The following is a 286,119-nucleotide window of genomic DNA, read 5'->3' on the forward strand; positions in this document are numbered from 1 at the left end:
TTATAAAGAACATCAAAATGTTATTGTAACATGTTTTTATTTGTTATATGCAGACATACGGAAAATGAAACATCTCTCATTTAGTTGGTTTTTTTTTTACGTTTTTAAATGAAAACCTTTAAATATACACAGAAATATAAGCAAGAAATTAATTACTTTTTTATTTATCTTTTTTTTATATATCTATCTACGGTGGCCCAGAAGGGCATATGCCACAATAAAACTGCGAAATTTACAACAAAACAGCAAATGCCACTAAATACAAAGCAATTGGAAGAAAAGCCTTTGTTTCCAAGGGACAACATTTTCTGATAGAACCAAACGATGGACTGCAGAGCACATCGCACATTATGACAATTTCATCACGGGGGACAAACACTGCTTATGTCTGAAAACACTTAATGACATTAATCACAGTCATTGAGCAGCAGCGTGTTACTTACATTTCATTAAATATTCCTGTAATCAAACGAGTCCTATTGTTCCCCAGAAACAAAGCCTGTTCTTCCTATGGCTATGGCCTTTGCACTGGGTTGTGGCTTTTTGCTTTTGCACTGTGAATTCTGCTGTTGTGGTTTTTTGCTGTTGACCCTTCTGAGCCACCATAATCTATCAGCACTGCTTCAGAATAAAGTTGATGAGCAACTCAGTAGATTTTTTTTTAACTCACAGACCTGTTATAGTCTACCAATAATTGCAATCTTCTGGCCTTGTTGACCTTGCATGAGAAACGCATCTAGTTATGAAAGTTACTCAGAATTAGTTTGCAGGCTGAGTTGGTAAATAGCTTAATTTACCACCCAGTTTGCATCAAATAACAAAACTCATTTGCTTTATCACTTTAACAAGTAGAAGCTATCATTAGAAGGTTAATTTAAAATATAGTTTGTAGTGTTGTGATTGGACTTGACACATACACTGCCTCTAAAGAGAGGAGACATACTTACTGTGGATTAACCGCTTGAAATTACTACATTGTTTATTTCTTACTGATAACATTTTCTGCTAATTGCTTTATAGTTGCAGATAGTATACCTGCTCTGCACAGTGGTGTGGAGGTTAGCATAATAACATGTCCCCCAGTTTGAATCCAAGCTTGTGGGTTTTCCTGCTGAGTTTGCATGTTCTTCCTGTTGTATAGTGTGAGTTTTATTTCTGGGTACTTTGGTTTCTTTCCAAAGTGCAAACACAGGAGTATTTTGAAAATTGGAGTCTGTAAAACTTTCTATGGGTCTGGATGTGAGTGTATGTGGTTCCCTGGCTCCCTGTGTTTACTCTGATGGACATCCAAGGCGCCCGGGGTTAACCCGCCTCCAGCACCAATGGCCCAGGTTGGATCAAGCAGTATGGAAAATGGATGTATGGATGGCGAACATGCTGAGAGGCTGACAGCAATGTGATTGATTATGTGGAGAAATTGGAGAAACCCACATCCTTCAGGGCTCAAGCCGATATGATTTTTAATTTTTTTTTTTTGTATTTCACTTCTGTTGGAAAAAATAATGTGTCTCTTAGAACAGAAGGCATATCCAATCTTACATTTGTAACTTTAAAAAAATGCTGAATAACAAAACTTTGCAAGACCTTCAAAGTGAATAAAATGAACCACATGAAGCACATAAATACAGGAATGCCGTTTACAGCACGGGGAGTTTTTCCTGGCAGTGAATCGATGTGTCCGAAAAACTCAAAGATAAGCAAGATTAGAAAAGTCCAGACTTGTGTCAGGAACATTCACACAGGGTTTAGAATTGAAACAGAAAATACATATTTGCTTGACAAATGTTGCATTTTAGCTCCCTCTTCTCATAGGAGTAATGGTCTTTTGATGTCAGAGCAGAGAGCTTTTGATGAATGTGTTTTCAGGGCAATATTTCTGTAATGATGTGAGGACATTGAGGGAATAGAGCCATATATCAAACTGTATCATTTAGTGGCTTTGTGCTCCGAGTTGTGGGATCACCACTCATGGCTGTGATAGGATTTGGGATGGAGAATTGGGAGGCCAGGTTGAAGCTCAAGCTGCAAGTAACAATGATATATGATTCATCCACTCATCTGAATGGCTGCTACTTGTCAATGTCATCTCTTATGCAACCCCATTCAGCTGTTTTTCATAGATGCAGCTAAAATTAGAGCTGAAGTTTTAACTCTTTTAGCGTCATATTTCATCGCTTAATATGACAAATGTGTCCATAAATACACAAATGAATGGGTTTGTGGAGGGTGCAGCTGTCCCTGTGTTTCCAAAAATTGGCCCTCCGGGGACCCTGAAGCCATACAACAAAAGTGCACAGTCTGCTACACGCATGCATGTCTCTGTGTGTATTCGTGCTTGTGCATGAGGGACCTTTGTGTCTGCTTCTCACTGATACTTCGCTCTGATGAAAGAAGACCCAGTAGGGGGCATTATGCCAGCGAGGGAGAGGGGGTGGGGGCACTGCAGGAGAAAGGCTGAGTGTGTGCGGCTTGAATAAGAGGTTTATAGTCTGGGGGAGTGTAACTGTCTCCAGGTTTCATTGGGTTAAAAACTTCAACGCCGTTCAAAGATGCACTTGAAAGGATGACCCATTATTTATTCATCAGTGCAGCATCTCATAGAAAGGAGTTGAGAAGCTCAATATGCTCTCAATTACTTGTCTGTCGAGGTACTGAGCGTGCATGGATCTGCTTACATAAAACAATGCTGGAATAAAAGGTTTTACAAAAAGACTGCTCGTCAGGCGGCATTGTGTTTAATGTGGAATGGGCTCGTGTAACCAAAAGGAAAACACTCATTCACAGTAAATCTGTTTGTGCTCCTATCATTACAGACGTTTGGTTGTCGTTTCGTAAACAATAAGTACTGAAGACAGGACAACATCTGTGCACAGAAGAGGCGAGACAATCCACAGAAACACTCAGAGAGTGAGGCAGTAAAGGAGATAGGCAGAAATAAGAGGAATGGAGTCCATCACGCTAAACTTCATCTAGTCTGGAAAAGTCAGAGGGAATAAAACGCAGCATCCTTCATCTCAACGTTCTCCCTGATGCTTGAAGTCAGTCGTGATGATGCTTTAAATCACATTCATTCTCAGTGTTCACCTCAAGCTGGCTGTGTGTCCTGAGTAAAGAATGCAGCTTTCAGCTGAGCGGCAGAGCTGTAAAGCACTGCCCTCATCTGGCGGAACACAGTAAACATCGACCCCCTGGCTCTCATGGAGCCCTGACACACACTGCTCTATAAAAAAAAAACTGCTCTGCACCTAAATTATTCTTTGATTTACCTCCCATTCTGGTTAAAGTCACTGCAGGTGTGACTGAGCTTCAGTCAGTGAGGTGTGACTGTTATTGTGCCACACTGGTGAAGGAAATCAGTATTTTCATCATTTATCTGCAGAATTAATTTTCCTTGAGCTCCTATTTCTTCTGAAGGACAACAGACCCCTATATGAAAAAATGCGTTTGTTCACGTTCATTGTACCAATAAACCACATCAAACACACCAGTCTTGCTGCATGCTGACATTTAAGATCGTTTTTTGTTGTTGCTGGAGGTTCTTAAAAAGATGTTTTGGTGTTGTGAAAATACCAATGACATGATCATTCTCTGCTAAACATGTCAGATAATGAGCATCAGGTGTTTGTCAGTCGTTACAGTGGAAATCGCAGTCTCAATCAAACCCCTTAAATCTGACTGAAACATTCAAAGTGGAATCCAAAAATAGAATTATTCTTGCTGCTTTACTGGGACACAAAGGAGAGGATACAAAGTTCATAAACTGCACCTCAGCAATGTGTTTGATGTAAAATGCTCAAAGCTGACTGAGAATGAAACACACACATCTGACCCTTTATATTTCCCTGCATGTAATCATTAATCTCATTAATCCACTTTTCACAGGTTTTGATGTGAGTTGGAGTTGAATAAGTCACGAAGTAAAGGCGACCGCTCTAAAAATAGACGACTGTGACATTTTGATGCAATTGCAATTCAGTAGACTCAGCCGTTTTGTTAGAAACAAAAAAAAATTGAAGCACTTCATTAGAAATAAAAGCTCCTCTTCTACAGTCATAATTAATAAGATTATTGTGATGAGTTATTTGTAAAAAAAAAAAAAAAAAAAGAAAAAAAAAGAAACTTTGTTACAGCTGCACAAACGCTATTCTCTCATGTCATGTTAATTCAATTCTGAAACAGTAGCAAATATTGCTTTCTCACATATCTGGCAGCTTTTTAATTTATCCATATGGGGAGTTTAAAAAGGAAATGTCTGTTAGAGTAAAGAGAGCTTAACGCCGCCATCGTACTCAGTTTCATGAAATACTAATCTGAAATGGAACCAGCGACACCGACTGTCTGGTCTGACCAGAGAACGCCGTTTCTGCAGCGTCACGGTGTTTGTGTGGCTTCATATGACTGAGGCTGGAGCAGACTCTGGCTGAGCGCCAGCCTGCCCCGGGGTCAGCCGTCTGGGGTCCTCTGATGGTCGGCGGTGAAAGTGAGGAAAAAGCATATTTCTCTCCTCCCAGGTCTTTTTCTTGACCTTCAAAGAACCTCAGACGGAGTAAAAAGGTCTCTCTTCTGTGGAGGCGAGAGACGCTGCCTGGAATAAAGCAGCTCAACACGGACAGATGCGCAGGGTAATTAGTTACTCTCCATTACTGCCATCACACAAGCATTTTCCTCAAATGCACTTGAGGGTTTGACTCCATCTATTTTTAGGGTTTCCCAGGGCATAAATTTCAGTTGACCTTCACTGCAGTGACTCTGCTTGAGAAAACAGAACGCACAGCAGCCAGTTGGTAAACGAGCCTGCGTGCGGATCAAGAGGGAGCGTGAAGCAGCTGGCTACAGGAAGACAGCTTGACTGTCTGCGTGTGCCACACTCGGCCAGGGGCTACACACTCCGCTATGTCAGGGTTCCTGCTGTTACAACATTTTATTCTTTTCTCATCCCCCTTTTTTTCCCTGCTTTTTTATTTTTTGCCTGGAGAAGGAAGATCCGCACAGGAAGTCAGAGAGTTATTAGCAGTAACACAGAGGATCACTTTTAAGATGGGAGAGTGGATAACAGCGTGAGCCGAAAGAGCTGAAGTCTCTGGCTTTCTATTTCAAAGCTCAACTGATCTGTTAATGTCACACACTAAAAAGAGTATTGATTGGACATGATGCCTAAAGGACTCCGCTGTCCTTTCTCAGACAACTTTGAAGTTTCAGATGTAACATTACACCCAACATTTGATTTCACGCCAGAAAAAGGGAGAGGATGTGTCACCTTCAGTTGAATAATTCTGAGACAGGACGTTCGCATCCGTCTCGAAACATCTATTGCCACAATCGCTCCTGGTTTGATGGCGAGACTCTGCACTTGAAATTCTCCGGGAACACATTTTAGAAGGTCGTATATGAGTTCAGAGCCCCTCCGGCTGAGGCTTCTATGCAAAACATTGGAATGAACATAAACCCAGTGAGGGAAAACATCCCGAAATCACACAAATCTAAATGCTAATGCAGGACAGGGCGAGAGAGGCAGAGGGACTAGCCAGCAGGGGTGCAGCTGCGAAAAAATATGCTGGATGCCGGTGTAAAGATATTAGATAAAATCCACTGTATGTTGAGGATGTTCAGGCATGTGATGCACAGTGCTGCACTGATCTTGGTGAGGATGATCCTGGTTCTGGTCCAGTCGAGGACCCCCTTATGTGAAGTTGGCACGTCTGCATTTCTTCAGATTTTCTCCACAAAAAAATGGCATTTTCGGTCACTATGGTGAAATCAGGGTTATTTCAAGCCATAGTCAGATCCAATCGATTCCATTGCTCATCAAGCAGTGCAGAGGATAACTGAATGGATTGATAAATGTTCTTGTATGATTAGACAATAAACAGAAAAGCATTCCAGAAAAGCAAAATGGAAGAACTTAATCCCCTTAAAAGAAGTCTTTTCACAAATTGTACTGATTTAATGCATTTGTAGCTTTCCCTTAAGGTCAGTGAATAACACGGCTATTTTTTTCTACATTCATTGAGTAACAGAGAGCAGGTTTCTTTGTGGCCAAGTAGCAGTCAGACAGAAAGCATCACAGAGCAGATCACTGGAGAATAGCCACAGATTTACCCCTCTGTGGATCTCTCCAAACGATGCCGTTCACGGTCCAGCAAGAGTTCAAACACATAGCCTCGCTTTTACAGCCAGTGTCATAATCGACTGGATAATTCTCGCGTTCAACCAGGTGCAAACGATTTCTGCAAAGTTGTTTGAGATGAAATACAGAAGATCAGCAGAGAAACGTTGCATTGCACGATGTGTGTGTTTTCATGTTCGTCGTCTTATAGCCCTGGGTCAATGGAAAATATAATAGCACCATGGTTTTTGGTTTTTCACATCAGTACAGTAGTTAGGTTACCTAATTATTTCCAAAGCTCTCCGGAGCCCCTCAGGGAGATATATCACGCTTTGACCGCCACCGATTTATACGATTAATGTATGATATATCACATCAGTGCATGTACTGAAGCTGCTAAATTTGAGGGACTCTGATGTGCTATTGTGTCCTGTGTATCATCTGTTCACCTGGAATAAACTGAATGATGATGACAGAAAATATTATTATGCAAATATCATTACAAAAAAAAAAAAAAGAATTCTTCTGGAAAAAAATTGAGGGGAAAAGTGCAGACACCAAGAAACAGAGCAGTTAGAATAGTTTGAAATCTCATAACATTTTGCATGAGGAATGAATTCGCTGCATTTCTTAGCGGTGGGCAAGACTTTAAAGGCTTCTCCGCTCGGCGCAGTCCATTTAATTCAGGTGCGTGGTTTAGAAAGCTGAGGAGGAAAGCGTGGACAAATGTTTGCACATCTAAATATACGGCTGTGCGATCTGTGGCGGCAGCAGTGCTGTCTGCTCATTAAAATGATTAGAGTGTCTACCTTGCAGTGGATTATTGCAGCTCCTGCAGTATTAAAAGTCTCCTGGGCTCCAGGCTGCGCCCATGTACCGGTGTTTTGGATAAGAGTTCATCAAATCTGTGCACAAAGGTGACAGGTTGAAGCAACAGCAGCCTTCCATCATGAATACATAATCATGAATAGCAGAAATAAAACTTGCGTTTGATAGATGTACAGTTATGGCACAATATAAGTAATGATTTATTTTCTATATCTTCAATGCATAGAGTCACTTTTAATCAAAGGGTATAGCATTCTTTATGGATGTAGTTCCAGATATCTTAAGAAAGAAAAAAAGATCAGAAAGCATTGACTCTGACAGGGAAACTCAGTGAAACTCACATTTTAAACTTTAAGTACAGAGAAAGTTGTTTTGTGAAGAAAACGTGAACAGCCAGTCAAGCGTACCTGCAGATCCTTATTCACTCAGTCATTAATTTTCTCCCTCCATCTGTTTCCTCCCTGCGACAGGGGGCTGACGCATCCCCAACATGCACCAGGAGGACGGCTTGAACAGAAAAATGATTCATGTTTACCAGAAAACGCTCCGTATGAGAAGAACACATGCAGGGTGATGCATCTGAACTGAGCAGCAGCGACAAACACAACTCTTATTGCATCAGGCAAAATATTAAGATTACATGAAGCATTGTTCAGACAGCTTGATTCTCAGATGATCTGGATGCCTTTTAGACAGAAGGGAAAATACCCAACGACAGCATTAGAACTTAATTTGGTGTGTTAACACCGAACGGAAGGAGATTTTACAAAACAGAGAGTGTCTGATCTCAGAGCAGCGGTGCAAACATTTGCTGTTGCTTGTTGACATTTTTCCCCATTAGAATTTGTGATCTTAAAGTGAAGTGAGCTCAGTCCAGCAGAGGAACTTTCTATGAGGAGCTCAGATCTTCATTCCATGTCTGCGTGGGTTTTCCTTTATAAGATGACCTTGATATTAAGTGATCACTATAAACTGTTTGCCGGTTTGTGTGTGTGTGTGTGTGTGTGTGTGTGTGTGTGTGTGTGTGTGTGTGTGTGTGTGTGTGTGTGTGTGTGTGTGTTGACCTGTTCAGAATGTACTCTGCCTTCATTCTCTGTTGGCTCACATTGACTCCACTCCATTAGATGGATGGATTTTTCTTTTTCGTGCCTATATATGTGAATATGTTTTTCACCTCTTTATCCTCACAGCAGTCACTGTCATCCTCACATTTAAAAGCATATCTAAAGCAAAGCCTCCAAATGGTTTGTATTCAGTTAGAATCAGTAACTTACTGATTGCCGTTGGAAATAATTAATGAGGCGATTAATTAGAAATGCATTTGATAAAACAAAAAGACATTTTTTTCTTTACAGTTTCTGTTAGGTTACACTTATGTCAAAGCTACATATAGTATGTTAATGTGGAAAATACTTTTCTAAAGCAACAACTGTGCTGTATCAACCATCTCCAACATTAACACACTATATGCACTTTTGGAACATTTATATTTTGATTTCAAAAGCTTAGGGCCTCATTATGATGTTCTGTTTTTGTTGTGAAACATGTAACAATGGAATATGTATATAGAATTTACTGAAATGTGTGTGAGAAACTATGAAATCATATTTCACCCAGTGGGGAGAAACTTAATTAAAAACTCTCCACCATAAGAGAATACCAGCAAAGGTCTCTGGTCTTTCCTCAAAAAAATTACAATGATTTTCCCAAAGTAGGGTGAAAATCTGACCCAGGCAAAATGATATACTCCCACTCCTTATACAATGATTGTCTCCTTTTAAATTCACTAGACACAAATAAGTTTCTATTTGTTTCATCAAAGCTTTGTCCTGTCTTTTTTATTATTTTAGCTCTCTGGTAGTTTAGCATTTTCTATGATACTTTAAACAAAGGCAGATTACACCCAGTTAATCACAGTCACACCATCACACACACTCACTCCAATAAGCTATCAGTATTTTGTTTAATTATGATTTTTTTTTATTAGAGTTTCTCGATCCGCTTTGGAAAATTCTTTCTTTTCATCATCGACTCATTCTTTTTCCAGGATCCATCCTGTGGCTCAGCTGCTGCCGAAGCATTGATCGAGCATTGACCCTCGCTGAGGCCCTGACATCTTGGTATTTATGCTAGCATAACAAAAAACATGACCATTCTATTCAGCTTCGTTATGCAAGCCTTCTTCATACGCCACAAAGTTTTTTTTTCTGACAGGCAGAGCCAGGATGAGGAGAAACACAACAAATGCCAGGCTGTGAAAATTGGGGGGGTCATAAGAGCAAAACTCACACCTGCTTGGCAGCATCGTTATCACAGCCAAGACATCCGTATCCCATCGGGGTCGCCCGGGTGGAAGCTTTGCTCATAATGAGAAACGATAACCCAGACCTGTATTCCTTTAGGCCCGCGTACAATATATTTCTTTGACCGTGACAAACAGTAATTCCATTTACCAATGTCAGACCTGAGAGCCAAACTGCAGTTGTTAAAACTAATAAAACCAAGGTTTTTCATTTTTACTGCTCAGCCACTTGTAGAAGAAAGCCATTTATCTTTGGAAATGAAAAGAAAACTCGGGGAAGAAGTCAACACTTTTGTGGAAAATGAAACTTTCATCTCTGGAAGCACTAGTAATACAAACAGCGGTGGCCGACGGCACGAGATGGACGATAAATAGTTTGCGATCGTCTGGTCACTGATCTGCATCCTGCTTTTCTCCTGAAAAACACTCAAAACCAAAGCATCGCTTTAAAAACTTCAAATCATCCTGACCTTTATCTGATCCCACACAGCACAGGTTCATCTGACGGACTCTGGCAGGTATCAGATAAATCTCCAGGTGGGGGATCAGCGCTGCAGAAGATTTGTTGAAACAGAAATGATCAAAGATTCCCTTGTTTTTCTCTTTCCTGAGGTGATTTCCACTGCCGACCCCTGAACGGATCTGCCCTTCAGGCTCCTCTGATTCTCACAGTGGGTTTCTTCATGATACGTGGTGGAACAGGTCAGGCTGAAAGAGAAAAGACTAATAGAGGTGTTATTCCTGAGCTGGACCCATTCTTCAGAATATCATATCTCAATGATTCATATATAAACAGGTTGAGTAAGTTCTGAAGTCTGCATCTCCAGAGAGAAAAGTTCATCTCAAGCCTTAAAAAAGCTCATACCTTAAAGAGTCATTTCAAAATCACTTCACATTCAGCTGAAAAAAAAAAACCGACTTGAAACAAGCTCGATGTTTCATATACACTGAAAGTGTGATTTTCTCAGCACATTTCTCGAGGGGGCTTCAGATTTCATTGAGGGTTAATGATTTACGACGGTAAAGATTTCTATGCAGCACAGGCCTCGGCACTTAGCTGAGCGTCAAAGAAAAAAATCTCGGTCTGATTGGCGGTCGGATGGATGATTTATCACCACAACTCCAGGATTTGAAGAATAAACAGCACGCTTCACATTGTGTGTGTACCTCTTCCTAAAGAGCGGTAGCTGCTGCGATCTCGCAACAGAAGCACGAGTTGAACATGAAGACACGAATCGATCACTGACTCGAAGTCAAATTACTTTTCAATAACCGGCAGGCAGCAAAACAAACAGGGGGATTGCTGTGTTTGGATATTTACAAGTGACAAATGTCCTTTACTCTTTATTCAAAGCTTTTGAATTTTAAAAAATAAGAATAGGGAATTGGGGGAATAAATATTTCACTGGTGTGTTTTCACAATGACAACAGGAAGAAGAATCTATCAAGTTCAGAGCCTTAATCCATATATCAAGGATCTACTTTGTCCAACACTTTCTCTCACTGTGTTCCCAGATCATCCTAAACAGGTGTTGAAGCAGTTCTCGTCGGTGTCGTCACATGTGGAAAACCCTCATTCAGTAAAAAAAACAACTGCATCTGTGAGGTGAAAGTGTTTACTGCCCAATTATTTTATAGCTCCTGCAAAAAGCTTGCACATTTTTGATGATAATTTGTAGTTTGGGAGAATTTTATGATAATAAAGTGGCACTGAATGTTTAAATGACCATTAGTTTGATGAAACCTTACACATGTGAACAGTGTGAAACAGCATCACAGTCATTCAGTCAATAACTGAGTTGAATATTCCTCATGCAAGCTAAAGAAAAAGCTAATTAGAAAGTGATTATAAATGCTGAAATATGATTTTTTTCATAAATCAAATATGTAAAAAATAAGGGGGTAATTTGAAGCTGCACATTTAACACTAAGAGAAACAAGACTATTTGATACTCATCTAAAGATCTCAAAGTGTTTCCATTTCACAACTTTTAGAGGGAAATACTTTTAAGTATCCACTTAAAAAGGATTTATTGTGGCCCTAATTATGGACCGGTAACTCCATTTTTGATTCATCTGCGCAATTCATTCTTTTAAGCTCTCCTAGCGCCCATTTAGGGTTTCTTCCTTTCCAGCCTTTGATTTAATTGACAGCCATGTTTGCCCATCCTTCACAGCAGCCATCAAACCAGCAGCTGTGGTCTATATTTCCCACCACTGCCTCAGCGGGGGATGAAGACAGTGATCAGAGGGATTGGATTGGAGACAGCTGGGTTATAAAAATCCACTGTCCATAAGTCTGTAAAATATATTAAACTGTTATCCTGACACCAAACGCGGTATTGTCTTCCACGCCTAATCTCAGTCTTTTTCAGCTAAAGTCTCTCAGGGGAGTTTATCTTGACCTCTTGCAGCAGCTTCTCGTCAGGGAATTGGATATAATAATAATGGGGGAAATGGAAAATGCCACTATTGTGGCTTGGCACTTGAGGAAATGAAAGAGAACACAAACAAGTAAAAACATTAATGAAAACATGGCGATCCAATTTATTTTCTGCATCCACACACTTACTGATGCACTTACAGATCCAGAGGCTTCGCAGTCAGTTCCTACACACACGCTCCCCATTATTTATTCTACTAGTTTTAAATAGTTTTGTTTGATTGCATCTTCCAGTAGCAACAGTAAGAACTGAAACGTGACGAGTAGGTTTTCTGTATCGCGTTTTAAGCCAGAGGGCAGGAAGTAGGAGGCAGGCAGAGGCTGCCAGTCGAACAGATAGATGGAAGCTGGATGAAAGAGAGCGGTCGGTCACTGACTGGGAGGCTACTGAAGCGAGAAGTCAGAGACAAGAAAACCGCCCCATGGTGTGCGAAACGCCTGTAAGCCGGGCGAGGAATGCATATTACACACATCGCAGATCGATGCAGAGCATACATCTGTAAGCAGATAACATATTCCAAACACATCCTGTGACTTCTGGCATTGGAAAATCTGAGTTGCTTCCGCAAAATCCAGAATTGTTTAAGGTTATGGCAGCCGGAGGCCTTGTTTCACAGGTCCGTGGTTTCAGCAGCATTTGGTCAGGCTGCAAAGAATAAAAGAAACGCCGGTAAAAGATTGAAAAGGTCATGATCCGAACTGAGCAGTGCAACAAGCATGAAATCTGTCAGTGTGACTCAAAATTAACTGACTTTAAATAATGAAAAAATGCTGGTTTTTAAAATTGGGATCTTTGAGGACTGATGGAGAAATGTAAAGGCTGCTTTCATTTTTGCTTTGTTATTTGCTAAAATATCTGTTTTGTGATGAAAGGATCACTCCTTCAAACGGAAAAGAAATGCAATCTGGATTGTAAAAATTCAAAACACCAGAGTAATTCATTAAAGGTGAACCCAAAGTTTCAAGCAATAGAAGAAGTAACCAATATGAAAAAGATAAATTCACAGAGATTCTCCAGAAGAAACTAAATCTAGAATCAGAACATTAAACACAAAGATAACAAAACCACAAGGGTGGCTGTTCGTGATTTTAGTGTGAATTGTATGTTTATCTGCCTTGAACAACATGTTCAATTGTTTATAATTGGTAACGGTTCAATATATACATAAAATGGACCAATTAAAACCAATTCAAATTAAAAATATAATGTGGAATACTTATTTGTTAAGGGAACTCTGTAAAATCAAAAAATTAAAGTAAATAAACTTCCATTGTTTCTTGGATATTGATTGTAGACACAGACAGGTGGGCTTTTTTGTTTTTAATCTACAGGCCGGTTACAGCAGGTGAAGGCACAGGCCAGGACAAGTTCAGGAAGGCCAAGGCTCCACATCAAAACACAGGTTTACTTAAAAACAGACTGAATTCCTCTCAACTGATCAAACTGAGGAAAAGACATATAAGGGGAGCGAGGAGGAGGCGGTGATGGCCGACAGCACTGAAAGGTCATCGAGATGACAAAAATGGAGGGAACCAAATAACGTAAGGAAAAACAACAAAGTTAACCTGAAATTGCACCAGAGAATGTGGGACACTGGGACACTGTCCCAAATAGTAACTAAATAACATCTAAATGGCTGTTTACCCTAAACCTGTTAAAAATAACCACGTCTTCATCATTATCAAAATAAGGCAACAGTTCAGTATATTTCATGATGATTATTCACATGTTCACGTATGTTTTCTGTAGGATTTCATCAAACTGACCGGGAGATGGTCCCTATTATCTCCCGCTTATGGCGGTGATAACAGCTGACGATGGGAATTCAAATGATTCTCATATCTTTCAAACCGGGCTGAATGCTCAACGTTCAAGTTCAAAGACGTCTGCAGTAACAGTTAATTCACGTCACACACGAAGACAGAATGAAAAAAAGGAACAAAAGCAGATGATACATGGGAGTGTGAGGCAACCCGCTGAATTCATTGTTCTTAATTGTGCACATAATGGAAGAATTGTTTGATTTGCTCTCCTATGGATGAAGTGTAATTACTCGCTTCTGTTTGCAGTGCCCCCGCCATAATGTGCAAACATATGGATGAGAGCAACAGCTCCCCCAGATCCCACACTACTCCGCAACGCGATCCATCTTCTGTCACTGTTTTGATGGAGAACCCCGGGTGGAAGCCGTTAAATATCTTGCATTTAGGATGAGACTGGAAATGATAAACTATGGTCACAGTGTAATAAGTTGTAGTTATACATAGCAAAGGCTCGGGGTTAAATAAAATAATTGGACCACAAACAATTGAAATTGTTCCCCCATTTCCGACCCAATTTCAGGATCAGTGAATTTATGGAAGTTCTGTGATTTTTTTTTTGTCTCCAGCTGTGACACTTCTGGGTAATTAGTCATCAATACTAATTGCAACCCCAGACATTGCAGAAGCAGCGGCAAGAATTACAAATACAAGTCCAGGTTCAGCAACACACTCTTTCCCTAAATGTTCTTGCAGGTATAATCCCTCCTCTCGTATTTAATTTGATTGATGCAATAAATCATTTTAACCAGCATATTGAAATTCAGAACATCAGTTAGGCAAGGCCTTCAGGCCCCCGAGTCCCCTGCTGCTTTAATCTCCAACAAGAAGGTCTGATTCCTCCTGCAGGCTTTTAGACTGCGAGGTTTCGAGGAGATTTCCAAAGACTTGCATGTCAGGCGGACTGGAGAATTTTAATTGACCGAAGGTGTGAATATGAATGATGGTCTGTGCAAGTGAGTTAGCCCTGTAATGAGCAGATGATCTGTGAAGGGTGTTCCCTCTGAGCTTGCTTGGATAAGCTCCAGACAGGACCAGAATGATTATAAGGAAGGAGAGAAACTCAACACAGTCACTGTTTGCTGTTCCAGCAGGTGGCAGCAGACACAAACCAATGCATATGTGCCACTGGTTGGGTTTTTTTTTTTTTTTTTTTTTTTTAATTTTGTTTCTGAGGTCAGCTGTAGTGTGCTTTTGATTTCTTTTCTCTTTTTCATTGGATTTTGTCACTAAATGCTCATAACTTGAAGTGGCAGTTAACGTGGTTTCTCAAAACGATCGCGATATGATGCAGGCTCGAAAGAGAGCACATCTGCACATGCATATGCTGATTTCAGTGCAATTTCAGAGCATCCTCAAGGCTGGAGGAGAGCTTCTAATCTCACCTAACAATAATCTGCACGGAGGCAGACCGCAGTACGGGCTGGAGCTAAATCCTAATATGTTATATCTGTGTGAAGAGATTAAATGTCACGATCAGAGACTGAGGAGTAAGACATGACTTGGAAGTAGAGATGCGTGATTTAAAAAACTGAAAGGAAAAAGAAAACTTGGTGAAAGTAATCCTCAATACACTTTCCAGAGATTAAAATTGCATCCGATGGAAATGATGTGATCAGTGTGTCTCTGTGTGCAAAGCGTTAAAACATTTTCCAACAAATTTATGCTGTTCCACTGAAAAGTTTGAATTTTATGAAATTGATTCACGAGTGGCTTTTTAAAATATATGGCCGTGCCTTTATAAAACCCCATAAATGTTCCAACGCTTTTCCTCGCAGTCCCACTCACCATAATCTATGGAAGAAAAGTGAAAAAGCTGAGTAGCAAATACATGTGTAATCATTTATCCTATCTAGGCTGATAAAAGATTTATAAGCACCCCCCTCCGGTCCAAGTATCTCTCTTTCTGAATTACTTTTTCGGCCTCGGGGACAAAAATCTATCTCAAGCTGATGTGCTAGATTACATCTAATGTAATCTAGCACATTAGTGTGCCTAATTAATAGCTATATATTTTATGCTTGATAATATTTTCCCAAATCTCCTAAAACTGCAGCTGTTTGGAAGAACTTTCTCTTCTGTGACGATCGTACTGAGACTCAGCCAGTCCATATTTACAAGAGGGGTGTGCGTGAGGACAACACACCAATCAAAGTTCTAATCTTTTCTTGCACCTGTGTTTTAGTAGCGAAGTCCAACACCGGTGTCTAAACAGCATCTGGTCCTCTGGAAGGCAACATCAACCCCCCCTTGAAACTGACTGCGGCATCAGGCCCCTGGGGTTCTCCGGAGACTGATTACACCGGCAGCATTACTTGCTTTCTGCACAGCGATCGAGTGCATCTGGCGTAAATGTGTCCAACTTATAGTCCAGACAACGGCGGCAGCCCGGGACCCCTTCCTCTCAGTTTTGATTTTGTGCGCCGACGACTCTTCCAGAGGAATTCTGCGCTTGATCCCACTTTGTGAATGAAGCGCCGTCAAGGCCGCGCTTCTGCAGGCAGTTCAGTAAGTTCACCAGTGATTTCACTCACGGTTGTATTTTCTCAAGAAGATCTAAGGAAAAGGTCAACAACTCGGCGAGCTAAAAGCCGACATTTAAAGGTACACGGCGAGAAGCGAGTTTTGTTTTTTTTTGTTAACGAGGCGCTTTCATTCAGGTGGGGTCACTCTCGTGTCTGCCTCGTCTCTTTTGATACCAACCACAGCGTCTATATCCCGGATGATCAAAGCAGAGCCAGGTAGTTTGTTTGATTTTTTTTTTTCAGAGGGGGGATTATAGTCAGTGTTTTTGAAGACACAGTGGTTGATGCAAACCCTTAAAAACTCAAATTTGACAGCTCAATTTACGACTTCGAGAGGTAGCGTGTTCATCGATTTTCATTTTCTACGATTTGATTTGCGTCTCATCAATGGTACCATATGGGCCGGCTGCACACCAGAGAAAGTAACTTTTCCTTTTCTCATTAAAGCCTGCCAGCATGATTTGCATCCCTTCTTTTTTTTTATTTTTAGCTCTGAGAAATCAGCAGGTCTTGGTGAAAATTTCAAATTGACTTTTTTCCAGCAGTCAGGGAACTTTCTCACTCGCAGCTCCTCTCTCCTGGCCAAGATTTCTCTCCCGGCTCATGGGCTGCTTTCCCATTACACGCCCTGCTCTGCTCGCCTCTGCATTCAAATGAGACGACCGGACAAAAGGACGCCGTGTCGAGCGAAGGCACCGTTAGAACGGCAAGATGATGACACATCTGCGAGAAGTGATCAGACGGAGCAGCGAGGGTCATCGAACTTACCAGCTCGGCCTTTTTTTGTTTGATATCATCCGTCCTTTATATCCGCTTTATCCAGATTAGTGTCGCAGAGAGTTGGAGCCAATCCCAGCGGACGCTGGGTGAGAGGCAGGGTCACCGGCCTGTCACCGAGCGAACACAGAGGGAAACAGACAACTGCTCTCACACAGGAAATCAGACAGATTTCATTCCTCAGTTTCTGGGAACCAGTCAGAACTCTTTAAACATTTTAAACACTGTGATGCGATTGCTTTCATGTTCTTCTGGAACCGTATGCGCTCTGTCAGTCCTGATAAACTTCAACACATGCGTGAGCATCTAATTCAAACGAGCAGATCAGCAAGGGCTGATCGAGTGAAGGCAGTCTGCCTCTGATGATCTTGTGTGCTTTAAATAACAAATTACACCTGTTAGAAAAATGATTGCTGAAAGTGAGACAGTTTTCCTTCAAGGAGTTAAAACGACCACTGCGTGGACTCCAGCCTAGAGGCTGATCTCTCGATTTAAAGGTTCTGAAAAGTGGTAAAACAAAGAGCTACATGGAAAAGTGAGGATTACCAATAATGGCTTCCTCCATATTAGACCTGGTGGCTTTATCATTGTTGACTCAGCACTCATCATTAGGTTAATTAAAGGATATCTTCAGGTTCAGTGTCAGGGGCTCTTTGTTAATAATGAAGCTCATTTCATTACAATGAAAGAAAATTACAAAATTTCCAATCAAAAATGTCTCAACATCTCAACTTCTGCTAAATAATGGCTAAAAACCTCTGACTACCTCAGTTTTAATAGATTTTGTGTTATTTACTCAAAAATAGATCAGAATATGAATAGTTAACTGCATTGTTTGTATGTTTGAAAGTGAATGTTGTTGAATCACTTTTTTGGGGTTGACTTTTGTCGATGTATTTAGGGTGCATGTATGAACTCTGCTCTACCTGGAAGGATGCATCTCACCCTTCCAGTTTAGCATAAACTCAAACCCCTGTGTTTGTTGAATCAGGGATTTCAGGACCAACATCAATCAACAAACTCAGAAGTTTCCACATTTGGCATTCGTCTTATAAAGGGTTAAAGATAGCATTCAGAAAAACAACCCGCTGTTCCTATTGAACACATTAATCATAATTACCCCCCTCCCCTCTTTGTACTTCTTTCCCAGCAGCGTCTGGGACTGTTGTCCGCAGTAATAACAAACCAATAACTCTGAATTATGTCTAATATTTGTCAAAGTTGATCTCGTATTGACGATCCTTTCGTCTTTTTCTCTTCTCCGATATTACCTGAGACGACCTGCAGATCAGAGTGTGCAGCTCATCGGACATGCCGGCTCTCAGTGAGAACATTTCAGAGCAGCGGCAAATAAAAAAGGGACATAAAGAGGTCAGACAGCCGGTCTGCAGCTGTGTATGAAACATTTTACGAGTCAACAAGTTTGATGGAAAAATGTAAGTGAGGAGAGATGCTTTACTTTTAGTTTGTTTTTCTAAATCCAGCATGAACCTGAAAGGACAGGTACGAAAGGAGCAGCTGAAGCCTGGATGGCATTCGGCGCTGCTGATTGGTGTTTTATTCCTCAGCAAGTATTGACAGATTTTCAATGAACTCCTCCACGAGTGTGTTTGTTCCAGCGCCTCTGATTGCTTCTACACCTTTTCGGCTGATCAATATTCTCTTCTCCATAAGAATGGTTGTCAAATTCAGTCCGCAGTAAATAAAAGTATAGCCGTTTTATGAGTGGTCTGGCTCGTCTAATCGAGCCGAGAAACTCAATGCAGGTGGTGCGCTGAGCATTCACGGACCCGTGTTTCGTCGACACTTTTAAACAGCTGCTTTGAGGTATTGCTGGCGAGCATTTTCAAACTACGGACATTTTTTTTCTTTCATGACATTAACATCAAACTTGAGTCTGAACGCCACAGAAGATTTTAAATGTTTTGTTTTTTTTTCCATCAACCTCACCCCAACATTTAACCGTCACATTAATCCTCTAACAGGAAAACAACCAATCGTGGGTCTCTGCAGGCCCAGCAAGGACGCTCAGATTGTCCCTCAAGGCAAAATACTCCAGGAATAAACCCAACATCACAGACAGCTCCAATCAAACGTCGTCACTGAAGAAAGCTGCCCAGGGGTCCAACACAACTCTGTTCACGATGACCCGGGTCTATAAATGTTTGTGCAGGGGTGGCCGGCCAATCAGAGCCGGCCATGTTTGAACCATGTCCTCATTTTCATTGAGCTGTGAAAAAATATAGATAAGAGGAAGTGGGCTGTAGCTTTAAACGAGAACAAAGAATAATGTGTTATATGGTAGGAAATAACAGGACAGAGTGACTCACTTACTTTGTTTTGGTTTTCCTAGCTTGATCAGATTCACATTTTAAATGTTCTTCATTCCATTCCTGCAGCACCTTTCACACGAGAATCCCTTTGGCATCTAAGTGAAGTGATCTTTTCAAAGCTTTTACCACAAAACACTGGCAGGGTTGTGTTTTGGAGAATTAAGCTGAACGGACAGCTCTCAGTGCTTCAAAAGAAGCTGCTTTTAGATCATATAAACCACAGTGAGAAAACACAAAAGACAGCCAACATGGGCGTTTTTTTTTTTTGTTTTTTTTTAAATATTGGACATTGCATGAAATCATCATAATAAATTCTCTTTTCATTTTCAAATGAGTGTTCTGCCCGCTGGCTTCCCACAAATTATGGAGAAATACTTGAATCTATAAATGTTTTATTTATTGTTAAAATATGTGCTCCAAATATTTAATGTGTTTATATAATATCTCTCTTACATATCCATAGCTAAGAGAAAATACAAACTTCATTGTTGAACATATTATGTATTCAATGAATAAATCAAAGTTTTTTTTGGCTGCCAGGCTGATAAAACTCCACAAAGAGCCAGAAGACCAATAATTTACTGACCCAATGGGTAAAATGTTTCGTTGAACTGGACTGAACAAAAGTAACAGATTTCAATATAGAATTTTCCTATAAACCGTTTCTTTTCCTTATTTTGTTGATGAATTATTAAGTCCCATTTTGCCCTTCCATTTTGAAAGGCACATTTTTGATGCCGGTGTACCTGACCGCTCCAGCTCCTCCTGCAGCATATATTCATGCCGCGTCGCCGGTTATAGCAAATCTGAATTCTGGGGGAGATCCTGCAGACAGCACACACCTGTCAGGCTGGATTCTGGGAAATTCGGTATCGAATTGTTCAAAACACATCTTAAGTGTTTCTGTCTGACATATGCTGCAGGCATAACAATCACAGAGTCCAGGGAGTAAATAATTTAATCATATAGCTCCAGCAAAGGGCTGGACAGGCTAATATGAGTTGATAAGTCAGACTGGAATGAAATGATTTTAACATTAAACCGCGAATCTGCTTGGAGGGGAAATTAAAGGAAACTGGCACGGAAGGAATTGAAGCATGTGATTGAAAGTTTTTGAGTAATATTCTTCTTAGCAAGCTGGATCTATTCAATCGCATTCGATTAAATCTGCTAAGTGACGTGTGAATTCCAAACGTGGTAAATCTTTTAAACATTTTAAAGGAATAATGGGAATACTGTCAAGTGATAGATATCAAGGCGCAACAAGTATTTACCAGGAAACAGGCGACATCGTCAGATTCGTGTGCTTCAGTGGTTGCCATCAAGAAGGAAGCAAATCGAGTAAGTCAGCAAAAAACAGCAACAAAAACAAGCCCTGCAAGAAGCGTAACCTCAGTGAGTGAACAGGAATAAAGGGAGGCAGTGGGCAGCGCTCGAGCACAGAGGGCACGCTTCTCATCCTGGCTTACATTATTAAAGGCTCAGAGCATAATGAGTAAAAAAAAACAGATAAAAGAAAAGAGAGATACACAGACGAGAAATACACGGAAATAGAAATGATAATGATCTAGAAAGAGAACACTAAAACTCACAAACACAAACGATGAACATTCTCCAGAACTTGAGCACGCTGCCGCTGAACCCCTCGTTAGAGAGAGGTGTCATCCACGGAGCAGCAGCGCCAAACACATCATTTTTTTATTGAGTTATTCTTTCCAAGGCTAAACCACAACTGTGTGCACTTAGATGGACAGATTTGTTTATCTCGGGGTGAGTGCTGCCCGGAAAAAAAACCCCTCTCATGACAAGGGTAGCAGATAATGGCGACACACACTGTTTGAGTGTCTGTTGGTATTTAATGAGTGGGCAGTTGACCAAACAATGGCTTTGGCTTTTTTTTTTTTTTTTTTTTTATTTTGCAGCCTTCAGCTACGAGCGTTTCTCCCTGATCTACAGGACAATGAGAGCCACAGCTGATGATAATAAATCCCCATGAACAATTCACCAAAGGCACAGCATCCTCCTCGTCTTATTATTCCACTCACTCCATTGAACAATTAGCCAATTTGACACAAAGGGCTAATGAACACACTTAATTCTTTCTTTCTCTTCATCTGAGTGTTTGTGGGCCTGTAATTGGTTATCTTAGTCTCCATTTCTTTTTTGTTGCTAATGATCGACTGTGTAAACAGCCTGTCCCTTCAAATTCACACACACACACACACACACACACACACACACACACACACACACACACACACACACACAGCTGCAGACTTTTCTCCGGAGTATTCTGCCGTCACGACAACATTACTGCAGATATGATCACCCTGCTCGGAGCAGCCAACCAGCTCCGCTCCCAGGGAACTGCACCGAGGAGATAAATAAAACCAAGGTCTGGACACTATCTCCTGCCCTTTAGAAATATTCCACAGCAATGTTTATCTGTATGTGCCCCCCCCTGCAAATAAAAAAATAAACAGCTGGACATGTAGACAAAATAACCTGTTCTAAATGGACACAGTCGGTTTCACTCAGGTCGGGTTCTTGTGCCGCTTCTGTGGACTTCCTGTGACTGGATTAGATCCCGGGTCAGTTCAAGTCGCCCAGTTCCCCTCCGGGTAAAATCTTTTTTTCCTCAGCTCATTGCACCCATAAAGAGGACCGTGGAGAGATTTCGATGGTTTCCGATATGATAACGAACTACAATGGAACCGCGACGGGCATAAAGACATCTTTCAGGAAAAGAATATATTAAGAAGGAGGCTGCATGAAAAGAGAGTTTCCTGATCTCAAGCTGATGCATATTGTAATTGAGCTCCAGCATTTCTTTTTCTTTCTTTCGTTCTTTCTCCACCAGATCTCTGCACAGGGTTGCTAAAACATGCACTGTGGTATATAAATGTAGATGAGAGCGGGCCCGCTGGGCGCATGCTTAGCAGCATCTCTGAATGATTACTGCCTGGTATTAGGAAAACGCTCCATGCTTATGGAAGCATGATGAGGGATTATATCGCCTCAAGTAACACCGTGTCACCAGAAACAAGACAAGACGCCATTCCAATGAAGAGTCCTGACTAATAACGCTTTAGCCTCCAACCCCGCTGCTGAGCAGCGCAGAAACGAGAACCACACACCGGTCAATACACAACTCAAATATGTGGGGCCATCATTTCATTGTCCTCCATCAACCGGTGGGCCACTTTAATTATCCACTTCTTCCATCCATTCTCACTGCTTCTGAAGTGTAAATACCTCTTGTGTAATTTACCCTGAAGTTCCCATTCACTAATTACCCCCACTAATCCCCCCCCCACCACCACCACCGCTGCCGCCACCTTCCCGAAACCCACTCCTGCTCCAGGTCCCCCCCCCCCACCCCCGCTACACTATGGATTCTCTGTCGGCCTGCTATGGGGAGATCGAAGTCTAATTAAGATTGTTAATGAAGATTTAATTTTCCACTTCAAATGAGCCAGTCAACTCCGAGAGCGTCCCGAGCAAAAACGCGGTGGCGAGAGGAAGAGGCGGTGGGCTCGAGAAGTTGAGGAGGAGAAACGAGTAAAAAGCCACAGGGACAGGTACCGACCAGAGCTACTTAGGCGGTTGTTAGATATTTAACTACACGGGGAAAGAAGTTGTCACATTAAAAAAGAAAAAGGGGGGGGAAAAAAAGGTGTTCTTGCCTTCAGTTCACTGCTGCTGGAATCTAATGCTTTCACACTTTAAGCTAATACTGTACGCACTTGAAATGCAAAAAACGCACAACACACACAGATAGACACACACACACACAGTGCTGAATAGCCAGAGGGATCCTGCGTGTCAGTGAGGTTCAAACAGAATGAGCAATCTCCATGTACTCCAGTTCACACACTCAGTCAAATTTATCTGTCTTCATGAGGACATTGGCGGTTATAATGCATTCTCCAGACCCGAACCTCAACCTCAGTAATCACAGACGCATAAACTTAAACACGCTGTTCTTCCACCCTTAACCTCAATCCTGACTGAACTCTGAAACAGCCAAGAAATGCCCTCAAACACTCAACCGACTTGTGAGGCCAGGTTAGTCATACGCATTCCCTGACCCCTTATCATAATCCTAACCATAACTCTAACCTTAATCCAATTATAGCACTGGTCTTTAAACCAATCTGTGACCCTTTTGGAGAGGAAGAATACGGTCCACACAGATCTGGACTTTATATTCACAGTCCTATCCTGACACTGGCTATTTTCTCTCAACCTCACCCCAAACTTTATCTACAACTCGCCCCATTGAGCTGCGATAACCCAACCCTGAGCCTGCCCTTAAAACATCTTCAACTACTTTAATGCTTTCCTTTTTTTTCCTCTAGAATATAAGATCCAATCCCCGTAAATTCTTGTCCAGGAGTAAACAAAATTAAGTCCCCTGTAATAGAAACACGCACCTGCAGACCACTCTCCGCTGCTCTCAGGAGTATTGCCGACATGATGCAAGCTCTCCGGTATGGTTGGTCCCAGGTGTACGGCTTTAACCGAGCCCATTTTATCTCTGGCTTTGCCATTATACTATGATCAATTATGCATGCCGCAATTATTGAAGGTGCCGCGACGGCGCATCACACCTCGCGCGCTGCATTGCGGTGTTGATGCTGGAGGGAGACGGATAAACTGTACATATAGAAGTTGTGAATCGATAGGAGCGTTCTGTCAGTTCCATGTTGATGCCTTTTATCAGTTGGGCGGGGAGGTTAAAGAGAGTCAAAGCTCTAACGGACTTGACATCCTTGTCTGATATAGCGTGTGTTGCCCCCGTAGGGTTCAAGCCAACCTTGTGAACCGCATAATTACGGCGCGGCAGAAACGCCAACTCAGACGATAGGAGCTTTTTCTGCAGCCGTCTACAGATAAAGCCTCAACTCAATCACAAATACCATTTCATGTAATTCACCAGACTTGAATATTAACTGCTAATGCGGTTTTCTCTACCCCCTTCTTTATTTCCATGCTTCCCTCTTTTCCCTGACTCGAGGCGGTTATTATCATTGTAATCAACCGGAGACCCAGCTAACACGATCACTCTCTAAACCATCATGTAGAAATAATCTCCTCCTTCATATTTGATTATTGTAATAAATCTTTTTAACCAGCCATTCAGTCACACGGCGATGGAGCACATCTCCCCAATTCATCATTCGGCAGGACAAACGCTGCAGAATTCCAGAAAGCTGCAAAGGTTGGCAAAGAGGCCTCCTATTACACGGTCGCAGCTGTCAGGTCTGCTCTATTTGCTGCCGCTCCGAAGTTCAAAATGTCCCCCTTTTTTCTTTTTTTTTTCCCCCCTTTCTTTTGCCAGTGAACAAACAGAAAACTCTCCCCCTCTGTCTGAAAATCGTGATTGCTCCACAGAACTCTCTGTCTGTCCTCTATTACTGACCTCACATCCACCCATCGGGCCGGATCAGACCAGACAAGGTGTTCCTTCATCCTGCAGTCAGACACACACACACACACACACACACACACACACACACACACACACACACACACACACACACACACACACACACACACACACACACACACACACACACACACACACACACACGTCTGTGGTTTGGAAATTTCACGGGGCCAATTTGACAAGGCACACCCACCTACTCACAACAAGACCCATGCTCACAGGGTGCACACACACATTTGTATGCACCGCACGACACATCTCTCAATAGCTTCCTATCCCTGTCTGTTTCTCTCGCAGACATATGCAAACACACACACACACATACACAAACTGCAAAAGCACACACACACACACACACACAAACACACACACAACGCAAGCCTGATTATCCCGAAATTCATGACACAGTAGAAAGAAGCAGAGAGCAGGTCTGACTCGTCTCTTTGAAATAGTTCCTTTTTTATTCAAATTTACAAAAAGAAAAAGTACAACAGAAATAAATACACTTTGTTCAGCACGCAATCGTGGAATTGTATCAACATCGTGCAGGAGCAATGGGGTCTCTAGGGGGTGCAGAATTAATGGGTTCTGCCTATTTAGGGCAAACGGACCCTTAAGGCTGGAGGTCATGACCTTGAACCAACTACATGACAGTGACAACACGCCGAGATGCTAAAATATCTGCCGTTGTCGTCGGAGTGAGACGTCACCGTCCTCCGCGTGTGGGCAGCTTCTGCGGAGGATTTGACAAATGGCCTGACAGGACCGCTTTCATCTCCTGGTAAATCTGAGCTAACGGAGAGCGTGAAAAAGAGCTCTGGAGGACTTCAGAGTCTGCAGGCTTTTATTCCATTTAGAACAACTGATTCCACTAATCACGCTTTTGATTGAAGCAATTTGCCGGGCTCAGGAGGTGGGATAATCAGCTCTGTCAAGTGGTTTAGTCAACGCGGTTCTCTAGAATACCGAAATCAGACAAATCAGGAGAATCATCACTTTGATTTTGACCAATCAGCCAGAGCAGAGCTTCGAATCAGTAAAGATGAAACACCTGGAGCCAATCAAGTTTGAGGAATAAAGCATATAATTAGAGAGGCAAAAAGGTTGCTTGTTGGTAAAACCATGCTAATTGCTTTTTGCTATGGCTGCCCAAGAATTGGTAATGCCATTATGAAAATGAGGTTTGTTTATTTTCATTTCTTTTGTGTGCTGAGAGGCTGAGGGACTCAGAAAGTTGGCACATTACACATAAATGCTGGGAGAAAACACTGCACACAGAAAACATCACATTTGTGCAGTACAAATATTCTCATCGCGCAACAATTCCAAGTTACTTGGCAATAATCTTAGGTATATCAGTGAAATTATCATTCGAGATATCAGTGTTCACTTCTACGATTCACTCCAAGTAACAAGTTTGTGGATAAATCTGGTTTGTTTCAACGTGGGTCTCTGAATAACTTGTGTCTGCCCACACCTGACATCCAGTCGACAGACAAGAAGGAAATAAAGCTGCAATGATGTCAAACAAGGCAAAAATAAAAGAAAGAAAGATTGGTTAAAGCCGGGAGAAAATGAGATTCCAGAACCATCTCACCTTAAAAGTCCTCCATGTTAGCGGAGAATATTTTGATGGTTCTAATTATCAAATAACCTCAGTAAAGTTTTGAAACTTTTTTAAGCGTCCCTGTAAACAGCTTGGATTATTGTATTATTATTATTTTTTAATTGAACTGACCATTATTATTGGTAGACTCTTTTCTGGCTGCTAAACTGACCCATATTAGGGTGTTGCTTTTTTCTTTTTCAATTTTGCAGTTTTGAAACTCTGATGGGGTGATTGTTGTTTTTTTCCTGCTCAATTTATCAAACCTCGTCAATTCACTTTAGTTACCATTTCAAGAAAATGTAGAAAACACCAACGACAAGTCAGTACGATCAGGTCTTGAGGTGAAGCTGTGAAATAAAACATAAATAGGCAGAATGGCAGCTTCTGCCGAAGGGGGAGATATGACAAGAGTGTAGCCTTGTGGAATCAAAAATTTACCAAAGCATGAGGCACAAGCACGGGCTGTGTGCACTTCTTTGGATACTTGGACTGTTCAGACTTCAGATTTTGTTTTCCAAGCTAAATAAACAAACAAACAAAGTTTATCGTAATTTTCTTTTTAAACTTTTAAATTAGTGTTTAGCCTGTTAAAGTAATATATGTAAGTCCGAGTTGGTTGTGATGGTGCATTGCAACTGATGCTGTTTCAAGCTAAAAAAAAAAAAAAAACAAGGCAGAAGAACATTTGCATTTCAACCCTTTAGTTAGGTCAACAGATTTGCTAACTAATAACTGAGCATCAATGGGACAACAGGCAGTACATTAGGCGTCCTCCTTATCTGGGGTCCTGTGTGGCAGCGCTCCCTCGCTCGTCATTCTGTTCGCGCTGATAAAGGATCATATTACTGCTGCTGCTGCTGCTTAGTGCCTCTTCTGTGTGATTATTTGTGTTCAGTCATGGCAGATGCCGCTTCATTTTCGCTTTGATTCCAGGGGATTTATTTCAGTGTCGTGAGGCCGATGTGGTCGAGGCCACTTCCACAGACCAATTACTACACGAAAAAAAAAAAAAAAAAAATTAATCTGCAAGACAGCCCCAACAACAGCTTCCAAACTTCTGTTCGAAACCATCCAGGATTATTTAAAAGTCTGATTGCTATCTGACCTCAAATGTCACTGAGATGCGATGGTTCTTGACTAACTGACATGATTGAAACTGTGTCATCAGGTGGTCTGTTTTCAGATGTTCTCTTTAAAATCCTGGGACAGCGTTTGAAACCTGTAAACATGTGCTTTTTGCCTCATTAGACATCCTCTGAGCGGCGATTCATTTCCAGATCATTGCAATTACCTCGCTGGTCACAGTGTTGATATCACAGAAGGCAAGTGTGGCAGAAACGCTAAAAATACGACCCGCGTTGTAATTAACCAGAATTGTCCTTCGAGTGTTTGGAAGTTGAATGAATGTCACAAGCTGATGAAATATTTCAGGTAGCTTTGGGATGTCGTAGTATTGCGTATCAACCTTAATTATTCATGGCTCAGATCTCCCCGAGGTTCTGCACCCCCGCCTCCCCACCCTTCCCCACTTATTGTGCATTAATCGTACATTGGTCCTGGTGCCATCCGGCCGACACGCCAGCACGGAATGGACAGATCTGTGGCTCAGGTAAAAGGACAGAGAGACGGATCAAGGTTATCATGTCAATCAGCGAGCTGCTTCACTTCCCAGACGGTTCACCCACGTGTTGACAGAAAGACTTTGACAACAAGATTATGGTCGACCAAACCGGTGGATATAAGCAAAAGCTGGCATTTCGACTCTGCTTCTCTCTGGGAGTCAAGTTACAGTGAACCAGTGGCAAAGGAACAGTGAGATTTCTGCAATGGCACACCAGAACATGTTGCAGAATGTGGCAAACGTCATCTCTGGAATCGTCTTTGATCCATTTGAAAACAAAGTCTTGATTGAAGGAGATTAAAAAAAACAAACAAACAAACTTAGCTCAGTTAAAGCAAACGGCAATATTAATTTGGTATTTGAGCTGCATTGCCTGAAATGCATAAAAGATGAAAGAAGCCACTTTCACTTAATGTACAGTAACTATCTATAAAGCCTTCATATCTCTCAGGCAGTACAAAGCTCATTACAAATTCCATTTCAGAGAATTATTTCATTTTTTTGCAGAATAATAATCCAGATTTTGGGGGAAAATACTTCCTTTTTACATGCCCACTGGGGGAATTTCTCCTCACTCCACTGGATTTTCATCAAAATGATTCTTCTCTGGGACAGGCGAGCTCTCGGGCTTCCTGCAACTAATATTTTGCACAACAAACTGCTGCCAGAGGCCACATGTATAATTGAATCCTTGGCTTGCCCATCGCAGACAAGAACTACCACACGACGAACCCAAACACAGATGTTGAATACATGTTGTTGTCAGTCCAGGAGGCTGTAAAGTAAGTCTCAGGTAATCCATTTCTAATCTACAGCACATACAGACAGCCCCAACAGTGCTCCATTTGGACATCTAGGTTCTGTTTTTTTTTTTTGTTTTTTTTTTCTTATTTTAACTGATTTTTCATTTTATATACTCTCTTTCAGCAATAATATTCAGTGGTATTTACATCTGAAATGATTTTACATATAGTCGAACATTGTATATTTTCTTTAATTGACATCTTATAAAACAGCTGTAATCTTTGACATGATTCATAATCTATTATTGAACATCACACAGTACAAAAGTGCATTCCAGCTAAAAACTCCAGCTCATTTGCATCCTGACCTTTAAAAAGAACAAAAAGCCTGCTGCCGGAGTCTCCCCGGTGTTGTTCTTCTACAGTTTCATTAGGATCTGTGGAAATTGTCATTTGGGCAGTTCGGATGTTCAAAGTGGGAAGTGATTGCCATTTCAGGTGTTTAGTTACACTCGAAAAATCATGCATACTTTGTCCTTATGGAGTGTCGAGTGAGACTGTAGAGGTCAGGAAGCGTGAGTGTGTGTGTGTGTGTGTGTGTGTGTGCGTGTGTGTGGGAGAAGGCGAGGGGTTGGCAGTTAAAAAAAAAAAAAAAACAAAAACAGCAAAACAGACATCTTCTATTGAAAAAAAAGAAACATTGAGGCGAACATTAATAGAGTCATCTTTACTCCATATAGCAGATGTAATTCCCAAGGATGGTGTGGCTTTTTATAATTTACTGTACAATCAAAGCCTTACCGTGTTTAATCAGTTCCTTTGTGTCAATGTGTGTGTGTGTGTGTGTGAATGGATGTGTGATTTTTTTTGTAAACATACCAACACTCAACTACAAAATGCTAGAGGGGGGGGATGAGAGCAGTGGGGGGATCACAATCCTAAATCATTTAAATTTTTCACAATGTCTGTTTTTTCCTTGTGGGCTGAGAGGAGGGAGAATCTTTTGCAGGATTTAAATGATTCATCATTTTCATTTGGAATGGAGTAGCAAGCTGAATAATTCACTTTTCTGCCACCGCAGATGGAATAAAAGTAACAGTTTCTGTACAATCGTCTCACTTCTAAGACCATTTCTCTTGCTATACATCCTCACCCTCCGATTCTCTTTGTATTTAAATATCTCTTTCCCCGCGGTGTATTATCCTACTTTTCTAACTTCCTTGTTAATGTTTGCTCTTGCACTTCATCTCATAAACTAAGCTTATGTAGCATTAGCGCCGTCTTTAAATTGTCTCTGGGTATCATTATTTCTTCCAGAAACTCTTGCTCTGTCTTTGATGAATATGCGCGCTGATATACTCACTGGCGAGTGCCTATATGCACTCCAGCTCACACACCCATAATTCCCCACACGCAACCGCACATGCAGACGGGAAGATCACAATGACACACAAAGTGAGAGACGTTTTCCTCCCTGTTTCCTGCTGTTTCTCATTCCATACGTGAGAGTCGAATTAAATCGAGTCTTGGGTGTTTGGGTTGTTTTTCTATGTCCAAAGCGTTTAACAAATTGTTGCTGCCCCGAGCCGAAGCAGCCTCTGCATTGTCTCAGTATCTGTGCTCAACCATATCAGCGTTTCAACACTTATTGCTTTAAATTACATCAATCACTCCCTCCCCTGCCCTTGCATTCTCCATCCTCCCAAGGCTCATTTTTCTCTGTCTCTTTTTATTACTTTTCCTCTTCATCTTTCTCCCCTTTAACTTCTCTTCACATTATTCTAGCTTTAGTTGCCTTTTCATCATCCTCCTGTTCTCTCCTTCCTCTCTTACCCCCTTTGCCTCTGTTTGTTTTGTTTTTACCCTTCCTCAGTCTTTCGCCTCGTCTCCAGCCTGCTCTCCTTCCTCTTTCTTCTCCTGATCCTCTTTCTTCTCCTTCTCCTTTTTGGCACCGTCGTCAGCTTTCTCCTTATCTTCCTTCTCTCGCTCCCTGTCTTTGAAGAGTTGGGCTAACTTCTGGAACTGGGGACCCCACTCGTCCAGCCCCGCCCCCCAATCCTCCTTCTCTGCATCCTTCTCCCCCTCGCTCTCCAGCGAGCTGAGGGAGCCGGCTCTGGACCCTGTCCCCTCCAGGCCGTACACCTGCACAGAGTCGTACGGCGGCTGCGAGGGGTCAAAGGTGACCTGGGCGAGCCGCAGACGTAGAAACTCACCCACCCTCAGCGCCAGGGAGGGGCCCCCGGGCCCCGGCGCCCCTCTCGCTGCCTCCATTCCCGGGACCCAGCCGGCCCCGAAGCCCATCACTCCGGCGTACGCTCCTCGAGGCTGGCCCGGGAAAGGTAAAAGCTGAGGGGTCATATCCCTCCGGCCCAGAACGTACCCCCCAAGACCCACTCGATCTCGCCAGTCCCCGATGTAGCCTGCCGCGTCCGGGTAGACGGATGGAGTCCCTGCCAGCGAAATTCCTCCGTTCTCTCTGTCTGGCCTCGCAACCACAAAGTTGCTCCCCATCTCCAGTCCTCCTCTCCCCAGGCTGCCGGGGTAGTCCCTCTGTCCTGAGACCTCCCCCTGCAGGACAGTGGCGTAGTTGCGTCCACTGGCAGGCTGCTGTTGTCCATCTGTGGAGGAGCCCCCGTTTCCATTTCCACCTCCACTCCCCCCTGCTCCTCCTCCTCCTCCTCCTCCTCCTCCTCCTCCTCCGCCGGAGTCAGATTCACCTTGACCGGCACCCGTGCGTTTGGGAGACAAACCGGAGCGAGAGGCCCGGCGTCCTGCCAGTGGGAGGGTGGCCGAGTCGCAGACCCAGCCTCCCGCGCCGTGACCCTGGCCCATCACGGAGCCAGACCGGGTCATGACCAGGTTGTGCTCCCTGGGCAGAGTCTCCGACTGCACCTGAAGGGGAGGTAGGTGAGCACGAGGGGTTTCAGTTCGGGGCTGGGGTTGGGCGATAGGGTGTTAGGTTGGGTCAGAGTTAACGCAACATGAAATGAAGCAATTTGCCAAAGCGGGGAGGGAGAGGATAATAAAAGCGGAATGATGAGCCGGCGTCATGACAAAACGCCACAATGAGGGAAAAGGCAGGACGCGGGGAGAATAAAAATGATTTGGACATCAGGCAGGCAGAAATTGAGCAGGACAGAGTGGAGGAAAAGCAGAGTTGGAAGAAGGCAGAGATATTAATTGAACGCTAGAATGAGCTAACACTGCACTGTGAATGTGAGATGGAAAGGGAAGTGATGGAGAGATAACACATTTGAAAATTAAATAAATCAAGGTCCACAGAGCCTTGCTGTGGTCTGCTAAATAATACAAAATACAGAAACAATAATGAACACTGGGATAGAAATGTGCTGATATGTTCTGAGTGGTTGTATTTCCACACCATTGTCCTGAACACGACGACCACTGCGCACTGTCATACTGCTTTCACAGAAATGATCTCGTATTTTCAGTGAAATACAAATAATGGATAATGACTTTATATCTGCTTAATCAGTTTCTCACTTTGCATTTACTCTGTTAATTGAATAATTAAGTTATCCATTCCACTTTAATACATTCTCTGAACCAGCCAATCTATCTTTCATCAAGCAATTTATTTAATTTTAATTCAGGATTTAGTGTGAAATCTACCACTTTCTCCCTTTCTTTGAATGTGTGGCTATTTTCTCACATAACTAGTCACGGAGCGGAGCAGAATGCAAACACATGCCAGGATGCCTTCATTAAGGTCGATAAGAGAGAAAACTTGCATCATGCATCCCAGCAGGCATGATGCAGATGATGCATCAGGAACGTCGTCACGAGTTAAATAATTACAGTTCATCCTACAGAATCACTGCTTCGACTGCAACAGGGAACATCTCTACGAAATCTGTTAGGCATCATCATCCCTCTCAAGTTTCTTTCGACCAGATCAAAGAGCAGTGTGACGTAAACTACTCCAATTCAATGTGCACAACTTGTTTTTTCTAAAATTAACTGTTTTTTTCTTTCCAACAAAATTCTGCATCGAGGTCTTTGTTGAAACAAGGCGGAGGAAATCTGAACGAATGACGTGAACGCCAGCTCTCTGTCATCCTTACCCAGTCCACGTCCTGGCTGTGGTTAACCTTCTCGTCGTTGCTCCCCTCTGTGCAGTTGCTGGCCGTCCCCGTCCCCCCGCCTCTCTCCTGGCTGTCGCTGGTCCTCGGCGTTCCCCCGTCCGACGTGCTCATGCCGCTCTGCGGCGCCGTCCCGTCGCGGCTTCCCGCGCGACTCCCCGTCCGGCTCCCGGCGCTCAGGTCCGTGGGGGCAATGTACACCGCCCCGGACTCCATCGGCCCCACCATGGCCCCCTGGTTCTGGATGACCAGGGAGTGGTCCGGCTGGCCCCCGGGGAAGCGGTACGCCAGCTCCGCCAGGCCCGGCTCGAAGGTCCCGCCCGGCGCGCGGCGTAGAACCGGCAACGTGTGGCTGCTGTAGCAGAGGCGGCCATAAAGGGGTCCGCCGGGGGCCGAGTAGTTGTGCTCCATGCCTGGATTCTGAGCCCAGCTGTAAGTGCGACCTTTATCTTGACCACGATGGGAGTAACGACTGAAAGACAGCAGAAAACTCCCATGTACCCTCATATAGAAAAATCACAGTCAAACCTTTTCTGATTGACATGGATCCCAGATAACCCGTCCTCTGGAACATTTCCGCTGTGCCTTGTGGTGCCGCCGCACCGTTTAGCCTCACATCCACATGATCAGCTATTCTGCTCAAGTCTGAGTCCATCTTGGGAGAAGATAAACAAGTGAACCAAATAACTAATTAAACGGGGGGCGGCGCGTTGAGGGGGTTCTCCTCCTATGATTTTGTACTGACCTTCATGAAGTTTGTGGACTTGTTCCAGACAATTTCAAAAGAGAATAAAGTGTGGCCAAAGTGAAACTATCCTCACTTTTAATCCAGAGAATACAGTGTGGGCTATCCTATGGAGACTATATTAAAAAAGATGTGTGAAGCTGCGTCCAAGTTTTTAGGGTAAATCCAACATCTACTAACCTTCAACTCCTCTGTGACGCAGAGTCAACAGAACCAAAGGATTAATAGTGGCGTAAAGGTGGAGGTATTATGAGGATATTACAGTGGATTGCATCGAGGGAGGGTTTTTTTTTTTTTTTTTTTTTGTCGTGTCCACCCCTTTAAATTGCGTGGAGCAATTTTCGATCAAACTAAGGACAGCCTTTGTTCTTGTTTATGGCCCCTCCATATGGCTCGCATGAATTCAGGAGCTAATTATTAGTCCAAAGGCAATAACAGTGTTTCACAGAAACATCAAAGTGGGTGCAAACAACTCTCTGATGTAGCAGAACATAAATGAGCTTTAACAAAATGAACAAAACAAAGTGGTCTCATCGGACTTCCGGGCTCGATAGCCGTCTGTCTCAGCGTTTTGATTGGGAACTGATTTTGACCCGGGAGTTACGGCTCAATCAGTTATTTAAGTGGATCGGCTAAGTGCTGGACCGCGATAAAAGCTTTTACTCCAAAGGGGTGAATTTGTTTCCTTAGTGTCTCCCTTTTAGCGTGTAATGAGAGGCCAGCGGAGCGGTTTGATGTAATTAAACAACAGTCCTTACATGTGTTTCACCACATGTAAACACACACTCCCCCACACACACCCCTCGTGCCTACTCACACATTCCGGCTGTCGAGCGTGCGGTAGCCACGTGAGCGCGAGCTGTGCGGGGCGCTCTGCAGGGCGGCGATGTCGAAGGCGGCGGTGTCGGCCTCGCCCCCGCCCTCGTCGTCGTACGTGATGATGTTCTCCCGGACGTCGTCCTCCTCCAGCGGCGACAGGGAGTCGCGCTTCTGACGGCGCAGAGACAATGACAGGGCGCTCACCGCTACCGGGGGGAGGGCGGCGGCAGGAGTGGAGGACATTGAGGCACGGGAGAGAAATTGGAAAAAAGAATGATGAACAAGGGAGAAGGGGGCAGAAGTCACGGGGGAAATAAAAGGAAGGAGGAAGAAGGGGGTGTGAACATGGGAGGAAAAATTCATGGAGACAAAGAGGTGTAACACACGGAGACAAAGCCGATCCAGAGGAGGCCCTGGGTTAGAGGGCTGGCGTATCATATCAGCAGGCTGCAAGCTTCCACTCTGTAATTGACTTTGAGCTCCAGCCAGCCAAATGGACGCCTTGCTCTCCCATGACTCCATGGCTCTAATTCCATATTCCCAAAGCAGGGGACTACATTTGACCCAAGGCTGTGGCAAAAAGCCAAGCTACGCAGCTCCTCAACAGCGACTCGGCGAGCAGGCCAATAATGAAATCCATACAGAAACATGGCATTGATCCGCAAGGGTCTGACATGAAATTAGAAGTGCTGTGGTTACAGACATCAATACTTGAAGTCAGAGGTCTTCAAAAATCTTGATCTTTTCTAAAATATCAGACCTCCAACCAAAACCAAAACCAGTCAGACATTCAAAAAATGATCAATCATAACTGAGACGTTAACGGTCTGTATCTCAGGAAGGAAAAGTTATTATTATTATTTTTTTTAACCTTTACTTAGCCAGGAAAGTCCCGTTGAGATTAAAAACCACTTTTTCAAGGGAGTCCTGGTTATTTTGGTAATAAGAGTAGAAGTATTTATTCATTGCACATAATGAAACAATTCTACAACCACAAAGATAAGTCAATGAAAAAGTGGTCCATATATTGTATGTATATTGTATTTTATATCTTTATCTGTTATTGTATGCTGTTTTTTTTTTTTTTTTTTTGTATGTGTTTCACTGAGAAGCACTTTGAAATTTTTTAAGTTTTAAATGTGCTTTACAAATTAATTTGACATTTGAGTCATGATTTGACATATTAAAACATTAAGAGAACTCTATCAGTCTGGGTTTGCTCAAAATGTTAGCACCAAGATATACATATAACTCTCTCTATATATATATGACTATTTAACAGCTTCTTTACACTAAATGAGGTTGCAGAATCACTGATATCTTTATGATCTGAGAACATACAAAAAGCTTTGGAACATGTATACAAGATTTAAAACAGTAGCATGAAGTCTGTTAAACTGACTTTGGCCTTTGCTGCTTTCATCGTTAAACTGAACTACATGACAGTTTATTTTGAAGAGTACTGACACCGCCAAGGTCTGGGCGGAAGCGATCCTGCTTTTTTAAATGAACTGAAGTCGCACAGGAGCATAACCACAGTGTATCCATGTGCCGCTGTATCCTGCTTACTCTGTTTGCACAAACAGAAATGAACGATTCATCTGTGAAATGCTCATACAGCAAGAAAGTTTAGAAACTAAGTAATAAAGTAAAGCGATTGATTCAGAAACTCAGACACTGAAGTCATCTGCTTCCCCAGTCAGGATAATTTAGCATCAGACAATTTGGAAGGTAAATTCACAATTTCATTAAATTCTTTAAACAAGTAAAACTCTTATCGGTGCAAAAAGTTGGAGCTCGTGAAAAATCCTAATCATGATTAGTTCTGGTTGCTGTGCTTTGATTGCACAACCGCTGTTTGGGTGGAAGCAACAAACAAGTTATTATATCATTGTGTATGCATATGTGCTTGTGGCTGAGTGGTTGGTGGTTTTAGCTGCAGCAGTGAGTAAATCTACAGCCTTGATATTGTTGGAGGTTGCAATATTTGATTTACATGGAACTAATCCAATGATCCCCGCAAAGAGGGGGAAATTCTCACCTTTCATAACAGTGTGAGGGATCACCTTCATGCTTTTTTGGTGGAGATATTCCCCCATTAGCATGAGCCTCTATCCACACAACGGGCGGCAGCTAAACAGCTCAATATGCCCCATACGTATGCCAAGCTCCCCTTTAATAAGCAGATGGGATACTGAAGAGCGATTGTCAAAGCTTCTGGAGGAACATTTGGCATTTTATGGAAGGTCCAATTATGCTGTTTGGGATTAAAATGGACCTCTCATCCAGAGGGAAAACAAAACCGTTCTGGAACAAGACAAATGCTCTATTTTAAAGTCGCAAACTTCAGGCAAACACTATAAACTTTCACACATTTGCCTGCAATATTGCGTTCCCCTGTCACTTCGCGATCGTAATTCCTGACTCCGGGAAAGGCGCTGCACGGGATCACCTTCACGCCATGTTACGTTTCTGTCTTGATTGAACTGTCCTCTTCCAGAATGATAATGCCTCCATCAACAGGGCAAGAGGAGCGATCCGACAGACTAAACAGAAATGACAATGATGCTGGCCATGAGCCAAAGCTTTCTCAGCACCCAGACATTATCCAATTGAGCGTTCGAGTTCCTGCAAAGGTGGCGGTGACATTTTATTAGCTGCTATCAAAAACCGGAGGGCCCAGATAATCATTCTGAATTGTTGTTTTAGCTGTGATTAGCGCTGACCTTGCCGGAGGAAATAACTGGACCGAAATTGCAAAGAAACGCAAACCTCACTACTGAGCAGCTGTGATTAAGAGAAATATTTACACCGGTGCTTTCCGTATTGTCATATGCAGATTAAAGATCCAGGAATGCTTTGGAGGGTAAACATCCCTAAATACGATTAACCCAACTTTTTATTTGTAGATTAGTATTGAAAATCCTTTACAGCCAGAAAATATAAACTTTATATATTCATAATACAGAATATTTAGAAACCTGACACAGCTGTGGTTTCGTTGCTCCTTTACTCTACTTTTCCTTCACAAAGTATTGATCTGTGAATTAAAGATTAATCTTACCCAGTAGTGTCGCGACACAAGCCAGGATGGCCAGCAGGGCGGCGGTGCTGAGCCCAGGCGAGGGCAGCGTCGACTGCTGCGGGAGACACACCGCCTCTCGCTCCCAGTCCCACTCGCCGTCCACCTGTTTGCTCTTCTCCTTCTCCCCCGCCCGGGCCCCGCCCCTGAGGCAGGGGCAGACGGACACGGTGACCGTCGCCGAGCTGGTGAGTCCCGACGTCCCGTCTCTGAGGACGAGCGGCACGTAGAGGGTCAGGGTGGACGACGAGGAGCGGGACAGCGGCTGCAGCTGGGACAGCAGCACCAGGCTGGCGGTCGGGCCTGCCGGAAGACAGGCAGGGCAGAAAACACTTGAGATTAATTCACTGGCAAATTCATGGCATTTTTCATTTCTGCGCTGAATAGCTGCAGGTTATTATAATTTGCGAAATTACACCCCAAAATTGCTGTGTTCATGTTTACAAATTCATGATCCTCATCATCGAGTGACTGATTTATGCAAAAAAGGAAAAAAAAAAGGAACAAATAAGGAAAACAAACATCCACCTTAGCAGTTCCCGGTCTCTTTTTTCCTCCTTTCATTTCACAACTTTTATAGTTTGACTCCGTTTTGTACCACTGAAAGTACAGGGCTTCTTAAGAGAATAACAATGATACTAATTTGAGGTAATATGAATCCATTAGAGACTCTCAAATAGTGCAGATAGTGGCCTCCTTCCTGCTGCGGCTCTATGATTTATGGGCCCCAACTGGCTGAAAAGACTTGAACGTTAAGTCTAATATACTTTCACATTTAAAACTATCATCTGAAATATGGTTTGAATAATGTAGTGCCATTACATCCATCTGCTCTGGGGAAGCGTCCCGTTCGAAGCCTCTCACACCTGTCGGCTCAGAATGCAGCGAATGCATTCGGCCTATATCCAAATCCTTCAGTTTATTCAACATCATTCTGAACTTTTATGGATAAAATGTCATAAGTCATTTTATCATTGAGTTTTTTTTTACATAGTGTGACGATAATTATTAACTGCAAGTGGACATGTAACCATCTATAAGTCAAGCAAACAGGCTTATAAATAAAAATCACAGAGTAAATCGTCATCTTTTCCCAAACAAAGTCAATGACTTGGTATGTTTCTGTCAAACAAGCTGGGGACCGAGCATGATCTTCTAATTCCTCTGCTCTGCTGTGTTGGATGACACATCAAAGCCTCCTTTGATTTCACATGTCAGCAAGTTTATCCTACTGATGCATCATCCAACCAGTCGCGCTTCATTCGCCACTGCCGTGCCAGTTTTCCCCAACAATTAGCTGGCTGGGAGCCAACTTGGTGCCAAAGCCAGTCGAAGAGGCGTCAGCTCGTCGGCACCTGGCGACTCGCTGGCGTTATACTGATAATGATCACTGTGAGGAATATTGGATTAAACAAAATGTCTTCTGCAAACATTTCCAGCTACACAGTCAGTCATACTTTGAAAAAAAAATAAAAAAATAAAAAGAATGAATGATTTTAGTGAAACATTATAAGAAGTGAAAAAATGAATCCATAATGTGAAATGTATCGACTGCAGTGAGGCTCACAGGTATCATTTGGTTGCATATGGCCTCAGATTTATTTCTTCCTTTAAAACAGCTTGAACCCTCCGGTTAACAACTAGCAGGCAAGACCTTGGAGTCCAGTTGGAGCATTAAGCGATGCTAAAGAGGCTACTTCCTCAGAAACCACTGTCTTAATAGTTGGCTCCCAATGTAAACAAACATTTTATCGTGAATGTAAACTGTTTTTACGACAGAGTAATTGCAGCAACACTGCCTACATATGCGTTGTATTTTATTGCATCATTACATGCAATAACTTGGACTTTTAGAACTGTAAAGAATGAGATATTGCATGTTGTCATTCCGAAGCACAATAGTCTCACCAGACACCAGATTTATTGAACTGAATACAGTCAAAGGTAGAAAAACGTACCCAATGATTTAATCAGCAAAGTGTAAAAACCATTTGCTGCATGTAGCCGTTTACAGAGAGATATCCTGCACGGCGATTTTAATTTTACACAATATTACATCGGGCACTTCGACAGGCCCACTGCATCCCTACTTCTCAAACTGAGACAGATGAACAAAGATGCATAAACACATAAAAGTATTCTGCAGAGCTTATAACCACTAGCGGAGCATTGTTCTGTTTTGTGGTTATTGCCCATCAATTCAAATGTGGAGCACATATAGGCTGTAAAGCTTCCCCGGTTTCACAATATTCCAAAACACTTGTTGGCAGTTGCCAGTAGTAATGCGTCCAACACTATAGCAACAAGGAAATAGAAGAAGAGTGCTGGTGGTTGTCATCACGGGACAGGCTGCAGGTTGCAAAACATTAAAAAAGATCCTATTTGTTTTATTGATGATATTTGGTAGGCCTGGAGGTTTGGTGCGAAACACTCACTGCTAATCTAACAAGTTGTTTGTAAGAAAAATCTGCATGTGCTTCTTGATCAGAAAATAATTCAAGGTCCTGTAATTTGTTTCTTTCATTTAGTCTCATTTTAATTTCATCCAATAAATAATATATTTACAAAACAAAACACCTGAATAGAAGTACATCTGAAATTTCTGAGCAAACGCAAAATCTAATTTTGGCACAAACTGCTGGTTGAATGCAAAACTAATACATCCTTCAAGCTCTGAATATGCATAGAAGTAACACTAGTAGTCATTAATGAAAATTTTAATTTAAGTTAGAGAGTTAAAATGTTCAGAAATTCACAAGATAAGTGGGTGTTCTTTCAGGACAAAGGGACAAAGAAAGAATGCACCAGAAACAAATACTAAGTAGCTACATTTCATTCAGCTGAAGTGAATTAAATGATGGAGGCTTGATTTGTTCCAAAGCTTTTCATTTGAAACAGTAAGAGTACGTGGTGGTCGGGAGGAGAAGATGGATGTCGGGGATATGAGAAGGCAAACAGAAGGGACGGACAAAAGAGGGGAGGATAACAAAGCAAAACAATGGGGCCACCAGTGTTGGGAGATGGATGGCAAAAGAGAGAGGCAGAGACAGAAAAAAGGGAAAGGGGGGAGTCAGAGAGGCAGAGGGCTTCAGAGAAAGGTAAAGAGAAAGAGAATGGGAGTGAAGACAAAGATGGAAAGAGAAAGGCGGGTAAAATATGTGGGATTAAGAGTCTTAAAAAAGTAGGGAAACAGCAGTGTGTCTGCCAAGGGAACAAAAAAAAGGAATTAAGAGAAATGCAGGGAGAAGGAAAGATTGAGTGCCTACCACCGCTGTCCCTGACGCTGAAGTTGCGGGCAGCGCTGGACTCCGGAGGGATGCTGAAATACACAGTGCTGTCATTCCCTCCCTCATCTCTATCAATCGCTCGCAACACCTGCACCACCTGAAACACAGAGATAGAGAGCGGAGGAGGGTGGGTGGCGTGAGGCGGAGGGTGTCAACGTGTGCGTGTGTGTGTGTGTGTGTGTGCATAAGGTATGCACATAGAGCAGAGGAGGGGAATAGAAATGAAGGAAAAAGGGGAAAAACACTCACACAGGGAGCACTTTCAGCTACAAACCATTAGCTGACGTTGGCAGGAATCAAAACAAGCCCAACAATTAGCACGGAGCCACAAGTAAACCGTGTGTGTGATACTCACACAGAATGAATAACCGCATTTGACATGAATCGTCTTTCACAAATACAGTTCAGAGTGGCTTTCAATTCATTAAGAGCATCTGCGAAAAAAAAAAAAAAAAAAAAGCCCTCATTGGCAATCAGCACAAAATTAATCTTAAAGAAATCTCCCGCAGCCTGAGCTGATGGGTAATTTCTTTTTAATGAAAAACTCTGGTCGTCGTTACGCAAGATGTTCTTTCAGGGACGCTTTCGAGTGCTGGTTGCAAGACTGAAAGCAGGGATGAAGGGTGCCGCATGCTCTCTGAGTTACTCAGTCAGTGTCTCTGGGCCTTGAGAAGATTTGCTCCATACAGTCGCATTATGTTATCAGTGGCTGCGCGTGAATATTCAAACACGTTTTGTCAAATGACTTGTCGTACAGAGACGTTCGCGCAGCCAACCAAACACGTCTCCAGATATCATAATCTTTCTTTCTTGAACCGTCTCCGGCTCATTCAAGTAGTGGCGTACAGAGACGTGAACATCACAGGCGAAAGCAAATCAACGTCGTTGCCATAGAATCACAGATTTAGCGACTACACAAGCAGGGCGATGAAAAACACCGGCAAAAAAAAACAACAGATGGGCCAAGATAGAGAATTACAGTGATGGAGCCAGCGCGGACTACTGAGGATGAAGGAGAGGAGGGAAAACGTAGTTTCTGAAGTGAGATTGAGGATGATTTTTATAATTGAGGTAGGATCAAGTCAGAAAACAGTGATGCAGAAAAATAGACGAGAGCACAAATAAAGCATGAAGGATGGCGACAAGGAGGGAGACGGCCCGAGAGGAGGCTCAATTTTAATTATAATGTGAATAAGCTGCTGCCTTGTGATAACAGGCCATGGAGGATTCACCTGGTTCCATGGTGAATGGAAACGCCAGAGCTGCATACTGCCGTATTTGAATAAACAGCTTTTTTTCCACTCTTGCTCTATAGATGCTCCCATCCTTGAATAAGTATAGCTTTACATTATTTGTATCTGTACATTATGTCATGTATTTCTAAGCACTTGAAGCTCCTTTGAGAAGCCAACAAAGATTGAAATGAGCGGATGTGACTGACTCGATGACCCTGATGTTGAAGACTCAGATGAAGCAATAATCTGCTAACAGACTCTCTGTGTGGTTATAGAAACTCTACGTAGATGCATTTTTTCCCAGACTATGCACAGTTGCATTGAGCTCAACCCACTTGAAATTTTACCAGTCTGAATTGATTTAATTGACCATTGAAAAAGACATACATTCCAGCATTAACTACCAGTGTTTTGCACATAACAAAAGGTAACAGTAAGGAAGATGGATGGATGGATGGAGCATTTATCATGGTCAGTACTTAGAAATATCCCATTTGGTAAACAACAACACATCTTGTGAAGCTATTAAAGCCATATATCAGTTCTTGCCGGGGAGTCTTCACTCTTTTCAATTGCTTCAGGACTCTGCTTCATTCATACTATTGATGGACTATTAGTGTGATTCCTTCATCGTACACTTTTTGAGGGTTGCCTTGGTACTGTACAGACACCGGGATGTTTGATTCTAGACTCCATTCTTCTCCCCACCAGCCAGATTAAAAAGGTATGATTAATTAGTTAGGACTGTCCCTGACTGAAAGCGTATTGGACTAGTTGAGATGACAATTTGCAAACTTCTGAAGTTTGAATGTGCAGGTCAGGACGCAGAAAAACCTTCTTCTGACGGCTCATTGTGCGCAGTACAACAGAGCAACACCACTCCTCGTCTACTTCCATATTTTGCAGCTAAAAGGTAGTTCTGATTTGCCGTCTCCCATCAGCAGCAGTCTTTCAAAGGACTCTCGGTCCTCCAAACCCCAGCTTGACCTCTACCATTTCCTCTAACTGCCATTTCTAAATTACAGCCTGAAGGAGACAGCTACCTGAAAATGTGCTGCTGTGTTCTTATAGCCTTATTTTGCTTTGTGGGCATCAGTTATTATAATTTTCCTTGAGAGCTTGGCAGCTGCTCCGAACAGCTAAATGCAAAATACAGTTCAGGGAGTCACAGGTAGTCAGTCAAAGTAAAACAAAAATGTTTTTCTTTTTTCATAACCTGATTATTTTGACATTAACTTTTCAAAAAGTTTTGACATTTGACAAAAACATATTCAAAGCCATCACCGTGTATGTGTTTAAAATTTTCCGCTTGTTTAACCCAGGTAACAGCCTGGAAACACAGACAAGTAGACAGCAAAAGACATGGACTTTCGAAGAAAGTTGTGAGCCTTTAGTTCTGGAGCTGTCTACTCAGTTCTAACAGAGCAGACACCTGCTATTTTATTCTATATCGAGCTGTATTTTACTCACAGAAACTCTATTCTGCTGCTTTTATACATGTAATCAATGCAACAGTGTATTGGGTTTCCGAGTCCCAGAAGGCTGGTGAGCTGAACTCAATAATATGTCATAAACACCTTATATGTAGACGGCATAACTGTGTGAATTCCTCTCACATCGCCGTGACAAATTACAATCTTCAACGCGGTCGACAACCTTTCACACAGCCTGAACAGAGAAGTGAGCAGTGGCAAGATGCAGTTGGAGGAAATTGTCCCCAAGGTGATTGCTGAAGACAACACGACCGGTGACATGATGACATATATGTTTTATTGTTCTGTACAAATGCATACTAGTATCAAAATTCAGCCTGTAATGGGTTGGAGTTGTGGTTGGCGAGTTAAGTGAGGAAACGCACAATGAATGTAAAGAGATGAAAACTGTATTTGAGACCGAGAACAACACTGGTGTATCTAAGATGTTGACTTGTATTGTTGTGTTGTTTCACGTTATATCATCCAGAAAACGTAAAGAAACCCATACTGACCTGTCCGCTGGACAGAGAGTCACACATGGCTGTTGTGTACTGTCTGTCCAGTTCGGGCGCGTTGTCGTTCAGGTCCAAGGTCTCTATCGCAACCAAAACTCTGGAAACCTGGCCGGGATTGTCTGGAAAAGTCCGAGAGAGGCACATCTTAATATAGCCTTGAAAGATGCACACACACACACACACACACCACTGTATGTGGAAAATTGCATGAATACAATATCCCACTGCAATAAGCACCAGTGTGCTTTCCACACACTCCGGGGTACAACTTTGCACTCCATTAATTCCATCCAATTGTCCTCGCAGGCACGATCAAGCATTTCAGTCTTTGTCCAAAAACTTCAACAACACTCAGATCACATTAGCAAGCACACAGTTGGCTAAGTAAACAGTAGTACATTTGGTTTGATTTGGCTTGTGTTACAGCTCGCAGGCTCCCAGCTGGAGAACAACTGATGCTTCCCGAGTAGATCAGTCAGATTTTTCTCCACATCATACTGTTCCATTCTTAGCCAGAGCAACTCACAAGTGTCAAAGAGTGTGTTTTTAAGAAAGAGAGAGGAGAAGCGGAGGAATGATGTAGAAAAGCAGGCAATCCGCGTGCTGGGTGCAGCTTAAACGGATTGGCAGAAGGTCTTTCACAGCCCATTCACTTGCCTGTACACACACACACGCACACACACTTCAACGTGAAGTTCTCAAAGCCATACATGATGCGCATGAAGTCAGCGTGAGCGTTCTGAACGTCCGCCGCTGCATTTTGGACCGATGTGTCACAGGCCTCAGCAGCACACATCATTTACACAGCCAAGCAAACCTGCAACATTATGGACACACACACACACACACACATACACACACACACTCACTCCCATGCCTTTTCTCCAACGCGGAGCAGTAATATTGTGTCATGGATGACAGCAACTGGTTCGTATTGTTGAAAAGCTGAAAATGAGCTCTTGCTGTAATGCCACTGGCGGCGCCGGCCTGCCCGTGGCCATGGCAGGACTCCTACTGTGCTTTATGTCAACACAGCCTCCAACAGTCTGTTTATTAGCAAGGGCTCATTATTCAAGACAGGCACTCACTGTGCTGCCACCGCGGACCTACCGACAGCACACTGCTGCCACGGGGAGCCTCCAGTTGATTCCGAGTAAAGATTAACTTTAACTGGAGCAAGTCGCGGCAAGAAAAACAACCTCCCGTCCAGGCACGCAGGACGCCATCCAGGGTCCTCCCCTGGACACTGGACGGAGTCCTCCAACGATGTCTGGATCACTTGGATCATGATTGGTCACCTGATAACGAATTGCTCCTGGAATTCAGCCAGGATCCACCAGGAAGCTGTTAATGGCAACACAAACCGTAACCAAAACTAGAAAACAGGTTATTTGTCACTCCCGTTAAAAAAACAACCCCTACATGCATGTTTTCAGAGCCGGCGTTCAGCATCCAGCATCAGCGGGAGGACATCGTTTGCCAGTTTCTTCGGAAATGCATCGACCATTACCATGATTCCTGCCACCGTTTAGCGATCGGCCACCACGAAGGGTTTAGTCGCAATCAGGCACAAGGCTCACGCTCCGAGGAAACAAGTTACAAACAACCCCTTCCTCATTAACGCCAAACTCTAAAATACCAGCCAACAGCTTCTGGTATCAATATGTGCAGTTTGGGGAAAACGATAGCTTGCACAACAACAACGTCGAACAAATCTGCCAGTTAATAATCGTATATTTAAGAGCAGCTGATCATGATGATAATCAATGCTAAAAATGATCAATAGAAAAAATGTTTTTTATTAAATAGAATGAAAGCAACATATACAAGGTTGGGGTCCTTTTTGAGTTTGACTGTTCTCTCCATGTGTGCACAGACAGTCCGCTGGGGTATTCTGGTGTCCTCGCACAGCCTGGAAATATGTGTTTGAGGGGAGAAAACAGCCCGTAGGTGTCAATGTGAGCGTGTGTGTTTGTCTCCCTGCTCGGGGATAGCCTGTCCACGCTGCACCCTGCTTTTGCCCAGAATTTGCCGGGATTGACTCGAGCCTCATCACAACCCTGAGTTGGAAAAGAAACCTCTATGCGCCACGGACCGTCGGTGTTGACCAAAAAAAAAACGACACTGCAACTACACGAGCTATATGATCTTTCATTACAGGGAACATGGCCATGATTGGAAAGTCTCCAAATATTGCAATACGCAGTTGGACATTTTTGAGATTTCCAACCCTTTGAACCAGACTGCTATTCCTTTAACGAGTTTTGTTTCTAAAGCTTTTTATCACTTTCAGGGCTTTTCTTTACTACTCTCAGCTGAAGCCATAAAACAAGTCAGCTTCCCAGTAGATATTTGCTGGCAGGTTTTCATAAATATACCATGACTTACCAGATGATGCCAACACCTGTGTTTTCTATTCATTAAAGTGAAGATTTCGCTCGATTTCAAACAATAAACAAAATTAGCACGCCATGATCATGACTGAAAGCTGCCAAAGCAGCAGCTAAATTCTCATTTTATGATTCTCTTTATTCGTTATTGGTTATGCTCTCCAGACTAAAACCCGCTCTGTGAAGTGCTGCAGTGTGCTGCACCTTGGCATCCTTTCCCTCGAAACGAAAAGGTGTTTACCATTCCCCCTCGCTATCGCATTGTGCCTGTAAAGCACCACTTGTCTTCGATTTGTTGCCTTAATTTTGTGTTTCCAGCTGAATCCTTATGAGAACAGATCTATTGCAGCATCAGATAACTCGCACAATATAGATCAATTGATTCCCAGGCACGCGGCAACAAACGGTTTGGGGCGCCAAGCAGCATTCCCCTCATGGGCTGATGACTCCAGAGCTAAGCTGCTTAGTGAACTGCATCACATGCTGGATACTGGGCTTTGTAGAAACCGCACAGCTCACAATTTACTGCCTTAAACCTCCTACTCATCAGTTACCGAAGGTGTCAGAGTTGAAAAATGTTGGCCTTGATAAAAAAAAAAAAAATACCCAAATGAAGAGGCTGGAACGATGTCTCAGTGTTAAGCGGTGATCAAACGGGGACCTCTGACCTCTCTGGGTAGCGATGACTGTGATGTTGTGCCAGTGCTCGCGCTCCCGGTCCAGCTCCATGGCGGTGGTGATGAGGCCGGTGTCCGGGACGATACGGAACAGAGCCTCCGGGTCCGACTGAGGATCAATGGAGAACCTTAAGAAGAGAAAGCAAGGGTGAGCGGAGAAAGATACTTGTGCCGGGAGAAGGAAGATGAGACGGAAAGAAGTCGGTGAAAGAGAGAGCGGAGCGAAGAAGCACGCGGGGATGGCAGCGGGGTGCGGAGTGAAAGAAGCAGACGGGGCAAGTGTGCAAGGAAGCGATAAGAAGTCGGCATTCAAATGGCCAAAGAATTAATATAGCGAGATTATCGCGGCTGATAGGGGCTCTTTTGAAGTGCTACCGATTATCTGAATATCTCTGCGAATATACCAACTATCATTGCTCCCCATACACTCACTTTTGCTTTTAATTGGGACACGCTTTTCTGTGGTTTCTCGAGACAAATCGCTCGCCGTTCCTCAAACTGTTGGGAGACGAAAACCTTCTGCAAACACAGGCGGAAGCCTGGAACCTACAGGCGTCTGCGGCGACCGTCCGGCTCAGAGGAACACGGCGTGGGCATTTGTCTGGCTCATAGTTATTTGGTCAGCTCTTACTGCTGTGTCTAGCTTCGTTTATCGCAAAAGCTCCGTTTGAATTGACTGTGCATCCTTTTTCTAACGGTGCTTATGTCTGGAAAAAAACAACAAAGAAATACAACTCTCAGAAAACCAGTGATTAATTTGTCCTGTGTCTCATTACTCCCGTTTTTTGGTAACAACAGTGAATATGTTGAATTTTTTTTTTCCAGGGATTCTGTGACAACGTTCAATGAGAGCAGAGGAAATCAGCAGTAAAGGGGGAATACCTGGATAAAGCAGAAATAAAATGTCTTCCTGAATGGATTTTAATTTGAATCTATAAAATACAATTCGTAAAAAAAAAGTACATGGGCTTTAATGAATAGTGAGGTGCCTGCTACATTTATAACAACTTTAACGAGAGCTTCGGTGTAGCTGTCAGCTTTACAGTCTCATTTCGCCTTCATAAAAATGACTGAAGTGAGATGAACAGATTGAAAACTTTATTTTATGACACTAAATGGATGTTGACAAAGTTTTCCTTTGGGAGGGGCATGTTGGGGGAAAAAAAAAAGCAATAAATTTCCACAAGCGTTATCACAAAGTGGTTTAAAACTGTCGTAATATTGAGTCTTCAGCATCATGATGGATCATATAAAGGGGCTCTAACGGTTTGCACCCCTGGGAGGTAGTTACTCTGGATGTAAAAAAAAGAAAAAAGAAAAAAAATTAATATATATAATTCAACCGCTGTGTTTAATAGAAACCAGCTTTAAAAGAGGAATGATACTACACCTGATGTTGTTGGTCAGACCGGTGTCAGGATCCACGGCGCTGACCCGGCCCACGGTGCAGGCTGGCGGACAGTTTTCAGACACGTCCATGTGATATCGGGCCCGAGAAAACCTCGGCGGCTCATCGGCGTCCAGGACCGCAACCCGGATCGACGCGCGGTCTTTGAAGGGGCCCCGGCGCAGGAAGCGGGGGTCCACTATGGGGTTGAGCACCTCCACAGAAAAGGAGTAGGAGCTCCTGCTCTCATAGTCCACAGCCTGAGGAGGACAATAGAGGAAGGTGTGTTAGCAGTGTTACACCATATTAAAAAAATAAATCTCTTGATGGAGATGTGCATAATCATCAAAGTGAGGTTTAGACATTTACATACTGTGAAATGAGCAATGGTGACACTTTTGAACAGCAGGAAATTATGCAAATGTCACTGCTGCAAACATCAGATCCAATATTTTGTTTTTGTGCTTTCATTTAGTCTAATTCTCACAGTAAATTTTCCACAAATCACTCCTAAATTACATATCAAAAGCTGAGCGACGGCAAATAATGAATTATTCCGACTGATAACAGTTCACCAAGGCTGGAAAAACGGACACACACAAAATCAGCTGAAAATAATTTGATATGCGGAACGTCACGGTTACCTTACATGTTGTGACGTTTGGGGGTTTTTTTTTTTGAAGTGATACTTTGAAGGCATGTTGTGGGTGGATGTTCGGATGATGTGTTTTGTGCAAAGTGGGAAATGACATTCATGAGGTGCCGATGTTACGGCATTGCCGATGAGACTCCCACAGCCGAGAGGCTTGAAAGGATCCTCCGGAGCTCCTGCGGAGAAGTGTTGGTTTGACACTACTTGGAGGTGATGCTTGGATTTTCTTCATGTGTAAATGTAACGGTGGAGTTTACTGCCAGAAAAGTTTGGCGGACGGCGGAGAATTGGTGGGAGTTATAGCCACAGATTAGCATCGCTATCTTCCTGAAGCGCAGACAGACACGTGCGTGTGCAGCACCGGGGCAGGAATGAATATTTCATTCAGTTCTGGTATTGTTTTCTACGAAACAGTGCTGCTGGGGACCTGGGAAGTAGTTTGTTTTGTTTCTATGTTGCAAACATGCAAGTAAGAGTACTTTCAGATGTTATAAAATGTGAGAGTAAAACTTGTTTTTAGGAAATACATATATAGTAGGGCTGAAGTTCACCTTCAGCTCGGCGGTGCAAATTGTCTCTTGTCTTGTGTCGCTGTGATGCAAACAGATTATGCCCATAAATATTAGATTCCTCCCTGATGGAAAACAAAACCAATCTCCCTTTTTTCCCTTTCACTAGCAGTCATAATTTATTGAGAGAGTAAGTCAGTGACATTTAATATATCATGATATTACCAGGTTTTGTCCTCCCTGGAGAGCTGAAGAAAGTAACATAAGATAAAATGACAAAAAACATATTTTTTTTGTCATTTCGTCTAAATACATCATGTTGAAATACAGTGCACACACTCACCATTAACTTTGCACATCAACAAACAACGTAGATCTTATATTGCACTAATATTTCAGGATTTATTCAGAAGCTTTGAGAATAAAATTATTTTTAAACTATTATTGTGTTTCTAAATTGTTTAGAATTGTCTGTTGGTTAGAAAATTCTTGAATGAAGTATTGACACTTCAGTCAGTCTACAGGAAATGCTACAAACATAAAATCTAAATGTGTCCAGTCAATCTGGAAGTAAAAGGGTTAACATTTCATTTGACAAGTTTTGAAATGTTTCTGTGTTTGAAATTTGTGATGAACCATGTCAAAGATCACTTCTCACAGCTCCGCCGATGGACAGCGACTTTCTAAGATCCTGATTCAAATGATGAAAAACTCATTTTCCATCTCATTTAGGATCTTCTGTTCAGAGCATTTTTTTTAAAAAAAAGACAACTTCAGAAAAAATGTGTCTCCCCTCATGAAAATACCTTTCTTCTTTACAACATCTCCATCGCCATGGCGACTCCACTATCTCCGCAGAGACTCCCACCAGGCTATGAAGACCATCAAAAACTGTGCTGTGTCCGTGTATCTACACAGGTTCAGCAGATTTAATTTGGGATAGGGGCTCAGGCCCCGCTGATTGTTTACTACACACAAGTTATGAAGCCTGTTTGTCTGCGGTCTCGGTGTGATTGCGTGTCACTCTCCTGCCGGAGCGATAGCCTCTGATCGGGTTTACTGAGATGATTGTTAGCCGGGGCACAGGCGCACACAGGTAATCACATACATCCACCGTCTCACACACGCATCCGGACACACACCTGCTGTTGATTAAATTCCAGAACAGAAATGTGTTTGTGCAGAATGAATGTTTGAGATTTAGTGTGTGTGTGTGTGTGGGAGTCGTGTGTCCAAGAACAAGTGTTTCACTTGAGCCTGCATGTCCTCGGGTCCTCTGTTGATGTGTCCTTAAAGCGAGTGTGTGTGTGTGTGTGTGTGTATGAATCATCTCAGAAAGATTGGCACAGAAAAGCACATTGGACGGAGGATAAATGAGCTCTCAGGATGTTTTACCATTTTTGCTGTCAGATTCAAACAGGGGTGAAAAAAAAAAAAATCCTTTGGGCGATCCCACCAGTGGAGAGTATTGATAGCTCCTCTCGGCTTCCTTCGCGATCTGTTTTCTGCGTAAGCCGGCACGAACCGCTTCGCAGAAAACCAGCAGTTTCAGACAGATGCAAATATTGATTAAAAATTATGCAGAAAGTAAAAAAAAAAAAAAAAAAACGGTGAATTGAAAGACGTCGAAAATGCAGGGAATTTGTTGAATATCTGTCGTGAAAATAAATAAGCAAGCTGAGTTATGGGACGGTGCGGAGCAATGGAGATTGAGACGGAGTGCCTGAGCGTGCTGGGGGTAGATGGAGGGGAAAAGGCGCTCTAACTGGGTCCCTATTACGAAGAGAGAGAGACAATCTGTCTGAGGAGGAGAGGTGTCACTTACACTGTGAGCACACACTCATCACCCCCCGCCCCTCCCTTCATCCAGCACTCCATCACTCTGCTCCCCCTCCTCTGCCGCCTCGCACACTTCATCACCCAATCCCCGACTCACCCGCCTCCACCCGGCTTGGTTTTTTTTTCTTTTTTTCCCCCCGTGCCGGCGTGTGCATGCGCTGACAAACCACAACGCGCTCGTTCATTCTTCTCCCTCGCTCGTCCTCGCAGGGAGCACTTATCACGCCGAGGCCCAGCTATCCCTCTCCTTTGTGTTTTTCTGTCTTGTGAAAAATTCACTCAAGTGCTCTGTTGACTCATGCACACACACACACACACACACACACACCATGGCAGACATCAAAGGCTAACACGCAGCCATGTTATTGGACCTGTGAGGCAGCACGAGACGCCACAAATGTCTCCAAGTTAGGACTGCAGGTTCAAAACTCCGACGACTAAATGAACAGGTTTGGAGCCCAGGGAAATATCACGCTCTCTTTCAAACAGCATTTTTGTCGTGCCTAGCAACCAAGAGAATTTATAGCGCAGCAGTTACATAAACTACAGTCACTAAATGCTCGAATGTCCTCGGCAAAACCCCAAGTGTCTTCCTAACCAGCTGAAATGAAATGCACCAACATTGATTTCGTTTATCCTCAGATTTGCACCGTCGGCTGTAGGTTAAGAACGTGACTTAGCGTTGTTTGAAGCGATAGCTTAGCGCCGATTTAAAAAGGCTGTAGCAGCTGTAATGCGGAGTGAAGATCCATCCATCCATCTTCTGCAGCGCTCATCCTGTGGAGCCACTCCCAGGCTGCCATGGGCGAGGGCAGGAAACGTCCTGGACAGGTCGCCAGTCCGTCACAGGGCGAACACAAAGAGACAAACCAGGACTTGAACGGACCTTCTCGCTGTGATGCAAGAGCGCGAACCACTGCTCCACTGAACAGGGGAGTCATAAATGTGAGATTGTTTTTCAACTGGCATTAATGCAAAAGGCCGATCAATACACCTGGGTCATCATTAGGAATGAAAAACACTGATGATGAATTTACTGAAGAGTGGAGAGCATAAAACCTTTAGTATGTTTGATCACTTTTCGACTGGAAGCAAGATTAAGCAACACGCAGGATTAATGACGAGAAAGTGCCACACAGCAGCAACACGAGGAAGCTACCCCAAAGAGGGGAAGAAAAAAAAAGAGAAACAGTTCGAAGTTAAAAAGCTACTGAGCCACAACAAAACGATGCCCACCCAAGCCTCCTGCACCACCATCTGTTCAGACACTGCAGGATTTCCTTTCTGAAGAGCCAAAGTGGCATACAGAACATACGTTTTCATGATGAATCAAAAAACAAACAAAAAAAACATCTTAAATATCAGAAAAGCAAAAATGTTACAAACCTCAGCTAATTCATATATAATCACAGTTTACTGGCTGTTTTATTTTTATGCTTCTTAAATCTGTTTTATTTTACTTTATTAAACTTTATTCATTTATTTGACCTCTTATTTTTAACATATTTCTCAAATTAGGAGTATCAATATGCCATTTGACCACCGTTTACCTTCACAACGGCAGCATTTATACAGTTTTAGTTGGTTACTTTTCCACTCCAGGCAACTTACAGAACTTGCATCTTCTGTCTCTTCGTGTAATCCCAGACTAACTCCATGATGCTGAGAACGGAGCAGTGCGAGAGCCGGCCCATCTGTCCCTGTCACTGAGAATACAGTACTTCTTTATATCTCTGGCTGCAAGATTGAGGTTGCTGTCCTGCCAACAGCTTGGATTTTGGATCAATAAGTTGTCTCCAAGTGTGCGAAGGGATCAAAATCTAAACATCCAGGGCATAAACTGCCTGAAATATCTGCAGATGACGACGGTGGTGCCACAGTTTTCCTCAGGGTGTATGGGACATAATTACTGGAGTGTCTCCAGAAAAGCTTGGAATACAGTCATATATCTCCAACAGCTGAATGTCAATTCCTGGTCGTTCATAACCATTCAGACTTGAGGCATTCTGGTCATTTCTCAGGGGGCACAGTGGCGTAGTGGTGTAGATTCTTCCCATGTATAGTTTGCATGTTGTTTCTCTGCTTTTTTTCTTGCTACATCAGTTTCCTACCACAGCCTAAAAACACGCCAGTTATGTCCATTCAGGGATCTAAAGTGATTTTTGGTGCGTTTGGTGGTTTGATGTCTGGTGAGCTGTTAGAGATGTACTGTCCTTTCCGCCCTCTGTCTGAGAGAGCTCAGCTCCGACAGACCATAAATTAGATAAAGTGGCTATAGAAGGAGAATCAATGGGAAAATGCAGTCATTTGTCAAGCAAAAAAGAAAAACAATCACTTTCTTTAATCTCGTTATCTTTTTTTTTTCTTCTTTAATTTGGACTTTAACTTGAACAAAAGAAGCATTATCATGATGGCATTTAAGGTATTATTTATGATGCTGACATTTTAAAGTTACTCATCAGCTAATTGAGAAAAAAAAAAAAAACAAATAAAAAGAAGCATTAAGCCGCGGTCCTCATACATGCATTCACACTTCTCACCTCCACTTGAAAGTGCCCTTCGCTTACACACCCACACACTCCACTAATGCATAACCTTCTTCTGTCCTGCATGGTGGTGCTTCAACAGTCCTTTTTGAAATTCAAATTTCTTTACAATTTCCCTTTTAAATTTGCTTGAGAGTTAGCAGAAATTAATTAGCTAACCTGCATGCTAGACTGGCAATACATAATACATCGATCTCTCCTCAAAGAGGCCGAACCATAGGCTGCACGCTCGATTGAGTGCGTGTGTGTGTGTGTGTGTGTGTGTGTGTTACATTCACAGTGACTGTACATTAACATTACCGCAGGGAGGGCCTTCAAATTACAGAGGTGGTGAGTCTCCCTGGCGAACAGTAAATGAGCGCTGAAGCAGGTGAGCACATCCAGACTTCTGCTCGCCTGCAGATGTGTGTTTTCGGTGCACTGCAGTGTGTGTGTGTGTGTGTGTGTGTGTGGACCGCGACGTGCCCGGTGCCCCCGCTGTCCTTGGCAGACTCAGATCCTTTTTTTTTTTTAATTTCTGCGCTCTAAATCAAGATCATGCATCACATTTGTCTGATGACAAACGCAGCTTTGGACATTTCTGCCAACAAGCACAACTGCAGAGCCGAGAGAACAAAGACTCCACTAAATCTCCCTTTTGACTTTGTTCTTCCTCTCCCGCCTCCTCCTTCCCTCCGTCACTTGTCTCTTGTCTTCCGTCTCTGTCTCATTTCCCTCTCAGAGGTCTTGCGTCTTCCTTTTTGTCAAACTTTTGAGCAAGACATTGGGCTCTCTCTCTCTCTCTCTCCCCCCTCTCTGTTTCTCTTTCTCTCCATCTCTCTCGCTCGTTTTTTTTTTTTTTTTTCCCCCTCTGAGGAGATTAACACAATCTCTCCTCTGCGTGAGAAAACAAACACAGATAATCCTGGGCGCGCTGCTGGCGTGTGACCGAGGATTAGCCAGCCGTTTTAAGTGAGAGCATATGGAAATAATAACGACAAACTGACACATGCGTGAGCTCGCTTGTCCCCCAGGTAAGAGGAATGAAAGGCTCACAAATAGCAGGCTTACACAACTCACAGCGCCCGCAAAACACACCTCAAAAGGGAACCTCCTGAATTGGGATACCACCAGATTTGTTTAATGATGCTGTGGTACGAATTGCGTTGCATCTAGTGATCCTACTTTGTTGCGGCGCGTAGCGCTGGATAGGGTATACATCTGTAATGAGGTGTTTTGAAAACAGAGCTTTATTCTAGTTGTGTTGTCAAAGTTTTATTTCCTTTGCTGTAGGGGTGAAAGCAGCTGAAAAAAAAACAAAAAAAAAAAACCAACAATCCAAAAATATTATTAGCATATTATTAGCACAAGTCTGAGCTCTATGTGGCGCACTGGCTTTCATCAGATCCTGACATGAGTATCTGTGTCTTTTCCTCCTGATCTAATTGCTTTATGATGTAGCAGATGATTAGATTGTGATTAGTGGACTGATTTCGAGGAAACCCCGACCAGCAGTCACTGGGCAGAGCGTCGCCCTCTCGCCATTAGGGGGCACTGCCGCGGAGCGGTGTCAAGGAGCTACTTAGCTGCAGAGTGTTATGCTAATTCTTCAATTACCTGCTACTTACACTGTGGCCTTCTCCACATGCTGCATCAAAAATCTATTAGCAACAATATGTACATTCATTAAGAGGATGTGTATTAAGTACATAACTGGAGCGCAGCGGAGCTGGACAGTCAGCGAGAATAAAGACTGCGGCTCCAAAAGGTTTGGCAGCGAGAAAGAGGAAATTAATCAAAAATGAGTGATATGTGTGTTAGTATGTGGCACTTTCTGCCAGGATATGTGTGTCTTTTTATGTGTGTGTGTATGTGTGTGTGTGTGTATGTGTGTGTGAAAGCGGATGAGGACGACCTGGGCTGAGTCAGAGCCACAGACAAACAGCACACTCTCTGACATGGCCTCCAGACAGAAAACAGCGCGAGAACGATGGGAGGGAGCCAGTGAGCGGGGAGGGGATGTGAGTGGATTTGTGTGTGTGTGTGTGTGTGTGTGTGTGTGTGTGTGTGTGTGTGTGTGTGTGTGTGTGTTTTTGCAGCGTATCTCGTTGCACTGTGTGTTTGGATGTGTGTATCAGAGAGAGGGAGAGGGCAACAGAACGCGAGGAGACAGCGGCTGATGATGAGAAAAGGGGAAGAGGGGTAATGGGAAGGGTGGAGATAGAGGAAGGGGAATCCAGGGGAAGGAGAGAAATCTTTATATTGCTGGGGGTCTCGGAGAGACTGACAGTAAATAAGCGGCGATAAGCAGCAGGCGGCTTCACTCGGCACCCCAGACTCGCAGGCTGCTAATGTCCCGGCTTCTATCACGTGTCCCTGTCTAACCCTCATCCTTTCCACGGCGACACCGTGTTCGCCTCTTGTCTCTGCTCACATCCTCTCCCACAGTCTTCATCCATCTCCATTTTTTTCTGTCAGTATTCCTCTTCTTCTGCTTCCATTTTTTTGCTATCACATATTTCTCACTCAGCCTTATTGCAGGCTATCTCCCAAATCCCTCCACCGGCTCCCTCCCTCTTGACTCTATTTCTTCCTAATTTGCTGTTAACCCTCCTGCAGCTCCCGCCCACCTCCCATGTGACACATCCTTCCGAGGTAAAGACGGATACCGCATCCTTCTTTGTCGTCTCCTCAGAGGAGCAATTGCACCTTGCAGCTCTTTCTCCCTGCAGTTAAACACAGGGAGCTGCGAGGTCAAGTGTTGTATATCGATGTGCGCCTCTGTATAAATATATCCTTATGTTTTATTGGTCCTAGTGTAGGTGTGCCTCTCTGTTTCTGTGCACCGCTCGCCGGGGTGTGTGTGTGTGTGGTAGTGTGTGTAGTAGATCAGCGTTTAAAGAGGTCCACCCCACAGCGGAAGGATGACCAGCGAGGTCAAGGCCGACTGTTTATCAACACAAATTGTTCTGCTCAGAGAATCCTCTTCCTCCGAAGGCGCGGAGATCGTCTCATTCCTCCTTCAAACATTCTTCACAGTGTGAAAACTGTGGGACGCCAAAGGAATGGACATCGGGGCATGCAAGTCATTATTAACGCAACCTGAGCATATGCATGCTGGTAAACACACACACACACTCACACACACGCTCAGAAAGCAGGATGGTGATTTCATCATCTTCTTGTTTCTTTCTTTTTTTTTTTTTTTTTTTTTGCTCAGTGGAGTGGAAACCGAGGGGGAGCTCAGCGGTAATTTTACGCTTTGTTTGTTTTAATTCTATTAGCGTTTGTAGCCTATCTTACATGTTTTTAGAAGTCGTGTGTGTGCATTCCCCGTACAGCTGAAAAACGTGGAAGGAGAGAAAGAAAGAAACAGCGAGATTCAAACCTTCAAACCTCAGAAGAGTTTTCTTTAAACATCCTCGTTGCAAAATCCCAATGTTGCCAATTCAACATCCATACTGACTTGAGAAATATGCCTTGCAGCGTCCCATCAATATAAAATGTTGCTTGCATGCTCACCAGACGAATCCACACGCAACCTGCGATTCTCCACTTTTCATTCAATGTCTCACACGTAGAAACAATCCTGTCCTAATCTTTCCCTGCCTCTCCTGGCGCCTTTGTCGGGGGATTAAAGCAGCACAAAGCAGCACGAAGGAGGCCATGTTGAAAAACTAATTGTATGTTTTGTTTAGAGTCTCTAAGAAAACTGTGTCTCGATGTTTGGGAGGAATATTGCGGGCGGGAAGTGTTCTCTGTGTTTATTTCCATGTCGCCTCCCTGACTGCCTCACCTGTCATCCAGTACATGCCGAACTGATCGAATCTCCTTTTGCACATAAGTCTGCTGTCCCGGCCTCAATGTTCTTCTCTCTGTCTTGTTGTTGCCATGCTGTCTCCGTTCGCTCTGCGAGTTATTTTTGATCCACTTTACCTCGACTTTTTTTTTTTTCTTTCTCCCTTATTTTTTTTTTGCCAGCTCGTCTTTCTAGGTGGGTATTTCTTTCTCTCGAGCTGCGCTAATTCGTCTTTATGACTGTCACTGATTTCGCAGCTCTCGCCGTCTCGCCGTCTCCCCCCCTGTCTTATTGCACATCTCTCTATGGTTCCCTCTCACACTGGCTTCCTTGTTACGCTGCACTCTCTGCTGTCACTGCCTCGCAGGACCTCATTTTAACACTCCCTCCCTCAGTGCCTCCCGTCTTTTTCTCCCCTTCTTCATCCACACTCTTTCCCCCTCATTCTTCGGTCCTCGCCTTCGATTTCTTCTCCTCCTTGCATCTCTCACCGTATCCAGTTCTCTCCCCACTTCTCTGCTTCTCTTCAAAGGGGCTCATAGCAGGCTTGGAAATCCTGCTCGACACACTACCTCCAGGTGTGGATTGTTTTTAACGAGTCCTACAAACCCGGGGCTGACACGCTGATAATTCACACACGCACACACACACACACACACACACACACGCATGCGGTGCAAACGGTGCAAACAGTAACATTTTTTTGGGGGGCCACACTCAAGTTTTTCCTGAAAACAATGCATCTCCAACATCTCAAGCAGATCCATGTGCATTTGTAATAAGTTGTCAGGAGTTTGGCGCGTTCAACTTCGAGTTATCTGAAATATTAAAAACTGCCAAGTTACAGCTCTGGATGCACAGCTCTCGATGTGTTGGGATGAGCGCCGAGTGCTGACTCCAGCTCATCCATAGGTTAGGTGTCTCTACTTGCTGTATAGTAGGACCATTAAGCTGGTACAATGCAATGAAATGCCAGTGAGAGAGTTCTGACAGTAAGAAGATTAACTTCATTTTACTTTAACATTTATCATGTGACCTTGCCAGTCCCGAGAAGAAACTTCCAGAAAACAATCATGAGATCAGATCGTGACCATCAAAATGCATTGAAACTACATTTCTTTGTATTTTATCTCATGTACATACATGCAACTCCTTTGGTATTTCGACTTACGCATCAAGGACTGTATTTTAATTTCACTGAGTATTTTTTGCATAATGACCATGAAGATATTCATTCTATTTTTAATGTAATATCACTCACAATCAGTCAATTTGCTATTTCAATAACAAACTAAAACATCCTAACATGGTATGTTTCAGCAGATATAGAAAACAACATAACAGTTGCTTTACTTCATCGCCCCTTGTTATTTTCTGCAGAATTTCAGCAATCATGCAAATCTAGTTGATGATATAAAAAAAACATGTCAAGGAAATACTTGCAATTAATCTGAATTTTTCTGTTTATTTCATATCATTTACATAGTCCTTTAGTAATCTGATAAATCCCCTGTTTCACAGCATTAGGTTGTACTTTCAGATTTTGGCTTTAAACCAATATATTCCCCCCAGCAGCACTGTGCAGTTTGGCCTTGCAACTAATTCTCTGTTTTAATGTCAATAGATGCAATGGAACTGAAATGGTGCTGGCGGAATATGAAAAGCTAATCTAATAGTCCTCAGACTAATGGACAATGACACTGATTCACTTGTCAGTTTAAACCGCAGCAGAAATGAATTCACAATGAGAGTAAAATGGGGATCTATATTTAATTGAAAGGGGACAGTTATCCTTTAAGAGTGAAAAAAAAAGAGAGCAATATTGCTGTTTGTTAGCTTCGCTGAGCTCTTTTCATACATACAGTATTAGTGGTGGGAATGTAGAAATGCAAAATAACATCAGCCAACTTAACATTAATCAGGCATTACACCATGTGGTCACGCGGGGCCGCCGAGGCCAGTGTGCAGCTCATTATTGTGCCTTTAGTGGAATTTTGGATAACAGTGGAGCTTTCTGTCGGGATAGGATTGCCGCCCCTGATGATTTGTGAGTATCATCAGTTCGTTGCTCAATATGCTGTTATCACGGGATTTATTAAAGGAAAACCACATCAGAAGCACAGATACAGGCATCCGTCTAAACTCTCACCATCAAGCATGTTCCCCCCCCCCTTTCATGTTGTTGTAGTTTCACGGAGATAACATTTTGGACGGCAAATCAAACAGGCTGCAAAACAACCACATAAGCAGACCCTCTCAGTGACATTCCAGAGATTAGAGAACGGCTGACATTAAAGGAGACACGTGTATCTTTATTGAAATGTCACGGGCATTTCTGAGCAGCTCATTTAGGATGAAGGCAGCATATCTGAGCCTGGCTCCCACACAGGGGCCTCCTCCTCATTAAGTGAACGCTATATATGTGAGCACCGGGCCCCTCGGTCCCATACGCACACATATGTACTTTAACAAGCTGATGCAGATAATGAGCAGGTGCCAGGAATCATCACCTCCGCCGCGCAAACATATCTTCATAAGAATGTGATCATTGGTAACGGCAGGCGGCTCCGGGACGGACTGTTTGAAACTAAAAAAAATCCACCATTATACTAAAGGGACCTATTAACCACCTGACCTCAGACTGAAGAAGGCGCAGAATGCAAATGCACTGCTTGGTCGAACTTTGCTTAAAGGCAGCAGTCAAAACACATCAACACTGGTCAAAAGGCTGCTGGCTTCAATTCATAATCAGCCACTGCGAATAATTTGCATTTGGATGCGTCATGCTTTGATTGAGTTTTGTGCGACTGCTCCATTATGTTTGCTGTAAACAGATGGAGAAATTGATAAAAAAAAAAAAAGGAGGCTGGTTCACAGCAAGTGAATCAAGCAGGAAATTTGTTTGTCAGAACGCCATTAAAACACTCATCAGACGCGAGGCGAATAAGGAGAAACATTAACATGAATACAGATCAGCTGTTGCCGAATTGCGTCTGGAAAGCCGGGACATTGATGAGCCATGTAGAATCTTACAGGCTTTTACACTACCTTTGTGTACTGCCGGGTAATTCCAGGTTAATGGGCTCAGACAGCCTGCTGCTCGCTGCGCTTTGACTCATAGACAGAACTCCTCTCTGCAGACTTGCCCACATTACCTGTGTCATCGCCTCTCCTCCCCCTCATCATCTGCTCCCCATCTTTTTTCCCTGCCCTTTCTCATTCCACCTTTCCGAACTGACTCACTCCAGTGGGCGCTCTCCTACCCCTCCCTCGCCGGGCAGCTTTGTTCAACTCCTCCTTCCGCCGCCGTCGCTCGTAACCTTCAGACGAACCCCCCCCCCCCCCCCCCCCCCCCCCCACCCCCTCCTGAACCATCCCTCTTTCCCGCCTCACCTTGTTGAGTGTGATGACCGCCTCCTGGTTCACCCCGGTGATGTTGAAGGTGTCGCCCGTCTCCCCCTCCAGGATGGTGTACTCCAGCTTGGCGTTCTCGCCGAGGTCGGCGTCGGCGGCGGAGATGCGTCCTATCTCGGCGCCGGGGATGGCCAGCTCGGAGACGGAGAAAGACCACATACCTGGGGGAGGCGGGTGACGAGAGGCATTAGGGAAACTCTGTCGTTTCATTAGCACCGATACGCTTCATTTGTCAGCGAAACACTTAATTCTGTCTTTTTGAGCTGTTTTTAAATTGCTGTTCGCCACCTGTGCCAAACCGATATTCACAACATTTAATACAGATAAGGCAGCATTTAATTTAGCAGAAACGAAAGGATGAAGGACAGAGATAAAGGCGCGGAGAGGCGGAGAGCTTTTGAGCACTCAGCAGTGAGACATTATTAAAAGGCAAAATGTGGGAAGAATACCTGCTGCAAAAGAAAAAGAAAAAAAAAAGCTAAATTAAAAGAGACCAGAACATACCCAAACAGAGGAGAAAGAGAGAAAGAAACGACTGCAGTAGAGAGAAGCTGTTCTGTTCACCCCACGCCATTTGACCTAACTTAACTGAATCAGCCACTCAACGCTAACATCTGCTCTTTAGCTGTGAATCGTCCCTTCGTCCCTCCTGGTAACAGGAATTAATCAAGATAACAGGCTCGTTCAGGTGTTCCGCCATCAGGCTTAAACATGCTGATGTACTTTTTTTCAGGAGGGCCCATTATTAAAGCAGCACATCACGAGCTGCCGGTATAAAACGACACACAATACATTTCTTCTTTGATACATCCGATGCAACTATGTGATAAAAATATGGAGGAGTACAAACACACACACACACACACACACACACACAGCTGCACTGACAAGAGCGAGCGTGGTACGGAGAGCTAGAAATTGAGCAGGGTGGGGGAAAAGGTAAGATATCACTATTTGGCTGGCACACACAGAACAGACAGACTCGTTCAAACAGAGCCGTTATCTGCTCAGCTAAAGCTAAGGGAATCAGATAGACCTGTAAACATGAGAGAGAACAACATTGGCTTGACAGAATAAAAGATAGCCAGCACTTCAACTACACAGTATCTGGGCCAACACACAGTCAGGTGAATTCTGTAAATCTGACAACATCACAGCGGAAAAAAAACAAAAAAAAAAACGGGAGGTTATTTCACTTTGTAGACCGGGATTACAGTTCGCACATTAAAGTGGTATTGGCAAACAAAGTTATCGTTCAGGGTGTTTGATTGTTGTCTTTTCAAGTCTGTGGATGTTGAATCTGCACCGTGTGTTTCTCTACCAGTAATTACTGATCTTGCAATTTCAAAAACACACATCTCTCTCTCTCTCTCTCTCTCTCTCTCTCTCTCTCTCTCTCTCTCTCTCTCTCTCTCTCTCTCTCTCTCTCTCTCTCTCTCTCTCTCTAGCACACAAATCTTCCAACTTTGAAAACAAAACGGGTTGTGAAAGAACATTTTCTGTCACGGTACTTGGATTGACAAGGCAGTATTTTTCGCCGGTGTGTATCAAAACACTCATGACTGCTTTTTGGAAATCAGCTAAAGGACTTGTTTGTATTTCCATTTCCCCAACTGGGTTTTATGCTGAGGCTATTACATCAAGGTCACAGCTGGGATTATTCCTGCATTATAGAAATCCTGCAGTTTCCCCTCTTCTAGATTCCTAAAAAAAAAAAAAAAAAAAAAAAAAAAAACTAACCCATTTGAAACATTTTCATTAAAATACTTCAGTGTTTCTATTTCCTAGTTTAAATGTTTTAAAGCAATGCCAAGGCTTTTTCATAATGAAAACAGCTGAAAAGAAACCATCTGCATGTTTTTATATTCACCAGGGCACACATCGACTCAAAAAAAAAAAACTGTCAGATCAGACAAACCAATACGAACCCTTGCTTTGAAAACATCTCCGAACTCCCCGCTTGCCCAGCGCAGTGGGGCGAGTCGTACGCGGTCGCACCATTTCAAGTGACTGCCCTATCAAACAGCAAGGGGTGCTTTGCACCTCTAATGCTCCTCATTATTCCTTTCTAGACACCAATCACGTAATGATCCATATGCTGGCTCATCTAAACCACAGTAACGCTTCACAGGAGCTTAGATGTTGTGAAGGGCCTGATTACCGGCTGGCAGCTGAACGGTGGTGCTATACGGTTACCAAACACTCCGCATATATCATTTATTAAAGGCGCTACTTTTATCTTGGAGTCGCATTTGTTGAATTTCTCGTTATTTATTCTCATCCACGACTGTTCTGTTCTCGCTTGTTAGCCAACAACTAACACAGAGACGTGTAAAACCGAGCCAGCACACCTCTTGTACTTAGAAAAAAACCCGGTGACTTTGGTATTAATCATACCGTTCGGATTTTTTTTCCCAGTGTGGGCCGTTGGCCAAGGCTGTCAAGGCTCCCTGCCTTCCTCATAAATAATGATATTAATATTGCACAGTTCAGAATATTTGAATTTCCTTCAGAAAATAATTAAATAAAAGCCAGAATTGTGTTTTTGTTATCTTTTACAATGCAGTGTTTTTTGTTGCTCTTGTTTTTCTTTTTTCTTTTTTTTACAGAGCTTTATGACCATTATAGGTGGAATAAGAACATCATTCAGTTAGTTGAAATCTCAAGATTTATCAATGCTTGAAACCAAGTCGGGAGTCAAAAAGTCACTGCAGGTAGAAGTGAAAGGTTAAAAGTGGACTTTCAGATGTAAAAGCAACCATCAGTCTGCATCTCTGTGTTGCCGTGCACTGATGGAAGCCATCGTCACTCCTTTCCACATGGAAAAACATTTTTTAGCCAAGTGTCTCCACAGTTTTTCTTTTTCTGCCATAACCTAAAGCCCATGGCCATTGATGAGGGTGGGGATGCAGACCGACCAGTAAACAGTGAAACCTGGGTTCAGGAGAGCCTCAAAGTTTTTCCTTCCACCTCCAGAAGATCCTCATTCGAGGTCAGACGATGTCCACTCTTTCCCTTAGAAGGAACTCCCGAGCATAGATTTTAATTCAGAGCACTGCGGCAAAATGCAATCATGCGTTGGACAACTACAACACCACACTGATGCAGGAAACACAAGCCGGCCCTATAATACTTAAATTCTGTCCACAACAGCAGCTCTGTTCCTCTGTGTAGTTACCGGAGTGGAGTTCGAACCAGACTGCTGAGTAATGGTTTGCATTCGCACTGACAAAGAAAGTGATCGAGGCAGGCAGCTTGAAAACAGAGAGCCTTGCTTAAAGTGTGCTTCGAGGAACATTTCTTTAGATTTGCCTCGCTTGTAGGGCAGGGAATCGCACAGCAGCTGTACTGACACTGGGACTTTTCCACACAGCCTCTATTAAGCAAGCAAATATCAAACTTTTCTGGAATGTTGGAATAATGTCAAGGTACTTTGACTTCCACTGTGTATATATATATATATATATATATATATATATATATATATATATATATATATATATATATATAGATATATAGATATGTATGTATGTATGTATGTATGTATGTATGTATGTATATATAGAACAGGGACAGGCAAAAATATGACGACCTAAATTGGTATTCCCCAGCAAGCAGCTTGTTTTCAAGTAGTATGTTCCCTGAGAAGAAAAAGGAATTAGTACAGAAGGCTCAGGAGCTGATTATATTCATGTTCAATTTAACAGAAATTAATAAAAGTTCAAAAATTGGCAAGGCAGCTAATTGTGATTTCCAACATGTGGTTCTGATAAGTACAGTCTTTGATTAAATTCCTATTCCTCTTGAAGTCACTCCTACTTAATTACTTTGTTGTCTATAGGGAGAGATGAGAAGTAATTTTCCACAGAAACTGAGTGTTTCTACAAATTAGCAGTGACAGAACTGAGGAGCAGTGAGGGGGAGTCTAACCTTCGACCACCCAGCACAACGATCCATCGACAAAGGGGGAAAGAAAGAAACTGCAGCCACACCACTTGAAAACCATCAAGAATCAAAATGTGACAAGAAACCCTTAAAACAGTCAAATTAGAAGCTGAACAAATTCCTTCTGTTTCACGTTCCGTTTTTCTTCAAGCTGCCCTTCTCAATAACTTCCTTTCTCAGCAGTGATCACCATCGTGTCTACTTCATTAACTTCAATCATTTTCTTTTTTTTTCTCAGCTGTCTGAAATCCAGAAATGATTTCCCTCGCTGGTTGGGTTTGATTTTTGCCCACCTATACTCAGAGGAGATTACATAACCGCACAAAGAGCGCAGAGTCTCCAGCGTCTTTCTCCTCTCCGATTCTTAACGGCAAATATGTGAAAAGTGAGTTATAAGGAGCTGTTAGCTATCATCACAGCGTGCTTCCCTGCGCATTTTATAAGCAACTGTAACTGTCACGGCAGCGTCGAGCCCACCGCTGGTCTTATGGCCTTCAAAGGCCACAAACTGGCCCCATTACCATCCGCCGCTCTCCAGGCTGAATGCTCTTTAACCACCTCTTTTCTTTTTTTTTTTAACTTTACTTCATTTACCCCCCGGTGAACAGCTGCTTTTTCCTCCTCCTCCTTCATAATTTACTCAAGGTGTTCCACTTGACGCTGTCAAGAACTGTTTCCCACAGCTTCAAATGGTAATGTACAGGATCTAATAGCAGTTTTTTAATGTGCTCTTGACTTACAGACTAATAGCTCCTTTGGGGGGAAAAAAAAGAAAAAAAAAACTGGATCAAGTGATTAAAGGTCAGGAAGAAGTGCTGAAGTCTACGAGCACCGCCTCCAATGTGAACTTTGGTTTCATATATATATATAATAAAACTAACTCCGCAGTGCTGTTATTTATAAAGAGCAACATGCTGCTCAGTCCTCAGTACTGAAAATACAATTACATTAGGTCAAAACTGCCAATTTCTCCTCATTATTCTATTTTAAATATTTAAAAATAGCTTTATTGTTCAGAAATGAAGTCGGGTTGTGTGTAAAACATGCAACGCTGCAAATTTATTTTTAGACAAGTCTCCTTTTCATTACATTTTGTTTGCATAATGAGGTAAATATGTTCAATGCCAGTTCAGTCGATGTCAAAAATGTGGCTTTTGAAAATATTTTTGTTCAGGACGGAATATGCTTTACTACAAAGTCCACTTCTACAGTCTTTCTCGAATAAATTTCAGCACTTTAAGCTTGGGTAAACTCCAGCAGCTGACATTTACCATCTCTACAGACTTGCACGTTATAATTGCTGTTAAGCACTGTAATAAGACATCTCTATATCGTGAAAGCACCACTGCAGATTATGCCTTCTGGGAAAAAAAAAAAAAAAATCTGCTTTCTTAGAAAGACTATCACTACAGATCAGTACATCAAACTGAAAGAGAGCAGAATTACAGAAATTAACAATTACCACAGGGAAAAACTGAAAGCTCTCTTCTCCACGTTATACACATCTGTCAGAATAACTCAATGAATTCTTCAGTTATGGCATATTTTGCTTTAGCCAGGTATTTTCTGTTGTTGAAGGATACAGCATAATAGGAGAAACTGTGATTAGATTACTGAGGGCAGATCTGTTTTATGCTGCAGACTCATCCATTTATACACGTTTAACTGTTTGGATAAATAATACTTGTAAAAGTAGTGTTAATAAATCATACTTTAGACATGAAAAATCTGCACGCACACAAACGGCACACTCAAAACGCTACCTTCGACCGATAATCTACATGTTTGTAAGTAAAATAGGTTGAATATCAGCACATACACTCGCAAATCACTCCTGCACACATTGAAAACCAGAATCAACACAACCAAAAGCTGTGCACACACACTGACAACGGGCACAAACACACATCCGCAGATTTTTAGTGTGTTTCTCCTCCAATACTTTTCCCTTGTTAAAACAGAAGACGAGCCTTAATTAGGGGGAAAAAAAATCACACAGAAACTTGGACTGAAGCTTCACAGTCACTTTACTGAGTGATTCTTTTTGGGACTGAGGTTAAAATTTCTGTTGCAGCTCCTCACTTAACCAACATTTTTGGAGCCTATTCTATTTTTCCTGGTGTAATATTATGCTAAACATATTTTATTGATGTTCTGGATGCTCAGCCCACCTCTTTTAGCTTTAATTCCCACAATCTCCACTAATTAATTGACCCGTATTTTCTCATAAACAATCACACTGAAATATGGAACATTCCCTTCAGCAGCATAAAGCAAGAAATTGTAAAGTCCATTCATTTTAAAGCTTGAGGATTAAATTCTGATGCGCTCAATTGGAAGAACTCAAATAATTTAATCAAAATACAATGAATGAGTGGGTAGATCACTCGCAAGATGAAATTTCCAGGCATAAAAGGTCAACATGAAGTACGCCACAATACATGTTTAATTTAACAATGTACAGAAACGGCTTTTTTTATCTTTCCTGAAAATTAGGTTGATATATATATATTTATACTAATGATGTATCAAATTAGAAATGAGTGAATCAAGCTGCTGAGCAGAAAACAATCGGTTAAACAAGCCGTTTCCCTCCACTCGAAGCTTTCAGTTTATCAATTTAGCTGTCCGGAGAGCGACTTTACAGTTCATTCTCGCTGTGTCACTTTTGGCAGCAGCAGACAGCTGTTTTCTGTGAAAAGGCTCTAAATGCCCGCTGATCGTTACGCGCACCGCAAACGGCACACAGACACAGTTAGCACCTCGCCGGCGGAGCGTTTTGCAGGTAAAGAACCACACATTTCTCCCAGGAGCCGCTAACAGAGCTGTGAAAGAAGTGAAAATTGGACTAACGTTCATAAAGCCAGAGAGAAACATTATTTCAACAACAGGATGATGCTGGATACTCGTGTGATATTTCTAGCTGATATGAGGACTTTAAAGGTCAATGCTGCTGTGTTTACAGCTCATTTTCAAAATGAAGCAGGCACAAATTAGCAGTTGGCGTTTCCTTACTGCGCCTTTGTTGCTCTGCACGAGCTCCACACGCACATCCTGATCTCCAGAGTCACAACCTTGAATAACTAGCTTCAGCTCTGATGCAGCACTCGATTGCTGAAAGCATATTGTAGAAAACGAGACACTTCAAATAATTTCTGTCTAACCTTGCTGAGCAAAGACTGCAAACTTAAGAGTTATGAAAGGATGACTACGATGGTATTGCAGGAAATCACATTAATGCTTTCACTACAGATTCATTTTTAAACATAAAAACCTACTTTGTAGGTTCTATACCAGTATTCGTTTGAGGTAAAGCATATTTTTCTTGGAAAAAGTGAAAGCTAAGTTTTTTTTTTCTCTCCCTATTTCCAGTTTGAACACAGCAATCCACTCTTGGACATGACCAGGTCCATCAAAAAATAATTTTCCCAGGTCGGTGTGAGAGAACTTGACTGGCCTGCCCAAAGCACTGACCTGAGCCCGATCCAACGCCTTTGGGATGAATTAGAGCACTGACTGCGAGCCAGGTCTTATCAAAAACCATCAGTGCCTGACCTCACTAATGCGCTTGTGGCTGAATGGGAGCAAAGCGCCGCAGCCAGGTTGAAAAACTTGAGAGTTTTTTTTTTTTTTTTCCAGTACAATAGAGCCCAAAATATTTGAGTCATTGATTCAATGTTTGGGTGTCTGAGACCAGAAAAACTGGCACCTGGCATGAGATCGTTAACAAAATAGTTCACGAATAAGAAAAAAAAAAAAAAAAAAACTATGCCACGACTGAAAAACAGTCTTGTAAGTAAATATATTCTGACGCTACCGGAGTATGCCAGCACCCACGTGGCCCTGTAGGGGTCGGCCGACTAAAAGGGACAGCATGTGCCAATATATCAATGCTAAATGCCAGTTTATGTGGTGTGACTACCCTGCCTACCATCTGGGACTGACACAGCACCAGAAGGCTGAGACTGAGGCAACTCGAACATAAACAGGCCTGTTGCTAATGAGACAGCAAATTAGGAAAGTTATTTACAAGTCAGACACTGGAGTCTCTATTGATCCGCGCTGCTGTATGGTAAAGTGGTACACGAGGGTCCAAAAAGTGGATGTGGAGTCTCAGAGATCCACACCGGGACGGCGAAGTCGTCTATTCACACACTCTCTCATACAGTCTTGTCACATGCAGGGAGCACTCAAGAGACGAGTGACAAAAGACGGAGTGATGCCAGTAAAGCAGGCTAGACCGAGTCATTATCAGCTTTCTGTTCACACAGGAGAGCAACTGGCAACACGGGTCGTACATCATTTCCACCCGCGATGGACTGAGGGGAAAGAGAAAAGAAGGGAAATCCAGCAGGGAAGAATGGGAGGAGGGCAGCCAAAAAAAAAAAAGAAAAAAAAGAAAAGAAAAGTGAATGGCAGGAAGAGAATCCCCACTCATTCTGAACATAAAGAACCTCAAAGAGCAGCACAGGTGTCTGATAAAATCAAAACAGAGAGCGGCTGCGGTCTGTCCTCCGCCTTTGTTGGCGCAGGTAAAGCCATTAGAGCGAGCTGTGAGGAAGCAGCATGGGCACGCCGGCTCAATGCATCATGTCTCACTAATGTAGGTGCTCCCCGCTGAGCCGGCCATAATTGTGCCAGGGAGAGAAGATCGAAAGCCCTCCTGTGCTGTATTTAGGCACTTCTTCACAGAAAAGAAGACACCCTCTTCATGTCTCCTTCTTTTTTTTTTTTTTTTTTTTTTTTGGAGGTTGTTTTGATTGCCCGGGACCACTGTCAAACTGCGTTTCACTCAGGGATGTTAAAACTGGCTGGGGACTGCCAGTTTTTCACAGGTTACTGGATGAATTGGCGCCATGTCGACAGGAGGATTTAGGGAGAAATGAAGAGCAGTGACAGGTGAGAAGTGTTAATTCAGGAAGCTGTATAATGCAAGTTTTAAACTGCAGAAAAAGAGCTTAAAATGGTGAAGTGCTGGATGGAAAGAGGGAGGAGGCGGGGGGGACTGGGATGTTGTAAGAGCAAGAGCGGGGTTAATGTAAAAGGACGGATAAATGTGAAATGAAAGATGCAACACAAGAGGGACAGAGAGGGTAAAAGAGGAGAAATAAGAGGGTGAAAAAGCAGCAGGGATTCACTTTTTGAGGACAAGCGTGGACCAAAAAGCACCTGGAGGGGAGACGAAGAGGAGGTAGGGAGCAAGGGGTTGAGTGAGGGGGAAAAAAAAGAAATCTAAGAGGATACCACATCCTATCTGAAGAAGGGGAGGCTTGTTTCTTGTGATGGTGGAAAGCACCGAGTTAGGGGAGTCATTAAAAAAATGTCTAGCTTGCTAAAGTGCACGCGCCGGTTTTTTGAAAATAGCCTGAATAAAATCTGCATCCGTTTAGGGGGGAGTCCATCATGCAGGCACTTATACCCAAGAGGGCTTAAGGGAAAAGGCCAGAGAGACGGTGGGGAGGATCAAGGCAAGCAGAGTGTGATTTAAGCATCATCATGAGAAAGAGAGGGGGAGTGATAGCTGATGCAGGGCTGGAGAAGTGGGAAAAAAAAAAAAAAAAAAAAAAACAGAGCCTGCTTTTGCTGCCAGGGCAGAATGTTTGATTCCTTCCGAGCCACTACGGGGTTAAAATGAAATCGCACGAGGCGAGAAAGAAAGTGAAAGTGACGCCTTCTATCTCAGTGCTAATGGGGTTAATAATGAAATAGAGTCGATCTCGTCCTCTGTCGGCTGCGGGGCAGGCAGCACAAAGCGCCGCGCGTCGCTGTTTAACTTCCCTCGCGTAGCGAGGTAGCCCATTAGCCATTAGCGGGCTCGGATGTCAAATGAAGTGGGAGGAAAAGGCAGGGTGTGCCCGAGCGTGTGCGCGCGAGTGTCTGCGTCCATCAATCCATTAGTGTATAGATAATGCCTGTACTAACATGATGGCATGGGGGAAAGCAGGTGCCTCGGAGCAAACAGCTCATCAGCGGCAACTTCGTCCTGCCGTCCTTCGGCGATGCTGATTCAACAGCGGACGACGCCAGACGAACACGGAGCGTCTTAAAGCCTTGCGCAGCAAGTTCTCTTTAGCATTCTGACCACGCGTTTCCAATGAATTCCCATTGGAAGGTTAGAAAGCGTCGGCTCCGGCCTACCCGGGATATCAAGTAACCGAAAAGTGGCTAAAACGTTTTACGATGACTGACTCCGCGTCAGACTGACAAAATGATGAAGTGACGTGGCGGTGGGCAGCCCGGCGCACTGTCTGGCTGCCTGCTTGGATGAGTGACTGATGCGACGGAGGAGGGGGAAGAGCGGAGTTTGCGACAGACTCGCTGCAGACGTTCGCCTTCACCTGATACCGTGAGCAACGAGAGAAACAGAGACGAGCTGGAGGGGAAGAGAAAAAAAAAATGTGAAGAAATACGACATGCGACTGAAGTGAATGAGGAAGAGCTGCGAGTGAGAGGGAGAAAGAGACGGAGAGAGAGAAACCCAGGGAAAGAGAAAAAAAAAATGGAGAGAGAGATGTGACTGAGAGCAACGTTTCCAGCAGTGATTTTACTGTCTATTGAAGCAGAAAGCACTGAACTTTAGATGAAATATTAATACAGAGCAAGAGAAACAGAGGGATGGAGAAAATAAAAGGATAAAAAGCATGCCGGTATTAGCCACCTCCATTTTAATTAGTTTCTCTTTTCATTTCATTTCCTCCATCTCTTATTTGGGCTCTGAAGATGTAAAACTTAATTAGGGAATAACAATTATTGGAAATTATTGCCTATTACCTAATTGTTTAGGTTATCAGGGTAATCATTATTACTCTCTGCAACTACAACCGAGCATTAGAGCCAGATGAAATTAGTCGAAGGGTTTTAGGATTGAAACGCTTGAATTTTCCGCCCTTCGGTAGGTGCGGGCGGATCCAGAGGTCGGCTTTAATTAACACAAGGTGTTGTCCAGGCTGGAAGGCAGGCCGCAGACCGGACACGGATTTGCGAAGATGAGAAACGTTTCCTCTTGAGGGACGACAAACATCAATTTGCAAGTTCTTTAAAGAAGACAAAGGCTTAAAAAAGATTTGAACAATACCGAAGGTGAATGTTGTTTATGCTTGTTTGTGCGCCGAGATTTATTGTGACGGCGCGCATCTCATACCGCTGGAGTGTCTGGGAAACAGAGCGGGGCACAACAGAATTCATCAAGCGCCCGAATATTGCTTCTTTGATTCTCACCAAGAGGAAACTGAGACGCATCACATTTATTTATGAACTGCTTTGCGCCGACTTCCGAGCCGGTGCAGCGTTTGGTTCATGTTTATGACACACCAGGTAAAATAGGAATACTGATGACATTTTTCCTGACGGCAGTAGATCCTACAACTAATGGAGAAGAGTTCCATTTTTTTTTTTTTTTTTTTGTGAACGTGCATAATTTGAATGAATTTATTCCAGTAAATGAACACGGAAAGCAATAACGAGATAACTATACACAATCGTACTCGCATCTGTTACACCTTCAATTAAAACTGGCGACGTGACGAAGCTCGTGACTTCTCACTGCTTGGCAACATCAACAGTAGAGAAATCTGGCTTCCGTTGTGGAAAACTAGGCGTGCTCGATGATCCTCTGCTGTGCGCCTGTAAATTATTTTTGTAATGTCACAGAAGCTCGAGAAATATATTCTAACATGAACATCGTGCTTGAATTAATGACTGAACAAACCCATTATTTGCAGCTTGTTTTTTTTTTTTTTCTTCTTTCTTTTCAATAACTCCAGGCTGAGTAGCAGTGGAAATCATACAAGTATTATCCGAGGTGCCGTGCAGGCAATCAAAGACTCTTTTCCAATGAAACCGTTGGCTGTGATAGAGCCGTACAGCAGTGGCCCAGGGACTTTATACCAGTGGCCATGAAGTTGCAAGGTCTGCGTTTTTTCAGTAGAGTAGCTCTACTATTTCATCCAGAGCAAAATGGAATATCTTTATAATCTCATTGCCATAAAATATCTTCTCTCACTGAATGTGTGGGCATATTTCTGCCCTGACACCATCGCCGCGTAGCTCCTAAAATCTTTAAAAGATTCGGTGTGTAGGAGTCAGAGGTTTTATTAACATAAAAGCAACATAATATTTGTTATGATGATTCCATTATTAACTTAAAATATCACCAGAACTACTCATATCCACACAGAGAGTGTATCTGTTCAGTCTAACATCAGGTTCAACGGTCATAGATCACAGATCTGAGAAAACCTCGTCGTCCTCATGAGCACTGAGTGCAGAGTGGATATGATTCCTCTGTCCATGAGGGGTTTTTCTCTGGTTTCCTCAAACAGACCAAAAACATACACATGAGTTTAGCTGGGGACTGCAAAACTGCCGAAAGGTAAGAGCGTGTCTCTCAACGTCTGCCCTGCCTTTGCTTGTAGTCAGTTGGGATCGTCTCCAGCACCTGAGGACCCTCAGTCGGATGAAGTGGTGAGAAAAAAAATGAATGAAGGAATTTAATTATCCAACTGATGATAGATGGTAAATATTAATGTGACGCCCGAAGAAAGAGGAAAGTAGAGGAAAACTACAGTCAAGAAGAAAAACACTGCCTACTGTATGTGTGTTCACACAAAGGAAACTTCAAACCTCTTATTTGCCTTGATAAAACGAATAAGTTGAAAAAAACGAAATGCCTAATAACAAAAGGGATGTTTATTCAGCCCTCTGAAGGGCTGAGAAATGATTCATAATGTTGTCTTTTGTCATGTCGTGACTGGATCAAGTTCGTTCATCAGACATGCCGGAGCTGCTGTTGGTGAACGACTGTGTTCTTCTGCACGCTGTAAAGATCTGTGTCTTCTCCCTGAGCCAGCATGGAGCCGTCCCAAAGTCTCGGTCTGAACCTATAACCCAGTCAAGCAAAACACTGGATCCTTCCAACTGCTCTGGAGGAACGTGTCCACATGCAGAAAGAATGTCCTTTTTACCACATAAGCAAAAATCTGGTATTTTCCAATGATATTCAGTAAGAAGAGAAGAGAAGAGAAGAGAAGAGAAGAGAAGAGAAGAGAAGAGAAGAGAAGCTGTTGTTTTTAGAGCACTGAACTTCATTATGCACCTCTGAAAGTAAGGGCTGATAAGTGTAGCAAAAGCTACTAATTGTGCAATGAACACGTTTATTATTACCATTAGTATATATTTTGGTATTGTAAAGCAAATAATGTGTGAAGTGATTACTCCGAGAAACTCGCCTTCCGCTTTCTCCTGTTTAGCATGTTTTTTTATGCAAAACAGTTCACTCTGCATTCATGCGCTGTAGCAAAATGAGCCTGGTGAGAATTGAACCCATAATTGCAAGTGCAGCAGTTACAATGTGCTAAACCACGCAGGAGCTCCCGTACAGTTCTGCAAAAACAATGACTGTGCAGGTGCACGGCTTTGACAATGTTAGCAGAGAGGAAAAAACACTACTTACAGAAAAAAAATATAGAGTGATATTTTCATTTGGAACAGCAGTGTGGAAGTTTCCTTTCCCCTTTCAAGTCGGTATACCGATGAAAAGTTTGCGGTTGTGATAAGAATCTGCTCACTCCTTGGAGCAACAACTTGAGGTTATATTCAGGACAGGCCTTCTGTCTTTTTCCTGCTTTTCTCTTTCTCCCCTCGTGCGCTTTTCATCGAAAAATCATGAAAGTTTTGCTCAACCGCATCAAACAAGCAGCCCCTGTCTGTCTCTGGCCCATTTAAACAGCTGGAAGCTGCAGATTCCCACAAGGCGCTGCAGGGTCCAGCTTGGCGTCATGTCTGTCTTCCCGCAGCCCCTGAAGTTTGCTTTCTATTGAGGGAACGATCATCTGTTTACCCAATACGGTGAGGTATATTTAGGATTTATAAGAGTGCCGAAGAGTGTCAGAGGGGGACTCGGCTCGGCCTTGCCTGCCTTTATGTATAAGGGATGAGAGCGGAGGGCTGAAGAGATTCGTTTTGCACCCCCGCGGCAGAGTAGTTTACCCACCGCTGTTTTTCTGACAGAGACCGTATAGTGGATGGAGCTACTTAGCATACCTTGGGCTGGGATGACGTGCTGGCACACTTCCAGCTGTGTTTTGAGCAGCCCGGGGAGAGCGGGGTCAAGAATGTGGCGAGGGCAGGAGAGGATGGCGAGGACCTCGGGGGGCATGTTCAGCTGGCTGCTCAGGAACCCTCCCGAGAGGAAGGTGGGAATTGTACATGTTCAGCCAAGTGGACATCAGTGTAGTTTCTTAGTAGCGGGAGGCAGGGGACTCTGAAAGAGTGCTTCTGTCTGTCAAACTTTTCCTTTTCCAGAGATCCATTTAGATGGGCTTGAGTCTGAAGGAGGATCTGCATGTTTATGCTATGAGAGGCAGGCTAACTGAACAAAAACACAAAAAAATAGTAATACCCCAAAACGCCCCCAAACACACAGTGATCTGAGGCAGCTCGCAATGGCCTGCCACACCCTGTTGGGAATGTGCCTCTCACAGTCCAGCGACTCCATTCATCAAGCTCGACAGAGAGAAAGGGAGCGCCAGAGAGGAAAGGAAGAAAGAAGAAGTAAACAGAGGCTGAGAGGTGAAAGGTAACGTTGCAAGACAACAGCGGGAGGATTGAGTGCTCGGGGACGACAGCAGGTAAAGGTAGGTAAGCACGAAACAGACAGGAAGCAAGGAGGCGGCGACGGAGGGAAAGCAAAGAGGAGAAAAGGCACAGACGCTGCTGGGAAGATTCCCATTAACATGGAAATCACTTCCTCTTCTTCGGCTCTCCATGGCTCACTGATGGCTCGGCAAAAAGAGAATGGCTTTAGCTCCTATTATTCTGCGTGAGGGGGCACACTGCCAGGTCAGATGAAAAAGTAATGCAAAAAAATAAAAAATTGTCAAGACAGTCTCTTTGCGCCCCGTCTCCCTTGGTTTTATGTGTGTTCTCTGCGAGCAAAGGGTCTGGGCTTTGCAGGTAAAAGTGTGATAGATTCACCCAATTTCCACAGAAGCCGGGGCCGACACACAGAGGGACCAGAACGAAACGGGGACAAAAACTGCTGCAGATGTAAAAAGTTTAATGAAGTTTGAAATTTCCCAGTTTTCCTGATTGCAGGAAAAGCTGCGAGCCGCCAAGAATCTCCGAGTGCGGAGAATGGAAGATCCTCCCAGGCTCCCGTGAGGCTGGATTGCCTGCGTGTAGGTCTTGTGGAAACCTCGTGTTGTGCGGGGTGATTACGGCACGATGAATCTCTTCTCACAGGCTCTTTGGGCTGCGGAGGATTGTGGCAGAAAAGCTCATCAGGGGAAGCTCTGCCCGTGGATTCCTCATAAGAGCTGCCAGTTTGACGCGGCTGTAATGTCAGCGTAAAGCCCCCCTTCCATTTGTGGTGCATGTATAAGTGAAGAAGAACAAAAGAGCGCAAGAGAGGGAGGAGAACAAAAAGCCACTGCCCACGAGGCTCAATGACCCTGCTACTTTAACACTCACACAACTACCGGACACAACACACACACACACACACACACACACACACACACACACACACACACACACACACACACACACACACACTGCAGTCAGTGGGCTGCAGCCGCATTCATACCCACGCAGGGTGAAAGCCTGGAGGAATCTATCCGAGCAGAGCTCTGTACTGTGCCACCGTTGACTCCGGGGCACTGCGATGGCAGGCCTAATTGTGCGTTGTGATACGAGGGAGCCATTTCAGAAAGGACTTTTCATGCTTCAACTCTGTCTCACATTCCTGTGCAGGCGAGACTTTTGAACATTTTACTCTAAGTGTCAACTTAGAGGTAATTTTTTTTTTTTTTTAAATGCCTCAAGACATTCATAATAAGCAGCATTAAATTTGTCCTTTATTAAAGGACAAATTTATACAGTGAATGCCCACATCTGTCTGCCTCATTCCTACATAAAACCCTGAAAACCTGCATCATTTCACTTCCCAGCATCCCTTCAGCTCTGCATGAGATGAAGTGATTTTTAGTTAGCCCGATTATCACTGTCACCATAAAGCCATTAGCCTCACTCCTCTCCCTCCTCTCCCTCGTCTCCATCCCTCCATCTTGTCGTTTCCCTCCTCCCTCCTTCACGCTTTGGTGAACTTGCCCTCAGGACTCGCTTTCATGCATTCTAAAGAGTGCCGGCTGCACGTCTTTATCGTGCCAGTCCAAACAATGGGAGACGTCAGTGAGTGGGCGGCGATCATTGGACGGGACGACAGGACGTGGGCAGCCGCGTTGGACTGGATTGGCCTCCACGCATGTCCCTTAACTACGATGAGCCCATTACTAGTCCACAAACGCACATTAGTCATGGCATTTAGCTAAATTCATTATCGATGGCCTATTGAGGAGGACACAAGCTATTTTCGATATGCATTAGATTGTACTGAATGTGATCGGACTGCTAAAGAGGGCAGAACAGAAAACGATGCCAGCTGTGGTGGCTGTCGATTGTCGCGGTTATATAAAGGCAACGAAAAGGCAACTTATTCTACCTCCCTCGTGGTCTAACACTCCTTCGTGCATCAATATTGCATAAGGCATAATTCATAATTTAAAAACTTTATTTGAAGAAACTTTGATGACCAGTATTAAACACAGCCGTGGATCAGGGACGCGAGCCATCGTTAATGAGGGCTACAGCGGTTTATGGTGGGATCTGTGAAAGCGAGTGGTTTGACGAGAGGGATTTCTCAGCGCTTTCTGCCACACGGACGGAAAATGATTGTGTGCTGAGGGTGTTTTAAAAACAGAACAGATGGGAGAGGGTGCGATAAGCGACATGAGGGGACCGGGTGTGTGAAGAGCAAGCACTGAGAGAGTGGGAGTCGAAGCCTTGTGTGTGTGTGTGTGTGTGTGTGTGTGTGTGTGTACACAGTCAAATATGAATGCAGGTATCAAAGGCCAAAGACATTAAGGCAGATTTCAACAAATGCTGAAGAAGGTTGGTCCACAGATAAAGTACGCACACACAAGGTTAAGCCATTATGGCAATCTGTGAGTACACTTTTAGCTCACCCACTCATCCCTCTTTGTTGTCTCTATGCTTCTTTGCCGTTTTTCTTATGTGTCTCATTCTCACTAAAGGACATAATACCCTTTTATCCGTGCCGATTACCTCCATTTTATTCACTCCCCCGCTCCCTTTTCCTTGTACATTCGTCTCCTTGTCTCCTCAGTCTCTCGGTGGTTTCCTCTGTGTTCTCTGAGCCATTTCTCACCCACTCCTTTGCTTCTTCCTTTTGTCTCACTCCCCTGACAACTTTATCACACCTTTCTTAACCACTCTGTCTTTCTCTTGCTTTCTTCTAGAAGGAAAAAAAAAATAAATAAAAATAAGTGCACACGCCCAAAGATGCACGCGCCTCCTCTTTCTGTCTCCTCCCATTCACACTCTCTGTTACAGCCTCTCTCTCCAGGGAAATGAATTAGTTATATTTATGATGAAGCCTTCTCTGAACTACTCCCTCTATCTCTCCCCTTCTTTCTGTCTCATCTCCCTGGCGCATAAAATGACACTGATCTTATCGGTGCTACCTATGTAGTCATCTTTCAGCCCATCTATCTCTCCATCCATCAAGCCGCCGGGAGAGTGATGGCTCCCTCAACGTTTTTATGTGGCACCGTTGGCAAGCCAAGGTTGTTTGGAAACCACATAAAAAGGGGGGGGGAGGCGGCACCTGCGTCTCTGTCTGCGGACTTGTCACCGGAGTAGAGTAGTTGCTATTCAAGCGGCTCTTGGAGGCAGGAGCAGAGGAGCCAGAAGTTTTCGGCGAGCACAAGTTATGAGTCTCCGGACGGATCCGGGAACCTCTGTGCGAGCAGAAAATGCTTCACAAACCGTCACGAGGCGCTAAATCACTGCACTGCCCTCTGACAGCATCCAGATTTATTTGAGGAGAGAGAGACGGGGACAGATCTCGAGGACTGGAGCAGATCACACATCAAATGTTGACATTTCACCAAGAAGTATCATGCAAAGAGTGACATTTTACTATCTGATATTTCAAATAAAGAACGTGGCCGTGAATCATTCATTTAGAGCACTGAGATTAAAGCAAAAGTCTTGTTCAATCGAATATTCAATACTTCTAATTATTCTTTTCCGTCATAAAGAACTGGGTGTGAAAATACAAAAGTCTTCTGTGAGTCCAGAGCTTTGTTAAAAAAAGACTTTTAGATATTTATCTATTCGGCAGCTTTAGCACTTCTTGTGCATGAAATAATATTTTATGATAGAACTTAATTACAACATTGAGGATCAATAAGAACCACAAGTGCATATCTTATCGTGATCTCAGACTTCTAAATTAGCGTGCATGATGAGAATAAACCAAAGCAATGTGCAAAGAGTACTTAAGCTTTATGAACAGCCCAAGGTCTGAATGCATTTCATTAACAAAAGTGTACCGAGCCTCGGGGAGGTTCTCTGTATTGTATGTGAGGAAACTGCGAGAGTAAAAAGTTGTGTCCGACTCGTGAAATGCAATTCATAAGCATCTCAAGTTTTGAACAAGCAGTTTGTCAAAACTTCTCTCAGGCTCAAGGTCCAACTCCAAGCTTTCAATGTATTTTTCAATTATATTACATTTCTTTTTCCCACCAGTGAGGTCAGCTGTCAAGGACGTTGGTGCTGCTGATATGTCGGATCAGAAGCTGTTGTGATTTTATTCACACACTATTTTTCTTTTACAATTCTATTTTGACTTGCACGGTGTTCACCTTGTAATCAGTAAGTGTTTAAATGCCAGCCGAAAAATTCTGAATTAACATGTCCAATAATGAAAGTGACATTACATGAAGAAAATGAATAGATTAAAGCTAGGGTCAACGATCTTGGAAAACTAGCATGCAGCACGAATGTAACATCTCCCCAAGGCTCCGCCCAGCTCCCACCCCATTGGAGGAGCTCCCGTTGGGAGCGAACGCACTGGACGCGGAAGTGCCGCGCGCACGGAGTTTGTGATCGCCTCCAATGTTATGAACCTTTCTGACTGCCCGCACACAACGCGCATAGGAGCGCAGCGCGCCCGCTACGCTTCCTTCTATTTTTCACGCCAGCCGCGAGCGCCGAGAGCTCCTTGGCAACGCGCGCGCGCTCTGAACCAGGGCCAGTGCACGCCATTGAAATGTACGCGCTGGTAGAACGGCGAAGGGATTTGATTGGTTCCTTAAGAGCAGTCCGCGCAATACGATTGGTCGGAGTTTTTACACTCCTGTGGCCGCTACAGTGGTCAGATTTTTTCCGCACTTTTTTCCGTCCACATAATGACTTCTCCCAGGGGGGCAAGGAGCATTTCACTCAGTATGACTAAAAATGCTTTTGGACAACATCGTCTACCCTAACTTTAATATGGAAATGTGATAAATCTAGATCTAGATCTAACTGATAAATAATACTGATTTGCACTTATTGAGCTCAGATTTTGAAAGGTTATCAGTGGAGACATTATGAGATTGTTAACTTTTGACATGGTGCTGTTTGGGGGTTAAAATGGGGCAGAAGAGGTAGAAAATAGTCAAATGTTGGTTCACTTGTTTGATTTCATTAGATGCTAAACTACACTGTTAACCTTTTCAATGCATTATTGCGATTCCCCCCAGTGTACTTTTTTGGAACTGACATATTGTATCGTAGGACAGAGTGAATCAGAAATGTATCAGCAAGGTGTCTGGATCAGATTCAGAATGACTCTAAATTAATAAAGCATGAAACAAAACATGTCTCAGCAAGGTTTTAGGGTTAGAAACCTTCAAATTACTCATATTGATTACCTTATTAATGACTAACATAAAATTATGAATGGAGAAATACAAAATCCAATGAAAAACATCTTTAAGACAGAGAAAATGTGAATACCGTTATTCTTCACTAATGTTAGTCTCCTGAGCATCTTAACATTCATTGCGAGTCACACTTTTACATAACCTACTTTCCTTAGTGGTTAGAATTTAAAAAAAGGTTGTTCTTTGCATTACATTAAGTGGTCATCTTATTTTTAGGTACTCTTCCAGTCTCTATTTCAATTTATCCCGGGGAGGATTCAGCTGAGGAGTACACACAGCCATAAATTATTCAGCTATAGTAAACAGAGAGCGAAAAAAAAACAAAACAAAACAAAACATGTCCACTGAAAGAAGTACATGAGAACAAGTGTGTGTTTTAAATCAGCCCCACCACAAAGCCACGTGAAGCCGTGGAAGTCCTATCATCTTAATTTCCCTGTGGATTTCCAGGGGCGCGGAAAATTCTCCGCTCCGACTGTCCTGAAGCTTCGTAACAGAAAGTTGATCACTGGAGTGATTTGATACCCAACGCCTTTGTTTACTCTCACACAATTAGTCATCCATGTATTCCACACAGCACTACCATAATTAACGGCTTAATCAGGCGTTGAGCTGATGTGAAATGAGATGGCAACAGAAACTTCCCCTCAGCGCAGTGTTTTTACATCCGTCTGGGTTGTTAGCTCCACATTTCAGGGCATAGGTTGGAAGCAAAAGGTTTACGAGTTCTGAATTTGACGTGCCGTCATGAAAAACAAGCCCGCTGAGACGTGCACGCTCCTACGAGCATCGGCGCTGACGCAGCAGGATAACATTGCCGATGCTGTGATGTTTACGGGAAAAAGAAATGCAATATTTTTCAATCGTCTTGAGCAGGATAATTGAAATGACTCCACTGAACGTGCGTTAAAGTGTGTGTCACCTCAAAATGTTCAAAATGCACAGCTGGCCTGTGAAACTCCATTTGATATGGACGGAAATGGAATTAAAGCTTTTCTTGCACTCAGGAATGAATGAACCAAGACATCAAACAACACATTGCTGTCCAAATACGTTTGGAGTGTGGTGTATGCCATTTGATAATGAGACCCAAAGGAAAGTGCCGCATGTTTGCCAATGAAAACTCTAAAAAAACACAACACTTTTCCCACTTATCACTTAACCAAAAACAACAACAACAATCTGTACGGCAGCCTACTTTCTCTCTGCAATACCACCTCCTCGGGGCATGAGAAATCCCCTGACAGCATTCAGGACCGCACGCTCGACAAACACACTTATTTCCTGAAATCATGTTTAGAAGACGGGGGGAAATACTGGGGTGCAGTGAAAAGAAAGGGAACCTGCTTTTCTTCTGTTCTCGTCAGGGCAGTAATGTACAGCCAATACCTGGTCGGTGCGATCCAGTGTAATCCTCTCTTTCTGCTAAATGCCACGAGGAATAAGCGGCGGCGACCTTGGGAGGCGTGGGGGCCGGATTTGAGGGTGTCTTCTTAAAAGAGCGGGAGTGTAATTGAGTGGAGCAGCGGGACGGCCGGCTTTGATGGCGTTCGTGCAAACACAAGGGAGAGCGAGCGTGCACGAGAGCGTGCGCGAGACAGAGAGAGAGGACCCAGAGGAAGGGATCAGGGACGTATCCAAACAAGAGCACGCACGCGTCGTACGCGCACAAATAGACCCATTTTAAGGCCGCGGAGTAAAGCACAACGCACGCAGAGGCGTCAGCAGAACCCAAAAGAGGCAGCAGCCGGGAGGTTCTGAGAGATGAAGTGAGGCTTCAAAGCAGCCCACTGGTACCACGAGGCGCCTCATCATACAGACAGATGAGAATGAGTCCAGCTTTCGTCCAAGAAGCCCTCCGGTCCTGAGCGCAGCTCAGTCCCAAACACTAACTTTGATTGGGGTTCAACTCGACCAGGACTTCATTAGTCCAATTCTGGCGTTAAAGCGAGTGCTCTCTTGGAAAAGAACCCTTCATTGTAGGCTCATCCAACTCCTCAAAGTGATTTTCTCGCACTCGGCGAGGGTAATGTTTGCTCCTTCTGCATCACACTGAGTCTTGTGATCAGCCTGGTTGCAATTGCAGCATGCAAAATTTATATGTCTATTTTCCTATATTACTGTTATAAGTAGATCTGACTGAATTAGTTATGAGGTGCCAGAGTATTTCCTGTTTTTTTTTTTTTTTTTTTTTCTAAAGGAGTGTAATTTTCAAGCATTTTAATTATAACTTACATAAGTATTAGTCTTGACAAGCAGTGTGGGGGGGAAAGTTTGTGGTGCCCACAGCTAATCTGACAGTCACGTCGGCTTGAAATTACACCACGTTACAAAATGTTTTGAAGGAAACACAATGTTCTACCAGTTTAACGGGGAACACATCGGGTGAGTCGGAGTGCAGCAGTGCATCATTAATGTATTCTATGTATAGTATTCTCAAAAAATATGAGGCCTGCTGTGCAATATTATTATTCTCATATGGCCCATCGGCACAAACGAAAAAAAAGTTTTCCTCGGATTTATCATGTGTGAATGACATTTCGCCAAAGTTTCACAAAAGCAGTAGTTATCTCTCACCCAATGCTGTTGATGCACGTGCATTCTGCACAAATCCAAATGAACTTAACTTGTAATTCAGCTAAACAGTCTAAGCACAGAAAGAAGTCTGAATGTGAAACCGGTGTGTTTCTTTTGCCATTCCTTCCATCAGACTCCAATCAAACGTGAAGCAAATGCAGTCCTTAAACTCCGCTGTTTTTATTTTTCAAAAACCTTGCTCTTGAACTTCATGCTGCAGAGTGATGTAAATTAAAAAGCAATGCAGGCTTGTGGGTGTTTAATTTGAAGAGGATGTGATTGTAACTGAGCCAGCTGCACGGACAGCCGATTAACATTTCTCTATAATTTATCCCAAAAAAATAAAAAAATAAAAAAAGACAGTTGTGTCTGAAATCACTTAGCAAATAAGTTTAAAATGCACTCTTGGGGAAAAAGCATGTACCGTTGTCTCAGCATGTGGTGTGCATGAAAATCAAACAGTGGAACTCAAATCAGTCAATAACCTTCCAATACTGTACTTAACTGAACCCTCAGAGCCACTTCCACAGTAATGAGCAGTACGAAAACGACACTGGCTGCACACAAAGTTGATTTGTTATCAAAAGGAGAAAACCAGCAAAGTGTTTCTTTGCTCTAAGTAAATTATCTTCCAGGTTTCTAAACAGGAAAGTTAATTGTTGTTGGGCATGGCGGTGAAGCGCAGTCACAGAGGAAAACAGTTTAATTCATCACTTCCATTAATGCGATTCACACATGATGGAACAACTGGCTGATATACGTCCCGGATGAGGAGATGAGGTCTCACGTGAGACCGGAGAGCAGCTTTCACTGATTTCAGTCAATCGACGACGTGTTATGCTCCTATTCGGCTCTCTAATTCTCTGAAACCTACAACCTCAGTTCTTTTCACTTCAATTGGAAAAAGTCAGTAACTCGATTGGCGGAGATGACGCTGAGGAATGACACACGGAGCGACGCTTGGTTCCCCTGATCGTTCTCAGGAGGACCAACCAGCTTGTCCTTGTCAAAGTAATACTTGACACGACTGCCAGTTTTATTGTTGTTTTCTCTTTTTTGGGCCTCAAACACTCATCAGTTGTCTCCATTCAACAACAGAGGAGGAAAGAAGTCAGCCATTTCAACAGTGTAATGTCCAACTAGGATGAAAATGCTGAGAAAATCCACCTGTGATCCAGATTTAAATTTTTTAATTCAATGCTACACACTGGACCACAAGAGTAAATTTACTGAAACGATCACCAATAGAGCTTAAAAGCTGAAGAGCAGCGAGCATTCTCCATTTTCTCTCTGTATTAAAAGAACTTTGTGATCAAAAACAGGGAAATTATACTAAATGTTATCAAAAAAGCTATTAGAAAGCCAATTAGGCCGGCCCCCATCACGGTCCTGTCAGATTATATGATATAATCTGACAGAACGTCTGCAGTTAGAAATCCTGGCTGATCTATCATTACCGCGGCGAGTTAAATCCATGGCTGAATGTTTGATGAGGTACTTTGCAGCCCCGCAGGACTCTCTGCTGCTGTAAAAACCCTGACAGGACCTGCAGGTCAAGGAGGTCTAAGAGCTGCTCAGCCTCTCGCTGCAAAACAAACACAGCGCTTACCAGGACTGGCTTTTTCTCAGCTTACTCTTATAATGAGAACCAGAAAGTAAATGCAGAGTACTTAGACGTAATTTGTGCCACGTCGCGGTTATTTGATGACACGTTTTAACGATGACGGCCGGGTTCCTGCTGCCGCCGATGAGCCGCCGAGCGACTTACTCTGGGTGAAGCGCGGCGGGTTGTCGTTGACGTCGGTCAGCCTGACGGTGACCGTGGTGGTCCCAGACAGCCCCCCCAGGTGGCCCCCCATGTCTTTGGCCTGGAGCAGCACCAGGTACTGGTCCTGGGTCTCCCTGTCCATGTCGGGAACAGCCGTGCGCAGAATGCCTGAGGAGAAACACAGAAGCGTGAGGGCGGCCGGGGAGCAGAGCACAGAACGACCATAATATATCTGTGCGACTCTGAAAGGGGGATTTGCGATCAATATTTATGACTGTATCATTAACAAGCGCTAAATTCTCCTGGCTTCCCGAAATGCACTTTCTGGCTCGCACTCTGTTTTGGAAGAAAAGCTTTCTGCACGCTGGGATTTCATCCAGCTCCGTTCACGGCCGAACAACCAAATATCTTGTAAAAGCACAAGAGCATCGCCACGTCTTCTGCATCGCGATCAGCATGCAGGACTTTCTAAGACAAACATTCAGGGTTTACAAGCTGTGGTTAATGAATGCCGTGGTTAACAATCATCCGTTTGATTCCGTTAATCAGTAGCATGTCATTAAATTAGCAACACATGTTACATTTGCACTTGATGGATTATTGTATTATAAACGGTCTTTAATAATAAACACCGCTGAGATGAAAAAGTATTCAAATTTTAAATAAAAAAACATCCTAATCGACACCGTGACCTTTGATTAATGACTTATTAACATTCATAATGGCAGACGTGAACGGCCGTTATGAGCGGCAAAGGTCGCAACCCTTCATAACGGACTTCATGTCAGCTGCAGTTACACGTTATTAAGTCATTAATAAAAGGTCGTGGGGGGGTTTTGACTTGCAGTTAGCCCTTAGCCTGCAGGTATCGGTTTTGAAAAGTTGATGTTTAATGAGTTTTTGTGAAAACGGTAAAAAAAAAAAACTTTTAAACTATCAGTTGGTTAGTTCTATGGAGTGAACTTCACAGCAATAAATCAATGTATCAGAAAGCATGTGTTGTGCTGCCATCGTGCTCCCCTGTCTGCACGTTATTCCCTGCATCAACACGCAGTCCACTTTACTTCTTCAGTCTGTTTTTTTGTTGCTTTGGATGCTGGCCAGAGCTAAAGTATTCACATTTTTAAATATAGAATTTTATGATAGAGAATCTCCTTTTTAAGACTGAAGTAAATGTTTTTTGCCCTCAGGGGTTATAAACACACACCAGGCATCCGGAAAGCAACACTGCACTTCTTCCACGTTTTGTCTCAAATGCTTGTAAATTTGTATAAAAAAAAAAAAAAAGAAAAAGAAAAAAAAAAACTTTTCCAAGCTCTTTGAAAAAGACGATCAGCATTAAATATATTACCCAATAAAGTATGGTTTTCTGCCGTTTGGGGGATTTACTGTTGTCATTAAATAGAAAAAAAGATTAAAGTGACTCTATACACTGTACTTTAAATAAAATCGGAGTTTCTGACTGTAATAACTGAGCAGATTCTGATTTTATTTGTAATTTCCACATCATTTTATCCAGTTTTTTTTACTTGAGGCTGTAATGATTTGAGACTCTTCTGTAATAAGTTCATATTCACCAACAGAACTGTCATTTTTATGTGAACCTATATTGACATTAGCCTCCACTGTAAGCCGTCGTTCCCACGTCTTTGATTATTAAGTATAACAAGCAGCTTGTTGAAATCTCAACACTCAAGTTCCCCTAATTAAGCTGCTTTCTCTCTAATTGACAGATAAAGTTTGTCCCAGGGGCCCTTTGGCATTTCGGAAGCCCTTTTGAAGAACTACTGGACAAAATCGAAATGCACCGTCACTCGGCTGCTTCCTCTGACAATCTGACAGCTTTTCTGACATTTCTGGAAACACTCAGTTTCCATTTGACAGCGACAATATATAACTTAATGTCCCGTTGAAGGGACACACACACACACAGACACACACACACACTCAACGTATAACCACAGATATGTGAAGAAGCTCATATGGAAAAGATAAATCACCACACAGCGGCAGCTCGACATGATGACAGAGCGTAAAATCTCGATCTGTGTCTCACGCTCTTTAACGGCACACCGAGACACGCCACTTACACACATTCAGCATCGATCACCTCCCCCCCCCCCGTGTAAATGACCTCATTCTGCAACGTACGATCGCGTGTCGCCGCCGTCGCCCCAAACATGGGCCAGAAGCACCGGGCCGGGATGACTTGGCAGCTCAAGGTGAATCACATTCTGTTCTGAATGCTAACGAACAGGCGAGAAGTGCGTCTGGTTTCTGAGCAGAATTTATAAACAAACAAACAAACTGAATATATGAGCGAATGCGCTCGCCTCAGAGTGCACATTTTGAATAAAACCTTTGGTGATGGAGCCAACGCGAAACAGGGTGATTGAAAAAGGGAGATAGAGAGCAGAGTGAAGAGGGGAGAAGAGAGACGGCACGTACGGAATACTAAAGCCGGTCTAATAGCGCAGTGTCACGGCTAACACACACTGTGTGGAATTAGGCTTATATTTGCCAATTAGCATTTCAAAAAGCGCCGGCAGCCCTCGTCGGTTATTGCAGAGGTCCTCCACATGTCAAGGCAATCAATTACCGAACATTGACATGCAATGAGCGAACCGCCGGCATCGGCCACCTGTGACCCATGTGGGTAAAATAGACGGGTACATGCCTGCTCCCGCCTCTGAACACACACAGAAAATAAATAAACAGAAACAACAACACTTCAGACGCTTCACGGCGAAGCAGATATTAAGTGTCTCCGCGCGGCCTGTCAATCACAGCCGCATCTGAGGCTTCAGACAGCTCAAACTGTTTCTGAGGCAGCAGATCCCCCTCCGAGGTACGGTGCTAAAAAAGTAATCATCATAAAGTCAAATTAATAAATAAATCAAGAGCCCTCCGCCCTCACCTCTCGCTCCATAACAAAACTTTTTGCCCTCGGGTGACAAGTGTGACAAAAAGTTATAGCAAGAGCACACGTGGCAGACAGGCTGTTTGAGGTTTTTTTTTTGTTGTTTTTTTTTTTTTTTTTCCACTTGGTCCTGCATTGTTCTCAAACCTTTGCCGACGTCTGTCTTTAAACATGTCTTTTTGCTTGAGCTTCATCCAGAAATAATATTATTAGGCTGCTGCCGTGCTTTGTTCAGCAAACCCTGGCAGCATGAATACATTTCTGCCAACTCATACTGGGGTGAAGCAGAGAGGCGGGGGTGCATGGGGGAGATGCGTGTGTGTGTGTGTCTGTGTGTGTGTGTGTGTGTGTGTGTGTGTGTACGTGCGTGTGTGTGTGTGTGTGTTTGACTGTGACTTTGAGGGAGCACAAGAGGGAAAAGTGAAGTGGGAAAGATGGATGACTAAGTGTGACAAGAGAACAGGGGATGCACAGGGGGGATGTGTTTGAATGTGTGTGTGTGCTTGTGTGTATATGTGCGTGTAAGTGTGTGTGTGTGTGTGTGTGTGTGTGTGTGTGTGTGTGTGTGTGTGTGTGTGTGTGTGTGTGAGTAACAGCGTGAAAGCGAGAGACGTGTCTCCTTGTTTGTGCATGCCGCTCCAGACATTCTCCAATGTTTGAACTCTACCTGTATTGGCACGCTCATATTATAATACGCCAGCATGCATGTGTACTGCTGGAGCCCATTGATCCGTGTGTGTGTGTGCGCACGCGCGTGTTTGCGTGCGCGTGTGTATTCTGAAGGACCGAATTCACTTGTTTGCTCTTCAACATCTTGAGTATATTTGCTTTCCTGCAGGGTTTGTATGTTTGCTTTCCGACATCTGCGCGTCTTTGACAATCCTCTGCCCACGTGAGTTGTGTACATACACACACTGCCATCACACACACACACACACACACACACACACAGATAAATAACGCACTCACCTGTCTGGGGATCGACAGAGAAGTACTGCTGGCCCTGCACCAGTGTGTACACTAGCTTGGCGCTGTTCCCATACGTGGGGTCATCAGCATCTGTCGCCGTCACCTGGATTATAGATGTTCCTGCAGGGAGAGCAGACAGGAGGGAGAGCCCCGTCAGGACGAGAGCGGAAGAGTGAAAAAAGAGGGATGAAAGACGGGAAGGAATTAAGCAAGGGAGAAATAAAAAGAGAAAGACAAGGCAGAGCCGGAGCTAAGTGGACAGACTACAGCGGTACTTTAAGAAAGCTTTATATCAAGACAACCTCCACTCTGCTCTCCCTCTGCTTCTTTTTCAATCTCTTTTCAACGGCAGTGTGACAAATACTTCATCCCCCCGCTCACCTTCTTCTCCCACCCCCCTTCCCTTGATTCTCTCTGTCTCACTTCATTTCTCTTCATCTCCGTCTCCAATTCCCTTCTGCTCCCTCTCTCAATCGGACCGTCTGTCTTTTCAACAGGATTCCCTCTCACTCCCTTAAATCTTCTTTCTACGGCTCACGGAGTGTCGGTTTGGCAGGAAATTTTATTGAAATTGCTGGCAAAAAAAAAAAAAAAAAAAAAAAAAAAGAATATATGAATAGAGGAACAGCCGCAAACACATTTCATGTGTTTGTGTGTTTCAGTAAGTCTATATTTATACTGAAGTGCAGCAGAAATGACTTTTCCCAATGGGACCAGAGTCAGACGAGATGCGGAGGAGGAGGAGGAGGGTATTTGTGGGAGCAGCTACATTATTTCTGATCAGAGCCATGACAGAGTCGCTACGGGGAAAATGAGAGCAGATAAGTGTGCATGGGCACGTGCGTGCGCAGCGAGGGCAGGAAGAGGGACACGGGATCAGCTGATTACTGATCCATTACAGGTAGTTAAGAATCGGGGGGGTTATCGACAGATGGTAGGTGTAAAGTCTGAAAGGGCTTCACCAACAGACTGCCACAGGAGACCAGAGAGCTTTGTGTGTGTGAGAGAGTGTGAAGGAGAGAGAAGGCTGCAGGAAATGGGTTTTCAGTCAGTCGCGATGGAGACAAATTAAAGGATTTTTGTAGTTATTACTCAGGTCGTCTCTATATGATGGAAAGTACTTCTGAAGTATTTCCACATCAAGTATTTCCATGACCTTTGTGCACCTGTAGACCACTAAATCATGGAGAGATTTGCTTTGTGCCTCTCTCTCTATCTCTCTCTCTCAACATATTAATAACAACCTAACTTTAAAGTTCTTTGTCCTCTCAAAGAAGCATTTTTCCTTTTCTTCTCGAAGTTGAAAGTTTGAGCTTGTCCGTACAAACTCATGCACGATATGTACAAAGGCTGGTTTCAACATTAATCTGTTGAAGGGAGAAAGTTTTCCAGTTTTATTGAGCGGCCCCACAACCACAGTTCATGACACAACAACTTTTTTTTGAAAGTCGATCTGCAAGCAGAGTAAAACCTACAGCAGTGTGATGCGAGGCTGTAATATATTCAGTGTGAGCACAACAAGTACGGAATAAAAAGTGAAGCGAGAGATAAATTTCGTCTATTCAATGCTGAAAAAAAGAATGTGGGAATCAGAAAACTATAGATTCTTTAGTTTGATGGAAAAAGCAGCGATTCGGAAAATGTTTCTATGATCACGAAAAACTAGAAATCAATAAGCATCTTTGAAAAGAATATAAATAATATTAGGGAAGCCGTGTATCAATGCTTTGGTAATAGAGAACATTGCTAATATCAACTGAACATTCAGGTCGACTGTTAAACACAATAACATTGAGTATCTTGAAAATGACATGATCTGTAGCAAATACAGACAATACAGGAGAAACTGTTAATGTAAAAAAAAAAATCAATATTTGATCTTTCTTCTGTAACATTTTCCAAACCGTGGTAGTTTGTTAACCTTTTCATTTTTAACTTTTGTTTCTTGATTATTGTGCTTTTGACTTTGGCCCTTTGGTCATCAAGCATGAAAATAATCTTAAATAATCCATAAATTGAAATTAAGGATGAAAAACGTATTACATGTTTTCTGTAGAGCTTCATAACTGCAATCAATGCATTTTTTTTTCTCCATATTTGCTACTACTTTTCTGAATTTGTAAGCACATTGCATGAAAGCATAACACATGACAGTTAGGTTGGATATCGATATCAAGAGAATGATAAATTTGCAATAAGTTGTGCCGCCCTGAACAAAAAAGACATTCAAGTATTTACAGTAATTCATTGAGTTATATTGAACAGAATATCTATTTTTCCAAACTGATTAAGCGTGCTCAGTAAAAAACCTGTGAACTCTTTTCACTTCATACATCGAATGGAAGTAGATTCAAACTGTCGAAAGGACAAATCTGGTCTGTTTCACTGACTCCTGTGACACCAATTTTCCTTCTTCCATCTAATTATTCGACAGAAATATTCTACTTGATGACTGCAATGTGACTATGACAAAAAATAAATAAATAAAAACCGCCAATCCTCATAAATATGTCATCCAGTAAACTGCGGCAAAACAAACACACGCACACACACTTCTGAGTGTGTTGTTTATGCACCCTACTGCCCTACAATGCAATGCCCAAGGGACACAAGGAAGCTGCAAAAGACGAAAACAAAATAAATTCATATGCTGTCAGTTGAAATGCATTCGCTGTATTTCACCACAAAGCGGAGGGCGGGAATCTCACTTATCAGTTCAAAGTTAGCGGAGCGAGCGAAGTGTGACCGGCATGTTGATATATACACTATCCAGCTACTTCTAGCAGAGAAAAGTTTTTTACAGTGTTCAGCTGTTTTTTTTTTTTTTTTTTTATATTTATTTTGTTGTTTAATTCTTTTAAAAGTCCTTCGATTTTTCATCGAGCAAGAAAAAAACATGAAGTGACCACAGCACTATCTGCACTTAATGTTGTTTTTCTCTAAAAGCTACCACACACACGCACACACACACACACACACACACAAAGTACCAGTGCATTACTCTATGGCCTGTCCTTCTTTTCGCTGTATCCTATGGACGTAAGTAGAAAAGCTTTTTGCTTCGGCAGAAGTGAAAAAAGCGTCAGTCCTAAGGATCACCCAGTTTGACTCGGAGGTTGGTGCAACAAGTGCAAAGCAGATTCAGGCCTATTGGTATGCACCCTGCCAACCGTGCTATACAGCCAGTCACACTCCACAAGGATCAAATATTCACACTGCCACGCACCCGGCTGGAAAGCATGTTGGAGCTATACGACATCTGTCCTCTGGGGAAAAGGAAAGGGAATTGTTCCCTAGTTCTTTTTATACATATATCCATATATGAGAATATCAGTTTTTAATATTTATACTCAAGGTTAAACTTTGAATGTGAGTCATCCTCCCAGAATACTGATACACATCTGGCAAGATGCGGATACCCAGCCGAGTGAAACCAACACAAAACACTCGCAGACGCACCTTCCAGGCTGGGGATCTGGCTCGGCTCCAGCGCATCTCATTACCCGCCCTCCACCCGCTCACCTCCGCCCGCGCTCCTAAACGCCTGTTGTAACGAGTCTTTGATGGGATCCTCTATCTCCCTCGGTCACGTGCGGCGCAAAGCGTCTCGGTAAATATTGAACAGTCGAGTAAATATTGAATCCATGATTGACTGAACAAGTCAATCTGAAGATTGAGCCGCTGCGAGAAGCAGACGCTCATAAGGAAGCTGATAGGATTACAAAACAGCGCTCGTCTCCATCACCCTCCCTCCCCGGGCGCTGCTGGCAGGGTCATTATTCTAATCTGAATTAAACAATTCACCGCAAGAGGGGACCTTGATGTTGGGGGAAAAAACCTTTAAGTGGCAGATGGTGAGGACCTCTGGCCAAATTCGCTGAACTTTCTGAACTAACCAGTTTAGGGGTGAATTATTTAAAATAATACCCTCTCTTCTCTGGCAAATTCAAAAGTTTTCCTGAAAGCAATTCAGCTTTGCTTTAAAAGCGCAAGAGTGCTTCCTAATAGTGGAACCCATTTTCAAGAGGCTAAACAGAGTTTAAATGGAGATTAGAGTACTTTTTGTACATACAAACTGTTTCCCACAGGCTCTCTGAAGTCATGCTTTGAATCACAATCCCAGATAGAGGCTGTCACTCCAACATCTCACCTACTTCTGCCCGTACAGTTTATGAAATATCAATCTGAAGGTTTGGTACAAGATATTTAGCATCACGGGAACATCATGTTTCCCCCTACTGCCATATTTCAAGCGCAAATCAAATAACGTCGTTAAAAATGGCGGATCATTTAATCAAGAGTGTCAATTATCTTTTACTGTATTTGACACATATTTCAATAAATGGTTTATTCAGTTTTGTTTACATTCAATTGTTAAACTGCATTAGGAGAACAAAAATATATTCCCAAACTCAAAATTTCATATTGTATTGCATTGTTTACCACAAACACTATGTGTTTCTCTCACCTAAGGTCCCTGAACTGACACAGGATTTAAAAGGCAATTGCTCTGGAAACCCGCTTTTATTGCCCGCCACGATTCTCTGAATCCATTCATTTTGAATAATCCAGCATTTCTGCCACAGTAACAGCATTTCGCATCGCCCTGCTTCACACACAGGGAGGTTTTGTTTTCTCTAAACTAAAAGGGAAAAAAAAAGAAAAAAAAAACGGGTTGTGAGCACACGTGGGAGTGGCCAACTAGTTCTTACCATACTGGAAAGAGGCTGCGGCAGGGTGCATTCATAATGAGAAGGCAGAACAGACAGGTAGTAACTCCACTGAAGCAGACTGTATCGCCTAGAAATGTTGCACATACTGTGTTTGCAGTCTTCTGCGCATGCATTTTGTATGCTCAAGTGATTAAACGCTTCCTATAGAGTTCTTCATACCCAGAAAGTGCTTGCGCATGAATACAATTAAGACACTGCTGCAGAAGCCAAAATGAATACAATGGCCTGTTTCAGCCATTTACATGAATACATAACAGTGGGACTTCACATTATGATAATAACAGCAATATTATTATTATAATAAAGCGGACTTGTTTGATGTGTGCATAATTACAGGCAGCACATATTTCCATTTTTTGACTGCAAAGGGAAATCTGTTCACTGTATCGTTCCTGCTGCTGTATGACGGCTACAGGTATTTAATCAACCAAAAAAAAGCAAGGGTCTCATACATCCTGCAAACAGCTTTGGTGACAGTGTCATTAAAAATCAGCTATTAATCTAACTTATTACACATTCTGTCTGCGCCACATTCAAACTGTATCCCCATTTGCATTTGGCTTTTGGATTTTGGAGCAGTGTGTGTGTGTGTGTGTGTGTGTGTGTGTGTGTGCGGGAGAACAACAACTCCAGCCATGGAATTTTCTCTGTCTGGTGTGAGCGGCCGGAAACAGAGATGCAATTTCATGCCAAAAAGAGTAATAAAATTGAACCGTACCACCTGACCTGGCCAGTCTCACAACAACAAATGAGGCTGCACCAACATTTGAGCTTTTATATGAAGCTATAAAATATTCTTGCAAACTTAGATTACATTTTATATTTGGCATATACTAGTTCAGGCTTCTATAACTGCATCAGAGGGAGGTAAAGCAAACGCCCTACATGTGATGACATTATCCAGGACAAATGCCCTTTATCACATGCTGCTTTTAGCTTGGACCTGCACCGAGAGCCCTTTAGAAAATATATCGGGGTGTAACTGCAGGCGAAGGGCATCCAGGACTCTACAGATCCTACTATTTTGACTCGTGGCACACAGGAGATTCACAGCCACTAACATTTCAGTCATGCAGCCCGATTCTTTATAATTTATAGTATTTACTGGGTTATTTTCAGAGTGAACTCGGCTTCGCAAAGCTGGAAGAGGAACACAGCACGGATCAAATAGTTTTGCGATTACCAAATCATATGGCTGCTCATGATTAATTAGTTCACTTATGATCAGTTACATCTATTGGACTGCCAGAATGTTCTAATATACATTCAACTTTTATAGGGTGAAAAACACTAAGAGCTGATTATTTCAATGTTCAAATTAATATCTTTATAGTAGGAAGAAGTAAAACGTATTTACTACCCCCTTTTCTAATTTTCAATCGTAAAATCTTCACATCTTATAAACTGAGCAAAATGATACCACTTTTGTTTCTGCTCCCAGTTCTCATGAGCTGACCTCAAAGATCTAAGACTTGCTTCTATGTAACCTAAACGTCTACCTCTCTCAAATATTGCTGGCAAATGTGTCTAAATCTGTGTCCGTGAGCACTTCTGCCATGCCAAGTCAATCCGTCCACCTCACTGTTGTGGCAGATCAAGATACTGATTGTGGATTTTGCTGTTGCACTCCGTGCGTTTATTTATTTCTTTATTTATTTATCAGGGACAGCGCATATTGATCAACACTTCTTTTCCCAATAAGAGTGTAAATATGCCAGAATTAGCTAATTTACATCTGAGTTGGACTCGTTATTCCTCCATAAATCCAAATAAAGCCCATTTCCGCTCTAAAATGACCACGTAAACGCCTCTAAACTGCATTCAGAATTAAGTTTAAATCTGAATAGACCGGCGGGTTTATTCTCCTTTAGAAGCAGAATTACATATGCTGGTTAGGCGCGCCTTCATTCTGGTCGTTCTGCTCCGCCGTGATGACGCAATATTCCAAGATGGTGGCCTGTAGTCCACTTTTCGACTCATACGGAGACAACTTGTCTAACGGCAGTTTTAGAAGGATTGGATATAATGAAACGAGCGGATCGACGGGTGATTAGCGATGTGGACATTTTCAAAGCCTTTCAAAAGAAAGATGAGAAAAACGGACGGCTAAAGTTTGATTACAACATCAGCTGGACTGCAGAAATGTAAGTGGCATTACTTTTCAGAGACAGTGAAAGTCTACTTCATTCTGCAGAGGAATTCTCACCTTGTTCAACCTAATCTTGACTTTAAGCTCTTGGGAGAGATGTGCTGTACTTGGTAACTATATTTAGCGATGGCTGCATATTTGCTATCATTCACAGCAGATGACAGCGAGGTGAAAAGGGAACAAGTGTTAATCTGACTTTTTACAGATTTACTGACAGATCTGCAACCGAAGTTTCAGGCAACCTGTGTTTTAAATAACTAATATTTCAGTTTTCCTTTCAGCAGCAATCGGGTCGAACATATTTACCGACATGTTAATGTGAATCTGACTTGATCAGATGTGACTGACGCTTCCCAGACCAAATGTTGCTCGCTCTTCACACAGATATTGCTAAATCAGCTCTCTGGCTCAAACCAATAAAAACCAATCATAAGAAAAGACAGCTTTCCTCTACTTGTGCAGAAAAACACTCTCCTCGTGTTGAACTGCATCACATTTCAGAAGATGCTTTTCAAGGTCTTCAAAGTCTTGAATTTTAAGTTGATTATGTAAATAAGTGTTTTATGTAGTCTGCGTTTATGGAGGCAGCATTAGATGAATGTGGACTTGCATGGTTTGATTTTATTACAGATAAACCAGTGGAAAAAAAAAAACTGCCAATATGGACAGGTGATATGTAATGCAGATTCCTGCCTGTGCCGTCACCATGATGTGGCGGTGCGCGGCATGATTAAAGCCAACAGCTTTGGAGAACGATCAATCAGAAAGATTGTTTTTTTTATCAGCTGTAGTAGGCTCTGTAAATGGTGTTTTGATTTCAGACTCTGTGTTTAGTTTTAAATAAACACTCCCTCAGTCTGCATTGTTACAAAAAAACAAAAACAAAAAAAAAAACCTATCAACTGGTTTTATTGCCCTACAAATTACACCAGGTTTTCTTCACCATACAATAAAGCAATCTTCATTCTGATGAGGGTTAAAAACTCCCTGCGTATGAAATGGTGATTTGGTCTGAATGAATAAGCAAAAAGCTGTAATTTTAAAGCCATGCTGTAATGCTCGAGGCCTGTATAGCTGCAGCCGTCACAGCTTCGCATTAAAGACATCTATGGCAACATTATTATGCTCGCTGTATTTCAAATATTAGTTCACGTTCCGTCATTAGGTGATTTTCATAATAGGTGTTTATATTGCAGTCAATCTGAAGTAACTTTCCAACACCAACTCCATCATTGGATTTAATTTGTGATTGATAATTGCCGCTTTGCATTTTTCAATACTTCATGAGTGTAATAGACGTTTACATGAAGGCAGGATAAAGCAGACGAACAAATTAATCCGCTGAACAAAATGCTTACAGACAATTGACCTGACTGAGAAAGAAGTGAAACGCACAATTCGCTGTGGTCAAGTAGCAACATCCATCATCTGGTGGCTCGACAGCAGCGGCTGGATGATACTTTATCCTGATTAAACAGTAAACCAATAAAAACATTATGGCCTCGGTTTTTATACAGATTGCAGTTTAAATAGCCTGCCAGGTCGAGGTGAGCTCTTAACTCTGCCGCTGACGTTCTAATATTTTCTGAATCGTGTTTTTGCTCTCGTTGCTCAATCACCGTGGAGGAAGGGCATGAACGATGAGACGAAGAAATGTCTCCGACATGCTACGAAGGTTCAAGCCAAAGGAGCAAGAGAGGAAGCTCTCCACATCCAGCCCCGAGACGACATGACCTTCAGATCCGCTTTTCAAATGCTGAGGCCATCTTATCAGAGAACAATGACACTGCCTCTGTGTTGCTAGATTAAAGATTCAACAAGTTGATTAGATTTCAAGAAGTTGCTGGATGAAAGGTTCAACACGGGAAAAAAAAAAAAAGAATCTTTCTTTTTGAAAAATGTAACACATCTCTGTTGTCTGGACGGCAGATAGCAATATATCCAAGTTAAGACTGTGGGGAAAATGCAACAAATTGGATTGCTGTGGACTACTGAGCAAGTCAGATCACAGCGAAAGTTCAGACAGTCAAGTCTGAAGCGCTTTTCCTCCAGGATAAAACTTTGCTGATCATTTGTATTCTGGTGGCCTAAAACACACAGTTTGTATTTGTGCGGCGTGGTTCGTCGCAAATTTATCAGCATCATGAGCGCAACGTGAGCATATTGCAACTGAACTGAAACATGCAACTGACTGATCTGCAGTGAAATATATGGCTTAATGCTTTCAAGCTGTGCAAGTTCAATCAGAGGGGGCCGTTCCTGGTCTGGACTGAATTTCACTCCATCATTTCACCGTTACATCATTCCTGATGGAGACAGAGAAAAAGTTGGAGACAAAACAGCATCGAAACCAGGGAAACAACAGCAAAGTCAAAATACTGCTGGCCCTCAAAAATGCTGCTGTTTGTAAGTTCTGACATTTTGTTAATATTTTCCAGGGAGGATGAAACTGTTACATCTGGTTAAACTGGGTCTGAGAAGCAAAAGGATAATCACAACGAAACTGAAGCCCAACGTCATCCTAAAACTGTTAAATAAAGCAAAACTATCAAAGCATTACAGTTTTTTGTGTCCTATTTGAAATGATAATTTGATACTAGCAGTGAATTGAGAGTTCAAATAATAAATTTGGTAACCGTGGTTTAATTCGCTGACTAGTTAAACAGAAATAGCAGTGGGTGAAAACCATATTTAATCATTTCAATATTTTGAGGCCTTTCAGAAGCTTTTCATTAATTTGATCTTTTATCTCACCGTGTCTGCTTCACTTTGCATCTGTGTTTCACCTCTATGTGCGCTGTAATTAACATCAAAATCAACATACAGTACCTATATTTGCCATTTCGGGAACGGTGGCGCTGTAGGGCCCCTCGTCAAACACCGGCGGGTTGTCGTTGATGTCCTGCACCCGGATGATGAACTGTGACGAGGGCTCCAGGGCCCGGTCGGTCTGCCTGTCGGTGGCCGTGGCGATGAGACGGTACTCGTCCTTCTCCTCACGGTCCAGCGGCTTGGTGACGTGGATGTTGCCCGTTTTCTCATCGATCACGAAGACCGAGCCGGCGCCCTCGCCTCGCAGGACATACTTAGTGCGTCCGTCATTCCTGTCCATATCGGTGTGGAGCTACATGAGAGTTTGGAAAGAAATGAGGACAGGCGGGAATGCAAAGGGTGGAAGGGGGGGAAAAGACGAGAGTGAACACCAGTTAAAAATCAAGTTTGTTTTCCTTTTTGAGGCAGGCGGTGAAGACAAAACGAACAGATTATCCCCCTGCATGCCTCCAGGATATAATGAATTTAAAGAGAAGCGCAAAAAAAAAAAAGAAATGAGCACAATGCCTCCCTCTCTCTCGCTGACACACATACACACCTTCCTGCCACTGACTACGTCTCATCTTTCTGTTTCTGCCATATGAGCAGTTATTAACCTGGATCTCCTTAATCTCAACGATATCCAAAACACATGCTCTCCCACTCACACTTAAAGCCTCCATTCAGCTCCCAGCAGCTGTGGACAGCTTACTAGTCTGTGCACACGCAGTTCCGCGTCTCTTTAATGAAAGCGCCAAATCAAGGGAATAACGAACAGTAGGCCAATCAATTATTCCTGAACTAATAGGTGTGCATGAGCAGCGGTGGAGGGCTGCCTGGCGGTGGGACGTGAAGTATCGATCACCGTCCTGTGTTGAGTTTTATTGGATCAGCGCCTGGCGGGAAGGCAGAGCGGCAGAGCCACCGGCGTCCTCTCATGCAGGGAGAGGTAATATCAGGGAAGGCTCCACACTGTCCTTCGTCCCCAACGAGAAAGACAAGCCAGGAGGATTCAGTGAGCACATCAAGATTCAATCTCATTACCCCCATACCGACGTGAATCGAATGGCAAACTGTGACCAAGTAAAGAAAGAGAAGGCGGGAAAAAAAAAAGAAAAGAAAAGGGGGGCACTAAATTAGGCGTCAGTGTGACATTGTGACTTCAGATGGAGAGAAGAGAACGCAGTCCTGGCCTGGGTGGGGATGGGGGTTTAGCTCAGGGAAGCATTGTTGCGTGGCAACAGCTAAGCACATTTGCGAAATGAAATGAGAATGGATACTGTGAATCGAAATGTTCATTTACTTTGAGCACGGCCATTTTTCAAGGGGAGGTGGGGGGGGGGATGGTACGGATACGGCGGCTTCCTGGGGGGTAAACGATAAGCACGGATGTTGACAAGGCTGTTTATAGCAAAAGAAAGCATTTATAAGTGCGGGCTGTCAGTTAAAAGCGAAAACTATTCCAACAACACGGCGCAAAGTCAAAAGTTAAACAACACTTCACCTTGAGAGGATCCCTTTATTTTAATGACAGTGCAAATTGGAAAATCTAAAAGCACTCTCACTAGCATTAGAAGGGGCTGTGTGAGCAGTATGCACAAACCAGACTCAAACCCAGAGCTGCTGTGAAGGCTCTCCACCGTACACCATGTAATATAAATGAAGGGGGTTCTCTTTGATCGGCTTTACTACAAACCGGGCTGCTTAGCTGCTTACAGTGGCCCTGTGTTCAAGTGACTCCCCACTCAATTTCTCATAGCTTCAACTAAAGCAGAGTTTAAAATAGCGGTAAAGTCTTTGTAGTACACTCTGTCAGAGACAAAGGAGGCTGATTTGGACTTATGGCACCAGCAGCTACAGCAGAACCGCCTCTGTCTGAGTCTAACGAACGCAAAGAGATCAGCAGCGCCGAATGAACACATACAATACTTCATGTACACAAGTGCAGTTTGAGCATTTCCATTTAATATGAATTATTCTATGTTAACCAATATTACTACACTAATGTTGAAATTACTCTTCTTTTCATATCTGCACCGTGAGCGTCACCAAAACCACCGTGATATGAAAGGGAGGAAAGCGGCTTGAGAAAATAACACCAATAGAAGGTGCGTATCTGGGGTCACATTCCAGGTAACATCATTAAATACGGGTTTTTTCACATTTGAACATCTAATGCGGTGTCGTTTCAGTACACAGCTGAATGACACCATGTTTCACCAAAAGGAAGGAATCAGAGAGAGAGAAATGTGCTCTCACTCCTTCATAACATTTTTCTGATGATTCTTCAAAGGAATTTCTCAAGTTGTGCAAGGTCAAACGAGCTCGAACTGCAGCAACTACGACAGAAAAATGCTGCTTATTCACTCACAGATCACCACTAGTGTTATATTAATGTCATAATGATGAATGCATATTTAACAATACACAAAGATTTACGGGTCACAGTTCTTACTGTTCTCATAATGTTACCTCAATCTGACTTTTACTTCATAAAGGGGAAAAAAACAAAACCATAAAAAACACACTAAAAGCCAAAATACCAAATGAGAATCTCCTCATTCTTCTGATCCACCTGAACCACACTTCTCAGTCAGTCCTCAGGAACCGACTCGAGGAACTCACAAGCAGGTCTGCGCTCATTAAAAATCCCCTGATTTGAATGCGGAGCACGAGCTGTGCTGCTGAAGCTATGCATTTAGCAGGCGGGTGGATTATGATGCTCTTATGGTGCTTTCAAAACCTTCTCTGCACATTTTTTTTTTTTTTTTTTTGGTTTTGTTTTTTTCCCCACAGTGAAAATGAGTTGAGCACTTCATATTCCTAACAAACTACCACATTAATGTGTCGCCACACACGCAGCTTCAGGGAGCGTTGTTTTTGTTTTTGTTTCTTTTTGCGTCCATTTTCAACATCCTCCACTAACACCGAGCCAACGGGAATCTTGTACAGTCACAGATGGAAAAAAATAAAAAATAAAAAGCAGTGGAGTAACTAATAATAGAGATCTCCTCTCTTCAGTTCACGTGAAGTATGTCAGTGTGGCAATGGGGCGGCGTGAACAAAACCAGAGCTCTGAAAACGAAGGCCATCGCTGCTCTTACTCACACCTGTGAACTGCGAGCTGACAGGTGTGTAATAGAAGACCTCCGCTGTATTCAGCCTTTTCCAAACGTTTCTTCCAATTATTCCTCAGTCCTAACCTCAACACCTCACACCGCTCATATCTTATATATAGAAAAAAAAAAAACCTCAACACACTCTCTCTTTATCAGGCTATCAAACAGTGTTTGGAAAAAAATAGTTTCTGAATAGTGTAACCTCCCCTCCAGGAGCGCGCAGTGGAATCTCGCACTGCTCTTGATTCCTCGCAATAACAACAAGAAATGTGACTCCGGGCTTAATATTTACGGCCCAATTAAGGCCCGGCCATGCAAATTCAATCACGGCGTCTGCAGATCCTGTTGAATCACACCCTCCATCGATACGAGTCTTCCAAATGGACCCGAGAATCTCCGGTGAGTGCTCGAAATTGGGTTTTACTGCCCAGCTCCAATAGGTGTGAGTGCACCGTCTAAAGTCATCGTAATAAAGCAGATAAATAGTCTCCATGCGCTTCCTACGGGCAACTCCGGTACAATATACCAGCCTTATTAGAAGCAGGGTTGGAGAAAATCAAGCAAACTAGTCCAAGTTCTACTTCTTCTTCTTCTTCTTTTTTTTTCAAAATGGCACAAGGGAATGGCATCAATAACTCCGACACACCTTACAAATTACCAGCCACTGAAAATCCTGCAAGTACACAGCCGATCGTTACTAAGTCAAGAGTGTGAATACATTTCACTTGAATGAACTTCTTCACTTTTTTCCCCTCTTTTTACGTATATATAACATATTTTGATCCAACAGTAACAGAACACCTGTGAAGCCTTTGTGGGGGTGGGGGGGTGGGGGGGGGGGGGGGTGAAATGCTTTACTGCTTTAAATGAAAAGTGTTTCAATATTGACTAAAACACTCTTCCTGAGTTTCAGCTTCATTCTCATCTTGCGGGGAGGCCAACTGGGGCCAATTGACCAAAACACCCGGCCGGTCCGGACCACCGGAGGAGGCCGCTTCCTCGCTCTCCTTAGCGAAGAGCCATTAACAATCAGAGTCTTAACGGCCCTGCGGCTTAACGAGGGGACTTAACGAGCTTCTTAATGAAGCCCCGGCCATCATTACCGCAGCGAGCGGCGGCGGCGGCGGCGCTGATTGAAAGCACCTCTCACAGTCACTCACAGGCAGGAAGAACCCTGCCCAAGGAAACCAAATCCATTTAAGGGTGACCTCTCACCCTTATCTGCTCCTCCAAGATTGATAGAAGAGCAAAAATGAAGAAGGTATTTAACCAGATATAATGGGAATGGATATTTTATGGTTCCAACAGCACGTTGGAATCTTTCAGCCACTTTTCAGCGTGCAAATATCACCGAATAAGGTTTGATTAAGCACGACTGGCCCTCAACATATTTCACCTCCGGTAACCTGAATATGACATCTCATAATGCCTGCACTCCATATCCCTCTGATATACCATCAAATATATCAACAGCCAAACAATATGAAGGCACTCGCCACAAAAACCAAATTTACTGGCGTGTCACCTCTGCTCGGAGAATGATTTCGCTCTGATAAGCAGCCATATCCATTTTCTTTGGCGCCTGTTGTGTATGCAACACTCAGCCTCCCCAGACTCCTAAATCTCCTCAATTACTTATATTATCATAAGGTAATATGCTTATACTCATATACTCAATTTCACATTTTTGCAATAACCATAAATCATGAAGCGAGGAGGAAAAGTACTCTCTGCCAACCTCTAAATCACTTAAATAACTAATATCCCACATACACAATTTCACATTTCTGCTCCACAATAAATCATAAAAACACCAGGAAAATGCGTTTTTTTTTTCCACAGCTGTGCATTAGCTTAATGAATGTAGATGTTTTTTTTTTCTTTTTTTTCCCCCCACGCACACATTTGGTTTGTGCTCATATGTGCATGCCTGTGTGTGTGTGTGTGTGTGTGTGTGTGTGTGTGTGTGTGCGAGAGAGAGACTGAAAGGAAGGTGAGGTTACAGTTGCAGAAAAAAAAAGAAGACAGTGTGAAAAATGGTCTGGCAGCTCTCATGAAGTGCCAATCGGCGTACAGCGGCTATGCAGGCCACCGCTGAGCGCTATGATTGGCAGCAGGGTTCAATTCCCCAAACACATCGGGGGGAAGAGTTACAAGGGCATCCATGCAAGGGTGAGAACATCCCCCAATCTCCCCCGCAAGCCCATGCAGGAGGCAAAACTATTCATCTTCTGTTTGGCGACTTTAAAATAGCCAGAAGCTCACGAGGCGACCACCAAGTCCACCGACTCGTCAGGCGGTGCGGCGGCGGCGCCGGGCTTCGGGAGAGCTGCAGGCTGGGAATGAGCCGGCTCTGTCATGTCGGCCGGGGAGCGTCGAGCAGGGCAGAGGGGAAAGGGTCAGCCAATCGATTTGGAGCAGCAGACCCACCGATTCAGGGAGACGTCTGAAGAAGGAGGCCGATCGGGGGGAATGCGGCAGCAAAATGAATTTGGGACAGGGCCCGTATGAGTTCAGAGAAGCCCGTGTGAAATGAAAGCTTGCCTCGTGGCCGGCTTACCCACCTCCGCGATATCATTAGTTTTGCTCGAGGGCGTGTGTCGGTGTTTGTGCGCGTATGTGTTTGTGTGTATCTTACGAGACGTGACAATTTTAACAACAGGCTTTCAAGGTGTGTGTGTGTGTGTGAGCGTGTGTGTGTCCTGGACGCAGTAACTTTAAAGTAAGAGGTGTAATGACTCTGAGTCTCCCTCTGCCCCGGCCGGACCTCCACTTGGCACCGCCGAAGCACAGAGTGGACAAAGAGCCAAGGCGTGACTGCGAATGTGTGTGTGTGCTTTGTGGCGGTGCAGTTTGTGTTTGTCTCCAGAGGGCCGCCGGGGACCGACCTGGAGGAGAAGTAACAGTTGAGACGAGGCCAGCGAGTGTGTGGGCTCGGTTAATAGAGCACGGCGCAAAGCGAAGGCCAACATCTACACAGCGACCAATAATTAAAGTCAACAACTGTGAGCCGGCTGTGATCGGCTCTGCCATCATCAGATGCCTCTGCTCACACACGTCCATCTGGAGGGCAGCGGATCCCCATCTGGGCCTCGGAGGAGGGGGGTATGACACCAGGCACATTTGTATTCACAACACATGTGGACACAAGTTCAATAGGTCTGCATGATCTTTTTGCAGATGAAGCTTTGTGGAAAAAGTCAGTCGACCACTCGAATGTGGTCTTTCATGAGATGTGTGCACAGCCGGAGATCCGATCCGCACAGATCCATCTACAAAGCTGTTCGGTTGAAATTACAAATAGATTTTAGTTTTTGACTTAAAGCCTTCACATCACGGTGTAACACAAAACTCAAACCGTCCTCATCAATGCTTGAGGCAGCGAAGGAATCGTAAACATTTCCATCAACATTTCTCGACTTCCAGCAGGTAATTCTCCTGGTTTTTTTTTTTGTTTTGTTTTTTTGATCTACAACAAACAAGCCTGAGACCAAAAAAACTCAATCTATCATTCTTCAGTATCGAGCACATTTTTTCCAAACTACCTGTTTTTGCAGTGTGGTCGTTGACGCACACCTTCAACCCAAACTGTCAATGCTTGGAATTACAATCTCTGACTTTTTGTAAAAATACAATATCGCACAGTTCGAATGAAATCTGCGCTTAAATCAGCATTTCTTTCAAGACAAAACCTCTGCGATCATATATCTGACAGTGTGACACATGTAAGGCTGTGGTTCTATTTTTTTAATCTATTCAAACTATGAATGTGGTATTGTCTCATCCATTTGTCTTTTATTATGTTACACATTTTTAAAATGCCTGTTTTCACAAATGTGATTAAAAAAACCCAATTTCACTGGATATTCTATTTTTCAGATCATGGAGTTTGTGAGAATCTAAATCCTGTATTACACATTTCATAAAATTCCTCTCCACTGCGTTGAGATTTTTTTTATTTATTTATTTTCTACACTTAATAAATCATGCTTAATATATCAGAGATGCTGTAGTTCCTTGGTCCTAACCTGTGAATAATTCATAGCTCTTTCTTTCTTTTTTTGCTTGCCTTATTCTTTATTTTATAAATCTTTTATGACTATTAATAAATAATTTTATTGAAAGCCTCCAAGTTCAACACAGATTCTCCTACAGGTTATTCCAATTGACTGTATGTGGTTATTTTTGGGACTGCATTGAAAATGACTTTGAAATTACAGGGTTTTTCTTTTAATATCTATAATAAAGGCAGCCTTTGTATTTTGCATTTTACTCTACACTTCACGTATCTGTTCCAAGAGGTGCAAAACAAGTAGCTTTCACTAAGGTCACAAAATGCAGACTCTAGAATTCAAACATAAAGATAAATCATTTTAGGCTGAGTCTTAGTCTGATGAGATCCAAACAAGCTGCCACTGATAGAGGAAAATAATAAATCAGACATCTGACAGTCTGTCCCAGCAGACTAAACAAATACAGTAAATGACATCTGAGTTGCATAACGACGCTTTTTTGGACTTCAAGGACCCAATGGCGCTTTTCTAATAAATCACTGATCACATAAAAACAACACAAAAAAAAGGGAAACTGCTTGATTTTGGTGGCAGAAATATGTCTAATTTCACTGCAGGCATCTGAAAATATAATAAATGCTAAAAATAAGTTGAACAAGAAATGCAAAAAGGGTCCTGACGTCTTCTTCAAACGCATTTAAAATGCTAAACAGAGGTAAACAGTGAAGGTCATTACATGAGTCCATGTACAGATCCGCCACAGCGTTTGCAGCATCGAGTCATGAAGGTTTATCATTAACATAACAAGCGCATGCAATCATAATTTCACCTCTGAAAGAAGAGAATTATCTAATTCATTAAAATGCTGGTCCGTTTAAAAAAAAACACCAGATCATCAGTCTACTTGTTCACTGCCAATCAGACTTGCAAAACTGATAGAACAATAACAATTAGACAAGGTATAATTATCCTTAGCTTTAAGCCACAGCTGCAATAAAACCAATAATTGCCGCGATGTGAACGCACCCCCGCCGCGAAGCTCAAACAAACCATTATAAGCCATATGAAAAGACCACCACCGCTAAATGTATGCAAATGAGGATCCGTCCAGGTGTGGCCGACACGCGCGTCCACGCGCATGCAAATCCGTGCTGCTCTCATTCAACTCTAATCAATGCAGACACGCACAACAAAAACATCATCCAATGACGCAGAGGAACTCCAACACAAGCGCAGAAGCAGAGGCCGCCTCTGAGGAGCGCTTGTGACTTCACAAGACAGACCTTCATACTGTGACAAGTCTTAAATTCTGTCTGAACTTTCAATCAAACCCATCCGCGCAGTAAGTGTGCGTGCTGGGGAGGGCGGGGGGAGGGGGGAGAATTCCCTTTAGCTCGCGACGAAATGTCAGACGGTGTTAGAAACCGTCTCCTCTCGCTTCCCCGTCTGTTTGTCTTGCAGCGAGACGCGGTTTAAATTCGTCATGAGGCGCAGCACTTAATTGTTTAGCATCGATCCGCCATTGATCCGCCATTGAAGTTCGGTTAGTGTCGATTGCCTCTTTAATCCGGTTGTGGCGCGGACATGTCGGCCTGTTCCAGTTTGATCTAATTCAGAGAGTCTCTGGAGGGCAAGCTGTGTGGCCTCCACACACACACACACACACGCGCGCACATACAACCACACACACACACACTCAAAGAAAGCAATATCTCTCCCTGTCACACACGCTTCCTCCCACTCACACGCTTCCTAATAGAGCATTCATTATTCATCATTATTAGACTTTTCCTTTAGCACCATAAGCCGTTCAATGCATCCCGCCACTGTTCTCTTCCTCCGCAATACATTATTCAGGACAAAACTGTGCTTTTAGCCTCAGAGTATGCAAATCCCACTTTTGATTATCATAATCAGCTGATGTACGAGAGGGTGTTTGTGCGGCGGCCGGTCGGCTGATTGTTTGTGCTTTATTGCTCCGGCGCTCCACTCTGGCGGTGTGTGCTTCACATCAGATTTTTAGCCGACGGAGACGAGCTTGGAAAAGGCCACTGGAGGCTTAACTCACTGCTGTACATTTAAAGGGCAAATCGCCCACATATATGCCACCACATGCCACTGCCAAGAGGAATGGCTTTTGACAATGGGGAACAAAAAACTGTGTGTGTGTGTGTGTGTGTGTGTGTGTGTGTGTGTGGGGGGGGGGGGGGGGGGGGGGGGGGGGGGGGCACCTATGAAAATTAGTTTCATTTCAATTATTTTTCACTTAACCTTGTTATTAGTATTGGATTATGGTCACAGCAGTGTAAAAAAACAAAGGCTGACAGGTACTTGAATGCAAAAAAAATGAAAAAGCTACCAAAATCCGATAAATGTGTTCTGAAAGAAGCTTCACGGCTCCACAGTGTTTGTTTCAAAAGAGCATTGAATCTCATTTTGTTTCGCTTCTGTGGTACGAATTGTGGCTTGATGAGATAATACACAAAAGCACTGGAGGTGAGAATAACATGAGAACATGATCTTTAACAAACACAAGTATTGATTACGCAGGTATATAAAAAGAACATTCTTTAAAATGCAGTCAATTGCAGAGTAATTTACTGCATTTCTATAACATGGAGAATCACTGTCCGCAACAATTGCCAAAATAAGACATATCAGGATATATTGAAAGAGGATCGCTGTGTCAAACATCCATCGATCACTCTGTCCATGGTCTCGGGGCGCTGAGGCTTCATCCTGCTGTTTGTGGGCAGAGGAAACGCTGAACCTCCTGTACTCCGGGAGAAAATGGAAACTCCAACTCAAAATCTTAACATCTCAATCTCTAATCTAATTAAATACTTCACCAAATTCATTTTGCTTTGGAATTCACCTTTTCGACTTTCTTTTCAGATTCAAGACGATTTCTCAAATGCCAAAATATGTCCATTATCCATTAATAAAGAATTAACGTGAAACTCTTACATCAGGTGATGTTCATCAGTGCGAGTTCAAACAATAAGATGAACTGACTGAACACATGAAGACGTCAAGGCCAAACGAATTGTTTCTGTGGAGAACTTCCCTGAATCGTACTGTAAAATGTATGCGGTGGAGAACACACAGGCCATGCTTTATTGATAGCTTGTGCTGTTGTATTTAAATTATGGCAGCATGTGGGCCGGCGCTGGCGTGCCTCTTAGGACGCATTAAAAAATTAACCTACATGTGTCAGAAGATTTCCTCCTCTCCGTCGGCCTCTGCTCCCTCCTCCTCCGCCCGTTTCCCCCTCTTCCCTCACCTCCGTCACCTCCTCCCGTCTGGAACCACCTCGAAGTCGTCCCCTCTGCTCTCTCCTGGCCTCATGCCCGTCTCCTGCTGAACATGCTTTCCCCTCCTGGCATGGCCCCGACACACACCGCCTCACCTCTTCAACCCGCCGTTTTCCTTCTTTCATGCTGCCTCCACTGCTCACAGTACTTTCTGTCGAAAAACATTAAAGCTCAAATAACCCAGTTTTTTTTTTGTTGTTGTTGTCACTTTTTTCCATCATGACTGCGGCTCTCAGGACGGTGATACATTTCAGTCTATTGGTCGGTCATGTTCAGCATGTCAGCCCGGGCTGCAATTACATGTTGTCCAGATAGTCCCTGAAGTGTCAATCATCACGATATTATCGATCTTCTAATCTTTCATCTGGCGCGCCGCGAGGTCAACGTCTCAGCGGTTTCGCTGCGTTGGTTCACGGCCAAACACTCGCAAAAGTAATAACGGTGAAAAGAGCCTCGGCGGTGCTTTGTGCTCGGTGTTAATTAGAAATTGTCCTCTCGAGAAGAACAAAATCAAAACGCTGTCAATGAAGTGGCTCCAGTGAGCGTGGAGATCCGACCGGCCGTACAGTGGAAACATTTCTGATTGGTGGACAGCTTAGTCAAACAAACTTCAGCTTGTGAGGAGAGACGGCTGTTCTCCTTTCTCGTCAGTAAACTGAATCAACTCAAATTAAATCTTTTATCAAGTAGTTCACCATGTTTGGTAACTTCATGTTTCCTTCCAAATCAAAGGAAATACTAGGAAGAAGTTTAAAAAATAAGACAAGTCTTATTTTTGCATTTCTTGCAGCTGAAACGCCATTGTCGCTGTTTTCACTTCCTTGTCTATATTTATACCGACTTTAAAGAACAGTGGTATGCAATATTCAAGGGGAAACATTTTCGGTTTTCACATAAGTGGGAGGACAGTGCTTCCCTTTATTTTGACTCCGATAATTCATCTGTTATAAAAAACTGAGACGATTTGGTGCCTTTGTCATTAACACACACCATCAAACAAACGTAACAATCACTTTAAATCGTCGGAGAAGGCAGAGATAAATGGTGTTAGCCTGACAGTGTGTCATTCTCCAGAGCATGAATAGCTGATGTGTCTTGCTGTGTAATCTGAGGGACTGAAGGCTAATTAGCAACTAATTGCATGATAAAACCACAATGAACTAAAAGGAACGCGGCGAATATGAGCATACTGTGATATGACAGTTAATACAGTTAAAACAAGCACACTCATTTTTGTGTCTACAGCTTCCAAGAGCCAAAAAAAAAAACTTTATTCATCTTGCTAATAATTATCCATACAGCAAATATTACAGACTGACTGCGCTGCTGTAAACTTGCTTGGCACAAGATGACAGTGAATGATTTTAATTTGAATTTACAAAAAAACCCCAAAACAGAATCGACTACTGCGAGGGAGAAATTCTTGCCTCTGATTATGTGAAATTCTGTTACCATATTTAGGTTACTGGCTTGGATGCATTAAAGAGTGGGAATCCAGTCCAAAAATAAAAAAATAAATAAATAAATAAAACACTAAAGCTCAAAGCTCATAGATTTTTCACAGTGTTTCATTTTGGAGCCGACAGGTTGGAAACAGGCTGACCTGCGTCATTTTACAGTGACTTCCTCCTCTTCTTCCTCCTGTTCTCTCCCTCCCAGCATCCTCCTGTCATGCCCCCCCCCCCCCCCCCCCCCCCCCCCCCCCCCCCCCCCCCCCCCCCCCATCTTGGCCCTGCCCTCAGTTCCCTGACTCATGGGCTCCTCCAGGGCCACGGGGAGAAGTGGAGCGCACAGTTCAGGCCAAAGCATAAATATTAGCTCAAGGTCACGGTCATGGAGCTCACACTGGGCTCTGCATAATCATGAATTGAACTCCTGCGAAGGCTCTTCACACTCCCCCAACATCGCTTTGCGGCAGGCCGACTCATTCTCTTTGACACTCGCCATATTTCCTCGCCACTGCAACGGCTAACCTTGAAGGGTTAACCCCGGGCAATAAATCAGATTCTGCTCCAATTTGTGCTTCAATTTCTGTTATTACAACACCTTAAGCTGCAGAGGTTTCCCGTGTCCTAACTGCTGCTCCTGGGGTGAGCTTCAAACGCATTTCTATATTGAGTTGAAAACGGTGCAGATGTACTCTAAGAGGTTCATATATACTCCTGGAGATAAAATACTGCCGCTCTCACATCTGTGAAAATGATGCTTTAAATTCAGATACTTGCGTTGCTGATTTGTTCGACATTATCCAGAGATGAAACGGGCGCTATAAAGAGGGAAAGAAGATTGGAAGTAAAGGAGAGAAAGGCGGCCCGTGTTTCCTTTGAATCCCGTCTTTAATAGACTCGGCGGCGTCTCCTCATCTTCCCCCCACTGTAGTCTTGCTCCTTCAGTCATCCCGCCTATTATTTCCTCTATGTGATCCCGCACCCACTCAGCACAGAGACACATTTAAATGTGGCCTCCACGGGGGCTCGCAGTAAAATGGTATTTAACCGCTTTCTCGGTTCCCTCGCTCTGCCTCACCTCCCGTCTCGTATTTTTCCCTCCGTGTAAACTCTGCACGTCGCCGTGCCGATGCCCCCGGATCCCCGGCTGCCTCTTTTCATAACCCTCTCCTTCGCTTCGCGGTCCGTCTTCCTCCGACTCGCTCCGGGCCTCGACGGGTCGCGGGGTCGGCTTCAGAAACGTGTGTGATCTCTCAGTCCTTCCCCTCCTGTCCTTTTTTTTTTTTCCTCCAGCCGTCTCACACTTCCTTCCCCGTTGCCCGTTGTAAGCCATTAACCTTTCCTCGCTTTCCACCGCTCTCACCTTTCCCTCCCCCCACCCCTCCGCTCTGTATATCCACATGCCATTAACACGGCTCTCATTCTCCACCACACATCCTCTCTTTTAACCCGTCTTTGTTCTCCCGTCAGGTTTTTTTTTTTCTTTCCATTTTACCCCCTTTTCTTCCACATCATCCCATTTTGCTCGTGCATGCTAATCTCTTTCTCTTCTGCCTTGTTATCTCCCCCCGTCTCCTCCCTCCTTCCTACACTGTAGTCACTCTCTAATTGCTGTCTCACCCCTGCTGTGCTCGGACCCGGAGGCTAAATGATTTCTGCAGGGAGACGAGGAGTTGAAGCGTACAAAAAAAGAGAGTTGTTTGCAAAGAGAAGGTTTCTTTTTTTTTTTCTTTCTTTTTCTTTTATTATTATTGATGACTTCCTTGTCAGGAGATGAGTGTGTTTACAGTTTTTTGTCGGCCCTGCTATTGGCACCATCACACACCCATTTCACTTTTCGTCTCTGTGGTTCGATGCATCTTTTCTCTCCCTCAGTTTCATGAGGGCCTCTTTTATTCACTCTGTTGTTTTGGTGCCTTTGATTCATGACTTACAAGGTCTTATAAACCAGTCTCTGAAACAAATATTGATTTGAAATCCACAAGTGTTTATTTCTTTTCTCTTACTTCCAGACAGGAAGGGAAATAGGCGATGAAATTATTTACATCTTCTTGAGGTGAAAGTGGGAACACCCAGTTTCAAGTCATTGGATCACAATAGATTTCTCATCAAAAAAGCACAAGATGTACTCGTCATCCATCGCATCATGCCAGTTTTATTAATAAAAGGTAGACGGCCCCACAAGTATAGCTGAAGCAAGAAAGCAATGTTTTTATAGGTGCAAAAATAAGTAGAAGACAAATTTTAACAAAGGAGAAAATAGAACTCAGGTTTTGACCCAGACTGAACCGTATGTCTGTGGGGGAAGAGAAGACCTCTGGTTTTAACATTTAAAGCACTTTGTGCTACATTTTACTGTATGAAAAGTGCTCTATAAATTAAGATTGATTAAAGACACTGAACCCCAAATGGTCTTCACCGCTGATGCATGATTGGGTAAATGGGTCAATGTGATCAAACATGTATGACTGTAACTGAGAGTAGAGGCTCGTTCACGTGGTTCTAACCCCGGAATCCAGTGGAAGGTGGACCACTGCAATAACTAACGCAAATACAATTCCCTACCAAATTAAACACATTTCAAAACTACAACAGAATAAATGCGGGCGAACAGACAGCGTTCATGTTTCGTCATGTGGTGGAGTGTTTTCTTCAGCCTCGGTGGGTTAGTGGTCAGCGCTGCAGCCTGGAGACAAACAGGTAGCAGGTTCTTATGTCGATAAAACCACTGCAATATAAAAGGGCATACGAGTCTGCAGTATTTATAAAATACCTGAAGTACATGCAGTGATGAAGTAAGGCCATATAAAAGAGAAATACCAGCGCTCAATCCATGCACTCTGTTTGTGAACTTTTTTTTTCTCTTAACTTCACTCTCAGCTCGGAAGGGAAGCATTTTGTTAGAGCGAACACAGCAGCTCTTAAATTGCAGTGACAACCTCCTCCTCATCCTTGCATCACGCTGACACTTTCCTACCAGCAATGTTGCAATATCGCACACGGGCACGCTGCACCCAACGGCACTGCACAGAGGAGCAGGAGTTATCAATAACACAACGACCACTAACTGTGCTGTTATTTATATATATATATATATATTTAGAAGCCCTCGGGCAGGAAGAATCTTTAAACTGCATTTTGCACAGCAGTTTTCGATCCGGAATGTTAACGAATGATTCAGCATAATGAAAGCTAAGTGTGTGCGACTGAGGGAACTGATAGGTATTGTTTAATGTGTCAGAAGCTAAAAGGATTTAATTACTGTTTCACATTGATGTCTACATTTCATATATTCACACGGTGCTATAGTGCTGTGTGTGTGTGTGTGTGTGTGTGTGTGTGTGCATGCGTGTGTGTTTCAGACAATGTTAATTGTCTAATTCTGGCATATTTCACTAATATGAATAATGCATGCTCATGATGATGTTAATGATATGCTAATGATGATGATAGCCTGAGTCCATTTCCTCTTGTGCTGGTGAAATAGATATGCACATTTGCTGCCATGCCAGGTTGCTCAAACACACAAGTTGTTGCAAAGGTGAGAGTGGGGAAAAGACGGATTTTCCTCAAAGACAGGGAAGGAACTGCTTTCCGTGTCACGTTTTCTCCTCACACGAGGTGCGAGACAGTTTGCATTTCAAGAGGAGAGTAAAGGGAGAAGAAAAGCTAATCAGAAAGGAGTGTTTTTTTTTTTTTTAATCCCAGCTCTGCTGAGGCGCCTTTTCTCCTCAAGAAAAAATCTGTGTTTCTTTCACACTGCCTCTGCAATCACTTGAAACCCCATTACAGACCATGTGACAGCATCAATTAAATTCACAATTATCATGGGGCAGAGACACTTCAGCGTGAGAAAATATAGTAACACGGCTTCGTCTGTAAGTGTGTGCGTGCGTGCGCGCGTGTGTGTGTGTGAGTGAGAGAGTGCAAGAAAGAGACGGAGTGCTGATAGAGAGAAGACAATTCATTGGTGAAAATGTTTTTTTTTTTTTTTTTTTTTTTCCCCCCCTTTTTGGCAAACTCTAATCAACAGGATCATCTCCAGAAAAGCAGAAAGTCACCATGAACAAAAACTGATCTGACAGCCAGAAGACCTTTCAGCGGTCACTTCAACAACAGCATAGTCTGCCTGGCTTCTTCTCTAAGGACTTGAAATTACAGAAGGTGCTTATAAATATCGATGGAAGACTAAACTGGGAAATGTGTCCACAAAGTTCATTCATTCACTATCAGTTTAGCAATGGAGCCTTTGTCTCTTATCAGCGTCACAGATTAACGTCTTGGCTCTTGCTTCCAGCTTTGGCTCAGATTTACACTGACCTGACTACCGTGTTTAGCAAAAAGTAAAAAGCAGCATGATTCAGTGCTAGAAGGCGGATTTCTAAAGAAAAACTTACTGTGAAAAGCAGCATCACACCTTCAGATGAACACGGGTTGCGTGCCGATGTGTGCACAATAACCGACTTCAGCTGAGATGTGTGTTGTGAGTCACAGGCAATGGCCTTTTCAGCTGAATGAGCCTGAATTTGGACTGAGCTGGATCTGGCAGGTAGAGCTGTTCTGACTGGTACAGTCATTTTCTTCAAGCTTTCCATCACAGCTCGCTCCGTCACAATGAAGTCAGGTCCTCGATAAGAAAAAAAAAAACAAAAAAAAACACACACACGTACACACACACACACAAGGCAGGGTGTCCGCATTGATCTGCCTACCTATAGCCCCGGCCTACGCTAGAGCAGAGCAGGAGATTAAAAATTCATAAGCGCATTAAAATCTATAAGAGCATTATTCATGTGTGTGGCGTCACTGTGTGATACAGTAGGGTACTAATCATACACATCTCCAACCCAACAGACACAAATACACTGGCACAATAGCATTCTGGGTGAACTCCAAGTGTCAGCACTATCATATGGGTGTGTGTGAGTGTGAGTGTGTGTGTGTGTGGCCTGGCGTTGTTCCCTTCCTGAGTGCCATACAATGTGCTGGCATAAATACCTGCTTGACACAGCAGATTGGCACTAATGGCTTTACACGCAGTGCCATCTGTAAGCCGGACCGCTGGCTTTTCCATCCTCTCCATGATCGCTAACAGTGCTTCACAGCGTTCGCTTCAGACCGTCATCAGTCATAGTGCAAAGGCAAAAATAGCCAAATTAAATGTTGGCCAAACATCAGGGAGGCTGCGCAAACAGCCCGCAAGATCCTGCCCATCTGTGCTCACCTGGACATTAAAAAAAAAAAAAAAAAAAAACGGTAAACAATTTGAGGCCTTTTTGTCTACCTAAGGATGAGACACCGCCTGCTGAGCCAGAGCTTTTTAAAACACCAGTGCAACTTCAAGCACTTATACACACACATACACACACACACACACAACAACATCTTACTCTATGGCTTTCAACAGCCTGCAGCAGTCACACAGGGATCATTACTATTCATTTGCTCAGCAAACTGGCCACACAGGCTTATAAATTAGCTCATCTACTGCAGCTGGGTATGAAGACAGTTGGCGCATGCTGAGGACTGAGAGGACTGAGAGCACAGCCATTACGGCGCGGCGCTCCGAGACACCTTCTGTCCAGTCAACGTGACCTCCTACACGTTTATCTGCTCACTCTTTCCAGAGGAGGAGGGGAGGGTGAGAAAAGGGTGATATACGCCCCATTGATGATTGCAATAAATTACAGAGCAGAAGCTATCAGGACTACAGCCCTGCATGTGTTGAGCTGAGGTAGAACGCAGTGATAAATCCTGTCAAACCAAGTGTAATTCAGTCCGAATGAAATAGTATTAGCAAGACCTTGCAGGACTCGAGACCAAGAGCTCATAGAGCTGACAGGTCTGACCTACAGGGAAATGAGGGAACACTTGGACTACTCTTGCTTTCTGCCCTGGGGGGAGGATCAATGGTGGAAGGGAAAAGTAAAGCTATTAATTCTCCTGGATATGTCAATTCCCATTGGCGGGCACAGATTGGTAGAGATCATGACTAGCCCCATGGGCTGGCGGGATCTGGGGTTTTTTGCTGCGCCTCAGTACACCATTGATTCATTGAAGGTTTTACAGCTACCTGGAAGGCACCCCGGCACAATGGCCGAATGTAAATCAATTCCAATTGCTGGTTTATAATAATGCACAAAAAAACTTGGAGCGTGACTGTGGGGTTAAATTATTCTAATCATCTCTTGTTTAAGACGTGGACCTCAGTCAATGACCTGAGGTTAAACAAGCCATGTAAGAGACTTGTAACGGTGTCTTAAATATTCATAAAACATTCATAAAATAGTTCACAGACCTTTTAAATGATAAATGAAGTTTTTCTTTTCCCTTACCCGTCCGATGAGCACAGGTTCAGGCCCCGCGTACTCTTCGATCACAAAGAACTGGTTCCAGATCCAGCTCCTCCTGCTGCGAGAGCGAGGCCCGTTCCGATCCACCTGCTCACGCACGTCCTCGTCCACCTCTGACTCTGCTTCCTCAAACACGAGGCCCTTTCCATTTTCTGGATCGACAGCTTGCGCCTCGCCGTCCTTTGTTCCGTGGCTCCATTCGGACGCGGGGTGGAGCCTCAGGACATGAGTGCCGTTGACAAGTTTGCCGTCTTCATCGGCGGGGTACCGAGGTGTGCTGGGTTCTGTCTGAGCGGCGTTCGCTGACTCTGTTAATGGGTCTCGCTGGGAATCTGCCTCTCTGTTCCCCGGTCTCAGTCCCAGGGGTTGCATTGTCAGCACAGACGGTGATTCATTTGTTTCAGAGGGTCCGTACGGTGGAAGGTGTCTAGTCAATGTAAATGGCGGTTCTGTTTGGCCGACCGTCACGTCTTTCTCCAGGCTGAAGCTGACCTCGCTGCGAGGTGTTGACAGTAAACGAAGCAGGTGTTTGCTCTTGCTATCAGCACTATCCGAGCCCTGTATTCCCAAGTTGTCCTGCCCTTTGCTTGGAGCTGGTTTGACTTCGCTTAGTGGATTAATATGAGTGTCAGCGCCCTGGTCTCGATTAAGATCTGGAGTAGTGACTGGGCTTGCATAAGGAAACGCAGTCTGATTATCAAATCCAGCGTGAGACTGAGTGACAGCCATATCTTGTCTCGGCGCTCTCTGAGCCTCTAACTGTCCGTGATTAACGTCAATCAAATCCCTTTTCCTGCTCCGACTGCCCTTGTTCGGAAAGCTCAGCCCGGGAACACTCTGCATTTGGGAATTGACGATTCTAACAAGGTTCTCTTTAGACAGCAGCTTCAGCACTCCATAGCTGCCAGTGAGGTTTAGCTTTCGGTTTGACTCGATGCTGAATCCTTTCCCTGGCACGCCTGTCGTATGAATGCTCAAATCCGGTCTGCTCCTGGACCGAGAGCTGGTTTTAAACCTGGTTTTATTATAGTGTAGATCAGGCTTGTGATGGATTGTGTAAGTCTTCTCTGACCTCCCTGCTTTTGCAGAGTCAACACTCTTGGTGTTGTTTTTGATTTTTTTCACATCTTGGTTTATGTCCTTGCTTCCAGATGACATATGGGAAGATGCTTCCTTTCTTTTGACGGAGTCGACCTCTCGCTTGGGCTTAAAAGCCTGCCGCTCCCTGTCGGTGACTGGCGGAGAGGGATGATTCTGCAACACGTTGGAGTGTGAAAGCGGTCCGCTGTCACTCGCCTGCTCGTGACTAATCAGATTTCTAAGAGTCACCACAGGCATAGCATTCGAGTCCACTGCTGCGTCCCATTGGTCCGGAGATCTGTTTTCCCCCAGTTTCAGCGAGTGCGATCCGCCCACTCCTCGCCTTCGTAGAATCTTACTGCCCAGGCCAACATCCACAAGCCCCTCCCACGTGCACAGGAACACCAATAGGAGCAGATTTCTTGTAATCATCTTGTCTGATGGCGAGATGTTTTAATTTGAGTGAGGTTTGCTGTGAGGCAGGCCTTGTTTTCTGGTTGTCTTCATTCTCTCTCCTGTTTTTCCCCTCTTCATGCACCGCCTCTCACTCTCTCATGATATGCCCTTCACACTGGGCTGGAGGGCAGATGTCAGTCACTCTTCTCTCTATTTTTTTTTTCCCCCCCTCCACGTAGTCCAATATCGCCCCCAATCTCACCAAGCCGCCGTCTGCTGTTTTTTCCTCACTCCTCTTGCGAGGTGTCTCATTCGGTTTCCCACGGAGGGTTGAACACCCTGAGAGAAAAGATAAAGATAATTAAGTTAAAACTTTAATCATTCAACGTTATGTTAATTAAAAGTGGAGCAGCAGACACAGGTAGGAGGACTCAGACAAGGAAGGCAGACCTTTAAACAGTGCAGAAATCACATTTTCTCAAGTACAAAGGGCTTTTTAGGCCCAGAACACGCTTCAATTTACATCTTCATAATGACCCAAGTGTTCCTCCTCACATCTAATAGATAGACAGGGACAAAGTTATCACCACACCATTGTACATGGAAAAAGATAGGATATCACTTATTAGAAAACCCTCTGAGCATTGATTAACATGAACAACTGTCACGAATTTCTGATGGCAGCACAAAAGAGACCAGCTCCAACAGGAAGCCAGCTTCACATCACTTTGATGCGCTGATTAATCTGCTTCATTGATACAATTCCTTGATCAGCCGGGATGTCAAAGCAAGACGTACAAGCGCAGCCGCTTTGTAACACGCGGTGCCTTAAGTGATCTGAAAGGTTCCCAGATCCTCGCGTGTCTCGCTCACGCTCTCAGCGTGTCTCACGTGCACTCTAGCCCCGCATGGAAATGCTACAGCAAATCAAAATGTCAGATATCAATCGGTGTGCTTGTTTTTTAAGATTAGAGAAGGCACCCTTGAGCGATGTTTGGGAAACATCAGCCTCCGCACTTCAGCGTCGATAATGTGACGATTTGCCAGACTCCATTACGATGAAAAACCCCACTATATATGTGCTCAGATAGCCAAGTGTGTATGAATCAAATGATATAGACTGGAACACCAAGAAGAGGGCCAAAATCAAAGCAAATAAGCTTGGCTAATGTGGTGAAGAAAGTAGATGATAAATCCTGACTTTTTTTTGTTTTTTTCTCTTGAAAAAGCATGGAATCTTTGTGTGTTTCCGCTACTATCAGCGGGGTTATTTTCATTATTCAGATCCACAGGAGTAAGAAGCTAGCTTTATTGATTGTGTATTATTCTATACATAATGTAGACCTGAAATCTTCCTTTAAATTACGCTTCACAGTCATTTCATTAGGGCCAGTCTAATGTGATTCAATACAGCCATAACAGATGTGCCTCATTTTCTGTCTTCACAAAGGTAATAATGTTCAGCTTCCTTTCAGATCATATAAGGGGCTTTAAATTAAATTTATCTATCTGGACGACCATATCTTGCAGGGCTGTTGAGCTGCTCTGTGGTACATTGAGGTATTTCCGACAACCTGTCCTTCTCATTTGTAGTTTAGGTGTAAAAGCGTATCAAAGAAAGTGATTGTTCGGTTTCCTGTTGACAAAAGTAGCAGACTCAGGCAAGTTGTGATTAATGCTTCTATAGGTGGTGAACGCCGGGCGTGATGATTGGGCAGAGCGGGTTTCATCTTGTCCTGTGCAGCCTGCTGTGGTTTTCCTGGGTGTATGACACTTGCTCCTCTGCGGTGCAGACAGACCCTGTCAGCACATTCACTGGAGCCTGACTGAAGCTGGGACGTTCCTCCTGGAATACGATTCACCCCTTTTCTCTCTCATCTTCTCCTCAATGTCCTCCACTCTCTTTCCTTCAGCCTTTCTTTCTCTAAGCAAATCCTTTTGATGAACAGAAAAAGAAAAAAAAAACATTTTCCAGCCTTCCATTTCCTCTGCTCACTTCTTTTCCCACCTCTCCCACTCACCACCTGTCCCTCCTTTCCATCCCATCTCGATAAATCTCCCTCCATTCCTGCTCTTTAACGTGCTATTGTTTTAGTATCCCATTCACTCGGCTGCTCCCTTCCATTCTCTTCCCGTCTTTCATCTGTGTCAATCACGGTCCTGTCACCGCGTCCCTCACCCTCGACACACAGAGGCTTCAATCAATCAGCCAATCTCTTCCCTCGGCCTTGCAGCATTGGAACTGACAGGTGACTCCCGGGCTCCCGTCTTGACGAGAGGCCGCAGCACTATAATTGTGAATATACGGTCATCAATGATAAAATGCAGCCGGCAGGATCTGTCCAGTAGTTACGGGTCTAGCAGCAAAACGCTGGAGAGATTCTGCAGAATAAGGCATACATATAAATATATATATCACACGGGTTGTTATGGAAGATTTGAAGCTGGGTTTGGCTGAATGTTATCTCAAATGTACAGAACGAGGAGGTGATTGGGGTGAATTCAATGACAGAGCTCCTCTCCCTCCCAGAGGAACTTATCAGCTGGGAGTTTGATGGCCAGGCAATCATTGCCACGGGCACCTTGTTAACAAGCCTGGGGCAGGTGGCGGGATGCAGGGCAGAATATCAACATGGCACTGCTGCCAGCTGAGCACAGATTTAGAATATTTTCGTGTGGGAGGTTCTGTCAGCGTGAGGTTTTCTTTGAAGGACCGAAGTTAGAATGAAACCACTTTCATTCTTTGATTTCTTTTTTTTTTTTTTTAATCTTTTACACCATTTTCAGAGAGAAATATCACTCGGGGCACAGCAGAGGCTCTCCTGTAATGTATTGATCTATGTCACAACTTTTTTTCACGTCGCGCCGGGCACCTTTGGGGGAAAGTATTGTTATGCCATTAGCCCGGGTGCACGGGCGCGCGCGGCAGTAAGTGAGGATAATTGGGTGCTCCAGTCTGAAGCACGGGGGAGCTCATATTTCCTCATTAGAGTTTCATAATGTAATATGGTAAAAATGTTGTTTCCATCCTTGTGGAACTAGCAAGGATCAGAATGGGGATTTTGCCCACCGCCTTCACGTACAGTGCCATGATTTCGAGTACAGTAAATAAGGATGATAAGGCGATGCAGTTAGCGGCTCCGGGGAGTTCTCCCCACCTAATTAGAGTTTTAGAAATTGTATAGTTGAAGTACATTCTCAGAGTTTAAAGCCCATGTGATTACTGCTGTGCTTACTTCTTCATAAGTTATATCCGCCTATAGCTTAACTCTAAGTAAACTGAACAATTGGAGACATAAATATTATTTCGTATTTCCTGGCCTTTTCCTATATAAATATTGAAATTGTCTTTTAGTGTATTAGTATTAGAGGCAGACCTTCATGATCGATTATGAGCTGTCACCAATTTAGCGTCAAGGAAAATGAATTACACTTCACCTCTTTACTTCCTTCTGAATGTTTTGCTCTCACAGCGTCTGTCCTGTCAAACGGGCAAAAACCGTACCGGTGCTCACACGCTCCATGAAAATGAGCAAACACATGCTGTGTTCCTTTAAAACCCTGTTGACAAAACATCCTCCAGCAAGTAAAACATATATTTACTCGTGCCCACAGACAGAATGCCTCGACTCACAAAGCCCCATTCATCCATCCTCTCAAACGCACATTAATGAAGTCACACATGAGAAAAAATAAGTGAACACACAGAAATACCACTTCTATCTGCACTGGGAAGGAAAATAAAGAAAGCTCGAGGGAATGCCTCTCTGGACAGAGGAAAGTCAAAGGGAAGGAAGGGAGCGCTCTTTCACAACAGGAGGGAGAAGAAGAAGAAGAAGAAGAAGCCACCCAAAAGAATAATGCATGGAGAAACAAAGGCGAGCGCCAGAAAAGACAAAGGTGGGGGGGAGCAGCAATGTTTTGGTGGAAAGGCTGTGGTTGCATAAGGATGTGTGAGAAGAGGATGCGGCAGCGGTGGGGGAGAGGGGACAGGGGGAGTCGCCCCCTTCCTGGAAGACCGAATGGGTAGTTTTTAAGTGCAAAGCCCCATAAAGCGACTCCGTCCTCGCCTTGAACCCTGGCAGATAAAAGCGGACCTGTCAGCGAGTGCAGGTGAAAAGCAACGAGAGCTCTCGCCTGTTAATGCATAAATACCTTTCTCCACCGCGTCCCCGGCCTTGTCTCTATCTGGGCCTTACTGATGTACTGACAGCAGGCGCTGACCTCCCCTGGGAGAGCATCCAGCGTGAGCCTCCGGACATAAGATAAACCCCCCTGAGACCGGAGCTTTGCCGAGGACAAACAGTGAAACAAATGCAGGTAAACATGGTGACGGCACATTTCACAGTGGAAATATATATTTAAAAAAAAAAAAACACCACCAACAACAACAAGAGCGGTATAAATTTGCAAGCATCAGAGCGGTTGAATTCAGTTCACTTAAGGGTGGCTGTTTGCCTGTTGGTGAGATTAAGACTAAAAATACTCAGAGTAACAGAGCAGCGACAGGGGGCTTTGGATTTGCTTGGCTTTCAGCTAGATCAATGGGGTTACAATAAATGGTAAGAGTCAGAGCTTGTAGGACAAAAAGCAAGAATGTTGCTCTTAAAATACAGAATGTGCAAAGAACACAGCAAACACAAGAGACGGGAAAGTTCAGTCAGACGGCAAAATGTCCAGCAGCGCCTCCTTTGTCTCGCCAAAGTTGTGTGACTTGCCCTGCTGCTGGCCTCTGCACTTTCTCCACACTTTGTGGGTGAGTTTTCCATCTTGCCAGGACTTGTTTTTGCTGAAATAGCACACAAGTACACTTGTGTCATGTAGATCATAAAACAGCTTCCCTATACGACCACAGTGCAGAGCTGAGTCCTGGCTAGCACCACCTTCTCTCACGTTCCAAAAGCCACGAGTTCCAGAACTCTAGAATTTGCCCGTCGGTGTGAATTTGCGATTGCACGTCTCCCACTGTTTGCCCTGTGACGGACTGTTGAACTGTTTCAGGTTTGTCGCGCCCTCGTTCGCAGCCCTCGGGGATCGACTCCGGCACAGTGCGACCCGATACTGACTACAACGGAGCAGAAGACGCATAAGAAGATGCATCACGCTCAGTCAAAGTCAAAACTAAATGAAGCGTGCAAATGTGTCCTCTGTATATGCGCTCAATGATCAGCATTCAGATGAAGGAACTGCAATGTATTCCTCCATGGAAAAAAAAAAAGTTTGAAGTGTGATTGTATGAAAATAATTACTGCCTGCAGGAGAGGATGGGTCAGCACGTCTTCAGTGAGAAAGCATATCAAAACATCTGCATAATTTTTGATGATCAACTTTTATTTTTCCATCACAGAGGCCTTACTAATGATTAACTGTGCCGCTGTAGCTGCCTCATCAAATCCACCAGCTTTACAACAAGAGCGGAGTTTCTTAGTGTTTATACTTGAAATAAGTTCAAAGAAGTGTTTCACTTTCTAAATTCTGCTTTTGATTTGAACTTTTAAACTTTGCACCGTGTGGCATTGATTGTTTCTATTTCAGTTTTTGATCTCGTAATAAAAGTCAAGCATAAAAGAATACATTTAAGAGAGATCAGTTCCTGGCCAGATATAGAAGTTGCTGCAGTCGGTGGGTTTGTCTGCGTTACCGCCACCAAAGTGTGTCACGGTGTCCCATTATGTGACTTTGGGAATGTGACACCAAAGTCAAGCAATAACGACACGATGCGAGCGCCGGGAGCATCAGCGGACCCGCCGACTGAAATGACTGTGTTATTGGAGTCTGATTCCTTTGAAGAAAGAAGGGAGCCGCGCAAAGCTTCACACGCTCGCCCAGAAGCAGCTCTGACAGAAACGTCAGGTCATTACAAACATAGTGTTCACCTGAACCGATATTGATTTTTTTTTTACTTCTTTTGAAGTAGCTACATTATTGTGTACACATATAACCTATATTTACCTTTAATATAGTCCAGCCGGTCTGCTTTTCCTACTGTTGACCCCAGTGGTGTACTCACTTCCAATAAGCACAACACTTACTGTGAGTAAATATTTAATATTATCAACATAAAAATTACTCAGTGCTGCTGTGTAACCACTTTTATCTTAGGAATAAGCCCTCATACTGTGCCCACAGTTGCTTAAACTGGTGAAACCGGCCGAAGTGCGACCGGGCGCAGCCAACGCAACCGCCGCCGCCGCCGCCGCTTTATCTTAGGCTACAGTATATAAACTGTGAGAGGTGCCATAAAGATCAAATAAATCTTGACAAGAGACAGTCTAGAGAATCACAGTGCCAGGAGATGTGCCAGTAGGTCACGACAGGGACAACATTTGTGGCCCATATTTTACTGCCTTGGCACCAGTTCAAATAGTCCTCCGTCTGATTCGCCTGGTCATAAGGTAAAGTGCTGGCTAAGAGCGTGCGGATATACCAGCAGTGACAGCGCTGACCCACTGAAGGCCTCTGATTTACTGCTAAATTCTGCTCACCATTGAGGCCTTTTAAACCCATAAATTATGCATAGATAGCAGAGTGTGTGCGAACCCCCAGTGCGTTCTCTCTGTGCCCATGTTTTGTGCTTTATGATATATCCAACAGCAGCCACTGAGAACGACTGTCACTTTCAATTTTAAAACGGTAAAGTCGACAACGTCTTTGAACGTCAGGCTATATATATATATACACACTGCATGTACATATTTGATGTCCACCGCCACAAAATGACAAACTTTGTTAACAATGCAGTGACAAATGAAGCCTGATACTGTCATCCGGAGAAAATGCAACGGGAGAAATGCATTATTCCTCCATGGAATTTCCATCCATATTTATTCCAGTGTGCAGCTTTCAGTCAGGACTGTTTCTTGATTCAACAAGCCTACAATAAAATATTCAGGGTGTGAACTGTATATTATTATGTGTAAACAGTGCTTAAAGTGTGAAAACTACATTTTTTCACAAAGCGTTGCAAAAGGTCAGGTAAAGGATACCATCTAATGCAATTTGGCGACATCTTCTCATAAAAAACTTTCCGTTAGATAAGAAAAACAACAAAAAATTGATGTGAATGAAATAAGCTTCCATAATTCTTTGATGTCTGATATGAAACCTGTTTTTTTTTTTTTTTTTCTGCGATCTGACTTCAAGTTGCAGGCGTTGTAATTTTTCTGACTCATGAACACGCACCAGTGTAGAAACTTGTGTCTCTCAGTATCGAAATACCAGATAATGCTATTTTCAGGATGGATGAGCCTCGTTCTGTTTCCATCATATAGCGATGGCAAATTATTGCCGTGTCGCTGAACTGTAACGACATCTGACATGTCTCCACCTCTGGGCCTCTCCGCTGCTTCTCTGCCGAGGAGCCGAAAGAGCTGATCGGCTTCAATGATCTTCATGCGCAAAGGTCAGGGCGTGTGCTTTTTTTTTTTGTGTGTGTGTCGGGAAGCTCATCTGGTTACAGCCGACGTCTCTCCAGGTAGGTACTCAGCCCGCGTCCTCCGAACGGTGAGTCATCGGCTGCCAAAGCGGTTACCAAAATTACACCTGATGCCTATCAGGCCTGTCTCTCCCGACCGCCTGAGCATCATCAAAAGGCTGTCTGATCGCTTCAACACGCTGCCTGACATTTTCGCAGATGGACTTTGTCTCCCTAAAGTTGCGTGTCTGATTATTATATCTTGCCATGAGAGAAAAATCACGAGAAAAAGCTTCTCCGCGGCATCTCTGTGAGCCACAGCACATCACAGAGCGGGTTAATAAAGTCAGTCCTTGTTGGGAAGACGGCCGCTTCACTGCACGGTACTTAACATTAAGATGTTTTGTCTGAGCATCCCTCCATCTCTGCTGTTTACGTCTCAAGGGCGATCCGCTGGAGAGGCACCGCGGCTGGACGTGAAGGTGGCGGAGAGGACACGGCGAGGAAGGAGAAGGTCGTTTCTCAGATTAATAAACACAACACGTCCAAGGTTGTCGCCGATAATATGTGATGCAGCGGGGAGATGGCACATTTCAGAACGGCGCCGAGGCTACCGGCCAATAGGAGGAGTGGATAATGGCACTCGATATTCCACCTTAATCGGCTTGATTCTCTCTTCAATTTACATTTCAAGATCTTTTTTCATGTTTATCTCCCACCCAGGCAGGAAGAGAAAGTGAAAAGAGAAACGACCGAGCCGGTTCAATTTTAATGGCCTTCTGATGAAATCAATAAAACTCAACTGCGAGTTGAAAACTTTCCCTGAATGTGTTCATCACAGGTGTTCAGGGTTTCTCTGAGTACCTACAATCCCCGGTGAGGCTCCGTGCAAAAGCAGATGTGTGATATCTAAATGATGAAAGATGTTTGCTCGGTTTGCAGAAGCACCAGAGGCAAAACTCGCAAACCAACATGTTTGATTTAGAATTTGTGCTAATACCCAAATGCTGTTTCTGGTACTCATTGATTTGTCAAATGACTGCAAACAAATGGTTCTTTACAAACGCAGGAAATGTTTGGTACATATTTGCCTACCAGGCATTGTGAAGTGTCTGCAGCCACAGCCAGGCCGCACTTAACGCATCGCTGTGCTCCAGCGCCTGTCAAGTAGCGTCTCAATCCGCCCACGCTTCCTAACACTGGAATTAGAGTGGATTACATTTCGATATTTTTGGTCGTTCGAAGAAAACTAAAACACTAAATACAAACATGCTCTTCGCTCAGAGAACACAGCATGCTTAGCCCTGAGCACGAGGTGCAGCGGAAACCGGAGGAAACGTCTCCGGTCACAAAGTAACAGTTATTTTCAGTCGAGGACGGCAATTCGACTGAGTTAGGCAGCTGACTATTTATGACCATGAATGGCAATACAGCACATTTATTAAATTAAAGCTTACTCTTCACCAAAATTGTCATTTTGAAAAACCACTTATGTCGTGAAGTTCCCACGAAATGCATCATCATTATAAAACACTGCGCTATCCTCCACAGAAAACGCACCGCTATGAAAACGAGACATCCTCTTCCTGTCTTATTAAGAGTAAAAGATCAAGCAGCCCAACGGAAAATATTTAAATAAGCTTTCTTTTTAAAATGGCTCATTTCTCCAAGATGTACCTGATCTTAAATTAACATCCATATTAGAAATTGACCACTTTGTCATCCTTCATCAATTCAGCTCTTGAGAAACAGCCTCCCTCTCATCTCAGCTTGATCCCAATTCTAAATCTTAAGATGCTCTTCTTCTCTTCCACCACTGATCTTTATTTATTTTTCTATTAAAAAAAAAAGAGCACTAAGATCCAAAAGAATAATAGATTGGTTTACAAATGAGCACGAACCCTATCAGATGTTTTTCTTGAAAGATCAAGCTGAAGTCTCAACCAGAGTGTGATTCATTTTCCCGAACTGTGCACTGAATAATCCCTCCGTCCTTATTCTTTCCTGTCTGATCCACATGGGGTCTCGTTGGCAGCGTGGAGATCAGAGAAGAGCAGACATCTGTCCCCTGAAACTTCCCCCAGCTCTTCTGAGGGGAACCCAAGTCGCTCCCAAACCCACCGAGAGCTGGAATATCTTCAGCGGCCCCGGGGCGCGACCCCGGGGTCTCCTCCCAGTTGGAGGCATCCGTTACACCTCTAATGGGAGGCGATGAGAGGGAGCGAGCGAGCGGGGAGCCGCGTGGTGTCACGGCCTCTGCAGGAGAAATTCATTCTGAATAATCCCAATGCTGGATTTTAATATTCAACCGCCAGACCTGACGGAACACATATGTTTTAAAATACATTTAACCGAAGCAGAGATGGACCGACTGGCAGATTTCTACATATTATTCATGTTTGAAAACACAGTTGCTGACTGCAGCGTTGGTTTTCAGGAATATGGCGAGTCTATTTTTAGAGCCTTTAACAATGTCATCTGTTCCACTTGAGTTACAATTTATGGCGCAGTTTTAAATTTACTCTCATTACATTTATGACACTGATATTTACCGAGGACATTAGAAGGACGGCCCACGTATGCAGGAGAGATGATTGCTGTGTGCAGAGGATGCCGAGGATGAGGAGGAGAGCAAGGCCAGCGAGGAGGTTTATGGACGTGGTGGAGGAGGACGGTTGGCTTGTGGAAGAAGGACGCAGGAGACGGAGAGGTTCACGGGGAAATAAAGCCCATCTTGAAAATGATTTGAATCTGTTTTAATGTCCCTGCTATTTATTCTGTATTCTTTCATGCGTGCAGCTACAGGTATGTGACAAGAATTTCCCTTTGCGATTTTTAAAGCATTTCTATTCTATACACTTCTGTAAAAAAACTATTGTCCCAGTTGCTAAGTGGGTTCAGATCATGTCTGTCAGCAAGTAAAGCGTTCCTGATTGAAATCCCGACATGAGTGAAGCATTAGTGCACGTTAGTTCCCTGTTTCCTGCTCAATTCCCACCTCCCCTTTCACAGAAAGGCACTAAAATGTCATCATAAAGGGGAAAAACTCAAAGAAGCCACAGAGGACACCAAAAACAACCGCGACTTCTCTTCTCTTGCTTTTGTTAGCTTTAAGCTGGACAGGATCATTTGTCTTCGACAGATTTATTCTGGTTTTTCTCCCCCTAAAGGGGAGTTTCAACAAGTCAGAATTGAGAATTCCCAAAAAGAATCTGATTTGCTTGTAATGAAGCACAGATGAGATGCGTAAACAGTTTTTTTTTTTTTTTCCAGAAGAACGACTGACTACATTTCTAAGCTGAAAAATGGAAACTTAACATTGTGGGTTAGGGTTGTGGGTTGGGGCTCCGGGTCCACTCGTGCGTTTGCTGAGCGCGGCGCTCATCTTTCACACATCTATCCCGCTCCGACTCGTATCTGCGTTTTGTCTGAAGCATCTGTCCCGGGGTTGTTGTTGTTGTTGTGTCCTGCTCCCTTATCGTCGCCCTGCCGCATCGTTCACGCCTCTGCTCTGCTGCTCCGTCGGGCCTGGGAGCTTCTGCTGTCATAGCTTTTAATCCCCCCCTTGTTGAAGTTAGCAAGTCTCAGCTTTATTAACATATACAACCCCTAACGCCCCCCCCCCCCCCCCCCCCCCCCCCCCGCCCCGAACTGAGCCACCCCCCACCACCTCCACGCTCCCGAGGTCCTCCCCCGAGTCACCGCCGCAGCAGATAGCACTTTTTTTTTCCCCCCCTTTTTTTTTTTGCTATTTTAATGACGCTGCTGCAATCCCAGATTCATTTCGCGTTTGTCTCTCTCTATTTGGGTCAGTTTGTTGTTTTGTTTTTCCAGTGGCTCAGGGTGACTGAGCAGATTGCTCCATGTTTAAGTCGCCATCTCTGGCAGGTTCGACCGCGGGGCCACCTTGGGTGAGGATCGGATAAAGGATGTGGAAATTAAAACCGGGCGCGCTGTGCGCTATAAGACGTTGCGCAACAGCCGGCGACGCGTCAGCAGTGCGGCGGTCGACGGCTAAACCAGCAGCCTCCGCCGTGCCGCTAAACGAGCTCGCCATCCTGCACCTTTTCACTTCCTTTTGAAACGGTGATTGTGGCAGCACTATTTTTATTGGGACCTTCCACTGTGAGAGTTCAAAGAAGTACAACGAGGCTGTGGGTGTGAGTTCAGGGAAGGTTTCTAAGCTGCGTTTGCCCGTCTCGGTGGTGTGTAGCAGGGCGATGCAGGAGATCAAAGTTTGGCTGTGTTATATTTTCAGGGCGATTTTTTTTTTTTCTGCGGGGTGCATTCATGCTGTGTAATGTTTGGGATGTTCTGGCGCCACTCCAGCACCGAGACTACGAATTCAGTTTGAAAACGTGAGGAGCACATCAAAACGCCCGAGCGAACAGAAATATCTTTAAACACGCAGGATCGCCTCACACCAATCCCGGCGCGAAGAGGGTCCTGTCATTTCTCAAGGTCACCTCTGCCTCGGCGCAGGAGCGGTAATGATCCCATTTCCAAGCGTGCGACGGCGCGGAGGTGAGGGCTGAGGTCGGCCTGCAGCCTGTCCCCTCGACCCCCTCGCTGCCCCGCATCAGGAGAGGAGATGACAGCCGCCGAACTGCCAGGATCCCACGGAGAGAATCCCCCTCCACCCTCTTCAACTCACCGCTTTTGTCTCTAATATGGTGCGGGGGATAGCAGGGGCTGCCGCGTTCAGAAAAGCCCTGTGTTTCTCCCATAAAAACCACATCTATGGCCGTGGAGAAGCTTACACTGTAATCCTGCATGACGGATTGAGTCTGCTACTGCAGCACTCTCCCTCCCTCCCCCCCTCCCTCCACTTCTTTCCCTTCTCGCTCGGTGCAGAAACTTCTGTGGCAGCAGGCGGCGGCTCAAACACGTGGGCACATGCATTCGTCAAAATAATGTGTCTGTGAGTGTGTGAGTGTGTGTGTGTATGTGTGTGCATGCGCGCATACATTCACCTAATGCATGTGTGCATGTCTGCGTGTGCTTTGTGTGTTCAGCTCATCACTCTTGTTTCTCTGAAAAAAAAGAAAATGTACAGCAGCAGCAGCAGCAGCCTATGGCTCCGTCTGTGGAAATTTCGCACCGACAGTCAAGCGCGAGAATAAATAGATGTCAGTGACAGGGAATGGAAAATAGGCTTTCCATTTTGCAAGTTGAAAAAAACAGAAAGTTAAAATATACCGTCGCACAGACTTGCACTTTGCAAAGGAGCGAATCCCGATGGGAAGCCTCGGTGGCGGAGAGGTATATAGATGACCTGGATTCTGCCTCGACGCTCCCATGGCGTGGATTACTGCACAATGCCACCAATGGCCTTCAGTAGAAAAGACATTTATACACTCAAGGATCACCACCATTACGACCCCTCTGAGCCTGATCTGCTCGTGTTCTGATCTTGTCACTCCGCCTCTTTGTCTCCTCCTTCCTTTGCTTATTCACTTTTTTGTTAACCTCTCATTCTGTTTCGTAATCTCACTCACTCTTTTTCTGTGTGTGTGTGTGTGTGTGTCTCTCTCTCTCTCTCTGTGGGTATTAGGCATTGAAAGATCTTTCTGTGGCATGTGGTTCAAGTTATCACCCCATCTCGCTCCCTCTCTCACTCTATCTCTCTAATCTTCCTTAATCTTCCAGCCCAGAGTGAAGTGAGAATTAGTTTCTCACTCTCCCTCATCAATCTCTTGCACCTCCCCTTCCTCTACTTCCCTCCACCATCTCCTTCTCTCCTCGTGCCTCTGCTTCCCTCTCTCCGCTGGATCATCCTCACCAGCAGCTTTCTTAATCCTCCTTGCTCGGTTTGTCTCCCCTCTTCTCCCTCATCTCTCTCTTTTTATTCTGCTTCATGTCATCAACACAACCGCAGAGGTCATTTCTGCTTCACCCTCGCCTCTCCCTGCATCTCCTCTTTCTATTTCCACCTCTCAAGCGTGTTTTACTTTTCTCTCTCTCTCTCTTTTTTTTTTCCTTCTTGTTCCTCACTTCAAAAGACTCTCGGGACTTTTGCATTCAGCCCGGCCTGTTAACCCTGAGCAGGCGGCGGCCTTACCTGCTCGCTGTCCTTCATGAGCACAAACGGCGAGAGAAAGCAGGCGCTAAGGCTCACTTTACAACACGCTGGAACACTTGGAGAAGTCAGGATACACAGTTTTTCTTTTTGCTGTGGTCACATTTATGAAAAGCTCCATTGAATCAGGAATAAATCCCACATTAAAAAAAAAAAGCACACATTCTTTTGATTTTGATGGCGTCCCATAATTCAAAAGCCGCTTTTCATTTTTAACCTTCCCGGGATGTGCGGTTTGATTGAAGTTTTTGCTGAATGCACTGAATTGCACTCAGAGTCCCCCTCTACCCTTCACAGTGCCGGAAAGCTCTTATCACAACCATCAACAGACCAACAGTGAAGACTGTCGGCAGGAGGAGACTTCAGAGAGAGGAATTAATAAACTAATAGAAGCTAAAGGCCAGAAACGAGAGCGTTTCCTTTCAGTGCAAAAAAAAAACAAAAACTGGAAATGAAGCGTGTTTACTGCAACTTATTTTAGCTGATCGAAGCACATATAAATCACGCTGGCATTACAAATACGTTACGTTCGATTCAGCGTTCTCGTTTACTGCAGCTCTGTGTCAAAGCTGGAGGAGACGCTCACTTTGCCCAAATCACACCTGATGTTATTTTCAACTTCAAAATCCCGGCGGATCGTTTTAGCTGAAAGCGCCGACTGAGCTCCAGAGAAACATCGCAACAAACGCAACGCGTGAGCAGTCACCAGTATAATTAGGCACAGTTTTAAAAATCCAAATATGTTGCCTTTTTTTTTCCCCCCCCTACTCCAAGCTATGCCAATAAAAGTCATTTGTGACTCTGGAAAAAAGTAAACTTCCCCACTTAATTAGCGAAGCGCCTTGGCCACAAGAGCTACAGAGGGAGAGGAACATCTCCGAGCACTAAACGCTTCCCGTGTCTCACCAGCACTGCGCAACTTTAACTTTTCAATTGAACTAACAATTATATTGTTATGTCAGACAGGGGTAAGAATTCACCAAACTCTATGGCTGACTGGCTCCAGAAGTTGCTAAGATACTCGCACAGTTTCACTTTGAATAACACTTTGATTGGACTCTGCACGCAGACGCCGGTACAGCCATTTACATTTTAGAATCCCCTGTGGATGGCGAGCGACAAATGAATATTAATTCCACTATGTCTCATTATCAGGGCGGCATAATCATGATGAATGCGCTCCTGCATCAAATGAGCCTTCAGGATTCGGAAAAACAGAAAGCAGCAGCTCATGCTGGGAAAAACAGTACATCAAGAAGATACAAGTGGAGGAGAGAAAAACACCCAAAAGAAAAGCAGCCTTTCAGTTTTGACCTTAACCTTAAAGAGCTGCTGTAATACCGTTCAAACTACACAGTGAGCGTCAAAGCAATCCAAACAATATACACTGTTCATATGGAGACATCATAAATAATGCTCTGTTGAGGGAAAAGAGCGGATTTAGTGCTAACCACCCGTTATTTAGAGATGTGATAAAAAGCTAACATGGACGTAGCAATTTATGCACAAAAAAAACACACAAAGGTTCCTGAAAAAGAGCCTACTTAAGCTGTTTTGTTAAAAAAAAATATTTAAAAAATTGCTGTAATCTTCTCACAGTAATGTCCCGTTGCTTCTGATAAATATTCCAAATCCTGTTTGTGTTATAAATTGTCCCCTGAGACATGAATATTTCCCGCCACAACAAACTAAAACACACTTCAGTTCCTCTGCATCTGATCTGCTCTGTAAAGAATGTGCTTCATGTACAACGGAAAGGGGAACGTCGCGCAAAGGCAAGGAACACATGCGAGGTGGAGACACTGAGAGCCAGATAAACCCAACAAAAGGCAATAAAGCAAAGAGCAAGCGGGTTAAAAAGAAATAAAGATTAGCGAGAGCGGGATAAACAGATAAAGGAGGAAGCCACGTGATGAAATGCAACAAAGTCAAAAAGGTAGAGTGGTGAGGAGAGAGAATGACTTATGGTAATCCCCGCTCCTCCTCCGGTTTTATGCCCTTTCCTGGAAATAGGGGGCAAACGAGATGAGTTAAGGAGAGAGCGAAAGATGGATGGAAGTTGAGAATCGCACTGAGCTCGAACTGATAAAGGCTGATTACAGTGTGGATGGATGCTCGGTCAGGTTGTTGTCTTAATCGGGAGTGGATCTGCCGGCTGCGCCGCCTGTATTAATACAGCGGCGCTCGGGCAGCTGGGTTAATTCAGTGCACGGGCGTTTCGACAGAGAGCGCGGATAGTTTCTGCTGCCGAAGTGAGAGGGGAGCTGGGTGCTAGTCATTAGCATGCATGCAACAAAGCATGAGAAATCACATTAATCGCAGGGAATGCTAATGACAGTGATTGGCGTAATCACAGCAACACGGGCGGAAGGGGTGAGACAACAGGAGGTCAGCCATTCCTCCCGTCATTATTCCTTCATGTTATTCCGCCCCCTGTTGATGGGGCTCCTCAAGAAAGAAGTGGCAGCACTTTGTCTCATATCCTCGCTTTGCAGAAGGAAGTAATGCAGCCAATCCATTAATCCTCAAGATGGGCAAATATTGTGTTCTTACAGTCTAATTTTAACAGCCTCATCCATTTTTAATGTCAGCTGACGAGATCTTGACTCAACATCCCACGTCAATGCCGCTCTTCAGCCGCTACTACATCTCCATCCTTCCCGATTTATGTAAGAACTGGACCGCAAACAGGCTTTTTCTTTTTCTTTTTTCTTTTTTTTTCTTTTATTGCACGTGTGAGTAGGCGTGTGCGACTGTTCACAGCTACCGCAATAACAAATGTACCGCAAGTTGCGAATCCCGATGGAACGGCGGGGGTATATCCACAATCAAGGCAATTAACCTGCATTCGTCTGCTGGGATCTCCAGCTGTGGGAGAGACCGAGTTTACCGCCGTAACCTACCAAAGTCTAGCTGGTAGAGGGCATCTGTTCAACAAATCAGCCGAGCAACAGTATGTAATCACGTTTCACACCATGCTAATCACTTCAGCCTCATTTATCACTGCTATGAAAACAATCTTATGCGCTATTAAGGGAGAGCAGATGAAGAGGATGGGAGACGGAGGAGGGAGAGAGAGAGAGAGAGAGAGAGAGAGGAGGAGAGCAGAAGGAGGCGAGGCCGTGGGACGGGATGTAAAATGAAATGAGGCAAAATGGAGAAAGCAACATTGTGAACATGTCCAAAAAGGGCTCTGATTTGTCTAAAGCTCACTAATTCAATCTTGGAAATCCGATGGAGTGACTGAGCCATCCCCCTTGCCCTCCTCCCTCCTCCCTCCTCCTCCTCCTCCCCACCCAGGCCTCATCTCCACCATTTGAGAGCGGAGCTCTCAAAGTCCCTAATCCGGCTTCTGATAGCAACACCCTGCAAGGAGGGAGACATCAACACCATACAGGGGTGGAGAGAGAGCAAAATGAGTGGCAGAAAATGGAAGGCTGCAAAACCAGCGGAGGAGGCAGGCAGACGGAAGAACGGCGGACGGGGGAGACGAACGGCGTGGCAACTGAACTCAGTCTGTTGGTCGCATCAAATTCCTCTTTAATTAAAAGTCTAAATCCTCCTCACTTTAAAGCCCCTACTTTATAATTAACACTCTGATCTTGCCCCCCCCCCCCTCCTCCCTTCATTGGAAAAAGAAAAACAATTAAAAACTTTTGCGATTTTTACTTCAAAACCCATTAATTAAAAATCGCCAATGAACAATGGTGCAATATTGAGGCAGACCCCCACTTTGCTCATTAGCCGCTGGTTAATTGATCCTCACGGCAATGTTTACCAATGGGATGCTAAAGACGAAAACATTATCATTTCGCCCCGTCTAATTGCCGTCTTTAAATGAGGGGGCCGAAAGGGAATTCGGATCTTCTAGATCACAGGGAAAGTAAAAATCAGGGGCTCCTCAGTGGCTTCGTCTCCTCGGAGCAGCAGTCATTTTATAACACGTTTAAAAAGGTTATGGGATATTCAATATTACATACATACACAATTTAGTCAGCGCTGAGCGTGTTGGGAATAGGAGAGCAGACCCGGGAGAGGCTGCCATATCAGGTGGTCAGATATCAGTTCGGCGGCCGGATCCCGCCCTCCGCTCACACCCCGGCCAGACGCCGCTCATCCATCAAAACTCCATTACCCAAAATCCATCATAACAGCTCCCAACAGTGAAGGACTGGATGCTTTTATTTTTCAGAGGACCATAAATACACTCACAACTTCTACAGTATTAACTTTCTTCTCTGGCCCCCTTTCTCAAAACAATTTCGACTTTTATTTCCTCCTGACTTCATCTCCCCGCCGCCCTCACCTCGGGTCGGGAGGCGGCTAATGAAAGGCTGCTCTCTCAGGAACATGGGTGAGACATATCATGGTGTCGCTCAGCCGTCTCACTGTGAACTCCCCCCCCTCCATAAAAATTCAGGGCAGCTGCTGCTGCCGCCACCGGAGAGCTTCCCTCTGTCATTAAGCCATCTCCGTTGTACCTATCTTTCTTTCTCCTCCTGCTTTTCTTTTTTTTTTCCCCCCTTCCCATTTTTTCATTTCCAGCAATTATCCCGACCGTCTCAATATGCAGCCTGCTACCTCTGATCTGGTCTCGCCTCCTTTACGGGTTTCCCTCATCAGAGCTCAATTGTCCTCACTCCACTCATTCAGCATAATTTCCATTTTTCTCCCTTTCTTCTCTCTTTCTTGTTTCTCATTTTATTTTTGGGGTCAGGCATTGTGTGATTTGACCCTGATTAATGTATTAATGTATTCCGTCTTCAGCAACGGAGCAGGAAACAAGGTACAGATGCAGAAATTGATTTTTCCTCAGTTCTGTTTTTTCCTTTGTCTTTTAATGGCAGCAGAGAGAGGAAGGGCAGCGGAGAAGTGCACGGCGTTATTAATATGACTGATGATGTCGTTAGCCCGATCCGCCGACTTGTTGTTAGCATGTTTGCGGCTCGCCGTGACAATTTGATTAGCAGCTTTGGATGTGGAGCCACAGCGATGCTAAATCAAGTCTGTCAAAAGGGGGCAGAGCGCAGATTGACCGCCATCTCATGTTGACTCACGACGGGAGGCGCACATCCATACCTGCACGGCTAGCGACGAAACACGCTCTGGCAGTCGTTAAAACTCCATGTTTTCATTGTTTCCGCTTGTAAAAAAAAAAAAAAAAAAGATAATAATAAATCTCTACAACAAATCACCTCCTTCATAAAAACGTGCCGTTTAGACGGACTTGATTTCTGCTGCACTTCATGGCTGCTTGACTGGTGTGAAGCTCTGGTGTGTGTCTGTGTGTGTGTGTGTGTGTGTGTGTCAAGGTTTCAGGATTTTTTTTTTTTTGTCTTCGCTGCAATTCAGTTAGTGGAGTTTGTGGCGTTCACTGCATATTTTCCCAAACTTGCTTGTCTGAATAGCCCATAGACGTCACTGCGAGCCGTTTGTATTCAAACTTCAAACCGAGTTTACAGAAAGAGAGAAGTTTGTCAAATGCAGCACAACCACCAACGTGTGATGATTTCTCTGGCTCCGTTTTTGAAGTGAAAGTCCAAAAGAAAATATTTTCCCAAGTTTTCACTCACTGAATCCATTGGTTTTAGTAAACTTCAACATATTTTCTAGTAATAAAAAAAGAATTCCACAAGAAGAACTCACGTTTTTCCTGAACTGTGTTCCAAACTGGAGCTGTTTTAGTTTTGCAAGTGAAATATTTTACTATTTTGACTTGACACAAGACTGAAAACACACAACTGTTTCTTTGTTATCGTGGTTAAATTTCCCAACTTATCAGTCACAACATATTTTCAGCAGAACTGCAGACAGACAGTCAAAGCCACGCTGTGGTATAACGTAAGTATTGAGCCTTGGTATCACCTAAAAAAAAGAACAATATGTGGATTTGAAAGCATATGAAATCCCAATATTCTTCTAATGTCAAGTTGGAATCCTAATACACTCCTACATAGTGAGGATTTGTTATGTTTGGTTCACATCAGCATTTGTCCCTGATCCTTGATACAAACATTTAGCAACCACAATGTACATTTCTCATTTTCTATGTTCCAGCTAAGATGAGTTTAGACTGAAAAACACTCCCTGTGATCCACTACATGAGAAAAGCAGTGTCTCAGGTTCTATTTCTTAACGCCATTGGGTAAAATGTTGAGTGAAAAGCTTTCTGAGATCCTCCTGAGCCTGTGTGTCTGTATTTACGATAGTGACATAGCTGTGTCTTTAGCGATGCAGACTGAAGGCTCAAAAGTAACTTGTGAGCAGAGACTTTCGACCTCGGTCTGTATGAACTGCAGCTTCTACAGGTTGAGTGAATATTGTCTCAGTGAGCTGTGGGGCACATTATGTGATGAAGGTTTCACCTTTAGCATTTTAAAAATCCCCTTAATGAGTTATTTAGACATTTGGCCAATATAATCTGTGAATTATTCCAGTCCATATTTAAGAAGAGTGAAATGTTGTAAATTTGCTTGCATGGTTTAAACATATGCGTACAAATGCCTCGGGCCATTTGACCTGTGAATCTTTGCACTGCTGACCATCGTCAAGCTGTTTCGACCAAAAACAGAGCAGCAGGAGGTTCAGAACGAAGCATCTATTTCAATCTGACCCTCATTTATCTGCATAAATAAACTGTTCCACTGAATAGAGACGATCTGTCGACAGCTTCAAGTCAGGAGTCGATGGTACAATTATGCTTTCTGGCCAAATCGAGTGCAATCGGCATCCCAGTGCGACACGCAGCTAATAAGGAAGCTGCAGTGCTGGGGTGACGTTTATCAAGATGTGTTATCTACACCAAACCCATATTAACACAGATAATAAGAGATGCTAAAGATTACATTTCTTTCTTCTTTTTTTTTTCCCCAACACTCAAAATCCAAAGCACTTCCTCTTCAGTTCAAGTGGATTACTGCAGTCAGCACATATTAAGTAAAATATATATTTCATGTCAAAGTGAGAAAATGTGTCATATTTTCATAATTTAAATGAGTCGCTGTTTAAAATCCCACCTGTATTTTCTCCCTGGTCCCATCTTTCCTTCAGCTGCCTCCCTGTCGTCTTCAGCAGCCTCTTTTCTGCTTTAATAGCCTCATTTTTTTCCCTCCTTCCTCCCCACTCAAACAGAATGTTGTCAATTATTTATTCATCTCTCCACTCAATAAAAGTGTCCTAATTGTCCACGCGTCTCTCGCACACCTCGTCACGCTCTTCCTGGAAGCACTCTCCCACTCTCCGCCCTCTCACACTTTCCGCCGCACCTCGCGTCTTTGGCGTTTTCCTCCATCTCCATCGCCGTGCATTCACACTCTTTCCCCTCACTGTAAACATCCCATCGCTGCCTTCTTCTCTGACATAATCTTCTCCCTCGAGACCTCACTGTCACTCCTCGCTTGTTCTTTTCTCCCTTTCCGACTCTCTAACCCACCTCCAGTTCATGAGGCCAGCTGCCACCGGTCTTCCTCATTCAATTAGGGCCGCCGTGCCGCTGCTATTGTTGCAGCTAATAATGAAGGTCCTGCATGGAGCCTGCTGCCAGGCTGTCACAGGCACCATCATCAATAGGCGCCATCCCTCATCTCCATCTCAGGCAATCACCGGCCTTATTACTACCATTCGGAGAGGAGAGGAGGGCACGCACGCACGCACGCACGCACTGAGACACCCGCGCACAACACACACTTGGAGAGCGGAGACTGTGTGTGCAGACAGTACGAGACAAGTAGGGGGTGGATGGATAGATGGAGAGCCTGAGGAGCAGCGAGAGAGAGAAATAGATTTGGAAGACAGTGGAAGGGAGTGACAGAGGCGATTTGTGTATGTGTGTGTGTGTGTGTGTGTGTCTGTGTGTGTGTGTGTGTGTGTGTGCAGATGCCGGATAGAAAAGTGTTTCACTGGGTGGGTGTGTGAGTGAGTGAGAGTGAGTGGGTGACAACAAGAGACAAAGCTAGAGGGAGTGATAACATTATTACGTGCACAAGTGTGATATGTGCATTCACAGTGCCGTGCATGTGTGTGTGTGTGCGCGTGTGCGCGTGTGTGTGTGTGTGTGTGTGTGTACACAGGAAGGGCTGGAGTGGCAGGCAGGCAGGGAGAGATGCTGAGCGTGTACTGAGAGAGTGAAGGCCCCTCCAGGGTGTTGTTGCATTCTGAATCCGGGACGCACGCTGACATGAATGTAATTGGTAGAAACTAGCTCGGCTTGTGGTTCCATGGAAATGGAGACATAGTAGCCCTTTTAGTCTGAGTCTCTCCGACTCTGTCTGTCTTTATCTCCGTCCATTCCGCTCTGCCTCCATTCATTTCCGGCCTCTTTAACTCTCCCCTCATTGTTGATTTGACTTTATGTATTGCTGAACCTACTCATGTGCAACATGATTCATCTTGGATTAATTACATTACTTTTCACTTGTTTTCACGACCCTCTTTTCTAAAAACAGTCCTGGTAGACATGGATATTTGTAAAACTTTGCTTTCGCCTCATAAATTTACACTCCTGCGGGTCAATGGGAGATCATACAATCTTGTCTCACACATTTATTACATGCCCAAAGCGATTACTGTCGTTTATCCTCCACTGAGAGACGATTCTCGCTCCCTAAGCAACCTTCTGACAGCCACATGACGCCACTGAGGTCCACGAACGTCTCAGGCAGAAACTCTTGCTTGCACAGTCTTGTAAGGATCCTGACCTTAACATAAGGTTAGATCTGCTGTTGTAATAAAAATAATGGGGGTAGGATGAGTTCGAGTGAAGTGTGCTGCACAAAATGTCAGCACTTTGCTTCACCGAGGACAAGTGGAGAACAAACTCCTTTTTTCTCCATTTTTAAAATTATTCCTGCATCTGATGTGTGATTCCACCGAAATAGTAGAATCTCCCACAAAACAGAAGAATATGCATGAAAATGAGGATGAATTACTGCGGCTTGTTTCTGTTGTTTTGAGGAGAGAACTCTGGTAAGCACGCAGTTGGTTTTCTAACTGTGGGTAATAAGACAGCTCCATTGCTCACGCAGAAAGGTGTCGAGTTTTTTTCCGGCCCGGCCTGTCACTCATGATAAATCGCAACGAACTGAGTTGAACTATGTCGGTCTCACAGGCCCCCAAAACTCTAAATATTTCCCCCAAAACCATCGCGGCTACAGTGTGGCGCCGCAGCAGACGTCAGCGGCACGGCGGCGGAGAGAGCAGCAGTTCAAGGGTTAATCCCCGTGCTAAACTGTGCACTGTTGCTTCTACATTCAATTACCTCTGGTGATTACGCCCGCTCAACCTTCCCTGTCAGCGGAGGAGAAAAGCCATTTCTCTCTTAATTCTTCACCAAGGTGTGTGTGTGTGCGCGTGTGTGTGTGTGTCTTTTTCAGGAGAGCCAGGTATAAAGTGCTCAACATATTTCTGAAACTACCGAGGCAACGCTAAATTATTTCATTTCATAAACATGTTACGCGCAGTGAGTCCGCGCTGATTGGTGTCAAGCTGATTGATGGAATGGGAAAGCAAGTTAATATAAGGAGGCGAACGCAGGCGGGCTGCAAAGTGCACAAGTCGCGTGAGGAGCCGCGGCGTTGAGGTGTTTCCCATTTCACTGTCATGCCATTGTGAGAGCGAGCTCGAATTGAATGCCCCCTCTTCGTGACGGCACACAAAGATAATTGTGCAGAAATGCAAACGACTTGTACGCTGTGTCCTTTCATCCGAATGCAATCACACACACACACACACACACTGACACACACACACACACACACACACACACACACACACACACACATTCAGAACACCCCAGCTCCCCCCCGCCGGTGTCTGTGTTTGCGCGCCCTGTCTGGGTGAAAAGTGATAGGTCTCTAAGCTGGAATCCGCCCAGAGTTATAAATACCCACTTGAAAATATATTCCAGAAATAAAGCACCAAATACTGAGGCAAGCAAAACTCCGTAAAACCTCCATTTATTGCCGAACTTCCCTTGACTGTTAAAAGGTGAAGACAGGAGAACAGAGCATCCCCTTTAAAGTGACTCTTTCCCTGCCTGGGGATGAAAACATACAATCTGTGAGTGATGACAACGGCTTCTGACCCTTTATTATTTACCCAGAGAAGCTTTTCTGCTGAGCATGCATGATCCCTTTTTTGTAATTCCCTGCTTCGCATTCATACAGTTCCATACATGGACGCCTGAAAGCTGCCCGGCAAAACCAGACATCCACTGCTGGCCACTCAGCAGCTTCACTGAACCATTACTCATTCACTCTCCCTTCTTTTCTGCCTCCCCAAAAAAAGCCTCCATTCACGATGCATTTTTATTTTTCAACGACCGTCTTGTTCTCATTCAAAACTTGCGAGGCGGTCATACATCAGGGAGCCGGGCCGGCTTACTGGGGGCCGGTTGTGCATTGCAGCGACACGACGGTGGTTTCATTAATTGGAAAAGCGTCTTTCTTTCGGAGGGGCATGATTAAAATGTGGCGGTCTGTGTTTTTGCGATAAAGAATCGGGTAGATGGAGAGATATAACGGTAGCACACCCGAATGGAGAGGAAGAGAAGAAGGGCCCGGAGGCCTGGCATGCTAGGTCACAATTGGACGCCTGTGGGGGGTCACCGGCACGGAGCGTGGAATCATCTGGCGACGCGAAAATGGATTGAAAGTCTGCGATTTCTCTCTCAATTGGCGGCCTGTGAGAAAGGAAGCTCAGAAAATAAAAAAATAAAAAAGGAGCTCACAAAGCCAGTATTCTGGTCTCTGGGACTCCAGGACAAAGGTTTCCTGTGACCAAAAGTGGTTATAGATTTAACCTACAGTTACAGAGATTACATCCTCAGCTGCAGAGGAGCAAACGCTCTGACACCATAATACACCCATTCACAGCAGTGAGGTAATAAAGGAGAAAATTTCAGTTTCCCCTTTGAGATCTTTCACTGCCTCTTCCTGCACATCGCTGCTCACTGACTAATGAATATTTATACTGCTCGCACTTTAACACAGCCTGATCTCAGCCCTGCCATTCGACACCGCTGGTGATACTCAACACGAGAGCGTGAGAATAAAGTTGCAGAGACGGGACATTGTGTCTCTAATGGGGAAATGAGAATGTGTTTTTCATACTCTCCCTGCTCCTTGTCCTTGATGGTGTGACAGGCCCTGCGGAGCACGGAGCCCGTGTGGAAACTGGTTTGGCTGACTGCTTTGGCTGGGCTGCTCTTCCTCCAGGGGGGTGCTTTTTGCTCCTATTTCCCCCATGCCACACATTGTACCTCGAGGTGGGTTTTACCCCCGGATGCATCGAGGGCCAAGCACGGGCTGCTGTGGGGAGGAGAGAGGCGGCGGCGCCGAGCTGGAGGTCCTCCCCTGGGACGCTCAGCGGGGGAAGCACTGCAGCCAGGTGGTGCGGATAGATCACTGGTAACCGCGGGGTTGTTACCAGACATACAGACTTCAGGCGAAGCACAGCCGGGCGTCCCCTGCATGTCTCCCTCATCTCCAGCGCTCTGCAATCAGCCGCACACCTCAGCAGCCATTGTCAAAATAAAAATGGGTTCTATTTTCACTGCAACTTTGTTCAGAAGCAGCGAGCTGAGCAGAAGAGGTAGAGTAATTATAGGAGCCAGAATGTGCGCTCTGATTGCAAAGTAATGTTTCGGGGAAAAGATTTATAGCAATACGAAACAGCAGGAGCAAGGCAGGCGCTGGGGGAACAGGCCTGGCACAGAAGAAGCAAATTTAGAGATTTTTGTCTTCTTTATAAAGAGCCCCTCCAGACATGTTTTAAGATGTGTATAATATATTCTACTTGAATAATAAGTTGTGTCTGATAATCAATTATCTGGAAGGAAGAAAAAAAAAAAAGAAAGATTCTCAAAATGGCATCTTTTCCTTCTCGCTCATTAAAAATATCCAAATCAGTGAATATGCAAATTAATTTCATTTCTCACGTATAAATGGTGGACACATGATATCTCACGCTCACGATCAAATCACTCCTCAGAGGATGTGCAATGCAAGTTCTGACCTTTTCACTGATACAATACTAAACCAAGATCAGCTCACGTTTGTGATGTTACACGTGGCTCTGCAATTTCTGCCTTCTATTTTATTGTTCAAAAACACCAGAGAAACTTCATTCATAGGAAAACGAAGAACCGACCAGGCACATGAAGAACATGCTAAGTTCCCAGAGATGAGGAGTTTGACCCTGAGGCTTCTCGGCGTGAAGTGACAGTTGTAGCCACCACGGCGCGAACTCCATTCCATTTTAAATCTCTTCGCCTGAAACATCGTGGCCCTTCCTGATCGCAGCGGCCCAGCGGATGAATTCTTAAAAAGTGGCTGTCTGCGTCCCGTCTGCAGGGACCCAAAGATCATGTGGCGGCAACAAATCGAAAAGCGTCCTCACCTGGCGTGTTGACTTCCACTCTCATGTCCGGAGACGCGAGACGAGCGGTACCTCGACGCCGCTCTCCGCCAGCCATCGATCCGAGGCGCTGAGAGTCGGCCAAAGAGCTATCAGCCTTTTAAAGTGTGGCTTTCAGGGGGGGGAAATGGATTGCCGAGGCAAGAGAGGGACGAGCGGGGAGACGGGTTGGGAGGCGGAGGGTAAAATATCTGAGGACATACGACCGGAGTAATCAAATCACTCCCGTCGGAAGCTCATCATTCATGCCTAAACAGCTCACCTCTGTGTCATATTAGCGCGTCTCGACGAGAGCTGAGCTGTTTAGCATAGCGACTCATCATGTGTTAGTTTTAAATGTGACCCGGAATGTTACTGCAGTTACAAATTAGCTTTAAGCTCATCCATTCAATTACAACATTTATATTCAGAGCAGCGCTGTGCAAAGACTGATTATTGAGTCATTGGTATGGAGGGGAGGGAAACGCCCCGAGACCTGTCATGGTGACCAATTAAAACTTTCACTTTTAAATAGAAATATGAATGTAAATTGAGCAGTTTTGCCACAAGTCAGAACAACATCTTTATGATTATGACTAAAATCATGTGTAGATACAATCTAAAGAGAAAACAAATTAATTTCAACCCGACTGCATTTAAAGTCAGCCATTACAATATGACCACCTCCTATAAATGTGTCCCTTATGGCCACAAAAAGCTGATCGCTTAGTGAAGGTTATCTAATCAGGCCTCCTCTCATTTGCACAGGTTCAAGAGGAGAACGAGAAATTCACAGAGGAGGAGGAGGAGGAGGAGGAAGAGCAGGGGAGGGACGGTGGATGCTGTCTGCAGAGCAGCCTTTTTATGTTTGCATAATTATCAAGGCAAAGGAAGAAACTGTGCTCACAGCTTCTCTCGCTTCAGCCCTGGTCAAACATCATAATCAGAATACAGGAACGACGCAGAGGCTGCTGGAAGAGTCAAGATGGGGTTTTTTTAGTTTTTTTTTTATTCACAGATGGAGACAGAGCGTGTGGGTGTGGCTTTACATTTTGTCACGCTGGGTTCCTGACCACCTGGTTAGCTTCATCAGATATCAGTCCAGCCTCAGTATATCTAAAATGCATATCATCTGTGTGAAATCTCTTCAACCGGAGCAGGATTATTGCCAGATGTTAACTGACTTTGAGTTGCAGTCTAATCCTGACGGTGAGGCAGGAAGCACAGAACAAGGTAACTCTCACGTTATAACAACTGCTTGTGTTATAAAATGACAAATTTCTGCACGAGTTCATTCCTATTTTGGAGGATATCGTACCAAAAACTGTATTAATAAATAACAAAAAGAGCATGACGTTGGTGATATTAGTTCCACAAATCTTTCAACCTCAACTTCCTCTTTCCAGCTTTCCACTGAGATTTAATGTTTCACCACAAGCTGAAAATGTGAAAATGCAAAAAGAAAAATGCATATATATTCATGCTGAATCAAACTCTGCACTAAAAGCCCTCACAGTATCAGCAGACACGCACGCTGACAGCTACACAGCTCAAAATGGAGAACTTTGGAAGGAACAGATTGAGGCATGATTTTTCTTTTTTCTTTTTCAAATCTACTCAAAACCCCTTCTTGCCGTTTCGTGACTCTTACTCTGCTTCAATAAACGCCTGAAGCAATCTTGAGGGTAAGAAGTTACTTTAGCCAGGAGATATCCACATGCAATTAAGTGAAAATAGTTTTTGTCTCGAAGCAGTGCTTGTTTTCCCCTTAACGTACGAGCCGGCTCAGCGCTGAGGTCTCAATGCACACAGCCACACATTAGCCGTGTTTTTGCCACACCGCCGCTCGCAGGAGCCACACGAGCTCATACAGGTGGACGTGGGCGTCTGACAACGAATGCTAAAAACTCTTTCCACCTCTTAATATCCGGCGATGAGCTCAGGGAGAACATTTACCATCATCAAAGCGGATTTAAAAATACTGCTCTGGGTACGGTTGAAAAAAATGAGACCCGCTTCATATTTGTCTCAGCGGGAGGTTTGTGCCTATGTACATCTGTGCATGTGTGTAGGAGTATCCAGCACCCGAGCTGATGGAAGTTAGCTTGTTGGCTTCCTCGCCGGATCTCTGAACTGTTAACCGACGTGTGAAACACTCCAACAGCTCGAGAAGACGGAGCAGGCTTCCTGCCTGAATGACACTTCCTTTATTCTTTTATGTACATAATTGTTCTTGAGTGCAGGCCAAACATGTGTCCCTCTGCGCCACTTTCAGCTAACTTGCACTGCATGCTTTGGTAAAAATCGCAAAGCACATATTGATTTACACATTCAAACCGATAAAAGAGAAAATGGAGGAGGTGGTGAAGAAGAAAAACCCTCTAGCACGCTGAATGCTGACTGCACTGATCCATACTCCACAGTTTCTTCATGCATGCACAGGTTTACAGTCCACCGAGTTAAGCATGGATTGAGGAAATAAAGTACTTAAAGAAGACTCTCCATACACAGGAAGAACATGCAAACTCAGCATGGAGAGCCTTTCGAGGGCCAAATGCTAACAACAAAACCGCTATAGGCTACGTCATGTTTGCTTCAGATATGCATATTTAACCTTTTGTCAAGATGACTCACCTTCAAATATCCATATCATCGGAGCACAGAGCACAAATGTCCCCGTGTTTCCTCACTGTGTGTGTGTGTGTGTGTGTGTGTGTGTGTGTGTGTGTGTGTGTGTTCTTGTATTTCTATCCTTGTCGGGGCCAAATGTCCCCACAAGGATAGCAAAACGTGGAACGACGTGCCTTGTGGGGACCTTTTTCCGGTCCTAAGTAGGAGAAACAGTGTTTTCTTGACCATGTTGTTGTTACTGAAAAAAGTAAAAGTGCAAAAACATTTCTTTAGGGTTAGGCTTTGTTGTGGTGTGGGTTAGGGTTAGGGTAAGGGTCAGGGTTAGGGGCTAGACATGAATGGGAGTCAATGGACGGTCCCCACAAGGATAGAAATACAAGACTGTGTGTGTGTGTGTGTGTGTGTGTGTGTGTTTATGCACACCTTCTCATTATGAGCATCACTTCATCTTATCCAAACTATAATTGAAAATATCCATAATTGCATTTTCACCAGGCAGAATGCAAGTTTATGATATCTCCAATATGAGACACGGAAATCTGAAATTACAGTCCGTCATAATTCAGGTGCAGATAGAAAAATGTGTAATGAGAAAACGTACAAACAGTGACGTCTTCTGTCCTCGAAAAAAATCACCATGCTGATATCTGAAGTTATCTCTTTGACAAAAGAGAATTGAATTATCTGCTAAACACTTTTAATTTAGCTATGCAATATTAAAACAGCCTGGCATCAGAGAAGGACGGAATGTGAGCACACTCCAGTCAGATTTTCGGCTTATCTCCTTCGAGAAAGTTGAGAGCATGTATAATAGGAAAACGTTCACACATTGTGAATTTGGCATTTAACACGACGAGGAAAAAAAAGTTGGCAATGAAAGGACCAAACTCTTTTTTTAAAACTGAAAGGGAGAATTGACATTGTTTTGTTTTTTTTTCCTCTCTCTTCCGAGGATTTCCGTGTGTAAAGCAGCACTTCTGTCTCGTTGTTTCAAAAGGTGGAGCTGTGGCAATGTGACGAAGAGGGGAAAGAAACAAAAAAAAAAAAAAAACCCTTTGGCCACGAGAACTAGCAAATGACCTGACAAACACCCACACGCACATTCGCACACGCAGCCGGCACTAACATAAATCTGGAGCGCAGGCTCATACACAGAGCTGCACGCGGACTATACTGCATGAACACATACTATATATCTCTGGAGGTAAGACAGAAATCCAAAGACCTGACAAGACAAGTCAAAGGGATCCAATGCCTCGAGGCGGCGGAGAAGAAAAGGATGAGGCAAGGGAGCAAGAGAATGAAGGATGAAGGGAGAAGAAATATTCAGGGGGGGATAGAGAGAATGACGCCGGACGAAATGAGAAGAGAAAGGGGGCGGAAATTGGCGAGGGCGGGCGGAGGAAGTGGAGGCGGTGTGGGAGGAGAGACGCGGGATAACGGGAGAGGCAGCGGAGGCAAGCTGAGAGGTGGAGGCATGAGAAATGAGCAAGTGTGGGAGGAGTGGGAAAGACACCAACGCCAAGTGCAAAAAAAGAGAGAAAACGGTGAAAGCCGAGGCGCGTTTCTGGAGGTACTAAGTGAGTCCGCGGACAGGGCTGGGAGAAGAAAGGGAGATGTGTTCGGTGTGCGCCCGAGATGAGAGCAGAAGAGACAAGGAGATAAACTGTCAAGAGCAACCAGTGAATCTGGAGCGACAGAGAGGGAGCATGTATGCATTTAGATGTTAGTCTCGCATGTGCGGAGGGCTAAAATATCCGCCGAGCGGCGTCTGAAAGAGTGGGGGAGCGAGGCAAAAGAGGGACAAAGTGAGTGAGGGAGAGAGAGATGGTGGCGGTGATTCGTCGATGCTATCGGGGCACAGGGAGACGTGTGTGACACAATCTCAAATTGGAAATCGCTGTTCCAATCTCGCCTCACTCCGTGGTTACCCGCTCCACTGATAACAAGAGCAGCCTAATTCTATTAAAAATATCCCACGAATGCAAGGGTGGCTGAGACAAAGACAAGGGAGACAGAGACGGGGGGGGCAGAGGGGAGGGTAAATGACGGTGGGAGACAAGAGGCCAAACCAGGGAGGCAGAAGAAAAGCGAAGTCCGACTGACTGCAAAGGTAAACCCAAGGAAAAAAACAAGTGTGGGCTTCAAAGTGCTCACACGGGAAGAAAGTTTTCATCCGTCTTCTACCATATCGCTCTAACCAATCTGCCCATCATCTTTCTCAACCTCTCCATCTCAGAAAATCAGCCCCCTCCATCTATCTAACTACCCATCTGTCTATTTATCGCTCTATCCATCTGCCGGCTCTTATCACTCCCCACAGGTTACTGTTCTCATTTAGGACCGCTCCCCCCTTTTTCTCGCTCGAACCTTATCCACCGCTCTCTCCGCTATCTTCCTCTCCTCTGCAGTTCATTGTTGGACTCTTGAAATCCATTAGCTGTCCTCATCGTCGCGCGCCGGGCTCGGGAACCTTGCGACGGCAGCCTGCGGTGAGAGCCAGGCGCTCTTTCATCTTGCAATTCAAACTCCTTGGCTTACTGAAGTGACCTGGAAAGTACTTTGTTTTTCAGGTTTGACAAAAGATAGAATTAAGTTGTGACTCATCAAGTGTTTCAACCTGAAAGTAAACAAGGTCCCAAAGGAATCGGCCCTGGAGTCCTGGAGCTGTCGGGCCAAGACCAATGCTGGTTTCAGTTTCTTGCACTCGGGGCAGTGAGGTCCTTCACATGTCCAGACGTTAGCAACACGTAGCAGTTCTGATAAAACTTCTGTGTCTCTGGCCTGGGTGTGGCCTCATGGGAGGAATTTTACGTGTAAAAGCATTTTTGAAATAATAATAAAAAACGTTATTACAGACAAAAGTTTGTCATTTTATATCAAACTCAATACAATTTTTACAATAGTGTGTTGATTTTCAATCATGGAAACTAATCCATCCAACCCTCTATAAACCACTATAAACCAGTTCAGGGTCGAGCTTCCTCACTGTGTGCGTGTGTGTGTGTTACAAACATGACTGTAGTCAACACCAAGGCACTTGGAGACTGAACTGCACTGTGTGGTGGAAGCTGCGAAAGGCAATGCTCACTATAAAAGGTTATGTAGAGTGTGAAAAAAAAGATATTGCTAAACGGAGCCATTGTTCACTTAAAGGAGAGTTTTCTGGAGCCAAAACTGAACCACAATACATAATGTATTTACTATCCGCATGCAGACTACGATACAACAGAGATTCTCCACTATGGAGGTTTTCCATTATACTCTAATCAGTGGCACAACAAGCAAACAGATCTTGTTTCCCTGTTCTGACACTGTTAACTGGTTTCTAACCCAGTAACACTGTGAAAACACGTTCATAGCTGTGGGCATCCCAAAATCAAAGTTTGTCATTGAGACAAAGAATCTAACATGAAAAAACAAGTCTCCAGCCAAACAGCGCTTTAGGACAGTGTCATCCTGCTTTGATAAGCTTAGAACGGAATTTTTGTTATTGTTTTTAGGCTGTGGAAAACAAGGGGAAAAAAAAGAGGGCAGAGAAGAAAAAGCCACAGAACTGTGGGACGGGCGATGTGCGTGAGGTTGAGGTGAAATAAAAGTAAACAGCTATGACTCCAGCGGTTTCAGAGTAAAGTGTCTGGCTAATGAATTAATCAGACAGTCATTAGTTTCTATCTGCTGAGGTCCGAGCGAGCCACTCTTCCTCTCCCTCTCTTCCTTCACAGACGGAAAAGAGGGTGAATTGCTCACTCAGCTGTGAAAGAGACCGTGAGTGTACGCGTGTGCACGTGTGCACGTGCGTGCGTGCACGGCCATTACGTTTTGCAGCTTCTGCTGAAGATCGCCTGTCATACAAATAAACTCAATCTGAAGCCCTAAATGTGGGGGGAAAAAAGGATAAGAAGCTGGGTGGTGTGGAGAGCACAGAGAGAGAGAGAGAGAGAGAGAGAGAGAGAGAGTGAGAGAGAGAGAAAGAAAGAGAGAGAGAGAGAGAGAGAGAGAGAGAGAGAGAGAGAGAGAGAGAGGAGTGGAATAGACAGACAGCGAGAGGAAGAATTAGACAGTTGGGCGACAGTCAAAGCTGAGAGATAAGATACTTGGATTAGCGAGGAGAGAGCGAGAGATGAAGAGGTTGAGATACAGAGAAGGGCAGTTGTGTAATCTTGAGCTTTAAAAATTTGCCGGCCACTGCTGTGGTCAGAGGAGCTCTAAATTGAGATTAGAACTGGAGGATTGTGGGAGGAATAGGTAGTGATACCGACACGCTAACAATGACAGAGATAAAGGGGTCTATGAGCCGGGGATCAAGACAATAGCTGTTTATGAATCTGTACACCAGCTGATGCTTAATCCCCCCTCAAATATCACTTCATCTATCTCAAGCGGAACAAACCGCACACAAGACACAAACTCAGAGAAATGCATAAATAAAAACTGTGTTTATCTCGGATAAAAGTCCTCCTCTTTATAGCTCCCTCTGCATAAAAACAGTCCTAGAGTTGTAACCTGTAATATGCACTTCAGTGAGCACTATAAAACACAGCATTTCAATAATGTATGCAAATTGAATAGAAATGAAAAAACAAAACAAAAAAAATAGACTACAGATCCCGAAACTACAAAACAAACAAGACAGAATAATGAATTTCAATTGTTATGGCTTCACTGCCATAGAGATGATTATTTAAACAACAGTGCAGCCAGTTAACAAAAGGCCTTGGAGGTCCGGCCAGTAACGGCTGCTTTATCCGAAGCTCTCGCAGACAATCAATACACCAATAACAGAGTGTATGGTGATGGGTGAAGCCGCAGAAATGAGTTCACACAGGTAATATAGCTGAATGGAGGATGCCCCGCCTTTAAAGTAGATTGGTAACAAACTCTTTGAATGTGACGCTGCTGCATGTTTTCTGAGCTTATTCGATTGATACGGTGCAACAGATTCTGCTAAATCTGCCTCTTCCAACTGGCTGGTTCAGGACGGTTCTCAGTGTATTGGTCGTACTCTGCTGGGTGCTAAATAGATCTGCTCAGAGCACTCGAACACTTATGGTCCAGATCATTTGGTCAAGAAAAAAATTAAAAACTGAAAATGTTGCCTTTTATGTGCCCATTCCTAGAAAACAGAGCGAGGAGTCAGTCCAGTGAAGCCGGCATGAATAACTATTTCATGTTGGCCAGTTTTGATGATATCGCTGTGCAACGCCACACACACACACACACACACACACACACGCGCGCGATGAAACCTCACCCGTGTGAATGACAGCGAGTCATGTCACACTTTGCATCACGCCATGCATTTATTCATCAACTCACCAACAAGGCAAACAACAGACTCCGGCCATCAACCGCAGCCAACACTGTAGCCGGTGACGTATATCAGAGAAACACAGACGAGAATTAGATCCACTCTGTGACAGATGGGAGGTTGCTACTGTGTGGTCACCCACTTTTTGTCAGGAAGCCACTCTAATAAACTGAGCTCAATCGGGCTCTGACTAATAACAACATGGGTGAGTAACAGTTCAGAAAAACTAATTCACCTCCTGGTTGCGAGATAAGTCTGAAGTCTTTCAACTGAATGTGTGACTGTAACCGAAGTGCATTCAAATTTCTACCTAAAGGTGTATCTTACTTCTTCTTTTAATAATGATCATTTTATCAAGGAATGGATTCATGCTTTATAAACAGTAGAGGACACACCTCTAACTGATGATACATCAGTTACAAAGTAAGTAAAGCTATGAACAGTCTTGACATCCCCACGTTGAGGGACGGTTTTGTTTGCTGGTGGCTCGATTTCCTGCTTCATTGCTCCTTTTATGAAGCAAACCAACTGCATTGACTCAGAGGAGAGTGTTCCGTCCAGTTACTGAACGTCTTCTACACAGTTTGACTGACAGTCTTGACACTGGAGTGTGTGAACCGCAGCTACGGAGCGCCAGGGCTTGACTGGACTTCTCAAAACCAAACAGGCTGGATGTGAGAGCATGTCAATCACTCGCTGACCGCCACGTCCGAGTCTACATCTGAGACGACTACTTTGTAGATTGTTTTTAAATCGTTATCACCTTTGCTAAAAAGGTGAAGAGAAAACTGACAGGTTACGTTGGTTATTGGTCCAAACACAGCTGTGCGTTGCTCGTATTAAGTTAACTTTATTTTGTAAAGTCTTGTTTAAGGAATCCAAAGCAGCACCTTTAAACTAAGCTTTAGCGAATGTTAACAACGACGGCGTCGTCTGTTTTTTTCCCGATCAATGACCAGATGAGGAACGGGGGGGGGATGATTGACACCGCCATGGATTTGATCTATCTGGTCATCTCCACACCTGTCCTGCAGTCTCTGTGTAGCAAAGAAAAAAAAAAAAGTGATCAATACACCCGATCAATGGCTTCAAAGATTCAGCCGGAGCGCTGCCCCGTCCTCAGCAGGCTGTCATTCAGCCGCGGCCGTCCAGGCACGTCTTACTCCAACAGGAGACAGCTCTTCACTTTCTGACTTTCAACTGTCTGCAGAAAGTAAAGCACTCGAGGTCGTTCGCTCTGAAGGATCTTTGACAAGTGGTGTGTTTTTAGGGGCGCCGAGCGCGGCGATCGGAGCAATCTGAACGCTCAATCGGCGGGGAAGGAAGGGCTGCGGAGGTGGCGCTGTGGAGAGGGCCTGGCAGTGAAAACAGACGACCGCAAAAAGGCTGCGCTCAGGAAATCATCAAACAGCAGTTGGTTAAGGGTCTCTCTTGTTTCCCAGCAGTAAAGGGACCCTGATGATGTGACACCAGGCTGAGCTAAATGTGACTTTTGGCGCCGGTTATAGATAGTCCCATTTTATTCGACACGGGCCGCCTTTCTTCCACTGGCAATGAGCTGAATGGGGGCTCGGCATTTGAAAGGAAGCCGAGAGATTTGCTGGCGGATTAATCCTTTCATTAGGGAAAGTGAGAAGTTAATTGCGGCAACAGCTGCATCTCTCATGTTTACACGACTGATGGTTTAAACGCCATCCCTTTAAACGGAAAAAAGCAATTATCAATAAATGCAGGGCAATCTTGCCATGATGAATTGAGCTCAAATTAGGCTTTCTTCTTCTCTGCACCACATATTCAGGACGCAAACAGCCGTGTTGGCTGGCAGCACGTTTTTTTTTTCTCTCTCTCTTTTTCTTCCTCAGAGTTGAATTGTCACACAACAAAGATAAAATACTTGACTTTCTGCGATGAAGAGTTCCCAGGGAGAGTGATCAAAGGTAAGTCGGAGTCGTGATTTTCGGCTGATGATGAGTGAGGGGAGAACAAGAGAGGGAGCAGTGTGGCAGAGAATGAGGGGGAAAGAAGTTTCTCCAGTCTGAGGAAGAGGAGGAATCGGGTGTGTTGATACACTGTGAGGCAACAACTTCAACACAGAGGAGGCCGCCAGAAACTAGGAAGTTAAATTATGTTGGCGATCGAGAAACCGAGGGAACGCGGCTGTATGCATTCTGACGTTTGGCTCGGAAAACGCAGGATCAAGGCAAAGCAGATCAAAAACGAGACAAATAAAGTCAAATAGGATGAGAAAGAAAAGATGGGAGGCAACGGGAGGACTGAGAACAACGGCAGCAGGGAGTCCGATAGCAAGGAGGGATGGATGGAGGACGAATGAGACGGGGGGGGGGGAGCAGCAGCGAGGGGAGAGAGAGGAACTGAGGCAATGCATTGAGGAAGGTAGGGTAACATTCACCGTTAGAGTCGATCAATTTCCCGTCCCCTCAATAATAGATGTGACGAGCATGGTGGGCTGTTATCTGTCAGGCTTGACCGACCGAAATACAATCCCCAGTGGGATCAGACACACACACGCACACACACGCACACGCACGCACGCACGCACGCACACACCCCTTTGCGAGTGCAACCAATGTTTGATTTCAGCACACATTCGCTCAAAGCAAAACTTATGAGCTAACCTTGAAGCACATGATGGCAAGAGAAACACCGGGATGGAATTTAGCAGAGAATGGAAATCGTTTGCGCTCGCTGATGCCCTCGTTGTCATCCCCACGGTCACACGGCGCCGATGCCAGCGACGCTCTCATTCATCAGCCCAACTTCCTGTCCATTTCAGGCGTAAAGGGAACGCCGGGCCCGCCGCCTCTTTTCTCACGCCCTTGTGTCGCGTCCTTTTTAATCTCACACCTTCCATCCTTCATGGGACCCGGTGTCACTTCTTATGCCTGTGCACGCTTCCAAGGCCTCACCACACTGACGCTTTCACTTTATACCACACGCCAAAATCGATGTGCACGCACACACACACACACACACACACACACACACACACACACACACAAACACACACACACACACACACAGTGAAAATCGGATTACCTAATGGCTAACGGGAGCGTCAGGCAGGCATGTAGAAGGAGCCTCAGCATGACAGAGCACAAAAGGAACAGGCTTTCAGTCAGCCAGATTCCGTCAGGACCCCCTCGTGTCCCGTTACCCAGATGTGTCACACCAGAACGCCCACACGTTGCTTACACATTTGCTTTCTCTCCAGCTGTTCCCACTGCATCTCTGTAGGCAGAGAATGGAAAGATGTACATCAGGTCTTTAGTCGCGCATGTTTATGCATCTGCAGATGAGCGGTATCTTATCATGTTGGGAGGTTTTGTTGTTTTTTTTTGCTGGCATTTGACATGTTGTGTGTGTCACAGCAGATCTATGAATGCGCGCATAAAGAGAGGGTGACAAAAGTAGAACAGAGGATTATGTTAGTGCACATGCTGTTGGGACGACATCGGAACACATAAACAACTGAAAACATGTCAACCTGATGTGCTGAAAACACATCAAACACAGTCAAGAAGCGGGAAAACCGAGCCGGTGGAGTTTGCCGACGCCGCTGCTGGGAGGAGACGGGCTCTTCATATTAACGCACAGCGAAATTATTATTAGGCGTTCAAGCCTCGCTCCGGTTGCCTGATTGGAAAACAAAACGTTTTACTGTGCAAAGTGTTAAGACATAAATAGCCGTAAAATTTATGAGTCAGTTTTGTGGGAGTCGGCCGTACGTCGGCAGCGGAGTCATCGCTGCCTGCGATCATCGATGACAAGCACACTTGGACGGAGGGCGGCGTGGATGCTGCTCACCCACAGACAGACACGCACCAGGGGCTGCTAACAGGTGGGCAAACACCCCGGCCGTCAGGTGCATGGGGATATGTGATGATCGTGTTTGAATACTCCCAGGATATATTTACCTGTGGAATGAAGAAATGTCAAGCAGCTATAAGGACTGGATCTGTTCCCGTGGAGCTGTGCTCCAAATTCTGTTTGCTGCAGGCTTTTGAATGATGTGTCACTCATGGGTTTTAAAAGAGGGGAAAGAAAGAAGAAAAAAAAAATGCTGTGCAGGTCTTTTGATGAAAAAGTAAGAGACGCACATTCCAATGCTTTTCTAATTGAAATTCAAGACCATTTCACTTAAACAGCTTTAAATGTAATTTGCATTGTTTGACCTTTGCAACAAGATTGAATATTATTGCCATCTGGTGTGCAATGATACGTAATCAACCCCTGTGCTAACAGAAATAGATCTGTCAGAGCGTATTAAGCATTAATACAGCTGATATGGCATTGAGTGATAACAATGATATTCAGCTGTTTTGCACAGCAGCATCTGCTTTAGGAGCCCGGCAAACTCACACAGGTGATTTTTTTTCTATTACTGGTGATTAAATCTTTTCTCGCGGCTGACTCCCTCAAGGTCTTTCATATGTAGTGTTCAAAATGCAAACGCCAACTACCAAGTGGCAAAACAACAACAATAAACCCCACAATTATTTTGGGAGAAGGAATTAAATTCTGGCAAGAAGAATAAATGGATCAAAGGCAAATTGCAGCTAATTATTTTACTTCTGCAGAACATGCTGACAGGTAGATTCAAATATATATTTGTAACCTGCTGACGGTGGGAAAGTTTCCACTTTAAAATCAAACCGTTTTACCACAGCTTCACTCATCATGTTGACACAAATGCATTCAGATAAGGAGGTGATATGAAGGAATGCCGTTTGTGGCTATTGTTACCGGACTGAGCACGTATCCGTCCTTACCTTACCGCCACTTAGACGAGAGCACCTGTGTGGGTTTGTTGAGGAATAGAGTTGAAGATGTGGGCGGGCAGCAACTTGCTCAGGGACTGTCTCTTTCTTGCGTTGCATCAAACTCATAACTGTATTTACAACAATTCCACGTTAAGTGGATATTCACTACTCTTAGACATGAAGCCAGAATTTCATTTTACAAATCCTCCTGAAAGCCTCGCAGTTCGCGCCGTGCCCTCATCATTACGAGGTTGCTTTTGTGAGAGTTAGTCTCTGCGATGCACTGGCAGCCTGCCTGGGATGTTTCCTTCCTCCAGCCCAGTGCGAGCTGGAAAACACTCCGGTGCCCTCCTGATCCTATACCAGAAGAAGCAGGCGAGCTGAATGACAAGGGTAGTTTGGTAAAACGCATACTGATATTCTAATAACCGGCTCAAGCTTGGATTCCTCAACAATGTGACGTTTTTGATGATATCTAAATTCTTGCCTCGAAACAGAAATAAGAGCAGCATTACAGAAAGAAGCTATAATAATAATACTAATGATACTGTACATCAATTATCAGAAGTTTCTTTAAATTTTCAAAGCCCTCATGCACTATTTCTACTTCCTCGGACCAACATTACTCAGGCTGTTATTAACAGTCCTGCAGTGTGTGTAAAAATAGCTGGAATCAGTGTACAGATACAATATGCTGGGGGGGGGGAGTATTATGATATTAAAAAAAAAAAAGTATGAAGGCATTTCTAGGGCAAGAGCAAGGGAGGAAAACTGCTTCCTAAGACTTGAGCTCGACTCCCCAGCGAGCAGCTCACAACAGGAAGAGAGGGAGAAAAAAAAAAATTACAGTCCACTTAAAGAGAGACGAATGACAAGACTGTAAAGAACAAACAACCTTTCTGTCTCCGGCCGTGTTCGCCGTACGGTGGAACAGATTCTCCATCCAAAAGCGTCCTCTGTCAGGCTGGAAACATGATTCCAGCATTGTAGTTGTGTGAAGTCGCTGCCATGTAGGCCAAGCCAAAACAAATGTGATGTCAATGCAATAATAAACGAGCTCTGTGTTTGAGTGCGACCATGATAATTAGTCTCAAGACGGTATGTTAGCGGAGAGAAGGCTCATAAAATATAGAGGCCATTTGGCGTGCACTCAAGAACAAATCTGTATTCTAAGAGCGTGGGTTGTTACACTAATGTTCAACACAGTTTAAATCTGGCAGAGGCACAGTCAGAAAACTTAGTTTGGAGGAAAGATGCTGACGGTTCCAGGGTGCGGGGCTGCGAGGATTACTGAGTCAGCGCACGTACGGAGTTGCGCACCCTCTCTCAGACACGCACAGGCCAACATGCCATACATGCCCCTCTTTTAAAAAAAAAAAAAAAAAAAAAAAAAAAGAGAGAGAACTCTTTGTTGCCCGGATTGCCCATGTGCCCAGGAGACCGTGCGCGTCTCCATTCAAGGTTTCTGACAAAATTGAGGTCGCCACTGAACAGCAACGCAACTCAAGGTCAGAGAGATGATAATGATGTTTATGAAGCCTAAATCCACAAAGAAAGATTCCCTCTGTATCTCCCCGAGTGCCTACCTGCCGAGCAAGCCTCCATTGTGACCAGAAGTGAAAGGTCTGCTTAGCAATTTCAGCTCGGCGCCGTGTCACATTGTCCGCCGCAGCTGCAGACGGACGGCGAGGAAATTTCACATCAACCAGAGAATCCAAGAGGCTCGTAACGTACGAGTGGTTTACAGGCAGGCAGGTACGAGAGACACGCTCCTGCAGCTTCATGCAACGAATTATACGATTACTGTCCCTCCCTCCAACGTCGGCGGGGGCCGCAGTGACACTTTTGACGGCGCTGATCACCTCATTATGAACCTCTTCGCTTTGCTTAGGGAAGCTGAGAAATCTCCAGCGGCTTCAGGCTCGGGGAAAACACCACAGCAAAAAATGAAAGGCGTAGCAGAGATCATTTCAGCCCGTTGGGTGGTCCACAAGCTCCTGGTGGGCTCTTTGGTTCGAGATGCTAGCTGCTTGCTCAGATTGTTACGCGGTGTGTTTTCACAGCTTCTTTTCAAACAAACCTCCCCTCCCCTCGCCTCAACACCCCCGTCTAAGTAACGGCAAATACATCTCGGCCATCTCCCAAGAAGCTGGCAAATAAGGAAGAAAAGAGACTTTGTGTTTCTTTGAACGTTTAGAGCTGTTTTCGCCTCTCGTCTTTTTTTTTATTTCTGTGGCTTTAATTATGCATATAAAATGAGACTTTTTGATTAAACATCAAAAACACAGCAATACAGTTTAAGCATGGGGTTTTTTTTTTTCTTTTTCTTTTTTTTTTCTTTTTTTGGAAGGGAAACTTGCCAAGCCTAATTGAAGAGTTCTTTAATAGCAATCAAACACAGGAAAGGGGCGACAATAAGACTTGATTGCTGTTGTTGTAAGCACACACAGCTGGACGACCACATCCACGCAGTGTGGCTGAAAAGCACATCTAATGGGTCAGTGTGGGTAATGCAGACAGGCCAACAAAGATAAAAACACATAACCACTAAATTATATATAATGCTCGGGAAAAGCAGCCGTGCGCATCAGACTGTGACTGGGACTGACCACCATTACAGCAAAAAGTGCACTCACACACTCTTTCACACACACATACACACACGCACGCGTCAGCTTCTGCTCAACCCCAAACCACTGCTGCTACACACCCAATTACAATTAAATTCTGGGCTCAGTGCTCCTCGGGGCCAGGGTATCGATGATTCATTTTGTGTTTTATCAAAGAAACAGGAGTGCCATTAAAAAGAGATCAGTCAGCCACCAGGCATGAGGAGTCTGCTTCTAATTGGCCATTCATCAAAAAGCCTTCTCAAGTAGATCGCAGCCCTGAAATATCACGCATGACAACTGAACTGCAGTACATTAATTACACTACTGATGAACCTCACGCTCGGTGACTTGCCCTCTCGCAATTCTGAAGAGCCTGCAAAAAGCACCCACGCGCACACACACACACACACACACACACACACACACACACACACACACCTTTATGCTGCAAAGTACACGTGAAAGGATCCGGTGAGGGTCGTTTGAACTACATAAGGGGCTAAAGTGCATCACATCCGACCAAAACCGATGACTTTTGTCAATATGGTTTGACACCAAGATATATGTAATCAAATATTTCCTTTTTTTCTGTACTTTTTTAGTTTTGCGAGAATCCCCCCCAAGGAGCCGCCTTTAAATCAGCTCAATACCATCAGTCAACCTTAAAAAAGATGCCTTCAACCATTTCACTTCACAGCATGTCCGGCCTGTTTCCACAGACACACTGCTCCAGTTTCGCATCGCAGTCACCGTGTCTCCGTTGTCTTTGTTCGACTTAGCAGCCATCAGGACACACAGACACACAGAGCTCCATCTCGTCCCTCTCGCCACGTGCGGGGAATTCTCCCTTTCATCCATTTCCTGATGCACTCTAACTAGACAGTTTTCGGTCATGTCCCAGAATTATGTGTGCTTCACAGAAACACACGCACACAAACACAAGACGGGAACAGCTGCACGATCCGCTGACAATTCATCCATCTCTGAATCTATCATTTTCTGGTTTGAGCATTTTGGTGCCTCTCACCCCTTCTGAGCGGCTGGATCAGCTGGAGCGAGGTTCATCACTACACAGATGCCCAAGGGCCAAAGAAACAGAGGCAACCGCTGCTACTGTGTGGTTACTGAGCAACTACGAGGTTAAAATGTGCATAAAAGGAGCCACATGTAAGCCTGCCTGCATGTATGCATGCGAACAAAATTGTCTGTTGTGTCTCCTTAAGGCACAGGACTGATGAGGAAGGGATCTTCAAAGTAAAAAGAGAGAAACCCAGATGGTGTTTGATGTGTGAATAATGATTTAGGTAAGGCTGTGCAACACTTTCTCCTCATCCAAGCTCAACAGTAGACTGAAACTGTTGTATGGACTTGAGCATAAAAACCTGAAATTGAGAGCTTTACCGGTGAGAAATGTTGCTCTGAAGTGTTGGATGTGCAGATTGTCCCTAAACTGGCCTGTCTGTGTAACTACTTCAATCCATCAAGCTCCAAGAGGTATATATAAAGCCGCTTTTTAAGAGCGGCACCTTATGGGAATCGGGTCCGTGCCCTTGCAGACTCCGGTGCACGTTAGTCCCTGCACAGGAGCTCTGAGCTGGGCACTGCAGCTATCAGTTCATCATTGTCATACAGTAATTCAGTATGTAATGTGCCTCTGAGTCCCTGAGAAGCAGAGGAACAGACACACTGTCTACACGGTGCATGCTAAGCCCAGTCAGTGTCCTGTAGGACCGGCTATTTAACACAGGAATAAGCCAATTATCTTCATGGAGTAGGCAAATTTACAATAGGATTTAGTCAATTCCTACAGGAGTCCTATGTCAGGGGTGGCAGCTTATGCTGTAGGTTTCATTCTGTCATGGTCTCACACAGACACACACACACACACACACACACATCTGCAGCTGATGTGATCCAAGCAGCCGTGCAGATGCACATTACCACCAGCCCAAAAGCTAACACCTACACAGTCACTCCTACCTCAGGCAGGCGCATCATTTTTGCCAGAAACCCTGGAAGCTGTGATAAAGTTGAGCCAAAACACACAAGTGATGAATAATGCTTGAAAAAAAAAAAAAAAAAAAAAAACTGAGCGAACTTCAACGCGAGCTCTTTTTCTTTTTTTTTTTTTTTCATTGAAAAGCAATTGTTGAGGAAAACAGTTAATTTCCTGAACATGATAAGTTTAATTCCAAAGCAGTGGTTACAGTTATTGGCACCTTTTGTTGCGGAGCTTATTAAAGTCTCTCTAAACTGTGCTAAACCACGGAGAAATTATTTAAGGAGCTGCAGTTAGTGCCTCCAATTTCATATGTGCTTATGACTTGAGGAATAAGGACAAGCAAATGGGAATCCACTGAAAGCTGGAAAATTGAAAACTGCTTCTCCATCATGTGTTTTAAGACTAATTCCGTCAATGTGAGGTCTAAATGGAGAAAATCTAATTTAACGTTCAATATTACGATTTCAGATTCCCTGCGCAAAAAGAACTAATTGTTGCTTCCTTCATTTTCATGCCGCTCGGTGGGATTTGACCCCCCTCATGGATCACATCCTCATTATCCTCATTCACGAGAGCAGCGCAGGCCGGGCTGTGCCAACGATACGCCAGTGCTTTAATCCGTCCCTTCGCCGGTGCGCCTCAGTCCTCCCACCACCATGACTCACGATTCGAGAGGAATGAGTTCGCTTCCTCAACAGGATCTGCCAAAGAAAATCTACATGCAAAATGAAGGAACATTTCATGAAAAGCTCAGATGTGATTTGAGAAAGATTTATCTAAAGTTCTGCTGTGGAGGAAAAGCAAATCAATAGGTCGAAAGTATTTCGGTGCTGTCAAGTAGTCCAGGCTCACATTACTGTTGACAAGTTAAGGTGAAATTTGTGGATCTCAAGCTGTTGAAACTGCTGGGTTTGAAAGATGTGAGAACTTTAATAATACATAGAACAAAATAGAAATGTAAATAGAAGAAAAAAAAAATCAAAAACCTTTATATATAGCCAGCTACTGAAAACTAAACATCAGTTACAGAAAGATATGATTTGTTTGAAATTCAATTTCAGGATATATTCATATAATATTAATATTATTAATACTGTCTTCATGTATTATTTGCTTTTCAAATATCAATGCGATATTTTAGCATGTCCTCTCTTATGATCATCAAACCTTCACTCACATGCCAGTGAAGGAACTTCTGGTTTAAGTCCCGAGTTTCAACAATATGCAGGGAAGCTTGTCTTTTTTCTTTGTGAGCAGTGCAAGCGAACACCGCTGGGCCTACTGCAGACCTCAGGTTTCTACATGACCTTCCCGAAAATGCCAAAAGTCAACGTCCTCCTAAAATGGTAAAGTAATAGAGCATGAGAAGGATTAGCAATGTAATACAGTAACACGTGTGAAAACTGCAATCTCTTATGCTACGTCTAACTGAAAAAAAGTCACCCGAGCTTTGATTTCTGCTCCTTTTATTTCACTTTTTTTTCTTTTACTTAAGGGACTTTGGAAGCCAAATTAGTTGTTGCCAAGTGGTCGTCTTCCTCACATACTTACTCAACATCTGTGCACCTTTCAGAGGAACTGCAAGGAAAAGCTCCATTCCTGGCTCAAGTTCAACTTTCCATCATCAGTAACTAGAGCAAAAATTCTTTTAACGTTCCTCCTCTGATACTTCAGCCAGTGGCGGCGAGTCCATAACGCTCATACAGCCAAATGTCATATAACCTTTCTCGTCCTGTCAATGTCTGACTCTCTTGCCCTCGTTCTTTTTCTATCCCACACAGTGGGGTATAAATGTAAATGTGTGCACACACACACACACACGCACGCACACTGTGCCTGGAGCAGGCTCCTGTCTTTGTGTATAATAATTTCTCCAGTGCAGCGAGCTGCTGCAGTTCCTCCTTCATCCCATCCGTCCAAACAGCTATCCAACAAAGAGCTGGGAGTCGCTCCCACCAATCTAACGTCCTGCTCAGACATTACAGGTAGTACAGACCCCCTGCTGGCAGCAGACAGAGTATGCACCTCTACATTTTCAGTCCTCGTGCAAGAGGACAAAAATTCAAATTCAAATAATGTGTGTGTGTGCGTGCTTGTATTTTATTTTATTTTATTCTGCTTTAAGGCAGAGATTATGCATGGCTTTTCTCACTTCCAGACAAGCGCCTGCGTCCTCACTCCAGTCTGGGTATATGGATCCCCACCTGTCTGCACGGCCACATGCACGCGAGTAAACAGCGACGTTGGTCTGAGAGCAAGCAGACCGTGACGGACTCCGCAGCCCCATCCCACCGGCCTCCACAGAGGGAAAAACACTGCGCTGCCAGACACATGGCCATTTCTTCTAAATGACCCCCTCCCTCCCCCTTCCTGCCATCACCACTGGGGAGAAAGTGGCTCCGTGTCTGGGCGTAGGGCTGTTAAGGCTGGGGTCAGCCCGTCCTGCTCAGCTCTCAGCCTAACAGCTCCGGGGGACGCAGTACAGTACTGCGGGGGGGGGGGGCTAAAAAGCGTGAAGGATGTTGAAGCTAAATCCCACACTTTTCCTGGGAGATCCTCACTGCGAAACCGCTGGCGAAATTTCCTTCTCGAAAAGTCTGCATCAGCAATCATGTGTCTGCCTCTCCTTTGATGCGCAATCACCATCAAAGGGCAGTGAAGGAGGGTGTAGCACATCACACCCCACATCTATCTGGAGCTTAAAGGGAGCGTCACGTATGGATGAGAAATGGCTCGTCACTCAACTGCCTTGAGTAGGTAATTGGAGATGATATAGTTGAGATTCAGTTTTGCGCAAAGTCACTGCAGAGTCACGGAGGCTTTTCACTCTCCCTTCAAAAGCCTGACACCAGAGGAGAAGTATTTTGTCTCAGGCTTTATATAGCACTTTCCATTTTCCCCTGCGCCTGAAAAGCAAGAAAAGGGTACAAGCACGATCTGAGACGACGTTACATCCTGGAAGCTCCTTGTTTCCTTTCCCGCTTGAAACAATCAGAAAGGGAATTCTGCCATAGCATTATCTTTGTGCGTGCGGGCCCTGGGGAACGCTCGTGTCTTGAGCACTAAGCATTCATTTCCTTGTTCTCCAGGAGGATCCCTGGGAGGCCATGTTGTCTGATTCATTTCACTGAATTGTCAGCTAATGAATGGTACACGTCCGTCTGCCGCCACACACTTTGTCTAAGGAGAAAAGCCCCCATGGGTGTTCATCTTGGGGGTTCTCCCATTCTCATTAGGAGGGAATCAAAAGGAAATGGAGCCTCACTGATCATTTATCATATCCCCCGTGTGTGCTTCCCATGTGAGGGGTTTACACGTGAAGGCATTATTTCTCCCCACAGGATGAAGATCAGCATGTTTGGATGCATCAGTGGAATCTCTGAAAGCACGCCATTGACGGGATCTGATTGAGCCGCCAAACGAAGACATCCCGTCTTTCTGCCAAAGCATTACGAGCCACTGGAGGCCAGAAAGACAACACGGCAGACAGGTGGAAATGGTGAGAGAAAATCTTCATTCAAGATGAGAATTCAAGATCCGTTTCAGATTCTGCTGCTTCTTTTCTTCAGTCAAACACCTTTTTTTATGTCTTTCTTGTCTCTCAAAGCTTGTTTCTGGCTCCGGTCTCCCGGTAGCCCCCCATCTATCCAAAACGCTTTCCTTACTGTCGGCCATGACACACAGTAATGTCCGTTAATGGTATTTGCTGTGTCCCTCTCTTGTCACAACAACAGCACCACTCTCTTCAGCTTCTGTTCTTCAGGCAGTTTTATCGCCGGCATAAGTCAGACTCGAAGCAACCCGTCTTTTTCCACTACCACCTACCGTCACTCTTCTCCACCGTCTTCCTCCCACTCACTAGACGTTTTCAAGTCGTTCTTTTAATCTTCCCTCATCTTCAGACCCACCCCTACACCCCTGTCCACCTTTCATCTGCTCCCCCTTTTCTCCATCGCCGCCCCTCCCATGGCTTTATATCACCCAGCCTCCTCTCTCCTCCTCCTTTTGCCCTCTGCTCCATCTTCCTTCAGCTCTCTGCTCTCCATCAGGGTAAATGCAGTTGCTATCCGGTGTAAACAGTTAATAGCTGAATGCTAATGCGCAGATTGCCACATTCTTTCTCTTAAGCGCATTAGGAGAGGCGCAAGTGTGCTTCAATTGCTCGGCTCCCTCGCTACCTTAATTTCTTCCAAAAGAAGAACCTCGCAATGTCACAGCTGGTCCAGGGGAAAATTGCAGGAAAAAAAACATACTCATGCAATCAAAGACACGCATATATGCAAGCACGCCGAACCACACACATGAACAAGCACGCTGAAAACACACACATCATTTATGCATATGCACGTAAACAAATATAGAGCCATGGTATTCACTCATATTGAGCTGATTGTACCCATGTACCCTGGTGCAAGTGTGATGCATAAAACATGAGCTTTTCACATACATAAACATGTTTCACACTGATCATTCCCATTATGGCCGCTTAAGGCTCATCATGCATGTGAGTGTGTGCAGCATATTGGAAGTCATCCATGTATCACATTAGTTTTTATGTGTATGTTCAACAAGGGACCATAAGAGCAAAGATTTTCCACTTGAGAATTGACCTAGCCGCAGAGACGACTATATCAAAAAGCTTGTTGTGCTCTCTACAACATCAAGAAAAAATTATATATAGAGATGGCAGACCCACTTTTCTTGCTCCTACAATAAAAAAAAAAATAAAAAATAAAAAATACACGCCAGGCTGCTATAATCGATACAAGCAGAGAAGGCAGGTCATAAATCTAAGCAAATGTATTTCCCAGAAGAGCAATGGATGCTAAAGGTCTCACACAAACAACAAAAAAACAAAATACAAATGTTGCGCGGGATAAAGACAGAGAGCTTTTTTTTTTTTTTTTTGCGCGCGCGCGCGTCCCCGACACCCCCGGACGTGAAGCCAAACACTTCTCATCGCCGACTTACAGGGTCGCGTAATAAATGGACGCAATTAAGTCTGGTTTTTGAAGCGGCTCGCCGCCGATCAGCCCCATTAGAGACGCGCTGAACCGCAGTGGGAATTTGCACATACGGACGACGCGCAGGTACAATATTTGCCCCGGAGAGTCGCTGCTCCGCGTGCGACAGTCCGTCCGTCCCTCCGCCGGGAATCGGCTCGCACGCGTAAAAAAAAATATTGCGCCTGTCCAATTTGCACAGAAAGTGGCATCCCCTTCACCTTGCGGTCAGAGGAACAGCCTGCACGGACCACAAATCTGCAGGGATCGATGTCCGGATCGATAGGAGAATCAGTCAGTGTACACAACAGTTATTATAGCGGTGAAATTCCCCCACATAAAAGCACATATTGCCGTGCGCCAGCGGACAGCTCCTCAATCTCTCTGACCAAGGGCTCCCAATTAGGACTCCCTGTTCGGTGTCAGTCGCAAGAAATCCAACTCCACGGTGACATTTCTTCCGACCACATTCCAAGATGGAACAAGAAATACTTTTGCAGCGACGGAAAACCTGCAAAGCTTTCGGCGTCTCGCAAAGACGCACGAATCGGTCCGCCGCGACAATAAATCACACGAATCTGTTTCACTGAAACAATGAAAGAGGCATCGCAGAGGGATTCACCTGTGTTTCAAATGAACCCTGATAATTTCGGGATTTTTTTTAAGAATTAAAAAAAGGTGATATCTAAAGAACAGCAAGCGGCGATGCCAAAGCGCAGACAGAGAGAAGCGAAATTCCCAAATAGAAAGCGATGGGAAAGTAGGTCTGATCTTCAGCCAGTCAGAGCGAGGTGAAAAAAACCTGATCATGACGGGATAGTCTAGGTTTAGACGAATGCATTCGGAATTTTACCTCCGGAGCTCCGATCTCGTCGAGATTGTCTGAAGTTTCTTCGTCCGTCGCTCATGCAGCCCGTCAGCCGGTCACAAAACTGAGTCCAACAAGGACAAACGCTGTTATCGCAGCCTCCCTCCCTCCCTCCCTCCCTCTCTCTCTCTCTCCTCTCTCTCCTCTCTCTCTCTCTCTCCCTCCCGCTTTTTTTTTCAATAATAACGCGACTCTTGAAAATCTCTCGCCAAGTTTGTCCCCCCCACCACCTCTAATAGCGTCCACGGCTCGGTCTCTTCGTCCTCTCCTGAGCTCTTCATCACCGCTCTCCCCCTCGGAAGTGATTAATATTGGCATTATGTACATCATCACTCATGATCACAAACCGCCACCCCCTCCTCCTCCTCCTCCTCCTCCTCCACCCCCCTCCAGCGCCATCACCAACAACGCGATCGTCATTTATCAAACATCAACCCACTGCTCTGCATGATGTGTCAGGCTGGCTGTGCGCACAGGAAACCTCCACCGAGGAGGCTCTTCTCACGAACTGAAGTTCGAGACGCGTCTGAAAGCAGCGTGTCCACGGCTGCTGCCATAAATAGATGAGATGTATTGAACCACGCAGAGGTGAGAAGATGATGCCTTATTGAAAAACACATTATGAAGAGGCTTGAGAGGAGAGGCCACCCACTGTTATCAACAAGCCCAATCATGGAAATTTGCGCAATTGAGGAAAGGTTAAAAGGGGTAATTTTATTGGTAATCCACTCTTTAAGATGGTTTATGATTTTAATTATTACTTGAAGTCCTTTTTTAAATGTATACTGCTGCCTCACATAATTTGCAATGGATTTAGAATACAGTCATATAATGTAAGAGAATCCCAGGTGATTTTCGCAGGTTATTTGGGGGAAATAATGTCCTTTTGATTTTGAAATTGTCAAATAATGGTTGAATGAGTGGGAAGTGGATAGCTGAGAGGTTATTTTATTGCGCATAAAGCATCAGTAAGTGACTTATTCACCATTTATTAGATAATATCTTGAAATGTATCAGATAAAGTACTATTTATCTTGCAAATTGTAACAGCCTGGTTAATCTTCTCAACCTCCTCTGAGAAAGTCTTAATGAGGCTGAAACGGGAGAAAAAAGTGAGTAGGCTTCTCTTGATTTGCAGTGCATCATGCAACATGCCGCATGGTTTTCATGAAGGGGTTATTTAAAGCTGAAGCAAAAAAAACCCAACACAAACTGACTTCAGGTCAGGACCGTTTCCACAATGTAACACCCACTTCTGATCCGTCAGCCCATCTGAAGGGAACTCATTCATCACCTTCCCCTGGTCAGCGGAACTTTAATAATGATACATATACGCAGCATAAATGACTGTTGGGGTCTTCCAGCAACAGGAGGAGAGGCTCGGGTCAACAGGTGTCTTAAAGCTTGGTTTATGGTGTGGGTGTCAAAAGCATCTGAGGAAAAGATTACTAACAGGACTTAAATATACTCATTTGTTAACAATTGAGTGGTACGTGCACTTCAGTCCATTTTTTAATATACAGTCTCATTTGAAAAAGTGGAGACAAAGTGTAAAATAAAGATGGAAACAGCAGAGAACGATCATAGAAACGTCTGGGTGGCATGGTTTGTTAGAAAACCTTTGTGTGCTGTTCTGCAGTCGTTGTTCCTTCCCAGATGTGCGAGCTGCCCACGCCACAATGCGGCGCCGTCACAGACGCTGGCTTTTGAACCATGTGCTGATAACAAGCCAGATATTCACACTCTCTCGCTCTCTTTTAGTCGGCGGGGCACCGCGTTGTGTGGCTTCCAAAAGTAATTTTAAGTTTTGATTCATCTGACCACAGAGCAGTTTTCCCATTCGGCAGAAGTCCATTTAAAACCAGACTTGGCTCAGAGAAGACGCTGGACTTTGTGGACTGTGGTCACATTTGTTTTAATATTTGCATGAAGCATCTTTGCGGATTACACTGTGAACTGTGTTCGCAGACATTGATCCCTGGAAGTGATCCAGAGTACATGTAGTGATTTTCTGCACAGAGTGAAGCCTGTTGTTAATACATTAACATTTGTGGGCACAAAACCACAAGTAGGTCATCTTGACCTCAAGCCTTGTCTTTGAATAGCAGCAGAAACAGACTGGTATTCTGTTCTGTGGGTGGGTGATTCTCAAAAACCTTAAAATCTTCTCAAACGTACACGACAACCTGTTTTTCCAAAATCATTCCACTGTTTTCAGCCACTATGAAATGTTTCTTTAATACCTTAAGCTACTGGTCTGCTGTTAGTTTCCTTATGGATTGTTAAAAGCTCCTCCAGCTTCATGTTTCCAGGTTTTAGATGTTCCTCTTAACAAAAAGAAAGCATTATTTTCTTTGGAAAGCTAAACAGTATTTCTGTTATTGTTACTTGATGGTATGAGAAATGCAGGTGGACTGAACGTTTAAATATCAGTTGGATTTCACTTTTAAGGTGCGTTTTAGTCTGCACAAGCAGCAGAATTAGGCACATTCACCCAGTCACAAAAATGGAACAGCTGAGGTTCAGTGTCTTGCTCAAGGACATCTGAGCAGGGGGGAATTGAGGAATAAAACCTGTAATCAGCTCTATTAAATGTCACATAATTATGACACATTTCTGATGAACTTCAAGACCTGATCAGTATCCGTCCATCGCCTCTTTGTTCACCTCGGGGCTGCAGGATGCCGACGACTCGCTCACATTTACACCAAGCCTCAATCACCAATTCACCTCAAATCAACACTTTTTGGGAAGGAAACTGAAAAATAGATCAATCCAGACACACAAGGGAAGAATGTATGAACTCATTACAGAAAAGACTGGAACCGTGCACCCTCTCGCCGTGAGATGAGAACGATAACCGCTATATTACTGTGTAGCTTCTCAGCCAACAGCTGTTGGAAATATGAAAATAAACGCTGGAATGTAAATGTGGCGCCGCGCACGTTCTCCCAGTGCTGCAGGGTTACAGTTTGTTATTAATTTGGTTGAGAAAAACAACATGAACATGACTTTTGCTTGTGTACAATCAGAGTCCCTGGGGTATCTTTAACATATGGAGGAAAGAAGAATCCAGCTATGCTGTAATTACCACATGGTAACCTTTAGAACCAGCTTTTTTTTTTGTCTTTCCTTCCAACAAGAGCCCGAGCGCCATTATTAACGGCATCTTTATCAGAGTCAAATCATCACTTGATTACAAGCCAATGATAACTTTATTATAGTCATGTTAATCAGGCCATCTTTATCATCACTACAGTCCTATTTCAAAAAGCTATTACCTCCATCCTTATCACTTAAGAACAAATTAAACCTCAACATCTCCCCACGCACGCGCGCCCGTGCGCATGCGCACACACATTTCATTAGCTTGATATCTGCTCTCCTCGGTCATTACACATGCTGTAAGTCCCATATCTTCTCCACGGTGTTGTAGATTGACTCCAGCTTGAGTCCTTTGAAGAACAGAGAGGGAGAGAGGAAGGAGGGAGACGTATGTGTGACCATTAGAATAGTAAAAGAGAGGGACCGCTCTCTCTCTATTATAGAAACACGGAGTAACAGGGCCAGTCAGACGACAGAGCATGAAAGGACTGATTTATCCTCTAGGGAGGAACTCTATATCTGAGTGTGTGTGTTTTTTGTGTGTGTGTGTGTGCAGCTTATGTGAGGAATGGAGGAACAGAGGAGCACAATGTCCTTGCTTTTTTTTTTTTTTTTTTTTTTTTGCCTGCTTTGTTATGTGACAATATAATGTACATTATTAAATTGAATGTATACATCAATATGTGTTTGTGTGGGCTGTGGATGCTGCTCCCGCCCCTCCTCCTCGCCGCGGGGCTCCCGTCTGTCTGGACGGGCGGCAGCTTGCGGCAGCCCGGAGCGCCGGTTTTGCCATACATGTGTTTGGCAAGGCGAACCCAGCTGGCCGTGCGGCAGAACCAGCAGAGACGTATTGTGTCCAGTACCAGAAAATGTGCTTTTAGGCTGTTAGGCACAGCGTACAGAAACAACTTGTACCTAGAGAAAGAGCTGGAGGGATGACTTGGACCTCACAACATCACAAATTGGGCTTGTGTGTCGATATGGTTCTCTTCCAGTCCGCGATCAAGTAAATCATGTTGGCTTCAAGCCGAAAGCATCGGTTCACCGAAACACTAAAAACTGTCTTTATTTTTTTACATTAAGACCTTCATCCCCTTTGGAAATATTTTTGTTTTATTCCATCGTCATATGATGAGGAGAATTTATTAGTGCTTACAGACACAAACACACACACGGAAAAAGAAATGTTTTAAAAAGTAATAACATCAGTCTCTGGAAACGGCACTACTGCTGAATAAACCTTGGATGTTCCACAAACCTGATGAAAGCAGATCACTTTCTCAGTACTCTGCTCCGTGTTGACACGTTTCATCTACAAAAGATAAAATCTCAGGAATTTTGTGAAATTCTTTGGTTGATGAGCCAACCTGCTACATTAACCAAACTCCCATCAGCCTCCGCTGCACTTTGTAGTTACAGGTTTTAGGCTCAGTTTTGTACGTCTACAGGCAGTGACAAAGACAATATCATCATGTAGATGGATGCATGGATGTGATCCAAATGGTAAATGTTTGTCTGCATCTGCTAGAGGGGCATCAGAATATAAGCAGGCATACTGATATTTTAATTCCACCAGAGGGGAAACTTGATGTTCTGTATAATTTTTAGCAGGAAAAAAATGTCGTTATTGAACCATTGTTCTGATATCAACAGAAAATCTACATTGTGTTTTCCATCCATAATGGTAATAGTGGAACACAGAGCTCCGCTTCACCTCTATTAACAATAAGCTTCACCTTGGTTTTTTTTTTTTTTTTTTCCCCCCTCAGTGATTCACTTATTTTACACTTTTTCAATCTGAAGTTTTTGTGTCTCTCTGTACGTGGTCTCTTTCTCTCAGCGGCCGTGAAGGCCGTTCCTCATCATACACAATCGGTTACACTGCCAGTCATTCATCCCTGAAGAGAAGGACACCAGAAAATAGAGAGGCTTCACAAGAGTTGAGCGTGAATCGATTTTTTGTGGCATGTTAATCGTCATACCAGCAACGGGATTGGCATCTATTAGTGTCACGGCTAATTAGTAAATGAGTTGCTGTAGCTCCTAATATCTATCAGAAGAATCTGGTGTGAGGGTGAAATTGCTCCACGTTCATTTTTCCTTTTTTTCTGGTTTGTGTCAGTCTGCTCACTAAGCTGAGCACAATGCTGAGCTACTTTAAAAAAAAAAAAAAAAAAAAACTGAACCCTTCACATATACAGATCGGAGAGAAATGGAAAGAATAGCCCACGAGTCTTTTTAAGATGCTTGGCCGCCGTCGCTCTCCAATCCCAAATCGAAATCAATTCTTTAAGTGCACTGAGTCATCCAAATGGTCGGACATAACTCTTCTAAAATGCAACTCTTTTGATGTTTTCAATGATAGTGGTGAAGGTTGGTGCCAGAGAAGAAGGGATTTTAGAGGAAAGACAGAAATGATTCATCAGATGGTGAGTGTGAAATCTCTGAATGACTCCAAATCGTTCCATACAGTGTCCCTCCACTGTGCATAACGCGAAAAGGAGCCACATTAAACCAGCCGGACGCCCCCCGTACCATAACGGAGCCACCAGATCTCCTCACTCAGCAACTTGGTGGTAAAGCGGCAGTGTCTCTTCTATTTTCACCCCTTGTCTATAGACTGACACAGTTTCTGCACTGAGTTACTTCAATATATATTAATATATAAAATTAACAAATGATGGATTTTTCTCTATAGAAATACCTAGAAATGTCTGTGCTGTACCTGGTTTAGAAATAAAGCTGGAATGAATTGAATATGAGCTGCAAACGCTGGAAATACGAAGACAATAACAAAGTCGTCGGTTTGCTAATTAATTTCCTCTCATCCTACAGTGACATTCCTGCACTCAAACATGGCATCAGTTAATATTGCCGAGCTAATTGCCAGACGCCTCTCCCCCCGATGTAAATGAAGATGTCTCTTCAGTGGTTGCGACTGAAGCTCCTGCCATCCGAACCACAACAATCGCTTTTTCAAAGCCGCTTTGAAGTTTTCTCCTGATCGTTTGTTCTGGAGTCAGTCACCTGGGCCCGCTCGCCGTGATTGTGCACGCCGCGGAGTGTGATTGGCTGTTAATTGCTCAGTTGTGTTACCCATTGCACCTGTGCCGCAAGAGTGCGAATTTGTTAGGTTTCGGATTTTTTTTCCCTTCGTTTTGTCACCTCTGTGCTAAACTTGATTTATACAGAGCTCTCTCAATCTCCCAAGCACATACTGACACTTTATTTATGCCAGTCGGTGTGTGTGTTGTGTGCGCGCTGACAGCATGTATGTGTTTTGAAGGCCACTGTCGTGTGTTGTGAGGCGGGGAGGAGGGAGACGCTCCCCGCGGCGGCGGCGGCGCTTTGATCTCTGTGTATCTTCCAGTCAGTCCTCCATCAGTATATGACGATCCGCCGGGGAGCGGAGCGACAGACCACGCTGGCATATGTACAGAGTAAACAGCAGTCCCGTGACGGCATGCAGAATGACAGGGACCCGGCGTCGTCCCGGATGCACCCCTCAGTCAAGCAGGTGGGCGGAAAGACACGGGGGTGGAGGGGTGGGGGGGGCACGCTCCCTCCAGCAGCAAGGCGTTCGCCTGCTCCTCATAGACACGGTGACACGAGGACGGACAGGCGGAGTGACAGCCAGCATGAGGACGGCAGACCGGCGGACAGATGCATGATGGTCCTCCAGATCCGCGGCCAGGTACGGCGTCTAATGGCACGCCGCTCAGACGGACACGGGCAGCTGCCGCATGCTATCGTCCGAGCTGAGCAGAGGCAGACAGATGCCCTTCTCTCCGCTGTGTGTGTGTGTGCACGGGCAAAACACACTTATATGCAAAACACATGCACACACACACACACACCCACACACACATACACAGGAGTGGCTCCCCTTCCTCTCTCCACCTGTCTGCTCCTCGCTGTCAGGGAGGCAGACAGGAGGTGATGTTTGTTCCCTCAGGCACTGTCATCTTTTCTCTTTCTCCTCTCCTCGCTCACGTCTCCTACCCTCTCATTTCCTTTCCTTCGCCCTTCCTCTCCTTACCTTCCCATTTTTTTTTGTGTGGCATTTACTTCATAAGTGGGCAAAGCCTTCCAAAAAAAAAGAAGAAGAAGAAAGAAAAACTAGCCAGAGACAGGCTGAAGTGAGCGGCTGTGTATTTGTGAGTCTGTTTGTGGCGAGAGTCCAGGTGTGAATATGACAAAGGCTTTGTGCCAGAGAATGTGCTCGAGCAATTGTTTGAATGCTAATGGCCATATACGAAAGCTTTGTTATTTTTGCTTTTCTATCTCTCCTCCTTTTCTTGTCTGTCACTCATCCAACTGGCTAAGATTCCCTGAGCAAATTATTTCAGCCTTTGAATAGTTGTTGACAATCAGAGTAGGGGAAAGATATAGAGGGAGGGAAAAGTGCAGGAGGGAGAGGGGTGGCGCGCTCTGCAGCAATAAATCTGGACTTTGTCCTTCACACGAGCCCACAAGAAAATATTCATGGAATAGCATTACAGTGTGACTGCTACTGTGGGTGTTCACAGTCCAGCTGGTCGCATTGTATGTAGTAGAATTGTTGAGCCCATTTGGCCGTCACAGCTGAAGCCAAACACTCACATGTGAATTACTGTGTGTCTCGTGCACAAGAACGCAAACCTGCACTAGTTAGAGTTAACGCGCCGTCTTACCAGAGACATTTGTCTTTTCAACTAGCGACAGTGATCGCACAAAAGATTCAATAAAGCATTTGTCAGCCCGGGGATAAAAACTCGCTGAAAGCAGCCCTATTCATTTTCTATGAGGCACAAGCGAATTGCTTCGCAAGGCATTGTGGGAGTTACGATGACATGACATGACCGGCAATGCAAAAATACAAAGAGTGAACTTTTATACAAAATCCCCACAATGATCACGGCGTCCTTTAAGAAAAACAACAAAAAAAAGGAAATTCTTTCAGGTGTGTGTCGAAAGAGAAAAACACTGAGAGGCTTTCAGAGACCTGACTTTTGAATTTCCTTCGTTGCCGCAGCATCGCTTGAACCATGACAAGCAGAGCAGCTTTTGATTTTAAGCATTAAGCTCGTGAATTATTTGCAAACTAAAGACAATGGCACCTGCAAAATGTACAAAAACATAACGCCGACATGATACTACCTGGTGAAGTAGCTGACACACCAACAAACAACCGCCTGAAGAGACACTCGGAAGACAAAAGAAAAAGATGTTTTACAGTGGAATCTTTGAGCACCTGGCAGCTGAATACCAGTTCAGTGTTCACCTTCACTCCTCACCAATTCTTGAAGGATTTGCTGGTTTTCATGTTGCCAAATGCAGCGATACAATGGATTTGGAAGTTGATGCTAAAAATCATTGGCATCAAAGAAAACACTAAAGCTGACCACATTGTAACTGCATTTTATTAAACACGATGCAGCATTTTATGCAGGAATTATTGTTTGGTTCAGAATTCGAGGGTCACTTTCCTACACCCTGCATGAACGGGGCTCCCCTGAAACATTTTTAGACTCCAAAGAAATGATCCCTCAAGTGAAACGGGGAGCAGATTGCAGAGCATCTGTAGAGTTTGTCAGCAGCAACTCTGCACTGTGTTCAGAATCAAAAACGTGTACAAAGCAGGTTACATATCATCGTGTGCCGTCAGTCACTCTCCTGCCTCACGGTGCATGATCTGTATTAAAGATTAAACGTCAAATACATATATAATACATGACAAAATAGAAATAATGATTCGCTTTTCCATCAACTAAAAGTTTTAGTGAAGTTTGTTTCTCTCATGAGCAGCGTTGAATCAGAAATGAAAGCCAAATGCAGTCAGCCTGGGCGGGCTCAGGGTTACTCCTGAAATATTAACATTCAACCTCCCGTGGATCGACGTTTCTAATTTCCAAAATTTTGCAGCCATCTACTGAACAGAAATGGCCAAAAGAATTACTCTAAATGAGTAACAAGTCATGCTCATCTACAGTTTTTATGATCTTTTCCGTTTACAATTTCTGAGCACAAATGCAAGAATACAATATTCTTTCTCGTCTTTGTTAAAAGGGGTGATTTTTGCACAGAGCTCGAAATAAAACTAAAAAAGAAATATGGTATAACACTAGTCTCCAGACTTCTTGTGTTTGAACCTGCACAACATCTCATCACAAACCCAACAACTCCTGGACTGCAGCATCTTTCCCAGTATGTTTTTTTTTTTTTTTTTTTACAGCTGGGCATCATGGACCCTGAAAATTCAAGAAGTGAGATCCTGCCATCGGCAAAGATGAGGCCCAGACCTCCTCAAAGAAACACTGTCGAGTCCCACGAACACTGAGGGAGAAGGGTTTGAACCTCAAACCGACTGTCCCTAAAAACGAGCTCCAACCAATCAGTGCAGCCGTGTTCTCCTTCGGCCTCCTCCCGGTTTGCTCCTCCACTCTGTGTGTAAATTATCTTTAGCATTTTTCTGTCATTTCTATCATTATTATTTACAGTAACTGAAACTTTTACCGAAGTTTGTTTCTCTCACCGGCAGCAGTGAATCAGAATGGAGAAAAACGGAGTGAATGGAGAGAAAATACACTTTTCCTGATGACAAACAGCTTATTATTTTTCTAAAGCAATGATGTTGATGCCCATTTCATCGTATTCCACCACAGACTGAAAATTATAACACATACGAGCTCACCTTGACCTGAACCTCTGACCTTTAGCCTCCTAAAAGCATCTTTAAATGAGATTGAATGGGCTTTCCAAATTTTAAAGACATTCCCCCTGAAGCGTGACGGGAAAATTGGGAAGGTCGACCCTGAAACATAAAGCTGCTGTGGAAGAAATGATTGGCCAAACGTTATGATCCTTATAAACACTGTTGATCTGACGGGAGGGTCTCTGACAATCACATCACGCCACAGACAAAGGAAGGAGCATTAATCATCAGGAAGAAAAGGCATCGGCGCATGAATCATGCAGCCCTTTTCCGACAAAAACCTTGGCGAAGACGCCTCTCTACATTATTTTATACAAAACACTTAAAGGAAAAAACATCCCTTCGCGTTTTGGGCGCATTAGTATGAGGTGGCAAAATGTGTTGTATCAATTAAGTGAGACCTTGATGGGATTTTATCTGCCGCAGCGCACAGCCGAAGGCCTCGTGCACGTCAAGTACACGGCACATTAGAGGTAGTCTAGGGATGCCTGCCCGGGATCATTTGATAGAAAACATCTGTTTACACCAAACTTAAATGACCTTTTTTTTTTTTTTATGTTTGAGTGGCAGGAAGCTCATTTTCAGCAACACAATTTAAAGCTTCACAGGAAGCAGGACGACGCGTTTCCGTTAAAAGGACGCCGCCACCGACGGTTCTGACACAAAAAGACACTAACAAATCAATTATATGTAAACATGAGGCGGTGCGTTGAGACGTGTGGGAGGATGAATCTGCAGAGTTTTGTATCGATGTGCAAAAACCAATACCTTCAGATTCAGACTTTGGTTTCATCGCGCATCATAACTATGTCTCGCATTACTGGCCTATTAGTTCTAACCTGTTTGCTCCTTCAAACATTATGCTCCATCAAACACAAGCGCGCACGCACGCACACACACACAGACACGCACACACACGTATCAGTGCAGACTTGTGAACAGTCAGCAGCGGCATAATTAATCATACGTGGTCACAGTTTTCACATTATGTTAATGCAGCATTTGCCTACTTGGCCAACATATTACACAGACAATAACATGATGAATATTAACAGCGTCAGCGAGCAAATTAAATTGCTGCAAGCACACTGGAGAGCAAATATGCCCGTGCACCCCAGATGCTAGATGCCTACCAGCTGGAGAGCTGCTAAATAAGCGACTGAAAGTCAAACAGAGCCTACAAGCAGAGGATGTTGCCATCAGCAGCTTCGACAAAGCACAGAACTCAGAAGCAGGTGAACGATCAGAGCCAGCTCTGAGCCGCTGCAGCAAAACCTGCAGGGCTGAAGAGAGCTCGCCTGGTACGTTGAGTCCGTGTCAAGTTAAACCTCCTCTTTAATCAATTATGCATGGGTTGAACTTAATCCATCAAAAACCTTCTTCAAGCATTATATTGTGACTTAAATTTGGCAACCGTCTGTTGTGTCGGAGCCTGGATCGACACCAAACGACGATTCAGAGAATTCAATCCGAGACCGAGTTCCAACTCCGCTCCAGTCATGTTTTTTGCCTGTTCCTGCTGATTTCTAATTATTGCCTCTTATCCATTTGACGTTGCATCACTTTATGAGCACATCAGCGCAGATAAGGCATGTTTCGAGATTGTTCAATATTCTACTGCAGCAAGACTCGGCTAATGATTTTTTTTAATGGCGCGTTAAGTAGTGTGAGACAACTGCTGGCAACCAGAATGCAGTGTTCCTGCTGCTGGGCTCCTTCCCTTTACAGCATCGCACTGGCACCGCGGAACCATAACAAGGACGAGGGTGTCAACATACTGATGAAGATCTGGGTGTGAATACGAGAGGGCTTTAGTTTGAATTCAAATACTCAACCAGGAAGGACGTTCATTCTAAAGGATGCATGTGTGAAATAAACTTCAAAAAGAGAAAACTTTTTCAACGACTAAAAGCTTCTCTATCAGTCTCTTCATTCAGTCACTACAATGAGAGTCTCTGATTGTGTAAAGCAAAAGCTTTGACAAGTCTGTGTGAATAAAAATGACTGTTGACGAAGTTAGTGCATATAGCCACGTCACGTCACCAAAATCCTCATTTCTGAGTTGTCCTTGTGAATCATTGTCCCTGGAGCCTGAGCTGAGGGTTTGGAGACGGCATGCATACATACGTCCCCCCCTCCCCCCCCCCCCCCCCCCCCGCCCCCTCCCCCTCCCCCTCCCCCCAGCCCCAGCGTTGGCATCACTTTTTCAGTGGCTGGTTTCTTCAAAGGCCACCTGTCCCGCTCCTTCCAGCAGCTTGGGGCCAATGTCTGCGCTCCAGTCAGAGCCAGTCACAGCGACCTGCGCTGCTTCGCTCCGGGCTCGTTCACAGCCGGTTCCAGTGGCGAAGACGGCTCTGCAGAACCGGGCACCCGAGCAACACGCGGGGTTTCCCATCAGGAAAAAAAAACATGAAGCCAACGAAGGCTGTCGTCGTGCATTTTGGCCTGATGAAGCCTTCATGGCCGGGGTGGGAGGCATTTTTTTAATTTTACTTTAAAGTGTAACATGCAGCAATTGCTGTTTCTCATTACAAGTCCTGCTTGTATTTATTGTGTATTTAATGTGCCTCATAATGTTGTTTTTGGTTAGTATTTCACTATGTTTTTATTCTGCTTTTAAGCACCTGACATCCCGCTCTTTTAACAAGTTTCATATAATTGTGCTCTAATAGTCTTTTTAACGGTCGTCCTAATTGGCCTTGAAGTCGTGCAGTGATGGGAAATCCTGATCAGCGAGCTCTGCAAGCAGTTTTCCATGTCTTTACGCTCCTGTTTGTTTCTCTGTACTTGACATTTTAGATTTCTGCATGTTTCCAAATTTACTCTCCTAGTGCAGAACAAATCTACCCAAAGGGATAAATAAAGTCACCCCGACCTTTAACCTTTGTGCTTGACTGATCTGGGCTAAGAGGTGAGGTGAATAAGCAGCACTGGGCTGAAATCTTCCTCTAATGTTCTAAAAGAACTTGTGCTCATACAAAATTTAGCCAAGTTCAAGTGGAACCTGTAACATAATGAAACTATGTTGTTTAAATTATTATCGGAATGCAAAAAAAATCTGAATTTATATTTTTAACTGTTAAACTTGCACAAAAAAAGAGCAGTCTGAATAAGGGATGTAATAAGTATAATAAGTAAGTAATAACGTAGTTAGTAAAATATGACAAAACATACAAAAGCTCTTCACGCAGCAGAACAAAATGAGAAAATGTGTAGAAACATTTCCATCCGCAGGCAAAAATCCATTTAAAGCATTGAATTTCATGAGGCCTCTCTGGGGAGCAATGGCAGCTAATGTTACCAATACGAAGGAGCCAACAACAAGAATAACAACCACAAAACACTGCAAAAATATGACTTTTTGAAAAACAATAGCTGAAAATTCCTTTTTTGCAAACTACAGTTGGCCCAAAAAAGAGGCTACATTTCATTTTTTAAAACTATATTAAGGTTTATACAATAAGAAGTAAAACGAATTAAATGTGTTTAAAATTTGCCGTTTTTCAGATCAGGGTAATTTCTCTGTGACAGCAGCAGCGCTCACTCCTCATTCCTCCAGCCAGCCTCACGCCGTCTCCCCTGGAGCTTCTCCAACTGCCTTAAAAGAGCCCCCACCGATCCTGAGCACTTGTTGGCCGACTTTCCTTCACATTTCAAACCAGCTCATCCCAAAGCACCCCAGCAGGGTTTCCCACCAAATAATTGTGCAGATCAGGTGATCTGTCGCTGTGATTCTCGGTCAGTCTGTGGGAATAAGAGTGTTCTGACTGAACTGATGACGGTTCTAATAAGCTCAAACCGGAGGGAGTCTGATAGCTTCTCCCCAAATAAACATAATTTTCTTTCTTAGTGAAACTTCTTCACTTTTTTTTTAATTTACTTTCTACTCCTCAATAAATAGAGATTTCTTCCCGGCACTTTCACCGCGAAGGCCTAATTCACGCCGTCTCCTCCTGCGAGAGGTTGTTAGGATGTGTCTGTTGCCCTGGGAAGCACTGATTTGGTATCTAATCTGAGGTGCTGTTAATTTGTGTTTTCTGGATCTGGAAACTAATGAATGTCTCCTCCGCCGCAGAAGGCACTCTCCATGAAAACATGCTTCATCAGAGCGCTTGAGTGTTTTTGAGAGTAGAGAGTAGAGAAAAAAACAATCAAGGTTTGAGCAGATTGGCCCTCCAATTCTAAAATACTGATGAACTGTTGCTCCCATTACCTGGCTGAAAGTACAGGTTAGAGTGATAACTGGCATCCTATCAATTCCTGTGTCGAGTCTGCATGTTCTCCCTGAGCCTGTGTGGACGCTTGTTAAGCTATAGGTGACCAACATTTGTGAAGGATGAATGAAATTCCCTTTTCTCTTTTCACCAGTTGAAATAAACTGGAATGTATAACGAACCCGGCATGAATAAAGCAGGTGTGTGAGTTTCATGGACCAGTTGTGGTTTGTGAAGGGCCACCACTACCTAGCAATAAACGAGACGGCATGAAAAGAAATCCCACCAGTCATGGAAACTGATGGTTATGCATCTAACGGTGTAAACATCAAGCCTTTATACTTCAATCTGTCCAATGAGTTGAGGGACGGAGAGCATTATCGTTACTCAACATACTTGATAAATACCAAGAAGAACAAAGCCAACGACAGCTGTAGCAGACGTCAGGAGCTGTACTGGTGTGGAGACTGAGAAAAAGACACAATCAGAGGCGGCCTTGAACACAGGTTTGGTGCGTGAGGCTGCATCTCAATCTGTTCCACCGTTTCAGCCATTTGTTATCCACGTCTAGTCTCAGCACTGCCCCCCGAGGGCTGTGGATGGTACTGCTCCATTCATCTGTACAGACATAAGGATGAACTGAACGCAGACTGCTTCACTCCTTCTGGCGATGCCATTTAACTTTGACCATGCAAACCACAACAAAAGCACCGAATAAAGAACCCATCACAAAAAACCCAAATCCAACCAGGGATTAATTCATTTCACCATTTTTTTAAATTTTGTGTTAACGATTTTGTTTCGACTGAATAATTTTCAGAAAAATTCCAGTAATAAAGTGCATCAAATTCTCTCTCTTTTTCTTTTTTTTTTTTTGCTCAGCGTTGCACAATGTCTCCAGAGCATTCCTGCACCTATTATGCAACCAATAGAAATGCCAATCCGTGTTGTCACGCTCACAACAGCAGGCCAGGTTTTTAAAAAAGGCAATTCATAAGTGACACTTTCTATAAAATCTGTTAAAAAATCCCTTCAGGTTTTCTTCTTTTCTTCACAAAAAGCAAATATTTCAGCAGTCAAACTGCACCGAGATGGCCAAGTCGCTGGGGCGTCTGAAATAGACATAATCTTTACTTTTTTTCAAGTGTTTTCCTGAAATCATTCATTTAACTTCAATAATTTCTGTTCAACAGCAATTCACCAAAATCCTTTAATCAAAATAAAAGGCTCTCACTTTTGAATACTGGAGTAAAACCTTTTTTCTGTTCTCTGCCTCTTTTCTCTCTTTTCCACACAGTGTCACACACACAGTCCCTCTAATCCCAAAGTAAGACAGGTGTGAGAGGAGGAGGCGTTCCCGATGCTGTTCTCCACTCCGACTTCCACTTCATCCTGAAGTGTGTTGACCCATTAACATCCGTCACGTAGAGGCTGAATAAAAGTGGTAAATTACTGTCATTTTCCCCCTTAAAGCCTCTGTCATCGTTAATCTTAGACTTCTGTTTTAAGACTGAGCAACATCCACGTTCACATAAGGTACCCTCAGCTGTCACACATAGTGATTGCTGACCACAGGCCATTATTATCCGAGTCTCACTGTCAGGAAAACTGTGTGTGTGTCACCCGACACTGTAATTCTTCAATTACTGTATAGAAACAGGAGCGGAATCTTAAGAAAGACTGCAATCCAGAGGCTGCAGTTTCCGTGAATGGATTGCGTTTTGTGTAAAAAGCTTGTTTATTTGCAGGATAAAGGAAGTTTTCGCTCCACGGGACTTGGGCGCGTCTATAACCTTAAAACTTGTCGACCTCAGCATTGAATAATTCACGCATTGTGTGTTATTCTGTGATTCACTTAAGTTTTGAGCTGTCATCGAAATTTCTCTTTTACATCTTTGAATGGAATAATCCGAATTTGCCCCGGGCGTCTGAACCTAAATGATGGAGGATGTGCTTTGGTCTGTTTTCCCGTTACCTAAACAGCACTTTATGAAAACAAAAAAAAAAAAAAAAAAAAATTCAATGTCAGAACTGCATCCCACTCTCAAAGAAAAGAAGGAGACGGAAAAATAAAAGTGAAAACCTTTCAAATGCCTTCTTTCATCGACAGTAAATAAAGGAAAAGTTCCAGAAGAATTTCAAACTGAATTTTGTAGCATTGTCTGACTGTGCATTGATAATGTGTGAAATGTTTGATTTCAATATATGCGTGCAGCAGCTGTGTCATCTTTCATCTTCAAGAGCGCAGGCTCAATGTCAAGGCTGCGGCAGACACAAGATTTCTCTGCATTTCTCCCTTTCTAGTCTCTGCTCCACAAGTAAGGAGTGGCCTTAAAGGGAAGCAACAACAACGGAACAACAAAGCGCGTATACATCCACATCAATATTGTGAGGACGATATTATGAGGAAGCGAAAAAGAAAAAAAAAAGAAAAAGCTCTGGTACATCTTCACAATAACTCAGGACGGGTGTGGAACAAAGGCACGCTCGTGCACAACAAGCACAACAAGAGCCGAGTGAGTGATAATCACAGTAATGATGATAATCATCAGCCATCCAAGCAGAGAGAAAATAAAGTTTCAACAAATTATATGCTGGTTAATTTCCCCCCCCCCCCCCCCCCACACACACACACACACACCCTGTACACCCGCAGAATGGAGCTGGCTGGTTTAGCAGTTAACAATGATGAATTATCCATACCTGCAATCATATTATCAGTAATTATACCATTAGTGTATTTCATACAGTGATAGAAGTGGACTCCGTGAGCGTAATACACGCTTTAAATAATAATGTAAAAGCAAGATTTTTTTTTTTCTTTGTGCCTCCATGTAAAGTCGTTTCCCATCGTGTTGGTTTGCTCTTTCATCTGGTGGCCTTATTGTTTCCGCGCTGCTCCGGCTGGGAGTGTAATTCGCAGGTGGAGTCAGGCTTCCTGCCATCCACCATAAATTGGTCTCCCCCACTCTGACACCCAGGCTTTTGGAAAGATGATTTCTTTGATCTTTTCTGTCCCACCAGACATTTTCTGGTTTTCCATTTTACATCATCCTTTATGCCTCCTTGTCTTTCTTCTCGCGCTGTCTGTCCCCCGTCTCATCAAACCGTCCTGCCCTCCCCTGTCTTTTCCTCCCCGAGACTGTCACTTATCTGTTTTCCATCGCTTGTCTTACTTATCTCCCGGTTTCATCTTTCACTTCTCCTTCTCGCTGTGTTGCCGTCATTAGCTGTGACATACCATGTCACGCCTTTGGCTGCATCTTAGGAACCGCCACAGGTGGCTTTGTGTATGTTTTTTCCCTTTTAGCACGTGTGTCTGCTTCCCAGTATTTATGGTAAACGTTCAAGAGGGATGCGCATTTGTGTTTTCCAGTCCCGGTGTGTGTTCCTCGAGGTTGTTTATTTCAGGAAAAACATGTTTACTACCTATAATGCACATTTCTCATCTTTGCGTGTTCTTCTTCGCGGGTTTACGAGCTGAGAATTGCAGCCGGGGTCGTTTTCACAGATTGGCGTGACTGCGAGAAGTGCAGTCTCGCAATTATCACTTCTGTTTTTAAATCTTAAAAAACAACATTTGTCATTTCGTGCAACACGTCGACAATTAAGAATTAAAACGACGAGCGAGCAGGAGACTCCTGCGTCTCACATTTACAATGATGTTGCAAAATCAAGTCACAGGTCTTTCTTTTCAGTCAAAACAAAAACAAAGCATTAGCCAATGTGGCTAATCCGTGTATTACTGTGTATTCTGTGAAAATGTTCTGTCACAAGGTAAAATATGGGGAAGATTCTGCGTGAACGCAGTGAAATAAACTGTTGCACGGAACTATAAATCATTAGTTTCCCCTTCAAACTGGACCTGACAGTCTCTCTGTGAAGACAGTAAGGTTAAAAAAAATAAATCATCTGGTTTCAACTCAGGTAGTTTCAACACTCAAACACTTATTTTAATCCTTCAATCTACATTTCTGCCCATGCATTGCTGTCTGTTTGGCGCACTACAGTAGCCGAGCGGGGATTAGCGGCATCCCCAGTGTCAGGCGATAAACGGCATGTCAAGTGGGGAGTGAAACGTTTGTGAAAGAGCGCCGTGCACCGAAAAGCCTGCATATGAAGTGTGTGTAGCTACAGACAGTCGCCACCGCTCCGAGTTCATAGAGACCCGGCGTGCTGCAAAAGGTTCTTCTTCTGTTCTGCAGTATTTAAGCTTGGTCCTGATCCCAAAGTTTAAAAATGATTTACTTCCAGACAAAGTATGAACTAATTAAAGATATTTTTTACACAAACATCCCCGCTGCAGATGACTGAAAGACTAAACTTCAGGACGATTCGTGTCACTTGTCTCCACGAACCGGGGCTCTGTTTGCAACAGTAACAAAAGAAAACTGCGTGCCGATCATCGCTTTGGAGCCTTTACAAAAAAAAGTAAACATTTTTTTAAAGCCTTGCAACAATAACAAAAGCAGCATGTGAAATTATACTGCTGCGCAATCTTTGTTGGAAACAAACGTCCTTCTGAAGGCTTTGTTCGCCAGCTTAGGACTGGAGAGCAATGTGTATATTCATCACGACAACAACCCAACAAGGTGCTGCGCTGCTCTGATCTCTGAGAAAACAAGGTTTGGCCCATATATGATTTTCTTCTTCTTTGTTAAGTAGTGGCTATTCACGACCAGACTGTTGTCTCTTCTGCTGATATTTGTGAGGCTGTACGAGCCTAACACATCCTTAACTCAGCATGCCTTGTTGTTAAATGCTGTTTGTATTTACTTTGCTGCTGAATCGAGTCGGTCTCCGTCTCTCTGTCAGTCAGCAATGTTTAGATTGATTCTGATGGGTTTATTATTTGCACATCAAACACCTAAGTATGACCAAACGAATTAAAAGAGAGGCAAGTGAGCAAAACTGAGCTTACAAAGTGAAGTGGTGTCTTTTCCTTGTCACTTTCACTTTAGGAATATTTTCTTCATTTCACCTTTATTTTTCCAGGCAGCTGGACTGAGAACCAGTTCTCATTTGAAATGACGACCTGGCTAAAAGAAACAGCATCACGCAACCTTTAAAGAAAGACAGTTCTATTTACACAGTTTACAGCGATGCATATTAAGAAGAAAATTGATAAAAGCTAAACGCAAGTCCAGTGATTACTACAGAATCCTGCAGAAAATGTCAGCAGTACGAATAAAATCAAAATGGAAAAAAAAAAAAAACTTTCTGGAAGTATTAAAGTGAAATTCAGTTTGTCCATATTGTAAATATACAGCTGGAGATGAAAAATTCTCCGCTGTGAGACTAAATGTCAGCAGTATTTCTGTAACCGCTGGAGGTGAGGCCAGTTTAAAGTAAATACTTTTATCTTTACAGGGTCAGCAGATAAATCTGAGGAGTCCAGATGATGTATTCGAGCGAGAACAAAAAAACAAAGCTTGGACGTGTGAATATGCCTGAAGCTGTTTTTTTTTTATTATTTCTATCTTTTCCCTCTCTTGACTTTGGCCTTCCAAGTGTCACCGTCATGGTGTTTTGGGGGGTTTTGGTTTACTTCTGCTCTCCAGGTCTTATGGTTCATGTTTTCTCTGAGGATTTTCCATTGGTTCCTGTGTTGTTGATTCCAATCATATCATTTAATTTTTTATGCATTGAAGGTTTTCCATAGTTGTTAAATAATATCCTAATAAAGTTCATTCAGGTTAATGCCCCAGTCTGTAAGTCATGCAGTAAATCTGTCTAAAGCAGGGGTGCTCACACATAAATCTATAAAATAGCAATTATAAGAATTCCTGATCAAGATTTGCGTTTCCAGATTGTCTGAAATTTTTTGATCAAATTGAAAATAAGCTTCTTGTGCAGAACAGCCTTGGAAGCCATATGCTTTTTCATACATGAAACAAAATCTACATCTGTTAACTAGTTGGTTATTTATTAGCGACAAGCAGGATTCCTTCTACAAAGCACTTTCTCAGCTGCTTTAGCATCTGCTCTTACTGAAAAGCAAACCACTGATCAGAAGCTGGAAAGTCAGAAATGATCAGAATCCCTTCACGCTCAGTCTCTCTTTTTTAAATGTGAAGTCACGTTTTCCTCCAAGCTGCTACTTTCACAACAGCAGATGGATTTATACATTTACCACAGACACATATAATGATTCTGGATAACGATCTGCGCGGAACAGTAATGGAGATCTAGAGACTGGCCGCTGGCCACGACAGGATGCCACCTCTCCGAACCTGCTCTGTGACCTTCCAGCTGATTGGGATCCATGTATTGGGCACCTGTGATCTGGTGTGTGTGTGTGTGTGTGTATTGTCTCTCTCTGCTTTGCTTATTGTGTTGTTGCTCCTCCATGTGTCTCACCTCATTTACGCCTTGATTGTTTTCGGCTCATTTTCTTTGTCTACATCTCCGCTCCTGTCAGCGGATGAAGGTCTCAGTCTTCCCTTGTTGGCCCGTCTAACATTTGAAACGTCATTCAGCTTTTTTGCCAGAAAAGAATGAATGCAAAGCAGACATTTTCAACTACAATTGATAAAAAAACATATCAACTAAAAGTAGTGTAAAAATAACTGATTTGCTCGTCCTGAATGTATCAAAAAATAGATCTGTCCACCAGCATTTGGCTTCCCAGTGATGCTTGGGCCCATATGCGATCAGAAAGAAGTCCATAGTTTTTCCTTGAAGCAATCTGAAGGATTTCAAGAAAAGGTTTTGTAGCAGTGCTCTGAATTAAAACGGTTCGGACGTTTATGACAGCATTTCAAGATTTTACTTACAAGCAAAATAAGCAAATGCACTCTTACTTTCCATCGCTGCAAAATAAACCTTTAAAGGAGGAATGAATCACTCATCAAGGCTCGGATGATTTAAGGACAAATGTGCTTTTCTCCGCCCCGCATTAACATGGTTAAAGCAGCTGGATCAGGAGAGACGTCTGTGACCTCTGGAATCATATAGAACGCCATCTTACAGCACGCTGCGCTGCAAGTGTGGGCTGCTTACTATAACGAGTGGCTTTGTTTACAACCAGCGTGTGGTAAATACAAGTAAATAGTGCATTTTGCTGGGAACTATTTCCAGCCATGTATCAATACGCGTTTGTTGCTCTGGTGAGTATTCTTGGCAGCAGTGTGGCGTGTGTGGGATTGACTCACATAAAGCTGTTTTCACAGTGGAGAAGAATATGTCACCAGGTGCAGCCGCGTGGCTCACTGATGTGTTTTTAATAGTCGCTGGACAGAAATGAAGGTCCGTCCCACAGAGAAATATGGTATAATAGCTTCTGAGTGCACAGGCAACAACTGCAAATAGGATCAATAGTTCACAGTTGCTGAAAGGGTAGAGCCAGAAACTCAACTATCTAAAATTTCTCCTGCAAATAAAATGCTGCTGGAATGTGATGATGGAGAATTAATGAGAGAGAATGAGAGCGTTTCGTGTTCACGTGCATCTTCAGCCCGTTTTGTGAGACTGAAGAGTTTTTTTAAACAGCATTCAGAATCACTGTCCGCTGGCACCTGAGTCCCGCTGCACACCGACACGACACACTCATCCCACTTCATTCATGCACATGCACGGACATCTCTCATGGACCCGCCGCCGCCGCCGCCGCCGCCGCCACATCTCTCCAACTCTCTCTTTCTCCAGTGCGCCCTCCCTCTTCTTTTCATCTCCCTCACTTTTCCTCCATCCACCAGATGGCTGACCCATCTGCTCCCCCGCTCTCCACCTCCACCGCCGTCTCCCTCCCCCCCTCGCTGCTCTGCGCTTCATGTGGTTACGATCCAAGTCCTGCACACACAGGACCCTCAGTTCCCTCCGACGCTGTGCGTCCACGAGGGGCGGCTCGCTCCCCCCTTTGCACCGATGGCGTGTGTTTGTGTGGATCCGTTTGGTTGCCAGTTCCTCTGTGCATGTGCCCGTGTTTTGAAGCCATTTCAGAGGATGGTGCTTCTTGTGCGTTTCCTTGTGTGTGTGTGTTTGTGTACACATCTGCTTAGGTAGCCAAATTTGCCCGTGTGTGTGTTTGTGTGTGTGTGTGCAGCGCACCCGCCATCTGTTAGTGTTTCCGCGTGTGGAGGGTGTTTTTCTGATTAAAGCTTAAAATGTGGCTTGCTTCAGTGCAAACTGTTTGTGTGATATGTGTGGCGTCGGCTTTATGTGGACGTACAGCTCCACTCATCTTAGGTTGACCAGTGCTCGCAGGGGGAGGGGGGGGGCCGCATTCGACATAATGAGAAAAACTGTGATTCATTCTCTTCTTGAGCGATAAATGAGTGAACCGACACAATCCTCATGTCTCTGCAATAACGGAATAATACAGTCAGCCGGAGGAGCACTTCAGGTTTAAACCAGCAAATCAGCCAGCCTAACTCTGCGTGAAAGGAAGAAAAAAAACAAGACTCTCCACCTCTGACACCCTCTAATTAACACGTTATTTTGTGTCTGTACGCTTTATATGTGTTATCTGTACAAAATGCAAAGTATAAAGAACTACAGAAGTTCTTTTTCATCGTCACAGCCGAGAAAAAGCCTCCTGCTGAGTCACAGCATGCAGTTTAACACAAACGCTTTTGTATGAATCAAACACATAAAATATTGTGTGGTAATAGAGGTTTGGAGGTACTGGTGGGTGGATTTTGTTGTTGCCGTTTCTCAGATCTTGAGCGGAGAGGCAGAGGCGAGTGTTCTGTCCGGACGGAACTCAGGGGTCACATGTTTTCAAAACTCAAAAAATTAAAGCATTCGCTTGAAAAACTTGCGCTGTTGTGACGTCCGAACAAATGCTGGACATTTTTTGATTGACATTTCTGTACTTCCTCCATGCTGTCACTAAACTGCTCTGAACTGTGTATCTGTGGCGTCTTCCTGAAGCTCGATGCCGAAAGTTTTTCTGTCTGCATTGTTTCCTTAAAAGCAATGAAGACTGTTTGCTGTATTTGTGGGTAAAAACTGAAAATGAATCTATTTGAAATGTCAGAGGCAATCCGTCATTATAGAGGCGACGTTCGAGCTCGAGCTCATTAAGAACAGTGAGTACATGAAGCCAGTCTGTAAACCACTATAGGGGTTCACAAATCACGCCGTAGATCATTTTACCATCTGGCTCTGTTTTTTTTCTCCTTAAAAAAAAAAAGAAAAAGTTCGGTGAACTTGGAGGTTTATTTCAAACCAGCCTGCCTTCCTGCTCCTTTCGCTCATCATTTCAGTCCACATTTCTCAGCGAGCAGGAATGAGGAGCGCCGAGCCGCAGCCTTGAAGGCTCAGCGCTGGCTCTACCTTGCTTCTGCCAGCCTGAGTCACCGTGACCTTGCCGTTACAGATAGTTAATACCCCCGCCGAGACACGCTTGACTGACAGGCTCGGTGCGGGGCAGCCCCACACAGACGCAGAGACTGACGCGCAAACATGCAGGTGCACACACACACACACACGCACGCACGCACACATGCTAGGCCAACACGTGAACAGACAAACACAAACACATGGATGCACAGGCGGCGTGAGACATGTTCAGGTGTCGGGGGGGGGGGGGGAGGGGGGGGGCAGATAAACGTATAAGCCTGAGGAGAAGAGTGATTGCAACAGACATGTGGCAAGAGTCAACTATAAGAATAACAGAAGGGGGGTGGAGGGAGGGGGGGGGGGGGGTGGGGGGGGCAAAGCAAGCCGCCTGACAGGCAGGCTGGACAATCACACAGATGCGCAGATGGGCAAAATGACAGAAAGGTGGATAGACTGATATTTGCAAGCCCCTGCTGCGGTGCCCCAGCGTGAATACCAGAGAGACGGAATCGAAACAGCATAAAAATTAAAAACAAACACAAATTTGACATTTAAAAAAAAAAAAAAAAAGACAGACATACCTGCGCAACCTTCACCGGCACAAAGCCGGAGCGTTTCAGACAGAGACAGTGATATTTGGTTTAGCGATAGAAGAGCCGTGTCACAAATATGATCACAGCCTCCAGGAGGAGAGAGGAAAGGGAATGCACTGTTGAGTGACGGGAAACTCTCTCAGATGTTCTGCTTGTTCAAATATTCAATAAAGGACAGAAAACAAAGCGAAATATAGGCAGGGAATGAGAATCATTCGCTCTCTGTACGGCTGTGTGCATCCTTGTGGATGGTTCGCACTCATACTGCTTTTGAAGGTGTGTGTGTGTGTGTGTGTGCCTCTGTTGGTATGAGAGACACACCTGGCAGAAGCCTGCGCCTTGGAGACCTCAGGTGTAGCGAGAGAATGCAGAGAACGAAGGCATGAAGAGAGAGAGAGAGAGAGAGAGGAGAAAAACATGAAGGTCACAGGGGCTGCCACAGGCACCGGGCCAACTGTATTCAAGTGGAAGCCCATCAGAAGCCCACGTCACGGATTAAACCACACGGAAAACTCGGGGAACGGTGGCCTTGATGCCGCCCGCTCGCGCTCAAGCAGCACGCACAGATGCTACCCGGCGCACGCAGACGCTCGCACAACATCCACCAGATACAAACAAATTAGAGAAACCACCACGGGCAAAGACGGGCGGGCGAAATGCCTCCCCACATGTTAACAAGGATCACAACGCTCCGCTGTGCTCGCCACCGGGGTCCAGACAGCAGACGGGAGAGCAGGGGAGGAAGAGGGGAGCCGTTGGGTTGCTCGGCTTCATATGCGGGTCAGAACCTCCCGCCCTCTCCTCTCATCTGCTGCTTTAACCCTTCATTAGTCACACGCAGCACGTTTTAACCCCTCGACGTCTCGTCCTTGCCAGGCTCAGACGGCAGCATCCCCCCCCCGCCATCCCCAAATTCCCCGCAGAGGCCATCGCAACCAATTAGGCAAGATGAAAGCCCACCACCGAAGCAGGGTTTGCCAGATCGCAGCCGGAAAGGAGAGTTTACCGAGACTCAGGTGAAAAGCAAAAAACAAGCAAATAAACACATTTAATTCAACGCTGCGAATCGTCGGGATATGATTTGTGGATTAAGAGGAGGGGCAGACAATGAAGAGTACCGTGAGATAAAAGCTTGTGCATTTGTTTTTCCCCACTTTTCTTCCTCCTAACTCAACAGTCTATTTAGTAAAACAGGGCTTGGTACACTAACGTGAAAAAAATATGGATTAAAAAAAAAAAAAAACAAGATCATAAAGCGGATTTTGTTTGACAGTGGATAATAGGTATCGTTTTGAAAAACATATTTATGAAGGCGAGAAAATATACAAGAAAAAAACGTGTTGCACTGCTCAGAGGTGAGGAAAACACTTTAATGTTTTATGTTCTGAAACAGCAGTAGCGCAGCTCACCGTGGTGGAGACACTGTATAAATATAGCTGAACAGTTTTACAAGGTTGTGTTTTAAGAACAACGACGCGCTGCAGCAGCCAGACGCAGTAGTAAATATCCACAACAAGCTTCAGCCGCACAAGACCGTCCCAAAGCAATAAGAAACCCCGCCACTGAATAGTTAGATGAAGGGTATTGTAGTTACAAGCACTGCAGGGATTACAGGCAAAGGCGAAGCAAAGACTGGGCTTACTCTGATACGTTTTAACATGAGGGGAAAAGAAAGGGAAGAAAATCAGAGGGCTGGATTGGGAGAAATAGACAGGAAGTTGAGGAAAGCCCTGCACAGACACAGCAAGTTTTAAAACCGACTGAAGAACACAACCAGCAGCGCAACCTCCTTCTGAGGCCACGGCTGGAGAAGTAACCTCTTGTGACGAGTTTCCTGTGGTATAATAGTTACATGTCAGCTTCAAATGACAAGTCTAGACAGACGGATGAGTCAGGGCTCCTGAGGCTCGTCTCCACAATCAAATTTTTAAATGTTGGAAGTTGTAGAATTTGGCAGTTTGACAAGGCTTGGCCACTTATCAGCAAAACTAGAAGGAAAAAAAAAAAGCCATTTGCAAACTCACCTTTCTTCTCTTCATTTTGACATTTTTGACTCGTCGCAACAGAGAAGCACAGGTGGAACTAATCACATTAATGACGGCTCTGTTCCTGCGAATCGGCGCTGCCAGAGCGTCAGCGTGTGCCATCTCAGGACCCTGACACCGGCATGCCTGGGCGGCCATTAATGTTATTAGTTACACCTGGGCCTTCCCGCTCCGCCTGCAGACGGCTCTCGCTGAGGGACGCTTTAATTGTCTCACGTAGCCATGACTGCTGGACACGTCCAGCCTCTGCTGCTCTCACATACTGTCACACTGGCAGAGATAGAGACAAAAAATAGCTTTTTGGTGCTGTCCCTCTCAAACTATCCACATTGAGAAGTCTATTTATTCCCACTATCTCTCATACGGTGACAACCTACAGACCTTGGAAGAGTAATTTAACTGTAGTTGCTGCGTGTAAACATCATTACTGACACACTTTGAATCAATACAATTACTTTTGCTGCAAAAAGTATGCGCAGTACTGCAGTAATGTTAAATTCACAGCAACAGCGTTGACTAAAAGTCTATTTTAGGGCCTTCCTGTTTTGGATTTGGTTGATTTCTCCGTGCAAAACCTGTCCAAAAAAAGAATTTGTGGTGAAGTGGTAACATGTCCAAGATGTAGCCTGCATGAGCCCAGTGTGATCTGCAATGGCGTCTTTCAGTCCATGACCCTGCAATGGGCGACGCAGTGTAAGATGGATTGACTCCCGCTGCGTTCACGTAGACGGGAAGTGGGACAGAAACCAGTCAGGAAAATCTTATTTCCAATTTCAAAGAACTGATACGCCACGAACAAACAAAGAAGCAACATGGCCGCCTCCAGTTGCTTTTGCTCTATTTCAGAAGCAAGAAGAGAAACAAACCAGCTCAGCGTCGCATTCATCAGCCAAGAGGAGACTGAAATGGAGCTTGGGAGGTTTATTTTCCACCACATTTATGCACATTTTCTCTACAGCTTGTACTCCGTTTTCTGGTTTTAGCATCTTCAGACGTCTATAAAACTGCTGCTGTAAAGCTTTAAAGTTACAAATGGCAAGTCAGTTTCAGTAAGAGGGAGCGTCGTCATTCACAGCAGTGACTACAAGCAAGAATAAATAAAAATACTGCATTTGGCACGAGAGCATTCATTAAGTTTCACTAAAACTGTTAAGTTTACCATGACGGCTTTCACATTCTATGTTGCAGTGTATATAATGTAATCCACTACATCAGGTGAAGTACTTTATTGTGATGTTTACACAGACTGCATTATACAGAGAAGTGTTTGTAATATTCTGAGTTTTTCAGCATGTTCAGGAGGCATTTTGAAAAAGAGATACAAGCACTGACGTAGCTTCATCATATCATCTATTTTTGTGCAGGCAAAACGCAAAGACAATGTTTCAGGGCTTTAATCGTACAATAATCAGGTGAACCTAACAAGCTTCCAAGAAAATCCTCATATTCACAGAAAAAACATGCAAACTTCACCAAAAGGCTTCAGCCTGGAACCAAACCAAAGCCTTCTTGAGGTGACGCATCAGTGCTAACGGCGAAAAAAATATCTTCCGTTCAGTATATTTCATGCAGCAACTGGTTTTGCTCCAAAGCATATTTGGCATCAGCGTTTGTGAAAATCTGGACTAATTTCTGCGTGTGTGTGTGTTCATTCTTCTTGACTGCAGATGTGACATGAGCGGTGTCCCAGTTCTGTAAAACACACTAATTTTAACTCAGCTCTGACTTTGGAAAGCTTCAGCGCTGAAAGACTAAATTATGAATATTATAAATGTTCTTTATGCATTTTAAATTTGCCAGATTTTTTTTTTTTTTTTTTTGAGAGCAGCTGACGGACGCAGCCATCCCACATTAAAATGCACAAAGGACGCTGCTCACAGTAGGAAGAAAATTTAAACAAATTGGAGATTGAGCAGAGAACGGCTCTGGGAGAGTCTCAACCAAAACAGAAAAAGAGAAAACTGCTGAAAGTTTGCAAATTGTCAGAAGATTAACTTGACATCTGTTGGTTTATTCAACAAACTACAGAAGCGGGATACCGACTGCATCCTGTAGCTTTTCCCGTCCATCCCAAGACAAACTAATTAGCACTGTCAGGTTGAAGGGAGGAACTCATCTTCTCCGTCACCTGCTGAAACGATCTGCCGGAAATCCAGAAGCGGCAGGCTCTCTGCTCTCCGCAGCATATGGCTCGCCACTCCTGCTATTCTACACGTCGCTGTATGGCGCCGCGCTGGAACCGGCCTTGTCCCAACAATACCCCTGTGTTTCAAAGTCACCTTAATTTGGAGCGGCGCCCTGTGAGGAGAGAAATATGCGAACGGCTCGCGAACCGCCGGGCTCTTTCTCCCCCATGTTTACCAGGACGAACGCTAAATATAAAGACCAAACTGTACAGCAAATGAAGGTGTAACGGTGCCTACATTTAATCCTGAAAGCCCCGTTTTCACAGAGAAAACAGCTGCAGATAATAAAATTAATTAAGGAACATTTAATTGCATCTTTATTATTGGAGTAGTTTCAGTGCTTACTCATTGGTTCACCTAAATCAGACATGTTGTTAATTTTATATCATGCAGCTGTGTTGTCTTTGAACAACAGTGGGCGACTGCCATCATTACAAATTATGCCTCACATTATGTTAAAAGAAGGGTTTTTAAGTAAACGTCGCCACTGTTACGCTGCAGAAAACCCACCGTGAAATGCTGGTCTTGTTAAGCTATATGCATGAGATTTAATTAAGAAGCGGCCGGTAGATCGAATTCCGTCTCATCTACAGTTTGCTGCAGGGGGATTTTTCTTTTTCTTTTTTTTTTTTGCAGTTCAAGATGTTGCAAGGTTTCTCCTAGAACAGCCTGTTCCCTTATCTTCCATTCATCTGCTTAACGCTAAGCCAGTATAGTTTCAGAGGAGCTGTTCTCTTCTGAACGGCCGATAAAGTCGAGCAACGGCAATTCGAGGTTTTCAGGAGAAGAGACAAAGCTTTCCTGTTGCGACAAGACACAGAGAGACTTCTTCCTTCGCTCCGCACTTGTTGTATTTGTGATGGCTCACTGTGAAAAGGCCGGTCGGAGGCGTGGAGGAGAGGCGGCACGGTGATGTCTGTCATGTCAAAACAATGCTGGTGGTTTTCCACTGCTCCGTGGGGCTTTACTCACTCGGCCATCGAGTGCAGTGAAGTGATGCCGACACTGAAAAACAGTCGAGTCTCGGGGCGGTTCGCCAGCTGGACCGGGCAAAGCGCCGCTTTGGTGTTCTACGTACAGGAAGGTTAAAGAGGATATGTTTTTAACTTTTGAAATGCCTCAAAACTGCGACCCCGGTCAAGTGTGAGCTTCTTATAACAGGCGGTTGTTGATCCAAACGTGCCTCCTTGACTCAACTGAGACATCAAAGTTCAGAAAATATATCAAAACTGATATCCTTTGAAGGTTTGAACACCATGAGCTCCGAAATCTTCCCGGTAAAATCTGAGCAGCAAATCCAAGCTGGCACCTCCTCACCAGTTTCCATTTTAGCCCAGTTCCTACTTTCCATTTTCCTGAAACGAATCCTGTTGTGTCAGTTATCACGAGCAGGAAAACATGGTTTAAACATCACTCTGCCCCCGGCTCTGACACGTAAACTCAACATTTCGCATTCTGCTCCGTCTCCGGGTCACGGAGCCTTAATGTGAATATTGTGACGCCGACAACGCTCACTCCATCAAACCCAGTCAGTCTTCCCGGAGGTGAAGCAGCACTCAGATGTCATCCAGGTGAAAATGCCGCAGACGTGAACTCACCTGTCAGAAATGTAGCTATGACTGAACTCACCCGCACAACAGCGATTACTGAGCAGCGGCGATCCGGTGTCAGATCTAAAGAGGCAGAAGTCAGACTCTCCATCCATCTTTCATACCGCTTATAACCTGTTTCACTCTTTGCTTTTTTTTTTTTCCTCTTCTTTTTAAATCTGACCCTTACAGCAGTAGTCGTATCACGAGGGAGAAAAGAAAAAAAACTTTGTTGAGTCGGCACAGCAGATTATTGAAGATGAATCACAGTTCACCTCTCTGGCAGGAGCAGAAAGGTGTTGATCGGGAGACAAGCGCGACAAAAACGATACCGGCTGGGAAGCACGCAGCATTGAACCATGGGGAAAAAAAAAAGTAATATACAAAGCTGCTCTTTAACTGGACGCCTACACTCAGTGATGCCACACTCAGATAATTGGGGTTAATCTCACTCAAACTGTTGAAGACTGAAGAAGCGCCAGCGGTCATGGAGTTCCCTTTCTTCAGTCACTTGACTTAAACCCTGCCGGACATTCATGAGAGCACTCCAAGAGCGAGAATACTCCACCTCGATCATAAAGACTATCTTTGAGAAACAATCAAATCATACTGCTATTACTGGACTTCATCCACTTAAAGAGACAATTTCATTAAAGCGAAATATGAAGGGCAAACCAAATGTGTGATCTGTTCATGTTTTTCAGAAGCCCAGATTTTCTTATTGAACTGATTAACTGATGCACTTTGTGGGGGGTATTTCTTCTTCGCGGGGGTCTCAGACTCTTCGACCTGATCAGACAGTGTGAAGTGAAAGATAAATATACTCCCTGCAACCTTGAACCGGATAAAGCAGCATGGAAATACGGAGAGATGGGTATCCATACTGATTCGGTGCATCAGTGTCTGTTTACAGGAGGGGGATGCTGCTGCATATTCGGAAATGTGATAAATGTCCTGTCAGGAGTCAAGTGTCGAGTGATATTACTGAGGCATCGCTGGCTACAGCAGATAAGTCCGAGATTTTTCACATCAGTATTCTCAATCTCACACACTGTGCATTGATTCTCCGATCTTCCAGTTCTCTCTTTGTCCTCACTCTCACTTTTTTTTTTTTTTTTTACATGTGCAGCAACACAACAATACGTGTCCACGAACAATACCTGTGACTGGTTGGGTCTTGTAAGCAGAACAGTTGTTTTTTTATTTAATAATGCGTCTAACCTCAGCAGTTCGCTGTGGAACTAAAGGATTACAGCCAAAACCACAATGTTCACTCAAACCAAAAGCGTAGAAATCTGATTTATAAATGTCACTAAATAGAATCTTTTACACTTTTTTCTTCGACACTGTTTGATCATAATTCTGATTCTGATAATGTGCAACAGCTTTCTGAACACTGACGCATTCAACCATTGTTCACCTTTTACTAATCGCTGCATTATCGTCTGCTGAAATCAAAACTTGTCCTAGTTCAGTCAAATTATTCAAGAAGAAATCAATGCTATTTGTTTCAAGAGTGTAAAAAACGTCACTAACATGATGATCCTTGCTTCCACCTTCACAGCACGTCGGTCCCTCGTAAGTTAATATATCAAAGATTTCTTTCGATGCTGAGAAAGGAGGAGAAAGAGTAATCTGACGCTTGTAGAAGTAAATTTGTAGAGATTTAAAAATTTGGATGGATGGCAGATGGATGGATGTTGTTGCTTTCAATAAGAAATTCAACATCTTTTCATTTCCTGCCAGAGCTTGCAGAAGTATCAGGGATTTTAAGCAGCTTCGGGTTTCACTGGTGAACTTTCTCAACATTCAAAGGAAAAAAACAAGATAACTAATTAATCAGCTAACTAAGAGAAATTCATCAAATGAGCAAATTAATAAAAAATGAAAATAACTGTCAGTTGCATAACTCCTAGGGTTCTTATTTTAATAATGGTGATTTTCTCTTGTATCTTCTGGCAAAATAAAACACGACTTACATGTTGATAGGACACAAAAAAAACGTATTCTTATCATTTGAAAAGGAGTTTTATGACTGTGCTGTAGAAAACTCACTGCTAAATCAATACAGTAACCAAAAGGACTCTGAAAAAGGAAGGATGTTATGTTATAGTGTGACTATCCTGGGATGAAAATGATGTTTCAGGGGTACAAGATGTGGCGATAACAGTCACCTCACTGCATTAAGTGCTTTCTGCTGGGATATCACGTTCACGCACACGAACAGCCACAGAGGGGAATATCAAGGGTGAAGGCAGCGGAAAGAAATAGGACACAGCCTTGGTCTGAGCCTGCACCATTTGCATTTCAGCAAAACGCAGCGGTAGTCGTGAGAGTGGAGGCAATCCGGAGTCGGCTGCACTGCAGATAATTCTCCACGTGTGAAACATGCACCATTAACGATGAATAGTGGAAGGTGGTCGTGGTTCAGGTCGCATGAAGCGCTCACACTCATTGGCCGCCGCCGAGATCAAACGGGAAGCCTTAAACCTCAGAGCAGGTTCAGTGTGAGGGGCATAAAAGTCACACCCGCCTAATTAAATACTTCTGCACAGTTGGTTGCAGATTCCTATCTAAACACATCTCCTCTCTCAGAACAGCGAAGCTATCCGTGTTTGCTCTCCTCGCATCCCTGACGTTTCACGCCCGAGAGTCCGGCTATAAATCAAGGAAGCCATCGGCCCACAAATCCCTCTCCGACCTATATGATGGTGATTTGAGAGGTCGCGCATCCGAGGAGCAGGTGCCACGCCGTCAGCGCGCCCAGAGAAAATAACAAGACAGAAAAAGTTGGTGAAGGAGGCACGGACTTGGGACGAAGGCGAAGAACGGGGACACTTGAGGAGAGACCGAGGCTGAGCAAAATAAACATTTGGCCGCGTGCGTGTGTGTGTGTGTGAGCGCGCATGTGTGTTTTCCCAACGCGCCGTTCACATAAAAACATCAGACGCTGAATAACACAAAGGAGGCCAAACTAGGCACTCACCACTTACGCACTCAAACTGTCAGGGAGAGAAAACAACACAAAAGGGCAGAGAGAAGAAAGGATTACAAGATAGAGAAGAATACAAAAAGAGTTGGAGAAAAGAACCATTTTCCCCTTAATTTTCATTCCGCCACAGCTAAAAAACCGTATTGATCAGAGAGGATGTCTCTGATGTTCGAATGTTGTTCATAGTTTAGTCTCAATATTTAATTAAACTGCCATTTTCATGATTTAGCCCATTAGCTTCTCATTCTCCAAACGCCATCAATTCTGTCATTTCCACCGCAGTGACAACCTGGCCTATTGTTTGCGATCAGAGAAGCTGAACTTCCAAGAGGTCATTACTCATTTCTGGCATTCGTCTCAGCTCCGGAAGAGAGAGTCATAAATTATTTCTCTCACACATAATCCCGCTGCCAGAGCCCCGTGTCAATCACTTCAGAGTCACTCCCGGCCCCTTCACGTCAGTTCCGTCACGTCCGGCCCGGCGGATCATTTATCAGTGGGCAATCGTCCGTTTGGACGGGCACCCTCTGTTATTACCCTCACGTCCCGGGCCCCCAGCTGAATTACAATTGCAGAGTCAGTGAGGAGGAAGGAAGCTGAAGAGATGAGCCCAGGGAACAGGCTCTGGGGTGGGTAATTAATGCCTCTATTTCCCCTGTTGGTGGTGTTGCAGGGAGGGAGGGGAGGATGGAGAGCGGGAGGAAGAAGGAGGGGGGGGTGGGCATCGATCAAAGCGGGATCAGGCCGGGGGGGGGGGGAAGTGGGCGACAGGCCGAGGGCACCGCAGGGGGGATTAAGTCAAAAAAGTAGAATAGATGGACAGATTGAGAGGTGGAAGAAAACTGGAGGGAAAAAAAAAGGAAACTTGAAGAGGAGATGGGGTCTTCAAGCCTGGCAGAGTGGTCCCTCTCGAGATGGTTCTTCCGCTGGGGGCCGACTATTCTATCAAAGAGCCTGCAGCTCTGAGTGACACTTCAAACCAAGGGAAAAAAAAAAACATAAAAACAAACCACTGTGGTTCTGTATGTTTCCATCCGAATTATCAGGCGGAAGCAGCCAATTCAGGACAATTCAAGCCTGCTTTCATGCAACAGATGTGGCAGATGCAGCCGCTGCCGAGGAGGCCGGATTCAAACTTCCAGCAAATCAAGATGGTGGGGTTTCAACAGTTTCAGAGGGTCAGTCAATAGAAAGAGACAGCACCCGCTAATGGAGCGTCACCTGAATAAATTGAAATTACCAGAACTGAATCGCCACTAAAATAAGGAGGAAACAAGAAACTATTGATACGATCCGCAATTCGCTTTTCCTTTTTCCCGAGGGACTTTAAGCCGCTACGTTTCAAAAGACACAGAGCAGCAGAGAAGGAGAAGAAGAAAAAAACCAAAAAGCCAGGAGCCATATGGGAGTAAGTGGAGTGACTGTGGCATCCGCCATCGCTCTTACTGCTACATCTTCAGCCGGAGTCTCCCTGACCCCGTCTCCGTCTTGCCTGGGAGGCAAGGCCTGGCGCTGTTGACGATAAAACAAACAGACAAGGCCCATTTATACAGTCAGGTGTCATGACAAGGGATAAACAGCCGACCGCTCCGGGCCTCTCCAAGCACAGTCTGCGCTAATGGTATGGGGCTATAATCCCCCTCATCCTCACCATCGCCCTCATGATCATCATCATCAAGCGCCGCAATAGCGGCGCTGGCAGAGGCTTCTAAGTGCCTGCTGGGAAACGGACAAGTACTGACTCAGATTGGACAGAACTCAAGGGCTCCACTGTTTACTTTGCCGGGCTGTATTCATTCATGTCACTGAATTAATCGAGTCAAAAAAAAAAAAAAAGCAATTGCCAAAAACATTGCCAAAGAGGGATTGGAGGAGGAGAAGGAAAGGGAACAGTCTCGAGCAGAGTGAGGCGGCCGAGGCAAGAACGCGGCGGGAATGACAAGAGTGTGGCTGTCATCGCGAGGGATGAAAAACAGCACCTCTCAAACGAGGCGCGGCGGCGGCGGCGGCGGCGGCTGCCTCCTGCGCCGGCGGAGGAAGAGGGCACGCGCGCAGACCACAAACAATTATCTTCATGCCAGCTTTGTTGTTTGTCAGAATTGGCATGCATTTAACGACTCGGGTGTGGTGATGATGTGACACCCGGGAGCCTCTGGGGTGGACAAGAGGCAGCCAGCCGGGAGTCATTACCAAAGCCAGATAGACTCCTCCTCTGTTTGCTCTCTTTGCATGGAGGTAAAGCATCGACAGGAATAAACAACAGCTTCAAGATACTCAGTCAGCTACAGCATGAACTCCCGCTCCTGATTAGATCCAATTATTAAGCTTCAGGATGAAAACATGGGAAATAACACCTCACTCTGTATGCTAAATGTCTGCGAATTTGAGGAATGAAGTGCCAGGGCTGCGACGGCTCTGTTCAGATGTGATCTGGTTTCTGCTGAGTAGAACCACATATGACCACCTGACAGATGGCATAATGTGGGCACCGGGGTTATTTTCTAACAGTGTGAAAATCATAGTGCTGGCACCTTTCAGTATTACCAGCTGGTCTTTTTCATTGCATTCCGACTAAATTAGCTCAAAAAAAAAAAAAAAAAATTAAAAAGAGAGCTATTTTCTTCATTCTGTCACGCCTCCCCAGAGTGTCACCATCTTGTCCTGAGCGTAAAGCTTTGTGAAAATATTCTGAAAGATGGCACGGATAATGGCAGCCACTCCGAAAATACCTGTTGACAACCTGTAATCTGTGTGCCAGACATGGAAATCTGTCTACAAGGGCACGGCGAGCTGCCTACAGTGCGTTGGTAGAAAGCCAAGGTCACACATGGACTGGGTAAAGGAGTCCAAAAACATACACACACACACACACACATATACACACACACACGGTGAGAGGTGTTTCCTCAAAGCACAAGGAGACAGGCCAAAAGGGCAGACGGGAACATGGACAGCAACCTCGGGTTTATGAACCGAAACCTTCAAGCTAAATCACACGGCCAATAATGAGAGCTGCTTAGGGATTCTGCATGCGTGGACACACTCCGCCGCGGCGCGGGAAGCTTAATGCCCAAAGAAGGGCGACACTCAATGAAATGTATTAGTGCCGTAAACTGTGCAATTTATTTTCTAATTTGTTTCACTGTATTCTCGATGCATGCGCGGAACTCTTCAGCAAGATGTTTGGAAATACTCAATGTCCGCATTTAATGACTTTCAGGAGCGTTCTGATAGGAAGCACTATTGTTACAGCAGCGAAGGACAATCAAACATGAGCCCACTGCATTAATTTCAGTGGTATTAAGTGTATCATGAATCACAGCAGATATCTTGTTGTTTTTTTCTTTGCATGATCTGAAACTTTGTGTTTAAATTAAGGCTCCACAGTGTTCTCGCTCATCAGGATTCAGTTCAGGAGCAGCCAGGAGGGGAGATATGGCGGTTAAGGTGTCAGTGAGACGGCGAGGAACAGGCCGAGCGATAACAATGCATGTAAATGCTCATCAGACACACAAAAACCTGCAAGGTTTCACACCGTTGTGGCAGTGACAACTTTTTTTTTTTGCCTTTTCGTCTTGACAGTGTGAAAGTAAACAACCAGACAAGGTCAAGACGGCGGACCCCACACGGGCTTTTAATTCCACAAACTCAAACTCTAAAGGACTGGAAAGAAAAAGTTGCCGAAATGGGAAATTTAAATCACTTTGACTGGTTTGGGGGAAATATTTGGTGGATGCAATTTGCAAATTAAGCTCTTTTTTTATGTTTTGAAATGAGGAATTCTCATTTTGATAAACACATGCCAGGGTTTTTTTTTTAATTTTTTTTTTATTCCATTTCTATTACTTTTATTTCCAAAGCACAAGCAATTATGTGAACATCTTCTTTCAATGAAAATCAAATAAAAGGTTCGGTGGCTTTGCCTTCTTTAAAAAGTAGGAAGATAAACAAGAACTCGGGGGCAAACGCTAAAATTCGTACAACTGGAATTACTGGTGAATTCATGACAATGTTTTGTTAAAATTATCATCTGTTTTCAGCCTTTTGAGCTTCTGGTGAGGTGCAGCATCAGGGCTGCCTGTTAGATGTTTCCACTGTCAGAAAAAGTCTTTGATTCCTGTTTGTCTTGATCTGACTGCATGAAAATACATGGATATCACCATGGATAAAATAAATGCTCACTAGGTTTGTCTATACTGTGAATTGTCCCTTTGGTTTTAAAGTGAATCAAGCCGTATGTAAAATCAAACTATACACACTTTTGATAAATTCAAAGATAAATTCCGATGTCCTTATTTATCTATTTGTGCCAAATCATAAAAAGTGATGCGGTCTAAACCTGTAACTTTACCTGCATCATTTAAATACATCTGTCAGCTTATTCTATTTTTTTTAGGAATGAAATAGTGTCAAATTGACTATTTTTTTCATAAAATTATCACATTCAAGCAGACCCTCAGCGGACAGCTGAACAGTGACATTGACATCAAGGTGAAAGTGTAAAATGTGCGTTTGTCCTTTGCATTCAGTCTGGTGTTTTTCCACAAAAAACACTTTTAAAGATTACCGATGCCTAAATGATTTATTCTAAACAACAGAATCAACAGAGCAGAGCTCATCATTTTTTTTTTTTTGTGGTAAATTAATCACTCTGTGAAAATTCTGTTTTCAAACTCCGGCTGTTTATCCAGGCATTGTTGGAAACTTTGGTGTCACCCGTTGATTAGTCGCTTTAATTATATTAAATCTATGAATTGGTGTGGTTTGTTTTGCGTCTCAGAATATTTGTCCCTTTCTGACAATAACTGCATGTCTGTGCAGCAATTCATCAGCAAAACAACAATGTCCACGAACTGGGCCTTTATGGAGGAGTGGCACAAAGAAAGCCAAAGAGTGAAGATGGATTGAGTCAAAGACAAAGCAATCTGAGAAGCAAACCTGTTCGAGTAGATTGGAGCAGAGGTTCCCCCTTCCAGCAGGACAATGGCTGAAAGCATAGAGGCAGAGCTACAATGGAAAGGTTCCGATCAAAGAATGTCCATGTGTTAAAATGGCCAAGTCAAAGCAAATGATCCTAATCCAAATGAAAATCTGTAGCACGGCTAAAAATTGCTGTTCGCAGACGTTCTCGTCCAATTTGGCTGAGCTTGAGCCGTTTCACAAATAAGAATAGGCAATTGTGGGGAAAAAAAAAACTGAAAATCAAGTATAATTTTGCTTCCACTTCACAATTATGTGACATGTGTTGGTTTCATCACATCAAATCCCAATAAAGTGACAAAATGAGGAAAGGCTCATGGGGCATGAAGACTTTTGGAGGCCACTGTAAACGGTGTACAGTGGTGTAGTGGTTAGTTCTTCCGCTCACAGCAGCATCCTCCCATCGACCTGGACGCCTCTTTTGATGCTTCGCATTTTCCAGCTCAGTCCCTAAAGCAAGTCCTTGACGGTAACTGGCGACTGGAAAACTGCCAGCAGGTAAGAAATATCCAGTTGTCTGTCTTTTTGTTGTCTTCAACCTGTGACCCTTATGTGGAAAAAAAAATAATGCAAAAGACTGATGAATAACTCTATGCCTGTGTGTATAATTACACCTGGAACATTTCTGCGAATTGATATTTTTTGATTAAAACACCAGATCTGCAATAAACAGTAGAAAAGTGGAGCATAAAGGAGGAGAAGAGAAACACTTTCCCTGTCGTTGTTGCTGGGTATTATTTCTGCCTATCTGGTTCACGTATGATACGTTTGGTATATTAAGAAAAGAAAATGGGATTTTAAACTCCAGGTTACAAAGACTCCATATGAACATGTCTCACTGTGCTTTGTCTCAAACGCTATTTCAATGAGCAATTATGAACAGAAATTGCAGTCTCTAAAAGCTGGCTGTTTTTATATTATATATATATATATATTTTTTTTTTTTCTTCTTTGCTAAGTAAACCCTAATGGCAATCCAGTCCATTTGATTTGTAAAGGCACCGGAGGACAATGTCTTCATTCAACATTTTGACGAAGATCATTTGAAAATACACAGCCTCCATTTGCAGAAAAGAAAAATCAGCATGCACGTCCCTTAACCCCGCTGTGAAAAACAGCTCGGGCTACTTTTTCCTCCAAAGTTTGTGCTTTTTTTACACACACCTTCTCTATTTTAACTGGTCTCCATGGACACGTGCCCTTGCAGCCACTCACAGTATCCGCAGCCTATTGATGTTGTAATTCCCATCACTTGAGTTACCAGGAGCAGCTTCATAGACGAGACCCGCTCATTTCCATTTATCGAATTCCCCATTCCTGTTCCATCTGCTAACTGGTCACCTGTGAAACTAGTTTTTAACCACGCTTTGAAACCGGTGACTTTAGCAGTCTCTCCCGTTGCCTTTGCTGGTGTTTATTCGGAAGCATAAAACCCAGTGGCGGGGCACACACTGCCAGCGCAGGCCGTTACGTTGTAAACCACCACGGCAGCATGGCACACAACATTGCACATCGAGAAGCTAAGTGTGTCAGGGAGGAATTAAAGAATAAATTTGCCCTTCCAATTAAAAGACGTATTTGTGCAACGTGCGCGGAGGAAGGGAACATTATCAATGAGAAAGAAAACAACTCAGGAGGCACAATTACTAAGGCTGGTGGTATGCAATTAAATAGACCCATTTAGACGGTGCTGCTCTGCGAATAAGCGCACAACATATAAGGAGACAAAACAGGCTTTAGATGTACCTCCCAAATCCCAGCAGCTGAGGGAGCAGATGACTGAAATGTAAACACAAACAGCAGCAAAGTGACTACATCAGAAGGCGAATATGGCAGCAGGGCTGCACGTTTACGAGGGAAATAGAAATCCGACAAACACAATTCGCTAACTTGTGATCTAAAAAGGTGGAATCAGCATTCATGCAAAATAACAGGAGCTGCACTCGCAGGAAGGGGGGAAGAAAAAAAGAACAGCATCGTAGGTTTTATTTAAAAAAGACGACGTTTCCCAAGGTAGGATCCAAATGAAATGTATGTAGGGCAAGCAGCGCACTACTCCCACACCGTGTTAAAGCCATGTTTTGAGTCATCGGCCGTCTCGCTGCAGCCCCTCCAACAGCGCTGCGCCGGGTGACGGGAACTCGCCGACACTGTTAAACGCTCACATTCGAGACAGAGAAGAAATACAAGAGTGAATCAATGGGCAGATGAATCCTTTTTATTATGTGTCAAAATGTAGTGACATTACAGAACAGACTAGAGTAACAGAATCAGAATGAACTCCTGCACCCACCCACCCACCCCGCTCTCCCGTTTCCCCTCGCTCTCCTGACTCCCGTCGGCTACGCCTGATCTTTGTACTGCTGGTGCAGCAGGAGCACGTCTTCCTGGGAGACCCTGGTCCAGCCCTCGCTGTGGACGTGATACAGGTTGACCTGCCCTCCGCTGTAGGCGTCCCGGTACGTGGCCTGGTAGATGGCGCGGCGGCCCAGCTCGCAGGCCTCCTCCACGGTCAGGTCGTGCCGCAGGCCGCTGTCCATCACGCCGTAGGCGTACATGGAGCCGGAGCCCACCGCGAACAAATCGCCGCACACCCGGTTGCCCTCGGAGTCGACGTAGTACAATCCTGGGAAGGAAAAGGGACGAAAGGTAGGTCAGGAGGGGGAGGAAGGATCCAGCGGCGCACCGGGGAGTTGTGTTACTCCCGATTTAGTTGCGGAGCTTTGTCAGGAAAACAGAGATGGCGTACATCTAATGCCGCCGCCCTCCCGAAAACAAAACACACAGAATCTTGTAAATGCACGCTGGCCGTGTCCTCCAGAGAGAGAATATGAACAGCTGCAACCTCTCCAAGTGGAGTAAGGCTGGCAGATCGGAACAGCTGCATCCTCTTAAAGTAAAACGGAGCCGCCGGCCGCGGGAACCTGCTGACACGGCGCAGGCCGCGGCGCTGCCTGCCCAGGGACCCTGCTCCAGATCGTATTGATCCCCGCCAACAGGCCAAAAATTAACTATCGACCCACAACGTGAGTTGCTCAGGTAGCTGCATCTTGCACCTGCAGACAAGGAGCAACGGCACAATTGCACCCTGAGAGCGCCGAACCCGTTCAACACACCCACAGCCTTCCTCGTACGCTAACGTACACACCGTTTCGTCCATTTCGCCATGTAAGCGCAGAGGTGTGAGGCCAGCCCGTGTTCAGGGTGTGCAAATATGCAATGTCATGCACACCGTGGACCCGCAGCGCTCCGTCGGACTTGTAGGGGACAGCTTGAGCCCCGCCGCACTTCGAGGACACATACGAGACATTTTGTTCTGTGACACACTCCGCCGGGCCCGATCGCCGAGTGACGCGGAGCGGGTGACGAGCACCTGCCTCGTGCGCTCGCCCACAGTCAGCCTGCAGATGGTGGAAAGACAGCCTGCGAAAAGGCATGTTTTTCATTGCGCTTTCAAAAAAAAAAAAAAAAAAAACCCTGAACCTGTGAAAATGTTACTCGCACAGGAAAGCGCAGGAGCACACGCGTATAAAATTGACTAATTTCCACCGCGATCGCTCATCTCCCACATTAAAAAACACTTCAAAATGCCCAGATTGCACATCCTCGCTCGCAGAGATTCTCAGCTAAAATAGTGACAGTCTATTAGCGATAGAGAGCCACTCGCTTTCCGTGCGAGAGAGAGAGAGAAAAAAAAGAGAAGCTTGCCATTGCTTTCAACTGGCAAATTGCAGCTTCCTCGGCCTGTCGTTAGCTTACCATGATAATCATCCAGCGCCTGCCTATGCACGGGGGTAATTTGCCATTCTGAGACCTGCCTGTTCCTCTTGAAAACTGTGAGAGACTCGTTAAAAACATAATAGACAGGGAGAGAGAGTTGTAAAGGCAGCCTCTTGTGTTGAGTAGCGCAGTTGACGGAGGTGGATGAGGACTCTTTAGGAGGTCCAAGTATAGAAGCAGAGCGGCATCCAGAAACACTTCCCATATCCATTTCTTTCCAAACACACCTGGGCCTTTGTAGAGCTCAATGAGATATCGCTTAACAGATCCTGCAACTCAAACACCGGTGCCAAAAAGGCACAGCGGCAGAGATAGGTGCTCAGAAAAAGGGAAAAATAAGGAAGGGGTGGGGGTGGGGGGGTAAATTTACCAGGTCCCTATAAAAGCAGCAGAGGCATGCGGCCTGGATGGCGCGGACGTGCAGCAGGGACAGCCAAGTGAGGCTTCTTCCACTCCATCAATCAAATGACAGGTGCTTAAGGAGGCTCCTTTTTTTTTTTTTTTTTTTATAACGGCAGCCTGTGCAGCTGCCTGGAATGACAGCGTTCAGACAGAGGTGAGGAGCACGGGGCGATGCATGGGTGGGTTGCATCAAATGGGTCAGTGTCTGTCATCTGTCCTTCCCACTTGAATTCACGACTGGCTCAGGAATAAAAAGAGCAGCAGCCGCCGCACAGAGGAGGGGAGGCTCTTACATCACCCTCCTGGGAGAGGCTGTGAAACCGACCGCCACATGGGTCTCCTCTGATGAAACCTCGGATCATGTGCTCCGTTACTTTTGCATTGTGGAGCTAATCGCACGTCGCCTGATTATAAAACACTTGTGTTCTGACAGGAAGCGCTAGAGGGTGCAACAAAAGGTGGTTTCCATGTCAGATGTGAAGCAGTAATCATGCTAGAAAGCACTGACTGATTACAAGTGTCATAACATTTAATGTTATTACAAAGTCATATTTGTCAGGCTCCTCAACATCGCTTTTGCTCTATTTATTTTTCATGCAGCTTAAGACACTTCATCAGGGGAATAAGTGCTCTTGACACAACTGTAGCTGGCTAATGAGCTTCCCCCCTAATCGCAATTGATTTAATTTACATGACATTTACCTCACCATTCAATCACTGGCATTGTGGCAAAGCTCCCACACCTATTGAACTTATAGGGGGATCGTTATTTCCCCAATTGATTGCCGGGATTCAACACGTGTCATTTACGTCTGTTGGCACGCTGGCCGGTCGTCATTGTTCACTCGGACCTCTGCGCTTTCCAGACAAAGCTGGCATCGATCTCGGTGCGTGTATGGGCATTATGCATGCGACCCAATTGTCCAGGGCCAAGACACCAACGTCCATCACGGCGTTGCGTTCTCGCTGGCCCGCAGTCCCAGCCTCATCGATTTCCCATTACTGTGTCACCGTGGCGGCCTCTTTAAGCACACCTTCTGTGATATACGGCTTCACACTGTGTGGCATCCAAAAGCCGCGGCTCAAAGAGCAAACTGGGGGAGGGCAAAAGTGAGGATGTAGCACCATCTAATGGCCAATAGAGGGAACTTCAAGCTGGCGTAAGTAAAGCTGCGCTTGAGATGGAGAAAGAACTCCAAACAAAATACACTTCATAGCATCCATATATGATGGTTAACATAAATAACATCCCATAGTTTAAAGTTAAGGAGACCATGTTAGGGGGGTTATTACCTGATTTTACCTTTCATTTTTGTTGTTTTAATTTTCTTATCCTCAACTGTAGCAGTTTGAGATTTATTTAAACAAAGTGCTTTGTAGATAAAATGCATTATTAAGAGTATTTACTGTTATTATATTATCTTGTGACAAAGACTCAGTGGAGAACAGCAATCAAGAAAGGGTCCTGAAGACAGCAGTCTGATTTACCGTTCTCTGAAGAGTCCAACAGATCACTGAGAAAAAAAAAAAAAACAGACTAACAGGCTTATGGTTTTTGAATAATCCTATGTAACAGCAAATACTCACGCTGTACAATATTAAAAACATGTCACTGCCCATCTGTTAAGTGTAAATGTCAACAACTTCACAGGAATAACAATCGATTACAGTTGCATTACGTACCGGGACCTCTCTTGTCCCAGCCACACACCATGGTTCCCATGCTGAGTCCCATCCCCTTGTACTGGTACACCATGTTGGCAAGCAGCTTGGACGCTGCTGCCACGGAGATCCGCTCCTTGTTGCGAAGCTCATAGATGCGACACTGGCGGGCCAGCAGGCGCTCCCAGAAGCTGCAGTCTGCAGCTCCTCCGGCCATGGTGCCCAGCAGGTACGGGTTGATCTCAATCACTTTCTTCACCGTCTGCGAGGCGATGTATGAGCCCGCCGTGGCCCGGGAGTCCACAGCAACAATAACTCCATGCTGGAACTGGGAGAGGTGAAAGTGCGGATGCAACATGTGTTAAATACTTTACTGATGATGAAGGGACAAACACACCTCACATTCAGCGATAGAACATGCCCTCTTCAAATTATACCACTACCCAATCACTACATTTCAAACCAAAGAGTAAAATATGTGTGTATACTGTGTCAGTGGCAGGATCTAAATCAGCAGTACCTCTTACTCCACTAGTAATCTGGGGGGGGGGGGGGGGGGGACACAAAAAACAGACTTTTTCCTCTTCCCTAAACACTGACACAAACTGAAATTTACAACAGCAGTCCTACCACTACAACAAAAGCACTGTCAGAGGAAGATGTCTGCTGGAGGGGTTCTCATTAAGAGATAAAAAGAACCATATTTTCTCATTTATTTTAATAACAAGTTCCACAAGGAGACCAAAAAGTAACCACTGGGACATACATAATTTTTATTGGTACTATTTACTGCATTTGTCAAATGCTAGAGGTGCAGTTGCAGACTTTACACTCATGACGATTGTAAGTCACCCAAACACTAAGCACAGCTCCTTCAACAGATCGTAGTTATTTATCACAAAAGTATAATAACTTTATTTGCTCCTGCAATTTGTCAATTGCAGAAGTTTTTTTTCCTTTATTTTTGTTTCAAACCACCAGAATAAAAATCTATCAGCATCTGAAACTACATTGGTTATTTGTTACACAAATCAGCAGTACAACCAAAGAGAATCTCCATATTATTCATCTTGCTTTATATAATTCTCGAGCTCTGCTTTTTAATTGATTTTGGATTAAAACAGCATTTCCAGAACTATTCACATGCACAAATTCATTGTTTTTGGAATACTGGTGTTAGTTGATGTCTTCCCTAACAATTCCATGCCTGGTTGACAGTGGATTTGCAGGTTTACAGCTGAAATGTGACATCGGAGAATGGCAATTCACACAAATACTAACAGACTAAAAACATATAAAACATTTGGAATAACAGGTGCGTGGGTTTTGCAGCACTCAGACATGAAAGTTTTCAACGTGATTCAAGTCACCAACTTGTTGGTGCTACATCAATTCGATCAAATACATTTGATACATGTATTACACTAAATCTGCCTGCAATATCCATCACAACAATGATTATATTTCAATGTCCAATAAACGACAGTTGTATGGTGGTTTCATAAATGTAGATTAATCAAGCTCTCATAATTACATAACAGATTCTTCCGGAAAAGTTGCATGTTTGTAGATCAATGCACGAATTAATCCATTTTACAGATTCCATGAGACAGATACTTTTGACATACTGGCCACACAAATGTATGAGGATTTTTCAACGAACAGATGAACGGACTCTTAAAAGGCAGAAAATGCACTGTAGTTTCTGTCTAACCCACGGTTCCACTGAACTTTTGACAACATTCACGGATAAAATGTCAAATATGTATGAGGCCACCTACAATGAGAATGCGGATTGTAGCCACATTAGCATGCTAATGCTAATTATTTCGTTTAACTCGACTACGGAGTACAGGTGACTTGGATACCGACTTGTGACAATTTTACAGCCTGCAAGAGTTAAGTGGTATCGGTTAGATACAACCAGCACATCGTTTACTTACTTTAAAAGCTAACGTGGTAGTTCCGTGGAGGAACTCTATTTTCTTCTCGACGCCATCCTCCTCCACGGCACACAGCGGGTTTCTCAGGGAAAAGCAGAGGCCGTCGCCCGGAGTAGCCTCGAATCCCGCACCGCTGTATTCGGCCTCGTGACCCAAACTCAGAGGTTGGCAAATATTATATGAAAAATCCGCACAATCACTGTTTAACACACTAGCAAGAGCCATGTTTAAGAGTATATGATGAGCAAGCAACTTCCGCCGCCCAACTGCTCAGACGTCAAAAGTGTGTGGGTGAAATTGCACAGCGCCCCCTGTGGCCGCGGAGGACAGCTGCACGTGTTAAATAACGCCCAAACACTGGTATGATGACTGATATTGTCATGTGGAAAACAGATAATATAAGTATAGTGCAGTCAGAGTCAGCTGTATTGACAAGTTTGTTTGAGAAAAAACACTGAAATGTTTCATTTCTTCCTCCAGCTCCATCTTAAATATCCATTGCCCAGTAAATCCTTTGACTCTGTCCTCAGCATGTGTCCAAGAACATTATTTATAATAGAACAGCAAAAGTTACAGTCCATTAGTTTGCTGTTTTCGAGCTGTAGATAAATGAGTAAGGGTTCCATAAACCATGTAAAATTCTATTTTTTGAATCGGGTGCTCTAACTACAATTTCAAGGAGAGAAGAATGTGTATTATTTATTCACTTATTCATACCTGATGTGTACTAAGACGAATCATGTCAATCAGTCTTTCAGGTTATGATATTTGAGTATTTGTTCACAAATTGACATACATTTATTCATGCTTATACAGCTTACACTTTGAAGTGTCATATCAATTGTTGTTTAGAATCCTGTATTTGATTATTTGTTTGTTTCTTTGTATAAATTTACAGACATGCAATATAGCTATTCATGTTTATTTGTGCACATAGCCTTTGAAGAATCATCTCCATTGTTATTTTTGATATTATGCAGAGGAGTTCCCTCTTGTTTGTCACTTTGAAGTTATAAGTATGCCTCATGTTTGCACAAAACATCCTCCCCATGTTTGTCATTTCAGTTGTTTATTCTGCTGTTTGAAACATCAGTTTACGATTCATTAGTGATTTGTATTTTTTTTTCTTGATTTTCTGTTTGATACCGCTTTCTATTTTTAATGTTTCTTGTTGTTAAGGGTCAATAAATTCCTCCGTTGGCTGACCAATATTCCTTACACAATTGTGTTTTAATGATGTGGGAAAGATATATGACAGCCGACAGGAGTTGATGAACTCTGAAGAGGACTTCACTTCACTTAAATTTACATTTTTACAGATCCCACATTCCCTTCCTCCCAATCTGCTTTGCTTCATTTAGCAACATTTGTCACTGTTTTTTCCCCCCTCCTCCCTTGCTTCCCCTCTCTCCTGCATCCTCCTGTAATATTCTTCTTTCAAGTCCTCCCTCTTCCTTTGGCTCCATCCCTGGGCTGTGACATGGAAAAGGTCCACGTTGTTTCCTGAGTAGGCATCCCTGTGAGTGGCTCGGAACACAGCCTCTCTCGCCAAACAAATGGCTTCTTCCTTGCTCATCCTCCATCTCAGCCCCCCGTCCAGAACTCCATAAGCATATGGAGAGCCGGACCCAATGGAGAAAACGTTTCCCTGCAGTCGGGCTCCATCACTGCACACATAAATCAGCTTTGGGCCGCTGTTGTGGAATGGCAACTGTGCTGTTTCTGAAGCATCCTGGTTACCATCAGCAGCTGAGGAGCTATAATCACTCATCAATGATTCTTGCGAGACTGGTGCAGAGTCACGGTGGATGGTTTCTTTATCCCAGCCACACAGAGTGAGAGCCACACACACCTCAGTACCTTTAAAGGGATGCAACATAAACGAGAGGAGCTTGGCTGTGCCGCGTATGGAAAGCCGCCGTCCGTGTCGCAGTTCGTAGAGCCGGATCTCTCTTATCAGAATCCGCTCCCACAGCGTGCAGTCTGCACCGCTGCCAGAGGAGGTGACCACTAAATGGGAGTGAATCGGGGTAATCTTATGGACAGCAGGACAGGCAACTAGTCCTCCAGCACTGGCGCGTGTGTCTGCAGCTGCTATCACCCCACCTTGGAAGATGAAACCCAGGGTTGTTGTTCCGTGAGACAAATGAAAAGGCCTGGAGACTGGCGCTGAGTGTTTGCGAGGGCGAAGAAGAGCTGAGGGTTTGTTGAGGCAGTTTGGCAAGGGCGGCATGAAAAAGTGCATGGGAACCTGACAACTTCTATCAGATGTCTCCGGTGTTCTCCATCCAAGGCTGTAGTTGTTCGTCATGTGAAGAGATGCAAATATATCCTCAAAAGGTGAAAAAGGAACCCACTTTTCACGCAAATAACTGTCTTTGAAGCTAAGAATATCTTCCAAAGCCATACTGATGTGGAACAAACAGGCAGATTCCTTGATCACGAAATCACAGCATCTTCTGTAAAAAGGTAAAGTACAGTACTCCTCAAACAAAGAATAAACCACAGTCCATCTGCCGAAAAGCTGTCCGAGGAAAGTCAGAAGTCTCTGACATCCCGGTCTGGTTGGTAGTGGAGAACACAGCCTCAAACTTTTACTTTCTCATCTGCCTCACAGCTTCCAGCCTTTTAAAGCATTTGCAGATATGACGGCACTAACACATATGCAGACGCAAGGTTATTTTCAAAGGCGCTTGAGTTGATATAAGTTATATTTCATCCCACATGCTGTGAATTTGATATCCAGGGAAGCCAGTTTCTGCTAACTGTGCATGCTGTTCTGAGTGACAGACTCATCTTGCAAGTTCTGAGAGGGTAACTGCTTAAACTTCATTTTCAATTTGTTGCTGATGGATTACAGAAGGCGCAACCGGATTCATATTTCTGACAAACCTGTTTTCGCACTACTGTAGTGTTAAAAACATGACACATAGACCAGCTCCAACAACAATGTTAGAAACTAAGGAAGTATAGTAAAGAGAGATCACTAAAAGCATCAACTACAACACCCAGGTCCATCTTCAGTTGGTTTATCGAATTCAGCATTCCTGGGGTCAATCTCAGACGACTCTGTGTAAAAGAGGGTTGCAGAACCATCATCAGCCCCTCACAGGCTCTAGAAAGACAGACAACCTCACTGCCTCACATTTACAACTATGGGTCACAAATACATGTTTTGGATTTTTTTGTTTTTGTTTTGTTTTGGTTTTTTTTGGGTTTTTTTCATTGTGGAAGGAAGCACAAGTTCATGGACAAAACTTTGCAGTTAAACTTTGAACTGGGAATAGAGGGATAATCCTGTGAGAAAAAAATGGCTAAACACTACACCAACATGTGGTTGCCAGATAACCAATGTTCAAGATAGAAAGGTAAATCTCAAAAATGCAAATACCTGCATAGAAATTAAAAATATAGGTCAAAAACAACGTGTAAATGACACACAAATTAAAGTTGTCTGAGGTTACCAACGCAGTTAAAATGGGTCGTTGCACTCTAATGAAGAAGACGTTTGTCCATTAGTTATGTTGCAGCCCTCTTGTAATTTTCAGACGGTCCCTGCTATTTCCTACTGCTTCTATCCTTATTTCTGCTCATACTTTTGATGAAAAAGAGCTTGTAACATATTTTCCACCTTACGCAGATGGGAAAGAGGCATATTCTGTGTGATGCTTTCTTAAAATGTTATTGATGCCAAAAGTTTGTTGAATAATATAATATAATATAATATAATATAATATAATATAATATAATATAATATAATATCTGTGCCAACTTTATCGAACTAACACGTTGTGCGCACAAGTTGTTTATCTTTTGGCACAAGTTATTCATCTATTTATCACAGGACAAAAAGTATCACTTTCTGAGACTTTAGGGCTCCTAAATGCAGTCTTCAAAATTTCACTTTCACTGAAATTTGTTTTTACGAAAACCGACGGTACAAGCGTTCAGAGAGTGTTATCGCGATGAATTGCGAGATATGAAGCAGACCTGCTATGGAAGCCATTTTGGATCTAATTCACATTTCCACTCGGTGAACAGTTACCTCCGTGTTGATCCAAGATGGCGTGAAGTTTCCTCATTGCTAACTGCAAACGAGGCGGTCCCATCTCATTCAGTCGAGCAGAATCATGGCGTCCGCTAGTACGGGGAGCAGAGTGTCTTGCGGGAGAGAGTTGAATTGTGTGCCGGAGATCGCCGATACGTTGGTCGCAGTCGCCAAAGTTGGGTGAGGAGTATATCTCTCATTGCCTGCTATTTTTCAACTTACGTAACACGAGCTGACTTCAGTAGCACGAGCAGTCGATAACACAATGTCAGTGCTTGATGGTTGCTAAGCTAGCCGGTGAATTATCAGCACGTGCCCAATCACAACGATGCTCTCGCTGAGGGAGTTCACTGCTGTGGTGCGGACGTTCTTGTTTAGGCTCGAGTGAATAAAATAAACGCCATTGTTGTTAACAGATGTGTTTTTTTTTCTCCTCTGTTGTCCAGGTTTGACTTTGTGTGCATGCCCCTGTTCCACCCGAGGTTCAGAAGGGAGTTTGAATCGGAACCCGCTAAAACCAGACTCGGAGCCCAGACCCGCTCAGACTTGCTGCTGTGTGGAAGAGGTGGGCGCTTCTGGCACGCTTTCCACCTTGTTTCAGCCGGATGTGGCAAATCCGTGTGCTCTTCGGAAACTACATCCATCCTTCTGTCGTGATTCTAGACCACGTGAACCACATTTGATCCAGGTGTCCTCGCTTGATGGCAAAGCAATCAGTGCTTTATGTCATAGCTTCTCAACATTTGACGAGATTCCCTCTCAATACGCTGTCACCATGTATAAAGCTCTCAGATGAGTTTAATCTGCAGCCTGCAGCTTGGGTGGCAGGAGGTCACACTTTCTCAAGTGAGCTGTTGCATCTTGGGAAATGGTTGTGATCAAATGTGACAGCGTTATTTATTTGCAGTCTTCACTGTCAACGTTGGAAAGCGATTTACTGTCCACAAACCAAACATTGAAATGGGTATTAACCCTGCACAATCTAATAGAGGAAACATGATAAGACATGACAAGAAAAGTGGGCTGACGGAGTGAGATTGGCAAGTTTGCATACATGTGAATGTGCAAAATGTGTTTGAAGATATATTGTGCTGCAAGTTGTGGTGCTTTGCCTCATTTTTTAAATTGCAAAAATATTTTTACTGTATGTTATGACCCTGACTGATATCGCTGCTGCCTGTAATCATATTAACAAAGTCAGTTTCATATAGAATAACTAAATGAAAATTATAGTGGAAAGAAGTTGTTTTTTTGCTTTAGCTAGTTTTCGGGCAAAGCAAAACAGTTTTGTACACCACTCAGAATGATTGAGTGACATTGAAAAGCAGTGATAATATACTGAGGTTCTGATTTTCTTAACTTTGAATGATTATTTGTGCATTTTTTTTTCTTCAAAGATTGGAATACCCTCATTGTTGGGAAGCTTTCTCCATGGATCGATGCAGACTCAGACATTGTGATCGAGCGCAGAAACTCAGAAGCTGTAAGTTATTCTCTTTGGAACCTCATCAGTGTTGCCTTTCTTCGAGACTTCCACTGATGACGTTGGATTTTGTGACGTTAGCTAAGTTGTCCAATCTGTCTTATCTTTTTGCATCATGTCCTTTGATCTCATGTAATTTCTTTTTCTATTTTTCTTTCAAGGCTCTTGTGCAGGAGCTAAATTTTTCAGCATACTTAGGCCTGCCTGGCTTCATGATCCCTCTGAAGGGCCCCCATAACGCCAATCTGGCTCGACTGTTGCTAAACCACATTCAAACAGGACACCACACCTCAAATGTAAGAAACTAAATTGAAATACCTGTGATATAGATTGCTTTTAGATAGCAGTGAAGTTTGACATTTTGAATTCTTACCCGCTGATTTCTCTGCTGCGCAGTTCTGGATACGTGTCCCAATGATGGCGCCGGAGGACATGCGAGAAGACCTCATTGAGAACGAATCAGCCTCTTGTATCGATGATGCAAACGTTGAAGAGAAGACCTGGAGCTGGTTAGTTTCAAGACTGATTGAACAGCAGAGTGCTACCTGCGTCCTGAAATGGTTAATTTCCTGTCACATCATGATGAATACTGACGGTTTTTCTGTTTGTATTTTTTTTTTTTTTTTTTTTTTTTTTTTTAAGGTGGCATTCATTTCGAACCCTTTGTGATTACAACAAGAGGGTGTGTCTTGGTGAGCGTGCGCAATGTTGAAAAGTCAAATGGATCAGAATCTGCTCACAGCTCTCCCATCGGTTGCTAAAGTTGTTGTTTTTTGTGTCGTTCTGAAGCTCTTGAAGTCGGAGCAGACATGCCGTCTGATGCCGTCATTGACAAGTGGCTTGGGGAACCCATCAAAGCTGCCATACTCCCCACAAGCATCTTCTTAACCAATAGGAAGGGCTTCCCCGTCTTGTCGAAAGCCCATCAGAAAATAATCTTCCGCCTTTTCAAGGTATGAAATTTTGATTTCACGTTGCTTAGAAAATCTGGGATAACGTCGATCGCCTGCCACATGCAGAACTGTTGTTAAAAAGAAACTATGTCTGATTTTAGTTGGAGGCCCAGTTCATCCTGACAGGCACCAATCGGCACACAGATAAAGACTTCCAGTCCTACCTGCAGTACCTGGAATACCTCAACCAAAACCGACCGGCACCAAACTCCTACGAGCTCTTTGCCAAGGGTTATGAAGACTACCTGCAGTCTCCCCTGCAGGTGAACTGGTGGTCTTTTATTTATTCCTTTATTTTGTTTGATCCCTAATTTCCTCATCTGTTCATAAGCTAATGGAAATCATTCATGTCCTTTGATTAGCCTCTCATGGACAACTTGGAATCTCAGACATACGAAGTGTTTGAGAAGGATCCGATTAAATATTCCCAGTACCAACAGGTGAGAGAAGAGCAGCTAGTAAATCCTTTTGAGAGTGTTAAAACTTGTGGTGTATTCAGTGACCAGTCACAGGAGGAATTACGCTTTTCTACTGCTCATAAAAAACATTGTGTATTTTGAGTGAAAAATAGAAGATTCAACTTGATGCTGAATTTCTTATTTTAATCTGTTATTGGAAGAAAATTTGTGTTGATCTCCTTCCCTGAGTGGTGTTTTGTAAACCGTCTCAGAATTTGAATCAAACGATAGTGACGTTCTTATTGTCCGTACAGGCGGTGTATAAATGTCTACTGGACAGAGTTCCAGAGGAGCAAAAAGACACCAATGTTCAGTAAGTCTGTCACCAAATCTATGAAAAATGAAGAATCCCCAACTGAAGTTTGAATTTGTACGTTTATTGCATCTGACATTGCATCGCTTCATTTCTGGATAATGCTGTGATGGTTGCGTCCTGTGCTGCAGGGTGCTGATGGTGCTGGGAGCAGGAAGAGGTCCTCTGGTCAATGCGTCGCTGCACGCTGCCCGGCAGGCCGACAGGAAGCTGAAGGTGTACGCTGTGGAGAAAAATCCCAATGCTGTAGTCACGTGAGTGGGTTTCTCAAACGCAGTAGCCAAGAAGGCTGTTGGAAACGTTGACCCGCTTTGTTTGTGAACCTCCCAAAAAAAAAAAAAAAAAACGATATTCCTCTGCAAACCGTTGCCACGTTTCCGTCAGCACAAGTTGTGATCCACTCCAAGTGTGACTCATTTGCATAGTGGAGAGAGGCGAAGCCTGAAACCGAACTCAATGTGTTCAGATTAGAGAACTGGCGCTTTGAGGAGTGGGGCGATCAGGTGACGGTCGTATCAAGTGACATGCGCGAGTGGAAAGCGCCGGAGAAAGCGGACATCATCGTCAGCGAGCTGCTGGGATCCTTTGGCGACAACGAGCTCTCCCCAGAGTGCTTAGACGGAGCGCAGCACTTTCTCAAAGGTACTCTCGTCTTCTGCAGCGAGTTGATGCAGAGTTACTGAAAGCAAAACTGGATGTTTCCATGGTTAACCACTGCAAACAAGAAAAAAGTTCTTCTATTCACTTTCTGTTTCCACATCCCGTCTTCAGAGGACGGAGTGAGCATCCCCTCGTCCTACACGTCCTTCCTGGCTCCTCTGTCGTCTTCCAAGCTTTACAACGAAGTGAGAGGGTGCCGGGAGCACGACAAGCACCCACAGTGCCACTTCGAGACGCCCTATGTGGTTCGCCTTCACAACTTCCACCAGCTGGCCGAGCCCAAACCGTGCTTCACCTTCACACATCCCACGACAGGTGTGTACCGGAAACGCTGGAAATCCTCTTTACGTATCGGTGAGCAGAGGCTCTGTGCGCTTCAGCGTCCCGTGTTTTCCTCCTTTTCTCTCAGATATGAACAATAACCGGTATCAGTGCCTCAGATTCCCAGTGGACTGTAATTCGGTGCTGCACGGCTTCGCCGGCTACTTTGAGACCACGCTGTACAAAGATGTCACCCTCAGTAAGTCCGGCGGCATTTCGAGCAGTCGTTCTGTTTCCAGGCGTGTTTGAATAGCGAATGTTCTTCCTGCAGGTATAAAGCCGGGAACACATTCACCTGGGATGTTCTCCTGGTTCCCCATCCTCTTCCCCCTCAAGGTGAGTTATCCAGCTTCTGCTCTGCAGTCCGGTGCAGAAAAGTTTCAAAATCAGCAGTGATTAATGTTTTTTTTTTCCTCTCTCTCTCTCTCTCTCTCTCTCTCTCTCATTAGCAACCCATCTCATTATCCCGGAACGACAACATCGCCGTGCGGTTCTGGCGGTGCAACAACGGGAAGAAGGTTTGGTACGAGTGGGCCGTGACGGAGCCGTCCTGCTCCGCCATCCACAACCCGGCCGGCCGCTCCTACACCATCGGCCTGTGAAGCCCTGGCAGTCACCGCTGGACTGGTCTCACACTTTGTTTCTGTTTTTTTTTTTTTTTTTTTTTTTTTTTTTTTAATATGATGTTAAAACATGGACTGTTGTTGTCAGCGCGATCTGCCCGTTGATTTGAGTTAGCCTTGGGGGGGAAAAAAGTTTCAGCAGTTCTGAACAATCTATATTGTTGCTGTGAGGGTGGATCGTTGAGATTAGGTCCGACACCTTACCTTGGTTTCCTTTGTTTTTTGTTTTTTTTTTATGGTTTGATTTCTCCCTCCGTCTTCTCTTCACTCACTCCAGACGACCCTATGCCTTATCAAACACATTCCACACTGATACTTGCATAGTGATGAAATACTTTCCCCTCAACGCGAGCAGGTCGGAGGGAGGTAACGACTGTTCATGACTTTATTTTTGTTTTCTGTGTGTCTGAACCAAGTCAATAAAAACAAAGCTGTAATGTTTTCTCTGTGCCTTGTTTGGTAGCTTCAGCATTTTTAAACCAACGCTGCAAGGAGGTGATTCGTCCTCTAGATGTCACTCTGACGGTATCGCAAACCATAGCTTGACCTGAGGGTGTCCTTTAGCTGGCAGGGTACTTTGTTGCATCTGTGATCTTAAAGAAATGTGATTCTTTGGGAATTTGAAACAATAATGCGGCTCTTTCAGTGTTACTGTTGAAATCCATCCTGATCTCTGATGCAACGCAGCGTGAAAGCGATCGTGCTGGATCAAATCCAACAACTGCCAGGATTCAGCTCTATTCCTCATTCAGCTTCTCACTTGAACAATGCTGCCACTTGGAGCCAGCATGTATTCGTCTGTGAACACACCCTGTGCTCTTATCATGCTGCAGACACATTGTCTTAAGTTGTGTAAGTGCACACATGTATCGATACTCACACTTGTGGGAATGTGTATGAAGAAATTGTCACACATATTAGCAATATTCAAAGCCACACTCCAGTTTTAATAGATCTACAATTAAAGCACTAGACAGATGAATGCTATTACCCACAATCCTGTGCTCGATTGTGTGGCCAGAAGATGAATATTTTGTGAAGCAGTTTAAAACAAGATTGATTTGGACTGAAGCGAGTTTGACTTTAAGATTAAAGAACAGAGTGGATATAGTATCATTAAACGTTGACTCACAAGAGGCCGGTTTATCTCTCTTCTGTCAATGAGCCCTGGGGCCTCTGCGGAGGGGGCGGGGCTTGAGCCGTGTTGCAGGATTGCTCGCCTCTGATTGGTTGATAGTAACCAGCGCCGGTATTTATCGGCGCTGTCAGCTGGAGCGTCTCCATCAGGGCCAGGCTGCGGCTGGAACTCCTCCAAACATGGAGCTCAACACATAACAGCGACTCTTCACCGACGTCTCCGCTGCCTGCGGCTGCCGGGAAGGTGGGTCACCGCTTTGAGAGAGACTTCCCTGCAGGGCCGACGGAGAGGAAGCGCCAGGAAGCGCAGCAAACCCCGAACTTTTTCACAGCCGGACGCGTTAAAGTGGCTGATGTGAAGAGTTGTTTTTCTTTCTTTCTTTTTTTTTCAGAATTTGTGTGCTTTTGTTTTCACCTTTTCACAGTTTTCATCGTGTGTACTTTAAACCCTCCAGACTGCAGCGGCCGGGTCGTTTATTGTAGCAGTCTGAATTATTTAGGTGGTGGTGTCTAATTTTAGCTCCACCTTAAAGCTTAATGTAGTCTGCTGAAGATGGAGACCGCTCTCCTCTGCTCCTCTGGTTCACATTCTGTTTTTATCTGGATTTTTACTGCGCATGTAAGGATTTTATATTCACACAACTACAGCAGTTTCTCTCCTTTTTTTAATTGTAGCTTCCAGTCACGCTTTCAAAGATATTTAATCAATTTTACTGAATTCTATTAACATGTCCTGGACTAAATCTTTCAACATCACAGTCCACTATTAAATTATCATAAACATGTTTTTAAAACCCTTTCAGTCAGTAGAAACAAGTCTTTCAGTTAAAAACGTATAACCAAAAAGTATTTATTTCAACAAAAGTATGTTTGATACATGAATAATAAGAAAAACGGTTTTTATTCCCACATTCCATGAGTATTTTTTTTTTTTTTTTGCATTTGTTTGTTCTTTAAAAAAGCTGATGCTTAGAAGAAAATTTGACATTTTATGCAATAATTTCTTATTAAAACTGAACAGAACAGAGGTGAACTTGTGGCTCAACAGGACAGCAGTAGAAGTTTTTCCATATATCCATTAAGAGAAACGATTGCTCCAAACCTTTTCCAGTTCTAACATTTTCTCAAGTCATCACTTTAATTCCTGTTAAACTGGAATTCCTTTAATGTTACATTTAATTTTTTTGCTTTGAAATATTTCACAGGTAGCTGTTGCCTGGTCGCCACCTGAACCATCGCTGCAGGAGGAGGAGAAGGAGGAGGACTGGACCCAGCTTCAGGATGACGGTGGAACAGAGGAATCGGAGCAGCGGCGGCGGCACCAGCAGCCAGTCGCAGCACGGCGAGGGTGGCCAGGCCGAGGGGGGCTCTGGAGTAGCTCTGAAACAACAGATTGGTCTAATCAGTGCCTGTGGCATCATAGTGGGTAAGTCTGCAGTCAGTGACGCTCCCACCAGTCTCTACTCGGTCAGCAGACTGAAATCATTTCTAGATCAGTTATTTTGTACATCACAAGAAGGTTCTGCTGTAATGTGCTCAACTTAACAGTAATTACTGAATGTAAATAATGCATGAGCCAAAGCTACATATGGAAAAAAATGGCGTTTCTTATTCATTTCAGGTGTTTAAAAGTTTTTAATGACAAAGATGCGTCTAGTCGAATCAACACCCTGTTGTGTTTACAAGATGATCATTTCTCTGAATTGGTTGCTTCAGCAAGCTTGTCCCTGAAGTATTACTGATTTAAAAATCTCATTATTTCAATCCTCAGTATGGTTCACTTTTCTATTTCCAGCGATCGCAGTTGGCTGTCATATAAAACCTGTTTAATCCCTGCAGACTTCCCACACATGCAGCGGGGGAAACGGTCAATGAAAAGCAATCCCACTAATGCCTGTCGCCTGAGTGAAATCTGCAATTTCCATCACCGTCAGGACGGTGGCTGGAGAGCTGTTCACGAAATGATGTGCTGCTTCATCATATACTCAGCATTTATTGTAAAACATACTTATTCATTATAATCTACTCATCTAGCAAATAAGCTTCAACTTCAAATACTACGTGGCATTGAGACGGGCATAAATATGTAGCATAAGAACAAAGTCTGCGCTGCAGTGCAGACTTGGAAGGTCATTCTAAATATTTGATGCATAATAAATTTAAAATTAGGGTCACGCTGCAACGTCCATGTCGGCTGAATATTGTAATGTAAAACTGACTCCCGGAAATCCACATGAAGCCTGAAAGAGAACGGTGCAGGCTGTACAGCAGATGTCTTTGTGTTTAAATGTCTACTGAGGTGGAAAAATGCTTACAAACCCAAACAAGGAGCCTGAAAGGGGAAACATTAACCCCTTATTTCAGTTTTCAGTCATTCTTAACACCTTCTCATTAAAAAGACTGCGGTTTACTGGAAATATAAAGATGTGCCACCACTTTTATTTGAAGTTTAGGAGAAATTCAGTTTTAGAATACATTTTATTTACATTAAACATTAGTATGACTGGGTTTTTGTTTCTGGCCCCAATTCTGTAAAACGGATCCTCCTTTTAATACAAAACTTATTGATTTCTTTCACTGATATGACATTACTTCACTAAAATTCAGACTTTATATTTTGCTGTTGTCACTTTCAATTGCTTTTAAATCTTCAGGCAACATCATCGGGTCTGGGATATTTGTGAGTCCTAAGGGCGTCCTGGAGAACGCCAGCTCCGTGGGCGTGGCCATCTTCGTGTGGATCAGTACTGGACTCATCACGGCCGTTGGCGCCCTCTGCTACGCGGAGTTGGGCGTGACCATCCCGAAGTCGGGGGGAGACTACTCCTACGTCAAGGACATCTTTGGTGGACTGGCCGGGTGAGCACAAAGCCGCCCGCCTTAATATCCGACTGAGTTGTTTTAGTAATAGGATTGAAACTGGTTAGAAAAAAAAAAAAGATCACTTTTAGGATATTTTTGTTGCACACTGCAGAAGCATAAATTCCAATCATGCACTGCAGGCCACTTTCTGCCTCACAAACTATTGACCCAGTTCAGTTCATTTCACTGATAACAATGTTCCCACAGAATGTGTGATTGTTTTCCATTATATCCCATCGAGGCCCGGCCATTGTCATACACAGCACTGCCCATATATACGGAGTTTTCTTCACATGCTTCATTAACCCCCTGGCCTCGACGTGCCGCAGGTTTCTGCGTTTGTGGACCGTGGTGTTGGTCATCTACCCGACGAATCAGGCCGTGGTCGCCCTCACCTTCTCGAACTACATCCTGCAGCCCCTCTTTGAATCCTGCCAGCCGCCGGAGACGGCGCTGCGACTGCTGGCTGCCATCTGCCTGTGTGAGTTCTTTTCTGAAAATCTGAGATTAAATTACAGTTAAAATGGGTCAACGCATTAGGCAGGAAGAGATTATAAAAGAGGAGTGAAATGTCCTCGTGCCGTGTTTGTTTATATAACTGATATGCAGAGCAACAAACTCCATTGGAGTCAGAGTTTTGGGGAAAACGGCCTTGGAAGACAATGCAGTCATTATTGAGATCCAGAACTCTGCAGAAACTGGACGTCTTGTCAGAGGACTTCCCAGGCCTGAATCTCAAAGCAATATGAGTCTCGTGAGTTATTAACAATGTATCATGAAGCTGACTGCTATACAAAAGGAACATTCAGTGATGTGACTTAAGTGTTACCAGAAAGAACAGAAAAACACAACAATAATTCATTTTACCATAACGGCACATAATTTAAGGTAATTATTACATTTGGAGCCTTCAGATTGTTGTGCCACTGAGACCAATGTGTCAAATTATAATGGCAAAACTGCTGCAGGCAAAAAGCAACTTTCTGTTCAGTTGAGCAGTATTCTCAGATCATTGATGTGGTGCAGCACAACACCTTGATTTGCATCTATAAAATGTTTGGAGAAATTTTGCCTTTAGATAAATTAGATTTCAAGACTCCATTGTTTCTGTTCAAGTGCGTGTGTGTGTGTGTGTGTGTGTGTGTGTGTACGTTCCAATATCGGTTCTGAAAAACTATTAATTTTATGGCCACGTCGGCAGTGCTCAGTGTCGTACAATTCACAAGAGAAAAGAGTTTAACTAATTTTCCATTGTCCAAGAAAATCAGATCTCCTCCTTAAATGACTTTAATTTTATCCTAAGTTATGCTTTTAAGTTCTGTCAACCCAGTTTTATCTCTTAATTTTTAGTTTTTGGGTCTAGTGTTTTGAATCAAAGCTCCTGAAGCTGAGTTTCTTGATGCAGCTTTAGTTTTTTCCTTCCCTTTTTGTCCTCAGTGCTGCTGACGTGGGTGAACTGCTACAATGTGCGCTGGGCTACATGTGTCCAAGATGTCTTCACCGCAGGGAAGCTTCTGGCTCTGGGCCTCATCATAACCATGGGCATAGTCCAGATATGCAAAGGTACGATCGTCTTGCGGCTGTTGTCCAGCTCTCCTTGGCGTAGCCCTGACCCGGAGAAAAGTGACTCGTAGTGTTTTTAACATACATATTTGTTATTTCCACTCGTCTTGAAATCGTCACCAAAGAGCAATACACACTTGTTGGTTTGTTTTTATACTGTACCCATTAAGGACTTTTTAAAAAATATTAAATCGTAGTGAAATACTGGATTCTTCATTCTTGATTCTTATTAATCTCACAATAAATGTGTTCATTCTGACCATTTATTTAAAGACTACTGTGTTCCTGCTTAATTCTACAGAAGAGCAAATGCTATTATTGAAGCACGAACACTTCAGCTGATATTCTAATATGCTGTCGTCTCCCTGTGACTCTTGTAGGATTTGTTAGCTTTATATGAAAGAGGAATTAAATCCCTCGTAGCTCTTCATTCCCCTCATAATCCACACACAGAGGCCAGCGCGCTCTGCCGCGTTCAGTGACGAAGCACATTTATCCTAATGTCACTCTTTGTAGGACAGTTTCTCTTTTGCACAAACATAAATATAAGCTCTTTTATTGGTGACAAGTTGTTTAGTGTTTGAAAGTGTTTGTCTTTAATACATGCTTGTCTGGGAAATAAAGCAAGGGATGTGTGAGTTTCAAGAAATTGAATATTCAATGGATTTTTTTTTTTAAGACAAAGTTTCCTTTGAATTGTATTGTTTGTTTTTTTTACTCTGAATAAAGTAGAGCATCTTTCATCATCTTTCACACCTGTGATGAAATCACAGCCTACTGTCCACAGATGATTTCTGCTGCCCTCTGCTGCTCAGTGTCACACTGAACAATCCAGCATAATTCACTCCTCACCCGCCGAAATGTTTCTTCATCTGTTCTCCAGGTCACTACTACTGGCTGGAGCCGGCACACGCCTTCGAGACGTTCCGTGACTACGATGCTGGTTTGATCGCTCTCTCCTTCCTGCAAGGCTCCTTTGCATACGGAGGCTGGAATTTCCTCAACTACGTTACGGAGGAGCTGGTCGACCCGTTCAGGCATGTGCTTTACTTAAACTCTGCTTTAGTCCTCAGATATTTCACAGCACAAGTTTATTTACTTGGACTGTATTATTGATTTGTGTGCAGTAAGCATTTGCATCAATCTCTTCTGGCAACTGACGCGAGTTTAGAAAACTTTAAAAATGTAATTTCTTTATTTCCCCTGCAGGAATCTACCACTTGCGATCTCCATCTCAATCCCAGTGGTCACCTTTGTTTACGTGTTTGCCAATGTGGCCTACGTCACGGCCATGAGCCCCCAGGAGCTGCTGGACTCCAACGCCGTGGCAGTGGTGAGAAAACACAGCCGTAATCCATCCGGTCTGTGTGCTGGAATCGCACGCACGGCCCATTTACGTCTTAGTTCAGAGAGGCTCGAAAGGTCCTAATTGTTTGCCGTTTTCTATGTTTGAACTGCTGTTTCTCTCAGACATTTGGAGAGAAGCTTCTGGGAGTGGCGTCGTGGATCATGCCCATCTCTGTGGCTCTCTCCACCTTCGGGGCAGTCAATGGCTCCCTCTTCACATCATCGCGGTCAGTTTCTCTCCTCGCTCTGTGTTGCGTATCGTTTCATGGTTCTCCTGATACCTGAATCCGTATGTGGGAACACAAAGAAAGCAAGATGAGTGTTAATTTTATCTTATGTAAAGAGTCTGAATAGTAAAACCTGGTTTGCTTGGTTGTATTTTTTTAAACCTTGATATTTATTTTCTGCACTGGCTCTTCCATAAACACCCATATTGTACCTTTCTGAGTGTCTCCCCCTCTGGCCAGTACACCTGGTGCAGAGACACCATCTGGCTCTGTTCTCAGCCGTTGACAGTCCGTGGTTCTGCATCCCAGGCTGTTTTTCGCCGGTGCGAGGGAAGGCCATCTACCACGCTTGTTTGCCATGATTCATGTTGAGCGCTGCACTCCCATCCCGGCCTTACTGTTTACTGTGAGTCCCGACCCAGTCTCGTCTCACTCCTGTGGTTTGTGTGCTCTGTCCTCACCCTGTACAAACACCACTTAATCTTTCCCCTTACTTGCTGATTTAGTTGATCACCACTATGCTGATGTTGTGCACCAGTGACATTTACACCCTCATAAACTATGTGGGCTTCATCAACTACCTCTTCTACGGCGTCACCGTCGCTGGACAGATTGTGCTGCGTGTACAGAAGCCCGACATGCCACGACCAATCAAGGTAAAGAGACAATCCAAGGACTCTTTTTTTTTTTTTTTTGTTTTTTTTTTTTCCCCCCTTCCATACACCATCAGCTGATCCCCGGCTTCAGTCCATCATGCAAAGAAACGGACATGTTAAAAAAAAAAAAAAAAAAAAAAAAAAATCAAATTCAGCTATGCCTGTGTTTTCTTATTGTCCAGGTGAGCCTGGTTTGGCCTGTGATCTACCTGCTCTTTTGGGCCTTCCTGCTGGTCTTTTCTCTCTACTCGGAGCCCCTCGTCTGTGGCATTGGCCTGGCCATCATGATGACCGGTGTCCCTGTGTATTATCTTGGCGTTCACTGGAAAGACAAGCCAAAGTATTTTAACACTGCCCTGGGTAAGGTCACAATTCTGCCAAACACATCAGTGAGAATAGTGTTGTACAGATTTTTTTTTCCCCAGGGGTTTTAGCATGTATTTGATATAAAAGACAAAAAAAATTAAAAAATTGCTTCTACTTTTCCAATTCTTCGTAGATAAAATGACACATTTGTGCCAAAAGCTGTGTCTGGTGGTCTACCCTTCCATGGAGGAGAGTTCAGAGCCACAGCAGCCCGATGAGCGAGCATCTGAAGGGGACACGGGAAAAAACGCATGAATCTGCAGTTGGTCCATTTTCCCACATATGGCCGAAAGGCGGCGAAGAAAAGGCTTCTGGAAAGAGTTACAGAGTGACTGGATGTAAATGATTGTCCTAAATGTTTTGTCGCACTGGGATCTGATGGGCCTTAATCCGAAACACATTTATACTGCAGTAACATTTTTTTTTCTTTGAGTTCACCTGCTGTTTTTTTTTTTCTTTCTTTTTTGTAGAATACTCACTCTGGTAAGGTTTTGAAAATGTATGTAAATTTGATTTCATTTGTTCACACCATCCCCTTGCTGTAAGATTCAGTGAGATCTTAGATTTTTCACATTAGGAATGTATGTATTTCAGGTAAAGTAAGTAATAAAAAAAAAATCCACCTTTATGCATTTAAATGCAGAGCAGTCATCAAAGTGCTCATGATGTACATAAATCTTGCAAACACACATTTTTCACGTGTGCACATCTGTTCAAAACAGAGCTGCTGTTCTATAGCTGGAATGCAATCATGTTCTCTAAGTTTTGTATGGAAATATTCCCCCTTCTTCATCAATGTTTCATCCACCTGTTGTGCCTGGCCTGGAGAGGGCGGAGTCTGCTCACAGTGAGGGATCACATTGCGGAAGTCTCTGTCAGGTATGACGAGCTGCAGTGGGTCAAGAAAACCTACCAGACACACCGAGACTGGAAACTGGTTTCTGACTTCACAATAACACCATCACGTGCGTTCAAGTAAGGCAGCACAATGGGAGGATTTATCCAACCACCAGAAACATACATCTGGACCAGGGAGGAATGGAAAGACAACTGAAAGTATTCTTCTCTGAAGCAACTTTGGTACTTTTAGTGACTTGTAATCCCAGTGTTGCTTATTAATTTAGATGCATAAAATGCTTCTGTTCATGTACATTATCAACATTTTAGTTGTCACAAACTAAAGCAAACACACTGCATGCAAAGACAAAAACACTGCAGGACCATATTGAGTTCCCAATACGCAGCGCTTCTTTCATAATGCAAGAGGAACCACAGAGAGAACATGCAAACTCCAGACATGAAGACTGATATTCAAGCATGGCTGTGCTTGAGACAAAGTGTCTGTGAACCATGAAACTCATGTCTTTCTTTCCTAAACAACTACTCAATTCTGACTGAAATCAACTGTATGACAGAAACGTGAACCTTGATACCATGGCATGTCTTACAGTTTTGTTTTTTCAGAGTAATAAGTCCATGCTTGTACTGGTACATTTTTTATATGGACATATTATTTAGCATTGCTACATTCATTCATCCATCCGTCCATCCCCAGGAATCAGCACCAGCTGATTGCAGCTGTGCATGGGCATGGCTGGCCTGGCACGCCAGACTGTCTCTCCGTGCTCAGGGATGCATGGGAAAACATGCTTTATATGTGTGTAACACATAAAGTCAGTGAGTACTCATGCACATGAAGTACAAGCAAACTCAAAGGCCCAGCTCAGACTCAAACACCATTCTTCTGAGGCCAGAGCAGTGGCGTGGTTGTGGTCTCATGACTACATTTCCACAATATTGGTCTTGATTTGGTTTCTGTTTAAAGTCTTGGTCTTTTGGTCTTGTGGTCTTGGGAAGCTCTGGTTTCGGGTGAAGTGGTCCTGTGGTAACCACCACACTACCGTTTCATTTCCTCATCAGAAACCTAGAAGCCTTTATGTTGAAAGTCCTGACCGGAAGTGGTGCGGTAAATGTCGTCTCGTTCATTTCTATGGCTCTCAGTATTTGGGCCATCTGACTGCTGCGGAGTGGAGTATCGCTGTGCGGTCGGCTGAACGGGTATTTTTTTTTTTCTTTTTAAATAAATACTGGCTTCTCTGCACATTTTAAAGGTAGGCCGTCATTTTGAAGTGTAAACCACTGAAGGTAAACGGGCTGTCATGCTAACTGAGCTAGCTGTTTTAGCTCGACTGTCCTCTACTGACAGCATCTGCAAGGTTAGCTCGGTTCGGTCGGTTCGAGTCCCAGGCTGGGATCACCGACCTGCCTCTTCCACTGTCTCCTCAACTTTGTTTTTAACCCCGGCGCCTTTTGACCGACGTCGAAATAACGCAGATACGGGCAGGAGGGAGTAAGTTTTCTAGTTTGGAAGCTAGTGAATAACACCGCCGCAGGTGAAGAAGAAACGGCCGGTTTAGTCAACTTCTCACTAGTTTCGGTGGCGCGGACTAGTTTACCGGAACAGCCAGGTGATCTGGTGTGTTTGGAGAAATTAAATGGTTCTTCTGGGTTTTTAGTGATTAGCTTGAACACACACCTGGAGCTGTGGGTGCAGGAAGTGAAATACACAGCAGACAATGCTGCTGCTGCTGCTGCTGCTGCTGCTGCTGCTGTGATGTTTGGTTTGTGGTAATAATCCATTTACAACACAGTGTGTGGCTCTCCAGCACTGCCACGAGGGTTTCATCATATGGTTTAACGCCCTAGGTAATAATGATGACACAGTAGTGATGCTTTACCTATAGATCACACATCAAGACTGTGTCACAAAATGCTCTTCAAGTTTCCAACATGTGAAAAATCAATATAAACTGAGACAAAAGAAGAGAAGAATTTGTAAAGGGCAAATAAAATGGTAAGGATAGAGTGAGACTTAGGCAGGCGTCTTGTGAATGATAGCCCTATAGAATATATATCACTTTTCAGTCTAATTTTTTGAAGGCAGAATTTCACAGTTTGGAAGCCCTCGCCATAATCCTGCAGAGTCGCCATGTTTTGTCACCGTGCCTGACCTCGGGGTCACGAACATTCACATCAGTATTTCAGAGACATACTGAGCAGCATGGTTTATGGAGACATCGAAGGTGACCCGTAAAGCTTCTTATAAATTCTGTATTTTACAGGCGGCCAGGTTGGGAAAGCGAGCACATCAGAGATAATACTGTTATTTTTGCCTCAGCTATAAGTCACACAGCAGCAGTTTACACAAGCAAAAGGAACTTTGGCTGTTACCCGAAAGAACTGCTTTACAGTGCAGTGATGAGAATGAATTAAAGTGTGAAAAACGCAGTTTGTGGATGAAAAGACAAAACTATGCATTAATGCAGTGTTCAGTTTTAGGAAATAAGATTGATGTGATGTGATTGTGAAAACAAAGGAGTGACATGTGCTACCAATGTGCTTAAATTGTTTTCTTGTTTCCTTATATCAACGCGATCCTCCATCACCCCACCACCACCGCGCACGTACACAGCCATGTCTCCGTCGGTGCCCCTCCAGGAGATGATCCGGGCCATCAGGTCTGCCAGGACGCAGTGTGAGGAGCGAGGCGTCATCCAGAGGGAGTGCGCGGCCATCCGGGCGCAGTTCAGGCAAGCCGACAATGGCGGGCGGTCGCACAACTTGGCCAAGCTGCTTTACGTGCACATGCTGGGTTACCCCGCTCACTTTGGTCAGGTGGGTGGATTCTTTTTGCCTAATGCCTGTCATGGGTTCATTTGGGTTGAACGTGGGCTGGAAAGAGGCTGCAGTATACAGGCCAAAGCAGCACTAACCACTCATATGGACATCCTGAGCACTGCTTTGTAGCACAAGTCTCAACAATACATGAGCAGAGCATGTCATTGCTTTGCACTTGTTGACTTGAGAGGTCGCTGATGTTTTCTCTGATTTTACAACTGTTAAATTGTGGTTAAATCCCTCGAGCGAAGTCTGTGGGGGTGGAGATTGGAAGTGGGCCACCGAGTGCGTCCAGCCTGAGGACTGCTGCTGCTCTCCGAGCTCACACTGACTTCCAGTTGGAGCGGTTAAAGAGAGGAGAATTGCCCCCGGGGCGCCAGCAGTCTCGGTACTTGGAAGTTGCTCCGCATTGCTAAGAGTTGTTGCTTTTATCACTAGATGGAGTGCGTGCGCATGATAGCCAGCTCGCGCTACAGTGAGAAGCGTGTGGGGTACCTGGGAGCCATGATGCTGCTGGACGAGAAGCAGGACGCCAGCCTGCTCATCACAAACTCCATTAAGAAGTGAGGATGAGCCAAACGCCAGTTGAACTGAAATGCATTTGCATGTTTCCATTGCTAACATCTTGTCAAGGCGGAAAAAATTCCCTGTATGTATTTTCTCAGAAAGTGCAAGATTAGAATTACAAAATTAAAACATATGTTCTGTCATTCATGTGAACTTACAGCTGTGTGCACGTCAGACATCTTTTATCTGCCGATATTGTTAGCAGTGTGTTTTCAGATAAACAGAACGGAGGATAACGTCGCGTGAATAATCCTGTTTAAACACTCAGAGAGCCGCCTCGTCATCGGCGTGTCTCTCTGTGTCTGTGCTTCAGCGACCTCTCCAACAGTAACCAGTACGTGCAGTCCCTGGCTCTGTGCACGCTGGCCTGCATGGGCTCAGCCGAGATGTGCAGAGATCTGGCGCCGGAGATCGACAGGCTGCTCCGATCCTCCAACTCCTACATCAAGAAGAAGGTGTGTTTCTCTGAAAGCCTCAAGTTTTGTGATTCGTTTGTCATATCTGTAACATAAAAAAAAATTATACGTTGTCTCGTGGTGGAGTCATTACATTAAACACCTTCATCTAGTCTGGTCTCACTGTACCCATGATGCAACACTGCTGATGAGCGGCTTCACTCTTCTTTTAGGCTGCTTTGTGCGCCGTTCACATTGTGAGAAAAGTCCACGATCTCGGAGAGCTTTTCGCCCCGGCCGCTCGTTCGCTGCTTTCTGAAAAGAACCACGGTGAGCGAATCTTTACCCGCAGCTGAAACGACCAGCTCGTCCTCAACCTGCTCTTTTCCTAACGAATCTCCATCTGCTGCTCCCGTCAGGTGTGCTGCACGGCGCCGTGGTGCTCATCACTGAGCTGTGTGAGCGGAGCCCAGAAACACTCGAGCGATTCAGAAAAGTACATAGGACTCATACACACACACACACACACTTGATTGTCTGTAATTTGTGTTGTAATGAGTTTATGCCGTGTTTTCTGCAGACAGTGCCTGATCTGGTTCAGATCATGAAAGGTCTGGTCATTTCCGGTTATTCTCCGGAGCATGATGTGGCGGGAATCAGCGATCCCTTCCTTCAGGTCAGTCCAACTCCCACATCAAATAACGTGATTTGCAGCGTGAGTGTAAATGTTTTTTCTTTTTCTTTTTCTTCACTTTTTTTAAAATCTGTGAAAACAAACTTTTGGCATGTTTTCTCCAAGTCTTGAGTGTGTCTCACACACACACACACACACTCACCATCTCGTCTTTGCGTCGTTTCTCCTGATTCGTTGTACCAAAATAACGCGTCCATCTGTTCTTTCCCTCTCGCCTCCACCTGCAGGTACGCATCTTGAGGTTGCTGAGGATTCTCGGTCGCAACAACGAATCGGCGAGCGACGCCATGAACGACCTTCTGGCTCAGGTTTGACGTCCACGTTCTGAAAATATCATTGTCTTATGTCCTCTTCAGTCATTCTGAAATGAAATAATGCCTTTGAGAGAACAAATTGCAACACAAAATATTTTACAGACGATTGGAAAAAAACATATTTCACACATTCACATCTACACGCACGTTTTCAACACATATGTTGCGCCGATGTGCTGTGATGTCCGACGCAGGTGGCGACCAACACTGACAGCACCAAGACTGTGGGCAACGCCGTGCTGTACGAGACTGTTCTCACCGTCCTCGACATCAAGTCAGAAAGCGGCCTCAGGGTGAGAAGCCGATCCCACAGCTCGCCGCGGGGACAGGAAAGGAACGACGCTGCCGTCCCTAAATAACTGCTGTGTGCTCGCTGTCGCTGTGCCACAGGTACTGGCTGTCAACATCCTGGGACGATTTCTTCTCAACAATGACAGGAACATTCGGTGGGTGTGTTTTTCCCTCTCCCTCTCTGCACCGTTCCCGCCTTTCGCTCTTATCTCTCAGGGTCATGTCACCTTTCAAGGCTGACGGCGAACTCGCTGCTGCCTCTCAACAGGCTGTTATCATCCCAGCTAACTAAGTAATTACTTTCCCCCGAGCCGCTCTGGAAGGTCACTGCCCGTCTCATATTCAGGCCATGTTGTTCTCCAGTGAGAGACTCTTTGGGGTTTTTGCTGTGTTGTTATTTTTTTGGGTTTATCCCCATGGGGGACTTGAGGGCAGACAGGTCTGTCTGGTTCCGGCCTGCAGGCCCCCCGGGTGACGGTGAGAGGACTGGTTTGTTCCTGCGAGACCCGCCCACCTGGATGACGCAGCTCCCGTCTCCACATGAATACTTGATGAGCCAATTACTTATCCCAAGTGGAAAGATAAATTATTTATCTCGGCAAGATGAGGAAATTAACTTTTTCCAGACGCCGAGTCGTTGTTGTCACTTCACAGCTACACATTATTTTAATGATATATTCATCAAATACATTCAGTTTTTTAGACAATAAGACACTTGCATTCATACCGACTGGCGAGTCGCCACGCACACATCAGAGGATCATGCAAACTCCACGCAGAAATTCCCCCCACGTGATTCAAACCAGGGCTTCGTTCAGTCTTAGAAGAAAATCTCCAAAACCTACTTCAGTCTGTCTCTCATTGACTTTCAGATATATTGCCATGACGTCTCTTCAGAAGATTGTTGTGACGGACCACAATGCAGTGCAGCGCCACAGGGGGACCATTGTCGATTGCCTGAAGGACCAGGATGCATCTGTGAAGCGGTAACTTTTACCTTGAAAGGAATCTGTACACGAAATACAACTTCAGTTCTGTTCAGTCATGGATTTTGTGCATTTTGTTATAAACGAAGTTCGAGTCTTGTCTCTCAGTGGTGTTGACCGATGCACGCAGCGTGGCTAACACTGTGCCCGGTGCCGTCTAGCCGTGCCTTGGAGCTCTCCCTGGCTCTGGTGTCAGCCTCCAACATCCGCTCCATGATGAAGGAACTGCTCCTCTTCCTCTCCTCCTGCCCCCCCGAACTGCGCAGCCAAACGGCCAGCGGTATTTTCAACGCGGCCGAAAGGTGCGTTCGAGGCCCTGATCTGTGCATGGAGGCGCACACACACGCTTCGCGCTCATGCATGTGAACACGTTCAGTGTGCTGTCCTGTGCCGAAGCTGGGATTGGCGTTTTTTTGTATAATCACACCACGACGACAACGCGCACAGTAAATGTGATGCAGCTGTTTTAAATGTTGGAGCTGTAACAGAAAGGTGTGTGTGTGTGTGTGTGTGTCTGAATTATCGACTGTGCGCAGCTCCGTGTCTCACTCTGTGTCTGTCTCCACTCGCGGTGATAATCTCGCTCCTCGAGCAGAAAGCGTAACGATGAATGGCCCTTTGTCTTTAGGCGCTAGACAGCTGTATGTGTGCCTCGCCAATGAAGGGATACAAATGCAGAAAATGTGTGTGCGTGCGTGTGTGTGTGTGTGTATGTGTGTGAGTTCCTCACACTCAAGCAGCACTGAGTGAGCTGTGTGTGTCTCTGTCTCTGTCAGGTATGCGCCCTCCCAGCGCTGGCACATTGACACCATCCTGCATGTCCTCACCACGGTAAACTGACTCAGCCGCTCACCTGCTCCCTTTTTTTTTTTTCCCGCCTCCTCACGACAAGCTTTCTAATTCTGAGCACACTGAGTAGAGATAAATTTAGACTGAATTAGTGACGGCTGCACACAAGTAAAATGCTGTTTTGTTTTGTTTTGTTTTTTTTAATACATTTGACACAAGATGCGATGCTCCTGCTTTTAAACAAAGGTTCTCAAAAGGCTTCTTATGCTGGACTAATGCCGCTTTTATTGCACCTTTCTGTATCATATGTTTTGTTTCTTCATAAAATAGCTCAAACTGTTTATTTGTAGTGATTTCTCCTCACGATAGATGGCACAACAGGTTTACAGAAACGGTAATGGTGGATGTGTGGCTTGAATTAGGGGTTAATCCTTTGTAAATGTCCTTTATGGTGAATTGTTATGGAAATGTGCTGCGAGTGCGGCCATTGTGTCTGGGAGAAAATGTAGCGTGACCTAAATACTCCAACCAGCTGTCCGAGCTAATGAGGTTTGGTGAGTGCGTTTCTGTGTGACTCCCACTCTGACAGGCAGGGGGCGACGTAAGAGACGAAACGGTCCCCAACCTGATCCAGCTCATCACCAACACCTCCGAGCTGCACTCCTACACCGTCCACAAGCTGTACCGCGCCCTGATCACCGACATCTCTCAGGTCTGTGGGTCGGGACCTTTCACCGTCAGGCTGCAGAGGAAATCATATCTTTTTCCGACACACAGATTAAAACTCGTGTGCCCTAAAGGCAGCTCAGATTTTTTTGGAATTGGAATTTTGCCGTAGTTCTGCTTTTATCCTTTCATTTAAAACAGATCCATCTGTAATTGCTTTTCACGTGCTGTTCAAACCGCTTCGTCCTGGCAGCTGTAAACACCGATGGAGCAAAGGTCTGCAGGCGAACTCTGGGATGCTCTGCGGACGTGGATGAGCAGTTATCAAATGTGCACCAAAACCGCCGACCTCATGCCGTACACACCCAGCGGCTGAGTGAATGTGATCGCAGGATCCGTGAAACCAGCGTCGGCTTTGATTTTATATGTTTAGATCAACGTAATGTGCCTCGCGCAGCCTCATCAGTTTGAACTGATAGCTGGACTGGTGCAGAACAGACACACCAGGTGTGTGTGTGTGTGTGTGAGTACTCAATCTTACGTTTGAGATAAATAAACTCTGTCAAGCATAGGATGAGAGATGTTAAAAATATACTAATCTAGAGAGAAAAATACAGTGAGCCTGTATACACATGGATAAGAAATGCAATTCATTATTTTTGTAGGAAAATTACAAAAAAAAATTTTTTTTAACTAATGAACAGAATGGGAAAGTCTGCAGCGGCCATGTTCACAGTACTACCAGAAAGTTTTCAGTTTAGGACGCACACATGTGATTTATTTAAGGAATTAAGTGTTCTGAGCTATATAGCGTTGGATAATTTTAAACACAAGTACTGTTGGATGTCTCGCAATCCGTCTCCTTTCTGAGAAACCTTCCTGACTTCTGCGCCGCGCAGAGCGGCGCCGCGGCCGAGAGGACGGCTGGGCTTTCAGTCTGAAACCGGCTGATGCAACCAGGTTTATTTTTGGATCTTCTGTCAGATGAGCAGCCGTGCGGTCGTCTGCCGTGCGACGCCGTTCCTCATCTTCCACCACGTTGAAAAAAAAAAACAACACAAAACCGTGAATTGGGGGAATATTTGGCTCTGACGTTCCAAACTGCTTTCTGAGCCAATCCAACAGAACCGTGAAGCATCACTCTGTGAATGTTGGCGCCGACCGTAATGTCCAGGCGCAGTTCTGAGAATTGTGTGTGTGTGTGTGTATATGTGTGTGTGTGCAGCAATCTCTGGTCCAGGTGGCGTGCTGGTGCATCGGAGAGTACGGAGACCTGCTGCTGAAGGGAGACTGCCAGGAGGCTGAGCCTGTGCAGGTACACACAAACCGCTCAGCAATTCTTTTTTTTTTTTTTTTACACACATATTTGTTTTTTGTTGAGCGCGACACAAAATCTATGATCCAACAGTAATGAAATAACTGTCAAGCTCTGCTTATAATTTCTAGACAATCGCCACAATATCTCTAGAATATATGAATATCATGAAAATCATCCGAGTTATTTTTCTGCTTTTTGATACGAAAACAAAACGACAGCGGTTTTCAGGCTCTGCTGGTCTGTCCGGTGCTCAGGTGTCGGAGGACGACGTCCTGGACGCCCTGGAAACGGTCCTGCAGTCCCACATGTCGTCCCCGGCGACCCGAGGCTTCGCTCTCACCGCCACCATGAAGCTCAGCACCAGGATCACCGAGAATGTGGAGTAAGAAGTCGTCTGTTTATCCTGCAGCGAGCGAGCGTGCGTGGAGCACACGCAAGAATCTGCCCAAAAGACTCCATTCTTTCTGAGGAGAAGAAAAAAAACATATTTTTCAGTGTGTCTCACATGATTAAACAAGGAGTTTAAATGCTCGGCGTTCCTCTTCATCCCCTTCCAGTCGCATCAGAAGCATCGTCAGCATCTACGGCAGCTGCATCGACGTGGAGCTCCAGCAGAGGGCTGTGGAGTACAACGCTCTCTTCAAAAAATACGACCACATGAGGTGCAGCGGCTGAACAAGTGAAATCCGCCCGTCCTCTTCTTTCACTGTGGCTCTGAAGGCGCTCTCTCCGTCAACAGGGCGGCGGTGCTGGAGCGGATGCCAGTGATTGAGAAGAACTCCCCGGGTCACACCAACGGGGAGTCGACAGGAGAGGCGGTGAAGGAGGTTCAGCCGGTCAGAGTGAAACAGGGAGAGCCGCAGCAGCCGGCGCAGCCTGCCGGCCAGGTAGACCACATTATACTGCTGTCAGCGTTTCTCCGGCGACGCAGTCGGAGGAGGTTTGAACACGACGTTCTCCTTCACTCTGTGCTGCTGTTCAGGTCTGTGACCTGCTGGACCTCCTGAGCAGCACGGAGGAGCCCCTGCAGCCCCCCTCAACGGGAGGCGGCGGCGGACCCCCCCAGTCCAGCGGCTCAGCCGGCGCCGCCGGAGGAGACCTCCTGGACCTGTTGGGGGGCCTCGATCCCATCCCCCTCGCACCAGGTCCGCCCCCTAAGATTAAGATCGTGATCCCAGCGTTGAATACATGCAGCATTTCTTCACATCTCCCTCCTCCGCAGCTCCCACGGTCACCGTGTACGACAAGGCCGGAGTGAGTTTGACACTAAGCTGTGAGAAGCAGTCGGACTCGGGCCTGACGGTCACACTGACAGCCTCCAATTCCACCGACTCGGACATCAGCAGCTTCACCCTGCAGGCGGCCGTGCCCAAGGTTCGTGTCACGACTCGAGAACTCAAACCAGACATGACATTCACTCAGAAAGACACATCAGAGGAGATGCGCCTGCACGGTACTTATCTGATCTTTAACTTTCTAGAACTTTAAAAAAGGAAAAAAAAAAAAAAAAGGTCATAAAATCAGGTTAATTATATCTTAGATTGTATTTCGATCCGGTCACGTGTTCTGTAGTTTCCATGTGTCACAGGGAACAAGGTGTCGGCCCCGCGAGTTGGAAAGCCTGTTTGTTCACTCCTGACCAGTTTGTGTTGCTTCAGAGCACAAAGGCAGCTGCTGCCACGACCGGCTTTCTGCCTGAGACGCGATGGTTTTATTGACTTGCCAAGGAATTTACATTCTACTTACACAAAGGATTTTCGATGGCTCGGTGCCGACGATGAGCGGGAGACTGAACACAGAGGAGGAGCTGGTCAAACAGGAGAAGTGGGCCGCTGCTACGTTTACACACATGAAAATGAACTGGAACAAATGTCAGCTGTGATTTTGCATTTATCGATCATGGTGTCAAAGATAAATACTGACCTGGTTAATGAAGTAATAAATCATAGAAACAATGCAACACTTTGCTTATTTAGTCAGTTATTTCTTTAATTGCTGGGACTGCATTGAGAGGCTTTCGTGTTGCTGAAGTACACTTCCTCCTGGTAGTTGTCAGTCCCAGTTGCCGTGGTGATGTGTCAGGGAACCGTCACTGCAGCAGATGTTACCTGAACTCCACCTGCTTCGTCTGATTCCCTCCGCAGAGCGTCCAGTTACACATGAAGGCCCCCAGCGGCGACTCGCTTCCCGCTCGAGGCGCCGCTAAAGTCACGCAGGTAGTGATGCTCAACAACCCAAGCAAGGTGAGTGCGGAATGCAAATAACTCAGTCTATTGATCCCTCATCCTGCAGTCCTCCAAACATCACGCTTCACAGCGTTTGTCAGGGAAGTCGAGAGAAGAAAACATCTGGTTATATCTTCGTCTTCGTCTCCCGTCTCTGATTTCAGGTTAATCTGAAAATGAGAATCCGCTTGTCGTACAGCAGCAGCCAGGGATCAGCGGTCCAGGACACGGTCCAGGTGGACTCCTTCCCGGCGCCGTGACGGCAGCTGGCCGCCCTCCAGCAGCGTCGTGACTGCAGCACAGGCTGCCGTTTCTCAGCTCAACGGTTTTCATTTTTGTTGGAGTCACATTTTTCTCCCACTCCCTGGAAGTGTTAATGTGATTTCAGCAAACAGGTATAATTTAAGAAAGAAAAAAAAACAAAAAAAAAAAAAACTTGTTTTATTTGGGGTGGGGTTGCAATCACTACTGTACTTTGAAATGTTGTCCATTAGGTGGCATTCAGGTTCTTTGTTTACAAGCTGCTACATCTGATTGTATTCAAGTGTTTCACTCCGGAATTGTAGAAACTTGGCGGCTCCAATCGGTGTAAGCCACTGGATCAACCCCCCATACTTCACTCCATGCGCTCACTCTTTCAAAGCGGGGGAAACTCTTAATGAGCCGCAACCTTCAGCAGGAATCTCATGGATCCAGTATACTTGATTTTATTTATGAAGACAAAGATATGCATTCGAACTGGAAGGATTTAAACACTACCTTATGTGCTGCACTTAACTTGCCTTCTGTTACTCAGACCACCCTAATTCATTCCCCTGTGCCTTTCATTCCTTCTTTAATCATATTTTGAGGCCAAGAATATTTAAATATAAATTATACCCATGTTTGTATCATCCCCATACAAGCAATACTTGCTTTTTGTGAGCAGTGGCACCGTGTCTGTTGTTTACAGAGGCTCCGAGAGAGTTATTTTAATTTCTGAGTACTGTGTAAAGTGATGCGAGAAGAAGAAGAAAAGAAGTATTGCTTACGATATGTATATTTTCGATATTATATGTAAAAGCACAACTGAGTTTTAAGACTTTGTGAGACACAACCGTTTGTTTGAGGACAAGGGTTGAAAACAAACCCCGAGATGAAGCCAGCATTAATAATCTGAGGAAACATGCATGTCGGCACCGGTGCTTCGTATAAATTTGAAAAGAAATTTCTACCAGACTGTTGCATATCGCCACCTTGACTCAAATGTAACGGAAACAGGAGAGAACATCGTCAGCTGTCGAGATCGACTTTGAATCTTCAGTCTCAAGTTGTTTTCTAATAAAAACCAAGTGAAATCAGTTTTCATAATCCGCAGCAGTCACGTGTGTTTTGTTCTGGTATGAATGCTCAGAGAAAAACAACCAACCATAACATTAGGAACAGGACAGGTGAAGAAACCAATTACGATTTAGAGTTTCAAACAATGACGGAAATTAATATAAATCAGAGAACTGTCCCCAAAAGGTATGGAGACACATGATGTGCAAAGAAGACATTCGTATCAACTTCAGCATTTATTCACAAGCAGAAAGACCACAGTGCTCTTAAACTGTCAAAAAAAAAAAAAAAAGAAAACATCTAGAAAGGAATCAGAATGTCCTTCTTCTGTTGTTTGGTTTGTTTGCGTTGGCCCGGGAGCAGAGGATTTCCAGATTTCTGTGCTGTGACAGACATCTAAAGTGATGGCACTCTGCGGGCTCCGACGGTCAGCGCCTCATGAGGAGGGGGGCTGTATGCAGCCTCTGTGGAGCGACGACCCTCCCCTTAGCGCCAACACAAGGTGGAGCACCGAGCCTCCCTGGATCTTGTAGTCTGCTGCCGTCTTCTCATCATTCCTGTGGAGAATATAACAGGGAGTTCAGAGGAGAAACCTTCAAGCTTAAACCTGTGGGGAGCGAGAGTGACTTACATCTGTTTTCCACTGTAGATGAGTCGCTGTTGCTGCGGAGGGATCCCTTCCTTCTCCTCCACCCGTTCTTTAATTCGCTCCACCTTATGATCAACAACAGACAAGACATTTAGAAATGATGCACGGTCACTACAGCTGCTTCTGAAAGACTTTTTACTTCTAGGTGTTACCTTGTCTGTGGGCTCAATGTCGATCTCTATTTCTTTTCCAGTGAGAGTCTGAAACATCAATAAAAAAAAGGATTATTTACAGTAACATAAGGGTAATTTTCAAAAGAGTTGCAATGATTATGTGCTCAGAAAATTGACACAATTTAAGAATTTCTCAAAACACATTCCTTACTTTTAGGAAAATCTACCCATCGAATGATGCATTTAAAGTAGATGCACAATAGTGGATATTTTGCAGATATATCAATAATTTTCGGTCTCTTGTGGCAGTTCTAATACTTTCACACGATTACAGAGAAAATTTAGTCTCCCATCATTTTCAACCCATTAAATTATTTCATGTTTAAAGCAGGACGATCCCGCTGTGTCGATAACACTGCTCCTCCCGAAAGCACTTCACTTTTTTGAATAGCTAAACGTAAACGAAGCTAAACCCGTGCGAATTACAATGTAGAATCGGAAATATAAGAAGAAAGAGGTCATCGCCGATTTACAGACAGCTTATGTTGACGGCTAATAATCCGAAACAGCAACAATAAATGTCGCGTGGATGTCTGTTTTTAACATTTTAATGGAATCAAATTTAACAGAAGTCAGTTTAAATTCTGCGCGAGGCCCTGAAAGAAATTAACGGAGCCAAAACCAAGACGAGATGTGGTGAAAACTGAGAAACATAAGAAACACGTCTTACCTTAACTTTGATCAACATGTTGATTAATGGTTATAATTCTATTACAAACTGTTTAAAACAATAGCTGAACAAAACACTCCACAGATAGTATTTAATACAAGCTGCCTCTCGAGCTAACTTCAATCGCTTCCTGTGTAACACACTGACGGTCCGGGCAATACGCACGCTCACAAACACAAAGGTTCCGAGTTTCTTTCTTTTTCTTCCAGTGTTACTCTGATAAATAATAATAATAAAAAAAACATTTACTAAACTTTAAGATTGGTGATTATTTGCAATGACTTCTAGAATGCAATGATAAAATGTGAAAAGCTCTTTTTATTCATATTTTCAGTTCATCCTTCGCTTCAGGGACAGAAGTTGTCCAGGTTGCTCATTTTTTCCTGAACAAAAAAAATCTTTTGAACACAATAAAAAAAAAGCACATAAGTAAATAAAGTCCGATAATACATAAAGCCCCAAGTGTATGTATCTGCGATGTTATAGGCATAAGATTTTTTTTAAGGGCAGGCAATCTGGGTTCAATCATAGAAGCTTCAAAGAGTTTGTCTGTTTTTCCATCCTGTAATCCAGAGATCTCTCATACCACTTTGTCAAACAGTGTAACTGGCGGGTGGAGCTCATCTTGTTTACAATGGACAGAAAGCAATGTACATCTTGTACAGGTTGGCGTCCCACCACTATAGTCAAACACAGAGAGGCAGGCAATCATCTATCCTGCATTCTCACCCAATCAGAGAAAATAAAATTATTTTTCCAGTTTATAAAATGAGTGTTGGAATGCATAAAACAGTGTGCTTTTGACACCACCTGTACCTTTTGCAGCTGCTTGATGAGTTGAGAGAAGTCTGTTTTTGTTGGAATGGATGACTGGAAAAAATTAAGTTGACCTGGAGTCTTACTTTGAGCCTTTGAGGGATAAACAGAGGATTTTCTTAAGATCACTACATAAAGGTTGCCAAAAATTATTAATTAGATGTGACGATTATCCATTTTTTCCATCAAATTTGGGTTCATATCTTCAGTTTTTCAATGAATTCACTCTTATTGATAGAATAAATAAAATATTATTTAGTTAAACCAAATCGAAATAAGGTTTAATTATAAAATAATTCTGATATGGTGTAGAAAATTGCATTTTTTTAAATAGTCAAATCTATTTTCGCAAGTTCAGAAAATATTTGTTGGACAAAATATATCAAATTTCTAAAATATTTTTCAACATGAATTTTGCTACTGTGTCTTCGTGGTTCATTGTTTCCAACATCTCTGATTCTCTGTTGTGGACTTTTAGATGATTAGAGATGAACAACATTATCCACATACAGAATGTAACAGAGCAATCCCAGCTACAGTAGTTAGGGTTGGAGATTAAGTAAACACAGTGCAGAAATAAAGTCTTGAAATCTAATATAACTCATACACAGAGGAGCGCTTGTCCATAAAATAACATGTTCTACAAGGAAGACTTGAATGATCACCTTTGGTGTTTAATCGTTCATCTCTCAAATTACCAGTATGAAGGTGACTTCCATTTTTTATTTTGCATAAATGTTAGTCTGAAAAATAAGTTTAAGTTCAGGCAACGCTTTTCTTAAACACAGCACTTCCATGAGGAAGAGCTTTATTCAAACTTTTGCGACTGAATTGTACAAATCTTGTAAAATCGCCCAGGATGCCTTCTTCCCATCTCAAAACACACTGTCTTGAGAATTGACTGAAGCTTGCCCAGACTGAGTCCTGCCCCGCCTTCACACAGGTGTCCATCATTCAGTTGATTAGACAGGAACTCTATAAACCCTGCAGGGCACAAGGTGAGCCTCAGTCATTCAGACATGGCGGGCCATTTTTACCTCGGTGTGATCGTTGCAGCCGTTTTCACGGCAGCTGCCGTCAATGCAGGTATTCGTCACACGTGTGGAGAGTTTTCTGTCTGTTGTGTACTGGAACAGGTGATCATGAGAACTTTCCCACAGAAATCAAAGTAGTCTGCGAGAAAGACGCTGTTAAAATCACATGGAGGATCCACCCGGATTATGTGCCGTACGCAGCTCGCTTCTTCCTGGGAAACTGCATGGCCTCTCAGCTCAAGGTGCTGCCCAGTGGAGAGGGGGAGGCCCACTTCAACGCCGACTTCACACAGTGCAAGTTCAGGAAACTGGTAATGTATCAGAAATATCAAACTGAGGCACCTTCCAGCCACTTGTTTTTAACTTTAGTGTTTTTCTCTGCAGATGAAGGGAAAATACTTGCTCTATACGAACGAGCTGACTTTTAGACCTGAAGCGAAATCTAAACCTCCGGCTTTTACGTATCCTGTTGAATGCGCTTTCTTAAGGTAGTAAATGGGTTTTGGCTGAATTTCAGATTTAACCGAGTAGCAGTGTCATGAGAGATTTGTGTCTGGTATTTCAGACCTGAGGGATGGGTTCCCCCATTTCTGAACCCTGGATCGGGAGTTTCTGAGGGTCACGGTGGGCTGGTCTTCCACATGGCGCTTCTCAACGGTTGGTTTTCACGATTTATATAAAAATACAAACGTCAGTCCAGACGCTCTTCTGACCCACTGTTCTCTCACAGAGCTGCTAACGGGGATAGCAAAGACCAACATCATCCCCCTGGGCTCATTCATGCCAATCTGGGCAGCAGTGGAACAGAAATCCCATCAGCCACTGATGCTGCTCATGGAGGAGTGTGTGGCAGCCACCTCGCCAGAACTGAAGCCCGGCAAACAGCTTTACCCCATCGTTGGCAATCAGGGGTAGGTCTCCACTGTCTACCAAATCTGTATGGACCATGGAAGGGATTATTTCTAACTGGATTACATTTTTAGGTGTCTCTTTGAAAGCGTCAATGGAAACTCGGTGTTCCTTCCTCGATACCACTCTTCAGCGCTAATCCTCTACTTGCAGTCCTTCAAGTTTGGTCTTGGAAAGGAGGTGAGGGTGGTAAAACGGAACATACTTCTGGAAACTGCCCTTTTGAGAACGCAGATTTTTGTGGCTCTCAGGTGTACATCCACTGTAAGCTGGTAGCTTGGGATCCCGAGGTGCTTAATGAAAATAAGAAGACCTGCCATTACGTGAAGGAAGAGGACAGGTAATTATAGTTTCAAAACCTATTCAAACTAATATTCATTTTTGCCCAGAAATGATGTGCAAAGTACAGTTCTTAATGCTGACATAATTGCTACGTTTGCTTCTTTCCATAGCTGGCAGCTTCTTGATGACCCGTTGCAGAGCTCCCTCTGCAGCTGCTGCTCTTCAAGCTGCAGGACTCGCTCCAAAAGAGGCGTTGAATGGGGTATTGTGTCAATGCCACCTTGGATAATTGCAAGATTGTGCTCCTTTCAGTCATGATTTCACCACTTTTTTTTTTGTTCCAGATTCTCACAGCCTGAGTCAAACAACTGTGTTGGGACCTATCATCATTGTGGACCCATCTGATCCGAGGGCCAACAACGCATCAGTGGAGGCTGCCGACATGTCGGAGGTGAATTGGGTAACGGGTGTTTTGCATTTGAAGCGTTTGGGTTAAATGAGAGGATGTTTAAGCACTTTTGTCTTTACAGGAAAAACTCAACTGATGGAGAGACATGCAGTGGACATCAACATTTATCATTTGTAAAGCTTTGAGATGGTGCTTTGTTTTGCTTTTTTCCCTCCTTGGATACATTAAAGTACAGCAACGACTGACTTTGTGCTTCTGTGTTAAACTTGGATATAATTTCCTAAATGATAGTCTTGTTAAAAAAAACAAGTAATAAAAAAAAAACTTTCACCAGTAGTATCTTGAAGATGAATTCTCAGCTAACAAACCTGTAGTCAGTGTATTGGCAGTGAAGAATGAGCTTAGTTTGAAACAAGCAGGTTTTTAAATCTAAAAGCAGCTTTACTGCCTCTTTCCAAACTGAGAATGTCCAACTTGAAGTCATAATCTTTTTTTTCTCCAATATCACAATGACAAATCGGATTCATGTTCTGTCCAATTTTGTAGCTTGACTTATCAAGTTTCTCTCAACATCACCAATACTATTGCTCAAAACGGTTGAAACTGTAGGTTTCAAACACTCTCACACGCTCGGCACAAACTGCCATCCTTTAGGATTGGTGTAAACTCAAACTACATTCAGAGCAACCGCTCTCAATTATAAGAACACTGATGGAACTAGAAGCTCTCTAGTCATGTTTGAAATGCCTGACATCCAGCTTTGTTTCATCCGCTGCTGGTAATCTAATGAGGGCAATGGCCTGAACTTTGCCCTAAAGGCAAATTTTATAAAAAAAAAAACTTTCTCTTGCAAAGTTCATACTGTAAGGCAAAAACGCTGATCAGCACATTGACATAGTTTGATTTTGTGTTATAAGCTGCAACAAGCAAATTAGAGCTTTCCCTTAAATGCTTTCTTGGGGAAGCAGGGATCACCTTGTGTCAAACTGAAAGGATGATCTGGGAGACAGTATCACTCTAATTTCTTGTCAAAAGAATTTACTGTATTGACTGCATCAGAATAATGGCAACAAGTCATCAATTTGTGTTCACAACTTCTGTCATTTCATGTTTCTTTTTTTTAAGTAACTCCTTTCTGAAACTGAAACTTGAATGTCTGTTTATCCTGTCATCTTTGGAGTATGCACAATATTTCCTCACACCAAAACAACCTGTCTGGACATGTTTTTTCATACCCCATCCAGATCTTTTTTATTCCCATTACATTTCAAATAATGTATTATATTACAAGGAATACTGTTATGTATGAGATCAAAATACATTTCTACAATCAGGTCAAGTGTCCTACTTTTTTGAAAGCTTAATCCATTCTGTCCATCATGCCACTTGATGTAACAGGATTGCAGAGAACTTGACTGAGTGCAGAATACATCCTGGAGAGGTCACCACTTCACACGTTCACACCTACAAACGGTTTTGTGTCATATACGTCATGTTTAGGGTAATGAGAGGAACCGCGGGGGGAGTTGCACAAAAGTAGGATAAAAACATCCAGGATAAATGAAAATGCGCGGCTTGAGTAAGCCTAGTCGGTGTTTTCTCGGATTAATCGGTTGCACGTTTGCCGAGCCAGGATGAAAAGACGCGGCCTACTCAAGCCAGGTGTGGAGCATCAGGATAGGATAAGTGCACGTTTTGCCAATATTTAGCCTCCCCCCTCCAAAAAAAACAAAACAACAACAAAAAAATCACAAATCATGTTTTCTGGGGGCTTTATGTCTCAGAGGGGGTTGAGACCCCCCCCAGTTCGCACCCTGATGAACAGGCAATGCTTCTTCAACTATGTGAAGAAGTAAAACATATAATTCACAAGAAAAGCAATATGAGTGCTGTTAAAAAAAAAAAGGAGAGGGAAAAAGCCTGGCAGTTAATAATGACCGGCTTAATGTGTAAGTAGCGCCAACATGTACAATAAATAACCTGTCCTCCACAGACACTGTCAACATTACAGTTCAAGGATGTGGAGCTGATGACTTTTCAAGTCAAATGCTGGTGTTTTGCTTTAATGTGGCCCATAGAAGTGCATGCTACTCGGGTTATGCGAAGTACAATTAAGCTCAAAGAAAATTTCAACTCTGTGTCCGTGTTATCTGTTGAATCAGTTGTGTGCTGTGTTCTGTTTCACCCCTCATCTGTAATGAAGAACAAACCTGTCCGGCCAGAAAAGAACCTGCAGCAGGTGAAAACCAAACATAAAAATATTCTGCAGTCTGGTAAGTTACTTAAGTGTAGCCCAAAGAGCAATTATCAAATGAAGTGATAAATTTGTTGTCTTCTGAGAATGGATTTCTGTGTGATTTTAGCCATTAAAAAAATGGAGTCAGAATGATGTGGGACTCTTTCACTCCTAAAGGTGGAGTCCTTAAATAGGACGATTTTCCTGTTTTCAGGAGACAGTTAAGACAAAATGATATGCTGTCTGTTATATTGTCATCCATTTCAGTGGTGTGATGCATTTATTTTTCCTTTGTTTCTCATTTTGTTATTGTGTAGCTTCAGGGTTGTTGTATTTTATTTCTTATTCTTTATTTTTTTACATCAGTGTGGTTTAGTACCAATTTCATTAAGGTTTTTCTTTCCATTGTCTTTACAATAATTGTGAACCTTTTATTGTAGGACTTGAATTAATAAAGAAATGATTCTGAAATGTCTGTGTTGAAAGTTATTTTGGTCTTCATATAATCTGAGCAACAAAATGATACTAAAGTCAACCAGACCCTGCAAACACAATGACTACATTTGTAAGATTTGGCTGCAGGATGATTAAATGATGTAATGTGTGGAAAAATCAAGGAAATGCTGTAAACCACGCCCATTTCTCACATTGTTGACAACACAGCAGCATGTTTAATCTTATCCTGGGTAGTGAGTCTGCTGTGGAGCAGGCTACCTGCAGAGAATAATCACCATGTTGAATTGTCCGGGATAAACTTGGCCAGTTTTTGTGCAATCAACTTGAGGCTAACTTCGTCCAGGATAACCACAAGATCACCACACGATAACTACAGTCTGCCGGCTTAATCCCTTATCCTACTTTTGTGCAATACCCCCCAGGAGGAGCACCCGGAGAAAACACATGCTTACACAGGGAGAACATGCAAATTCAGCACAGAGCGTCTCCGTGCTCGAACTCCAACTGGATATATTCTTGCTGTGAAGCGAGTGTTGCCAATGACACAACTGTGCAGACTTTCCTAGTAAATTATTTCAAATTTGTCTCTCCATTTTTGTTTTGCTTTCCAACTCCACATTTACAGAATTTTAAACTTAATAAAGTTTTATTTTTTCACACTTCTCATCAACACAAAGTCAAAATTTCTTTGTAAGTCTGTGTGAACTCTTCAATATTTAATATATCTTTGTCATTCTCTAATGTCAGGGCATTAATAAAGTGGAAACTCTTATTGACCTCACATATATTTCTCTGCTGAATGTGACTTTATTGCGTCGGTATAATCATGAGTTAAACTGTTGAAGGTGTGCAGACTCAGCTGTGACTGTGGCTTGCTACCAGCTGAAAGACGTTGCCTTGAATGACCCCGTCAGCGGAGATAAAACCTGGTGAGGAGGAGGCAGGGGGCATTCTGTCATGATGGCGTTTGTCTGGTGGTGTGTGCCGCTCCTGAGCCTGGTCGCTGCCGTGTCAGTCAATGCAGGTACTGTGTCTGTTAAATGCTGCTTCTCCTCAGCTCTGGACTTTTTAAGAAGCTGCGTTTTGTTTTTTACGCAGACCTGACGCTGGACTGCAGGCCTGATTTTGTGACGCTGGTGTGGACGGAGCACAGACCACATGTTGACACTTCATTGTTCCGTCTGGGGAGCTGTTTTCCCAGCAGCACCACAGCCAGGGAGGCGGTTTTCAGCGTTTACTTCACTGACTGTAACTTCAGGCAGTTGGTGAGTAGCCCCAAAATGGTCTTTTGAATGAACTCTTATTACCAAGTGCTGTAACTCCTGTTTCTCTCAGGTCACGGGGAAGACTCTAATGTACTTCACTGAGTTGTCTTACAAGCCGTCCTCTGACCCTCAAGCTTCTCCGGAATCTTATCTGATAGTCTGTGAATATGACAGGTGGGTGTTCACGCTCAACTCTTGCTGACAAGAATAAGCAAAACGTAGCGTTCGGGTTTTCAGTGCCGTTGCTGGATTTGATGCAGGCCTGAACGCTGGAGCCCGGAGTACAGTCTGCCCGAGTTTGACACCTATGATCAAGACGCGCTGGTGTTCCATATTGGGCTCATGAATGGTGAGTATCAAGCTTGTGCGTTAGACTCCTGCAGATACCACTGACACCTCTCTGGTCTTTAGCTGACTTTTCAGGTCCTGCTGAATCTACAAGCTTTCCCCTGGGCTCAATCATCCCCATCATGGCCAGTGTGGAGCAGGGGTCCCATCAGCCCTTGCTGCTGCTACTTGAAGAATGTGAAGCCTCCACCACACCAGACCTGCGACCTGGAAGTAGCTTATACACTATAATCTCCAATAAGGGGTACTGTTTTCTCTTCTACCTGTAACTTTGTTTGCCCCCCCCCTCCTTCCAAGCGTTACATTAAGTAACATGACTTTTCCACCATACAGCTGTCTTGTGGACAGCAAGGAGTCGCGTTCACGATTTGAACCTAGAGAAAACTCTTCAGAAATCAAACTCTCCCTTCAGGCCTTTAGGTTTGCTCTGGGGGAAGAGGTAAACTAAACTTCATATTTTCCAGATGAAACTCTCGAATGCATTTACTGACGTTCATTTGTCCACAAGGTGTTTATCCACTGCACTCTGGTGGCTTGGGACCCCAATGGTCTGGACAAAACCAAGAAGGCCTGCCACTATGTGAAAGACCAGGGGTGAGTGAGACAGTCGAACTTCAACAGGTGTATCTGACATGTGTATGATGTGACTAAACTTGTCTTTCAGATGGAACTTGCTGGACAATCCTTCATATAACAGTTTGTGTGACTGCTGTGGTTCTACCTGCAAGAGCAGGAAGATCAGGAGTTTAGAATCTGGTATCTATCATGACACAGTTCCTGGTGTAGTTTAGTGGGGTTGCTGTTAACTTCACTTCTCTTTTGCGCAGGGAAACGTGCAGTCCAGAAAAAGGTGACCCTTGGGCCCCTCATAATAACGGACAACTGAAGTATGTTAAAGCATATGCATTTTTAAAATGGTGTGTTGGTTTTCAATGCACTTAGTTTCTTTTTTTTTCTCCCTCCTACAGGTAAACGAACTGGCTCTTTCACTCTGACTTAAGTTTTTATTCAGTTTTGTAGAAGCTTGGTGCCTGCTTGTCTTTTGTCGGATGTGACCAATAAAGATTTGACTTGAAATGCTGGAGTCTCTGTATTGACTTGTTATCAATATACTGTTAACCGCATTACACATGGTGGGTGTCTTTTAGGTGACACTTATAAAGCATTGGCTTCAAAAGCTTAAACTTTTTAGTGACTGAAAAGGGAAACCAAGTTGGTAAAGTTTTTCTTTTTTTTTTTTTTTTTTTTTTTTTTCTGGAGGGGGGGCGGGCTCCGCCCCTTTGGGTTGCCTAGGCAGCGGGATTGGCGCCGGAGCTCGCGCGGCTGCTTTAGCTAGCAGCGTTCATCAGGATAAAGCTTCAAAAGGTAACTAAGAGATTTAAGGGTAACACGGTTTAATATTCTGCATTTGTACACATCTCGAGTGTTTAGACATTCGCTTAATGTGAGTTTAGTTTGCTAGCAGTACGGATTGTTTACAGTAGTTATTTGTCAAACTCTACAAACCTCTTGTGGGGAAGTACAGTCGAATTTATTCCATCAAAAACTGCAGGTATAAAGTGTGCGCGCTATCCACGTACACTTCTGTGTATTGAGCCCTAACTCGTGCACATATAGGAGGAAAACGATATGGAAAATATCTTTAACGGGATGCTCAATTATTTTGAAATACTTTTATTTTGAGAGTCACCTGGATATAAAATGTAGTTCAACTTTACATATACCTTTTCCTCTAACATAATGAAATGGTCTGATAAATCAGTGTGATCACAACAAGAAGCATTGTACTATTTAAAATGCACAGAATGAATACTCAGGACAAACATGTTTGATATTTCTGGCCACAAATGGTTTGTTCATTGTCTTATCTATGAACTCCAACTGAGCATTTATTGCACACAGCAATAGGGAATTGTGGACACACTGGTGTTGAAGGTACTTTTTGTGTTGCAGGTTCTGCATCAATACAACAGCAGTAAAGATATTCACTGCATTTCAGTGAAAATAAAATGGCAATATAGCAATCACTAATCATGTTGTGAAACCCATGTTGAATTTTAGCTAAAAAAAAGAATCAGCTGTGTTTCTTTCTCATTGTTACTGATCTGTGTGTGTGTGTGTGTGTGTGTGTGTGTGTGTGTGTGTGTGTGTGTGTGTGTGTTGCAATCCGTTCAGAAAAGGGGACATAAGGGACTAAAAATGGACTGGTTCCACTGTAACCAGTGCTTCAAGAATAGTGGGTCGAAGTTTGCTGTGTCGAGCTGTGGCCATATCTTCTGTGATGCATGCATTAAACCCAGTAAGAACGTCCTGTTCCGTGCACCTATATGATATTACAATCTTACATAATACGTCCAGAAATCTCTCAGGCTACTCATGAGTCTTGTGATTTTTTTTTTTCCCTCCTCAGATCAGTGTGGCACCTGTGGGTGCAGCTGCAGCTATCAGGCCATCACAGATGATGTTAGTGGGTTTGACACGATCACGACAGATTCCCGTCTGATGCCACCAAAAGAGGATGGCCTTATTTAACTCAGCCACAGTTTTAAATGCAGACATGTTTCTATTTTAGATGAAGCCACAGGAGAAAGTGTTTTTCCAGGACCCTTTGAAGCTTTTCCAGTCACGTCTGAAACACATAACCCAGGTCTGTTTATGCTGTGCACAAAATACACGCAGCTAGTTAATCTGGTAATACTGACTCAGGCATTTCTAAATGCATCACTTTTGTTGCACCATACATTATTTTATTTGAGCGAATTGCTGTATTTCATTTCATTCCATCATATTTAATTGTGGTGTCCCCATGCCTTTTAGATTGCCACTTTCCAGCAGACACAGATGGCACTAATCATAGCACACTTCAAGCGCAAGTCAAGCGATCTAGAAAAGCAACTGAAGGAAGTCACAGATCAGGGTTACAGGTGAATTTGTCATCTATTATTGTATCTGTGAGGGTGTCTAAATAAGCCACTGCAGCAGCTCTCTTCTCATGTGTTACCTCAAGACAAATTTCTGAGCTGAAGAGAGAGAACTCGGAGCTGAAAAGAGAGATTTCAGAGCTGAAACAAGAGAATGCTGATTTAAAGAAGCCGTTTTCCAACCGGAGGGTAAGTTCTGCACGCATCTAGGAAGCATGGGCTGTCTGTCACATTTTAAATGACACAACTAATCTTACCAGCACACTTTCTGTGCCTTAGGTTTCCTCAGGGGAGATTGTAACCGACAGGTATCACATTGCATAACAAAGTTCTACAGGTTAATTCTTAAACAGATCAGTGTTATATTTTGCTGAACAGCTCCCAGAGGATGTCCCTCCCGGTGGCTGTCACCTCTCCAGGTTATTAGAGTTGTTTTTACTTTGTTACATTTGATACTGTTTTCAGTCCTGAATGTCATTTTATTTCAGTTATTGTTTTCTTGCTTTTGTCTTCCAGTCACCCCTCATTCCAGACTGCTGAGGTATGTTTGATGGAAAAAAAAAAAAGTTTAGTTTTCTCTGTCAAATGATGTGTAAATGGGGCCTTAAATTTGTTTTCTGTGTTGCAGTTGTATCGGATCGGCAGAGTCCCACAGGTGGTCCAGAATCCGAGCCCCTAGTCTCTCCCTTAATGTGAGTATTCTGCTGTTTATTACTGTGTAAAATCTATTCAAGGCCACAGGGAGACACTTTGGTGAGCAGCAGTCTCGCTGCAGCGAGAATCTTGTGGGTTCAAATCCAAACGGGGCTCACTTTCCTCTTATGCACACGAGTTTACTCTAATTTTCTCACACGTGCATTCTTAGAATCGTTGGCTATATTTCTCCCCCAGGTTAGAGTGTGTGAGACTGTCTCTCTGCAACCCAGTTGTGGTTTTGAAGGTGAAGCACACCGTGGACGGGTTTAGTCCATCACAAGGCAAATACGGAAAGACACACAACAACACGCAGACACACATTTAACCTACAGGAAATTCTGAGTCACCAGTTACCTCCAAACGCTTGCTTTTCAGCTGTGGAACTCAACACTTTGCACACACCATAAGCTGTTCCGAATAAATCCCTCAAGACGCAGAAACGCCACTTTTGAACAGATTTCATCTTCAGTCAGGAAAGTTTCGATTCTACTGTCATTAAGAGTCTGCAGTGCAGAGCGTTGCCCCCTCCACCTCTGCGTGTGAGAGTAGTTACAGTAACACTGTTTGTCACCGTTTTCTGTTACTCAAGGCGACTGTTGTGTTCATGTAACATGTCTATGCATCACAAGGGTTGTTAAATAACTGCTCACTCCCAGCGTTCGATCGATTTCGTGGAGAATAAATGTGCACTTTTTGTTACTGTATTCCTTCATTAAGTAAGGTTGATATGATTAATTTAGAGAGATTAACTTCAACACAATAAGCTTAATAATATTGTCTATGCCTGTCTGGTAAGATCTTGAATTGTAAAAGCTGTTCACCTGTATGGGAAAGTGCCGCACTGCATCTCTTCAGTGGTTTTCCCAGATCAAGAATGAATTTCCATAATTTATCACAATCTGAAATTCATAGCAGAGGTGGGAGTACAAATGGAATATTCAATTCTACATCACACTTAGGCACAAATGGATCCTTTAGGTTTCATTGCTTCACTAAGTCATTTTCTCTGTTTATGTTGTCAGACTCCCCAATCGACTACATCTATTTCCAGCCACAGTTCTCGTCAAGAACAAAGTAAGTGTGGCTGTGATGGCGTCCTGTAGTCCTTCCACTAGTGCTGGGTTATTTAGCTTCTCTGCACAGGAACAGCCGCATCTCAAAAGATTACAACACACTGAAAGTGATCATTTTTTTAGTTTGATTCAAATGGTGAAACCTCCAATTTCTTTATTTCATACAAACTGAATGGTTTGATGTCTTACTCTCCCATAAGCCATGGAAATCGAAAGTACAGAATTCCAAATGTTTTAGAAAGAAGATTTTTCCAGATTTCTTTTAAACTCTTATGTTTATGTTTGTATGAAGGAACACCCACATCGTTCAACACTCCTACCAGGTGAGGGACGGCTGCTGGACACCCGTCATCCAGGCACGGTGTTACATTCGGAATGGTTTTACTCTATACTGAGTCAGTGAATCACTCTCATCCTCAGAACGGAGACCCCGCATGTCTTCCAGCTGCAGTTCCTGAGCGGATTATCCGTGCAGTCACCCAGATATTGAAGAAATGCCCACTTTCAGACGTGCTTATGAGTTATGGATCTGTTCATCAGCACCGCGATGGCGTAAATAAAATACTTTATGTTCAATGTTTACTCAAAAGCTGAAAAGTGTTAAGCACAATATTCTACCTGTCTTGATATGTAACCGTCATGGCCATGTTCTTCTATAAACTGTTCTGTCACATAGAATTTGACAGAAGCAGTAATCTATTCACAGAGGACATATTTTAACCACATGGAAGGATTTCTGCTCAATTTCACAGCCACTTGTTTTCACTGAATAAAAACGAATACCATCAATCAACGCCGTGCTCAAATAATTGTTTGCATACACGTTTATAAAAGGCAAATCTTTTACTGGTTTCCAGTGACACAAATGTGCAAATGAGAATCTTCTCAAACAGGAAAAAAAAAAAAAAAAACAAGTACATCGAAAACACAGGCAAAGGAAGACACTACATGTTATGAATGTCTCTCCATAGCATGAGACTTTAGCTTTTTATGACTAAAAGGAAAAGAAAACAAAGTGATGCACACTGCTTTGTAGAGTTTCTTAACTAACCTCTGTCATTCCTAAGGAACTAAACTCGGACTTCACTTGAAGCCCACTTTATTCTCTGTAGTTCAACTAACCAGTTCTTTAGTGTGAAGTTTTTTCCGCTTGCAAACAGCAAAGTCAGAAACAACAGATACATGAACTGATACATTGAAAATATGCTTGCGCTACACATCACAATGAAAACTAAACTTTTTTTTTCTTTGGGTCGGAATCCTTTGCTACTTATACAATATATGGACTCCCATCTCATCTAGTTTGTCTATATTATAAACAAGTCATACCTATACCTATTAAGACAAGAGGAAAACACTGAGCTAATCAATGAGTAACTTCGGACATTTTCGATATAGCTGTAGTCACAGCAGCTAAGTACTGTTAAACGTTTCTCCATTTTTTTTTTGTTTTTTTTTTTCTTCTTCTTGCAAATAAAAAAAAAAAAATTCAGTGAGCGAGGTATCACAGCAGGTCATTTTTAAAGGGAAATGGTACGGGTTCCAGAAATATAACGTAGACATCAGATGCAAAATCAAAGCTGTTTCAGAAGCATGATTTTAGAAGTAAGTAATCAATGCGGATTGATAGCAATTGTTTTTGGATAAAAGTACATTTCATGTGGTACTGAGTTGCTCTACTTACAGTAAATGCAGCAGGCTTGAAATCCAATGTGCAACATATCAACTTAAAGTGTTCATGTCCAGTGTGCTTGTCGTGAGAAGGAATAACTGGGTGAGAAGGAATGATTTACGCACAGTGATCAGTCAACTAATTAGTCAATGAAGACATTTTTTGGAGCAGTACATCGTCTGCCATTGCCAGGTACCAAATGTTCAACCAGTTTAAATTATACTGCTACAATAGCATACTAGCAAAAATCTGTAGAAGAGATATCTAAACAAAAATAAGCTCAGAAATATAGAGCAAACCAGTGTACAAGTAACTGTTCTATTTACATCAATACAGGCAGCACAATTATAATTCAAGTCCAAATATATTAGAATAAGCAGGGAATGCAGCATATATAAAAACAAACCTCACGCTGGGCTTGTACTGGGAAGACTGGATGTCACAAACCTGCCTCAATTAAAGCAATATAAACCAAAGTAATAATTTCACTTGATGCTAAAGACGTGGGGGTACCCCACCAACTTCTAGAAATGCTTTTAACTAACGATAAGTTCTTGGTCAGTCTCCCCAACATCCCGAGCTGCAAACCAGTCCCGTACCTGCTGGTAGCTCATCCTTGATTTCTTGCATAGAGAGTCAAGGTCTTTTTCATGGAGTGAGCCTGTTGAAAGATAATAGACTTCCAGCGGCTGGAGATCCGGTGAATCTGCGCTGCTTCCATTCATTGTGGACTTTCTTTTGCGGCTGCCTGGCCGCGTGGACGTCCCACCCCCATTAGTGAGACCGCTGCTGCTCTGCTGGGCGGCAAGTTCTGCCAAGAACTGGTCACGGACACCTTTGACCCAGCGCAGCTGGCCGTTTTTCACAGCGTACCGCGTGTCCCCAAACCACTGAATCACATCTGCCCGAGGTAAACCCGTAAGCTTAACAAGCTCAGTGTAATCTTCACTCTTGGGCCACTGACAGCGCAGGAAGTGCTGCTTTAGCACGTCCAGCTGCTCCTTGGTTTTTCTCGGGCGCCCTCCAGGAGTGAGGGCAGGTGATGTGGATGTGGAGGCTCCGGAGAACGGCTCAGGAGTCGGCGGGGCCTTGATCTTCGCCGCGTGGGCCGACCTCCTCGACGTGCTGGTTTTACTTGGAAGTGTTTTGCTGGGCGATGCAGCAAGAGGCGGGCTTTCAGACGGAGAAGAATGGGGCGACGATGGGAGCACGCTCGTCGATTCCTGCGGAACTTCTGGCTCAGGCTTGCATGTCTTGGTTAACTGTAAAGGTTCATCCTCGTTTGGTTCCTCGTCTTTAATGCTGTCCTCCTCCACAGAATGCTCCTCCGCAACCTCGTAACCTGGAGTGTCAAGGACCCTTTCTCCAAACGCTTCCAGGCTGTTTGACAAAAACGTCTGAAAGAAATGTGAATTTCTAATCCCATTGCCACGAGCACCTTCATGGGTTTTCACCCCATTGGGCTGGCGAGATTTTGGAGTAATAAGTGAAAGAGGCTGGGATTGCTGCTCTTGTTTGCCCGCTACAGCAGTGTGATGTGAAAAGTTCTGAGCTGCTGCCAGGCTTCCTCGACCAACTCTGAGCTGGTAACGACTGTCACTGAACCATTTACGAATGTCGTTACGGGTCAACCCAGTTTCTTCCTGCAAACGTCTGAGCTCTGCCTCTGCAGGCCAGTTCTCTCTCAGAAAGCTCTTGCGAAGGGCTGCCAGCTGAGCTTTGGATTTTTTGTAGCGTCCATGACGGTGCGGTTGTGAAGACGGCTCTGAAAGATCGAGGGTTGCTTCTTGTGCTGGACTTGCTGGTGTATCTGCTGGTGGGCGGTAATAGTATGAATCCTGAGGCGGTGGGAGGGTGGAACTGAAACAGGGGGTCGCAGGTTTGGCTGGTTTATATGAATCGGGTGACTCACACTTTGGGATATTCTGGGGAATGAAATGAGAGACATCACTCTCAGCTTCTTCAGTGTCTTTATCCTCAAAAACAAAGTCTTCGTAACCTTTGCTGTCGCTTTTCCCATTTGATTCCTCGGTGGGCTCGGGAGAGTCATCACAGATATCAGGCACTGCGAGCTTACGCCTCGTCTCCTCGATCTCCTCCGAGGACCAGCTGATGCCATATTTAATTCGCTGCACCATAAACCACACTTTAACTTTGTCCAGTGGCAAGGCACAAACCCGGGCCAAAGTGCTGACCTCCCGGGATGACGGATATGGAAATAGGTTAAAGGCTTGGACTAGCTCTGAAATTGTGTCAAGTTCACGGGTCTGATCCGACTGAGTCCACACCAGTTTCAGTCCCTCCGACACCAAAGGCAGGCACACAACGGAGTTGTGGTTGGTGGTGAAGCTAGCTACGCCACTTGTATTGCTTTCAGCTGAGCTGGCAGAGTGACGCAAATCCCTGGAGGACCGCTTAGCTTTAGGCTTTCCTTCACATTCTGCGTTTGTTGTTTCTCCTTCGAAAGGCTCCTTCATGCTGACAACCAGTCCGTTTCTGCCATTCCGTTCAGCTTGTGTTGCCATCTGGGCGATCAAAATATGCTCTTTACCCTAAGAAAAACAGAAAAGCAAAAGACTCAGTTATCGATTTTTTTTTTTTTTTTTTTTTTTTTGCTCGTCTTTACTTCGAAGCCGTTTCAGCGTAACAGATAAGATCAGAGTGATGGAAGGACATTTTCATCTCAAGAGTACAGATGCTGATGTTTTAGGAACTTTATGTTCTCATTCATTCTCAAAGTCAATTATCTGACAGCTGCCTCCCCTTCCCCCCTACTTTGCTCTCTTCTTATTCTGGACACTCTGTGAAACTAGTCGTATACTCCGGCCAGACTGTGTCTCCCCTCCCCCCAAAGTGTGGAGACTGACTTTTGTTTTGTGTGAGGTGAGGGGCGGAGGGGGGATTGGTGGCAGAGGGTGGGTGCAGAGGGAATGGGCTCCATGAGAAATCCATCACAATCTACTTTCTCACCCTTTTCAGTCTTCGGGCTTTGTTCCACTTCCAAGTTCTACGTAGCGAAAGATAAGTGTGGCCTCTTCACGAAGACAGATACAACAGAAACCTGTGAAAACATTAAATGAGAAGTATTAGCGGCACACTGTGCGTGTTGAAGTAATAAAAGCACACATTTGATCTGCAATAAATAGGATTAAAACTTTGAATAAACATGTTTTCTTCAGCAACAGGTGCTCACGCGGCTCCTAATGTCACAGTGTGTGATGAAAACATCAAACTGGATGGGTTTTAATTCAGGTTAACTTTGGAACTGAGCTTTAAAATATCACCCTTTGCAGTATTTTTTTTTTTTTTTTTACTAAACAGGTGTTTCAGAAACATGTAGGCCAATCTCCTGAATATCCCTCTAAATTTGGGGGAGTTGATCTTTTTTGGAGCAACGAAAGAAATGACTGACATTTGGTCGGTAAATAAACTACTGCTGGAATGGACTTCATGTGAATCACAAAAAAATAGAGGTTTTCGTGTATCCCACACACGGGCCAACAATTATGAAATAAAACTATTAGTCACTGGTGACACACTCCAATCCCCATTGGGAATGAGATCAGGGGAAGGCCCCCGGCCCCCTCCAGCTGCTTTATTTATTTATTTATTTATTTATTTATTTATTTATTTTTACCGCGGCGAGGAGTTCCTACATTCTATCTTTTTTTTTGCTTCGGTCAGAACCAAAAGGCGTTAAAAGTTGCCCAGTGTTCGAGCAACAATAGCAGTCCGCGGCCCCCCCCCACCCCCCCTCCCTCCTCTTTATGGCGTACTAAGTAAAACGCTTCCCTCTGCACAGGCGCACTCCGTCGTCAGACACGCTTCAGTGAAACATAAAAATAAACTTACCGAAAATACCCCCCGAACAATACTTTATCCGCGGGCTTTGTTTCCGAGAAGCCGAAGCCCGAGAAAGTCGGAGTTCCTCGTCTCCCCCTCCGCCTTTTAATGGCCGAAGTTGAGCGGCTCGCCGGGGAAACAATACCGTCCGTCTGTTTGTTTGACCCTTGTCTTATTTCTCCACCGCCGCTCGGTGGATTACGGTCTGGATATATAAAGATGAGGAGCCGATCAAGTTTGCGTCCCGCTCGCGCGACTTGAGCCCGTCGGCCGCGTTCTTCCCGGAGAGGACTCCGATCTTCCAGCCGGGGAGCTTTGGGGTCTGAATCCGGAGCCGCTCGGTCCGCCCGTGGCTGCTTTTGTTCTTTAACTGAGAAGTGTTTCCCCCTGTCCGGCCAGATCGTGGCGAGGCGGAGCCGAGGACCAGGAAGCCCACAAGGCCCAGCTCCCCGGCTGTGACGGCGGCCGGTGGGTGTGCCAGTCTGGCCGAGCGGCCCGGGGATTGGAGGGACCGGGCGCCTGTATAATAAATCCGCGACAGTAGGCTAAAAAAACATCTCCATGCCGGCCACCCAGCAGCTCCCCCTGTGCCACGGCGAGGAGAAAAATCTGGCACAAAAAAAACAGCATCTCTCCGAGTGTAATGGTCCACTTAACCCGCAGTTCCCAAACATATGAGGCTGTGGGTCTCCTTCGGGACAAAGTCTGCACAAATACGTCTCCACTCCGCTTGGTTTGTCTCTTTTTCTTTTTTGGGACTTTTAGTTTTTTCTTTATATCTTTGTTTATTCGGAATCAGATCTTAAGCTGTCAACAAAGCAATGGAGACTGAATAATCTTATTTTTTTTGGAAAAAAAAAATCTAACGCACATGTTCCATTATATTTATATATTGCACGTCTTGTTTTTTACACTGTTTGCAACTGTAAAAATGTGAATGTGCAGAGTACCCAACAAACAATCCATCAGCAATCCATCCATCCATTCATTGATTTATTGTCTAATCTTATAAATTGGCTGGAGTTTATCCCAGCAGAAGTATGAAGGGCGGTGCACATGCTGGACAGGTCATCAGTCCTTCACAGAATGACAATCATTTACACAGGCATTAACCAGAGACCGAGAGTCACCAATAAATCAAACAAATATGTCTTTGGGTTGTTGGAAAAAGCCCTATTATTGCTCACAGTACAGGTTTAGATGCACACAGAGACCATGCAAACGCCACACTTAAAGGTTCTGGCCTGGACACAAACCCAGTGTTCTCATTATTTGGACAACCACTACACCCCTGTTTTGCCAACAAAACTTATATACATACATAAAGAATAAAGATACCTGCTCAAACATGAGCATGTGAATCATTGAATCCGATGAGACTATTAATCAAAAACAAAGCATGTTGAGGATGGTCAATCTTCTGATTAAAACAGAATAACCCTTATTTTATTCCCACAGACTCACCAGTTCTGTCTGGGGTATATTTTGCGGGGTACATTGTTTTAGATGATAGAAAAATTCTGGCAGTAACTGAGTTTTATAACAAGAAAGTGAAAAACTCTTTTCAGTTCCCTCCAGTGAGTCTTAGAACTGCCCATATCACAGGTATTTTGGTAATACCTACTATATAATATACATTTGGATTTGTTTGACCTTCTCTGTGAATGAGAAGGCACAAATCCCACTTCAAAAACCTGTCTTAGATCTAACTCAGATTTTTTTGGAGACCTCCCTTTGGAGTTAAAAATAGAACAGTTCTTTATTTTGAAAATATTTGGAAGTACATTTAAAGTAGATACTTCCTTCATTTGTCACCTACTAAATCAGACACTAAAATCTTTCCCAGACCAGGTTAACCCAAAATATTTGCTACCTAAGCCTCACTAAGCCTAAGCTTCACTCAACTCTGAGGCAGAAATGGACTTAACGCCCATCAGTCTAATCGAGTATTTTACCAGCAGTGCCTCCTCAGTGTTTTTTCTAAGTGATAGATTAGTTTTATTAGCATGTCAGAATTCTATCTGCAGTTGTTAAAAGCAACTGTTATGATATCCGCCTTAAGAGTTTATGAAGCACCAGGACAGTCAAGACAAGTTAACACGTACTCACAGTTCCTACAAAGCATTTATCACCTTGTTAGCTCTCTCTTTCTACTGGTAACAAGATAAAACCACACAATCAGCAGCGTTTCAGCAATACAGTGTGTCCTTAAACAATATCTCAACTCTGTGACAGTGCAACATTACACCACTCTTCATCAGGGGTTTGACTTGAAATTATAGGAAAGTGGAAACGTGAACACCAGTAGGCAAACATGACTCTTTTTTTCATTTAATTTTTATTATATAAATGAAAAAACAGAATAGTAGTGTCATGGTAATGGTAATATTAGTAGTGAGCTAAATATAGGTTATGCAAATAGTAGTGTGCGTCCTTTTATAACCACAATGCAAATGTAAAAAGTGTGAAAATAACTGCAGAGCATGCAAAATGATTACATTTTTTTTAAAATACAGTGAGCTTATAAAAACCTCTTGCAACAGATAGCAACCTTCACAGTGAGTGGTTTTATGATTGTCTTATACTGCCTGAATAACAGCATAACCTTCATGTTCACATTCTTTTCCCTCAAGCTTCAAAGATTCACATTCATGAACAACATCCATTACAGAATAAAAAGACGGATATGTGCGTACATGCAGTAGGATAAATACTCCTTCCAAAGGTCATGAGTCTGTGGTGCTGTTATTTCAGGAATGATTGAGAGAATCCTCAGAAGCGGCTGTTTGCCATGGTGAGCATGATGCGAGGCATTCGAATGAACGAGGGGACGACCGCCGAGAGCCAGGACAGATACGGGATCTTACTCACGATGAACTTTAGGGACGTGTAGTCAATTACACTCCTCCCTGGAAAAAAATAAACAAGCATTGGATTTCACTGTTTGTATGGCAACATTACATTTCAAATTGATTTTAAAAAAAAAGTCATGCTTACCATCAACATCTTGTATCCCGTAGCGCCTCGCCAGGTCACAGGTCATCAGGACTTTCCCAGTCATTGACATCAGATTTTTATCTGTCATGCAAAAACAGAAACAAAAATATAAATGCACAGGCCACAGAGTGTAAAACACTCTTCAGTTTGATTCAGTCGGATCAGCCAGTCTTACCTTTCGCCAGGTTGACGATGCACCTCCCACTCAGTTCCGTGGTTTCTGCATTGGCCATGACATCCTGGAGCTGACGAGGAGAAAATACATTCAGAACGATTCAAGGAGCTCTGGTGAAGAATCAATTTGCTGTTAGACGTTAGAGTTTACATTTGTATCTATGCCTGGCAGGACGTCGATCCCTGTGAACCCACAAAGCAGTTCTGTTCGGACGGCTCCGGGCCACACGCTGACTGAGGCCACTCCCCTGCTCCTGAGCTCAACGGCCATGTCTACTGCCAGCCTGTCACACTGGAAACAAACAAAACAAAGATTTTATTATGCAGACGGCATGTGAAGAAAGATATATAACAGACAGGTCTAATTGCATAGTGCATGTTCTGGGTGTCAGAAACATAAATCTTCTCGGGAGGAGAACTTACTGCGGCTTTTCCAACACCGTATGGGACACTGAAAAGATACTGCAGACCTCCGAAAGACGAAATGGTCACGATCAAACCTCGGCCCTGAGCCACCATCATGCGGGACGCATAAACTGAGAAAAAGTAGTGACCCCTGACAAATCAGAGAACATCAAATGATTATTTTACCCATCACTGGTTTTTTGCTTCTTCTGGTACAAAAAGAAGTTGAGTCATCTTACTGACTGGATATGATTAAGCAGAATACACACAGTACCTCAGACCTGCGTTGTTGATTGAGTCCCAAATAGACGGATCAGTTTCCCAGAACTTCTTGCCAATGTTCTCAAAGATATCCTGGAACAGCACACAATGTCGACAGTGAAGCTGCATCCCATTTCCTGGTTCGTCATTGGTCAGCTTTAGTCAAATTTTCAGATAACGCAGTCAAATGAAGAGGAAGCGCTTCTCGTCATTCCAGCACTGACCTGTATGCCAGCGTAGGCGTTGTTCACCAGAAGATCCAGTCTGCCATTCTGCTCACGCTTGATCTGCTCGAACAGCTCTTCAATGTCTTCATCTTTTGTAGAGTCACAGATGACTGGCACACAGTCGCCACCCCTTTCCTTCACCTGTGTTGAAAACAGCAATGTCAGAGAAGAAGCCATTCTTTCAAGTTCAATCATATGCATTTCAGAGTCTCTAAGCTTTTCGACAAACCACCTGTTCAGCTGTTTCCTTCAGAGTGTTCTCCTTTCGTCCCGTGATGTAGACGGTGGCTCCGGCCTCAGACAGCTGCAGGGCGATCCCCCTGCCGATGCCCCTGGAGGCCCCGGTCACCAAACACACCCAGCCGGACAGAGACATCCTCTCTGGGGGGGGGGGGGGGGGCGGAATCCAAACCCAGTACCATAAATGAGATACACCGTGTAATGTGAAAACACACAGCATGAATTGAAAGCCTCTAAGGTTTTATGCATCTACACATTGGTGTAAGTGTGACACCACTGCATAAATCAAGCAGTGCTGTTGCCACCTACTGTACAGACTTAAAACGATTCCTGGACAGCTGGAATTATATAACACGAAGGACCCCCCCAACTTTTGGCAAAAAAAAAAAAAAAAAAAAGAACTTTTTGGCGTGAAGTCAGTCATATGACTGATCTTGTCATTAAAACTAAAATCCAAAGTTTGCCCAAATTTCACATATTAAAAAAAATCAGGTTGTAACAGTGGCTACACAAGCCCAGAAAACCTTGACAATGAACTTTTTTGGTATAATGAGCAGTTTTCATATTTTGTCTTTTCTTTTCTTTTTTTTTTTTTACCCCTTTCGGGAACAAATTGTTCCCTTTTCACAAAACCTTTTTCTCGTGCAAACACAAAAGCACGACTGTCTTTACATTTAGTTAAGATTTTAATCAAGAAACTCCTGTTGCATAACACAATGCACTGCAACATCAACGTATAGACAGCTAAATAAATAAATAAATAAATAAATAAATAAATAAATAAGATGCAGTCCGTACCTCCGAATCGCCGGTGGATCTGGTCTGTCGAGTCCCAGGTGAAGTGAGAGGAAACAGGGAAACGTGTTGTTAGAGCGCTGCAGCTCGGTGTTATCTGTGTTTGGCGGTTTGCCAGATGGAGGTGTGGGCTGTGGATCGAGGCTGGAGTTACAGAACATGCAGCTGCTGCACAGCTGGGGGAAAAAAAGTTGTTCTGTCGCAGGATCCACTCCTCCCAACTCCTCCCTCCGCTTCCGGGACCTTCAACTCGGACAAGTAAGACTTTAAAAGTGATCAACAACTGTTATCAAACACCCTAAATATTGATTTATAACGGAGAGTTGTTGTGCGTGTCCGCCCCTCTTGACGCATGCGTACAATCGAAAAAGTCAGAAAGTGAATCTTCTGGATTAGGTAAGAGCTTAGATTTTATTTACTGCAAAGTTTCAGTAGATGGCGCTGTAAGTCTTCCTAACAACACGCTCCTAATGCATCCTGCTTCATCTGCAACCGGAGGACTTGGATTTGGTTTTATTCCTGTAGTTAACCTGATTATACATATCAGAACCCAAATGTCTTTCAATCCAAACTCAATGAGACATTTCAAAATCAAAACAAACAGATGTGTGGCTCTTAAAATGTATTCATTTATTATCTGGTTATTTTGTTTACTACAGTAGTGACATGAGTTGTAATACAAGTACAAACTGAATGAGTGTTTTTTTCTTTTTTCAAAGGCAAGACAACAAGGAGTACAAAATGCAGATCTCCAAAAAAAATCCTTCAGTCCCGTGCTTCAGAGGAAACCTGTAGTGGTCTGAAGACACTGCTTTCTCCCACACTGTACTGCAGGCGGATACTTCAACATCCCCCTCGGGGTCTTTATACACTTCAAACTTCACATCTTCAGAGTAAGAAAGTATTCAAGTAGATGCAGATATCTGTACAAATACAACTGATAAGTGCTTCAAATATTGTGTGAATCTAGAGTTATTCTTCATTCATCGGTCATTAGTAAGAGTGGTCGTCGAGCGAAACGACGACTGTGGACGACGAGACGACGCTGGAGTGGCGTGGACGATCCTCAGAAGCGGCTGTTTGCCATGGTGAGCATGATGCGAGGCAGCCGAATGAACGAGGGGACGACAGCCGAGAGCCAGGACAGATAGGAGGACCGGCTCAGGAGGAACTTCAGGGACGTGTAGTCAGCAACGCTTCGCCCTGGACACAAGCACATTCACAAAGTAAACAGGGAGGTCAAATCTTTAACCTTCTAATCAAAAAACATTAAAAAAAAAAATGGAAAATCCACATTTACCGTCAACATCTTGTATCCCGTAGCGCCTTGCCAGATCACAAGTCATGAGAACTTTTCCAGTCAGCGACATCAGATTTTTATCTTTCAGGCAAAAAAAGAAAAAGAAACAAAAAATATGTTGACTTTGCAAAAAAGAATAGTTTGATTGTGAATAATCGATTATACTTGGGCCAGAACGCAGATGCAAGTTTCTGTTTTCATTCCACACCTTCCGTATCAGATGGAATTACCCTTTGCCAAGTTGACGATGCACTTCCCACTCAGTTCCGTAGTTTCTCCGTTGGCAAACACGTCCTTGAACTGTTTAAAAGAATTAAACAATATTTAGATTAAAAAAAAAAGTAAAGTATCTGCCAAAAAGAAGGATTTGCGGTTCGGGGAAGGATGTACCTTCGATTCTTCTCCTGAAGGAGCTTCATTCTGCAGTATCATTTGAGACACCAGCTCCGTCTGCACGGCGCCGGGCCACAGGCTGACTGAGGCCACGCCCCTTTTCTTCAGCTCAACAGCCATGTCTGCTGCCAACCTGTCACACTGGAAACAACAAAAACAAAGATGTCATTGTGCTGAAAGATACACTCCAGGATATAACAGACAGATCCAATTACATGGTGTCAAAAACCTAAGTGTTCATGGGAGGAGAACTTACTGCAGCTTTACCAACACCGTAAGGCACGTTGAAAAGATACTGCAGACCTCCAAACGATGAAATGGTCACGATCAAACCTCGGCCCTGAGCCACCATCATGCGGGATGCATAAACCGAGAAAAAGTAGTGACCCCTGACAAATAGGGAGAAAAAAAAATCAGTTATTCAATACGATTAAACACAAATTCTATTTTTCCAGATTTTATCCAGTTTTCCGCTTCTGATGTTACACAATCCAAAAGTGCAGCTTGGAAAAAAACAAGCTGACTAACAGCTGATGACTGGAAAATCATCATTGGAGGCATGACCCTGATATACTTGGCTGACAGTGAATCAGCTCGAATCCGAGATGTGACTAATCCGAAAAGTACACACTACCTGAGACCCGTGTTGTTGATGGAGTCCCAAATAGACGGGTCGGTTTCCCAGAACTTCTTACCCACGTTGTTAAAGATATCCTGGAAAGGCACCACAAGTATTACGTCTCTCTGGGAGTGGACAGCAGGCTGATCACCGCTCTGTTCACTAAAAAAGGTCAGTCATGATGATACCCACTTGCACTCCAGCGTAGGCATTGTTCACCAGAAGATCCAGTCTGCCATTCTGTTCGCGTCGGATCTGCTCAAACAGCTCTTCAATCTCTTCATCTTTTGTAGAGTCACAGATGACTGGCACACAGTATCCGCCCCTCTCCTTCACCTGGTGGACGATTAAAAACACCGGATCACGAAAACACCACAGCTGAGCAGGCGTTTACGTTGGTTCCTCTACCAGCGTTCAGTCTTGTACTGACTGATCACACATCTATAAGTCACAGTGCGATTGAATTTCACCTCTTCGGCGGTTTGTCTCAGGGTTTTCTGCTGTCTTCCCGTGATGTAGACGGTGGCTCCGGCCTCAGAGAGCTGCAGGGCGATCCCCCTGCCGATGCCCCTGGAGGCACCGGTCACCAAACACACCCAGCCGGACAGAGACATCCTCTCTGGGGGAGGAATCCAAACACAACATACAATGGCAGTGAGATCAAATTCACACTCAAAGAAATTACATGAGCACAATAGAAATATGTGTGTGGGCTGAACACGACCAGAGGTCAGTCAGATTGCAACACAGCTGTGGTTTGCTGTCCAGAGTTCAGTGGATATCAAGAAGAGTGGTATTTTTCTTGCATAACTTCTCCAAGTTCAGCCAATGTGTTGATAAATAACAGATAGCAGCTTCAGGGATGTGTGTGAAAAGTCACGCTGTCGCTTTTCGGAGGAAACAGTGAAAATCCTGCTTCAGACACACTGGTGAGCACAGGAAAGGCTCACATCGAGGGCATGTTATGTGCTCGAGCGAGTTTATACAACAAACCGCAGTAAAATGGGATTGCAGCTTGAAGTTCTTCACAGTTACATATTCACTGACGCTTTGAACGGGAAAATCCGCATAAATTCACAATATAAATAATTTTAGTGGTTAAGATGCTTTAATTTATTTGCACAAACAAAAGACTTGACTCATCTGAAGAGAGAAACGTGACTGAAACTGGAAAAATGTGTCTGGAGGGGATATCATAGGGGATAAAAACAGAGCTCGAGATTGTTATTTAACTCCGCGCATTGATAATCGACAGAAATCAAAACTACGATACCGTGAGTCCCGGAGAGCGACCGGATCCCGTCTGCTGAATCCCCGTGGAGGAAGGAGTCTGGAAAAACCACCAGCTGCCCTCACCTTAGACAGGACGCAGATAAAAGCAGCGGATTGTGGACGGACGCCTCGCGTGTGACAGCCCAGTGCGTGTAATCACGCCCCCTCCGCGAAGTATCGCGAGAACAGGCTGCGTGAGGGCGCGTGAGTACAATCCAGTTTAAATTTTAAACGGACTCCGACTGGAAAGACTTTCACGAGCTAATATAAAAAAATAAGTAAATTATGAGGTGTTGTGGTTTTGATAACAGTTGAAATAGAATAGAATAGAATAGAATAGAATAGAATAGAACAGAAAACTGGAAACTAGAAAACTACGTCTGGTTTACAAAACCAGAGGAAGGAAAGAAAGAAAGAAAAGCACCAATAATTTACAATAAACGTTTACTCTTAATTTCATCACAAACAATTAATTTAAAGACATGTATTCAAAGTAACAGTTGTGATTAAGACTGGTGCCTCTGTTAGCATCTGTTGTTGATCTCATACGATTTAAATCTTCAAAACAGTCATAATATTCACAAAGGAGATTAAACTGCTGATATTTAATAACTGATTACATTAAGCACAGCCTTATTTTGAGTGAGTTTGTTTCTTTATTGCACAATAGAATAGACTAATAATAACAGATTAAAATTGTATTCTTAGGGGGAGGGGCTGGAACCAAATGGAAGCATCTATCTACAGCTGAATGCTACCATGTATTTTTAATAACCGTTTTCAGAGGATGACACACCAAACTGTCTGAGAGTAGAGGCTGAAATCTCAGAAAGATTTTCTTCCCCCAAAAAACAGACAATTTTTTCACAATCTCCAAATGTTAAATGTCTGACAACTTGTTTTCAGGAGACTCAAGACAAAGGTTGGATTTTGTGTGTGTGTGTGTGTGTGTGTGTGTGTGTGTGTGTGTGTGTGTGTGTGTGTGTGTGTGTGTGTGTTCTTGTATTTCTATCCTTGTTGGGGCCAAATGTCCCCACAAGGATAGCAAAACGTGAAACGACGTGCCTTGTGGGGACCTTTTTCCGGTCCTAAGTAGGAGAAACAGTGTTTTCTTGACCATGTTGTTGTTACTGAAAAAAGTAAAAGTGCAAAAACATTTCTTTAGGGTTAGGCTTTGTTGTGGTGTGGGTTAGGGTTAGGGTAAGGGTCAGGGTTAGGGGCTAGACATGAATGGGAGTCAATGGACGGTCCCCACAAGGATAGAAATACAAGACTGAGCGTGTGTGTGTGTGTGTGTGTGTGTGTGTGTGTGTGTGCGTGTGAGCGTTCTCGTATTTCTATCCTTGTTGGGGCCAAATGTCCCCACAAGGATAGCAAAACGTGAAACGACGTGCCTTGTGGGGACCTTTTTCCGGTCCTAAGTAGGAGAAACAGTGTTTTCTTGACCATGTTGTTGTTACTGAAAAAAGTAAAAGTGCAAAAACATTTCTTTAGGGTTAGGCTTTGTTGTGGTGTGGGTTAGGGTTAGGGTAAGGGTCAGGGTTAGGGGCTAGACATGAATGGGAGTCAATGGACGGTCCCCACGAGGATAGAAATACGAGACTGAGCGTGCGTGCGTGTGTGCGTGCGTGCGTGCGTGTGTGTGTGTCATCAGGTTGTGAAGTTAAATACATTGGATACTGATTTCATCAATCATTTGATAATAATTCAGAATTGAGACGCATCCTCTCTCTGCTACCTCAATGCTTGCATATTGCATGTTTTGTTTGGTCTTGTGGGGATTTCCAGTTGCAGTGTGTTGAGCCAAACTTTGGAAGTTTCACAATGAAAGTCATTCCATAGATAGATTACAGAAAGAGTTCTCACATAAAAAATCTACAGACTGCTGAGCAGGACTGTTTTGCCTCTCAAAAATTTAGCATGGCTTCAGAAACAGGTGACTGAGCTTCTCAGGCAACCAGCACCTGCTACTGGCAATCGAGGACATTGCTGAAAACTGGTGCAAAAGATAAGGTTAATTGACCAAAACTGAACAAAAATGAAGAAAACTGAGTTTACACCCACAATGGGACCTTGTCCCCTCTGTCAGACAGGGTGGTGATTTTGTGATTTTGTGATACACACTATGATCAGTTACTCTACATGTGTCCAATAAACCACCTGTTGACTCAGTATTTGGTTTTGACGGTGACTCTGTCCTGCTCTTCATCAGTGCAGGAGCTCATTGGTAATAGTTTAAGTCACATCCATCCATCCATCCATTTTCTACCGCTTATCCGGGGCCGGGTCACAGGGGCAGCAGTCTCAGCAGGGATGCCCAGACTTCCCTGTCCCCAGACACTTCCTCCAGCTCCTCTGGGAGGATCCCAAGGCGTTCCTGGGCCAGCCGAGGGACATAGTCTCACCAACGTGTCCTGGGTCTTCCCCGGGGTCTCCTCCCAGTGGGACATCCCCGGAACATGTGAAGCATGGACCTGCTTTTAAACTCCTCCACTTGGGCCAGAGTCTCTCCACCGACCTGGGGAGGGCAAGCCACCCTCTTCCGGTCAAGGACCATGGCCTCGGATTTGGAGGTGCTGATCCTCATCCCTGTCACTTCACAATTGGCTGCGAACCGCCGCAGTGCATGCTGTAGGTCCGGGTTCCATGAAGTCAACAGGACAACATCATCTGCAAAAAGCAGAGATGAAATCCTGTGGCTCCGGAACCGGACCCCCTCCGGCCCCTGGCTGCACCTAGAAATTCTGTCCATAAAGACTATAAACAGAACCGGTGACAAAGGGCAGCCCTGTTGGAGTCCAACATGCATCGGGAACAGGTCCGACTTGCTGCCGGCAATGCGGACCAGACTCCTACTCTGGTCATACAGAGACCGGACGGCCCTTAACAAGGGGCCCCGGACTCCGTATTCCCAGAGCACCCCCCACAAGACACCATGAGGGACGCGGTCGAAGGCTGCTTCTGAAGTCCCACAATCCAACAAGGCTTGATAGGACTCCTTCAGCTTGATGGCAGCCCTTACTTCGGGTGTCCACCACCGGGTTTGTTGGTTGCCGCCACGACAGGCACCGGAGACCTTACGACCACAGCTCTGAGCAGCTGCTTCGACAATGGAGGTGGAGAACATGGTCCACTCGGACTCAATGTCCCCAGCCTCCCTCAGTATATGAGAGAAGTGCTCCTGGAGGTGGGGGTTGAAAACCATGCTGACAGAGGGTTCCGTCAGATGTTCCCAGCAGACCCTCACATACGTTTGGGTCTGCCAAGTCTGTCCGGTTTCCTCCTCCGCCAGCGAATCCACTCACTGGTCGACAGCTCTGCTCCTCTCTTCACCCGAGTGTCCAAAACACGCAGCCGGAGGTCAGATGACACAACAACAAAGTCAATCATCGACCTCCGACCTAGGGTGTCCTGGTGCCAAGTGCACTTATGGACACCCCTGTGCTCGAACAAGGTATTTGTTAGGGACAAACTGTGGCTAGCAATAAGAGAACGCCACTCGGGTTCAGATCGGGAAGGCCGTGTGTCCCAATCACCCCCTTCCAGGTCTCACTGTCGCTGCCCACGTGAGTGTTGAAGTCCCCCAGTAGAACAATGGAGTCCCCAGTCGGCGTGCTGTCCAGCACCCCTCCCAGGGACTCCAAGAAGGCCCGGTACTTTGCATTGCTGTTCGGCCCGTAAGCCGAGACAACAGTGAGGCACCGATTCCCGACCCGAAGTCGCAGAGATGCGATCCTCTCGTTCACTGGGGTGAACTCCAACATGTGGCGGTTGAGCTGTGGGGCTATAAGCAAACCCACACCAGCCCGCCGCCTCTCACCGCGGGCAACGCCAGAGAAGTGGAGAGTCCAGCCCTTCTCGAGAGATTGCGTTCCAGAGCCCCGGCTGTGTGTGGAGGTGAGTCCAACTATATCTAGCCAGTATCTCTCAACCTCCCTCACAAGCTCGGGCTCCTTCCCCCCCAATGAGGTGGCATTCCATGTCCCTAGAGCTAGTCTCTGTGTCTGAGGATTGGGTCACCAGGCACCTTGCCATCTGCTGCCACCCAGTCCACATTGCACCAGGCCCCTACGGTTCACTCGGCGGGTGGTGGGTCCACTGGAGGGCTGGCCCACCTCACCCCTTCAGGCTGAGCCCGGCCAGGCCCCGTGGGCAAAGGCTCAGCCACTAGTTGGTCGCTTGCGAGCCCCAACCCCAGGCCTGGCTCCAGGGTGGGGCCCCGGCTGCGCCATACCGGGCGACGTCACGGACCTCAATTGTAAGTTCATCATAGGAGCTTTGACCTGCCCTTAGTCTGGCCTATCACCCAGGACCTGTTTGCCATGGGAGACCCTGACAGGGGCATAAAGCCCTGGACAACATAGCTTCTGGGATCACGCAGGCACTCAAACTCCCCCACCACTTTAAGGTGGGAGGTCAGGGGGGAGAAGTTGACTTACGGGAATTTAGAAATTGACTTACTGGAATTTAAATCATGTTGGCATTCATCTGATTGTTTACTGTTTGCAAATATTGCAAAATATTTGCTCTTCCACTTCTGGGAATCCAGCAGTCTGCTTGGACATCGATCTTTCTGTTGGAAATAAAACCACACCGATGGAAGAGGGAAGTTTATTTGACAAAAAAGCAGGCCGATGGCTGCAGAGTCTGGCTTTATTTGGATTTCCCTGGTTCTCCTGTCAGTGCTTCTGGCTTCTGACAGCAGACATGGTGAGGAGCATACATTATTTTGATGTCAGTTTGAGAGCAGAGTGGTGCATGAAAAGTGAGCTGATAATCAACTCTCTTGGGAGCTTTCTTTAAAAAACTGTGGTTTAAAAAGATGAATAGTGGTGAAAGGATAGAATGAAGGATGTGAACAGTATTGCATGATTTTTTTTCACCAATCAACTGTCGAAAAGTTGAAAAAGTGGTTAACATCACATTTTTCTTTGCTTGTTGGTTAAAAATGCTTCTGAATAGTAAACAGACAACTGAGCCATTCTATCCAGCCTGCACACTTTATATTAGAAATATTACTGTGTAGTGGATGTCAGCTTGATTCAAGACTGTGATTGATACCATGATTAATCTGTTCATTTCGAAGAATTGTAAGTGACCAGATCTGTTCCCTGGGCTAAAATAGGGTCAGATGTGATATTTTGTTTGTCTTGCAGTCCAAGTCATTCCTGCAGAAAGTTCGACGGTGGACTATTTCTCTAAGATCCCTGTAAGTCCAAAATGTAGTGACTTCACAATACATATATATACGCATAACAAAAAAGAATTGATCCATGAAATTTTAAAATGTACTTTTTAAATTAGTTCAGTAAATTTCGTACTCTGTGTTCTCCTGCAGTCGCTTGATCTTCAGTCTTGTGATGGTGAGTGTTTCCATCCAAACCAGTGCCTGCAGTGTTTGAGCGGTAGATTATGGTTTGAATTATGGGAAATATTTCAACTGTTTTCTTTTTGTGTGAAGTAGCATATAATCAATACCTGCACCGTGGTGGGCAGCAAGGAATGCACAATGATAATGGAAAAAATAATAATAATAATAAGTTTGGTATTTAAAGTAAAGATTTGCATGGCTCTAATACACTAATTAAAATTAAAAATGTAATTCCACAGCATGCATTTTATGAATAGCAACGTTTTTCAACAAGGATGTGATCTACAGAATTCAATGTTTATTCATTTTCTGCTCATTCCCCATGGCTGCATGACTGTCTTTTAACATTTTGCCTTTTTTTTTTTCATTCAGCTGCAAAAGAACAAATACAGCTTCTAAATGGACAAATTCAGCAAACATCTCTCCATAACAATCAATTAAGTGAGTATGGTTTTTTTTAATGAAGGGTTAGTTATTATCTGTTTGCTCTGCCAAATTGTGTCTCTTTTTTCCCCGACAGATGAAGAAGCCTTTGGGTTGAGGAGTGAAGTCAGACTTCTCAAACTTCAGCTTGACACATGCAATTTGATGGCGTCTGCCAGCACCGGCTGTGAGCTTTAATCATCAATCATCAATCCTATCCTGATGTCAGTGACTTCAGGATATGGAAATGTAAGCCAAATGTTCTTTTTCTATTTTGACAGCGTATAAATCTCACCTGCGCATCAAAATGAAGCAGCTGCTGGACATGTTTGACAACGACTCATTTCTGAGTAAGTTCACGAGGAAAAGTGCAAAAACTGCCAACATTCCTTCTTGGCTTTTCACAGTCCGTATCAAAATGTCTCACTTCCTCAGCAAATGATCTGAATTGATCTTGCTTTATTTGAACTTTTTTTCCATCAGTTCTGAAAATCTTGGCGCTCACCATGGACGTAAATTCTTTGCAAACAAAAGTCAAACTTGCTGCCAATTCTACTGAAAACACAACTGAACACGGAGGTGAGTTTTAGTCTCCTTCTGCTTCTGTCAATGGAAACAGCCTTATGTCTTCAAATGTCTATATTTACCTGTTGATGCTCCTGTCAGGAGTTTTCAGTGTAAGCTCTCTGTGACTGAATGTCTAATTTCCCAACATGCATCCCTCAGAGTTGCTGAGAGAACTGGAATTGAAGACCACTGAACTCAACAATAAAACGCAGATCGTTGAAAGTCGAAACCCAAACTCAGCTCTCAGTGAGTGTGTTTTTAAAATACTCTGCAGGTTTGATGGCAACAGAGAGTGGCCCATTAAATGGGAGTTATTTTTATTTTTGTGTGTGTATGTGTGTGTGTGTGTGTGTGTGTGTGCAGTTCTCCAGATAATCTCACTTCAAAGTCAGCTCTGGGATTTGCAACAATCAGAATCTTCAAGAAGAAGAGGAAGCGGTCTGCAGCCTGACAGAAGAGTTTTGGGTAAATGATAAAATCATTCAAACAACAAATCAAGAATGTTTTATTCTGATTCACATTCATTGTCTTGGATCTGTTTTGTTTTTTTTAGAATTGTCTTTATTCATTTTAACGAAACCTGTTCTCCCTCCTGTCTTCTTCTCCTCGGTTTCTTCAGACGTTCAAGAGGAACTGGACAGCAAGCTCAGTGAGCTGCGATCCAGAGGAGATAAAACCTACTCAGGCTGTAAGTAAGCTGGTTTTCATACACTGACTGTTGCTGCTGAGCATTTCCAGTCACACGCACGTGTTTGTGTGTGTGTGTGTCTCTCTCCTCCAGTGCTCCAGCTGATTTCTGTCACCAGTAAGATAACCGTCATGCAGAAGATGATCAGTGTTCGCATTAAGGAAGCCAGCAGTCATGGAGCTGGTGAGTCTCCGAGCAGTTTCTGGATGTCTGTTCTACACTCTGCACCTCCGACTGGCTCCTACTTCTTTTTCAGATATCCAAAGGCAAAGAAGGGAAAAGGTCGAGCTTCTTAAAAAGAAGATTTTGCAGCTGAATCGCGACGAGAATAACAGTGAACTTAGTATGTGGAGAAGAATTCGGCTTTGTTGTTGTTGTTATCACCTTCACTGAATTGTTAAACTGACTTTTCTCTTTTTGAAGCAAAGGAAATTCTGCAGCTGCAGGGCGAGATCATATATTTGGCTCAGTTGATAACTGATGCCAAAAGGTCGTCCGATTTGCTGCTCGAAGGTAAATAATTGATATGAAAAATTGCCTATATCTTTGATGTACGCCATATATTTCTTCAAATTGTGTAGCTTGTTGAAAAGTAAAATTTCCTTCTTATTTTTTTCCATCCCAGAGTTAAAACGTAGTGTGGAAGAGGAGAAAAAACAACAAGCTATATTAGAGAAACAGCTGGAAGAAACTGACTATGCCCAAGCACAGCTGAGTGAGTACAAGCTGTAAAAGAGTGAGTCTGATGCAAAGTGTTTATGAAAACCACAGCAAGGACTGGAATAACTTTCAAAATGTCCTCTAACTGCTGTTACTGTGTTCCTGCCATCAGTCATGAAGACCATCAGTATCATGGAGGAGATCAGAGAATATCACCAAAAGGAACCGACCACCACTGAGGCAAACAGTGAGTCCGTCCACCTCCGCAAAATAAAAACCAAGTCACCTGACTGGCAATGATTTATCCATATCTGTTCAAACAAACGAAAGACAAACTCATCCTCATGATCCAGTCTTGGGTTCTAACTTCTTTGTTTTGGATCAGATCTTTGGACTCGACTTAAAGACAAAGAAAGACAATTTGCCAAAGCTCAGACTGAAATAAGTGGTAAGCAGTACGAAGTTTAATGAATTACAGTACTTTTTTTTTTGTTTTTTGTAATTTTTTTTTTTTTAATTACTATTTTGATTTTATATTTTTCTAAAACAGACATGCAGCAGAAACTGCAACAGTTGACCAAATCGTGCTTGAGACCCGAGGAGAGATACAAGCGTAAGCAGTAAATCACACTTCTGATAAAATCCCTCATGAGCCTTATGTTAAAGTTTCTTTTCTTTCCTTCATCAGAGGCAAAGCTTCAATTTGTACAACAGATGTCAGAACTGAACCAGACTGGAGGCTCAGAAGCGGCACTCAGTAAGTGGCATCGCGCTGCCTCGCCACTGTTCACTGGATGAGTGGCTAATCTCATCATTTGATTCAAAGTGAGAGTTTGTGAGCTGATGTTTGTTTTTCCTGGCTTAGTTCTGAATGCGATAAGCCTTCTTGGTGAGGTGAAGGCTTTGAAGGAACAGATTTCCACCTCAGAAGATCAAGACAGGATTACTGGTGAGTAACACGCATTTAAATCAAAGCGTGATACAGTAAATAATGGGAGGACGTCTACATTTATATTCTAGCAATCAGAGTTTCTGACGTATGGATCAGTCCAGCAAACTACTCCTGCGAATTTTCATTTTTTTTAAATGAAACTCAGTTGTCAGTATTTATGTCTTGCCTGTTCTCAGAGCTTCAGCTGCAACTGGAAAGAAAAGAAAACGAGGCGAACTCCAGGACTGCAGAAATACGGCGGCTACTGGCCAACCCAGGAGCAAGTGAGTGACTTGACTTATGTTTGGCATCATCTTCTATTTTCTAGTCTTGATTTGAACCTATCCTCTACTATTGAATCTAGCAGAATCTGGCGCATGATATTTGCATATCAGACTTTGCCAGCATTGCAGAGATCAAGTCTCCTGACTTCTCTTCTGGAGGCAGCTTTCTTTTTCAGAGAAAACTCAAAACTGAGCGTCTTTCTGTGTAACAGACACCTGGCGAGTAGCTTTGTGGTGGTTTGAGCTGGTGACTCATTAACACTGTTGAATGTATTGCTTGCAGTGGTCAGCGCCATGCAAAGTAATGGGTAACCTGCAAGTAATGTATTACAGGCAATGTTTGCACAACACTGGCCAGTGCGAGTAATATGTCACTTTCTCGACACTGCTCATTAAACCAAGAAATAGTGAAATGAAGCCTTGGTTAAAGCTTGATTTGAATGAACAGCATGTCAAGAAAACACGGCTTTGTGCTGATCTTGAAAATATCAAAAATACTTGAGAAATATCACAGATCACTACGAGGTCAGATGTTAATGAATATGCAACAATAATCAAATGAAAAATGTCAGTAATCAGGAGCAGATGCTTCACATGACACTGTGGGCTGTTATTTCAAAGTTCCTCATTATGAGAAGCAGCAGGTCATCCAACCAGTGTTTGAGATGTTCTCAGTGTGAGTGATCGTTATTTTTGTCCTGAGCTCCACTGATTTCCAGCTTAAGCAGCTTTTCCTGCTTGTTTGTTTTTAGTTTTCCAAGTCATCGAACTGATAGATGAAATTTGGGACCTTCAGGGAAAACCTCTCAATGAGACCAGCAGTGATCGCCTGGAAGGTTAGTTTTACTGTTAACAACAGTGGACGGGGCGTTTGACAGTCAGAAATCCTCAAATGCCGTCACTTTTCAGAGCTGCACGGCAGACTGACTGACTATCTCGGCGAGCTGGACGACACAGACAACAAAAACATCAAACTGAGTGAGTCCTGTGAATAAACCTTTAGAGGAGTAGAGATTTTGGTAAGTGAATCATTTTTCTTTTCTTGTGTTGTTTGTCAGTGGTGAAAACCATCCTGGCGCAGAGTGAAGTGGAGCTCCTGCAGAGACGGCTCTCAGGCTCTCAGCCCAAGTTAAAACCCTCGCAGGTGACCAGTAAGTGTCTCACCAACGCCACCCTGCAGTAGCAAAACAACACCGAACCCATTCAAAGCCTCAGGTTGGCACGGAGGAATCCTGACCTTCAGTGTCTGATGTGAAGTGTGTATTAACTTGTTTCGAATTGCTGCAGAACTTAGAGATGAACTGAAAACCAAAAGGAGAGATCTGGAGAACTACATCAGTGCAATGAAAGAGAATAATTCCAAGACGACTAAAATAAGTACGTAAAGAGGGAACCAGGTGTTTGTTGATGTTTTTTTTGGGGGGGGGTTTATTTAAGTACTATATGTTCTTTCAAAGTTTTGAGCATCACCGATCTGCAGAGGCAACTCCGAGAACTAGACGGAGAAAAACAAACCGAGGACCGAGCAACTGCAACCGCTCCTGCAATAAGTAGTGGGTGTTTTATTTGATCCTTGTACATATAGCTGATCTGCAGAACTGTTTCTCAGGACTGAAGCAAGCTTCTTTTTTTTTTTTTGCTAGAGCTGAAGGAGCAGCTGAAGTTTAAAGAGGAGGAGACTGCGCGCCATCAGGCTGTCATCAGAGGTATGCTTAGTCTTTACACAGTGAGGCTTCTGTAATGAGAAATGGAGGAAAATGTGCTGTATAATGAAACTTTCCCACCAGATTTGCAGAAAAAACTAAATCAGACAGAGGCTCGTTGTTCCCAATCTGAACAGAAAGTTAAAGGTGAGCGTTGGCTTTGTGCATTCACCGTCTCTGTGCTTGACATGCCTGTCTGAAATGGCCTTGTGGATCGACAGTGGTCTTTAATTCTGTTCTGGCAGACCTGCAGACTGACCTGGACGCCAAACTGAAAGAACTCCACTCCAAGTCTCCCTCTCAGACTTCACTCGGTGCGTAAAAAAAGATTCTTTTAACAGAAATTCTGGCTTTATTTCTAAATTTGTGACATACAGATGTATTTCACAACAGACACTAAAAAGAGAAAATGGGACGTTTTGTGCAAGAAGTTGTTTTCTGTATTAGGAAAACATTTGGTTCCAGTTCTATAATTCTTTCAGCTTTTCGCATTTCTGATTTAACTGTGCAACTGGAGCAACTCAGAAGACAACTACAAAAAGGGGATTCCACATCGAATGCCGAAGGTGAGTGTGTTTCCTCACTCTGCTGTTGAGGTGCAAAATGAAGAACCGGAAATGCCACGGCTCAAAATGGTAACAAATGAATACGAAATAAAAAAAATAAAGTTTTTGTCTTTGCCCTGCAGAGCTTCAAAACCTAGTGAACGAAAAGAATCAAGAACTGGAAAAGAAAACGGAAGAGCTGAAAGAGAGCAGCCCTCAGGCGCAAATACGTGAGGATAACATCATGAACAGCACACAGCAATATGTTTACTGAGGGGAAACGTTGCTCCAAATGAAACTTTTCAAAACGTCTGACAGTTCTCCAGATTATTGCCAAGCAAGTGGAAATTGATAACGCGGTTAGTGTGGCATCTGATAACACGGATTACCAACAAATCACAGGTGAGGAACATCAGTCAACATCTGCTAGAGAACTTTGTTTTTGTATGATTTGTGAAAAGAAAATCCTTCTTTCTCCTGTCTGCAGCACTTGAAGACCATGTCAAGCAGCTGATCAGTGGAATTGAAGATGAAAATACAAAACTATGTGAGACTTCACTGGAACAAAAGAAAAAGCTCTGATACTAGTCATTTTTCAACTGGTTGAACTAATTCAAGCTTTCTTTGTTTAGCTTTTGAAATCGTGGCACAAAAGAATGAAATCGAAATTCTGAGGAAGCTAGAAGACAGTCAAGAAAGGAACCATGCAAGAGAGATTAAAGGTGTGATCAGTTTGGTACTTTTAATTCATTGTATGATGATTTAATGCGATTTGAGGAAAATAAAACACATAATCTGATGTATCTCTTAAATCTGTTGAAGATCTGGAGAACGAGCTGGAAGACACCAGGAACCAGATTGAAGAAAAAACACTCTTGTTGGATTCAAGTGATATGACGATTGCTAATCTGTGTAAGACTTTACTTTTGTCTTAAAAGAGCAGAGATGGACGTAAACGCACAACTCAATGTCTCATTTGTTTCTCGTTCTCTAGCGGCTCAAATTCTACAGCTTCACAAAAAAATCAAACCTCTGGAAGTAAAAATATCAGACCTACAAAGGTTGCACACGTTGATCCTAGCAGGTAAATCAGAAAATATATCAATCATATGCATGAAGTAATACACTACGCCTCTCACCTCCAAATCCCTTTCAGGACTTGAAGGGAGACTCAATCTCACGAGGAGCAAACTACGAGACACTGAACTACAACTCAGAAACGCAGACGCAAAGAATTTTGACTTGAGTATAAAACATAGATTTATATTTTCAGCTGATATGTTTTCAGCCATCTGCTTGTTTCTTGTTCAAACTAACAGTTGTGACTGTGTCTCGGCAGTAAAGGAGATTATTGATCTGAAGGCAGAGATGAAGAAGCCTCAGGGACCGACACCCACAGATGCCACTCAGAAAATTAACGGTCCGTTTCAGCTTTGTTTGATTTGTTATTTGTCTTAAGTGAGAGGAGACATTAAAGGTTTCCCAAAGCATTGTAATGGATTTTGTTGCTGTCTGTTTTCTTTCTCAGACCTGGTGAAGCAGTTAGAAAATGAACGAGTGAAGAACACAAAACTTGACAGGACAAATAAAGGTGAGTCTCATGGTAGCTTCTAGGTATGTAATTTACACCTTAAAGTTATTTTTTTGGACCGTGTTTCACTTTCACTTTTCCATTAAACACCAATATCTGTTCTTTTTACAATTTAAAGTTCAAAACTTGTCCATTTTGCTGTGAGGCTTATTTCAGCATCTTTACGTTTGCGCTGGAATGGAGAAGCTCTCCAGTCTCATTCTTTAATGACAATAAAGACCACTTTGACTTTTGACTTTGGGCTACAGCAAGCAAGGGAATTTTGAAGGTCAAATACATTCCTTTTCCACTTTCGGAAAGAAATCATCCGCCCTCTGTTCCACTTCATCCAACTCTGGGCTACAAGTCACTGGAGCTGATCACTGTGTGTGTAGCAGGATACGCACGCTTACTCCTACCAGACATTTACAGTCAATGATTCACCTGAAGTATGTGTTTTTTTTGGCTGGGGGAGGAAATTAGGATACCCTTTGAAAACCCACAAATGCACAGGAACATGCAAACTCCACAGAGGAAGAGCTCGTGGCTCCCCTAGGGAACATGTCTGCTGTGAGGCACTTAGAAACTATATCGAAAGAAGATGTACCCAGTACTTTAAATTATAAACACCTAACTCAGTAGTACAAGAAGAGTTTTTTTTTTATTAAGATAATAATAGACTTGACACTTTTCTTGCTATTTTAATGTTTCTTCCTTCTTCTTTGGACAGATTTAAAGCAACAAGTCACAGAACTGCAAATGTGCTGCGCTGATGTCAACACCCAGTGTGAAGGTGAGAGGCTCGGTGCCACCTGAATATCATCACACACACACACACATATCTGTGCTTGAAAGCCACTGAATCATTTCATGCAGCTTCTGAGGTCAATATTTCATCAAACAGACTCAGAAAGACAGCTGCGGCAGAGCCAGGAGGACGCAGATCGCCTGCAGCGGCAGCTGCACGTCAAGGACGCCACCCTCAGACAGCTGCAGCAGGAGTTAGCAGAGCAGGCGAGGGAGAACAGCAAGCTGCGGGAAGAATACAACAGTATGTCTTCAACTCACGTGCACGATCAGAACTGCAGGATCTGGACTGGACTCATACCGCTGGTCATCTTATATAAAAAGGAAAATACAATATATTAAAAAATATCTTCATGTTGTTTCAGATCTTCAAAACCAGCAGAAGGATGTGGATGATCCAACCATCTATACCAGTGCGTTACACACAAAGCCTACTTCCCTCTCACACACATACAACCACAGTGTGTTTTTGGACAACGCTACTGTAAATCATTTGCTTACCTGCAGTGGACTTGTGTCATTTAATAATAATCATTTTAGGACACCCGAGGTCACTGTACGTAACAATGGTAAAAGAAATGTGAAGATGAATGAAATAATTATCTCAATTTCTTTCTTTTTTTTGTTGTTTTACAGCAAAAATGACAATGGATCCCAACACGGCACACCCAAGATTAGTTTTGTCTGCAGGAAACACTGAAATCTCCACAACCGATGAGCCGCAAGGCATCGAGGATCATCCAGGCCGCTTCAACGTGATTCTGGCGGCCCTGGGGACGACGGGCTTCTTAGCCGGCAGACATTACTGGGAGGTGTCTGTCGAGGGGAAGAACTGTTACCACATCGGCATGGCCAGCGAATCTGCTCCGAGGAAGGGATCGATCACGTTTAAACCGGCTAACGGTTTCTGGACCATAATCTTGAACAGACAGGGCCAGTTCAAAGCTCTTGATGGGATCGCTCTCAGTATTCCACATGAGACTCAGCCGACTACTCTGGGTTTTCTGCTGGACTACAGAAAGGGGCAAATCTCTTTCTACGATGCAGACACCAGAACTCATATCTACTCATTTATCGGTCAACGTTTTACTGACAAAATCCATCCATTCATCAACTTTTGCGTTGAGGGTGTTGGAAATTCGAGTCCAATAGTGTTGCTTTCCGCTGAATCACCTGACTGGATAAAATAGATGAAGAAGACATATTTGGCCT

At 43.9% G+C, this 286,119-nt stretch overlaps 13 protein-coding genes across 17 annotated transcripts in view; 5 read left to right on the forward strand and 8 right to left on the reverse strand.

Moving 5' to 3' along the window:
* Positions 1–30,102: 30,102 nt before the first annotated feature.
* Positions 30,103–167,642, reverse strand: cdh24b (cadherin 24, type 2b). 3 transcript variants are annotated; one of them, XM_030115347.1, is made up of 14 exons: positions 167,479–167,642; positions 116,906–118,738; positions 98,695–98,989; positions 88,984–89,103; positions 85,095–85,262; positions 60,993–61,174; positions 48,279–48,535; positions 46,880–47,016; positions 43,819–43,940; positions 40,576–40,693; positions 37,292–37,612; positions 34,226–34,433; positions 32,646–33,135; positions 30,103–31,452 (listed from the first exon to the last, which is right to left on the reverse strand). In XM_030115347.1, exons 2-14 carry the CDS (start codon positions 118,433–118,435, stop codon positions 30,430–30,432), a joined length of 4,971 nt encoding a protein of 1,656 aa, XP_029971207.1. In that variant the 5' UTR covers positions 118,436–118,738; positions 167,479–167,642; the 3' UTR covers positions 30,103–30,429. The 3 variants fall into 3 exon arrangements, with proteins under 3 accessions (XP_029971207.1, XP_029971206.1, XP_029971208.1); XM_030115346.1 differs by having other exon boundaries at positions 30,103–31,494; XM_030115348.1 differs by lacking the exon at positions 30,103–31,452 and adding an exon at positions 31,622–31,768.
* A 39,730-nt stretch (positions 167,643–207,372) lies between these two features.
* psmb5 (proteasome 20S subunit beta 5) lies at positions 207,373–213,244 on the reverse strand. 2 transcript variants are annotated; one of them, XM_030115506.1, is made up of 3 exons: positions 212,964–213,244; positions 211,047–211,348; positions 207,373–207,807 (listed from the first exon to the last, which is right to left on the reverse strand). In XM_030115506.1, the coding sequence occupies exons 1-3, from the start codon at positions 213,186–213,188 to the stop codon at positions 207,519–207,521; spliced, it is 816 nt and encodes a 271-aa protein (XP_029971366.1). In that variant the 5' UTR covers positions 213,189–213,244; the 3' UTR covers positions 207,373–207,518. The 2 variants fall into 2 exon arrangements, with proteins under 2 accessions (XP_029971366.1, XP_029971367.1); XM_030115507.1 differs by having other exon boundaries at positions 207,373–207,802; positions 211,042–211,348; positions 212,964–213,243.
* A 1,076-nt stretch (positions 213,245–214,320) lies between these two features.
* psmb11a (proteasome 20S subunit beta 11a) lies at positions 214,321–215,480 on the reverse strand. The gene is made up of 2 exons (XM_030115089.1): positions 214,777–215,480; positions 214,321–214,656 (listed from the first exon to the last, which is right to left on the reverse strand). Exons 1-2 carry the CDS (start codon positions 215,368–215,370, stop codon positions 214,321–214,323), a joined length of 930 nt encoding a protein of 309 aa, XP_029970949.1. The 5' UTR covers positions 215,371–215,480.
* Positions 215,481–217,091: 1,611 nt separating this feature from the next.
* prmt5 (protein arginine methyltransferase 5) lies at positions 217,092–222,230 on the forward strand. Its single transcript, XM_030115818.1, has 16 exons — positions 217,092–217,191; positions 217,458–217,576; positions 218,409–218,494; positions 218,656–218,790; positions 218,891–219,003; positions 219,137–219,186; positions 219,284–219,447; positions 219,549–219,710; positions 219,810–219,887; positions 220,160–220,218; positions 220,350–220,472; positions 220,685–220,860; positions 220,990–221,193; positions 221,288–221,398; positions 221,471–221,535; positions 221,649–222,230. The coding sequence occupies exons 1-16, from the start codon at positions 217,094–217,096 to the stop codon at positions 221,799–221,801; spliced, it is 1,896 nt and encodes a 631-aa protein (XP_029971678.1). The 5' UTR covers positions 217,092–217,093; the 3' UTR covers positions 221,802–222,230.
* An 849-nt stretch (positions 222,231–223,079) lies between these two features.
* Positions 223,080–230,609, forward strand: slc7a8b (solute carrier family 7 member 8b). Of its 2 annotated transcripts, XM_030114594.1 has the most exons (12): positions 223,080–223,203; positions 224,165–224,385; positions 225,614–225,818; positions 226,151–226,302; positions 227,259–227,384; positions 228,268–228,421; positions 228,594–228,717; positions 228,855–228,958; positions 229,268–229,364; positions 229,465–229,614; positions 229,797–229,974; positions 230,114–230,609. In XM_030114594.1, exons 2-12 carry the CDS (start codon positions 224,241–224,243, stop codon positions 230,233–230,235), a joined length of 1,557 nt encoding a protein of 518 aa, XP_029970454.1. In that variant the 5' UTR covers positions 223,080–223,203; positions 224,165–224,240; the 3' UTR covers positions 230,236–230,609. The 2 variants fall into 2 exon arrangements, 1 of the variants encoding a protein (XP_029970454.1); XR_003933419.1 differs by lacking the exons at positions 229,797–229,974; positions 230,114–230,609 and having other exon boundaries at positions 229,238–229,364; positions 229,465–229,514.
* Positions 230,610–231,992: 1,383 nt separating this feature from the next.
* Positions 231,993–242,910, forward strand: ap1g2 (adaptor related protein complex 1 subunit gamma 2). The gene is made up of 22 exons (XM_030114992.1): positions 231,993–232,091; positions 233,453–233,655; positions 234,097–234,221; positions 234,539–234,680; positions 234,854–234,950; positions 235,040–235,116; positions 235,201–235,296; positions 235,542–235,622; positions 235,823–235,921; positions 236,019–236,074; positions 236,792–236,905; positions 237,067–237,207; positions 237,682–237,736; positions 238,284–238,406; positions 239,586–239,675; positions 239,933–240,060; positions 240,236–240,340; positions 240,418–240,565; positions 240,661–240,823; positions 240,901–241,052; positions 241,823–241,921; positions 242,068–242,910. The coding sequence occupies exons 2-22, from the start codon at positions 233,455–233,457 to the stop codon at positions 242,161–242,163; spliced, it is 2,388 nt and encodes a 795-aa protein (XP_029970852.1). The 5' UTR covers positions 231,993–232,091; positions 233,453–233,454; the 3' UTR covers positions 242,164–242,910.
* A 536-nt stretch (positions 242,911–243,446) lies between these two features.
* On the reverse strand, positions 243,447–244,871 carry nedd8l (NEDD8 ubiquitin like modifier, like). Its single transcript, XM_030114994.1, has 4 exons — positions 244,716–244,871; positions 244,025–244,072; positions 243,855–243,937; positions 243,447–243,780 (listed from the first exon to the last, which is right to left on the reverse strand). The coding sequence occupies exons 1-4, from the start codon at positions 244,731–244,733 to the stop codon at positions 243,660–243,662; spliced, it is 270 nt and encodes an 89-aa protein (XP_029970854.1). The 5' UTR covers positions 244,734–244,871; the 3' UTR covers positions 243,447–243,659.
* A 1,679-nt stretch (positions 244,872–246,550) lies between these two features.
* On the forward strand, positions 246,551–248,301 carry zp3f.2 (zona pellucida glycoprotein 3f, tandem duplicate 2). The gene is made up of 10 exons (XM_030115090.1): positions 246,551–246,617; positions 246,692–246,876; positions 246,950–247,053; positions 247,131–247,222; positions 247,296–247,476; positions 247,549–247,654; positions 247,726–247,814; positions 247,927–248,018; positions 248,101–248,216; positions 248,287–248,301. The coding sequence occupies exons 1-10, from the start codon at positions 246,551–246,553 to the stop codon at positions 248,299–248,301; spliced, it is 1,047 nt and encodes a 348-aa protein (XP_029970950.1).
* Positions 248,302–251,727: 3,426 nt separating this feature from the next.
* zp3f.1 (zona pellucida glycoprotein 3f, tandem duplicate 1) lies at positions 251,728–253,261 on the forward strand. The gene is made up of 8 exons (XM_030115095.1): positions 251,728–251,881; positions 251,956–252,122; positions 252,193–252,296; positions 252,383–252,471; positions 252,534–252,714; positions 252,804–252,909; positions 252,979–253,064; positions 253,135–253,261. The coding sequence occupies exons 1-8, from the start codon at positions 251,815–251,817 to the stop codon at positions 253,259–253,261; spliced, it is 927 nt and encodes a 308-aa protein (XP_029970955.1). The 5' UTR covers positions 251,728–251,814.
* Positions 253,262–258,405: 5,144 nt separating this feature from the next.
* On the reverse strand, positions 258,406–263,093 carry homeza (homeobox and leucine zipper encoding a). Its single transcript, XM_030115237.1, has 3 exons — positions 262,685–263,093; positions 261,803–261,893; positions 258,406–261,384 (listed from the first exon to the last, which is right to left on the reverse strand). The coding sequence occupies exon 3, from the start codon at positions 261,355–261,357 to the stop codon at positions 259,369–259,371; it is 1,989 nt and encodes a 662-aa protein (XP_029971097.1). The 5' UTR covers positions 261,358–261,384; positions 261,803–261,893; positions 262,685–263,093; the 3' UTR covers positions 258,406–259,368.
* A 1,901-nt stretch (positions 263,094–264,994) lies between these two features.
* Positions 264,995–268,111, reverse strand: LOC115405982 (dehydrogenase/reductase SDR family member 1-like). Its single transcript, XM_030115815.1, has 9 exons — positions 267,778–268,111; positions 266,972–267,120; positions 266,737–266,880; positions 266,526–266,605; positions 266,270–266,402; positions 265,998–266,138; positions 265,848–265,917; positions 265,673–265,753; positions 264,995–265,584 (listed from the first exon to the last, which is right to left on the reverse strand). Exons 2-9 carry the CDS (start codon positions 267,113–267,115, stop codon positions 265,448–265,450), a joined length of 930 nt encoding a protein of 309 aa, XP_029971675.1. The 5' UTR covers positions 267,116–267,120; positions 267,778–268,111; the 3' UTR covers positions 264,995–265,447.
* Positions 268,112–268,251: 140 nt separating this feature from the next.
* On the reverse strand, positions 268,252–271,492 carry LOC115405981 (dehydrogenase/reductase SDR family member 1-like). The gene is made up of 9 exons (XM_030115814.1): positions 271,360–271,492; positions 270,557–270,705; positions 270,279–270,422; positions 270,102–270,181; positions 269,724–269,856; positions 269,465–269,608; positions 269,305–269,374; positions 269,075–269,155; positions 268,252–268,977 (listed from the first exon to the last, which is right to left on the reverse strand). Exons 2-9 carry the CDS (start codon positions 270,698–270,700, stop codon positions 268,841–268,843), a joined length of 933 nt encoding a protein of 310 aa, XP_029971674.1. The 5' UTR covers positions 270,701–270,705; positions 271,360–271,492; the 3' UTR covers positions 268,252–268,840.
* Positions 271,493–273,114: 1,622 nt separating this feature from the next.
* Positions 273,115–286,119, reverse strand: part of c18h14orf119 (chromosome 18 C14orf119 homolog) — a 14,553-nt gene continuing 1,548 nt past the window's right edge. Inside the window, exons 3-4 of the mRNA XM_030114362.1 lie at positions 277,469–277,474; positions 273,115–273,127 (exon numbers count right to left, since the gene is read on the reverse strand). The gene's annotated coding sequence lies outside the window, so the exon portion shown is untranslated. The remainder of the gene's footprint in view (positions 273,128–277,468; positions 277,475–286,119) is intronic.

This window comes from Salarias fasciatus, chromosome 18, assembly GCF_902148845.1.
Source record: "Salarias fasciatus chromosome 18, fSalaFa1.1, whole genome shotgun sequence".
Classification (NCBI taxonomy): Eukaryota; Metazoa; Chordata; class Actinopteri; order Blenniiformes; family Blenniidae; genus Salarias; species Salarias fasciatus.

Bases quoted from the DNA above. Each gene is read 5' to 3' on its own strand.
- cdh24b (XM_030115346.1), bottom strand. From the start codon at position 118,435: ATGATTACAAGAAATCTGCTCCTATTGGTGTTCCTGTGCACGTGGGAG. The intron at 40,694-43,818 runs GTCAGTATGGGT...TCTGTGTTTCAG, and splicing joins ACTCTCTGTCCAGCGGACAG to GTGGTGCAGGTGTTGCGAGC. The intron at 31,495-32,645 runs GTAAGGATGACA...GCCCAACCCCAG, and splicing joins ACAGCCAGGACGTGGACTGG to CCCCGAACTGAAACCCCTCG.
- psmb5 (XM_030115506.1), bottom strand. From the start codon at position 213,188: ATGGCTCTTGCTAGTGTGTTAAACAGTGATTGTGCGGATTTTTCATAT. The intron at 211,349-212,963 runs GTAAGTAAACGA...CACCTCTCCCAG, and splicing joins CTACCACGTTAGCTTTTAAA to TTCCAGCATGGAGTTATTGT. The intron at 207,808-211,046 runs TCCCGGTACGTA...TCCCTTTTCCTT, and splicing joins TGTGGCTGGGACAAGAGAGG to CCCAGGATTGTACTACGTCG.
- psmb11a (XM_030115089.1), bottom strand. From the start codon at position 215,370: ATGGCTTTGGAAGATATTCTTAGCTTCAAAGACAGTTATTTGCGTGAA. The intron at 214,657-214,776 runs ACCATCCACCGT...TTCCACAACAGC, and splicing joins TGTGTGGCTGGGATAAAGAA to GGCCCAAAGCTGATTTATGT.
- prmt5 (XM_030115818.1), top strand. From the start codon at position 217,094: ATGGCGTCCGCTAGTACGGGGAGCAGAGTGTCTTGCGGGAGAGAGTTG. The intron at 217,192-217,457 runs GTGAGGAGTATA...TCTGTTGTCCAG, and splicing joins GTCGCAGTCGCCAAAGTTGG to GTTTGACTTTGTGTGCATGC. The intron at 219,448-219,548 runs GTATGAAATTTT...GTCTGATTTTAG, and splicing joins TAATCTTCCGCCTTTTCAAG to TTGGAGGCCCAGTTCATCCT.
- slc7a8b (XM_030114594.1), top strand. From the start codon at position 224,241: ATGACGGTGGAACAGAGGAATCGGAGCAGCGGCGGCGGCACCAGCAGC. The intron at 225,819-226,150 runs GTGAGCACAAAG...GACGTGCCGCAG, and splicing joins ATCTTTGGTGGACTGGCCGG to GTTTCTGCGTTTGTGGACCG. The intron at 229,975-230,113 runs GTAAGGTCACAA...AATTCTTCGTAG, and splicing joins GTATTTTAACACTGCCCTGG to ATAAAATGACACATTTGTGC.
- ap1g2 (XM_030114992.1), top strand. From the start codon at position 233,455: ATGTCTCCGTCGGTGCCCCTCCAGGAGATGATCCGGGCCATCAGGTCT. The intron at 237,208-237,681 runs GTGCGTTCGAGG...TGTCTCTGTCAG, and splicing joins ATTTTCAACGCGGCCGAAAG to GTATGCGCCCTCCCAGCGCT. The intron at 239,676-239,932 runs GTACACACAAAC...TCCGGTGCTCAG, and splicing joins AGGAGGCTGAGCCTGTGCAG to GTGTCGGAGGACGACGTCCT.
- nedd8l (XM_030114994.1), bottom strand. The intron at 243,938-244,024 runs GTAACACCTAGA...GTTGATCATAAG, and splicing joins ACATTGAGCCCACAGACAAG to GTGGAGCGAATTAAAGAACG. The intron at 243,781-243,854 runs GTAAGTCACTCT...TATTCTCCACAG, and splicing joins ATCTACAGTGGAAAACAGAT to GAATGATGAGAAGACGGCAG.
- zp3f.2 (XM_030115090.1), top strand. From the start codon at position 246,551: ATGGCGGGCCATTTTTACCTCGGTGTGATCGTTGCAGCCGTTTTCACG. The intron at 247,477-247,548 runs GTAGGTCTCCAC...TTACATTTTTAG, and splicing joins CCCATCGTTGGCAATCAGGG to GTGTCTCTTTGAAAGCGTCA. The intron at 247,815-247,926 runs GTAATTATAGTT...TTCTTTCCATAG, and splicing joins TACGTGAAGGAAGAGGACAG to CTGGCAGCTTCTTGATGACC.
- zp3f.1 (XM_030115095.1), top strand. From the start codon at position 251,815: ATGATGGCGTTTGTCTGGTGGTGTGTGCCGCTCCTGAGCCTGGTCGCT. The intron at 252,123-252,192 runs GTGAGTAGCCCC...TGTTTCTCTCAG, and splicing joins ACTGTAACTTCAGGCAGTTG to GTCACGGGGAAGACTCTAAT. The intron at 252,715-252,803 runs GTACTGTTTTCT...TCCACCATACAG, and splicing joins ACTATAATCTCCAATAAGGG to CTGTCTTGTGGACAGCAAGG.
- homeza (XM_030115237.1), bottom strand. From the start codon at position 261,357: ATGGCAACACAAGCTGAACGGAATGGCAGAAACGGACTGGTTGTCAGC.
- LOC115405982 (XM_030115815.1), bottom strand. From the start codon at position 267,115: ATGTCTCTGTCCGGCTGGGTGTGTTTGGTGACCGGGGCCTCCAGGGGC. The intron at 266,139-266,269 runs GTAAGTTCTCCT...GTTTGTTTCCAG, and splicing joins ACGGTGTTGGAAAAGCCGCA to TGTGACAGGCTGGCAGTAGA. The intron at 265,585-265,672 runs GTAAGCATGACT...ATTTTTTTCCAG, and splicing joins CGGGATACAAGATGTTGATG to GGAGGAGTGTAATTGACTAC.
- LOC115405981 (XM_030115814.1), bottom strand. From the start codon at position 270,700: ATGTCTCTGTCCGGCTGGGTGTGTTTGGTGACCGGTGCCTCCAGGGGC. The intron at 269,609-269,723 runs GTAAGTTCTCCT...TGTTGTTTCCAG, and splicing joins ACGGTGTTGGTAAAGCTGCA to TGTGACAGGTTGGCAGCAGA. The intron at 268,978-269,074 runs GTAAATGTGGAT...GCTTGTGTCCAG, and splicing joins CGGGATACAAGATGTTGACG to GGCGAAGCGTTGCTGACTAC.